At 47.3% G+C, this 269,514-nt stretch overlaps 72 protein-coding genes across 72 annotated transcripts; 30 read left to right on the forward strand and 42 right to left on the reverse strand.

The window, feature by feature from the left end:
* Nucleotides 1-10,265: 10,265 nt before the first annotated feature.
* On the reverse strand, nt 10,266-10,777 carry HD556DRAFT_1308451 (uncharacterized protein; the record flags this gene model as incomplete). The annotated part of the gene is made up of 3 exons (XM_041300136.1): nt 10,266-10,282; nt 10,303-10,601; nt 10,713-10,777. The coding sequence occupies 3 exons, from the start codon at nt 10,775-10,777 to the stop codon at nt 10,266-10,268; spliced, it is 381 nt and encodes a 126-aa protein (XP_041159983.1).
* Nucleotides 10,778-11,494: 717 nt separating this feature from the next.
* On the reverse strand, nt 11,495-12,283 carry HD556DRAFT_1308452 (uncharacterized protein; the record flags this gene model as incomplete). Its single annotated transcript, XM_041300137.1, has 1 exon — nt 11,495-12,283. The coding sequence occupies one exon, from the start codon at nt 12,281-12,283 to the stop codon at nt 11,495-11,497; it is 789 nt and encodes a 262-aa protein (XP_041159984.1).
* A 3,443-nt stretch (nt 12,284-15,726) lies between these two features.
* HD556DRAFT_1308453 (uncharacterized protein) lies at nt 15,727-16,962 on the reverse strand (the record flags this gene model as incomplete). The annotated part of the gene is made up of 1 exon (XM_041300138.1): nt 15,727-16,962. The coding sequence occupies one exon, from the start codon at nt 16,960-16,962 to the stop codon at nt 15,727-15,729; it is 1,236 nt and encodes a 411-aa protein (XP_041159985.1).
* Nucleotides 16,963-17,980: 1,018 nt separating this feature from the next.
* On the forward strand, nt 17,981-18,903 carry HD556DRAFT_1476802 (uncharacterized protein; the record flags this gene model as incomplete). Its single annotated transcript, XM_041308543.1, has 4 exons — nt 17,981-18,075; nt 18,111-18,117; nt 18,347-18,413; nt 18,464-18,903. 4 exons carry the CDS (start codon nt 17,981-17,983, stop codon nt 18,901-18,903), a joined length of 609 nt encoding a protein of 202 aa, XP_041159986.1.
* A 474-nt stretch (nt 18,904-19,377) lies between these two features.
* HD556DRAFT_1308455 (kinase-like domain-containing protein) lies at nt 19,378-20,200 on the reverse strand (the record flags this gene model as incomplete). Its single annotated transcript, XM_041300139.1, has 5 exons — nt 19,378-19,629; nt 19,680-19,781; nt 19,878-19,997; nt 20,047-20,103; nt 20,156-20,200. The coding sequence occupies 5 exons, from the start codon at nt 20,198-20,200 to the stop codon at nt 19,378-19,380; spliced, it is 576 nt and encodes a 191-aa protein (XP_041159987.1).
* Nucleotides 20,201-27,933: 7,733 nt separating this feature from the next.
* Nucleotides 27,934-28,786, forward strand: HD556DRAFT_1476806 (uncharacterized protein; the record flags this gene model as incomplete). The annotated part of the gene is made up of 3 exons (XM_041308544.1): nt 27,934-28,285; nt 28,358-28,671; nt 28,730-28,786. The coding sequence occupies exons 1-3, from the start codon at nt 28,024-28,026 to the stop codon at nt 28,784-28,786; spliced, it is 633 nt and encodes a 210-aa protein (XP_041159988.1). The 5' UTR covers nt 27,934-28,023.
* Nucleotides 28,787-35,328: 6,542 nt separating this feature from the next.
* On the forward strand, nt 35,329-36,156 carry HD556DRAFT_1308458 (uncharacterized protein; the record flags this gene model as incomplete). The annotated part of the gene is made up of 1 exon (XM_041300140.1): nt 35,329-36,156. One exon carries the CDS (start codon nt 35,329-35,331, stop codon nt 36,154-36,156), a length of 828 nt encoding a protein of 275 aa, XP_041159989.1.
* Nucleotides 36,157-39,719: 3,563 nt separating this feature from the next.
* On the forward strand, nt 39,720-41,843 carry HD556DRAFT_461956 (uncharacterized protein). Its single transcript, XM_041310672.1, has 13 exons — nt 39,720-40,098; nt 40,152-40,184; nt 40,237-40,256; nt 40,309-40,323; nt 40,379-40,417; nt 40,477-40,505; nt 40,569-40,582; nt 40,630-40,662; nt 40,832-40,891; nt 40,939-41,073; nt 41,124-41,355; nt 41,410-41,461; nt 41,518-41,843. The coding sequence occupies exons 1-13, from the start codon at nt 40,026-40,028 to the stop codon at nt 41,716-41,718; spliced, it is 936 nt and encodes a 311-aa protein (XP_041159990.1). The 5' UTR covers nt 39,720-40,025; the 3' UTR covers nt 41,719-41,843.
* A 189-nt stretch (nt 41,844-42,032) lies between these two features.
* On the forward strand, nt 42,033-43,048 carry HD556DRAFT_462230 (uncharacterized protein). The gene is made up of 4 exons (XM_041310673.1): nt 42,033-42,117; nt 42,174-42,267; nt 42,317-42,552; nt 42,604-43,048. The coding sequence occupies exons 1-4, from the start codon at nt 42,082-42,084 to the stop codon at nt 42,859-42,861; spliced, it is 624 nt and encodes a 207-aa protein (XP_041159991.1). The 5' UTR covers nt 42,033-42,081; the 3' UTR covers nt 42,862-43,048.
* A 1,936-nt stretch (nt 43,049-44,984) lies between these two features.
* On the forward strand, nt 44,985-46,221 carry HD556DRAFT_462275 (uncharacterized protein). Its single transcript, XM_041310674.1, has 5 exons — nt 44,985-45,092; nt 45,150-45,400; nt 45,470-45,692; nt 45,751-45,802; nt 45,849-46,221. Exons 2-5 carry the CDS (start codon nt 45,271-45,273, stop codon nt 46,050-46,052), a joined length of 609 nt encoding a protein of 202 aa, XP_041159992.1. The 5' UTR covers nt 44,985-45,092; nt 45,150-45,270; the 3' UTR covers nt 46,053-46,221.
* A 120-nt stretch (nt 46,222-46,341) lies between these two features.
* On the forward strand, nt 46,342-48,867 carry HD556DRAFT_1443385 (uncharacterized protein; the record flags this gene model as incomplete). The annotated part of the gene is made up of 5 exons (XM_041306597.1): nt 46,342-46,637; nt 46,686-47,015; nt 47,067-47,170; nt 47,220-48,751; nt 48,811-48,867. 5 exons carry the CDS (start codon nt 46,342-46,344, stop codon nt 48,865-48,867), a joined length of 2,319 nt encoding a protein of 772 aa, XP_041159993.1.
* A 420-nt stretch (nt 48,868-49,287) lies between these two features.
* On the reverse strand, nt 49,288-50,497 carry HD556DRAFT_1237582 (kinase-like domain-containing protein; the record flags this gene model as incomplete). The annotated part of the gene is made up of 5 exons (XM_041297910.1): nt 49,288-49,521; nt 49,578-49,793; nt 49,852-49,920; nt 49,978-50,163; nt 50,216-50,497. 5 exons carry the CDS (start codon nt 50,495-50,497, stop codon nt 49,288-49,290), a joined length of 987 nt encoding a protein of 328 aa, XP_041159994.1.
* Nucleotides 50,498-53,345: 2,848 nt separating this feature from the next.
* HD556DRAFT_1237603 (uncharacterized protein) lies at nt 53,346-53,621 on the reverse strand (the record flags this gene model as incomplete). The annotated part of the gene is made up of 1 exon (XM_041297913.1): nt 53,346-53,621. A coding segment is annotated over one exon (276 nt), but the record flags the coding sequence as incomplete, so codon positions are not given.
* Nucleotides 53,622-60,741: 7,120 nt separating this feature from the next.
* On the forward strand, nt 60,742-61,770 carry HD556DRAFT_1476842 (uncharacterized protein; the record flags this gene model as incomplete). Its single annotated transcript, XM_041308545.1, has 1 exon — nt 60,742-61,770. The coding sequence occupies one exon, from the start codon at nt 60,742-60,744 to the stop codon at nt 61,768-61,770; it is 1,029 nt and encodes a 342-aa protein (XP_041159996.1).
* A 541-nt stretch (nt 61,771-62,311) lies between these two features.
* HD556DRAFT_1373192 (uncharacterized protein) lies at nt 62,312-63,782 on the reverse strand. Its single transcript, XM_041303004.1, has 4 exons — nt 63,376-63,782; nt 63,028-63,324; nt 62,836-62,980; nt 62,312-62,784 (listed from the first exon to the last, which is right to left on the reverse strand). Exons 1-4 carry the CDS (start codon nt 63,547-63,549, stop codon nt 62,423-62,425), a joined length of 978 nt encoding a protein of 325 aa, XP_041159997.1. The 5' UTR covers nt 63,550-63,782; the 3' UTR covers nt 62,312-62,422.
* A 10,018-nt stretch (nt 63,783-73,800) lies between these two features.
* On the reverse strand, nt 73,801-74,656 carry HD556DRAFT_1237611 (kinase-like protein; the record flags this gene model as incomplete). The annotated part of the gene is made up of 4 exons (XM_041297914.1): nt 73,801-74,019; nt 74,075-74,284; nt 74,343-74,411; nt 74,468-74,656. Coding segments are annotated over 4 exons (687 nt in total), but the record flags the coding sequence as incomplete, so codon positions are not given.
* A 1-nt stretch (nt 74,657) lies between these two features.
* HD556DRAFT_462768 (uncharacterized protein) lies at nt 74,658-76,511 on the reverse strand. Its single transcript, XM_041310676.1, has one exon. The coding sequence runs from the start codon at nt 76,424-76,426 to the stop codon at nt 74,789-74,791; it is 1,638 nt and encodes a 545-aa protein (XP_041159999.1). The 5' UTR covers nt 76,427-76,511; the 3' UTR covers nt 74,658-74,788.
* Nucleotides 76,512-80,257: 3,746 nt separating this feature from the next.
* On the reverse strand, nt 80,258-80,888 carry HD556DRAFT_462636 (uncharacterized protein). The gene has a single exon (XM_041310675.1). The coding sequence runs from the start codon at nt 80,824-80,826 to the stop codon at nt 80,368-80,370; it is 459 nt and encodes a 152-aa protein (XP_041160000.1). The 5' UTR covers nt 80,827-80,888; the 3' UTR covers nt 80,258-80,367.
* Nucleotides 80,889-81,624: 736 nt separating this feature from the next.
* Nucleotides 81,625-85,119, forward strand: HD556DRAFT_1373237 (glycoside hydrolase family 3 protein; the record flags this gene model as incomplete). Its single annotated transcript, XM_041303005.1, has 12 exons — nt 81,625-82,039; nt 82,145-82,261; nt 82,307-82,377; nt 82,428-82,661; nt 82,712-82,836; nt 82,895-83,462; nt 83,521-83,727; nt 83,778-84,098; nt 84,152-84,182; nt 84,238-84,413; nt 84,469-84,535; nt 84,594-85,119. Coding segments are annotated over 12 exons (2,575 nt in total), but the record flags the coding sequence as incomplete, so codon positions are not given.
* Nucleotides 85,120-85,503: 384 nt separating this feature from the next.
* Nucleotides 85,504-89,103, forward strand: HD556DRAFT_1476854 (glycoside hydrolase family 3 protein; the record flags this gene model as incomplete). The annotated part of the gene is made up of 12 exons (XM_041308546.1): nt 85,504-85,908; nt 85,979-86,095; nt 86,149-86,234; nt 86,270-86,503; nt 86,550-86,674; nt 86,733-87,300; nt 87,349-87,555; nt 87,606-87,926; nt 87,977-88,007; nt 88,063-88,238; nt 88,294-88,360; nt 88,418-89,103. 12 exons carry the CDS (start codon nt 85,504-85,506, stop codon nt 88,658-88,660), a joined length of 2,580 nt encoding a protein of 859 aa, XP_041160002.1. The 3' UTR covers nt 88,661-89,103.
* Nucleotides 88,673-89,689, reverse strand: HD556DRAFT_1373261 (uncharacterized protein). The gene is made up of 5 exons (XM_041303006.1): nt 89,630-89,689; nt 89,447-89,581; nt 89,148-89,385; nt 89,044-89,092; nt 88,673-88,988 (listed from the first exon to the last, which is right to left on the reverse strand). Exons 1-5 carry the CDS (start codon nt 89,658-89,660, stop codon nt 88,785-88,787), a joined length of 657 nt encoding a protein of 218 aa, XP_041160003.1. The 5' UTR covers nt 89,661-89,689; the 3' UTR covers nt 88,673-88,784.
* A 7,051-nt stretch (nt 89,690-96,740) lies between these two features.
* On the reverse strand, nt 96,741-98,861 carry HD556DRAFT_1476870 (uncharacterized protein; the record flags this gene model as incomplete). Its single annotated transcript, XM_041308547.1, is given in 11 exon segments — nt 96,741-97,384; nt 97,434-97,485; nt 97,540-97,771; nt 97,822-97,956; nt 98,004-98,063; nt 98,120-98,150; nt 98,170-98,232; nt 98,377-98,394; nt 98,563-98,648; nt 98,703-98,735; nt 98,789-98,861. The coding sequence occupies 11 exon segments, from the start codon at nt 98,859-98,861 to the stop codon at nt 97,217-97,219; spliced, it is 951 nt and encodes a 316-aa protein (XP_041160004.1). The 3' UTR covers nt 96,741-97,216.
* Nucleotides 98,862-99,688: 827 nt separating this feature from the next.
* On the reverse strand, nt 99,689-100,583 carry HD556DRAFT_465208 (uncharacterized protein). Its single transcript, XM_041310682.1, has 5 exons — nt 100,444-100,583; nt 100,203-100,389; nt 99,964-100,154; nt 99,811-99,906; nt 99,689-99,759 (listed from the first exon to the last, which is right to left on the reverse strand). The coding sequence occupies exons 2-4, from the start codon at nt 100,291-100,293 to the stop codon at nt 99,829-99,831; spliced, it is 360 nt and encodes a 119-aa protein (XP_041160005.1). The 5' UTR covers nt 100,294-100,389; nt 100,444-100,583; the 3' UTR covers nt 99,689-99,759; nt 99,811-99,828.
* A 704-nt stretch (nt 100,584-101,287) lies between these two features.
* HD556DRAFT_1432197 (uncharacterized protein) lies at nt 101,288-102,600 on the reverse strand (the record flags this gene model as incomplete). Its single annotated transcript, XM_041305097.1, has 2 exons — nt 101,288-101,914; nt 101,965-102,600. 2 exons carry the CDS (start codon nt 102,598-102,600, stop codon nt 101,288-101,290), a joined length of 1,263 nt encoding a protein of 420 aa, XP_041160006.1.
* Nucleotides 102,601-102,884: 284 nt separating this feature from the next.
* Nucleotides 102,885-103,766, reverse strand: HD556DRAFT_1237661 (uncharacterized protein; the record flags this gene model as incomplete). The annotated part of the gene is made up of 1 exon (XM_041297919.1): nt 102,885-103,766. One exon carries the CDS (start codon nt 103,764-103,766, stop codon nt 102,885-102,887), a length of 882 nt encoding a protein of 293 aa, XP_041160007.1.
* Nucleotides 103,767-104,946: 1,180 nt separating this feature from the next.
* On the forward strand, nt 104,947-106,637 carry HD556DRAFT_1373313 (uncharacterized protein). The gene has a single exon (XM_041303007.1). It carries the CDS (start codon nt 105,312-105,314, stop codon nt 106,356-106,358), a length of 1,047 nt encoding a protein of 348 aa, XP_041160008.1. The 5' UTR covers nt 104,947-105,311; the 3' UTR covers nt 106,359-106,637.
* Nucleotides 106,638-106,642: 5 nt separating this feature from the next.
* On the forward strand, nt 106,643-108,042 carry HD556DRAFT_1373314 (Peroxin 13, N-terminal region-domain-containing protein). The gene has a single exon (XM_041303008.1). The coding sequence runs from the start codon at nt 106,679-106,681 to the stop codon at nt 107,834-107,836; it is 1,158 nt and encodes a 385-aa protein (XP_041160009.1). The 5' UTR covers nt 106,643-106,678; the 3' UTR covers nt 107,837-108,042.
* Nucleotides 108,043-111,657, reverse strand: HD556DRAFT_1373317 (uncharacterized protein). The gene is made up of 2 exons (XM_041303009.1): nt 110,676-111,657; nt 108,043-110,620 (listed from the first exon to the last, which is right to left on the reverse strand). The coding sequence occupies exons 1-2, from the start codon at nt 111,375-111,377 to the stop codon at nt 108,266-108,268; spliced, it is 3,057 nt and encodes a 1,018-aa protein (XP_041160010.1). The 5' UTR covers nt 111,378-111,657; the 3' UTR covers nt 108,043-108,265.
* An 881-nt stretch (nt 111,658-112,538) lies between these two features.
* HD556DRAFT_464638 (uncharacterized protein) lies at nt 112,539-116,318 on the forward strand. Its single transcript, XM_041310678.1, has 3 exons — nt 112,539-112,908; nt 112,969-116,159; nt 116,219-116,318. The coding sequence occupies exon 2, from the start codon at nt 112,976-112,978 to the stop codon at nt 116,144-116,146; it is 3,171 nt and encodes a 1,056-aa protein (XP_041160011.1). The 5' UTR covers nt 112,539-112,908; nt 112,969-112,975; the 3' UTR covers nt 116,147-116,159; nt 116,219-116,318.
* Nucleotides 116,319-116,889: 571 nt separating this feature from the next.
* Nucleotides 116,890-117,962, forward strand: HD556DRAFT_465119 (uncharacterized protein). Its single transcript, XM_041310681.1, has 5 exons — nt 116,890-116,940; nt 117,010-117,353; nt 117,407-117,455; nt 117,510-117,733; nt 117,782-117,962. Exons 2-4 carry the CDS (start codon nt 117,181-117,183, stop codon nt 117,714-117,716), a joined length of 429 nt encoding a protein of 142 aa, XP_041160012.1. The 5' UTR covers nt 116,890-116,940; nt 117,010-117,180; the 3' UTR covers nt 117,717-117,733; nt 117,782-117,962.
* Nucleotides 117,963-122,430: 4,468 nt separating this feature from the next.
* HD556DRAFT_1308476 (uncharacterized protein) lies at nt 122,431-124,627 on the reverse strand (the record flags this gene model as incomplete). Its single annotated transcript, XM_041300141.1, has 10 exons — nt 122,431-122,531; nt 122,700-122,749; nt 122,778-122,875; nt 122,931-123,010; nt 123,044-123,052; nt 123,090-123,108; nt 123,169-123,297; nt 123,603-123,811; nt 124,239-124,256; nt 124,459-124,627. 10 exons carry the CDS (start codon nt 124,625-124,627, stop codon nt 122,431-122,433), a joined length of 882 nt encoding a protein of 293 aa, XP_041160013.1.
* A 1,206-nt stretch (nt 124,628-125,833) lies between these two features.
* Nucleotides 125,834-126,495, forward strand: HD556DRAFT_1308477 (uncharacterized protein; the record flags this gene model as incomplete). The annotated part of the gene is made up of 3 exons (XM_041300142.1): nt 125,834-126,109; nt 126,185-126,310; nt 126,343-126,495. The coding sequence occupies 3 exons, from the start codon at nt 125,834-125,836 to the stop codon at nt 126,493-126,495; spliced, it is 555 nt and encodes a 184-aa protein (XP_041160014.1).
* A 393-nt stretch (nt 126,496-126,888) lies between these two features.
* On the reverse strand, nt 126,889-129,336 carry HD556DRAFT_1308478 (uncharacterized protein; the record flags this gene model as incomplete). The annotated part of the gene is made up of 9 exons (XM_041300143.1): nt 126,889-127,380; nt 127,564-127,814; nt 127,926-128,048; nt 128,211-128,473; nt 128,670-128,758; nt 128,786-128,863; nt 128,963-129,011; nt 129,054-129,065; nt 129,296-129,336. 9 exons carry the CDS (start codon nt 129,334-129,336, stop codon nt 126,889-126,891), a joined length of 1,398 nt encoding a protein of 465 aa, XP_041160015.1.
* A 1,989-nt stretch (nt 129,337-131,325) lies between these two features.
* On the reverse strand, nt 131,326-133,391 carry HD556DRAFT_1270726 (uncharacterized protein; the record flags this gene model as incomplete). Its single annotated transcript, XM_041299169.1, has 6 exons — nt 131,326-131,670; nt 131,726-132,135; nt 132,189-132,336; nt 132,391-132,990; nt 133,043-133,143; nt 133,197-133,391. The coding sequence occupies 6 exons, from the start codon at nt 133,389-133,391 to the stop codon at nt 131,397-131,399; spliced, it is 1,728 nt and encodes a 575-aa protein (XP_041160016.1). The 3' UTR covers nt 131,326-131,396.
* Nucleotides 133,392-134,526: 1,135 nt separating this feature from the next.
* HD556DRAFT_1373438 (uncharacterized protein) lies at nt 134,527-136,402 on the forward strand. The gene is made up of 5 exons (XM_041303010.1): nt 134,527-134,680; nt 134,736-135,261; nt 135,312-135,501; nt 135,553-136,086; nt 136,136-136,402. Exons 1-5 carry the CDS (start codon nt 134,588-134,590, stop codon nt 136,203-136,205), a joined length of 1,413 nt encoding a protein of 470 aa, XP_041160017.1. The 5' UTR covers nt 134,527-134,587; the 3' UTR covers nt 136,206-136,402.
* Nucleotides 136,403-138,369, reverse strand: HD556DRAFT_1373441 (surface antigen-domain-containing protein). Its single transcript, XM_041303011.1, has 8 exons — nt 138,167-138,369; nt 137,766-138,113; nt 137,481-137,705; nt 137,334-137,422; nt 137,085-137,283; nt 136,897-137,032; nt 136,712-136,843; nt 136,403-136,641 (listed from the first exon to the last, which is right to left on the reverse strand). Exons 1-8 carry the CDS (start codon nt 138,320-138,322, stop codon nt 136,457-136,459), a joined length of 1,470 nt encoding a protein of 489 aa, XP_041160018.1. The 5' UTR covers nt 138,323-138,369; the 3' UTR covers nt 136,403-136,456.
* HD556DRAFT_465422 (ribosomal protein S8) lies at nt 138,359-139,190 on the forward strand. The gene is made up of 3 exons (XM_041310683.1): nt 138,359-138,544; nt 138,647-139,138; nt 139,185-139,190. The coding sequence occupies exon 2, from the start codon at nt 138,652-138,654 to the stop codon at nt 139,114-139,116; it is 465 nt and encodes a 154-aa protein (XP_041160019.1). The 5' UTR covers nt 138,359-138,544; nt 138,647-138,651; the 3' UTR covers nt 139,117-139,138; nt 139,185-139,190.
* Nucleotides 139,191-139,364: 174 nt separating this feature from the next.
* Nucleotides 139,365-140,267, reverse strand: HD556DRAFT_1536428 (uncharacterized protein; the record flags this gene model as incomplete). The annotated part of the gene is made up of 3 exons (XM_041309629.1): nt 139,898-140,267; nt 139,698-139,841; nt 139,365-139,505 (listed from the first exon to the last, which is right to left on the reverse strand). Exons 1-3 carry the CDS (start codon nt 140,087-140,089, stop codon nt 139,365-139,367), a joined length of 477 nt encoding a protein of 158 aa, XP_041160020.1. The 5' UTR covers nt 140,090-140,267.
* An 818-nt stretch (nt 140,268-141,085) lies between these two features.
* On the reverse strand, nt 141,086-144,490 carry HD556DRAFT_1373454 (stress-activated map kinase interacting protein 1-domain-containing protein). Its single transcript, XM_041303012.1, has 10 exons — nt 144,166-144,490; nt 143,341-144,108; nt 142,547-143,286; nt 142,418-142,492; nt 142,112-142,370; nt 141,828-142,060; nt 141,696-141,772; nt 141,565-141,642; nt 141,331-141,514; nt 141,086-141,278 (listed from the first exon to the last, which is right to left on the reverse strand). The coding sequence occupies exons 1-10, from the start codon at nt 144,186-144,188 to the stop codon at nt 141,187-141,189; spliced, it is 2,529 nt and encodes an 842-aa protein (XP_041160021.1). The 5' UTR covers nt 144,189-144,490; the 3' UTR covers nt 141,086-141,186.
* A 913-nt stretch (nt 144,491-145,403) lies between these two features.
* HD556DRAFT_1237615 (uncharacterized protein) lies at nt 145,404-145,712 on the reverse strand (the record flags this gene model as incomplete). The annotated part of the gene is made up of 1 exon (XM_041297916.1): nt 145,404-145,712. A coding segment is annotated over one exon (309 nt), but the record flags the coding sequence as incomplete, so codon positions are not given.
* A 7,475-nt stretch (nt 145,713-153,187) lies between these two features.
* On the forward strand, nt 153,188-154,133 carry HD556DRAFT_465733 (fungal hydrophobin). The gene is made up of 3 exons (XM_041310684.1): nt 153,188-153,541; nt 153,599-153,760; nt 153,811-154,133. The coding sequence occupies exons 1-3, from the start codon at nt 153,416-153,418 to the stop codon at nt 153,856-153,858; spliced, it is 336 nt and encodes a 111-aa protein (XP_041160023.1). The 5' UTR covers nt 153,188-153,415; the 3' UTR covers nt 153,859-154,133.
* A 1,170-nt stretch (nt 154,134-155,303) lies between these two features.
* HD556DRAFT_1237599 (uncharacterized protein) lies at nt 155,304-155,975 on the reverse strand (the record flags this gene model as incomplete). The annotated part of the gene is made up of 3 exons (XM_041297911.1): nt 155,304-155,417; nt 155,471-155,597; nt 155,647-155,975. 3 exons carry the CDS (start codon nt 155,973-155,975, stop codon nt 155,304-155,306), a joined length of 570 nt encoding a protein of 189 aa, XP_041160024.1.
* An 89-nt stretch (nt 155,976-156,064) lies between these two features.
* HD556DRAFT_465735 (uncharacterized protein) lies at nt 156,065-160,294 on the forward strand. Its single transcript, XM_041310685.1, has 9 exons — nt 156,065-156,524; nt 156,577-157,012; nt 157,071-157,191; nt 157,250-157,409; nt 157,488-157,579; nt 157,692-157,748; nt 157,868-158,408; nt 158,709-159,224; nt 159,283-160,294. The coding sequence occupies exons 1-9, from the start codon at nt 156,131-156,133 to the stop codon at nt 159,972-159,974; spliced, it is 3,009 nt and encodes a 1,002-aa protein (XP_041160025.1). The 5' UTR covers nt 156,065-156,130; the 3' UTR covers nt 159,975-160,294.
* Nucleotides 160,295-160,987: 693 nt separating this feature from the next.
* On the forward strand, nt 160,988-161,459 carry HD556DRAFT_1373490 (uncharacterized protein). Its single transcript, XM_041303013.1, has one exon. The coding sequence runs from the start codon at nt 161,027-161,029 to the stop codon at nt 161,378-161,380; it is 354 nt and encodes a 117-aa protein (XP_041160026.1). The 5' UTR covers nt 160,988-161,026; the 3' UTR covers nt 161,381-161,459.
* On the forward strand, nt 161,460-163,099 carry HD556DRAFT_1373494 (malate dehydrogenase). Its single transcript, XM_041303014.1, has 6 exons — nt 161,460-161,844; nt 161,901-161,984; nt 162,041-162,046; nt 162,094-162,117; nt 162,172-162,720; nt 162,771-163,099. Exons 1-6 carry the CDS (start codon nt 161,617-161,619, stop codon nt 162,897-162,899), a joined length of 1,020 nt encoding a protein of 339 aa, XP_041160027.1. The 5' UTR covers nt 161,460-161,616; the 3' UTR covers nt 162,900-163,099.
* A 23-nt stretch (nt 163,100-163,122) lies between these two features.
* Nucleotides 163,123-164,988, forward strand: HD556DRAFT_465951 (uncharacterized protein). Its single transcript, XM_041310686.1, has 13 exons — nt 163,123-163,444; nt 163,506-163,515; nt 163,569-163,588; nt 163,641-163,673; nt 163,735-163,831; nt 163,887-163,915; nt 163,967-163,997; nt 164,131-164,201; nt 164,261-164,315; nt 164,387-164,461; nt 164,513-164,623; nt 164,675-164,715; nt 164,776-164,988. Exons 1-13 carry the CDS (start codon nt 163,394-163,396, stop codon nt 164,953-164,955), a joined length of 804 nt encoding a protein of 267 aa, XP_041160028.1. The 5' UTR covers nt 163,123-163,393; the 3' UTR covers nt 164,956-164,988.
* A 4,258-nt stretch (nt 164,989-169,246) lies between these two features.
* Nucleotides 169,247-169,929, forward strand: HD556DRAFT_1443417 (uncharacterized protein; the record flags this gene model as incomplete). Its single annotated transcript, XM_041306598.1, has 4 exons — nt 169,247-169,322; nt 169,375-169,480; nt 169,544-169,664; nt 169,711-169,929. 4 exons carry the CDS (start codon nt 169,247-169,249, stop codon nt 169,927-169,929), a joined length of 522 nt encoding a protein of 173 aa, XP_041160029.1.
* A 35-nt stretch (nt 169,930-169,964) lies between these two features.
* HD556DRAFT_1443418 (uncharacterized protein) lies at nt 169,965-171,223 on the forward strand (the record flags this gene model as incomplete). Its single annotated transcript, XM_041306599.1, has 3 exons — nt 169,965-170,127; nt 170,174-171,060; nt 171,113-171,223. 3 exons carry the CDS (start codon nt 169,965-169,967, stop codon nt 171,221-171,223), a joined length of 1,161 nt encoding a protein of 386 aa, XP_041160030.1.
* Nucleotides 171,224-171,385: 162 nt separating this feature from the next.
* HD556DRAFT_1443419 (uncharacterized protein) lies at nt 171,386-172,687 on the forward strand (the record flags this gene model as incomplete). The annotated part of the gene is made up of 4 exons (XM_041306600.1): nt 171,386-171,568; nt 171,614-171,819; nt 171,871-172,160; nt 172,248-172,687. 4 exons carry the CDS (start codon nt 171,386-171,388, stop codon nt 172,685-172,687), a joined length of 1,119 nt encoding a protein of 372 aa, XP_041160031.1.
* A 9,882-nt stretch (nt 172,688-182,569) lies between these two features.
* HD556DRAFT_1443421 (uncharacterized protein) lies at nt 182,570-184,577 on the forward strand (the record flags this gene model as incomplete). The annotated part of the gene is made up of 11 exons (XM_041306601.1): nt 182,570-182,656; nt 182,703-182,777; nt 182,832-182,876; nt 182,907-183,008; nt 183,059-183,148; nt 183,197-183,635; nt 183,686-183,726; nt 183,786-183,959; nt 184,014-184,190; nt 184,245-184,429; nt 184,490-184,577. The coding sequence occupies 11 exons, from the start codon at nt 182,570-182,572 to the stop codon at nt 184,575-184,577; spliced, it is 1,503 nt and encodes a 500-aa protein (XP_041160032.1).
* A 2,844-nt stretch (nt 184,578-187,421) lies between these two features.
* On the reverse strand, nt 187,422-190,806 carry HD556DRAFT_1443423 (uncharacterized protein; the record flags this gene model as incomplete). Its single annotated transcript, XM_041306602.1, has 5 exons — nt 187,422-188,137; nt 188,193-188,228; nt 190,144-190,354; nt 190,412-190,675; nt 190,738-190,806. The coding sequence occupies 5 exons, from the start codon at nt 190,804-190,806 to the stop codon at nt 187,422-187,424; spliced, it is 1,296 nt and encodes a 431-aa protein (XP_041160033.1).
* Nucleotides 190,807-193,077: 2,271 nt separating this feature from the next.
* Nucleotides 193,078-193,703, reverse strand: HD556DRAFT_1443424 (uncharacterized protein; the record flags this gene model as incomplete). Its single annotated transcript, XM_041306603.1, has 2 exons — nt 193,078-193,296; nt 193,329-193,703. 2 exons carry the CDS (start codon nt 193,701-193,703, stop codon nt 193,078-193,080), a joined length of 594 nt encoding a protein of 197 aa, XP_041160034.1.
* A 10,058-nt stretch (nt 193,704-203,761) lies between these two features.
* On the forward strand, nt 203,762-203,989 carry HD556DRAFT_1194370 (uncharacterized protein; the record flags this gene model as incomplete). Its single annotated transcript, XM_041296249.1, has 1 exon — nt 203,762-203,989. A coding segment is annotated over one exon (228 nt), but the record flags the coding sequence as incomplete, so codon positions are not given.
* A 5,482-nt stretch (nt 203,990-209,471) lies between these two features.
* On the forward strand, nt 209,472-210,062 carry HD556DRAFT_1308494 (uncharacterized protein; the record flags this gene model as incomplete). The annotated part of the gene is made up of 1 exon (XM_041300144.1): nt 209,472-210,062. One exon carries the CDS (start codon nt 209,472-209,474, stop codon nt 210,060-210,062), a length of 591 nt encoding a protein of 196 aa, XP_041160036.1.
* A 182-nt stretch (nt 210,063-210,244) lies between these two features.
* Nucleotides 210,245-211,435, reverse strand: HD556DRAFT_1476917 (uncharacterized protein; the record flags this gene model as incomplete). Its single annotated transcript, XM_041308548.1, has 5 exons — nt 210,245-210,738; nt 210,793-210,954; nt 211,007-211,122; nt 211,177-211,305; nt 211,353-211,435. 5 exons carry the CDS (start codon nt 211,433-211,435, stop codon nt 210,377-210,379), a joined length of 852 nt encoding a protein of 283 aa, XP_041160037.1. The 3' UTR covers nt 210,245-210,376.
* Nucleotides 211,436-211,557: 122 nt separating this feature from the next.
* On the reverse strand, nt 211,558-213,196 carry HD556DRAFT_1527449 (uncharacterized protein; the record flags this gene model as incomplete). Its single annotated transcript, XM_041309344.1, has 4 exons — nt 213,047-213,196; nt 212,729-212,989; nt 211,742-211,906; nt 211,558-211,689 (listed from the first exon to the last, which is right to left on the reverse strand). Exons 1-4 carry the CDS (start codon nt 213,173-213,175, stop codon nt 211,558-211,560), a joined length of 687 nt encoding a protein of 228 aa, XP_041160038.1. The 5' UTR covers nt 213,176-213,196.
* A 30-nt stretch (nt 213,197-213,226) lies between these two features.
* On the reverse strand, nt 213,227-213,783 carry HD556DRAFT_466163 (uncharacterized protein). Its single transcript, XM_041310687.1, has 3 exons — nt 213,540-213,783; nt 213,295-213,487; nt 213,227-213,247 (listed from the first exon to the last, which is right to left on the reverse strand). The coding sequence occupies exons 1-2, from the start codon at nt 213,645-213,647 to the stop codon at nt 213,311-213,313; spliced, it is 285 nt and encodes a 94-aa protein (XP_041160039.1). The 5' UTR covers nt 213,648-213,783; the 3' UTR covers nt 213,227-213,247; nt 213,295-213,310.
* A 12,618-nt stretch (nt 213,784-226,401) lies between these two features.
* Nucleotides 226,402-226,841, forward strand: HD556DRAFT_1443433 (uncharacterized protein; the record flags this gene model as incomplete). The annotated part of the gene is made up of 3 exons (XM_041306604.1): nt 226,402-226,526; nt 226,582-226,700; nt 226,771-226,841. The coding sequence occupies 3 exons, from the start codon at nt 226,402-226,404 to the stop codon at nt 226,839-226,841; spliced, it is 315 nt and encodes a 104-aa protein (XP_041160040.1).
* Nucleotides 226,842-228,819: 1,978 nt separating this feature from the next.
* On the reverse strand, nt 228,820-230,439 carry HD556DRAFT_1237581 (uncharacterized protein; the record flags this gene model as incomplete). The annotated part of the gene is made up of 4 exons (XM_041297909.1): nt 228,820-229,382; nt 229,565-229,754; nt 229,809-230,026; nt 230,085-230,439. 4 exons carry the CDS (start codon nt 230,437-230,439, stop codon nt 228,820-228,822), a joined length of 1,326 nt encoding a protein of 441 aa, XP_041160041.1.
* Nucleotides 230,440-230,568: 129 nt separating this feature from the next.
* On the reverse strand, nt 230,569-231,748 carry HD556DRAFT_1443435 (uncharacterized protein; the record flags this gene model as incomplete). The annotated part of the gene is made up of 5 exons (XM_041306605.1): nt 230,569-230,990; nt 231,042-231,116; nt 231,169-231,317; nt 231,375-231,635; nt 231,681-231,748. The coding sequence occupies 5 exons, from the start codon at nt 231,746-231,748 to the stop codon at nt 230,569-230,571; spliced, it is 975 nt and encodes a 324-aa protein (XP_041160042.1).
* Nucleotides 231,749-232,541: 793 nt separating this feature from the next.
* Nucleotides 232,542-235,753, reverse strand: HD556DRAFT_1432205 (uncharacterized protein; the record flags this gene model as incomplete). Its single annotated transcript, XM_041305098.1, has 8 exons — nt 232,542-232,606; nt 232,691-233,177; nt 233,254-233,583; nt 233,638-233,665; nt 233,686-234,264; nt 234,313-234,878; nt 234,930-235,203; nt 235,638-235,753. The coding sequence occupies 8 exons, from the start codon at nt 235,751-235,753 to the stop codon at nt 232,542-232,544; spliced, it is 2,445 nt and encodes an 814-aa protein (XP_041160043.1).
* Nucleotides 235,754-241,241: 5,488 nt separating this feature from the next.
* HD556DRAFT_1443437 (uncharacterized protein) lies at nt 241,242-242,009 on the reverse strand (the record flags this gene model as incomplete). The annotated part of the gene is made up of 1 exon (XM_041306606.1): nt 241,242-242,009. The coding sequence occupies one exon, from the start codon at nt 242,007-242,009 to the stop codon at nt 241,242-241,244; it is 768 nt and encodes a 255-aa protein (XP_041160044.1).
* An 879-nt stretch (nt 242,010-242,888) lies between these two features.
* Nucleotides 242,889-243,279, reverse strand: HD556DRAFT_1308500 (uncharacterized protein; the record flags this gene model as incomplete). Its single annotated transcript, XM_041300145.1, has 2 exons — nt 242,889-242,907; nt 242,933-243,279. The coding sequence occupies 2 exons, from the start codon at nt 243,277-243,279 to the stop codon at nt 242,889-242,891; spliced, it is 366 nt and encodes a 121-aa protein (XP_041160045.1).
* Nucleotides 243,280-243,548: 269 nt separating this feature from the next.
* On the forward strand, nt 243,549-244,081 carry HD556DRAFT_1443439 (uncharacterized protein; the record flags this gene model as incomplete). The annotated part of the gene is made up of 2 exons (XM_041306607.1): nt 243,549-243,997; nt 244,051-244,081. The coding sequence occupies 2 exons, from the start codon at nt 243,549-243,551 to the stop codon at nt 244,079-244,081; spliced, it is 480 nt and encodes a 159-aa protein (XP_041160046.1).
* Nucleotides 244,082-245,799: 1,718 nt separating this feature from the next.
* Nucleotides 245,800-246,334, reverse strand: HD556DRAFT_1443440 (uncharacterized protein; the record flags this gene model as incomplete). The annotated part of the gene is made up of 3 exons (XM_041306608.1): nt 245,800-245,889; nt 245,942-246,243; nt 246,301-246,334. The coding sequence occupies 3 exons, from the start codon at nt 246,332-246,334 to the stop codon at nt 245,800-245,802; spliced, it is 426 nt and encodes a 141-aa protein (XP_041160047.1).
* Nucleotides 246,335-249,274: 2,940 nt separating this feature from the next.
* HD556DRAFT_1432206 (uncharacterized protein) lies at nt 249,275-250,141 on the reverse strand (the record flags this gene model as incomplete). Its single annotated transcript, XM_041305099.1, has 3 exons — nt 249,275-249,686; nt 249,732-249,926; nt 250,020-250,141. The coding sequence occupies 3 exons, from the start codon at nt 250,139-250,141 to the stop codon at nt 249,275-249,277; spliced, it is 729 nt and encodes a 242-aa protein (XP_041160048.1).
* Nucleotides 250,142-250,408: 267 nt separating this feature from the next.
* Nucleotides 250,409-250,651, reverse strand: HD556DRAFT_1203703 (uncharacterized protein; the record flags this gene model as incomplete). The annotated part of the gene is made up of 1 exon (XM_041296425.1): nt 250,409-250,651. A coding segment is annotated over one exon (243 nt), but the record flags the coding sequence as incomplete, so codon positions are not given.
* A 48-nt stretch (nt 250,652-250,699) lies between these two features.
* On the reverse strand, nt 250,700-251,206 carry HD556DRAFT_1443441 (uncharacterized protein; the record flags this gene model as incomplete). Its single annotated transcript, XM_041306609.1, has 1 exon — nt 250,700-251,206. One exon carries the CDS (start codon nt 251,204-251,206, stop codon nt 250,700-250,702), a length of 507 nt encoding a protein of 168 aa, XP_041160050.1.
* A 15-nt stretch (nt 251,207-251,221) lies between these two features.
* HD556DRAFT_1212328 (uncharacterized protein) lies at nt 251,222-251,422 on the reverse strand (the record flags this gene model as incomplete). Its single annotated transcript, XM_041296589.1, has 1 exon — nt 251,222-251,422. A coding segment is annotated over one exon (201 nt), but the record flags the coding sequence as incomplete, so codon positions are not given.
* Nucleotides 251,423-251,560: 138 nt separating this feature from the next.
* HD556DRAFT_1443442 (uncharacterized protein) lies at nt 251,561-252,586 on the reverse strand (the record flags this gene model as incomplete). Its single annotated transcript, XM_041306610.1, has 1 exon — nt 251,561-252,586. The coding sequence occupies one exon, from the start codon at nt 252,584-252,586 to the stop codon at nt 251,561-251,563; it is 1,026 nt and encodes a 341-aa protein (XP_041160052.1).
* Nucleotides 252,587-263,531: 10,945 nt separating this feature from the next.
* On the reverse strand, nt 263,532-264,543 carry HD556DRAFT_1443444 (uncharacterized protein; the record flags this gene model as incomplete). The annotated part of the gene is made up of 2 exons (XM_041306611.1): nt 263,532-263,588; nt 263,647-264,543. 2 exons carry the CDS (start codon nt 264,541-264,543, stop codon nt 263,532-263,534), a joined length of 954 nt encoding a protein of 317 aa, XP_041160053.1.
* A 3,028-nt stretch (nt 264,544-267,571) lies between these two features.
* Nucleotides 267,572-268,511, reverse strand: HD556DRAFT_1443445 (uncharacterized protein; the record flags this gene model as incomplete). The annotated part of the gene is made up of 2 exons (XM_041306612.1): nt 267,572-268,216; nt 268,449-268,511. 2 exons carry the CDS (start codon nt 268,509-268,511, stop codon nt 267,572-267,574), a joined length of 708 nt encoding a protein of 235 aa, XP_041160054.1.
* Between the last annotated feature and the right edge of the window lie 1,003 nt (nt 268,512-269,514).

Consider the following 269,514-nt stretch of genomic DNA (forward strand, 5'->3'; position numbering starts at 1 on the left):
GGTACGCGCATAAGCGGCGCGCGCTTGAACGATGAAGGAGAGGAGTCCTTAAGAGAGTAGCAAGGGCACAGGTGTCAACAGTGGAGGAGTATAATCAGATTTCTAGTATTGGAGGGAGAACTCTACACTTTGCAGTATATCAAGATAAGGGGAAAGTAAGTACCAGAACCGAAGGAATCCTCCCTCTATTTAAGAAGGGAGATTACGCTATGCGGCGCGCTTCCGAGCGCGCTCCCGAACCGAGTAACCATATCAACTTCTAAATATATTCTAAGTTTAAATAGACTCTCTGTATGTAAGCGCACGGAGGTCGGACCGAAGGTTCGTTAATTCAATGAGAGAGATAAAAATAACGCACCAGTGAATCAGCAAGGACAAAGGACAGAGGGACGGACGGTAGGAGCGCGAAGGCCTATGGAGCGCACGCGAAGGGCGCGCGTGCGTGTGCGATGTGCGAGTGAGGCGCGTACGTAGGGCGCGCGCGCGAGAGCGCGAATGACTGGTCCTTAGGATGTGAGCTGATACAGATAGGGAATTAAATGGGTAAGAAGGCCGCATATCCGGCATCGAGAGGCGCGAGTCTCTACATCTCCTGGGAACTTACATTCTGAGTGTCCCCACTCAGAGCTATAGCGCGGGATTTTGGACTTGGAGAAATGGTGATAGACAGGGGTCATGTGATCGCGAGAGTAGGGCCGCTCCTTTGATGATCGCGAGCATCGCTGATCTAATCGATGGGGTTGTTGATAAGAGATGGAAGTGTTCTCGCGATCTCTTGTCTTCCTTCTTATCATTACCATCATGCCTCCTTTCACTGCCGCTATGCTGAACTCCACTCCCTCTCCAGAACCTGAGCCTGTGGCGCCAATTCACCCTGAGGACGCGCCTATGGCTGACGCTAGCGCGGAGTCCGATACCGACCGCCTTGTCAGCGCTTGGGCGGCTTCCCTGGTCGCATTGGAGGCGTGCGTCATGGTGACGCCAGACCTCAAGCCGGAGCTCCTCGAGGATCAAGAGATGTGGATGCGCGAGTGGCTCTCTGTACTGGTGAGTGCGCTTACATGGCTTGCCTTTGTGATCTAACATTCCTAGGCAACCATGAACGGCTGTTCCGAGCGCGCGGGTGCGTTGAGCGTGGAGCTGGATATGGACAATAAGAGCGCGGAGCTCCTGAAGCAGGGGCGCAAGGGTTACAAGGAGATTGAGGTGCTGGTGAAGGGATGGAAAGCAAAGGCGATCGAGACTGTTCCAGTGGCGCCTCCCAAGCGCGTTGTTCGCGCCACTGAAGCGCCGGGTACCGAGGCGCGCCACCGACGCGTCTGGTACTGATGCTTCCATGCAGGTGCGTTTCTCTATGTCGTGTGGGTGTGCTACTCTACTGAATGTTCGTCCGCATTAGCGCAAGGTTGGACGTATGTCTGTTCCTTCGTGCCTCGCTGCACCAACTGCGCCAGCAAGAATCAGGTTTGCGGAGGCACGCCTGGCAGGCGCTGCCCTCCTTGTGACGTTTCTAAGCGCGCTTGCTCCTTTTGTAAGTTGCGTCTTGTCGGATTCTGTTGGCGCGCTACTGACGCCTTTGGGATTAGCTAAGCGCAACAATACAGACGGACCCAAGGCGCGTCCGCGCAAGCCTATGCCCAAGCGCCCCACGGTTACTGAGTCTGCCAAGGAGACTGCCTCCTCTATTGCCGTTGAAGAAGATGGTTCTGACGGGTCTGGTTTAGATGTGATGATTATTGATGAGCGCACTGTGGAGGATAAGGTTGTGCGCGCCTCGCGCGTTATCCCTGTGCGCCGAGGGTCCGTTGGCATCTGGCTCTGCGCCTAAGGGAAAAGGCAAGTACAAGGGACCAGAGGAGGAGTTGAGAGAGGTGCAAGCTGAGACGGCGCGCTTGAGGGAGGAAAATGCGCTATGCGCGCGTCCGCTTTGAAGACTCGCCAGTATGCGCGCGCCCAGCAGGCGGATCTCTTGGCGCTTTCCAACAAACTTTTCGCCATGTCCCAGGAGTGGTCTGACCTGGAGGAGCGCGCCAATGCTTCTCTGAACTAGATACAACCTGTTTTTCTCCTAAGCGCCAATGCGCCTTTGCAATAGATCCTGATTTTGTTGTCCCATGTCCATGTCCATGTCCTCGTCTGATTCACTGGGCTATGAAATTAAGATTATAAGTATGTAAGTAAGGCTCGAGCGCGAGACGAGATAAAGGTACTGCGATGGACTTTACTAGGTTTTCTGCGGGGTGCGCGCCCGTCTTGTCTTCTTCGCGCGCCTTCCTTCATCTATCCCTGCCTTGTTGCGCCGCGCGCCGAGGCGATGACGCGCGCGTTTGAATGAAAATTAGAAAAAAGGAAAAAAGGTGCGCGGCGCCGCGCGCGCGTTAGAAAGTGAACGTCTATGGGGGTGATTATGCGCGCGCTATACAAATATGGTAGTTAGTAGTATGTACTTGCGGAATATGAGCGTTTCGGTGGTGCGTTGATGTATTCTAGAGTCTGTGGGGTTTATGTGCAGGCAATGCGCGTTATATGGACGAATGATAGAAAAAGATATCACCGGACGAAACCCGGGGTAAAACTGAGAGTATGTACTTCATGGAATATTTTTGTGTTTTTCGTATTATCTTGTGTTTTTGTTTTATGTTTTTGAGGAGTGTGTGGATGTGCGAATTGATTGGGTGATGTGCGGGTGAGAATTGGTTGCGCGCGCTAATCGTCTTGCACGCGCTCAGGCTCGTCTTCTTCAGGTTCTACGGTTTCATACGCTTCTAGTTCGTCGATGCTCTCGTCGTCCACTCCAGTCATTTGGGTTACCGATACGCGCTCCCCGCTACGTGGGTAGTAAGGAATGACGCGGAACGCGGCGAACCGGAGTTTTGAGATTGCGCCATCCAACTCGGCCAGCATATACGAGCCTCCCTTTGTGCGGCGCACTACGATCATAGGTCCCAAATAGCGCGGCTTCGTCTTCTTGCTCAATTCGTATTCGACCCTCGAGTTGCGTACCAACACTAAGGCGCCGGGTTCGAAATCGTGCGATTTGATAGTCGCGCAGAAGCGCTTCTCAAAATCGCGTATCGACTTGAAGCGCGCCGCAACTACTCTGTCTCTGATCGCGTTAATATCTTCTATGCGCTTCTGTAATTGACGCGCGCGCCATGCTATAAGGTCAGTAGTGGTGAACGCGCCTCGGCTTGGTAAGGGCGCGAGGAACGTCGCTTCAGCGAGATCAAAGGGAAATATTGGCTCTACACCGTGCATCATGAAATAAGGCGATAAGCCCGTCGCTTTGTGAATGGTAACGCGCTCTGCCCAGAACACTGAATGAACCACCTGATACCAGCGGGAATCGTCTCCGTCGCAGGTTTTAATGATGGCCTCCCGGACATCGCGGTGTCGTCTTTCGACTATACCGTTTGCCTGAGAATTATATGGCGAGATGCGGATCGGGTGGATCCCATATTTGCGCGCGAGTTCGTCTACTGTGAGCCTATATGCGGGCGCGTTGTCCGTCACTATTTCTGTGATCGGGCCCCACCTACAGAAGAGCTCTTCGAAAATAAAAGCGGTTAGCGCGTTAGTATTCTCTTTGCGCAGCATGCGCCATTCAGGATACGATGTTAGCGCGCATCGCGCTTGCACAAGGTATTCAAATCCACCTGCTCTGGGCATCTTCATGGTGTCGATGTGCGCTTTGCGGAATAGACCACCCGGTATGGGTACGATTGGAGGAATATGCAACCTCCGTGTTTGGCGCACTTGGCATTCGTGACACGTTTGCGCGTACCATTTGATATCTTCAATGATGTGTGGCCACCAAAAGCGCAGGCGTAGGCGCGCGCTGACCGTATAGATACCCTTGTGCCCTAGATCGTCATGCGCCTCCTTCAGAACGCGGTAGCGCTTGTTTGGAGGCAACACGAGCTGATGTTTGCCATGCGTCGCTCTGCGCCATAGGTTGCTTTCCAGGACAAAGTAGCGTGCTGCGTTGTTGACGAACTTTTCGAATTCTTGATCTGAAACGTCAGTGGGTCTTTCGCGCGAGGTAAGGAACTGTTCTATTGTGGTCATCAGCGCGTCTTGCGCGCGCGCTGTGTCCGAGCGCGAAATATCAGGCTCCGATTCTTCCGTCTGCGCGACATCGAAATATACGCGCAACGCTGGCACGTGCGCGCTCTGCGAAATAAAACATGTGCGATGCGCTTCATGGCGTATGTCTGCCGAAACGCCTGCTACGCGGCGCGCGCGATCGTTCAGCAGTGCAATAGCGAATGAGTATGCGCGATCAATCCAATCTTCATGATCGTCGTCCTCAATGGGATCTTCCTCAGCGGGTGGTCTCCTTGAGAGGCCATCCACGCCTTTGTGCTTTTGCGCGGGTACATGAACGAGTTTGAACGAAAATAAGAGGATACCCGCAATCCATCAATTGATGGTCGCGTTAGGTTGCAAGTCCGGGTTATTGATCATACCTTTGATATACTTCGCGTCTACCTCCACCGTCAGATTCTTTACCCCGAATATGTATACGCGCACCGCGCGTAGCGCGCGGAAGAGTCCAAAGAGTTCTAGCTTCGCTTGAGAGTAGCGCCTCTCCACGTCATTTAGCGCGATGGAGCCAAATCGATTTGGATAGCGCTTCCCGTTTTCACCTACTTGCAGCAAGACCCTAAGAATCCGCGCACTTGCGATTGATTCGTTGGTTCGGGCCAGTCGCGTATCTTCTGGACTTTAGATTCTTCTGGTACGCGCCCTTCAAACGTGCATTTGTGCCCGACGATAATAGCCGTGGGCGCAGCTAGAATGAATTTCGTCGCGGAGATGGTTGCACCTACGTTCTCTAAGCGCTGGAGAATGCGATTGACGACGATGCAATGTTCCCATATGAAGCGCCGGATTCCTGGGTTTTCGGGTATTGTCTCGTATGAACCGTCCTCGCGCTGATAGCGCGTTCGTACTGATTTGATTGGGACATCATCCACGAACGGCGACGTGAACTCTGGAATCTCGTGTTGCAGGATGAACGCGGTATCGCCTTGGTAAACCTGTACAGCGTTAGCATGCCCTTGAGGAAGGGTGGTTAGCCGATGAGGGCCCAAAGGCGTTCCAAAGGTTGTCAGGTCGCGCGACTCCACGTCAAGCGTGCGCTGGTCATATCCTGAATATAAATCCAATATAGCATACACTGCATAACCTGCAAATGATTCCGCGAGAAGTTCAACAAATGGTGGAAGCGACGCGTCGCGAATCGTTACCGCGTTGAGCGGCTGCAAGTCGTGAACTAGGCGCAAGGATTTTCTGTCCTTCTTGACGACACAAAACCAGCGCGAGCGATACGCGGCCGTTGATGGCTCGTATACTCCTGATGAGATCTTTTCCTTGATGATGCGCACTACTTCATCTAAGGTGGCTGGTGGAATCGGAATATTGCGCTGAGACCACGGGGTGTGCGGAATGGTCGGAATTTTGTACGGCGGAAAATAGGTCTCGTTGAGACGCCCGTGCTCTGAGGCGCCCCACGCAAAGGCGAGTTCGTGAACGCGAACCAGCCAGCGCACTAACTTGAGTTCCTCTGGCCACAGCCAATTTGCTGGGTCGAGGTCTAGCTTGTCTGCGCGCTCGCGCGTGAAGCGCGCGCCTGGAGAGAAATCTGGGGGATGGGTGGGTAAGTCTGGTAACCCTGCTAACGGGTCTTCTGGCAACTGGCGCACTACCCTATACTCTGCTGGCATAGTGGTAGGCACGGTCCGCACCTTCTTCGCGACTGGTTTGTAGACCAGCGTGTGAAGGGCGGGATCATAATAATAACATGAATTGAAGGCGTCAATAGTCGCCTTCTCTATAGCGGTCTGTGTGGATGTTAGATGCGCGTAACGCGCTGAATACTGCGGAATACTACCAGCGGAAAGATGATGCGTAGAAACAAAAGACGATGTGTTGTTGCTCCTTAAGAGCATAGAATGAGAAACGCCTTCAGCGCGCGCGATGCGCGGTGCGTTAGGCGCAATACGAGAAGACGAGACATGATGCGATAATGAAAATAATTGGGGAAACGAATGCGAATAGGTGTCTCCCCGCGAATGCTGCAGATCATCGATACTTAAAAACCCTGTTCCTCCTCCTTGAGCGCGTGCGAGTGTGCGTTGTTAACGCACTTCGCGTCTCTTGTGAGCGAACACTTGACCCAAGGTAGGGTTGGAATGCGCAATTCCTTGCGCGCATTAGGGTCTGTCAGTATAAGATCCTGCTCCCCGTCAGGGAGATCAAATGTGCGACATGAAGTAAGCTTAAAAAACGGGCGCCCTAGCAAAACCTCGAAGGTCGCGCGCTCGATGACCTGGACTTGAAAATACATGGGTCCTGCGCCAAAATCAAGCGAAACATTCTCCACGACTCCAAGCGTCGTGTCACGTGATGTGTTCACTGATTCCATGTTGAGGCTGTGGTCCGATCTGAGCGGTACTCCGAGCGCCTTCCACACATCTCTTGGCATGACTACTACCTCTGCGCCTTGGTCTAGGACACACGTGAGAGTGCACCCCTCTGATGTCTTCGCGCGGATACAGCGCAGGGGCGCGAAGTGATCTGCGACGATCCTGCCGTCGTCGCTTCGCATGCGCGCGTCTTCGTATTGCCTTAACCATTGATCGGTCGTGGGGTGTCCTGATAATTCGTGTACTGATACTGCGCCTACCGTGACACGCTTCTTGGTCGTAAGTTCGCGGAAATGTTGGCGAACATCAGGAGATACAGCTAATAATTCCCTTACGGGAATGTTGAGATTGGAATCGAGAAGACGCTCGACAACGCGTTTGTCGGCCTCTTTGTCCTCGAGAGCGAATGCATAACGATACGATGATGATTGTGATGGTGCCGGTGACGATGATGACGATGATGGTGATACCGATGCTGATGCTGATGATGATGTGGTCGCAGATGGCGATGATGATGATGGAGAAGGCGTGGACGACGATGGCGCCGCTCCTTTGGGGGGCGCCTTTGCGCCTATTGGCGCGCTTGACGGCGCAACTTTCGCTAGCTCCTTTCCTTTACCTTTGTCAGACGAGGCTTGTATTTCGGGGGAGATTATCTCCTCCTCTACCGTGGCTTGTCTAGATGCGGGCCTCGGGCGCGCGCGGGTTTCGCTGGGTACTTCGACACCGTCAAAGCGGACGTTTTTACCTTTGGTGTTGCGCTTCTGCTTGCGCTTCGCGGCTACGTAGGCTAGCGCCTCGGTCATGAGGTCCACCGTGTCATCGTCTCCATCAAGTTCTGTTCGCGCGACTGTGTGCACAAACGCGGATGACCCTACTTCAATTACCGCGTCGATCTCCTCAGACGCGCGATAGAACAGCCCTGCTGTGGTGCTTGCGCTAGCGGTCGTATCTGAGGTAGCGCGGCTCGCGTGGTGTCGGTCTAGTCATTCCTTGAGTAGTCCTCGACCTGGAATCCACTCGCCATTTGGCAAAACAAGCTTGCGCGTCTCTTCGTTAACCTTACATTTGCCCGCGTCGATGTACCTTTGTCTCTCCGTGCAACGAGCATAATAATGTTCAAGACTGCCACAAAAGGAGCAGTCGTTGAATGTGGACGCCTCGCGCTTATATTCGCGCTTGGTTACCGTTCCTTGCGCGGGCGATTCCATTGACGTGTTAGCTGTGACCAGGTTAGTGAATGATGCCGCCTTAGGCGCGCTAGCCGTTGCGCTTGGTGCGGGCGCGTTCGCTGGTAGTACAAACTGTCCAGCTGCGAAAATGTTCATGAACGGATATGGATCTTGCAGGTAGTGGTCCGGGAACTTGATCATGAGGCGCGTGCGGATTTGCGCCTGAGTGTCCTTAGGAATACCTTCCATGAATGTGCGGTCGCGCTCGGCTTTCCCGATTCGGTCCTCCGCCAAAAGCGGTTGCATGATCTTCTTGAATGCGCGCAGGTAACTGCTCAGTTCCTGGTAAGAAGGCATCGGTTTGTTAGCATACTCGTGCGCGATGGCTTGTAGGTCCGCAAGCGCGTAGCGCCTTTTGCCATCCCATCCGGGATACATTACTTTGACCTCGTCTAAAAAGGCGTCGTAATCGCTTACTTGCGCCTCAGGCATTCCGCCCCATAATTCGCGATCATCGCGCTCAAGGTAGCGGATGATGCCTTTGATGCGGTCGAGTCCTTTTAGACCTACTTCATCAGCGAGCTGCTCGTATAGGTCTATAAAGTCAGCGAGGTCGTCCGCGGTGCCATCAAATTTAGGCGCGTCCGTTGTCCCACGGACGGGCATTCTGGTTCTTGTGGTGGACATAATAGGTGTTTGGGATGTTGTAGGCGCGGAGGTCTTCTGACTGATTGGCACTTGGCGCGCGTATGCGAAGGGAAGGTTTGCTATAACAATACCGCCTGGAATTGAAGGCGGTGCGCGCGGGGTTTCGAACACTTCTTGCTTGATTTTCGGAATTCCCACTGTAGGAGGCGCGTTCTCGCGCACGGGGAATGCTAATGCGTTAAGCGGGGTTTTGCTAGAATCGGTCAGTTCGGTCAGCGCGCTTAGCGCTGATAGGTCAGAAGAAATAAAAGGAGGTTGGTTGGGCGTATGGAGGAACGCTCCGGGAACTTGGCTTCTTGGGTTATCTATTGCTTCAAAGTCGTCAGACGACTCTTCTTTGACAGATTCTTCCGGTGATGGCGTGACTGGCAATATCGGCTGTCTAGGCGCGCGCGCTAAGAGCGCTAGATCTGGTCGTGGCGGTTCTGAGATGTTGCGCGAGCGACCGCGTGCGGGTTGAAGGAATAAGGGTCCTGGTAGAATTGATTCAATTGCTCTGTCGAATGCGGCGATGGCTTCTTCTCTAGCTCTGCGACGACTGTTGGGTCTGAGTACCCGACCGGTTGTCTCAGAAGTGTCCCTCGCGGTGGGCTCCAGTTGAAGGTGAGGAATCTTGACTGTGGGTGAAAACACTAAAAGAAAGGGGGCTCTACAGCAAGACCTGGATACGAGAATACAACTCGACCCAAAGGACAGCTACTGAGAGAAGTTCCTCGCGAATAAGGTGGAGGGAAACTATGTCAACTAGACGGGTGCTGGTAGACGCGGGAAAGTAACGCGCGCGAAGGCGCGCGTAGGCGATGCGAAGGCGCGCGAGATGCGCGCGTGAGCGAGAGATGCGGAGGGTACGCGCATAAGCGGGCGCGCGCTTGAACGATGAAGGAGAGGAGTCCTTAAGAGAGTAGCAAGGGCACAGGTGTCAACAGTGGAGGAGTATAATCAGATTTCTAGTATTGGAGGGAGAACTCTACACTTTGCAGTATATCAAGATAAGGGGAAAGTAAGTACCAGAACCGAAGGAATCCTCCCTCTATTTAAGAAGGGAGATTATGCTATGCGGCGCGCTTCCGAGCGCGCTTCCGAGCGCGCTCCCGAACCGAGTAACCATATCAACTTCTAAATATATTCTAAGTTTAAATAGACTCTCTGTATGTAAGCACAGAGGTCGGACCGAAGGTTCGTTAATTCAATGAGAGAGATAAAAATAACACACCAGTGAATCAGCAAGGACAAAGGACAGAGGGACGGACGGTAGGAGCGCGAAGGCCTATGGAGCGTGCACGCGAAGGGCGCGCGTGCGTGTGCGATGTGCGAGTGAGGCGCGTACGTAGGGCGCACGCGCGAGAGCGCGAATGACTGGTCCTTAGGATGTGAGCTGATACAGATAGGGAATTAAATGGGTAAGAAGGCCGCATATCCGGCATCGAGAGGCGCGAGTCTCTACAGCGCGCGCGCTTCCCGCGCCTCGCGCGTACCTTCGCTTTCCCGCGCCTCGCATTGGCCAACCAGTAGCACCTTCAGCGCCTACTACCAGATCCTTGCTGCACTCGCTTCCCCTTTAGGGTCGAACGCACTTGTCGTCTCAAGTATAGCAGACTAGGCAACGCGCGACCTCACAACATTTACAGATACAGTCAGGAGCATTGTTTGTTCCTCTCAGTATTGTTGTTTCTACAGCGCATTGACAATTTTGCCAAGCGGCAGAAGTGGTGGTTCTGCCGGTTATGCCGGCGCAATTGCTCACAACCAATTCTGCCCCCAGCACTAACATCGGGGTTATCGATAGGGAAGGTTCGAACCAGCATAGAACCATTCGGGCAATGGTAGACCGCGAATCTCACTCCTGACCGTTGTTCAGGTTTGGACCGTGGGTTTGAACCGAACCACAGCAGCACTAGGCCCGTGCACGTGGGGCTTTAACGTGGAAAAGACTAGCACATCGGGGTTAAATGCCTCATTGTCCGAAAAATACTGGCCCACAAATGCCATACACAACGCCGTGCTCGGGCTGAACAGTGTGAACTTCGACTTCCCCAAGTGGACCTTGACCACCGAAAACATGTATCCTTTCGGTGGTGAGTCGCTTTGTTGGCGAATCTCGATAGCGATCTCTGGCCATATGGGGTCATCCCCAGGAAACTGCTCAAGCTTGTGCACGGGGAGCACGTGGACCTCTGGCGGATACACAGTCATGTCTAGCATGAGCACAAGCTGATCTTTGAATGCAGGGAACTGCCGCTGTGCTTCACGAACGCGCGATTCTACATCTTTGGCCATTCCCGAGATTTTACTGGTTTCGAAGCCTGCAATGACTTGAAGACTCTTACGGATATCGCGTGAGCCCCACGGCCCTGTTGGCGATTCGATCGAGAAGTATGAGATGAGGACTGAAGGGACTCACCAACGGTGCACCTTAGAACTTGACACCACTTCTTGTGTCCATTGTGCCAAGCGGTCCTTTGGCATTTCTGCGAGCAATAGATTGATACCAAGCAGCCTGTGCACCGACACTTTTTGTTGACAAACTTGGATGCGCACAATGGACACTGGCTGTTACGGACTAGGATAGTTCGAGTTCTCCTTAGGCGGATTGCCTAATCTGATAGCGGGCTCGCTACTGGAGAGACGGGGATCTTCTCTCGAATGAGAGGTTCGGGGGTTCCACTTAAGGTAGCGTCGGCTTTCCTTAAGGTGCGGCTTAGACTGAAGGACTGGGACTGTCTTTCAGAGGAAGTTCTGGATAAAACCTAGTAGATTAAAGTGAGGAACATCTACTTTAATCGTCTACCTTATATAAGGCTACTCTATCGTATCTAAGCTCAGCTTGAAGCTGGGTTCTAATCTGCTTATCTATCGAGTCAGAGATAGCGGCCATGAGGCATGCTTCTATCTAAGATAAGGAGCACGAGGCATCCTTCTATCAGTACACGAGGCAACACGAGGCTTGCCTTCTATCTTGATAAGGTCTTCTAGACCTATGTCGTCATAGCGGTCCAGACCGCTTATCTAATCCGGCATCTCCCGGGGTTCTCTTCTATATTGGTCCGGTGTTCTATCCTGTGTTCTATCTCAAGGGCAGGAGAGGCCCTGGTATCGTCTGTAGCCGTGCAGGTGGCAGAGGGCAGGGTGGCAAGGGGACTCATGCAATGTTATTGTAACATTACCCCATTACTATCGTCAAAGTCACCGACTTTGATTATCTACGACATCTTCCATCGTCAAGGACGGCAGCGCCGGTTTCGTGGACGTGGAGGTGGATGGTGCGGGGGGAGTTTCAGGGTTAAGGGACAGTTCGGTGGGATGCCGAAGTTCTAGGTCCGCGAGCGCCATATGGTTGTGCTCCCAATCTGAGAGAGCTTCGAAAAACTTCTCTTCATCTGTAAACTCTTGTAGGACAATGCGTCCGTTGAGTCCAGGGCAGTGTATGGACAAATGGCTAGGTCCGAGTTCATCGCAGATGCAACAAACATAATCTGGACACTTCTTCCAATGATGTCCGTATCCTCCGCAGCGCTTGCATAGCATTGTGCGGGTACAATCTGTGGTAGCCTTACGTTTTCTTGGTAGGCGTACCGAACGGGTTTCTTCTTTGGCTTTTCTGGTTTCTACAATTTTGACAGCTTGGTTCGTGATGTCGGGGAAATCAAGCGGGAGTAGATGGAGTGCGAGGCCGCGGATCCGTTTCTGTAGATGAATGATGGCGAGTTTCTTCGTTTCTTCATCGAGGTCAACACGATTGGCTACATCTTCCAATAGCTTCGTGGTTCTTATAATGCATACAGCAAGGGAGGTGCCTGCTGCACGTCTGGCATCTAGTTCACCAAGGATGTCGTCGATCACTTGGGAGTATGCGGGTGTCAAGATAGCTGTTTCATTGAACGCGCTATTCTCAATCGTTCTGAGGATTCGTCCGTAGTCGGAGTCCTTCAGTGTAACAATGACGGGAGAGTTTTCTTCAATAGAGGTCGACATGATGGAGGTTCGTTGAAAGGATGTTCGGGGAAGTCAGGGTTTATATCTTCTTCCAGATCGTTTCAAGCTCCGTTTGATTCATGCTTATCTTTTGTTTCTTTAACTTGTTATCTCCTATCAAGGTTCAATCATGAGGGCTTATCGATGCCTCGTTCTCGCTATCAGAGGGAAGTTCCGTGATAGGTGCATTCTTTCCTTTATCCTTTGTTGGTTATCAAGGTTCAGGAATCGTCATCAGAGGGTGATAGTTATTGCCATGATGGGTCGGGTTCTCGAGGGTTCCGTGGGTTTCCGTGGAGTTCGTCTCTTGATAGTTTAACCTCTTTCCGGAGGATCTTCTTCTTCTTCTATCTTTTGTTAGATGTTCACATCAGATATCGAAGGTTCTATGCGTGGGATACGCGGGGGTCTTGATCGTTCGAGATGTTCTTTAGTTGGTTTTCTCGATCGGCATTCTAGAGGGTTCCATGGGCTTGCAGGAGTTTCCACGGAGTTCGTCTCGTGATAGTTTAGCGTCTTTCCGGACAGTGGGTGAAGGTAAGGCATCCGGGGCTTGCAGGAGTTTCTCGGTGTTTTAGTCTAGTTCTTCAAGGTGAAGGGGTCCGTATCTCCGGGTTCGTCCTTCTATTCTTAGTTTAGAGTCGTGATGGACTTGGGATAGTTTAAGGTCTTTCCGGACCGAGGATAGTTTCAAGTCATTTCGGACTTCTGCGCAGTTTATAGTCGTGCCGGACTCGTGTACAGTTTATAGTCATGCCGGACTCGTGTACAGTTTATAGTCATGCCGGACTGGTGGCGATTGTCGATATTTAAAGATAGGGTGCGGCCGGGGTGAGGGGATTTTGAGAGTAAAATGAGTTTTTAAATGAGAATTTCACCCCCCAAGTAAGCCGTTTGATCACCGATCAAATCTAAAAATCTAAATCAAGGTTTCCGCAGTCAGGGTCGGGCTGATCCGTGACTGGTGCGATCTCTCCCTGGAATAATCTAACATCCACAGGGTCGTCCTGGCGGGGACAGTGTCTTGCGATACGCTTTATCGTTCGCTGAAAGTAGTTCTGCTGTTTAATCCGATCTACTTCCATCGGAGTCGTCGCGGGTTCTTCTGCTATGGCAGGGGCCGTGGGGGCAGTATGAACGACTATCTCGTCGTTATCTTCATCGTCAGTGTCTTCCATCATTTCCTGATCGGCTGGTGTGGGCACGAGGAATGGGCGAGTGACTGGTGCTGTTCCCGATCGTTCTGGGAAAGAGACGATCGGCTCGGCTTGGTTGATCCATTGATCAGCGGCCGGTTCATCTTCTGCTAGTTTATACTCGTGGCGGAGTTTCTTCGGTGACGGCGCTTCTGCCGTGACTACCGATCTACCTTTTCCAAGAACGGAAGCAGGTTCTGCTGAAAAGATGTACTTCTGAGTTTTCTCCGGTTCAGGGGCCGGTCTAGGGATCTTTGCACGAGGGGGTTCCTCGTCGAAAGTGGCTCTGCCTTTTCCTAAGATCTTGGCAGGTACTGCAGAAAATCTATATTTATCTGCGGGTGGTGGGGTGGCAACTAAGTCCGACTGTCTCGTGGACTTCTTCTCGACGTTCTGGGATGTCGAGGCGTGGGGTTCCAACGGCTTGGTAGCCGGTGCATACTCAAGGATTTCGTGGAGTTTCTCGATCGGGTTTAATGCCGTTTCGAATTCCTGTTGTCCTGAAGTTAGTTTCAACTCGTTTCGGAGATCTTTCATCGGCGAATCAGCCGGTTCTGGTAGTTTAGCCTCATTTCGGAGGTTCTGCGTGACAGGTGCTTCTGTCAGATCTAGTTTATACTCATCTCGGAGTTCTTCTTTCTTCTTCGTCAGGATGCCTACCTCCCTTCTTTGGCGCGTGTTTCGCGTCTTCTTTTCTCTACGGAAGAGCGGCTTCAACCCGTTCCTCTTCCTACCTCTCTCAATCATTCTCTCAAGTCCTTTTGACTTGTCAGTGGCAGGGATAGTTACCGTACCCTTCTTCCAGTCTATGGAAGGTTTCACAGCGGCCAGCCATGTGAATCCGAGTAAGATGTCGTCTAAGCGCGGCATTACGAGGAATCGTCCGTGCATTACTCGGTCGTCGATTTTTATAATGATTCGGCAAAATCTCTTGACTTTGCCTCCTTCGACTATCGTTCCGTCTCCGTTCATAACCTTTTTTGGTGTCTGAAGGAGGTGCGTTCTAATGCGATATTTCTTGCAGAGTTCTCTGCTTATGAATGAGTCGCATGCGCCCGAGTCTATGACCATGGTGGTCGTAATGGGCGGCTTAGTGGTGGACATGAGGGTGGCGGCAACCCGTAGTTCCTTCTTCTTGGATACGCTATTTTTGTTAATCATTAGCGGTCCAGTTTTTTCCTTACCAGCCGCTGTCTTGCGGACTGTTTCTTCTTCGATAATCTTTCTCCTCATCGGGCACTTGTGGTCGTTGGCTTTGTGTCCAACGTGATGGCAAGAAAAGCATCGTCGTTGCTTCAGGTGGTGTCTTGTCTCCATTCCTGAAAGGTTGGCGGCGGCGTCGGTATTTCTTCTGATCATCATGATCTGTGTCGGTGCGTTCATGGTAGAGGGAGTGGTGCGAAGGGACAGTGATAGGCTTTAAGGATTCAAAGCTTCGTACGTCTGTCTTGACAATTTGTGGATAGCTTTACGCCGGTCTCGGCGATTTGGTCACGAGAGTAGAGGTCTACGCTTGTCTCAGCGGTGCGGTCGGTTCAGTTTCAACGGCGGCGCGTGATGAGCGGGGCCGGGAAAGTAAGACTTTAATCTTTTGTTACGGACTAGGATAGTTCGAGTTCTCCTTAGGCGGATTGCCTAATCTGATAGCGGGCTCGCTACTGGAGAGACGGAGGATCTTCTCTCGAATGAGAGGTTCGGGGGTTCCACTTAAGGTAGCGTCGGCTTTCCTTAAGGTGCGGCTTAGACTGAAGTGACTGGGACTGATCATTCAGAGGAAGTTCATGGATAAAACCTAGTAGATTAAAGTGAGGAACATCTACTTTAATCGTCTACCTTATATAAGGCTACTCTATCGTATCTAAGCTCAGCTTGAAGCTGGGTTCTAATCTGCTTATCTATCGAGTCAGAGATAGCGGCCATGAGGCATGCTTCTATCTAAGATAAGGAGCACGAGGCATCCTTCTATCAGTACACGAGGCAACACGAGGCTTGCCTTCTATCTTGATAAGGTCTTCTAGACCTATGTCGTCATAGCGGTCCAGACCGCTTATCTAATCCGGCATCTCCCGGGGTTCTCTTCTATATTGGTCCGGTGTTCTATCCTGTGTTCTATCTCAAGGGCAGGAGAGGCCCTGGTATCGTCTGTAGCCGTGCAGGTGGCAGAGGGCAGGGTGGCAAGGGGACTCATGCAATGTTATTGTAACACTGGCGCACATATGAGCACCCATATGATGGAACTAGTGATGATTAGCGTACTCCTGAACCACTGCACCTGTATTCATGGAAGTTTATAGGTTCCACACTACGATGGTCCATAGCATCGATAGTGGATATCAGGACAAGTTCGAGAGCAACACCCAACCCTTTGTCGCGTATCTCTCGTTTTTCCGTAGGAACACTTTGTATGTGAGACCAGTGTCGGCCAATTGATTTAACGACCCTATCATACATGAAAAATGTGGCGAGGAGAAAGAGCAACTCTATGTCACCCAAGCGGCCACGGGATGGGTGATCGCAACGATTGATGTGAGGCGGGCAAATAACCCCCTTCTCCAATGTTTGAAGGATGCCAGCATTGATTGCCTGGCATACACATGTTACCCCGTCATCTGCATCGCGAATAGCAGATGCAACGTAGGAGTACCCCGACCACAGAATGTTCTGCCTGCCCACGAGTCCCAGCTGTGGATCAAAATCTAATTCCTTGTTTGCTTGCACCAAGATATTAGGCAACATCTGAGCGATCGCGTCCACTACCGTGCGAATTGAACCTTGGTGGATAAGTTGTGCGTGACATGAAACATCTTGGTGACTGATAATCTTGAGAAACTCGAAGGAATAATGGAGACCAGCAGTGTAGAGATAAAGTTGTTTTACGCTCCAGTCTCCTGTCGTCCATGATCGAGGTTCTTCTATAGCAGCAGCATCTCTGGTAATCCGACGGATGTATCTGAGAAGGGTGAAAACAACGGGCTTCACCCCTCCGGCAGCTTGTACATAAGTCGATAACGGAAGAGTGGTTTTGTTTGGATCTTCAGATTCGGATATGCAAACATGGTTTGTTACCGCAAAGGACGCCTGGAGCATAGAAATAAGGCCATCTGTTAAATTTCCAGGATCGCCTTGGAGTACATCTCCCTGAAGGTTTCCAATCAATATCCATAACTGCGCAATAAAGTGCTGCACAGAGATAGAAGAACGGAGAAAATGATGCCCTTCTTCCGATTGGGTGCAGATTAATGAGAGCGGAGTGATGCACAATTTTGCAGCATCGAACACATTGCAAATATCAGGGCGTGGAGGAGTAACTGAGACATCATAAGGAGGAGGGAGGCAATTTCGAGCGAAGAACCGCATCCACGGGTATAATTCGTCCCACTTCCTCACAATATACTTTGTCACAGGATCGTCCTTGACATTAAGAGTTGAAGGGGTAACCGTGCAGATTTTCACCAATCCCATGACAGACGACTTTGCACGCATGATGGCAGGAATAGTCTTGGGATTGATGTAGTTTGGTACTTGAATTGAATCAAGTGTCGCGTGGAAGATGGGTACCAAGCAACAATAACAGGAGGAATTGAACACCGAAATATAATCAACCAGCCTTTCCAAATCTGTGGGGGATCCCTGTAGAACCCTTTTTGCAGTGATCTTGAATGCATATTAGTCATAGAACGAATTGGTATGATCAGGTATCCAACTTGTGTTGCCATTGGCAGAGACTTCAGCGCTTGTGTTTCGCTTGCACTGAGCCGCAAACTTGATCCCACTGCAGCAAATGACATGATGGGTGGGTAGTACGGAATATGAGAATGTGATGGGCTTTAGTGAGGGCCAGTTGGAAATTGGTCGATATTTAGTATATAAGTCGAGCTTTGGGACAGTTAACATGATGCCGTGGTCAACACCCCGATTACAAAAGCCTCATGTCTGTGTTCCGATGAGTGCGCGTAATATCCATTGAGTGGCCTTACTGAAGCAGGCCGTTTCTTGAGCCATTAAAAACAAAAAGACCAGCTGAAGTATATCAGTAGCTTGTCACGGTAGATGGCCGGATATCATTTATTGTCGTGGTGATCACCTAGAGATTCAGTGCGCTTCAAGTTGGTGACAGAGGAAGTTGAAGTATTATGTAATACTTAACTTGTCTGCACGTAATAAGAAACATTCATTTAGTTTCCTACATAGCATTGTCCGACATTGAGGACTTGCGCCAGATACTTATGGCAGGTGTAGTAGCTCCGACATTGCCATATATACCTAGGTCTAGGTCTTGTAATTTTGGTGATGAAAGACGCGTGAAGCAGTAGTATTAGAAGATACTATTGAGATGTCGTAGTATACCCAGTTGTGCGAGTTGGGAAGTTAACATGTATAGTATGACTACTATTGATTGATAGTATAGTAACTAATTTGTCTATAAATTCCCAGGCGAACATACTTTTGACAATGAGAATTTGCCACAATTATTAGTTCTAGTGACCTTGTAGACAAGGTAATGCCGTTGAAGTCAGAAGTTCACCCTTATCAGATACATCCGTCGGATTACCAGAGATGCTGCCACTATAGAAGAACCTCGATCATGGACGACAGGTGACTGGAATTACTAGTTCCATCACATGCATCAGTAAACCGGTGAGTTCTTGGTGGGGATTATGCTGATTATGGTGCTTTTACATAGTCATATATTGCATTATATTCCAATGTGACGAAAACCTTTCCTATATATTACGATATCTTCTTCTCACAGGTTCTCTGATTGCCTGGGTGCTCATATGTGCACCAGTGTCCATTGTGCGCATCCAAGTTTGTCAACAAAAAGTGTCGGTGCACAGGCTGCTTGGTATCAATCTATTGCTCGCAGAAATGCCAAAGGACCGCTTGGCACAATGGACACAAGAAGTGGTGTCAAGTTCTAAGGTGCACCGTTGGTGAGTCCCTTCAGTCCTCGTCTCATACTTCTCGATCGAATCGCCAACAGGGCCGTGGGGCTCACGCGATATCCGTAAGAGTCTTCAAGTCATTGCAGGCTTCGAAACCAGTAAAATCTCGGGAATGGCCAAAGATGTAGAATCGCGCGTTCGTGAAGCACAGCGGCAGTTCCCTGCATTCAAAGATCAGCTTGTGCTCATGCTAGACATGACTGTGTATCCGCCAGAGGTCCACGTGCTCCCCGTGCACAAGCTTGAGCAGTTTCCTGGGGATGACCCCATATGGCCAGAGATCGCTATCGAGATTCGCCAACAAAGCGACTCGCCGCCGAAAGGATATATGTTTTCGGTGGTCAAGGTCCACTTGGGGAAGTCGAAGTTCACACTGTTTAGCCCGAGCACGGCGTTTCGTATGGCATTTGTGGGCCAGTATTTTTCGGACAATGAGGCATCTGTTGATATTGATGATTCAAAAGTGTTAGGTGACTAGGACTTGGATTATGATTCAGAGTCATTGGACGATGAATGCGTGTACGATATCTGACGGTCGTCGTGCTATATGTTTAGTAGCTTTCTTTGACTATGGCCTTACTTTACTCTGTACAGGAAACATGCTTGTGGGCTGATTAAGCCGAGAAGTGAATCAATCGATCAGTACTTCACTTGATTCCTGACATTGTATCCAGACGACATCCATGGTTCCTAATCTACACGCGATAAAAAACAAGGACTGAATTCCAGCCCGTCCTTCCACGAATTTCAGAATGTCTTCGTCAGAGGGCCGACGTTCCATATATTTTAACCAACAACTCTGGATGAAATTCCAGTCGCTGTCCCTGACAACAGATACGGAAGGCCTTTTGGGTCTTTTTTCCGCGCAATATGAAGGTGAGTATGGTTGACGGGTTGTGGATGTAATGATATGGAACCTTGCCCTCCGATACCTGCAGAGATTTAAGCTGATTCAATATTGATAATTCAGGTTACGTGCCTGCAGCATGATCCCTCCGAAAGAGTATACATCGCTTTTCGGAGAGAATACCGGCGTCGACTCATCATCTTCATCATCGACTGCCAAGCATTCTGGTGCCATGTAGGGTGCGGTTCCTCCGCAATTGGTTGGCACTAATGCTTGACTTCTTCTCTCAGGAACGAGAGCAGAGAGACTGAACTCGGTGAAGCTTGCTTTTCCATCTTTATCAACGAGAACATTATTCTAAGCAAGCTTCAGTTGGGCTTCCACACAACTCATAAATGTGTACGTACGTCGCTCGAGTCACCATGGGTAATTGGTCGGGAACGCACTGCCTCAATCTGTGAGTTGACTCTTGCATCACTGACAAAACGTTGAACATAGCCCTCAGCATGCTGAATATGGTAAGATGAGAAATTGACCGAACCAGTGCAAACTTTTGTTGTAAGAAAGCCTTTCGTGCTCCCGCTGAAGGTATCCAGCCAGCGCACCATTTTTAACCATGGCGAAACAAGTTCTGGGAGGCAGCCAAAGCTATCTGCAACTCCCCAGAGAGGAACGATGTTCTCGTGCTCAAGTTTCAACCATATCTTGATCTCTTTGGACAACCGCTAAAGGACTAAGGTCAGCTGAATGAAGGTAGAATCCATGGTTACTAACATTGATAATCGTCAACGTGTCTGTATCGCCTCTCAAAACTATTTCCTTGACTGCAACCTAGATTGCTATAAGAAAGTCAGAACGAAATGACGGACACTGAGATACCTACGTCAACACAACTTGACCTGGAAGAAGACTGGTAGCGGAATTTCATTTCTTACCTATTGGGAGGTGTTGGACTACGAAGCCAAGACGTCTGAGACGAGAGAAGCCGAAGGATCCGAGATAAGGATGTCCGGGAGGTGATAGGTACGAGCTCAAGCCAAAATGGACATAGGCGAGCGGTGGAGTGACATCGGCTCGCATCCTAGATTATTTTCAGTCTCTCATTCATATATTCAAGTTCCTGACACACTTACTATAAGACCAGTACCAGTAGCGCAGGTGCATCTCAGTTTCGTTCAAGACACTGAGATGTACGTTCTAAAAGTCACCTAGAGTTGTTAACACGTCTAACATTAGCTGTAGCTTTCTCGTTCTAGGTAGACGCACCGTTTGTAATAGAGTTTCGTTCAAGACACTGAGATCTTTCTCGTTCTAGACTCCTCGTTGTTCCTGCGCTCGCTGTAAACGCCTTTAGGAGGTTGGTAGTGTAAATTCCAAACATTGCGCAGTAGTGATGCATTGATGGCGCTATATCAAACGGTATGCAAAGTGCAAAAGTATACGTTTGAACTGTGACACTGTTGTCAAACCTTTTGCTAGTAGCGACCAAGTAGCGACTATGCCATAATATACATCCAAAACGGTACTAGTCTTGTGCCAAGTGTGCAATAATAGCCAGCTTACCAAAATTGCACATTCAAAAAACAGACGGTCGAAAGACCTACGGAGTATTAGTAACTTCTGGTCCTACCGTGGACATTGTTGCGACCATGAATAGTTGAGGCAGACCATTGAATTTTGATTCACCTACCAATTGATCTCGAGTTGAACTAATCCACGAGTTTCTGGCAGTTTGCAAACATGTGCACGTCAATTGGGAACACCAGTTTCCTCCATAAAATAAAGCATGACAATTTAATAAACTATGTTAGAATTCCGTTGATGTGGCGATCATCCGCTAAATACTAAGGCGGCAATATCTGTCCTTCTCAACTTTCCCTCGGTTCACTAATGGGGGATCCCTGGGCCGCACATGAAAAAGGACTACCATACTGGTGAGTTATTTGGTTAAACAAAACCTACTCATAGTACTCACACAGAACGGATTTTCAGGGCAATGGCAGTGGCTAGAAGAAAGGCACCAGAAAGGGCAGCCCTCACTGGCAGCGGCAGTGGCAGATATTAAAGTAGCGACGACGGCGAGGGCAAAGGCAAAACGCATTGTTCGTGAGGATGTGATACTAGTATGAGCTCAGATAAATCTGAAGGGGGAGTAGGAAGATGGCTTGCCTTTAGTACGTGATGTATACCGTTCTTTGTGTAGGATGATGAAGTCCACTTGAAATCCTCCTTCGAACTGATATACCTCGTGAAGCAAGGTTTATTTGAAATTTGGTGCGGAAAGGATATCATCTTGCGAAGCAAGATTAATGCTGGCAAGCATATCGCCACCTAATGATATCTATCTTGTGAATCGATATTTACCGGTAATTTGGAGTGGAACAAAGTATCATACTATCACCTTGTTTTGCGAAGCCAATGAGACAACCGAAGTTCAAACGTTCAGGGATTAGTATACAGGCACCATCATGATGATGGAAAAGTTCTGTCATCACTCACCACAATTCAGACTTTTGATCAACTGAATCTAGGGTTCAGATCTATGTTTGATGCCTCCAAGTACTATCTCGAACGTGTTCGCGTTATTTTATATGACTGGTGACCAAGCGCAATATCTCCCATTGCTCATCAAGATCTGCTGGCTTGCGAAGCTTATGCTTGAGATCTTGACTTGAAGCTTGACTGTCCGATGGCTACCGTCACATACTGGTGTAGCTACAGAGACTCTTAGGTTTAGAATCAGCATTGAGAGAAGAATGACGACGTACTGGGCATATTGATATTATTATTATTATTGGTAATTGACGTTTGAATTTGAAAAGCACTGCGTACCGTGTCATTGCATATAAAGCGCAATGATTTCCCACAGTCCTGATCCGTCCAGAACTGCAGGTTGCCCACTTGGTTTCACGGTCTAGGCTGCAGGTCTTAAGATCTTAAGCTTAGGCTCATCTTTTAACTGTTCATCGACTCGGCTCATGCTTACATGAGTCTGCGGTGGTTTCGGTCATTAAATATTAAGCATTGGTATGTGACGTAGTCTTTACTTCGAAACATACAATTCACTTAGTCGTCTTATCGATGCGCTTCATTTGTAGTACACAATACTGGTAATGATGTCAATACTTTTATGGACTCGCTTGTCTTAAAACATAACGCTAAGGTTAACACGACTTAGTCTAAAACTTAATCACTGCCATTATAGGTTCAAGCCGGAAGATAGATGGGTATAGTTTGAGTTTTGCTGTCAGATATCAGCTGGTACGTGCGTCGTCGCACTCTCACTATTTTTCTCTAAACGTGTCGATCGAGTCGAGTCGCCATGTTACGCCCACCGCCATCATGACGGAGTTCAGCGTTCGATCGCCGAACCGAATGTGAACCGAACGCGACGTTCAGTTCAGTGCTCCAACTCCAACTTCAAGGCATAACTCATCCTCAAGGTTTATGCACATGGTGGTCAAGCGTCGTAAATGTGGTGAGATCCGGATCTAGATAAGCATTTCAGCAACATCTCAGCGCTTTGGGGCCTACACAAATTCAGACATTCAAGATCAAAAGCATGTGGAATTTGTTTCGGATGCGCCGCGTCAATACTGCGTCACGACCACCTGGCCGCCCATAATATGGGCCCCACATTTCAGTGTCCCGTTGCCCGTGTTTACTGATTTGTGATGGGCGCATCGCATGCATTGTGGTAGGGATATGTGGTTTGCCTTCAAGGACCTTTACCTCGCACCGTCCCTGATCAGTGATGGGCCCAACGACATGCGCCCTAGTTATACTGGTGACCTTCATCTCCTGCAAGTGTATCATCAAAGAAAAAGAATAATGCGCATACAAGGACCTCAGCTCAAGTTGGTTGTTTGGCTTCGCCGATACAATGGATTCTATCATCTCTAAACCGTATGAACATTGGGCCAGAGAGTACGAACTAGTGTACAAGGTGCGCCACATCTTGAAACTGTCCAGAGTCGTGCTATGGGATATGAAGACGATCCCTCATTTCTTTGCAAGAGACGTGCTAGACTTCGTTCAACAAGATCACCGTTCAAACGACAGGATGTCCCTTTACTTCCTTGTACGGCCATAACATGATGGTGCGCTTCTGCGACTGACAGGTCAGAAGCTAATGTGGAAAAGGAAGAAAAGCAAAGATGCTTATAAGGCTCCGACATTGATGCTATGCCGTCAGACTGGTCTAGGAGTCTTAAGGTAGTAGGTATAGCGTTGTGTTAAGATTTGTGCCGCAGTGTAAAATCATTAATCATATATCGGACAAGTCCATAGATAGGTCTAGCCTTTAAAATTCAAAGCGCAAAAATATACGACAAGTTCCATTTCTGGTGATCAGAGGCGAGCGGGCCCGGTAAAAGAAAAGCTACGGATTATGAGCAAATATTTGTGATTGAATTCCCTCACCGTACGACATCCAAAGTCACTTCATATTCGTAGAGTGGCGCGTCTAAAACCGCCGGCGGGAATGGCGGACTGGTGGGTACGCCTCACAGAATGAGACCCTTAGACTAATAAATAGCACTGTCCTGTATAGATTGGTGCACTAAAAACGGATACAAAAAGGGAGCTACTGACGAACTCGAAGATACCAACAAAAGAGCCATGAAATCTTCGACGTGAAGCTAAAAACTTATGAAGATCAAATTCAGATACTATAGTGAAACTGGCAGTGCTGCATCTGATCTATGAAGTGCTTAATCATGTTGTACATACTTTGTATATCGATATACTGTTTTGTGCCAATCCATCGTCGTTGATTTCCCGCTACGATTCGGTTCTAGACTTTTGGTTCCGACACGATCGGTCCCTCGCTACTCGATCAGGCAACCGCAACTCGTCTCGATCTTTATTCGCCTTCGCACTCAGCAAGTACCTGCACATGGGGACCCTGCGGAGCATACGAAGAAGGACTGCCATGCCGATGAGTTATTTTGTTGAATACAAACTACTCGTACTCACACAATAATGGTTACCGTTAGGACAGCCTTTGCACTCCTTACTTAAAAAGCAGAGCCAAGGACAGCTCTCACTGGCAGCGTGAGTAACAGATGTTAAAGCAGCGACAACGGCGAGGACAAGGACGAAACGCATTGTTTGTGAGGATGTGATACTGGTATAAGCTCAGATAAATCTGGAAGGGAAAGTAGGAAGACACGTTACCTTCACAGGCCGTATCAACTATTCTTTATGTAGGACAACTAAGTCCACCTGAAATCCTCTTTCGAACTGATATACTTGCAATTCCGGACAATCGCCACCTACCTTGGTCTGTTTGCAATTTTGGAGAATAATATATCACCATCCGAAGCAAGGTCAATGCCATATGGCCACAGGACAAGATCTATCTTGATGTCTACCGTCGATTTGGTGTGAAATAAGATATCACCTTGCGAAGCCAACTCGCAACAAGGGCTGATGAGCTAAGTTCAAGTAGCTACAGGCAATGATAACCCTCACTCACCGGAATTCAAACTTTTGATGAACTGAATCGAGGATTCAGGTCTACGTTTGATGCTCTCAATTGAGCTCTCAAAAGCTTAAGAGCTTGAAAGTTTGAAAGTACTATCTCGATCTCGCGTCACCGCGTCATTACATGACCGGTGACCAGGGGCAATATATCAATGATTTCCCATGGTCTATCCAGATCTGCTGGCTTGCAGAGCTCAAGCTCGAACGTTTGAACATTTTAGAAGTACTCACTACTGGTATTTCGAACGTGTTTGCGTCACTGTCGCTGCATGACCAGGTGACCGGTGACCGAGTGCAATATCCCAATGATTTCCCCATGGGCCATCATCCATCCAGATCCGCTGGGTTTCAGAGCTCAAGCATAAATGTTCGAACGTTCGAAAGTACTTACCACTAGTATCTCGAACGTGTTCATGTTCGCGTCACTGTGTCATTACATGACCAGTGATGCATCGATGATTTCCCATGATCCAGATCTACCGCAAATGTTTTTACCTTATGTAGACTATTTCCCACGCCATAATCCTGTGACTATGGCAATGGGCTAGGTTGAACACCATTGAGACTCCCAGGCATAAAGTTGAGAATAAAGCATGGATACAACTTGCAAACAACAGAGAGATCACATCGATCACACGCCGCTGCGTGGGCCGTGGCCCACCTAGGTTGAGTATATGTAATGCACCATACATCAAACATGACGACATGACAACATGACGACGCAGATTGTGACAAGTAGCAGAGATAACGTGTACCATGTCCCCCATGTTTAAGCACTCCGAGTTGATGAACACGTCTTTTGGATTGTGAGTGATTGAGATGCAAGGTGAGAGCGGTAGCATAGACCTTCTCGTCACTAACGCAGAGGATCGACTCGACTCCAGGGTTCTGGTATAATATACCTTTGGCGATTCCGCCGCTTCGAGTGGATGATTAGTCTGGTGTGTATATCAAAGACGACGCCTACACACCTTGTTCATGACAATAGGCCTCACTTTTGTATTCTTCTTACCCACGAGCATCTCAATCGGCCTTGCTGCGTTATTCCCTTTCTTGGCACCGCCTACACTGGAAGTCTGGAACTACCTGCAACACATCATCCATAAGCGAAACGAAATACCAGAACACGTACTCCCGCCCCAGATCATCCAAACGATGGTGTCAATTTCGATATGACTCCCAGTTGTAAGCATGCGAGTAAGGAAGGCGCATGCAAAGATTGCACATGATGTGCAAAGGGCTCCGGTAAACTGCCATATCACTGCCGCAATTTGTCACGGTCGCACCACTTATAACGCATCACTAGACCATACCACACCAAATCATTCATATACAAGGTGACTGACCTAGTAGTACATCATACTTGTCGAACTCTGAGTCACTGACTAATGGACATTTGCGCAAACTCCAGAGAACTCGATATTCCATGCGAACGTGCCAGACTGCCAGTGACCCTGTGTGGTATGGTTTGTCGCGTTGTGACAGAAAGGTGCATAACTGGCCATTAATTGTAATTGCTCACGAGGAGTGCATCGATAACTTGGATGGCTGGGAGTGTTGCGCCATTATGTACAGTGCACAGGAACCGAACCGAACCGAGGGCCACTTTCAACAGCAACACCGCCACTAGCATGCATGCAAAATCTCCTTCGTCTCCTCTACCTTTGACCATTGATTTTGCTCATTATCGAGCTTAGCCCCTACCCATCCATTGTCCGACCGCCCGGAAGCGCAGCGTCCTTTCTCAATCTGAGTCATGCCCAGCGAAGTGGACAAGTCAAGCCCAGCAGCAAGACGGAAAGAAGTGCAACGAGAAGCGTTGTTAAACTCACCAGTACATGTTGCACCTTTTCGGGTGAGCGCGAAGGATCTACCACCCTATGGTGCACAACACCGTCAGGATGCACTCTGGAAAGGTGAGCAACCACGTCGCAGTGACATCCAATGGCTTACTGACTATGGAACAGGCGGGAATGGAGCCCTCCCTCCTCTATGGCATCAGTTCAAGGTGTTAGACAAAACTCGATATCAAGATGTCGAGCTCGCTATGGCTTCACTGAACCAACCTTTGCCAGGAGTGCGACTAGGTGAGCGAAAAAAGTGCTCCTGGGAGCGACAAGTTTACGGCATAACATAGATGATCCTGGAGATCTCGTTTATCCCGGATATGAGTGGCACATCTCACCACTTGGTCGGTCCTACTTCGTGGATCACAATACTTGGACCACGTCTTGGGAGAAACCAAAGCCAGAACATCCAGCAGGGAGCTTGAAGCCGGAGTGCATCATCGAGGGTCACTCTCGATGCATATGGAGCCTTGCCTACCTGGGCACCAGTGGTAATATAATGAGCACGTCTGAAGATAGTTCAGTTCGTCAATGGAAAAGAACTGGAGAGCTAGTGGGAAAGCCTTGGTATGGTTATGGAGGAGGGATAGGCTCGATGGCAATATCCCCGGATGAAACAATGGTCATTTGGGGAAATGCAGACGGTTCACTACAGCTGTGTAATATAAAGGAGGGTGGTATGGTCGGTGACCCATGGGAAGGGCATGATGATGTAGTGAGGTGCCTCGATTGGTCTCGTAATACCCTGGAGATAGCAAGTGGATCTGAAGACGGCACCATACGACGCTGGAACCCGAATACTGGTCGACAAATAGCGCCACCGATAGAGACCAGACATGTATGGGTTATGGCCTTCAAATACTCTCCACAAGGCGACAAGTTCATGAGCAGCGGCATAGGCGGTGTGATTTGTGTATGGTCCAAGGATGGCAAGCTGCTCTTTGAGATCAAGGGACATGACTCGGACAGGGTGGTGGTGACTTCATTGTGTTGGTCCAAGGACGGCGCACACTGTAACGCTCGTCAAAAGCCATCGTCGTATATCGACGATGGCAACCAATATATCTCTCTAGTTACCTTTCTCCTGACTCATCCTACTTTTCCTTCTATCGCATTCCTTAGTATTCCTAGCTCTACAGTATTTAAGACCTTAGTTTACATACTAGTAGGGCAGTTGATCTTTTACCCCCTCCGAATACACTTTAGTTCGGACAGTCATTCCGTTCGAAGCCTAAGTTTATTCAAACAACTATCGACTCTATCGTGTTACACTTTCTAAGTGTTACATATTTTTGACTGCCTTCAAATTCTAAATCCTATTCTACTACGGCCGCCGTCAACGAGGACTGATCACCCTCGCACAACGACGACCTCTCTACCTCTCTATACACCCTAGAAAAAAAATAATTCCTCGACGATGTCGAAAGAAAACGTACCTGGTACCTTCCCGTTGAGCTCCCCTGACCCTACGGGTAAAACGAGCGTCGACGCAGGCACACTCGACCTGGGTGTCGACAGTGCATGGACTCGCGGTAACGAGGTCACCGCTGGAGTTGAGCGATCGCTCAGTCAGAGGGCCGAACCCCCGACTAGCGATCAGTTATCTTCAGACTTGTGGTTGGGTGCTCTGGGAGCCCCTTCCAAGTTGAGTCTATCAGCCCCCGGCATCTCTGATGACGGTGAGGGTTCTGCTCCTATGAGTATTAGCCCTATCCTTGGGAGTGTAGTTGGACTACATACCTCGTGCATAGTGGTTGGCGAGATCAATAAAATTGACGCCACGTCGACTGACGAAGAAATTAATACCATGCCATCAGCGCATATGAGCTGGTTTGACTTACCTGACGACGACGAACTCGGCGAGGTCCCCGAGTTCCCAGTATTGTATCCATCAGTCCGTGCCCTTGAGTCCACGCCTCAAATCATCGAGGAGTTACTTGTAACGTCTGATAAGCTTGAACGAAAGTTAGGAAACGAGAAGACTCACCGGGACGAAAGGACTGAGCAGTGGGCCACCGAAGCAACTCGTCAAAGAGTCCCAAAGGAGACCCGTGGCCTAGGCAACGTACCGATCGAAGAGCAACTCCTTGTGGATAGCCTAAAGGATAAAATCAGGCAATTAGAGAACCTTGTTCTCGAAAGCAGGTTACGAGAAGAAAGATCTCACCGGCAGATATTAGAGACTTGCCGAGTCCCAACTATTTTTGATAAAAGACCATCAGTAAGACTCCAAACTGAAGCAACTGAAACTCACGTGAAAATGGACCCTTCCCCGCCTATCAGGCCTAAATCACTCGAAAGCACTCGGTTCCAACGAGCTTCCTCCATTCTCCCGGACGGAAGCTCAGTCAAACGTGCCATGGTAGGAATGCAACCCAGAGACCCAGAACCGAACGATACGCCAGCAGAGTCATCAAGCGATGACCCCTCATCCACCGAAACGGACGATGAGATTAAGCAAAAGAAAAAGAAAGGAAAGACTCACAAGACTAAGACGAAGCAGACCGAAAATGACTTCGGTATTGATTTCTTGGCGTTAGAATCTGAGTCTGATCACGAGAGCGACTCACCAGAGGTCAAACGATCCAAAAGGCATGCCCGTCGTGAGTACAGGGCCAGACTGAACCTACTGAAATATCAGCAAAGCTTTATAAAGAATGAGCCACCTTTTACTTACAATGGTGAAGCAAACGCTATGACGTTTAAAAAGTGGGTCAGAGAAGTTCGGGAATGGAAGGATCGCGCAAGACTTACTACGAATCAGTCCCTACGCATGCTAGGCAAGTACCTAGGTGGACAGGCCTACAGGTTCTTTGAGCGTGATGTCCTAGACCTCCAGAAAGAATATTCCCTCACCGAGTTCTTTGAGCAACTCTTCGATTATATATTCCCCCCCGACTTCCAAATGCTACAAAGGCAGAAGTTCCTAGACTGTAAGCAGGATGGGAAGTTCTTAGTCAGAGACTACCTACGACGACTCCGAGACTTAGCAGACACAGCTGGGGACGTTGACGAACGAGAGATTGTTCGCCAATTCTGGACCCACTGTAAGCCCTATATTAAGGCTTCGTTAGTTGATAAAGGCTATGAGCCGAACTCAATCAGCCTCGAAACATTAGAGAAGAAGGCTCTTCGCACCGAGCGTGCGTTCCTAGAGAACTCTCGCGACCCTAACGTACTGCTAGCACTCAACCCCACAGCATCTGCAAGCATAGCCAGTCAGAACTCAAGGACAGAAGCGAGAACTGACAGGGACTCACGTTACAGACGGCCTGTTTGCCGAACTCGCACTACCTCACTCTCAGCTAACGCTGTCCACTCTCACCGAGTTGACAGTCGACAGAACCATCGTCCCCATCAGCAGAGTGCACCTAGACCACCCGCGAGCGGTCCTAAGAAGAGCGCTGACACCATTAAACGACTGAGAGACAATGATCAGTGCTTTGAATGCGAACAGAAGGGTCACTTAGCCAAGGACTGCCCTCGACGTCACAAATTACCCTATAGGCCCAACTCCAAGGTCTCCTCTCTGCAAGTACACTCGGCTGGCGTGACAGAGGCTGACATACGATCAGCTGCCATAGAAGAAGGGGTGGCCAGCGGCCTGTACGGGATGGCCGTTAACGTTGATGATTCGAGCCCCCTGGAAGCCGCGAAGCACCTAGTCGTGACGTCACGAGCACTGGCCATACTTCGCTTGGGAGTCCCGTTCCCGACGGACGAACTCCACGATCCTCTATTCGACCCCTACAGTAAGTATAAATTCAGCATTTCGAATCACAGGGGTCCAAATACGTACCTCCTAAGTGACAAGCACAACTACGATGATTACATTGTCTACTATGAACAATTGTGCGACCCTGCATTTGACATAGTCGCGTGGTTAGTTGACCTGAAACTGCACAATTGCAGAGACCTGATACGTACCAGGTCATCGTTTCGACCCTCCTGGGGTTGTGACCCTTGTTCCCGCGCTGAACGAGTAATTAGCACCTCCGTCAATAATGGTGATGTCTCATCGAGTGACGAACTCGACTCGTCCGACTGGAGTGAGGACGGCACCCTGTGCGGGCGCATCCGCTATGAAGTTGAGTCAAGTGATGAGTACGTGTGGGACACGGATGACGACGGGTCAGAATGGGAGACGACTAATGATGACACTGAGAACGATGACGTCCCATTCCTTCTCGATTGTGAGACCTCTGACGAAGAAGAGATTGAGGGCATCACACCCGGACAAGAAGAGATTGAGGACATAACTGGTGTCGACCTCCCTGTAATTGTCAATGAGTTATTCTGCGCTACCCAGTCAAAGCAGGCAGAATTACCTGACATCCGCTACTTGCAGAGGTTAGCGGCTAAGCCTAAGGGATCCAATCGCATCCTCCCTAAATCGATCGTAGTGGTTGTCCATATTAACGGAAAACCTTGTCGAGCTCTCTTGGATTCAGGATCGCTGACAGACTTTATATCAAGTACCGTCGTGGATCAACTTAAGCTGAGGTACAACTTACTTGACAAGCTGATCCCTCTACAACTAGCAGTATCGGGATCTCGTAGCGTAGTGAAAGCTGATACTACCGTTGAGTTTAAGTATCAGGATGTATCGGGACAACGTACCTTCGACATCGCTAACCTAGAAGCATACGACGTAATCCTGGGCATGCCGTTCCTGTACCAGCATCAGGTATTATTAGGTTTCAATCCCCCAGAGATAAAGATTCGGAGTCTCGTACCTTTACCCATCCGAGGCGCGCAGACGCAGGTTCTAGAACTTAAAGTCTCTAGCCCCGAGGTCGACCTGATCGAGTCCTACAGGAAGGAACTGATCGACTACGCAAAAGATATCTGTAAAGAGGCGATCAAGACACCGTTGCCACCCATCAGAACAATAAATCACGTTATACCTCTCATTGACGAGAGACAAGCGTACGCTTGGCGTCAGTCCAAATGCCCTGAAGCGATGCGCCCCTTATGGCGCACAAAGCGCGACGACTATATTCGAACTGGCCGATGGGAGTTCCTGAGTGGCACGAACACTGTCCCTATGATAATGATGAAGAAGGCCACCAAAGATGGTTCTCTAAAACTACATACCGTTTTGGACACTCGGCAGCGTAATAAGAACACTCGTAAGTTGGCCTCCCCGCTGCCCGACATTGAGTCCATATTGCGGAACGTAAGCGCAAAGCCTTACCGATCACTGTTAGACGGTAAAGACGCCTATGAACAAATCCGCGTCGTACCTGAGGATGTCCCTAAAACCCTATTCGCAACGCCTGATGGGACAATGATTAGTCACGTCATGCAAATAGGAGATTGTAATGCAGGTGCGACTTACCAGTCCCTCCTGAATCACATCTTTGGCCCGTACCTGGGGATTTTCATGGATGTTTACCTGGATGATATCGTCATTTACTCTGACACTCCCGAGGAGCATGTCAAGCACGTAAAGGCCGTCGTAGACACCCTGCGCGAACACCACTTTTACCTTAGCGAGCATAAACTCCAATTCTTCAAGTCTGAGCTGACCATATTGGGACACGTTGTCGACGACGCTGGTATTCGCATGGACCCGCACAAAGTTGACAAGATTGTGAGCTGGAAGACCCCCACGTCCAAGGAACTACTAATGCAATTCATTGGGTCGGTTGGTTACCTGGCCGCTGGGTGTGAGGGTGTGCGAGTTGACATGCAACACTTATCTAAGGTAGCAGCGCAGACTGCCAGATGGACCTGGAACCCGACGGATCAACGTGCCTTCGACTTGGTCAAGGCATGTGTCGAGACTCACCGTAACGTTCGTAGACGGGCACTAGACCTCCCGGCTGCACTGAATGGTACCGTTAGCGTGAACCTCACCACGGATGCGTCGCTAACTGGCGCCAGCGGCGTGCTGTCGCAAGGGAATGACATGAAGACCGCAGATATTATTGCGTTCTGGTCCGGCAAGTTCAATTCGGCCCAACAGAACTATCCTGTGCATGAGCAGGAATTGTTAGCTATCGTTGAATCACTTAAACGATTTAGGCACTTACTTATCGGCCTAAACTTTCGCATTTTTACCGACCATAAGGGACTTGAGTGGATCTCCACCCAGAATAAGTTGTCACCTAGGCAAGCCCGCTGGTTAGAAGCACTGAGCGAATTCGACTTTGAGATAATATACGTACCGGGAGAGGATAACACCCTGGCTGACGCCCTCTCTCGTATGTACAGCAACGAACCCCCAGGTACTGTGAGGTCCGCAAGTGAGTATGTTAGCATTGAGGAAGAAGACTCCCCACGTACTCTGCTGCTAAACTTCGTATCCTCACCGGTTTACACCGGTACACCATTGTTCCTCGGCGCAACAGAAGCCCGGCGCTCAGCCCGTATCGCTCAGAAGCGAGTCCTGCACGACGACCTGGGATCCAGCTCGGCAGGCCGCATCTTAGTGCAGGAGGGCGAGTCAGACAACGACAAAACTCCTAATGAAGTCGTCAGTAGCGTGGACCCAGAGGACGTCGTAACTGACTCACCGGCGTACCCGTACGCATATTATCCCTCTGCTCCAACTCGCCCAGACCCCGCAGAAAGCGTAACCGCCAATGAAGGCAGAAACTCCCACCGCAGCACCGTAGCGCCATTGGGTGCTGCATCTAAGGGGAAAGCAAAAGAGTTAGCAGTGCCAGTACCGAAGGAGGACTCACCCATAATCAGGAAAGTGACTTTGAAGTTGGGTAGTCCCCCTCCTAAGTCACTGGAGGGCGGGATGGTACAAGGAAACCTAATGAAAAGCAAAGAGTCAGCCGGGACCAAAACAAACAAACACCCACAAGGCCATGTGACGAGAAACGTCATAGTCGAGACCGCACGGCAGACTCCGGAATTAAACATCGAGATTCAGACGAATGACGTCATAGTCGAGACCGAACGGCAGACTCCGGAATTAAGTGTCGAAACTCAGACAGGCGTAAGCAAACAAGGACAAGCGTTACCTGACAAAGCTACCCAAACAGTTGATGACTTACTTGACTCTCCCCCACGTCTGACGGACGTGATAACCCTTGGCGAACCCCTACTCGACATACATGAGTCCGTTGTGAATCAGTACCACGACGATAAGTTCTTTGGTAGGATCTTGGGGTCCCCCGGAACCTTTAAGAACTTCGAAGTAAGCAATGGGCGCATCTACCTTAGAAGCTCACACAAAAGGATACTTTGCATCCCAGATGTACTTGTTGGCGGGCGCCGAATGCGCGAAATAATCATATCCCACGCCCACTCTATCCTGGTGCACCTAGGGCCCTCTAAAACGTTATTGTACCTACGAGAGAACGTATGGTGGAAATCGTTAGCGTCAGACGTCGAGGCTTTCTGTGAGTCGTGTCCAACGTGCCAAGTCTCCAAACCATCAAATCACCAGCCCTACGGTCAACTAGAGACCCTGGACGTCCCTACAAGACCCTGGCAGACTATTGGTATCGACTTTGTCGGGCCGCTGCCCGAATCGAGGACGCTGCATGGCGTCTTCGATATGATACTCGTTGCGATCGACCATCTGACCTCAATGGTCCATCTAGCCGCCACTAAACAGACTTACAGGGCGAAAGATGTCGCTGAAGTCATGTTTCATTTAGTGTATAAGTTACATGGTATGCCGTCCAACATTGTAAGCGACCGTGATACTCTATTCACCAGTACCTTCTGGCAGCGCCTGAACCAGCTTACCGGGGTGGAACTTCGCATGTCCACGTCATTTCACCCCCAGAGCGATGGAGCGACTGAAAGGGCCAACCGGACCATTACGCAGATGCTGCGCTCGCAAATCTCCCCTCACCAAAAGGACTGGGCATCCAAACTCCCTGCCATCGAATTTGCCATCAATTCCGCTAGCTCGAGCTCAACCGGGTACCCACCGTTTGTCCTAAACTACGGCCGGCTCCCTCCCCCTTTAATCTGGAACTCCAACTCGGAGTTCCCTGGCGTTCGGTCATTCCTTCAAATGATGAAGGACGCCACGATGGCCGCTCATGACGCGGTGATCTCAGCCCGCGTCAAGAGCACCACCACGGCCAACAGGAAGAGAATAGAGGCCCCCTTCGTTGAAGGGGACCTCGTCTACCTGTCAACGGCCAACCTGTCCCTTCCCAAAGGACGAGCCCGGAAGCTCTCGCCCAAGTACGTTGGCCCGTACAAGATTCTCAAAGACTACCGCAACAACTCTTACTTGCTAGACCTCCCCGCTGAACTCAAGCAACGCGGACTTCATCCCGCATTCCACGCTCATCTCCTACGCTTGCACGTACCTAACGACGATCGACGCTTCCCCGGTCGTCAACTGCAGCAAATTGCTGATATTGGCGTGTCTGAAGAATGGTCAGTCTCGCGCATCTCTGACCACCACGGGCAAGGGACTGACGCCTTATTCAAGGTAGAGTACACTACCGGAGACCATGTCTGGCTCCCATACCATGCTATTGCTCGCCTCGAGGCCACCGGGCAATACTTGGAGTCCCTTGGTGCACCTGGCATCAAGCACCTTCCTAAGAAGGTATCTCCCAGCTCGGCTGACATTACGTTCGCAACCGTTGGCACTTACAGCAAGGCGCGTAATATAGTTTTTTCCTCGGTAGACTCACTACTCGAAAAATTAGCCGAGTCCTCTCGCCCCCCTACTTATTTAAGCCCCGGTGGTTGCCCTTCGTCCCCCAGCCTCCGTACTTCTATCCCCTCCTCTATGTCGTCCCACCCCATTGAGATCCCTCTGGTCGACGCTATGAACGTTGACATCCCTACCCCCGTCGAGATTAGGGACCCCTACCCTTCTCATTCACACTCTGGACGAGGCCGCCGTTCCAGCCGGCGCCGTGATTGGTATAAGGAACGAGGTGGTCCTTACCAGCATGAAGCTCGGACGCAGAACGCTGACGCAATGAGTGCATTCACTAGCTTCTTCAGAGCTGAAGCTGAAGCAAGTAAGCCTTCCCAGACCTTGCGTCGGCGAACGTTTCCTGACCGACGGGCCCCTCCTCGCAAAGAGGAATTAGCAACCCAAAAAGAAGCCCACGCCTTCCGTCAGCAAGTTCGAGCTGAACGCCATTCTGAATCCTCCCGGTACCACCAGCGTTCCCACCATTTAACGCTGGACAATCGCCACGTACCCCATTCATCCAGTCGTAGCCGTGGGACTCGTGATCAACGAGCTGGTCCTCACCCCATGGGAAGACCTGCCCCACGCGCTCCTGACCCTTTCGCCAATCAGGCACCCCCTCCTCCTAAGGTCCAAGCGCCTGCCATGACAGCTGCACAGCTGATCGCTGCTGTTGTTGAAGATGATGCGCGCAACCCAACCGTGGTACTACCCCCTCCGTTGGCGCCAGTCCCTGACCCTGGACCAGACGTCTCTGAAATCGTTGACGCGGCTGAGCGCCTAGACCTCGAGAGGGCATCGAGAGTATCTGAGTTCTCCGATACCGAGTTCTTCGGTAAGCTCGTGATCCTCGCCTTTCTCTTGTCACACGTAATCTTAATCGGTATACTGGTAGACACGTACTCTGCCATGTGAACCCCTCTGAAACGGACTCGCATCACCTGAAGAAACAGGTCCCTCGTTGAAGTGACCTGGAGGGCGTATGTAACGCTCGTCAAAAGCCATCGTCGTATATCGACGATGGCAACCAATATATCTCTCTAGTTACCTTTCTCCTGACTCATCCTACTTTTCCTTCTATCGCATTCCTTAGTATTCCTAGCTCTACAGTATTTAAGACCTTAGTTTACATACTAGTAGGGCAGTTGATCTTTTACCCCTCCGAATACACTTTAGTTCGGACAGTCATTCTGTTCGAAGCCTAAGTTTATTCAAACAACTATCGACTCTATCGTGTTACACTTTCTAAGTGTTACACACACATATTCTCCGGGTCACGCAATCATACTAATACTATCCGAAAATGGCGATTAGTTGACGGGAAGGAACTTGCTGTTTTCCGGAGTCACACCGGCCCCATCAAATCCATCTGTCTTACTCCCAACGAAAGCTATATTATTAGCGCATCAGATGACTGCTCCATTCGCATCTGGGACCTCAAAACCAATCAGTTAGTCGGAGATCCACTCTTGCATGATGACCAAGTCTTCGCTGTTGCTATATCCTCCGATGGAAAATACATTGCCAGTGCTGGATCAGACAAAAAAATCTCTGTATGGAACCTCGAGGCGGCGCTCAAAGCTGTGGTACATATGTGCTTTGATGTTTCAATGTCTTTCTAATGGTTTTGGTCGTTTACTAGGATGCAGGTGATGCCAATGCAAAGCTTAAGGCAAGTGTTCTCTGCTTTTCTTTCACACTACAACTCACTTTTTACTAGGGACGTCCAGCACGACCAAGAGATGTGCGCCAACCAATCGTAAGCAACCTCATATTTGCTCATATATTCCGTTGTATTCCTAATTCCTATCTGCACTTCAAATAACAGGCCAAGACCAGAGGCTCGGCGAGATATGTCAGCAGAATTTTTTCGTTCTTCAACTCTTGCTTCACTGACTTTGAAACAGGGCAATGATTTTTTCGGCGACGAGTCAGACAGCGTGCCTCGTCGTGCAGCCAAACGTGCGGGTCCATCGTCTCTCATTCGTTGGAGCCGTTTGTTTGGTTCTCTTCAATTCGGTGCTCGACTTACAGATGCGCCCCTACCATCACCTCGCGAATCTCGGCATTGGAATTTCAGCTTACATCCTAGAAGAAACTCAAGCCGCACCGTCGATGTAGCTCCTGCTCGTGATGAAGATGTGAGTGACCCGTCGTTGTTCCAATTTCGTTCCATTAAAAGTATTGCAGAGATATGGTATTGTCCCTGAAACTGATGTGGAAGCAGCTGCAGCTATGCAACGTACGAACAGCAATCAGACTAAAAGTTCAATGCAACAAGGTCAACTCGCAGCAGAGGCAGAAGGATCTCAAGCACGACCAACAGGAACACAACAGCCAACTGTTAGGACGGGAGAAGTTTCCTATGAAGTTACCTGTTGTGGATTTTTCTTTGGTCGTCGTTCTACTTCGCGTCAGTCATGAAACTCTGTTCTCGATCATTTCTCTTCCCTTTCATCTGTGTTCATACATCGTGTATCTCATCCATGGCTCGTTCCGCCCCATGTACGTGCGCACAGCATTATTATATTTGTCTAAACAACGCTATGCTATTATTAAATAAGGGACCCCATGATTGAAGCAGGCATGAAGGTGTTGCTATGTATTGTATGATGTGAGAACGGGGTCTCACGTCAAAATCGATATTCACCATGCTCTCGAGATGCAGTCTTCCTGTTTCTTACCTGTGCCTTTTGACTGCAAGATCAGGATATCTTCAGGCCTGCCAATTGAACGCACCCAGTGACTGTTATCCGTACAAACAATTACAAGCTGGTATTTGCGACTCCGGTGAAGTCTACCAAGGTTAAAGAAATCATTTTGCATGTCTCCGAGCCCAACTTGAACTACCTTGACTTCACTTGCGAAGCACGATAAATCACTCTACAAGGTCACTGAGAGAAAACGGTTCACTTCGGCTGGTACTAAGCTGTAAGTGAAGCAAACCTTGTTCCAATTTTCGAACGTCTGAATCGGCGAATCAGTGTTTCGTAGCTTCGTCACCGAACATCGGGATTGCCGGGTCCGAAGCTATCTCGGCAATATGGTTCATGAAGATAACATGTCGTTCTTCATCTCGCTCGAGAGCACAAGCGGATATACTCTTGTTGTTGCAATGTATCCTGTGCAGGGTGTGGAGAAGACTTGATACGGTATGTACCACAATGTGACCGTAACTCATGCTGTAGCTCGTCCAGGTACATGGCGGGATTTCAGCGAAGGAGAGCAGTGAGAAAGGGAATGTCCTCGATACCGAACAATGTCCATGCCAGACACTTGTGACGGAATGTCTGCATCGGTGCAAAACAGCTATGCAAGCCTTAAAGTCCCGGGAGACTGCGTGGTCACCGTGGTTGCATGGTGAAGTGCTCAATAATGAGAACGTCTGGGAAATGTCCACTTTTCCGAGGCTATTCTATGTGGACTTTCGAAATTTAGAGTGAATCTGGGGCATCGGGCGAAGTTGCTCGACGCAACGCACGCATCATGATGTTGTGGTGGGCGGCATGTAGTGCAATCATATTAATAAATTCTGCTTACACAAATCATGAATGCCATGATAAAGATAGGCACAGGAGCACCAGGGAGTTCACATGAGTGGGCGGAGGTGTCGGGGCAAAAGGCAGTCGAGACATGGGTGTGAAGGTGTGCAGGTCATGCGCAAGCGGCCAGGGTGGCAGTAGGCAGGAGTGGGAAGCCTCATGTAAGACAGTACGAGTCTACGAGAGCACGTGAGAGGAGACTGGTTCCATTAGTCATAAGAAGGAAAAAAAACACTTATAATGCAAACAAGAAGTGTGGTGGCGGACGGGAGGACGGAGGAGTGGTGGCAGCGATGGCAATATTAACTCCGCTTGGAGGTAGCCGCCGAAGCCCCTGAGTAGCGCCGAAGTCAACAGTGACTCGGTTATTCCCGATCGGCGCATGTTGCAAAAGTTTCTTCTGATCATCATTTGAAAATGTCTTCATCCCGAATCATCCGTTCTCTCTGTATTTGATTTTTGACTAGGCAGTGCTCACTGGATGGAACGGATAACTTTTATGGCTTGTAGGGTTGAGCACGGGTGAACCCACGGGTCGCTGAAGCTACACCGCACCCGCCACGGTACGGGTGTACACCGACCTGCCAATTCTACGGGTATGAACGGTGTTTGCGGTATACCGCGGTTTTTTCACAGACTCGCAGGTAAGGCCCTTCAAAGGACGGGTAAGCACATCTACACTCTTCTCAACTGCCTGGCCGACAGATTTCAGAGACGATGTTATCGAAGACGATTTTGACGAATATGATTGGATGGAAGACTCGTCAACGGTGATCAACCTTCTTTGAGCGGCGCATGAGAGGAAGGTGAATAGTATTCTGCATTTCTTCACAACCCATTGGCCTTTTAACTCGTACAGAATCTGGGTACCACAGATTATTGCTTCTGTCCGACTATCATTCCACTGGTAAATCAGCATAACTGGTGGCGTCGATTAGGTTCTTTATGAGTAATGAAAATTTGACCCTCGCACCCTCGGATACGTTGGGGATCACCCGAAACACGTTCCATTGCGAACGGGATTCTGGCCAGTGTTCCATGTTATCATGATAGATAAAAAAAAGTATATGATTCGAGCGATGATGGCTTCTCATGACATGTTCCCGTTCCACTTGATTTCACACGACAGTTGCTGCTGTAGTCAATCAAGGTGGAGCATCTATCCAGCCTGATCATCATAAAAGTGCTGGATAGTGTACACCTGCACGAACGCCATCATTCACCAAGCCCCCCGACCCTAACATGACCTATGTTTCGAATGATCCCTCTTATTGGCCGTATCTTGAGTGGAGTCGTAGATACAACTATTTTATAGGTTCGTCTCATGATGTTAGTGATATCTCACTGCTATTGAGCGTGGTTTCGCAGTTGCGTCCTTGACCATGGTAATATACGACTGGGGTAAGTAAGATAATACTTCGAAGGGGACCATTGATCTAGACTTGTTTTCAAGTACTTACGCTTGCACAAGAGGCAAGTTGGTGACATTCCCGGTGCAGCCATCTTACTAAAAATGATTTAACAGTTCGAACTGATATGGGTGAGTAAAGTACTATATCAGAGGCACACAGGGTAATGCAGTCAATTCGGGGCAGAGGCAACGCTATTCCCTCATGAATGTTCTTTATGTTTGCGTACGTGTTTGATATTATAGCCGCAGTTGCCAAGTTGTGCTGACTTCACTATATGCTAGGTTCGCTACATCGGAATACTATTTTCAATGTATGTTTCCAATGCTAGCCAAAAGATAGTGCACTATGTTGATGAGCCATATTTCACAACCAGCGTCTACATACTGGGTATGTGTGCTCATATATGTTCATTTCTTCTGACTGATGGCATGCAGCCAATTTCCAAGTATCGATTACGGATTCAGTGAGTATTCTTCACCAATGCCTGTTGTTTCCATTCAACTTTAAACTGCACTTCTGCATAGGGGTGAGTGGTATTTTTTCGTCAGCTTTTTTCTTCAAGATAATGACTTCAACAGCTGTGAGTTGATTCGAAGTATTTAGTTAAACAATGCACGTCGGTAACCTGGTTTTCAGGTAACACTATTTGGTTCATACAAGCATGGACGCCTGTCATAATAAACACCATGCTCGGAGGTGAGTATGGCACCTAATGACATTAACTTGACTGAAAATTTTGCAAGTCATCATGACGACTCGAATACATGCTATGTACCAGGGATCCAGAAGGATCCTCATCTTTCTCCTTGTGGTCTTACTGGCTTGTACAATTACCTCCGTGGTTATGACGGTGATAGGAAATGTTGGTGTTTCAGGGGGTAAGCTTAAATTATGAATAAAATCCTCGGAACTCATGCACGAATATTAGTGGAGAACATCCTTTCTGGCAACCACCAGTGTTCCGAGAATATGAACGCAGAGGATAGACGTCTGAATGCCGAGACTACGGTACCCACCACTGTATGGGAGATCCTTGCCTTGTGTCTTGCAGTCTGGATTGTTATCAAACACTTCCGTGAACTGCAAAAATCACCGACAGGGGCGAACATCAGAGACTGTTTCGTGGTTTTAATGAGGAGTCATATGCTGTACTTTATAACGTGAGTTCAAGTGGTTTTGATGTTGTTACCTCACTGAAGTTTTGGATGTGCTAGCTTTGCTATTGTGTCTTGCTTCAATCTCGGCACACTGTCTCCAAATATGTCGGTACGCTGACTGCTCACTGTCGCCTGCATACAACTCATCATTCATCATTTTTCAAGTCCCTCTCTGTGGGAGTCAGTTTCTATTACGGTATCGGCGAAGTTGCCCAGGCCATGCAGATGTTTGTGTTGGGACCACGTCTCATTCTTAGCCTTCGAGAATACCATGCTCAGCTCGTGGTGAACTCTGATGAAGGAACTTACATCACTACAATGGATTTCAATTTACCTGGACACGCATCAACCGGCGGTAGTGTGTAACATGGGAAACGATCCAAATGATCAACCACGGATACTGTACACCGACATGTAAAAGTTTGTCGTGTAACTGAGTTCATTGTCGTATATATTTATTCGTTTGACATTTTGAAGTTTGGATTCTGAAGGATATAATTTAGTTGGGAACAAATGAAACAATAAATATGAATATGATTCGTCAATTCTCTGGAGTGTTCAGCTTCACTCAGCAGCTGGTGGGTCAAAACGATTAGGAGAGGCAGGTCCCGGCCAGACGGTCCCTACCCCATAATAGTCTGAAAGACCGTGGGAACGGGAAGAAAGAAAGCTCATTGAAGGTTTAAACGTTTACATCGAGTCTTCAATCATAAAACATGGCCGAAATACATGATCAGTTTGATACCATCCTTATTCTTGACTTCGGTTCGTGGGTTCTGGATATGCCATGTTCTGATTCAAATCCACGAGTACTGGTTTAGTACAGTCTCATAAGGAGATGCTGCGAGTTGAACGTATACCCAGAGCTTATGCCGTGTACATCAACGCTAACAAATCTAAAATTCAAGCTTAAAGGTTCGCTCATCTGATGCAGCAGGAAACTTTTTTCTGACACAAATTCCAGGAATCATACTCTCTAGATCTCCTTTGCATCTGCCATGGCATCCAGGTCTTGTTTTCTTGAATATCTCGATGGACGCTAACTCGCGCGAGATCCAGGAGATTTGCTGGAATCACAAGGGTCCTGTAGCAAAATACGATCGTCGCGAATACGGGCTGCAGAGGTTCAGATTAGCAGGTTCAACGAATCGGGGAAACTCTATCGATACTTTGTTTGAAGGACTTGGTGATCAGATGCAGGTGCGTTTTTTTTGGTTTTGTTCGTCATAAGCCAAGTTGACCTTTGATAAGCTTTGGATGTCACAGCGATCAACTGTCTTTCAAAGACTCTCATACCTCTTGACTTCCACCTCATTGGACGGACGAGCACCGCTCCCTACGCCACCATTGCACATGACCCTGAGCCGTTCTATGGCATCCAGTTCCATCCAGAGGTTACACATTCCCCTCAAGGAAGGCATCGACATCTTCGAGACAGAAGCGGCAAAGATCGAGGAAGCTGCTGAGAACGAAGAGAACGAAGCGGAGGCAAAGGGCAAGATCAAATAGCTATGACAAGGAGCCTTATACCCAGATATCATCGAGAGCATCAACTTTAAGGGCCCTAGCGCAACCATAAAGACCCACCACAATGTCGGTGGGCTTATCAAGGCCATGAAATTGAAGTTGATCGAACCCCTACGCGAGCTCTTCAAAGGTCTGGTTAATGGAATCCTATATTGCCGATTGCACTTACTATTCTGTGTAGATGAAGTCCGCGCACTTGAGAGACTCCTGTCGATATTGGCACCTTCAGTCCCTTTTCCAAGTCCTGGTCTGACTATTCGGATTTTTGGTCTTGTCACACGTGAACAAGTGAAGATCTTGCAACAAGCAGATCATATCTATATCGAGGAGTTTCGCAAAGCAAATCCCCAATCAAATTAGCCAGGCCATGGCCATCTTACTCCTGTGAAGGCTGCTGGCATGATGGGGGACAAGCGCACATACGAACAGGTTCGGAGGACAGTATTCTCTCTTGTTTGCTGCTTTAACGTGTTTCACAGGTAATTACTCTCAGAGCGGTGACGTTGAAAGATTTCATGACTGCGGATTGGTGGGCTTTTTGGTCCTGTTCAATGCTAACTTGATTTTTCGAGTATGCGTTCCCTCCCGAAGTCTCACATCGGGTATTGTCCCGCATCACAAACGAAGTGAATTCAATCGCGTCACTTATGATATCTTCGAAGCCTTCTACTGTACGTCCTGTCGCTTCGTCTCATAGAGTCAAGATTGATCTCATTGTTGGACTGTGGAGTAGCTATGATTGCTGACGGCACGCCATGAACACGCAAAACAACACATACAATAGGCCGCTACATAGTTACTTAGCAGGCCGATGTAGACCAATGTCATCAAGATGCGAGGGGGACCTTTGAGAGATTGCCGCATTGTGGACTATACTATGTAGTCACTTTGAATACAACTTGAACTCACCTCGACACTAGTTACTTGTTCTTATGTTCCCGGTGCCTGCCAGTGAATCCTGTCATAGATACGGTCTCTGTTCCGCCTGCCCTTACATCAATATCTTTTGACGCTACGTAACTATCTTTAGACCACTCACTAAGGGTGAGTTCGGTGTTATTAGAGTGATGGGATGCTGATGATGGTCGCCGAGCACGCTGCAAGTTCCATCACGAAAAGATTTCATCAATGCTTCAAATGTCAATTCAGGTTCAGAAAACACCGCGGGAGAGGCGCCGCGGGAATGATGTACTTCGGTTCTATTTAAAGTTTCTGATACTACTCATTCTACTTCAAGTTGGTTTCATCTGACAACAGCCACATGCTTGTAAGTAGTCAAGACTGTCGTCCCTCAGGCCTTCATGGCCCATCAATCAGGATTCCACTTATTCAAGTAACCGAAATCTAGTTTCATCACTACAATTAAAACACAGGATGATTGCGTACTTTGTGCAAACGCCCACTCTACACGTTTACTAAGTACGCCGACTCCAACATGACCTTCCTATCAGATGATCCATCTTGGTGGCCGACAATTGACTGGGATCGTGTTATGAGCTATTTCATGGGTTCGTGGAATGAAGAGCAAGCCAGACGACATTCATCTCACTCCATCTTTGACTCTGGTTTCACAGTTGCATCCTCTACTGCAGTGGTATATGATTTGGGTGAGCGAGCTACTACTTACCGCGGCAGTCATTGATATTCACATGATACTCAAGCACTGACATTTGCACAAGAGGTAAGTCGACGTCACTACTGGCGCAATCATCTCACTAAGAATCCTTCAACAGTTTGAATTGGTCTGGGTGAGTAGTCTACACGACTCATAAGCTCAACACGATCTGACAGTTAGTTTGGGGCAGAGGCAACGTTGGTCTCTCATGAATGTCCTATATATCAGCGTGCGTAGATGGTGTCACAAGCGCAGTTGGAAAGCTGCACTGACTTCAAAATATGTTAGGTTCGCTATGGTGGAATACCACTCTATGTGTATGTTCGCAATTCTAACAAGTTGGCAATACACCGTGCTAATGAGCGATCTTTCTTGTAATCAGTGGCAGCGTACTGTGTATGTATCCTCACCCACCCTGTGTTCATTTCCTATAACCGGTGCCATGTAGCAAATATCGCGCCAGGCTCGATGACAGATGTAGTGCGTATCCTGCATCTATTTTTGTGATGATTCCCATCCAACCACTAACTGTTCTAATACATAAGGGGTGAGTGATATTCTCGACCAGCTTGTTTGTCCATAACGACTTCAACAAGCTGTGAGTTCATGTGAATATCGAGTTCATTAACGCGCATAATTAACTAGAGTTCTTCAGGCGCTGCCCTTCACTCCGCACAGTCGTGGATACCTGTCGTCATCAATGCCATGTTGGGTGGTGAGCTACTCGGCTATAACACCTTTTACGTTGAGTTCACTGAAATACTGCGCAAGTCATCATGATGACTCGGATATATGCCATGTATCGGCGATCTAAAAAGATGCTCATCATTCTCGTTGTACTCTTACTGGCTGCCACACTCGCCACCGCAGTGATGACCGCAATAGTAAACATTGATGTATCATGGGGTAAGTTTTACCAATAATCAGGAATGAAACCGTTGAACTTCATGTATGAGACTCATGAACAAATAACAGAGGAGTTGATCCTTTCTGGCATCTCTCGGTGTTTCGACTACACCAACCCAGCAGCTGTATACCTGACTCACGAGACTTTGATACCCACTCTTGTTTGGGAGATGCTCGCCTTGTGTCTTGCACTCTGGATTGTTATAAAACACTTCTGTGAAGTGCGACAAATGCCGACAGCAGGAGGCTCTTTCATGGTGTTGATAAAAGGTCACGTAGTGGACTTTGTATGGTGAGTTCGGTTATTTGGGTGTTATTGACCTGTTCCACTAAATTTCCGCGTGCGCTAGCTTTGCTGCTGTGTCCTGCTTCAACATTGGTTCTCTGTCTCCGATGCTCATGGTGCGCTGAACTGTGATCGATTCATCTATTCCTCATCATTTCTCAGGACGCATCTTCCCCGGCAAGTAATGTTTATTTCGGCATTCTTCAAATTGTCCAGCCTATTCAGATGTTTGTGCTGGGCCCGCGTCTCATCCTTGACATTCGAGAATATCACGCTAAGCTTGTGGCTAGCTCTGACGAGGCTACTGGTATGAGTACAATTGCTTTTCAGGAGCGCGGACAGGTCTTAACTGGCGATGGTGTGTAACATGTGGAGGATTGAATTTAGTCTGGGAAAACCAACCCACCGAAGAGCGGGAACAGAAAGGAGAAATTTAGTGCACCAACTCATATCTTCCTATTACACATTTCAGAGCAATTTACTATTGATACTGTACATCGACGCCAGTATGTGTCACTGTTCCATATTTCATTGAAAATCGAATTGGCTTTTCAACTCGACCTCCCCAAATGGGGGTGGTAGATTATACAGCCTTGTACGTGTTCCTTGCCTCATAACCCCCACTATCTGTTATAATTGCTTCAACAAATCTGCCATGGGTCCTCCTCGCCGAGCTCGTTCTAATTCTTCTGTATCAACTCACTCTCAGCAACATCGTCACCGACAGCCGCAACCACTAGAGCCAACTCCTCCTGAAACAATGCCGTCTACACAATCACATCTAGGAATGTCTCCTCAGTCGCGTTATCTCTCGAACATGAAGGTTGTTCGTCGTAGAGACCCCTCTATTGTATCTATATTCGATCAGTTCAGCCACGTCTGTGTGTACCACCATAACGGTGACAAATGGGAGAAGCAGGGTTATGAAGGGAGCATGTTTTTGTACGAGAGGTACGTTCAACGCATTTGTTTGGCATGTCTGCAGCTCATTTTTTGTAGGGATTCTTACCCACCATATGGTCTCTATATTTTGAATCGTGTGGGTATGGATGACTACATCCAACGACTCTATCCAGAAGATGGCATAGGCGCGCATGGTTCCTATCTCATGATGCGTCATTACCCCGACTTCACCACACGCAGGCTTGCAGAAGCACGAGACAAACTACCCCTCTCCAAGCAGGAAGGTCCAGCTTCTAAATTTGCTCCTGAGTTCGTCGTGCCAAATCTAGAACAATTACAAGATGCTGAGAAAGGTCGATCACAAACGGTCGGGTTGTGGTGCTTTGCAACCGATGCAAGAGAAAGCATGCAAGACGTTGTGTTGAGGTGAGTGACAGGCCTTTTTCCATGTTTGCACATACTCTGACGTACTTGTAGATTGCATAGCTATATCAAGCAGAATCTTCCGTATCCAGAGGAGTATAGATATGGCCCGGATCGTCCTCCTCCCCCGAACTTTCGGTCGTCATCGAGGGCCAGTGGTAGGCGGACTGAAAGCTTGTTCAAAGAATTGCTCTTAATGTCTTGCAGAACGTTCACACATGCGCTCGGCATCGAGCGCATCCACCAGCAGCATACATAGCATTTCGGAGTCGGAAGAGTATCATGCAGGAAGTCAACCCACCCCCTCAGAAAGTAGTCGTTCCAACGGAAATATATCGGAGCTTGACAAACTGTTTGCCAAGCTGGGGGGCACGGGATGTACTCCACAGCAGATGCCCTTACAATCGCAGACTAAGGAGACCACTGCTGCAAGTTTACTGGCCGGCATATCCGGCAGTGGAAATGTTTATAGAACGGTATCCGTTCCGCCACTGACCTCCAATTCTGTCCCTCCGACTCGCGGATTAGCTTTATTAGACACCATCTTCGCCTCCGCACCACCACCACCACCACCACCAAGCCAACCCAATCGCGGACCATCTCGCTCTGGAGCGGCATCAGCTTCCCTCCCCCTACCCACCTCCACACATGCACAAACCACATATACTACACAAGCTCAGACCACGATGCTCGGATACACCGCTGGACACACTGCCAGCTCACAAAGTCCTATCATCCTTTCTCCCAAACCAACGTCTACTGCACTACCTCAGGTGCTCAACCAAGATGTCATCTCTACGCTCCTCGGGCTCCCCGCATCCCGTGCCTATGAAGGTGATAATGAGGCAAGCGATGACGGATCTATCTCCGAAGGAGGATATTCTGTTTCTAGTACTATACTTGATGCTGATGCAGAGAATAACATGGAGCTGCAAGCTGCAGGGTCATCCTCTGGATTGCCACTCCTCGCTGTACCTATGGGCCAATCTGAGTACAAAGGCACAAGAAATGGGAGCGGCAAAACCTTAGGCGATGTCACTCCTCGTCCGCCACTCCGAGGTTTCAACTCTGATTTCACGGTGGTCGGAGACCTCCTCGCGGCTGCTCAGACGATGAAGCACTCGCGTGCCTCCCCACACCTTCATATTCCCCCTGTCGCACCTCCACAACCTGGGGATCCAGATACTACGCCGACATTGACCAGCGTCAATGGCACACACAGCGTGCCCAAACCCCGTCCCCTTATTCCATTCGAGGCAGATTCTGACTTGTGGCCATACCCTCGTGCTCCGTTTGTCGAGGCAGACTCAGATGTGATTGAGCTCGACTTTGCTGATACGAGTGCGCTGAGCGATCCGGATGCATTTGCGAAGGAGCAGCGCTCGAAAAATAGGAGGAGCCAGAAGAAAGGTCGGAAGGAGCGGGAGAAGGATCGTGAGCGAGAGAGAGAGGAGATAGAGAAGAGCTGGGATGTGCCACCGCCTGTCAAGGTTGTGCCACTTCCACAACCACAAGGTGTCGTGTCGACACCTGCAGTCCTTGTTAATGGCAAGGCCAAGCATGTGCGCAAAGAGCGTGCTGGTTCTGTAGCTAGTCAGAGCTCTGTTGATGACGCAAACGCCATCGACACTCATGCCGTCCATGCATCTCTTCTGTCTGCTCTCGCCCAGAAGAAAAATGCGAGTTCGAATAATTTTTCGAGGAACGACTTTGTCCGGGAAGTTCTGACTCTCATACACGTATGTTTTATATCCATCCATCAAGTCTAAAGCATTCTCTCTGACTTTGGTGTTTTCAGACAGACCAAGATTTCGTGGACACTCTTTGGCAGGAATATACTTTGAGTGCGAAATGATGTCTCGGAGATGGCTTTGGATGCCTGGAAACTTTACTACAAGAGCTCATATATTTTTGCTCGCGATTGCTACTTGATTCAAGCCCCACTAGTACTACTCCGCCACTCCCTTGATGATTTGTATTGTAGGTGTTGCTGCTGTGTTACCGAGTATCTTGTTAGGAGGGGTTTTGCATCCGACGCAGTTGTATTGTAGTTGCTCCGTTTGGATGAAGTTTGATTTGAGACTTCATTGCGATGTTTGAGGTATTGTTTTGGTTTATACAAGGGGAGCCAATTTCGAGAATTACTTCTATACCAACAGCGGGCAGATAAGGTAAGATATCGTCCATGATTGCTACTCGGGATAGGTTTCCACTCAAGCATCTCCATGTACTGCAGCATTGCCCGTCGCCACCATCATTTCCTGTAGTGGTAATCCTAGATCCCTGTCGATCTGTTTAGCAGAGCTTGTCGTTCCCATCCAATAAATGCTACGATTTCTCCAACCGATGGACGACTTGCACGAGGCAACCAGCACCGCTGTATGAACTCCCAGAGCCCAGGCGCTATTTGCGACTCCTTGGGAGGCTCTGGTTTCTTGCCCTTGATGACCTGTCCCAACACTAAAATATCATTTTTCACGTTGTAGTACGGTACCTTGCAAGTCAACACCTAGGGCATGCGCAAAGTGAATAAACTTCTTTCGGCGGAAAAGTCAAGTCACTAACCTGCAAGGTGATACTGCCAAATGAGTATATGTCGCACTCGGTGCTGAGTGAGACTTCATCGTCTTCTGATGCTTCGCATAACTCTGCAGCCACCCATCGGACATTCCCTCGGATGGAGCTCGTAAAATAGGAGGTACCGACGAATTCCAGGATGATAGTGGAGAGACCAAAATCAGCGAGGCATGCCCGACCGTTGCCATAAATCAAGACATTCGACTGGAGAGTCTGGACGTGAGCAGCGAAGAATACGCGTTATGTGTGTGGCTATACACACCCCTGTCAGGTCACCATGGACAACTGATTCACTGTGGAGGTATTCTAATCCAAGGGCAATGTCATCCAGCTAACGTGTGTCAACACGTCAGCAAGCCCCTGGAAATACTTCCAAAAAAGAGCTTACAAGGGAAAACTTATCTTGAGGCGACAACACGTCTTTTTGACGCTCAAGAAAGCCTGTGAGAGCTCCATTATCAGCCCACGGACAAATCATTGCTGGGTGGGGCCCAAAGTCGTTTGCCACTCCACATAGGGGAAGAATGCTACGGTGTTTGAGACGGGCCCAAACTTTCAGCTCACGACGCACTCTCTACGTCAAGTTATTGTTGGAAAGATTGTCATAGATGAAATAGGGAAATTACCCTCCCATTCTTTCGCGTCAGTTCTTTGTTATCCGACTCGAAAGAACGAATAGTCTTCACTGCTACCTGCGTGACGCTCAAGATAATCCTATGGGAAGCGCTGCAAGCTGAGCATACCTGGACGGTCCCACTGGGCTTCACTAAATCGCACTTCCAGATGTCTCCAAAGCCTCCAGAAGCAATCGGATAGCGCGATCTTCCCTGGAGTTCATTAGTCAGATCTTCCAGACAATCTGACGCAGAACCTGGTGACTCTTGGTTAGCTTCTTCCTCTGTCGCCATTATTTCTGAAGAAGGTGAAGCGGAAGTCTGGATAGTTGCGTGAGTCAGGGGTATAGATCAATAACGCACATCCATACATTCAAGAGTAACTGCGCCCGAGGTAACATATTTCCACTGTTCTGGAAGAATGTGAGAAATAGTGAGGGAATGGAAAGAATCTGCATACATCAGGTATCGGCTTATCACACTCTTTCCCTTGTGCTGTTTGTTCCTCCTTCAGGATCTCTTCCTCTGTAGTGTGCACCGTCCCGAATGCTTCAAGTCTGGCTTCCTCATCCTTGCGTTTAGATTCCGTTGATCTCGGCCAAAGGTCATGTGTGATGTGTCTTTCATCCTTCTTCTTCGGTCTAACAGCCTCCGTTATGTTCCTGACTTCTGTCTCTTCCTTGACTTCCTTCTTCGCAAGCGTCTCCTTCCAGTTGATTCCGTCACCTTTCCTGACATCCTCCTCTTTCATTGCCCCTGCTTCCATGGCGCCTGGTGCTACTTTCTTGTTCTGGCGTGTGATCGAGCTCAACATCGAGAACGTCCAGGGTGTGTTGCTACGGTTGGTGCTGGTTGACTCAGAGCGGTCCCTATGCGAATTTGTTGCAGATATGTGAAGCTCGTTGCGGCTGGGAATGGGCAAGGGTCCTACAGAAGACGAAAAGGATTTTGAGGTAGACATTTGACGGGGTGGATCCTTGTGAACTGATGGTGTTTGCGGATTAGGTGTACTCGATAGGTGTAAGCTTGCGTTTGAGCTCAGCCGACTCGAGGACGTCCAGGTTGAATTGCTACGACTAGTGTATGTGCGGCCCCTATCTGCAGTCGGACTCCCTGCTGCAGACATGTGAAGCTCATTACTATCGGGGGGAGACATCTGGCAAGGTTGATTCTTCTGGGCTGATGGTGTTTGCGGCTTAGTTATATTCGACCTCCATGAGTTCGCGGTCGAGCTCAAACGAGTTGAGGACGTCCGGGTCGTGCTGCTATGGCTAGTGCTGATCGATGTAGAGCGGCCTCTGTTAACAGGCGGACATGCTGTTGACATGCGCTCGTCACGGTCGGAGGTTGACCAAGGACCTGTAGAAGATGAAAAGGATCGAGAAGTAGACATGCGGGGAGGTGGCGTTGTTCGACTCGGATGATATCCCAAGGACTTCCAGCTCTGCTTCGTCTTTTCCTCCAAACTTTGGCGCCTTCTCTCTTCGATATGCTTTCGATATTCTTCCTCTTGGGCCTTCCGCTGGTCATATCTGCGCTCCATCTTTACCTCCCTAAGGGTCAGTTGATTCTCTCGTCGCCCGAGTTGTTCCTCTTTCCTCCGAATCCTTTTCTCTTCGGTGCGCAATGCTTGTTCTTTGAAGACAACTTCATATTCCTTGCGTTTCACCTCCTCCGACTTTCGCATAACGCCTCGTGTCATTCGTCTTTCTTCCTCCTCTAAACGCCTCGTCGCTGGTTCTTCCCGTCTCCCGAGATCGTCCGCCCTTTTCTTGCCCTGCGCCTCGTTTCTCTCAGCCTTTTCCTCTTTCTTCTTCGCAAAATTCTTTTGCCGCTTGCTTTCGTCTTCTTCACGTTCTGTTCCTTCTCCCTCCCTGTTTGCTCCCTCCTCCTGTTTTATGAGATCGAGCTCTTTGCGCATGATTTTGTCCTCTACGCGTTCGGTTTCCTGCTCCTCGTGCCTGGGCTCGCTTTCTTTCTGCGTAGCTTCTTCCTGCCGTGTAAAATCCTCCTCTCTCCTCTTTAGTTCTTGCTCCCGCAGAGAAATCTCTTCCTCTCTCTTGCGGACGCTCTCCTCCCTCTGGAGAAGCCTGTGCTCATCATACTCCCACAAGTCTGCATCGTGAAGGTCATCAGCATACGGGTAAGAATGCTGAATGTGATAGCGCCCGTAATGCATGTCTTGCGAGGAGAGTCGAGTATGGAGATTAGATGACTGCCAGCTCCGCGGGAGCGCATCCGGTGTCTGTGGAGGATGCGAGGACTCATAGGTTTCGTACGGCGAGTGTGTTGGAACATCCCAGTCTTTGGGACTTGGGCTAGACTGAAATCCGTCATCATCCAATGAAAACAATTTCTTGATGGCGATAGGCTTGCTGACAGTTGGTAGGGGTAACTGCGAGGACGAGGGGAAGTGAGAGTACCCTATTGGGACTGTAGAGCGTAGGCTGTCTGAAGAGTAGGAGTACCCCATAGGGACTGTTGAGCTTGAACTGCCTAAGGAGCGAGAGTACCTGGCGACGGGGACTACGGAACGCGAATTGGGTGTCATTGAAGGGGATGGTGGTGTTGGTGCTGGTGGATAACCCTCGTCCAACCACCCGAAGGCAGAGGCGCTGGCTCTGGCTGTGTACGGTGTCGTTCGCCTTCTATCCCGAGCTCTGTAAATGGCACTCCACTGTTGATCCATGGTTAAAGCACGGTCCCTCTCCCACCCATTCGCACTGCCAGTTATGTCATGCGACGGGATGTTGAGTACTGATGGTGCTTCATCCGAGGCAGTGCTCGTCGTGCTCCCCCGTCGCGACATGGTGAAGATATGAGGCATTAGTGCGTCTTCTTCAGGCGTTGACGGAAGCCCGGGGGGAACAGATCTGTTGGAAAGGCTCGCTGTTCGCAGAAAGCTTCGCCTGTCTAGTGCGTCCGTAGCGGAACGCATAGACCTGGATATGTCATCTAGTTCGATGAGGGGTGAATGCTTTTGGCGCTCAAAACTTCTGCCTGTGATATCCAATGTAGATGACCCCATTACGCTGCTGATATGTGGAGGCCAGGTGTCATGTTCGGGTATAAAACCAGAAGTATACGACTGCGAAGTATGCGTGGGAGGCTGCAAGGAGGAAGGAGAACGAGCAGCGTTGACCTGGCTTTCATGTCGAAGTACAACAGGGAACTGCTCCTCGGCGATATTACGAATGCTCTTCATCGGAGTAATGTGTTCCTGGGATAACCGCTCGCGCTCGACAGTACTGGTTAGGGTATTCGTATCGTTAAGAGTCTGCTTGACCTCGTTGACCATGGAACACAAGTTGTTCTCGATATCAACTTTGAGGCCACTCTTCCACTTTTTGTCAGGCTCACGATCAGCGGCGGGTGTGATGGTCGAGGATTCAACAGGGACGAGAACCAAGGTCGCCATTGGGCATAGGTGACTACGCAAAGTAGCTGTATACTATGTTATAGTGTGGCAGACTGAAAGGCAAAATCAATTCGGGTGTCTGTAATTGATACTAAAACACGCACCAGTAATCTGGATGTAGTTGGCATATATACGCAGACAACAATTGCGTAGCTAGCAGAGGATCGAGAACCCGAACACGATGACCTATCCATGAACGGTCGAATTAGTTACATCGACATATGGACGACAAAGGCATGAACTGAACTGATGGCAATTGAACCTATCCTAACGTGAAGTTTAGAATTAACTGATAGGCATAAGGCTCATAGCTAGGGACGCACCTTTTGGTCTTTACTATAACTTGAATCGTGCAGGCATGTCATTACTGGTAACTCTGTGACCCTGTCCAGAACGCAGCCTATCATGGGGCCCGGGCAGTGCGCTTGGTCTCATGATGATGGGATTACATACTATTCATACACGGGCTGGCAGACTCCGAGTTCATCGGGCACGAGCTAGGTAGCAAGTCCCACTGGCACCTTTAAATTTGCTCCCGAGGTAGGCATATGACTAATGATGCAGATTCTTAGATCTTTAAGGGAGGTCATTCATGTTGGGATCCGAAACGGCCGATCAAGAAGAGGAATGAGTATAGGCGAGCGCAACGTACTAGCGAGTCGAGCGAGTGACGCATATGACGTCGGCCGATATCTTTTTCGTTATATTCCACTATATTCCTATGATACTGAAATTTTCCGTTCCTATGCACGCTAGTATAAAGGTTCGAGTACGAACGACACGACATCTCAGTTCTATCAAAGATACTGAGATGTACGTATATCTGATTCTATCTACCTTACGACGAACTCACAAAAGACTTAGTATCATCATCGTTTAGGTACTTGTCACGTAGCACACAGAGTTCTATCAAAGATACTGAGATTATCATCATCGTTTAGCGTCCCGCGTGTCCCCCGCTCGTCTCAACTCTCTACAGGTTATGAGCCCTGACCCGATCATGGACTCGTCGACTCCCAGCACCAACTCCAGCCTGTTCAACATCCCGAAGCTTGCCGAAGACGGCTCGAACTGGATAACCTATAAGGAACGGACGTTAACAGCTATAGGCGCGCGAGGATTGACGAGATATACCGATGGTCGGGCTATTGAGCCAACACCCTTCGCTGTAAATCCTATGACGAAGGCTGTTACAAAGGCGGACGGGTCAACGCCTACGCAGACAGAGATCGATGAGCTCGACGAAAAGATCGACGAGTATCATCAAAAGAACGCACTTGTTAAGCAACAGATATTTTGCACGATCACAGATCGGTTTCTGTTGCGGGTCCAAAAACTAGGGTCCGCGTCCGCAATCTGGAAAGAGATATGTCAGATTCACGAGGGCAAAACGGAACTGGTCCAGATAGACCTGAGGCGAAGGCTCCAGGAGACGAGATGTGATGAAGGAGGCGACGTAAAGGCGCACTTCTCCGAACTTCTACGCCTACGAGAGTCCTTGGCTGGAATGGGGGTCACGGTAGTCGATACCGACTTCCACGCAATAATCCTAGGGTCCCTGCCCGAATCTTACCGGCCACTCCTCTCATCCATGAATGCTGCCGCTAAGATCACCAAAACACCTCTATCCCCCTACGAACTCATCACCATCATTACCGAAGAATATGAGCACCGGCAACTCACCGATAGGCGTCCGACCAAACGAGGAGGAAATGCTGCCCTCTCTGCGAGGGGAACCGCAGGCAGAGGCCGAACCTCCGGCTCCAACACTAGCAGAACGGATTCCAGCATCGTGTGCTTCAATTGCGACCGAAAGGGCCATTATAGCAGTGACTGCTGGCGCGCTGGAGGGGGAAAAGAGGGTCAAGGTCCAAATCAAAGGAAGAAGAGAGGAGAAAAAGGCGAAAAGGGCCAGAAGCAAGCAGCAAATTCTGCCGCTACTGACCCAGACCCCCAGGACCAATATGCCTTTGTCACATCAGACTTAGCCACCATAGCGAAGGACTTGAACGTACCTGTCAGCAAACGAGGTGCAATAATGGACTCGGGGGCAACGTCCCATTTCTGTCCCGACCGGTCCAAGTTCTCGAATTTCGTGGCCATACCTGCCCAGCCAGTGCATACAGCCGATGGAACAACCATAAGTGCAGTTGGACGTGGTGATGTCAAATTAGACTTACCATTAGGTGACAAGCGCACCAGCGTTGTACTCAAAAATGCTCTCTACGCGCCAAAGATGGTGTTCACTCTCATATCGACCAACAGAATCACAGCTGCCGGCCTTGCCGTCCTATTTGAAGGCCGAACGTGCAAGATCCTGTCGAAAGGTCCGAAACGCGACGTCATTGCCCAGATCCCTCAAATCGAGGGACTCTATAGCATTCGAAATCAGCACGAAGAGCATGCGAACGTGGCAAAGTCCAAACTCACCATCAGCGAGGTGCATCGTGCACTCGGTCACGTGTCGCATGCCGCTGTCCTGGAGGCTGTAAAGAAGGGTACTGTTGAGGGAGTAGAACTTGACCTTACCTCCAACCCAGAGTTCTGTGACGCATGCGTCAAGGTGAAGTCAACTCGGAGACCATTTCCCGAGGAGATGAAGAACCGTGCGAAGGCCTATGGCGAAAAAGTGCACACGGACCTCTGGGGTCCAGCCCAGACGATGAGCATTGCGGGCTGCAGCTATTATATTAGCTTCACGGACGATTATTCCAGGCAAACGACCTTACGTTTCCTGAGAGCCAAGAGCGAAGCCTTAGCGGCCTTCAAACATTACGAGGCGTGGGTGGCACGGCAGAAGCCCGGTGCCCGTATCCAGAAGGTCAGGTCCGATAGAGGAGGGGAGTACCTCAGCGAAGAGTTCGATAAGCACCTTGCGCAGCAGGGAATAGAGAGGGAGCTTACCGTGCATCACTCTCCTCAGCAAAACGGAGTGGCAGAACGTCTGAACCGGACACTGGTTGAGCATGCCAGGGCTATGCTGTTGGGAAGGGACTTACCAAAATACTTGTGGGCGGAGGCTGTCAATTACGCTGCTTGGCTGAAGAATCGCTTACCATCGAGGTCCACCCCAGGGACAACTCCATTCGAATTGGTACGTGGGGCCAAGCCGAACCTGACGAAGGCACGGGAGTTTGGGTCCAGGCTCTACGTTCACCTGATGGAGGCGGGGAAGCTCGAAGCCAGAGCGGAGGAGGCCCTCTTCGTGGGGATAGACACGGAGAGCAAAGCCTATCGCGTGTACTGGCCGTCAAAACGGCAAGTGTCCGTGGAGCGAAACGTGACGTTTGCTCCAGCGGACGTGATGGTGGCAGATGATATGCCGAACGAGGGGGAGTCCCAGCCTAACAACTCAGTTAGCGCAGTTAAAATTGCTGACGCACCTAGCGCTCAGCAAACATCGCCACCAGCACCTCCCACCACTCCACCAAAGCCATCCATAAGACCTACGACCCCTCCGGCTCCAAGGACAACCCGCGTGCGTCCGCCAATAGGCTACTACTCCGCCCTACATGAGGGAGAGAGCGTAAGTCTGGCTGCCGAGTCCTGTTTGGAAGCAGAGGAGTTAGCTCACAACGAGGAAGAAGCACGCACCTGCCATCTGGCCTTAGCGGCTGCCGAACCGGAACCAACACTGCAGCAGGCACTAAACGGTCCAGACGCTGTTGAATGGCAAGAGGCGATTGATTATGAAATCAGCCAATTGGAGAAGTTAGGCACGTGGGAAATAGTAAGTCCGCACTCACGTGTCAACATTATCCCATGCCATTTCGTCCTTGCCACCAAACGCGGTCCGGATGGACAGAAACTCAAACTCCGTGCTCGCCTCGTGGCTAACGGCCAACGTCAGCAAGAAGGTGTCGATTATTTCGACACGTTCGCGCCTACCTCCAACATGTCGACCATCAGGACCGTCCTAGCCATGGCCGCGGAGCGTGACTGGCAGATCCACCAAGTGGACATCAAGAGCGCCTACTTATACGCGGAGCTGAAGGAGGAGGTGTACATGCGTGCACCCCCAGGGTACCTAAAAGAAGGTGATGAGGGAAAGATTTTGAGGTTGAGGAGAAGTCTGCCGGGGCTGAAGCAAGCAGGGTACGAGTGGGCCGAAGAACTTGCTGGTGTGTTCCGAAAAATTGGCTTCACGCGCTCACAGGTCGATCAAGCCGTCTTTTACAAATGGGACCACGACGAACACATGGTTGTCACCGTGTCCGTCGACGATATGGCAGTTACCTCAAAGCACCTCACTCATATCACATGTTTCAAAGCTGACCTGCGCAAGTATTTCGAAATCACGGACTTAGGCGAACTCAACTGGCTACTCGGATTAAAGGTAGAACGGGATCGCGTCGCACGCACCATCACCTTCTCCCAAAACGCCTATGTCAACACTGTCCTCGAAAGATTCAACCTATCCGACTGCAAATCGTCCCAAACGCCCATGGATACCAGCGCTGTATTGACCATTGACCAATCTCCCTCGACCCCAGCCGAGCACCACACGATGCGCGACGTCCCGTACCAGCGCGCCATAGGTTCACTTATGTACGCAGCGACTAGTACGTGGCCAGACATCGCGTTTTCGGTAGCCACTCTCTCCCAATTTATGAGGAACCCCGGGCACGCGCATTGGGAAGCAACCAAGCGCGTGATGCGCTACTTGAAGGGGACAGCAGACTATACACTCACCCTAGGCACGACAGATGGAGGGTTAGAGGCGTACGTTGATGCAGACTGGGCGTCCCAGCCGCATCGTCACTCAATTTCCGGGTACGTCGTCTTGCTGAATGGTGGACCCATTGCGTGGAGTGCCCGCAAGCAACCACTCATAGCACTGTCCACCGCCGAGGCAGAGTACATAGCATTGACTACGGTCACGCGCGAATTGCTGTACCTGCAGCTTCTGATCGAGGAGCTCTACGACGTGCCCCGTACCCCTACTCCCATTTACTGCGACAATCAGGCTGCTATAGCCCTTGCTTCCAAGCCGAAGTTCCACGCCCGTACCAAGCACATCGACATTCGTTTTCATTTCGTACGCCAGCACATCAAAAACGGCACGTTCTCGTTGCTCTATTGCCCAACAGAGAACAACGTAGCCGATGCCTTTACGAAAGCCCTCCCGCGTCCTCGCCTCCAGAAGCTGAGAGCATCGATGGCGCTAGGTTCCGCTCGAGGGGGAGTGTTGGGATCCGAAACGGCCGATCAAGAAGAGGAATGAGTATAGGCGAGCGCAACGTACTAGCGAGTCGAGCGAGTGACGCATATGACGTCGGCCGATATCTTTTTCGTTATATTCCACTTAGTGCTGCCGTGGTCCGGTTCGGTCCGGTTCAGAGGGTCCTGGACGAGAACCGAGAACTGAACCATGGTCCGGTTCTGCAAAATCTTCGAACCCTGAACCGGACCACAGAGAACGGTTCTCTGTGGTCCGGTTCGGTTTTTTTCTGGTCCGAACTCGAACCGAACCCGAAAATTTTCAATGGTGAGCGCGAAAAAAAAACATTGAAATACTACTTTACACATCGAGTAGCTACTCCAATGACATAGCTACATACTCTCTGCCTCCGCTCCGAATATGGAACTTGACTTGGCAAGCAGAAACCAGATAGAGGAAAATTGGGGAGATGAAGACAGGGCAGTATGCACAGTATCATTGTCCCCAGACGCTGTGAGGAACATGAAAGTAGGAAATGAGGACAGTGCAGTTCTTGGCAATGAAGGGTGCACGCTGGACGCTTAGACAGAGGATCATGTCGTTTGGCCGAGAGCAGACAGCGGGTGGGTGAGAGAAGGTGGGGTGAGAGACAGTGTCACAACCCAATAACGAATTAACGCTGGGCAGAGACTAGGACTCAAACAACAAGATAATCACAAGAGGATAAAGTAGCAGGTACGTCTCGGATTGCTCACTAGGAGATATAAGAGGTTTGAACTAAAGAACTACTGACTACAAGACACTACCTATATACATATATTTGTAACTGAGATCGAAGCTGAGTCTGAACTATCTACCAATCAAATAATAGGACGATATCGTACGATTCTATATATAACTATGATGTCATGACGTGTGCCGCAGCAACCGTAAGGTTCTGGAACATTCTGTCAGGGTCGTTTGGAATAAAGTTTAGTCCGGTGTAGGACACGAGCTGGCGCTGGGCTCGTATCGAGCTATTTCACAGTACACGCCAAATACCTGTCACATGCTAATCACTTCCCGATGTTATCCGACGCTAACCCGCCAAACCGACGTTTAGGCCGCATCGGACCCGATGTTTTCCCGCGCACTTGTCCTATCCGTGTCCCGTCCTGTCTTGCTAGCCCCACTAGGTGTGTAGTTCATTATTTCGCACATTACTCACGTCGTAGCCAGCGCTATTACATGTTTTCCCATAGTCCGCAGCGCCTCATGTTTATTTACATGTACTTCGGATCCGAAATACTCCGCCGCTACTTTCGCCTATGGGTTCCGCATTTCTACGTACTTACATATATATTGGACTGACCTCGAGCATTATTCATTATCCAAGTAGAGGGGAGCAGTTCCCCGACGCTTAGTGGTCAAACCCGATAATTCGTAGTTCTTAGTTGATATTGCGAATATCATCGCTCTTTCATTATCCATATCAGTCATTGTTATTATCGCGCACACCGCTCGCTCTTCCGACGCTCGCTATAGCGTTACTATTAGTTTCCAACATCCCGAACCCGAACCCGATATCCCGAAACCCCGAAAACATCGGACCCGACGCTTTTGCGTCGGACATCGTAATTATACCTTTGGACATTGTTTCCCGCGCTCGGACTATTGACCCCACATCACTCACTTACCCCCAAGACTATTCCCAGACCGCAGACCCCTGGGTCGAACGCACTTGTCAGGCAAGTATAGCAGAATAGGCAGTGCAAAGACCACAACACAAATATATCAGTTAGGAGCAATCTTTGTTTTGTTCCTCTCAGTACTGTTGTTTCTACAACTGGAGCCCACCGCGAGGGGTCCATCTGGTTTAGTTTTGATTAAGTGATTTTGATTTTAGGATTTCCCGACGAACCCGTACTTCGGACCCGACGGCCCGACGATATTTCCGACGTACCCGCAGTTTTTCCCATCATGCCCGACAGATTTGGCATGCCATTCAGGACAGAACAATCAGCCCCAAGATTCACCGGCGATGTTTACGGAGTTTTCGCATTTTTGCAATCTGTAGACCAACTCGGACAAAAGTGCAATTTATCGGACACTGAGCTCATCAAGTATACTCTCAGATATATCCAATGCGACCACAAAGAACTATGGGCAGGATGCCCTGAGGCCCGAGGTACATCTTGGTTAGATTTTACTAACGAAATTCTGTCGTCCTACCCAGAAGGAGGCATACACGAGTATACCCGACCCGATCCGCAGCCCGAAATACCCGAACCCGAGGAATCCGATGATTATGAATGGTGGACACTTCACCTAAGTGACGAATACACACCCGCACAAGAACGCCTAACTTCAGAAATAGAAATCTCCGCACCCGAAGACCCTATCACAACATCCGACGCCCCAGAGGGAGTCCGAAGTTCCGAAAATTCGGACTTGACCTTCGGACAAGTTCAGTTACCATCGGAACAATTGGATGTATTCGTAGAAGTCATTGATGCAGACGTACTAACATCAGAAGTCTTAAATTCAGAGCTAACGTCGCTAGAAGACAACGTACCCGAGATACCTGAAACATCGGCCGACGAATTCCCAGAAATATGGGATATTTGTACCAGGAGTTTAGATCACGAACTCGTTTTACCTTCTCCAGATCGCACTGATCATTTCGTTCACGCAGTAGCCGTCGCTTTAATTCTCACCGGTTATGTCACTAGGTCTAGGTATCATTTTGAATTGTCACACCCGAAAATCCGCACGTCAAAGCCCGAAACACCCGAAACACATTTCCCCATCATCCCGAAGATATGCCCCGTTTACCCGCAGTTTCCCTGCATAGTTTCGCCCTATCGTCACCCGTCGCATCGGATCCGAAATATCCGATTCCATCATCCGGTCTACCGACGCTTTCAATACCCTCGTCCATCGCACTCCCAGATCGCGTTTTACCAGTATGAAAGCCAACGACGTCTTTACCTTAGGAAAAAGCTATAGTTCGAAACCCCGAAATTTCGGGTAACGCGATACCCGAAAACGCGCACATATGTTCATAGCTTGCACGTTTCACCCCGGGATTAGGCCGGTGTTTCATATCTCAATAACCCGAAAAACCACTATCCTCATACATCCGCACCTACAGAAGAAACTAATAGTACACAGACATTCGAATCCGAACGCGCGTTAATAACCCCTATTTATATAGCATTTCATCTTCGAACTGCGCATCGCGCGCGCACCCTTATATATACGTAGAAAAACCCGAAAACCCGAAAAACCCGAAGAAAGACAGTCAAAAGTTGCACGAAGAAGTCAAGTCAGATGGTAATCTGCGTCCATAGTATCATCTTGACTACGTTATCCGAAAATTCATCTGGCACTTATGATTATTTTTTTTCATTGTTTTTTATTAGACACCCTAGTAGGGGATGACCTAGCATCAAGACACGAGACACGGACACAAGGGACACAGGACATACATGGAAACTTCGGACATCGCATCGGACCCGACGCTTTGACATTTCGGACATTAGAAGAATTCATTGGACATCACGCTTTGACATTCGGAAAACACGCGGAATACATTGTACAGCTAGGAGAAACGCTAATTGGTAGTACAGAAGCAGAAAGAAATTGAAAGAGACAGTATTCAGAAACGCGCCTTTTTGGTGACATGCGCCCGCATCATGTCCAACTCATTCGCAACTTCGGACATCAGCCCCTGGATAGTGCGAAACTTCGCATAGACACCCCGAAGCTTACCCGCCAAAATCAGGTCCTCTCCGCTCAAACCCGAATCCGCAAGTGCGAAATCCTCTTCCTCTACATCCGCCAACTTCCTTTTCCTACCCTGAATCAGCACCACCGGCTTTGTCTTCGAAATACGCGAGGCGGATGCCATATCTTCACCATCGGAAATCGTAATAGGAGGTTCGGATCCGAGCGAAGACCCGACCCGAACTTTGGAAGCCGCCATCGGCCGACGCGCAGACGCTTTGCCCTTGGCGCGCGCTAAATACAGGAGTCAAAACGCCGAAAAATGCGAAAAAGAGGAAAACTCACCAATACGAGAATAGGAACATGCCTGTTTAGAGTTCCGGCACTCTGTACACCCGCGTTTTTCGGGTCCGAAGCATTCGGTGTCACGCTTAGCGCAGCGGTCGCAGGGAGGGTCGTGAAGGATCATTCCATCATCAGAATCATCATCCTTGCGAAATATCTAGCGTAAGACAAACGCAAAAATTTCGGACTTACCTTCGGCGCAGGATGCTTTGCCTTGCGCACCCGAGTCGGCCGCTTAATCGGAACTTCGGATTCGCCGTCCGCATCTTCTTCTTCATCGCCCTCACCTTCCATCGAGACATCCGCAGGTGCGCCTTGAGGTTCGGAAATTTCGGCCTGACGCGCGGCCATTTCCTTGAGCGCATGCAGCTGTTCCACGAAGCGATCATGAATCCCCACCAATTCCTTACCCCTCGCAACATCCTCCGCAGTCAACGCAAGTGCGACACCCTTATCCTTTCCGGCAGCTATAAAGATTCCGATATCGGACTTTCGGACATTAGCACGGAAAACCCGAAAATCACAGCAAATGCGACGCACCGAAATCTTGTTCCACCTCCTGCACCATTCTTCCTTTTCCACCATGAGATCCGGCCTATCATCTGGTACGCACTTCGATTCGGCCTCCATCTTTTGCCGAAGTTCCGAAAATCCGCGCTGGAGAGACTCAGCCTCAGGAGATAAGACTTGTGCAGTGTCAAAGGGGAACGCCATAGTGAGATTAGATGAAGGGGAAAAGAATGAAAGAAGAGAAGCGCAGTTGTCAAGGGCTCGGGTTTATATGCAGAAATCGCGAGAAAGTCTCGGCCGCATTTCCCGCTGGTCACGTGACTTAGAAACCCGCAAATTTGGTGAAGACTTCCCGCATACCGCTGACTGGGGACAGTCAGTATTCAAAGTTCGTAGGAGATGTAGGACACGAGCTGGCGCTGGGCTCGTATCGAGCTATTTCACAGTACACGCCAAATACCTGTCACATGCTAATCACTTCCCGATGTTATCCGACGCTAACCCGCCAAACCGACGTTTAGGCCGCATCGGACCCGATGTTTTCCCGCGCACTTGTCCTATCCGTGTCCCGTCCTGTCTTGCTAGCCCCACTAGGTGTGTAGTTCATTATTTCGCACATTACTCACGTCGTAGCCAGCGCTATTACATGTTTTCCCATAGTCCGCAGCGCCTCATGTTTATTTACATGTACTTCGGATCCGAAATACTCCGCCGCTACTTTCGCCTATGGGTTCCGCATTTCTACGTACTTACATATATATTGGACTGACCTCGAGCATTATTCATTATCCAAGTAGAGGGGAGCAGTTCCCCGACGCTTAGTGGTCAAACCCGATAATTCGTAGTTCTTAGTTGATATTGCGAATATCATCGCTCTTTCATTATCCATATCAGTCATTGTTATTATCGCGCACACCGCTCGCTCTTCCGACGCTCGCTATAGCGTTACTATTAGTTTCCAACATCCCGAACCCGAACCCGATATCCCGAAACCCCGAAAACATCGGACCCGACGCTTTTGCGTCGGACATCGTAATTATACCTTTGGACATTGTTTCCCGCGCTCGGACTATTGACCCCACATCACTCACTTACCCCCAAGACTATTCCCAGACCGCAGACCCCTGGGTCGAACGCACTTGTCAGGCAAGTATAGCAGAATAGGCAGTGCAAAGACCACAACACAAATATATCAGTTAGGAGCAATCTTTGTTTTGTTCCTCTCAGTACTGTTGTTTCTACACCGGCATACTCCGATAAGTCACGTGACTCGTTCATAGGTTCTTTAGGTAACTCTACAATAGACGCCGTTGTTGGGACATCTTCGACTATAAATACTTTCTTAGTAACAGGCGCTGTGACTGGGCGCTTAAAGGACTTAGAATTTAGGAATGTATAATGGTTTGTATTTGGAACTCGTGACAGACAGCGGGGTGAGAGACAGCGGGCAAGACATTTGGGCGGATAAAGTTTCGACGCCATTCCAAGAATTCCTGTGTTTCGAACACCGATTTATTAATTTTGCGGGGATTCAATGCTTTCGGATTTTGCCGATGAAATTCTTGAACTTTCAACCGTGCATTTTCGAGGTTCTCTTCAGGTTCCCATGTCGCTTCTTCTATCGGATATCCTTCCCACTCTACTAGGTATTGGAGTTTTGATCTGTGCAGTCTCGAGTCTAGGACTTTTCGTACTGTCCATTCGGAATCGCCTTCTGATACGATCTCTGGCGGCGGACGATGATGTGGAGGTCTTTGGATTAAGGTCGAGGGGGAATGCGGAGTGAGTAATTCTACATGGAATACTGGGTGGATCTGATATTTTGCTGGAAGTTTCAGGCGGTAATTTACATCACCCGTCTTCTCAAGCACTTCGAACGGACCAAGTCTTCTGTCGGAGAGTTTCTTATTCGGTCTTTTCTGGTGAATATTTTTGGCGTTGAGCCAGACCATGTCTCCCTTATTGAACTGTGGTGCGTCTTTTACTCCTTTATCGTAGAATCTTTTCATCCGCTCACTAGCCATGTGCAGCATACTTTCTGCGTCTTCTTTCGCCTCTTTCATTACATCCACTCGTTCATCAGCTGCAGGTACTTTGGAATTGGAAATTGGTGAAAAGGTAAACTCTGGATCATATCCGTAGAGTACTTTGAATGGACTATGACCGGTTACAGTGACAGAATTATTGTGAGCGAATTCTGCTAGTGGAAGCCAGTCTACCCAATCATTTTGACGGTAAGACGTGAACATTCTCAGATATTGCTCGACTTCTTGGTTTATTCTTTCCGTTTGTCCATCTGTCTGAGGATGATAAGCCGTTGACATGTTCCATTTTATGCCTAGGCGTTTCGACACTTGTCCCATAAATTTAGAGACGAATTGTGTTCCTCTGTCTGATATCACCTGTTTCGGAGTTCCATGGTGTTTCCATACGTTATCTAAGAAAAGTTTCGCGATTCCTCGAGCGTCAACTTCCTTTTTTGTAGGCATGATGTGCGTTTGTTTTGTGTATCGATCAACGACGACAAAAATAGAGTCGAACCCTTCGCTTTTAGGCAAATCTACTATCAAATCACAAGTGATTGATTGCCAAGGTCCCGCTGGTATTTCGTTTGGTTTAAGCGGACCGTGTGGTTGCGTTGGGTGAATCTTCGTTGCTCTGCATCTATCACAGCCATCTACGTAATCGTGGACATACTTCGTCATTGAAGGCCACCAATAATTTCTGGAAATCAATTCTAAGGTTTTGGCTCGTCCTGGGTGTCCAGCCGGTGGAGAGTCGTGAAACAACTCCAATATCTCTCGGCGGATCTCTTTATCATTTGGAACGTAAACCAGTCCTCGGAATAACACCAATCCATCCTCAACATTCCATTCTTCAATCCCTCTGCGTAGTTGTACCGGTGCCGCTTTCAGTGTTTCTAACGCTTTAGCGACTTCAGGTTCTCGTTCTGTGCATTGCCTTATCCTTCTCAGCAATTGTTTTTCTCCTTGCACTAGAACTTGACCTCTTTTAGCAGCTTTTACGGTTAAAAACTCCGGTTTTAACAGAACGCGATCAGAATTGTCGTTTTCTACCCCCCCTCTGTGGTCTTCTCTCCGAGATAGACGGTCTGCCTTATCGTTAACTACACCAGGCTTATGTTGGAGTGTGAATTCATACTCCGCCAGGAATAAACTCCATCTGGCTTGCCTTCTTGTTAACTTTTGGCTCGTCATGAAATACTCGAGGTTTTTATGATCCGTCCAGATCTCCACATGTTGAGGCTTTCCCTGCACATAATGTCTCCACTCCTCCAACGCTCGAATGATTGCTAATAATTCTTTGTCGTGAACGTCATAATTTCGTTCTGCATCATTCATCGACTTCGAATAATAAGCTACGGGATGCCACAAATCATCTTCCATCAGTTGAGATAGAACCGCTCCGGTTGCATAATCGGAAGCATCGGTTTCTATTTTCATTTTTTTCTCAACATCCGGCATGACTAGAATCGGAGCTGTTGTGAACCTTGACTTCAGTTCATCAAACACATCTTGTTGTTTCTCTGTCCAGTCCCATTTGACATCTTTTCGTAATAAGTCATTCATTGGTCTGGCAATGTCCGAGAACCCGAAGATAAATCTTCTGTAGAAGTTGGCAAAGCCCATGAATGCCTGAATATCTTTAACACATTTGGGTACAGGCCATTTCATTACTCCTTCTACTTTCACAGGGTCCATCCGAACACCACCCTTCTCCACTATCAACCCGAGGAACTCGACTTCCGACTGTTCGAAGCTACACTTTTCTGGCTTCAGATACAAATCGTTTTCTTTTAGTCGTTTCAGTACCTCACGTACAACCCTCCGGTGTTGCTCTTTATCGCCATTCGTGAATACGAGAATATCATCGATATAGACAACTACAGTCTTTCCATCAATTAGATCTCTGAATATCTCATTCATCATCGTTTGAAATGTGGCAGGGGAGTTTGTTAATCCGAAGTACATTACGGTTGGTTCGTGGTGACCAAACGGCGTTTTGAAGGCCGCCTTCCATTCGTCTCCTTCTTTCATGCGAATATTATTATACCCCCATCGTACATCCATCTTAGAGTACATCGTGGCACCGGTTAAAGCATCAATCAAGTCTTGAGATCTCGGTAGCGGGTACGCATTTTTAACCGTCTTCTCATTGAGCTTTCTATAGTCCATCACCGGTCTTAACTTGCCATCTTTTTTGGCCACAAAGAAGAAGGGTGCTGCCACTGGGGATTGTGATTCTCTAATTCGTCCCAGTGCGGTTTCAGCTTTCAACCAATCCTTCAAGGTGTCCATCTCTTTTGGTGACAAAGGATAGGGTTTCGCATTCGGCGGAAGATCGCCGTTATCTTTAAGATCTATCGCATGATCCCATTTCTTTCTTTCAGGAAAGCGCTTAGATTCTTCTTCTGAGAAAACTCCCAGGTAATCGTGAAGCCAATCGGGAACCATCTCTTCCACCGATTTCTTCACCTTCGTTGCTTCTTCTGCAACCTTCTGTTCCGTGGCAACCGAGGCTTTATATTTGATCCATTCTCCAGGATACTCTTCATCTTCTATCTCCTCGACCGTCGCCCTTTTCATCGCCATGTCTTCTTCGTCATCCTCTTCTGTGGGAATCAGATCTGGCACTTCTTCTGTCTTTTTTTGTTCTTTTCTTTTTTCTTTATTTTTTTGTCTTTGTTCTTTTTTTGTAATACATTTAACCGGGCATCGAGAAAGTGCAAATTGTCCAGCATTCCAGTCTATTTCCGGATTATGATATCTTAGCCAATCTATGCCGATAATAACATCATCGTTTCCTAGGTCCGTAACCATGAAGGCTGCTTCATCCTCAACATGATCACCGATCTTTAGACCTAGTTCTGCGAAATGTGTCATTGATCCCGCGGCATTTAGCGAGCCATCAATATTTTTAACCGGAATAGGTCTTAATAATTTACGACACCGGACCTCGTTCTTTTTCACAAACTTTTCACTTATAAATAGTGTTGATGCTCCACAGTCCACTAACGCTTTCACGTCTGCTTGTCGGTTCTTTCCTTTCAACGTAATCGGAATATAAAAATGCTCAGATTTGGATTTAATATATACTTCTGATACATCCGAAAACGTAGATAGAATGGAGAAACGATTGTTCGGGTCTAAGTTCGCAGACTTTGACTTCGACCCTTCTAAAAACCCTTGCCTTCTTTGCTAGCAGTCCAGTCTTTGAACCACTGCGGCATTGAGTTCTCTTCCTTTGGCACTGTAGTAGCCTTCACCTGCGCTTTTGGCGCGACTGCGTCTTTGCAGTTTCTAGCCATATGGCCTTCTCCTCCACAGCGGTAGCATTTGAAAGATCCAGTCTTTTCTTGGGGCTTGGGGGCCCACTTCTGCTTTCCGGAGTCGACGTCCATGGCATCACTTTCCCTACTTGGACCTGCTCTGGACTCATGGTTCCTGGGACCTCCTTGTTTCGGGGTCCACCACGTAGTCTTCTTTTTGTCCGCGTCTAGCTCTTCGAAATTGCGTCCAATTTGGATCGCGTGTTCCACCAGTTTCTTCATGGTGTCTTTGTCCTTGTAAGGAACATGTGCGAGCTGTATTTTGACGCGGTCTTGAAGTCCATTTCTGAACTTCTGTCGCTGGTCGTAGTCGGAGAATGAAGTGTGTGCAGCCTTTTGTCTGAAAGCGGCTGCGTACTCTGGGACTGACGATGATCCTTGTTTCAGAGAATCTAAGTCTCTGATCGCCTTCCCTTCTTGATCTTCTTGCTTCCACATAGCAGAGAAGTCTTCATCGAGTTTTTCCATGGTAAGTTTTCCTTGGGCATGTTCCTCAATGTATTTTTGCGCCCATTTTCCAGCTGTTCCTTTCATGAACGATAGCATGACCGAGATTCTTTGCTTTTCGGTGATGTTCGGCCATTGTGTTTGGTACAGGCAGATTTGAGCAACCCAGGTTTGTGCGTCTATGGAGTCCTTCTCTCCAGTGAAGTCTGTAGGTTTGGCGAATTTAATGTTTGGGGTTGAGGGTGTCATCATTGCAGCCCCCGCTGTTCTGAATGATGGTTGCGAAGCGGCTCTCCTGACCGATTCATCCTCCTGTGCTTTCAAGCGTAATTCCAGGTCTCCATTTTTAGTGGCTAGTTCCTGGTTCTTTTGCTCTAGCTCTGCTATTTTCTGCAGAAGGATGCTACTGGTAGCGGAGATTTGGTCCTGTACGTATTGCAGGAACCATTGCTCCTGAGTTTGCGCCGGTTGCGGTTGTTGTGGTTGAGAAGACATAGTACCAGTTGTGTTCTGGAACCCGATTTACTGATGTCTTTGAAGAGCTGCTCGTAAGGGCTCTTCCGAAAGGGAATGATGATGAAAAGAGGAAAGTTATGTAACGGAAAACTGAGCGGTCCCCGATATCTGATCGGATCTACCACTGGCTCAGGGTCAAGGGGTTCTGGTAAAATCCCACACTGACACTTCCCTAATACTGACTAGAAAAGATATGTAACTATACTCGATCGAGTGGGAAAAACTAGAGACAATGCAATCTCCGTTTTGAGGGTACAAGCCTAGGACAAGTTATCACTCTTCCAGCCGAAGCTTACAAGTGCGAGTCTCACTAGGGTATGTCTCTAAATCCTCGTAGGTCGAAAGCACGGTTTGTCGTCTAGACAGTTCTGCTATTGACTCGATACGAATGCCTACGTGCGTGATGAAAAAGGGATAGGTAAAAAGAAACTATAGTAACGTTGAGCAGGCAGGGTTTTGGGCCAGCACTCAAAGTTGTAGCGAGACGCCTAATGTCGTCAACACCTCCGTATACTGGCGGCTGTGGTAAGACAGGGCCTGGTATAGGACTACTAACTAATAAAGCGGATAGGTATGAAGTTTTGCGCTCAAGTGAGCAAAGGATGATAAAAAGGTCTCGGTTGTTTAGACCGGGCAAAGAGTAAACGGCTTTGTTTGAATGACAATATGAAAGGACTTTCAATATGGTCAAGCAAAGAAAGAGATGTGCGAGAGTGTAACGCGAGAGTCGGAGTCTCCTATAGTTCAAACCTAATGTCACAACCCAATAACGAATTAACGCTGGGCAGAGACTAGGACTCAAACAACAAGATAATCACAAGAGGATAAAGTAGCAGGTACGTCTCGGATTGCTCACTAGGAGATACAAGAGGTTTGAACTAAAGAACTACTGACTACAAGACACTACCTATATACATATATTTGTAACTGAGATCGAAGCTGAGTCTGAACTATCTACCAATCAAATAATAGGACGATATCGTACGATTCTATATATAACTATGATGTCATGACGTGTGCCGCAGCAACCGTAAGGTTCTGGAACATTCTGTCAGGGTCGTTTGGAATAAAGTTTAGTCCGGCATACTCCGATAAGTCACGTGACTCGTTCATAGGTTCTTTAGGTAACTCTACAATAGACGCCGTTGTTGGGACATCTTCGACTATAAATACTTTCTTAGTAACAGGCGCTGTGACTGGGCGCTTAAAGGACTTAGAATTTAGGAATGTATAATGGTTTGTATTTGGAACTCGTGACAGACAGCGGGGTGAGAGACAGCGGGCAAGAGACAGCGGGCAAGAGCAGCCAGCGAGGAGACAGCCAGATGGCTCGCTGGTGAGGTCGAGTGGGTGGATGGGTAGCTCGGGTTGGCCGTCGAGAGAATGGTCATGTTGAGTGGTGTCGTGCAAGGGACATAGTCTAACAGACAGTCAGCTTGGCAATTACGGACGGAGGTGAATAAAATACAAGAGTTAAGCGATGGTAAAACTAGCGCCATTACCGTTGTCAGCGAAGGAAGACATTCAGGACAACAAGAGAGGTACGTACGGTTTGAGTCGCGCCTCCATTCTCAGATGTTGCCGTCACCTTCTCGAGTGAGAGACAGCGGGGTGAGAGACAATGGGCGAGAGACAGAGGGTGAGAGACAGTGGGCGAGAGCAGTCAGCGGTCGTGCGAGACAGTGGGTGAGTGAGACACGGCGAGCGAGCCAGCAAAAGCCAGCCAGCAAGAACAGCAAGCGAGTGAGAGGGGATGCGGTGAGGTGGCGGGCATTAACATAGGCGCAGGTGGCGTGGCGTGTGATGGGTTGTGCGCTGGTAGCGATGGGTGCTGGCCTGCACAGTGTTGTAGCCGGTCCTCAATGAATAGAACCTCCTGTTATACTGGAAAATATATCAAAGTTATATATCGGTTAGTTTATTAGCTTGATTGATGGTTAATTGGTACCTTGAGCTTGATTGGACAACCGGGAGCATGAAATGCGAGTGTCCGGACAGAATTGGAAGTTAGTGCAGATGTCGATGATCCTATGTAGAAGTCGAAGTACCCATGAGTGCGGAAGGGAAGTCACCAGCCTCGTCGACGAAGTTTCGGTTCGCGGTTCGGAACGGTTCGGGAAGGTCCGAACCCATGACCGAACCTCCCCAGGACCAACGAACCGTGAACCTCATTTCGGTTCGGTCCGGCCAAAATGGAGAACCGTGGACCGAACCACGGTTCGGAACCGGACCACAGCAGCACTAATTCCACTATATTCCTATGATACTGAAATTTTCCGTTCCTATGCACGCTAGTATAAAGGTTCGAGTACGAACAACACGACATCTCAGTTCTATCAAAGATACTGAGATGTACGTATATCTGATTCTATCTACCTTACGACGAACTCACAAAAGACTTAGTATCATCATCGTTTAGGTACTTGTCACGTAGCACACAGAGTTCTATCAAAGATACTGAGATTATCATCATCGTTTAGCGTCCCGCGTGTCCCCCGCTCGTCTCAACTCTCTACAATTCAAATATTCACAGTTGACTATAATGCGGTGCTTTGCAGCTGATGCAGGAGAAAACATTCGAGGATGCGATGCATATGCGTTAAGGTGAGCAGTAAATTTGTGACTCAAGTGCCAGTGGGCGGGCCGCTTGCTGTAATCATCATGTTGAACCGAATTTATAATCACCATTAATGATTAGATAGCCGTGCACATAGATACCGGGACCAGTCGACAACTTGAACCAACACATCATCGAGTTTCCAATTTCCCGGTCACCGTGGAGAGATTCTGCTCGGAGATTCTACTTGATCTACGTAGTAAGCTCCTTGCAAAGTATCTTGTCACGTTGCGCCGATGACGTTATGACGTCATTACATTGCTCCCTCGCTCCGAGAAATGAGGTACCTAGGCGCCCACTATCTGAGCAAATGAACCGACTTCACGAACAGAAACCAACATACCATGCATGCAAGACTCCTGGTATCCAACCCAAAATCGTAAGACAGATATTAATCCAAAAGTCTGGCAAAATGGCATGAGATTTAATCGGCGTCGAGGACTATTGACACGGATATTTACCTGCAGCACATCCACGTTCTATTGGCATTGTCGTCATTAATATCATAGTGTAGGAGGTATGAAATGGTCGTATACTTACTGAAAAATACGGCTACTGGAGGAAGGACCCTGCATGCGATTTCAGTATGGTAACTTATCGATTTGGGACGTTTGGGAATAGCATACGTACAGTGCAACAAAATACAAGATGACATTCCGTGTAGATGAAACGGTGGTGGTCATTTTGAGAAGGGTCTATGTGAAAATACGGCTCTTTAGATGTCCAATAGATTTGGGCGTTGGACAACTTATATAACCAGGGGTATTTCAATGACGTACGTCATGTCTGTTGGAGTGGCCATAGTATATGACACTGGGCGGAGTGACCGACTCCAGTGATCCGTTGGAAAGATCAAACAGAACAACCGGTTCAATCTCAAGCTTCAAGCTTCAAGAAGCTGCTATACTAACGCCCTGAGTACAAATCCTGCAAGTCACCGGCACCAACCAGCTGGAGCTCGAGCGCTCAACGTTCAACCAAGAGCCAGTTTCAAATTGAAGGGTGGGATCGTGCTGGCTTGCGCTTCTGCAGATATAATTTCCAAATTGGCCGGACAATGTTTCACGGAGTGAGATCCCAATGACTTGTGCATATGTGAGCCTTAGTAGCGGCGTCTATACGACAGTGCAATCGGGATGCTCGCCGTACAACCGAAAAGAATGATTAAACCCTATCAGTCCTAGTAGGGTGGCATTATCATGATGGTGTTCGACCCGGGAACTGCACTGAGGAACCTGGAAGTACGAAGATATGAATAATTTTGATCGTCAGTCGAGGCGCCAGCCTCGAGGCCCTAATCGTAATCCATAAGGAAATGTGACAAAGTTACACAGATGATCCTTTTGTGATCCGCGGTAGCAGTGATATTTGATAGAAGCTTGATATCGGGTGCGGCCAGAGCCCACAAAATCCAGATTGATATTTGAATCACGTCAAATTGCTTCAAAACCACTTTCTGGGTGTGAAGCACTCGTAGAGAAGCGTTACATCCAATTCGTTAATATCTTGTACTCCGTTCAGCAGACTAGGACGACAGGGCTCGTACTTCATGTCCCACAAACGCCACAATTTCTCCAACCAATGGACGTCTCGCACGAGGCAGCCAACATCGCTGCACAAAGCTCCGGTGTCCGGGCGCTATTTGCAAGTCCCTGGGAGGCTCTGGTTTCTTGCCCCTGATAATTTCTCCAAAGACTGTCAAGTCATTCTTCAAATAGTAGTAGGGTACCTTGCAAGTCAATATCTAGAGCGAGTGCAAAGGGAATAAGATCCGGCGGTTGAAAATTCAAGTGACTAACCTGCAATAGGATACTGCCAAATGAGTAGATATCACACTCGGTGGTGAGCGATGCATTATCTGGTGCCTCATATAGCTCTGCAGCTGCCCATCGGATATTCCCTCGAATAGAGTTCGTAAAATAGGAGGTACCGATAAACTCCACGAGGATAGTAGAAAGACCAAAATCAGCAAGGCATGCGCGGCCGTTGCCATAGATCAAAACATTTGACTGGAGAATCTGGATGTGAGTAATAAAGAATACACCTTCTGTGAGTGGCTATACACACCCCTGTCAGGTCACCATGAACAACTGATTCGCTGTGAAGATATTGCAATCCAAGAGCAATGTCATTTAGCTAACGTGTGTCAACACATCAGCAAGTGTCTGGAAATACTGCTAAAAGGGGCTCACAAGGCAAAACTTATCTAGAGGCGACAACACGTGTTGTCGACACTCAAGAAAGCTCGTGAGAGCTCCATGATCAGCCCACGGGCAAACCATTGCAGGGTAGTAGGACCCAAAGTCATTCACTACCCCCCAGAGTGGAAGAATGTTGCCATGTTTGAGACGGCCCCAAACTTTCAGTTCACGACGTAGTCTCTAAGCCGAGTCATCATCCGAAAGATCGACATGAATGGAATAGAAACATTACATTCGCCTTCTTTCGTACCTCTTCCTCGTTGTCCGCCTGGAACGCGCGAATGGTCTTCACTGCCACCACCTACATCACAGTCAGATAATATGGTAGCAAGTGCCACAAGCTGTACATACCTCACTGGGCCTGCTGGGCTTGACCAAAAAACATTTCCAGATGTCTCCAAAACCTCCGAAAGCAGTGGGGTAGGGCAGTTTCCCCTGGACTTGTTTAGTAAGATCCTCCAGCAAATGAACTTCCTCTTTCCACGGTACGCGTTCTTCTTCCTTCCTCCGGTTCTCTTCCTCTGTAGCGCGCGCCGTCTCTCCTTTGAACCTACCTTCCTCCATGCGTCTTAAGTTACCTTCCCTTTGTGTCGTCACCTCCCGGTACAACGCGGGATCTTGTGCTGGACGTCTTTCTTCCGCACCATACCCCCTTGTTGAGTTCTCCGCATGCCTTGTAGGCCCTTCCCTTCTCTGGGCCTGCCCTTCCCCCATCTTGACTTCGTCTTCTTTCTTCTTCGCAAGCATAGCCTTCCGCTTGATTTCGTCTTCTTTGCGTTTGGTTTCCTCCTCTTGCATTCTTCTCATCTCGAGTTCGTTGCGCTGTATTTCATTCCATGATTGGTTGAGTGTTTGATGATACTCGCCCTCAGATACATCATTATGGGTATTGGTAGGCCGAACGGGATAGTAATGGCTCCCGCTCGTAATGTTTAGCGAGGGGTGTTGAGAATCGAGCCTGTTAGACGACTGCCGGTTCTGCGAGACCTCCTTTGGTGTCTCCTGGTAGTATGAAGACTCATGGCGGGTTTCGTACGGCAAGCGCGACGGACCAGTCCAGTCTTCGCGACTCGAGCTGGGCTGAAAGCCGCTACTATCGAACGAGGCCGATTTCTGGGCAATGATAGGTCTACTGCTAGACGGTGGGGGTCCGCCGTAGCGTGCATGTGAATCCTGAATGTGAGACGGACGATTAAGACTCATGCTAGGTTGAACGCCGCTGTCCAACGAGACCGATTTCTTGGCGATGGCAGGTCTAATAATAGGTGGTGGCACACCGGGGCGTGTGTACGGATCTTGCGGGCGTGATGGACCACTCCGGCCTTTGGGATTTGAGCTGGACTGCTCACCGCTATCGTCAAACGAAACTGATTTCATGGCAGCGGTGATTGCAGAAACTGGGTGCATATTGGCAGGGGCTGCATAACCTGGGCCATATGTCGTTGATGAAGATAAGGTTGGGTTATAGGATGGAGGATCAATGTTGGCATGTGACCTGTATCTGTCTCGCTCCTGATATAAAGCCGGAATACGATGGCGGTCCCTGCTGGAAGCGATGGGCTGTGGTATGTGATATGAAGGGTCTGCACCCGATGTGCCCCCGCGATAGGTATCGTTAAAGTAATGAGACGCCTGGCCACCCTCTTCAGGCATGAAAACGCCCGCATTTTGAGTGTGCTGTCTTTCTTGCCTGATGCCATTCATAGCGAATTGCTGTCTAGCCATGCGCTCCCGTTCAGCGACGGTGAGTAAAGGTTTTGGGCGCTCAAAATTTGGATTTGACGTTGACCCTACTCCCATAGTAGATCCGACAGGACCCCTGTCGCCGCCGTGATCCGGATGTACGGGGCGATTAGTGTACTGGTTTGAGTCCTCTGCAATACGTTGAGAAAGGACAAAGAAGAGGATGGACAGCGGCTTTGTCTTGACACTCACTTCCAGGCCTGCCATGTATCGCAGGCTGATGCTCCTTTGCCATACTTTCTGACCACTACGGTCATGAGCTGGAGGAAATATGACCGCACGAACCTCTCTGAATTTTGGACGAGCAAGTTAAGGAATGGGACAAAGTACAGATGCCGATACGAGAGATAACACGGAACTAAATAGTGTAGGCACGATTACGGTATCGTTGGTCTGCAAAGGAGGGCGCCTGTGGCTTTGGTTTGAAGTGACTGATCAATGATTCCAGGACCCCGAGTACTCGATCGAGATGACAGGCGGAAAGTTTGATGAAGCCGTCCAATGGACAAGGGCTGGACTGCGTTCGATTCATATATGACTAGTCTCGAATCGAAGGGTCTACCGTACAGCCTGAGTCGAGCAGCCATCATACTGCTAGCTTCGTTAGTGCGAGTCGATACTGATTTTTAGTCTCACTTACCCTGCGCTGATGATGATGATGATGGTGAGGTGAAGAACATATGTATGTTTCTCACTGCAAAAGTTCATACTCTTCGCGCCAAATGTGATTCGATCGCAGTCAGCCCTGAGTACTATGGCGATTCGTCGGCAAAGAAGGATTGCGGGAGTCTGGGCACTACTTCTAGCTTGTTGGACACTGAAAATATACCGTGTTGACACCGTGGACAATGATGAGTGCTTCCGAGGTCACCGGTCAGACCGGTCAGGGATGAATGAAGAAGAGAGAGAAGCTCATATTCGGTCAGCTCCTTCCAACTAAGTGTTAACTAACCACAACACCTTCCTAATGAGGAGTTTAAAATGATCTCCCTCGATTTTGAAAACACTCCAGGTGACCACTTTCTATATAAATACCTTAATTCAGTTCTTGTTACATCCTAGCACCGGTACTGTCAGTATATATGTTCAGATGGACTAGGATGACACAGATTGTTGTCCACATGCTATAAATGTTACGATTTCTGCAACTGACGGACGACTTGCACAAGGCAACCAGCATCGCTGCATGAACTCCCAGCGCCAGGCGCTATGTGCGATCCCTTAGGAGGTTCCGGTTTCACCCCTTTGATGACTTGTCCTAACACTGCAATATCCTTCGTAGCAATGCAGGTAGGGTCCAAAGTCAGTCGCCACTCCCCAGAGTGGAAGAATGCTATCATGTTTGAGACGGCCCCAAACTTTGAGCTCGCAACGCACTCTCTAAAATCGATTTAACATCAGATAAACTGACACGCGCGATGCCGTGGAAGACCACTATTCTTCCGCATCAAGACCTCGTCGTCGGATTCGAAAGCACGAATAGTCTTCAGACTCTTCACTACTACCTTGGTCATTATCAGGATGATAACCGTAAGAAGAGTGACAAGCTGGGCATACCTGGACACATTGGGCTTTACTAAATCACACTTCCGAAGTTCCAGATGTCTCCAAAGCCTCCAGAAGTGATCGGATAACGTGGTCTTCCCTGGAGCTCATCAGTAAGATCTCGGAGTGCATGTGACGGTGCTCGGGTCTGCTCTGCAGATGGTTTGTGATCCCTGGAAGTAGTATTAGACTCGACGGTAGCATCGGTTTCTGTCCCGTTCCTGTTATCCGTTCGGAACACATTCCGAACATCTCTTCGAGGGCGTGTGGGTGCTGTATCTTTAGCATTGAGAGATGATTGTGCACGACTCGGTGTGCGAGTCCCAACCCTGGTTCTCGGCTAAATGGAGAGGTCAAAGATTGAACGAGACATGAGAAAAGCTGAGGATGCTCACGATCGGTTGGCGCACAACTCTCGATTGGGATGAACGTCCCTAATACAAAGTTAGATCTAGTGTGAAAGAGAAGCAGAGAAAACACCTTGAGCTTTGCATTCCCATCATCCGCATGCTAGTAAATGAACAAAACTATTAGAGAAAGACATCAAAACACTAAAGCACACGTACTACAACTTTGAGCGCTACCCCCAGGCTCCATACATAGATTTTTTTGTCTAGTCCAGCACTAGCGATGTATTTTCCATCGGGGGATATGGCAACAGCCAAGAGGGCATCATCATGCAAGAGTGGACCTCCGACCGCCTGATTGGTCTTGAGATCCCATATACGAACGGAGCAGTCACTTGATGCGCTAACAATATAGCTTTCATTGGGAGTAAGACAGAGGGATTCGACGGTGTTGGTGTGACCCCGAAAAACAACGAGTTCCTGTCCATCAATCACCCGCCATTTTCGGATGGTGTTATCTCCCGACCCAGAGAAGATGTGTGCGCCGTCCTTGGACCAACACAACGATGTCACCACACCGTCATGTCCCTTGATCTCGATAAGCAGCTTGCCGTCCCTCGACCACACGCGAATCATCATGTCCTCACCGCCGCTCACGAATTTGTCGCCTTGTGGAGAGTATTTGACGGTCATAACCCATCCGCGACTGGTCTCTATGGGTGGTACTATTTGTCGACCAGTATCCGGGTTCCAGCGTCGTATGGTGCCGTCTTCTGATCCACTTACTATCTCCGGGGTATTGCGAGACCAATCAAGGCACCTCACTGTGGTATTATGCCCCTCCCACGAGTCGCCGATCATGCTGCCCTTTTTTATATTCCACAGCCGCAGTCTGCCGTCTGCACTTCCACAAACGACCATTGTTTCATATGGGGATGTTGTTATCGAGCATATCCCTCCCCCATTGTCATTCAAAGGTTTTCCTACTGGCCCTCCGTCTCTTTTCCATTGACGAATCGAACTATCGTCAGACACGCTCATTATATTGCCACTGATACCTAAGTAGGCAAGGCTCCATATGCATTCGGTGCGACCCTTGATGATGCACTCTGGCATCAAGCTTCCTGCCGGACGTTCTGGCTTTGGTTTCTTCCACGACGTGGTCCGAGTATTGTGGTTGACGAAGTAGGACCGACCGAGTGGTGAGATGTGCCATTCATATCCAGGAACAGCGAGATATCCAGGATAATCTATGTTCAACCGTGAGTTCGTCGCTCCTTGTCGCAATTTCATCCCTCACCTAGCCGCACTCCTGGTAAAGGTTGGTTCCACGAGACTATCGCGAGCGTGTCATCTTGATATCGTATTTCACCATCCGACATCTTATACTGCTGCCACATAGGAGGAAGCACTTCATTCCCGCCTGCTTCTAATTTAGTAAGTTGGTGGGCATCACAAGGTAGCTGCTCACCTTTCCAAAGTGCATCCTGGCGGTGCTGTGCACCATATTGTGGTGGATCCCTTACGCTCGTCTGAAGAGGTACAACATGTGTTGGTGGTTTGAATAGCGCTTCTTCTTGTGCTTCTCTCCGTTTGGCTGATGTGCTTGACTCGCCGAATTCGCTAAGCATGACTGTAATCGAGAAAGGACGTTGCGCTTCTAGACGGTTGGACAATGAGCTAGAAGCTAAACTTGACAATGGGCAAATCAATAATGAAGGGCAAGAAGATATGGTGGAAGCGATGGAGAGATCTGTTAGACGCTCAGGCTCACGTGCTTATTTACATGCGCCTTCCATTCCATGCCATCAGAGGCAGTGTCACATGCTGAAAGAACCGACCCGTCAATTTTTAGGAATACGCGATTTGTTATGATTTGCCAATGGAGCGACTGTGCATATATCGACATTTGGGTCCGTGCACCGTACAGGGCGCGTACCAACACTTCCTCCCAGTTGCATATCCGAGGTGGGTGCACCCTCACAATAACCCAAGTGCCAAGGTTGCCAACTCCCACTAGGGTCGCAAAAGACCATTGCACTGCCAAGAGACTAAACGCCGTGCAGACTAGGGATGAGCTGGCCGTTGTTGAGATTGCTGGGAGGCGTGGGATGATTCTTGCTGTCGTTTGGGCGGCTGTCGCACCACCAAGGCAACTATAACCAATTGGTTATAACGTTCAGCATGGTCGTACGAGCTCGAGATTCGTCGGGGATCATGTATTCATGCGCAAAGAGTTCAGATATCAGGACGCTGCTAACGATGGCACTCGCGTGACCGACTAGCGGCGAGGGTATTTCTCCGGCTGTCTGTACAAGAATCGCGGAAAGATCGTGGAGAAAAGGTATAAATCATTGCGGGCTGTTTCGCGAACAATTCACCAAAAAGTCCCAAAGCAGTGACTGTCGCCGAAAGTGTATGGCCATGGCGAGGGAGTGGTGGAGGTGAGGGCGAGATTGTGGCAGCCACGTCAGGTTTTGGGATTACGAGTGGGGGCGGGAGGAGTAAGACTAGGGATAAGCTGGCTGTTGTCGAGATTGTTGGGATGATTCTTGCTGTGATTTGGGCGACTGTCGTATGATTAATAAAACATTGTGATCTTGTTGACGTTGTTGAGCGAGAAGGGCTACTGCGGATGAAGCAGTGAGCCTTGTGAAGGACATTATTCGTGTTTTGTTTACCAGGATGGACGTTTATTAGAAGACTCGTCTGCATATAAAGTTCCGCCTCACATATGGGAGCCCGCGAGAGTCTGGGAGATGATCGAATCGATTAACGTTTAACTTACATAGTAGAGACGTAAAATTTTGTGTATCATAGTATGTAGAAAAAATATACTTTTGCAATATGAACGACCGCTCGAGCCGACGTCGCTCGATTCTTTTTATGCACTCGCACTCATTAATCTCCCCGCTCTTACTTATCTCGGATCCTTCGGGGCTCGACGAATAGTACCCGGCCGTACGTAGTTAATGTTTATCCCTGAAGTTAGAATGGCAATATAGAACAGCGTAAGCTCCACTTTCTCTGCCAAAGAAAACTTCACATTGACACAATTATGCAGAGAAGTGTGGTGTATGCCCCATTATTCAAGCACATGCTGAGGCAAGTTCTATGGGCAACAAAGTTTCTGCGATGACGCGTGATTAGGGGTCCGTGAGCGCGTCATGACCGGGACCGCAGTGCCGTATTGAGCGTAGCGCTATGTATGCTCGAATTGGCAGGCTGCCAGCTGACTCCATGGTTTCGGACTCATCAACATCATGGCATCATGAAATGGTCCCTTCACAATGCAATTAACTCGCTTCTATGTTTTTCACCGGTACCAAGCCTCGCGCTCCAGCTGGCCGCCCGCACTAGCAGCGGCACCGCGTGACTTATGGACTTCCCCGTCGGGCTCGTGTTCGGCTCGAATCAAAGTATCGGTTCCGAGTTGTCCATAAAATTAAGCTAGTGATTTTGACCTTCCATCTCTTTATCTTATTTTCCTCCAGAAATCAAGCGTGCAGCCGCCATGCTGTCTAAGCTGCTGTCGTTGTCTATAATTCCATTTGTTCTAGGTGCACCGGCCACCCTGGCTCCGTCTGCTGCAACACCATCTACTCCAGGTGGTAACGTTAGCGCTACTGTAGCTGGTCCATATTCGCTGGTGACAACCTCGTTCAATTCTTCATCAACTTCTGCTGCAAGCTCCGCAACATTTTCTGCTTCCGCCAACACCTCAGGCGCGTCCACCACAACTGGTGTTATCACCGTTCCGCTCTCTAGCTATTCATTCACTCCCTATCCCACACCTACTCTCAATCCTCGTCCTCCTGTTTACCCTGCAACTGATCCTTTGAACCCTCCTTCTGTCAGCAGTGATCCACAAGTCGTGCCAGATTTTGCGCCTGCATGGGCTGCTGCCTACCAAAAAGCCGAGAACCTTGTAAGTGCATCCGTTTTAATGGCCAATTTTTTTTGACTGTCTTGCCATCTTTATCATTCGAAACTCTTTCTATGTCTCCACGTGCTGACCATCTCTTATACTCAGATATCGGATTACACTATCGAGCAAAAGGTCAATATTACCACAGGAGTCGGTTGGGCAAACGGGTTGTGCGTTGGTAATATCCCACCCAACAAAAACTTCCCTGGTTTATGTCTCGAGGTACGTAGCTTGATTTTACGAGCGATTGGTCTCACGATTTGTTAGGATTCGCCTCTCGCCGTCCGGTTTGCAGACTATGCAACTGCGTTTCCTGCTGGCATTCAGGTAGCATCCACGTGAGTCATCTTCAAGGTCACCGTCGTAACCTGTCTCATATCTGTCACAGCTGGAATCGTGCTCTGATGCGTGCTCGTGGCCTGGCTTTGGGTCAGGAGTTCAAGGGCAAGGGCGTCAACATTGCCCTTGGTCCCATGATGAACATGGGTCGCGTTGCTCAAGGCGGCCGTAACTGGGAGGGTTTTGGTGCAGATCCTTTCCTGACCGGTGAATCGGCATACGAGACAATTTTAGGCCTACAAAATGGCGGAGTACAAGCCACTGCCAAGCACTTCATCAACAAGTTTGTCTTTTCTTACGCCTCTTTGCACTTGCACTCATCTGTCCTACTAGTGAGCAGGAGCACTTCCGCACATCAGAATCTTCGAATGTTGATGACCGGACCCAACATGAGATTTATGCGCACCCGTTCTTGCGCAGCGTCATGGCCGGCGTTTCGTCCGTTATGTGCAGTTACAGTAAGTCTCACTAATGTTCTATATACACCATTCACATCATCTGAGGTCTGAATCGCAGATCTCATCAACGAAACTTACGCTTGCAACAACGACAAGATGCTAAATGATATCTTGAAGCGGGAGTACGGTTTCCAAGGTTTCGTTCAATCTGACTGGTCGGCGACGATGTCGACCCTCTCTGCTGTCGCAGGCCTTGACATGACCATGCCTGGTGATATCACATTTGACTCCGGCGACTCCTACTTCGGAGGGAACCTAACGGACTATGTGAACGACGGCTACATCAGCATGGCTCGCCTGGATGACATGGCGACGCGCATCATTGCTGCTTGGTACTTCCTTCACCAGGACGAGGCCTACCCTGCGACGAACTTCAACGCGTTTAATCCTAACGACGAAGTGAACAACAAGCATGTGAACGTGCAGGCTGACCACTATAAGCTCGTGAGGGAGATTGACGCAGCCGGAACGGTCCTTTTGAAAAATGTAAATGGGGCGCTGCCATTGAACAAGCCGAGGAACCTGGTATTGATCGGAAGCGATGCCGGTCCAGGCAAATTCGGCCCGAACGAGTTTTCAGATCAAGGTGGAAGTGACGGGATTCTGGCCATGGGCTGGGGATCTGGGTATGTGCTCTCTCAGACGTACTTGTACTTTTCCTGAAAATTGATCGACGACATATAGGACTGGTTACTTCCCTTACCTTATTTCACCTCTCGAGGGTATTCAGGAGCGTGCTCGCCAGGACGGGAGCAGCGTGTTCTGGGACTTTGACGACTGGAACACCGTTCTGGCTGGTAATATGGCGTATGGCGAGGCTGTTGCTCTCGTTTTCACCAACTCAGACTCTGGGGAGGATTATATTACTGTGGATGGTAATCAGGGAGATCGGTACGTTCCTCGCATATCTTCGAGTGATGTCTTTGCTCAATTCAAGCCAGTAACAACCTCACTGCTTGGCACAATGGTGATGACCTGATCCTTGCTGTTGCTGCGCAGAACAACAATACGATAGTCGTCGTGAACAGTGTCGGCCCGCTCATTATAGAGCCTTGGATTGAGCACCCTAACATCACCGCTGTCGTCTGGGCCGGCATCCAGGGCCAGGAGGCAGGTAATGGTATTGCTGACATACTTTATGGCGCATACAACCCTTCTGGAAAACTTCCGTATACTATTGCTAAAGATGTCGCCGATTATCCCGCTCAACTCGTCACCAATGATCCAGGAAGCGAGATCGTGAATATTGATTACACGGAGGGGTATGTCAACCGAACTAATATCGACTTGCATTGATATTGATTTCACTTCGCAGGCTGTTCATCGATTATCGCCACTTTGATCAAGTGAGTTCCCTGATTTTACTAGGCGTTTTCAAGTCTTAAACAAGTGTGAATGCAGGCAAACATCACGCCGCGCTTCGAGTTTGGCTTCGGCTTGAGTTATACCATGTTCACGTACTCTAACCTTGGCGTAACTCCGATTCAGTCGTCAGATACTGATCAAGAGAGTTTGATCTCTGCTTGGGAGAATGGGGAGGCTTCGCCCATCGCTGAAGGGTCTTCCACTGCGCTTTGGTGAGCTTTATTCAGACCAATGAAGAATCTGCAGGCTGATACCACTACTTACTAGGCTCCACGAGCCTGCATTCCAGGTAACTTTCGAGGTCACGAACACTGGACCTGTATCTGGGACTGAGGTTCGTGACACCCATTATCCTCGTTATCTCGATATTTACACCTAATCTACTCGAATAGATTCCTCAACTCTACATTCACTTCCCGTCCTCCGCTAGTGAGCCTCCATCAGTCCTGAGGGGCTTCACAAACGTCGAAATCTCGCCGAACGACACGAAACAAGTCTCAATAACGCTCTCGCGCTATGACCTGTCTATCTGGGACGTCGTCGCCCAGGGGTGGCGCAAGCCCGCCGGCCAGATCTCGTTCTCGATTGGTGCGAGTAGCAGGGACTTTAAGCTGCAGGGTAACATTCCTGCTTGATCGTGCTTGTTTAAGACACTTTTTGATTTGATTCAGTACATGTACTTAGTGAAAATTAACGTAGTGCGATTAATGCATCATCGTGGGTCAAACGATGGTGGGATGTCGTTGATATGCAGCATACATTAAACATTCTATGGGTAGCCGTTGCATTCTCAAAGTGTGATATGGGGACATGGCGTTCGTGGGCTCGGGGACATATTTTATGAACATACCAGATGGCCTGAATGAATGAGTGGGTCGCCGCAGAGCATGACCTTCATCGCTCCCTGTCACATTCAAGTTCAACGATCGCGGATTTGGACCGGGCGCCAGAGGTACTAAGTTAGGCCCCGCTCGGATAACTTTAGGTTCGTGTCATTAGTTCGGCCTGCGGCCCGGCAGCCCAATGTAGTACGTGGATGTGTTCGTTGTACGAGAGAACAGTTACATTTCAAATTTTATAAGTGAAATTTCTTACTTGGATGGTTTTCATCAGTGCTAACTTTGTCGCTTCAGCTAGTCACGACGCGTAGCACACGTGCACGTATACGTGGATGTAGGCATGGTTATACATACTTCGGTTTGAATCAAGTACAAAGTGTCAGTTCAAATCTACAGCGCTACATAGTAATCTCTGATCCTTCTTAAGTCCACATACAGGAAACCGACGCATGCAGCCGCCATCATGCTATCTAAGCTGCTGTCGTCGTTGTGTTTTGTCCTAGGTGCACCGGCTGCCCTGACTCCGTCTGCTGCAATGCCATCTACTCCAGGTGGCAATGTTAGTGCTACTGTACTTGGCCCATATTCGCCGGTGACAACCTCGTTTAGTTCTTCATCAAGTTCTGCTGCAAGCTCCACGACATCTTTTGCTTCCACCAGCATCTCAAACGCGTCTACAACCGGTGTTATCACTGTTCCGCTCTCTAGCTATTTATTCACCCCCTATCCCACACCTACTCTCAATCCTCGTCCTCCTATTTACCCTGAAACTGATCCTTTGAATCCTCCTTCTGTCAGCAGTGATCCGCAAGTCGTGCCTGATTTTACACCTGCATGGTCTGCCGCTTACCAGAAGGCAAAAAACCTTGTGAGTTCATTCTTGTCAATGTTTGATTGTCTGACCGAATCTTCTATATCGACACGTGCTTGGTACTCAGATATCGGATTACACCGTCGAAGAAAAGGTCAATATCACAACTGGGGTTGGTTGGGCGAACGGGTTGTGTATTGGCAATATCCCACCCAATAGAAATTTCCCCGGTTTATGTCTTGACGTGCGTAGCTTGTTTTTACATACATAAAAAGTGTTTCTCTCAGGATTCACTAGAATTCGCCTCTCGCCGTTTTTTTTGTCGACTACGTGACTGCGTTCCCCGCTGGCATTCAGGTAGCGTCCACGCAAGTTATCTTTGAGTTCACCAACTTTACATGTCTGATATCTATCACAGCTGGAATCGTGCTCTGATGCGTGCTCGTGGCCTGGCTTTGGGTCAGGAGTTCAAGGGCAAGGGCGTCAACCTTGCCCTTGGTCCCATGATGAACATGGGTCGCGTCCCTCAAGGTGGCCGTAACTGGGAGGGTTTCGGTTCAGATCCTTTCCTGACCGGCGAATCCGCATACGAGACAATCTTAGGCCTGCAAAATGGCGGAGTACAAGCCACTGCCAAGCACTTTATCAACTAGTTTGTCTTTTCTTACGCTTGTTTGCTCTTGTGCTTATCCCACCAGTGAGCAGGAACACTTCCCCACATTAGAATCTTCAAATGTTGATGATCGGACTCAGCATGAGATTTACGCTCACCCGTTCTTGCGCAGCGTTATGGCCGGCGTTTCGTCCGTCATGTGCAGTTACAGTAAGTTTCAATCATGTTCTACATATGCCATTTACATCATTCGAGGTCTGAATCGCAGATCTCATCAACGAAACTTACGCTTGCAACAACGACAAGATGCTAAATGATATCTTGAAGCGGGAGTACGGTTTCCAAGGCTTCGTTCAATCTGACTGGTCGGCGACGATGTCGACCCTCTCTGCTGTCGCAGGCCTTGACATGACCATGCCTGGTGATATCGCGTTTGACTCCGGCAACTCCTACTTCGGAGGCAACCTGACGGACTACGTGAACGACGGCTACATCAGCATGGCTCGCCTGGACGACATGGCAACGCGTATCATTGCTGCTTGGTACTTCCTTCACCAGGACGAGGCCTACCCTGCGACGAACTTCAACGCGTTCAATCCCAATGACGAAGTGCACAACAAGCATGTGAACGTGCAGGCTGACCATTATAAGCTTGTAAGGGAGATTGGCGCAGCCGGAACGGTCCTTTTGAAAAATGTAAATGGGGCGCTGCCATTGAACAAGCCGAGGAACATGGTATTGATCGGAAGCGATGCCGGTCCAGGCCAATTTGGCCCGAACGAGTTCCCATATCAAGGTGGAAGTGATGGGATTCTGGCTATGGGCTGGGGATCTGGGTATGTTCACTCGAAAATATTGTTCCTCAGCACTGATTGACGACACAGGACTGGTTACTTCCCTTACCTTATTTCGCCTCTCGAGGGTATCCAGGAGCGTGCTCGCCAGGACGGGAGCAGCGTGTTCTGGGACTTTGACGACTGGAACACCACTCTGGCTGGTAATATGGCGTATGGCGAGGCTGTTGCTCTCGTTTTCACTAACTCCGACTCTGGCGAGGATATCGTCACTGTTGATGGTAATCAGGGAGATCGGTACATTCCTCGCATATCTTCAAGTGATAGCTGTGCTCATTTCGAGCCAGTAACAACCTCACTGCTTGGCACAACGGTGATGACCTGATCCTTGCTGTTGCTGCGCAGAACAACAATACGATAGTCGTCGTGAACAGTGTCGGCCCGCTCATTATAGAGCCTTGGATTGAGCACCCTAACATCACCGCTGTCGTCTGGGCTGGGATTCAAGGCCAGGAGGCAGGTAATGCTATCGCTGACGTACTTTATGGCGCATACAACCCTTCTGGAAAACTTCCGTATACTATTGCTAAAGATGTCGCCGATTATCCCGCTCAACTCGTCACCAATGATCCAGGAAGCGAGATCGTGAATATTGATTACACGGAGGGGTACGTGCACACCCCAAGGCCGCAGTATATTGATCCCACGGTCCTTGTAGGTTATTCGTCGATTATCGCCACTTTGACCAAGTAAGTTTCCCAACCTTATGTGGTGCTTTCGTATCTCTAACAAGGATAAATGTAGGCAAATATCACGCCGCGCTTCGAGTTCGGCTTCGGCTTGAGTTACACCACGTTCACGTACTCTGACCTTTGCGTGACTCCGATTCAGTCATCGGACACTGATAAGGAGAATTTGATCACTGCTTGGGAGAGTGGAAAGGTTTCGCCCATCGCTGAAGGATCTTCCACTGCGCTTTGGTGAGTTTAATTCAAACCAATGAAGGATCTACAGACTGATACCATTATTTATTAGGCTCCACGAGCCTGCATTCCAGGTTACTTTCGAGGTCACGAACACTGGAACTGCAACTGGGACTGAGGTTTGTGACACCCATTAACCTCGCTATCTTATATTTACGCTCAAGTCACTCGCATAGATCCCTCAACTCTACATCCACCACCCGTCTTCCGCTAACGAGCCTCCATCAGTCCTAAAGGGTTTCACAAATGTCGAAATTTCGCCGTACGACACGAAGCAAGTCTCGATAACGCTCTCGCGCTATGACTTGTCTATCTGGGACGTCGTCGCTCAGGGGTGGCGCAAACCTGACGGCCAGATCTCGTTTTCCATCGGTGCGAGCAGTAGGGACTTTAGGCTACAGGGCGACATTCCTACTTGACGAAGTGCGTGTACTTGCTGTAGTTTTTGTGTACAATGAAATTATTACAATGAATCTTAAATACCGCCACGATAGTCCAGATCTATATGCTCCCTGTGCAGTACTCGATTAGAGTACTTCCATGCTACACACCACTGCTAAGTAACAGGTGTCCATGCTCCTGGAAGGCACTCGCAGTCATGCCACTTCCTTCGTCAAACTCGGCCGCGAGTTCAGCGTGATATTGTCGAACACTAAGGACCAGACGTGGTCCCAGCACAAACATTTGCACCGGCTGGGCAAAATTGAGAATGCCGAAATAAATACTACTTTCCAGGGAATCAGAGGACTGCAGGAATGATTAGGAATGGTTAGATGCAAATGACTATCACGGATTGGCGTACCAGCTCTGGAGACAGTGGGCCGAGGTAGAGGCAAGATACGGCAGCAAAGCTAGTACATGCAGAACTTCAGCGAACAAGATAATAATATAATTCACGAAACTCACGACACAAAGTATAGCATATGGGTTTTGATTAAAACCGTGAAACAGTGTCCGATGGTCAATCCTGTTGGTCCATGTTGCCGTAATTCGCGGAAGTGGTCCACGACAATCCAGACCACAAGACAGAAGGCAATGAGCTCCCACATAATGGCAGGAATCCACGCCGTTTCGTGGAGATGGACAGCATCTATGTCAGCGAAGACAATGGCACACTCATTGGTGCCAGAAAAGAAGCGTTCCTCTGATATTTGCCCGTCAGTCCCGTGTGCTCAAGGCTTGTATATCTACAGCTGAAAGCTTACCCCCTGAAACGCCAATGCCTGCAAATATCACCATAACTCCGGTCGTAATAGTTGAAGCCATCAAGACAACGATGAGAAAGATGAACATCTTTTTGGATCGCCCATACATGGCGTGTATGCGAGTCATCATGACGACTTGCATGATGGTCAATATTAGTAGGATACCGCAACTGAACAACTCACCGCCCAGCATCGCATTGACGACGATAGTCATCCATACCAGCGTAAACCAAAGGATGGCGCCTGAAAACACGGGTTACTTGGAGGACTCGATAATTCAAATGAACGTACAGCTGACGTGCTTATCATGTCAGATCAACAAGCCGCCAGAAAATGATACTCACCCCTGTATGGGGCTTGAATGAGCAAAAGGGGACGCCGGCCATCATACAGAATACCCACTGCATTTGTCATTGATACTGAATTGAGATGCCCTATATGCCACTGGTCAGAAGACTGGGACACGGACACAGTGTATTTTGAAATACATACACAGCATGTTGATGCTGATTGCGAGATGTGGTTTATTAGCACGGTGCAGTGCCACCTAATAAATAATCTTGCAAACTGTACGTACACACAATATAGTAGTCCAATGTAGCGCACCTAGCGTATTCAAGTTGAAGTCAGCACAACTTGTCGACTACGCTCATAGCATAACCTACACAAATATATAGAACAGTCATAAGGGACCAGTGTTGCGTCTTCTTCATTATCTTCCTGTGTTTCTGATATAGGACTTTTGCTCACCCAGACCAGTTCGATCTGTTACAACATGCTGAGCGACTTCGCTGATAAAATACGTTGATTTGCTACCTCTTGTCCGAATGCTAAGGCTTGAACATACATCCACATGGTTATCAATAAAAAGTTCTTTCGGAAAGAATGATCTCGCTCACCCCAATCGTATGCCACCACAGCGGAGGATGCAACTGCGAAACCACAGTCAAAGGGAGTGAGATATATGGCGCATCCGCCTTGTTCAAATTCTTCACGAACCTAAAAAGTAGCTGGAAATACGGTTCCAGTCGAGAAATGGCCACCAATAGAGATCATGTGAGATGTAAGACATGGTAGTCGGAATCAGTGGTCAGTGAACGTTTGAACTTCAAAGGCGGAGATGATATCCCATCACATCCTGTTGTTGCACTTATCAAGGTTATCATTGGGCGCAGACTGAGCACAGCAACTTGAGTATTGCCATACTATACCAACGATATCAAATTATAGTGGCCCTGGTACCTTGAAGTATGAGTTGGAACAGGTAGACATGTACACCGGAACAAGACCGACGTCGGAAAAACGCCTCGCTTTACGATATATATTATGTAATTCGGCCTTGGCGCATACTATGTAGTGGTCGCACGACTGTAGTCCCTGGCTAACCTCCAATCGTGCACACAAGTCCGAGCCCTCTACTTGATTGCAACTCTTCGCCATCATATTCCAACGGATCAGCGAGACTCAACAGCGCCGGTGCATAGCTATGGTATCAGAGTATCATTTTGCACACTCTGACCCTATTTATACTCGATCTCCTGTGCCTTTCGGATATTCTATGCGGGAGCTACACAGACACTGGCACAACCTCATGCTTGCTTCAATCATCCGCCACTCACAAATTTGTCGCCTTGTGGAGAGTATTTGACGGTCATAACCCATCCGTGACTGGTCTCTATGGGTGGTGCTATTTGTCGACCAGTATTCGGGTTCCAGCGTCGTATGGTGCTGTCCTGCGATCCACTTGCTATCTCCAGGGAATTGCGAGACCAATCGAGGCACATTACTGCAGCGTCGTGCCCCTACAGCGAGTCGCCGATCATGCTGCTCTCCTTTATATTCCACGCCCGCAGTCTACCATCTCCACTTCCACAAATGGCCATTGTTTCATCTGGGGATACCACCATCGAACCCGTCCCTCCTCCATCGCTATTCAAAGGTTTTCCTACTGGCTCTCCGTCTGTTTTTCATTGACGAATCGAACTATCCACAGATGTGCTCATTATATTGCCACTGGTACCCAAGTAGGCAAGGCTCCATATGCATTCGGAGTGACCCTCGATGACGCACTCTGGCGTCAAACTCCCTGTCGGACGTTCTGGTTTTGGTTTCTTCCATGATGTGGTCCGAGTATTGTGGTTGACGAAGTAGGACCACCCAGTTGTGCCATTCACATCCAGGAACAGCGAGATATCCGGGATAATTGTGAGTCCGTCACTCCTTGTTTTGCAATTTCGTTCCTCACCTAGCCACACTCCTGGTAAAGGCCGGTTCCCCGAGACCATCGTGAGCGTGTTATCTTGATATTTTGATATTGTGTGTTACCATCTGACGACGATTTATACTGCTGCCACACAGGAGGAAGCGTTTCATTCCCGCCTGCTTTTAATTGAGTAAGCTGGTAGGTATCATAAGGTAGCTGCTCGCCTTTCCAAAGTGCATCCTGGCGATGCTGTGCAACATATGGTGGTGGATATTTCGCGCTCATCCGATATGTAGTGAGTGCAATGGCACTTCTTGTTGTCTGTCTCTCCGTTGTGCTGATATGCTTGACTCGCCAACTTCGCCTAGCATGATTCTGATCAAGAAGGGACGCCGTGCTTCCAGATGGTTGGACGATGGGCTAGAGGCTAAGCTTGATAATGGGCAAAATCAATAGCGAAGATGGTGGAAGCGATGGAGAGACCTGTTAGACGCTCAGGCTCACATGCTGTATTTACAGGCGCCTTCCTTGCACTGCATGATTAGAGGCAGTGTCACATGCTGTTGAAAGAAGCGACCCGCCAAATTTTGGAGTACATAGTTTGTTATGTTTTGCCAATCGAGCAACTCGGACAGTGCATATATCGACATTTGAGTCCGTACACTGTGCATGGGCCACAGCACGTAGCAACACTTCTTCCCAGTTACATACCCGGGCTGGGTGCACCCTCCTCACAATAACGCAAGTGCCAGAGCCACCAGTGCACCAACTCCCACTAGGATCGCCTTCCCAGCTAACATCAAGCTCCCCGCGCAAAAGACCATTTGGTGCATTCCATAAAACGGAGCAGGTGTTGTCAGTACGTGGGGTGGATCTAGAGAAAGTAGCGCAAGGGAAAGGAAATGCACGAAGAGGGATGGATCCGAGTGTGCGAGTGACAGTCACTGTAGCAAATGGTTTTAGAGAAGTCAGACACAGGTGCGGGGGAAAGAGAACTGAACTGATTGTGTGGCTGCCACATGTCTTCCATCCTTCATGACTGATGCAAAGCAGGACGACGACGACCAAAGAAAAGTCCGCAGCAGCTCACTCCTTCATACGCAAAGTCTTCCGCTCTGCCAGTTGAGCGTTGTGCTTCGGTTTTAATTGCTTGTACTTGAGATGCCTGTGTCCCTGCTGGTTGACCTGATTGTATCCAATTGTCGGCCTCATTGCCATCTGTGCGTTGCATAGCTGCGGCTGCTTCCGCATCAGTTTCATGGACAATGCCATATCTCTGCGATGTAATTTAATGGGATGAAAGAAGAGCAAAGGTGAGTCACTTACATCTTCATCGCGGGCGGGAGCCACATCAACGGTGCGGCTTGAATTTCTTACAGGAAGTAAATTGAAATTCCAATGTTGGGATTTATGCTGAGATGGTCGGGGCGCATCTGTAGGTTGTTTGCCGAAATGTATGGAACTGAGCCAACGAATAAGGGACGATGAGCTTGCAGTTGGAGCTGCGCGGCGAGGTGTGCGATTTGGATCATTACCGAAGAAATCATTGCCCTGTATCAAAGTCAAATTAGCGAGAGCTGGAGAACGAAAAAAACTACTGACATATTTCGCTGAGCCTCTGGTATTGGCCTGTTGTACGAAATGCAGATGGACGTTAAGAATCTAGCGGAACATGAGAAAGATGAGATTCCTCACGATTGGCGGGCGCACGATTCTCGGTTGGGCTGGACGTCCCTAGTAAAAAGTGAGATTTATTGTGAAACAGAAGCAGAGAAGACTTACCTTGAGCTTTGCATTTCCATCATCCGCACCCTAATAGCCAAAACCATCAGGAAGGAAATCGGACAACAAAGCGCATACGTGCCACAACGTTTTTGAGCGCCGCCTCCAGGCTCCATACATAGATTTTTTTGTCTGATCCAGTGCTGGCAATGTATTTACCATCGGGGGACATGGCAACAGCCAAGACTTGGTCATCATGTAAGAGTGGATCTCCGGCTGCCTGATTGGTCTTGAGCTTGAGATCCCAAATGCGAATGGAGAAATCCTCTGATGCGCTAACAATATAGCTTTCATCGGGAGTAAGACAGATGGAGTTCACAGCGTTGGTGTGACCTCGAAAAATGACGAGTTCCTGTGCATCAATCGCCCGCCATTTACGAATGGTGGTATCAAGTGAAGCAGAAAAGATATGTGCGCCGTCCTTGGACCAACACAATGACGTCACCCAGTTTTCATGTCCCTTGATCTCGAAAAGCAGCTTGCCGTCCCTTGACCACACGCAGATCGCGCCGCGCCCGCCACTCACAAATTTGTCGCCTTGTGGAGAGTATTTGACGGTCATAACCCATCCGTGACTGGTCTCTATGGGTGGTGCTATTTGTCGACCAGTATTCGGGTTCCAGCGTCGTATGGTGCCGTCCTGCGATCCACTTGCTATCTCCAGGGAATTGCGAGACCAATCGAGGCACATTACTGCAGCGTCGTGCCCCTCCAGCGGGTCGCCGATCATGCTGCCCTCCTTTATATTCCAAACCCGCAGTCTGCCATCTCCACTTCCACAAATGGCCATTGTTTCATCTGGGGATACCACCATCGAACCTATCCCTCCTCCATCGCTATTCAAAGGTTTTCCTACTGGCTCTCCGTCTGTTTTCCACTGACGAATCGAACTATCCACAGACGTGCTCATTATATTGCCACTGGTACTCAAGTAGGCAAGGCTCCATATGCATTCGGAGTGACCCTCGATGACGCACTCTGGCGTCAAACTCCCTGTCGGACGTTCTGGTTTTGGTTTCTTCCATGATGTGGTCCGAGTATTGTGGTTGACGAAGTAGGACCGACCCAGTTGTGAGATGTGCCATTCACATCCAGGAACAATGAGATATCCGGGATAATCTAATTTCAACTGTGAGTTTACCGCTCCTTGTCACAATTTCATCCCTCACCTAGTCGCACTCCTGGTAAAGGCCGGTTCCCCGAGACCATCGTGAGCGTGTTATCTTGATATTGTGTGTTATCATCTGACGACGATTTATACTGCTGCCACATAGGAGGAAGCGCTTCATTCCCGCCTGCTTCTAATTGAGTAAGCTGGTAAGTATCATAAGGTAGCTGCTCGCCTTTCCAAAGTGCATCCTGGCGATGCTGTGCACCATATGGTGGTGGATATTTCGCGCTCGTCCGATATGTCGGTGAGTACAATAGCGTTTCTCCCTGTTTCCTTGACGTGCTTGACTCGGCCTCTCCATGTGCCATGACCTTGATCGATATGGGTTGTACAGATAGACTGGACAGAAAACACTGCACAAAGTCAATGATCGAGGGGAAGGAGAGATATGGGGTGAAAGCGATGAAGGGAAATGCTATTTGGGTCAGTTTTGCATGATGTGGTTATAAGCGCCTTGCTGACACCGTATGTCAATGGCTGTGTGACAATCGGATCAAGTACTTACCTCGGTCCGGTTCAAATTTTGAGGCGGTTCGATGTACATTGGTCTGATATGTACATCTCGTCAGCGACTGGAATTATATGATGTGTGTTTGAGCGGATGCATACCCATATCGAATCCGTACGCTGTGCGCAGCGCGTAGCAGCACTCCCGAGCAAAGCGCCACCAGGACTGACGGGAAATTACATGACTGACGGGAACAGGGACATATACAAGGATCGCTTGATGTTTTCTGCGATCAACATCCCCGCGTTGGACGTTGATACAGCTATTATCCGGAGTCTAGTTCTGAACCATCTTGTCATGACACCACAAGCCAGGCAGCCCATCCCCATCAGTGTCACGTTCCCCCCGAACCATTGAGTTACATGAAGCGAAGCCGATTTGCCCGAGGCCATGTTTTCGTGTAGAACCTGTAAAAGAGCATAGGAAGAGGAAGGGAGGCGTATGTGTAGAAAGGGCACACCGGTGCTGAGTGTGCAAGTGAAGGTGAATGGGGACCATGAGAGGAGAGCTTACTATACGGCACACAGTTCAGACACTGAGTACTGAGTACTGATGTCTGGGAGAGGGTCTGATTATGTGATTGGCATACACGTTCCGAATCTACATACATAGAGCGCGAACGTAGTTTCTTTGGAAAGCTTATTTCAGTATCAATGCAAACCAAAGTCTTAGTAAGCAGATCATGAATTCTTGTCAAAACCATGACCACCATTTGGACCGTTGAACGCCATTGTCGACCAAGGACATTTGCAATTTGGCTTTGAAACAAACAGCGATCCAACTTGTCTCAGATGAGTCGGCGCCAGAGCACAATGTGCCAAAGAAAGAGCATCCAACTATCGTGCGTGGAATGACAAGACAACCTTCTACTCGACCACCCCATTCAGAGCATCCTGTACGGTCCCTACAGTGAGTTGAGGTCGCACTCGATCTCATAACGCCGGTATCTGAAGAGAGTGGTGCTCTCGGAACTAGTGAGTTCGAGGGAGGTTGTACTAAACGAACGCTCTCGCAAGCGGAAATTGACCACCGGCTTCAGACGGTGACCAAAGCAGGAACAGGCTGTATTGCTCGCTGCGCCAAGAAACACTTGGTTGTGGAGAATGGCGATGCCCCCTCCTCCACCTAAACCCTTGTCCGCTCCACTCTCTCGAAGTCGGAATTAATTGCCTTGGTTCAAGGCAGCCGACAGGCGGTGTCGAAGATTGGAGTCATTTGAACAGACAAAGGCAGCACACGAGGAAGAAAAATGTGGGGTGTGATCTGACGTGGATGTGGATACTGCAGGCTGCGAAGAGGGAAGCTGTACGAGAAGCATTGCGTCTCAGTGCTCTAGCTTCATAGTCTATAATATGCTGCAAAACAATTCACTATTGTCTTCGCACTTTGTGTCGATGCCATTATGTTGTTTCTGTCTGATTTATTTTGGATCAGCGTAAGGGTTTGTCTCTTTTCAATTTGACCTCTCTAAACGGGTGAAGTGATGTATTCGTTGCCTCATACACTCACGAGCTGCCATAATTGCTCCAGAAAATCTGTCAAGGGTCCTCTTCGTCGAGCTCGTACGTCTTCTCAGTTGCGCTATCTCCTGAATATGCGTCGTTCTATCAGGTCCATACGTTTTTGATCGCCTCTTCAGCCAAGTCTGCACGGCCGGCCATAACAGAGAATCTGCGACCAATGAGACTCGATTATCCTGGATCTGACCGAGGAATTCATGTCCGACCAGTGCCCACTGCCCATCCGTTCATCAGTTGATTCTGTTCACAGGCTCACCACCCACATGTACACTCCATCTGTTACACGCGATCTCACTTCCGATGTCCTGGGCTGAAGGTGTTGTCTTGAGGAATTGACTTTGAAATTGTAAGCAGACTCGGAGTTGAACGTTCCGTTGAGAACGTTGAAATCTGATTCTTGCTGGTCCAATCACGCTGATCGTATGGTGCAAAGCAAAAAAAAATTCAATCTTCCCAGGCGCGTGGCACAGTGCGCTGAAGTCGACGTTCCTCTCGGCAGTCTGCTTCTTTATTGTCTGATGTCACAAAAGTTATCCTGGTCATCGAAAATCTCCTTAATGGACAATCCGTTCTCTGCCCTGTACAACTAAGGGTAATCTATTGTAGTGAAGCAAGTTGCTTCGTCAGAGCTCTCCGCGAGCTGAGCGTGATATTCTCGAATGCTAAGGATGAGACGTGGTCCCAACACAAACATCTGCATGGCCTGGGCAACTTCGCTAATACCGTAATAAAAATCGACTCCCACAGAAAAGGACTTTAGAAATGATGAGCAGGATACAGGTAACAGCGAACAGTCGGCTTACCGAGAGATTTGGAGACAGTATGCTGAGGTTGAAGCAAGACACAGCAGCAAAGCTAGCACATCCATAACTTCAGTGAGGCAATAATATCAAGATCGCTTGAACTCACGCTACAAAGTACAGCATATGACCCCTCATTAAAACCATGAAACATTCTCTAATGTTCGCCCCTGCCTGTGATTTTTTCAGTTCGCAGAACTTTTTGACAACAATCCAGACTGCAAGACACAAAGCAAGGATTTCCCATACAGTGGTGGGTATCAGAGTTTCGACATTTAGATGTGCGTCCTCTGTGTTCATATTTTCGGAACACTGACGGTTGCCAGAACGGATGTTCTCCACTGATATCTGTCCATGAGTCCTGAAGATTTCATTCATAATTTAAGCTTACCCCCTGAAACACCGATATTTCCTATCACTGTCATAACCACAGAGGCAATCGTACAAGCCAGTAAGACCACAATGAGAAAGGTGAGTATTCTTTTGGATCCCTGGTACATAGCATGTATCCGAGTTGCCATGATGACTTGCAAAAATTTCAGTCAAGTTAATATCACTAGGGGCCACACTCACCTCCCAGCATGGCATTAATTATCGGAGGCGTCCATGCAAGCATGAACCACAAAATGTTGCCTGAAAACCCAGTCATCGGTGCACATTATTTAAACAAATACTTCGAATCAACTCACAGCTGTTGAAGTTGTCAACTTGAAGAAAAAGCTGGCGAGAAATCACTCACCCCTAGGAGCGTAATTAGTAGTTGAATGGGAAAGTAGACATCGGCGAAGAATACCCACTGCATCTGTAATAGAGATTTGGAAATTCACTGCATGCCATAAGTCAGAAGAAACGAACGTATACTATGAGCACACGTACACAGTATGTAGATGCTGGTTGTGAAAGATGGCTTATTAGCGCAGTACACTGGCTAGCGTTGAAAACATACATTGAAACGAGCATTCCACTGTAGCGAACCTAGCATATGGCAAAGTCAGCACAACTTGACAACTGCATTCATGATATTAAAAACGCACGCAAACATAAAGAACATTCATAAGAGAGCAGCGTTGCTTCTGCCCCAAATCGACTGTATTACCCCAGTGTTTTGCTTCTGATATAGTATTTTGCTCACCAATATTAGTTCGAGCTGTTGTTCAATCTTAGTGAGATGGCTGCACCAGTGATGGTACCAACTTGCCTCTTGTGCAAACGTAAGTACTTGAAAGCATATTTAGACCAATGGTCTCCCTCTGAAGGCATTATCTTGCTCACCCCAATCATATATCACTATGGTCAAGGACGCAACTGCGAAACCACAGTCAATGACAATGAGATATCACTAACATCATGGGACGAACTTATAAAATAGTTGTACCTATGATTCCATTCGAGATAAGGCCAATAAGAGGGATCGTTCGATATGTAGGTCATGTTGAGATCAGGGGACTTTGTGTACGATGGTGTTTGTATACGTACAGGTGTATACTATCCTGCAGTGCTTTTATAGTGATATACAGCAAAGATACAGCAACGATTGTTGTATAAAAAGATCCAGCCTAGTCCGAGTCGGTCACCAATAAGATGCAGAGGAAACTGCAGAATTATATGCACGCGGACATGGCAATCAGTACTAGTAAGTAACGAGTCATGGGAAGATGCCGATCGATCAACGCACGTTCTTTGTAGATCATGTTACGGGATACTTAATTGATGTACGGATCCGTCATCTTCGCCAGTCCTATGATTGGGTTAACACTAACTGGCCCCCAGCATGCATGGTATCCGAGCACGCGGTTTGGCCATCACGAACACGTTTCAATTGACATTTAACGCCAAACCGTACTTTGATTCATATCGAGTCCACCAATTAACCCACGGCACATGTCCTGTTTGGCTCTGATGGGGGTACTGGTACGAGTTCAATCGCTTTTCGCGGGAGCGCGGACAGGTCCCAACGGGTGACAGCCTGAGTGTGAAATGATCGAAGCAATCTGCTGTAGAGGATAGCATTTGTTCTGGGCAACCCAATCCACTACAAAGGCTTGTCACCAATTTAGTACTCACAGCCTGTGGTAACCTACCATGTGGTGCTCGATTTCAGGGCGTTCATTGAAGCCATGTGGGCGAGTCTAATATAGTTGTCCACGTTTCCATCTAACCTAAGTCATCATCTCAGAATGAATCCCAGACACTAAATATTACTGGTTACTCCCTTTTACTCCCCCTTTCAGGTATTGCACACTGGGACGGTTGCGCACCTCCAGCAACCTTCCGAAGCCACGAACATGGCAGGACCTCACCGAAACGCACCAAACAAATCCTCTGGTATCTTCGAGCCCTTGAGCGCTGCTACACTGGGTCCACTAAGTTAAATACCAACCAGTAAACTCCACAACGATCAATATCTCCTTTTGATCATTATCGTCGAAAACGAGAATGAAAGGCATCTCTCGTATAACGCCATAGATCGCGTAATCTGAAGTCTGCAGCCACATTAGAGATGACCCAACACCGCCCATCAATCCTGACTTACTTGTTGGATCGAAACCTCGTGGGTCCACAAGATAATACGAAACTGTATCGCGTTGCGGACACATGAACAACTTTGACGAGAAAGAGGCAAGTCCTTCGATTTTGTGACTCGCTGCAAGATCGAAAACCTCACTATTGAGGACTGAATGGATGGGTGCTTGTTTTCATGTCCGCATGTGTGAAATTCTTGTCCTGTTACACAAAGTCAGTATATTTATAACAAGATGAATGAATACGCACCACCATAAAGCTCGATCATTTCAGCTACGAATATTTCCGCTATTTTGTTGAGCTGGATGAGTGTCGGTTCATTGGGTCCAGGGATAACCATAGTTTTTTCGGTAAGGTAGTGAAGACCACGAGATTGTTGCAACAGGTCATGTAGAGGGCCCCCGTAGAGTGGTTGCTACGCTTGACAGCTTGGAACCTGATGTACAAATACTGATGAGAGCATTTGATGTCTGGTGGATGGACCACGTACCAATCGAGATTAATCTACCATACGAGTCCACAAGGCAGTGAAATGAAGCGGTTATGAACATCGTCATCCAAGACACGAAATTGGTCATTTTCATAACATGTGCGTTGCAAACCAGCTCGAATTGCACGTCAGCCCCAGGCATCGCGCATGTCACGCATGGGACTAGAAGGGTCTATAAAGGCATTATCACAACATCATGTCGAGGTTCTTGCACATAGTCGTTGATAGGTGGGTCTGGGAGCAATGGCATCCAGCTGGTTTCAAGGGGTATTGAATTCCTGTTGGGGATGGGGGAGTACCGCCGTTGTTGGTCTGTCTTCCGCATTTCCAGATGCTCTCCATAGTGTTACGCCATCGCCATCGTCGGCTCAGATTTCTTATCCCACTCTGACTACAGCAGCTGAACAGGGCGACACACCATAGACTGAATGGCACGCCACCAACAGTGTTGTCTTCATAAGCAGTGTGCTTTTTTCGCTCAGCATCTGCACGTCGAGAAATTTGGAGAAGAGAAGCAAATGAACGAGACTAAAGTATGGACAAGAGGAATTTGCCAAGGAGTACTTGAGCATGGTTCGTGCATGAAGATGGAGAAGCCGAGAGTGTGTGTTGGACTTTGATCGCGCAAACGAAGTCTAAGTATCGAACTCGCATTGGATTCAGAATTTGTGTTTGGGGAGGGTGGTCCTGGGTAGATGAGGTGTCATACCCGTTTTCAAGTTGCCAACCAAGTCCTCGCTTGCATATCTCAGTAAGTGTATTCATTCATCTTGCATGTGGTAAGACAGCGAACAAGAGTTTCAAGGCGACGAATCCCCAAAAACAAAGGCAAACGCACCGTAAGCTATACAAGTCCCCCGCCACCCATCCTAACAGTATCCAAAACGGCCCTCACCGACTCATTCCATAACCGTCTCACGATCGAATCATCACGCGCTTCCAATAGCCTCCTCCGTACCAAGTCCGAAGGTGTCTCTAAGCGCCGCCGTCTCCGAAGGATCAAAGACAGCAGGGGAATTAGGAGGAACAACACCGATAGAGTGGCAATTTTGTTTGCGGTGAAATAGTAATTTAAATAGGATCGAATGAGTGCTAGGGAGGTTGGGGGCTGTGTGGTTGCAAGATTGTGGTCGACTGGAGGAAGGCGGGAGATGCGAACGGCACTGGCACTTGAACTTCCTCGGGGCACTGTGCTTTGGTTGTGGCGGTGACGAGGGGATATAGTCACCGTGACGTCTGAAACTGCAGATGTAGAGAATGTGGATTGTTGGCGGGTAATTTTTGGACGGGGAGATGCTGGGACTGCGGTGCGGGTAGATGTGGTTGATAGAGAGGAGGAGGAGGATGCCGGGGATAGAGAGCGGAGTGGATGTATTGGTATAGGGGAGGGAGGAGGCTCGGGTTTTGGCGTCTCCCGCTTTGTACTCTCTAGCGCCTGAGCATGTTGGGCCTCAAGAGCCGAATGAAGTTCCTGGCAATATCATATTCAGTAGAATACAAGAATCATGAAATTAAACTCACGCGTCTTTTGTCAGATGAGAGCTCATTCTCGTCTGACAGAAATTCTTTGCCGTACTCCCACTCACCCAAACGAGGCAAGACATGCAGGCAGTAGAGTTCCAGAACCTTGTGATATGGTTCACCTGTTGAAGGCACGAACTCGTATTGGCCGCGTGTCGATAGCCAGTCCTCTGTGATGTCGCGACCGATATTTAAACAATCTATCTTGATGCTGGATGCTATGAGTGTGATGACGACTTGGTGCGGGAGGAATGCGGAGCTCGGCTTTCGATACAGTGACGAAGGAGTAAACAAAGTGAGAGATCGAGCATACAAATTGGAAATGAATGATTGGGGAGACAAGAGTAGGGATTCTCGGAGCGGCTGTGGTAAGCCAACGAGGTCTGGAGTAGAAGAGAAGACGGTGGTCTCGAGGGTGATGCGAAGGATGTCCCACTTTCTCCGGTGGACATCTAGGGGATCAGGCGAGGGCGCGAGGGGAGGTGGGAGGAGTGCGAACGCAGCGCTTAATAGTGTGAACGTGACTGCGACGTCTCGGTGAAGGAATGTTCGCGCTGCACGGTTGTACAGCGATTTTAGCGTTGCCTCCGTCGTCGACGAACTTTTGCTGGACGGTCTAAGTAGCTTGTCGGACATCGAGACAGTTGCCGTTGCCATCGTTGTTGTAGCGGTCGGCATTGCGGTCTGCTTGAAACTGGTAACCTGGTAAGTTCGGTGACCCGCAACCGCAGGTAAGTGAATGTCGGAATTAAAATGCCGCCGGCTTAGAAGATTGGTCATGAGTTGTAAGGCACGTTAAAGGTGCCTTTCAAAATTTCAAGGGCGGCTGAGGTCACTTGCAAAGTTAAACATGGTGTAATAGTCATGATGGACATATTCTAGTTACGCTAAAGATATGAATCACTGCAGTATATATTGACCTATCGACCCGTCTCTTTCTGAATCTCTTCAGCCATCATGTTTGTCAGCATTCTAGCCAGCGCTCCCGCAATTTCGATCGCCCTTCCCCTATCGCACTCCTGCAATTTGTGCACGGTGTGTGAGTTAAATTTGTCGGGGTGGAATCGAAGTATCTCTGCCTTCAGTCGGTCCTTGCGCGACTTGGTCTCGATTCCTGGGCGGAGGGGGTGGAAGATGAATTCCTCCATGCTGCGGCGCGAGATGTCATGAGGGGATGTACAGCCTTGCTGAAAGGTGGGCCACGGCATCTCGCAGAGCATGACCGAAGCCAAATTCTTGCTTAGTTTGAGCTCTTGCCACTTTGCGTCGTAGAGCTGGAAAAAAGCAACAATATTTGCTTGAGCTTTATTGCGACGAAGTTCTTCTTGGCGCTGCCTCTCTTGTCGTCGAGCTTCTGCCTGAAGGCGCTGTTCGGCTTGCTCACGGGCCCGACGTTCAGCTTCCTCCTGAGCTTTACGGAAAGCCTCTCGTTTGGCCTGGAGTTCGCGTTCGCGTTGTTCACGAAGACGCGCCTGCTCCTCTGCGCGACGCCTAAGTTCTTCCTGTCTGCGCCTGGCCTCCTCTTTTCTACGCTTCTCCTCCTCCTGCCGCTGACGTTCCTCCTCCAAGCGGCGCAGCTCCTCCAAACGGCGAGATTCCTCCTCTTCCTTCTTCTTCCGTGCATTCTCCTCCAATCGGAGGGCAGCTTGACGGTCGCGCTCCGCGTGCTCCAACTCACGTTGCGGACCCAATGCTTCAGCGCGTGCGACGACCTCTCTAGCATCTCCAAGCGCGTGCCCACGCAATTGATCGAGGCGGAGCTCCTGAAGCTGCTTGAGGAAGATACGATCTTCGGCGGTCATACCGTCGGCTTGCATAGTCTTGAAGGCGGCATTTTCGAGGTTGTCTAGGGCCACCGCTGCTTTTTTGCGCTTTAGCTTCGCTGGGTTGTAGAACCGGGGGCCTTTGCGACGGAGTCCAGGACGAGTGACTGTGAGATGGTAAGTGAAGCGTTTGTGCCAGAGTTTGCGGCGCGGGTGGATGATTTGACTGGGGAAAGCCTTGGTGGGGGCGTTCTTCTTGAAGACTTTTGGAGCAACGTTCTTGGGTAGATGCCTGACACGGGCGGTGTTGGCTGAGGCGGGCTCAAAAATGTACGGAAGACCCTGTGTGGGAGGTGCGTTGTAGTCAAAGAACGCAGGGACATTTGGCTTGCGGGCGCTTGAAGAGGAGTCGACGCGCGGTGAAGGAATACGCGAAAAAATGGTGGGACGAAAGATAGGCTTCTTCGAGGGGTTCAACATCCTGAATCCAGCAGGTGTTTGCGGAAAGAAGGGGATATGACGGTATGGCGACTTGTAGAACATATTTCTTCAAGGTAGTTGGACGTTGACTGAGTGTCTTGAGGTGTTGTGTTATGGTCTTGGAACATCACGCTCGTATGGAAGTGCGACCTTTAACGGCTTCAGCTGTGGATGTTCTCATTCGAGTAAAATGGTCCACAATTCATGCTACTTGTGTCGATCAATATGATTTCTTGAGGAGTTTCAGACTCCGTGACGAAGTAGTGGACATTACAATATATTGTCCTTCTGCGGTTCAGTTTAAAAATGTGGATGACTGATTTTGAAGGGGGTGACATCAATCAGTGGTAGCCAGTGAAAAAATGACAAGTTCAAGTTGCTCCGAGTAAAAAGCTTGTGGCCACTAAGGTTCGCATCCTTGGAATCCAGCTCGTTGGATTTCCTTGCCTTGGTAACAGTGGGCATGCAACAGCTTCAGGCGTCAGCAGTGTGAGTCAGTCTCGCAGTTAGCGACGTACCAACATATGAAAGTTATTCACGACATGTTAATTCAATGGTTCAAAGGAACTTATCATCATAATGGGTTTGAAACCATTTGTGGATTCTGCTTGTGGAGTCTGGTTGAGTCTCCAAAATGACGGAACAAATATTAGTCCACATGTGCAGTTCCGGCGTCATGATAACGAAGTTGATCAACGGACAAGTTGTCCACCGTGGTAAACTACAAATGTACCGGGTTCCCACGCCAGTCTGCCACAAACCTACACCGAGTCACGTCGATGCCAAACGCGCCGGGTCATCATCAGCGCTCTCCAAGCGCCAAGGCCGCCACACTAGCACTTTTGCGCCCAACTTACCGAGTCAAAGAACCCGCCTTGGACAGCGTGGCCGTCCCTGGTCCGGACAACTGTCCTGAAATGGCAGCTCAAACACATAAAAGAGTGGACAAAGCCCAAAAGAATCCTTTCATCCACACCCCTGTCGAAGCACCTGCGGTGAAACGTATTTGAACGAGCTTTCCAGGTTTACCAACACACTACTTTTACTGAACACTTTACTCACTGTTATCACCCACACCCCTATCGCACATCACGATACTCCACAATGGTATCTTCCATTCCCAATGTCACACGCCCGACTAATGTTGGCAACGCCAAAGGCTACTATCTCAGATGTCGTGATGTAGATGGCACGTCTGTAATGATCACTCAAACTGCTACTGGTCTTGGCGCTCATACGCGCTGGATCTACCCCGAACACGACACGAACGATAATGAAGAAGAAAACAGCATGGATGTAGACGAGGAGGGGGGCGCCACACCACCGCCAAGCACCACGGCGTGCTTCCCTCAGACTCCTGTAACACAGCATGCGTTCGACGCGGGCTCTGTCCTTCACACACCCGTAAAGAGGCCTCAGCCACTTCAGCGCAGCCCCGAGCGCATCGGCTTCAAAGGGATCGACTTCTGGCACAACAATTCACTGGGAACTCGCACTGTCGAACAGACTAGCTCTGGCGTTCGCATGAGATATGTATTGCAGAGGCCCGTCGGCTCTGCCACGAACTTAACGAAAGAGCAAATTCTCGAGCATGAGTTCCAGAGAAACCACGAGACATTTTTGACTCAGGTGGGACAATTACTCGGCCACGAGGAAAAGGAACGGGTGGTGAGAGAGATGAACACAACTTTACCGGCAGCGGTTGGGTCTGCTGGTGCGGGCACTGAAAGACGTGTTCACTTTGTCTCGTCTGAGCCGTCTATCTTTATCGAGGAGCAAGAGGATATATCAGAGTTTGGAGTTGGATCTAGGGGTGAGAGATTGAATTCTCAAGGTCTTCCCATGCTTGGAGCACATGGGACTGTCATAATCGACCCTGCGTTCAAGCCTCAAGTTCGACCAACGCTGCCTTCCCCGAAAGCCCCGCAGATACAAACCAAACCTGCGGACCAGGAGAACACCAAGCACCTCGGTAGCATCACCGTCGAAGGGAAGGAATGGCAGGTCTACAAAACCTTGAGGCCTAGGAAGGATGGACAACCCCGAATCATCAGGTCGTCTCCTGTGCAACCCAGGACACGTAAGCCTCGGAAGAGCATGCGGTCATCACCTCTAAAGAGGCAGCCTACCATTTTGATCGGCGTTGTATAAGGGCATTGCCGTCTGTTCGAGACTGCTAGCTTGAGAGAGTGCATACCTCATCATGAATTAGCTTCGGCAGTACGGTCGTTACGGTTAATGTAATACTTATGCAGGTGCTTCTTGCGCGCTCATCACATATAGATTATGCTAGTACCGTAAGCGCTGGCTGGTCCTTTATCCCACATGTTTTTGAAAACACATTTTACATAATTTCGGGGGAGCGCAGAGCCTTGAAGCTTGAAGCTTGAGAGCGAATTACATTACATAATGATCTACCTGAAATTCACACGCATTCTATCTCTTCGTCGTTGGCAACGGTGAGTACGGCTATGGCATCACCACCAAAACCTTGGGAGCGGGGCACAGCAGCAGCAGCCCCAGCAACAACCATCGCTCCCGCATCATCGTCAACTACGACAAGTTTCTCTTCAGAACTACCTTCAGTGCCTGCACGTCCCTCAGCTCTCTCCAACTCATCTACATCTAACCTTGCACCTTACAACACCCCATATTCTCCGTACTCACGATTTGGGTCCTCGCCATACAGCTCAAGCATGTACGGCGGCTATAGCGGAGTGGGCAGTGGCTATGGTACTGGGTACGGCGGCGGCTATGGTACTGGGTACGGCAGCAGCTATGGTGGATATGGCATGAATGGCATGAACAGTATGTATGGCGCCATGCCCGGAATGCCCGGAATGGGTGGAATGGGTGGAATGGGCATGTATCCTGGTATGGATCCCAACAATATTTCCCTTTCACAGACCCTCGAGACCACGACCCAACACACCTTCTCCCTCCTCCACTCCATCGTCCAGACCTTCTCGGGCGTAGCACAAATGCTCGAGTCCACATTCATGGCGACGCACAGCTCGTTTTTCGCAATGGTCGGCGTCGTCGAGCAGTTCAGCCACCTCCGCAATGCCTTGGGCAGTGTATTGGGCCTCTTTGGTCTTATACGGTGGATGAAGGAGCTCATTACCGGCCGGCCGAGTTCTACTAGCCTACAAGGTGAATTCAGAGAGTTCATTAGCGGAAAGCCCGTCCAGGGCCCCATGGGTCCTCCTCCTATCAAGCCCAGCCGAAAACCCATCATCATATTTTTCCTCGCTATCTTTGGCGTTCCTTACGCCATGACGAAGCTCATAAAAATTCTCAATGAGCGTGCGATGCAACAGCAACAAGCACAGATCGGACCTGGTGGCCCGTTAGGTCCCCTCGATCCGTCGACACTTACTTTTGCACGCGCACTATATCCATTCACGCCTTCATCTCCATCAGAGCTTGCGCTGAAGGAGAATGACATCGTCGCTATCATGGGAAAGCTGGATCCCAGCACTGGTGTGGAGGTAGATCCACGGTTAGAGGTGGAGAGTGAGTGGTGGAAAGGTCGGACACGCGAGGGCCGTGAAGGCTGGTTCCCAAAGAAGTGGGTCGAGGTCCTCGAGCGGAGGAAACCTGCGGAAGAGGACAAGAAGGTAGTTTGAGTATCAGATTCTCAGTCCTGTCGCCGCTATTTTTTTGATTTCAATCATTGTTTTTTGATTATTGTATCACAGATATACGATGTACATCAGCTTTATCATACTACTCGAAAACTATGCGGTCTTGTAACTGATAGCTTCATGTAACGCCGTAGCTATGTAACGCATGGTCCGTTACTAAACCTGCCCTTACTCGCTCAGACACAGAAACCACAAGGACCAATGACGATGCAAATCGATTGACGACAGATACACATAAAACTCGACGATTATATCAAACAGAACTAGTAAGGTAAAAGCAAGGCCTAACCAGTAAGCCGCGAAAACAGTATAGCAAAAAAAACAATCAAACGATCAGTGACCACAGCATTAGAAAATAATCGCGAGTTGTCCGTCTTATCATGAAACCAACTAAAAAAGAACGAAAAAACATTACAAATGTCTAGCGGAGCCAGAGCTTTGGCCGAGGCGCGAAGCCCAGTTCTCCATCTCCATCTTGGCCTTTGGCCATTGAGCCGTCCGAGCACTGGATGACGTAGACACTTGCTGCGCAGCACGGGTCGTTTCTGTCCTGGTCTCGATCGCGGGCGCTGATTTCTTCTTCCCTTTCCCTTGCTCCCAGATACTCGTGGTTGGCTCATTGGTGATCTTTTTGTGGGAAATGGCAGCGGCTGAAGTGCTTTTCACAGGAGCGTGGACGTGGACGTTCTCCTGCGGGTCAGGCCCCTCGAAGCCAGGGATCTCGCCTCCGCTGATGGCGTATTGCATCCAGAGGGCATTCTCCATGCTTTCGCCCAAATCTTCATCGCCGCTCTCTTCTTCTGCTTCCTTTGATGGCGTCCATACCATGTGTTGGGCAGATTCGTCTGCGGTGGGGTGCGCTTTGGCGAAGCTGCTCCAGTGAGGAGCGGATTCGGTTGAGGCTTGTGAGAAGGGTTGCCCATTGGTGAGGTTGTCCCAGTAGGAAGATCCCCATGCGTCGCTTTCTGCTTCACCAGTATCCAGACCCCCTGGTATGGCAGATGCGGGCCGGATCTGGTCCCATTCTTCCTCGTCCTCCTCGTCCTCGTCCTCTTCCTCGTCCTCCTCTTCATCAACATCTTGGACCAGAGCAGATTTCGAAAAGGACTGAGCACCACGACGGGCCTCTGGCTGCGGTACCACCTTCTTCGCCGCCGCCGACGCACCCTTGAGCCCAACACCCCAAGCAGTAGCAGCCGGCTCAGCATCTTCATCAAGCTCTTCCGTGACGGTAACCTTTGTTTTCTTAGTCGATACCGAACTTTTCGGCGCGTTCCACGTCTGGAAAGGATCTTCCATGGGTTCTGCGGGTATAATTGGGCCTTTCCCTTTCCCTTTCTTCCCAGGCGCGGTCCATGTCTGGTAAGGTTCTGCCGTAGATTCTGCAGGTGCAACTGGGGCTTTGCCTTTCTTCCCCGCTGCCGCCGAACCCCAGACAGGAGCAGATGCCACAGGAGGAGCTGGCTCGACGACCGCCTCTTGAGCGACAACTGCAGCCTTGCCCTTCTTAGCAGGCGCAGGCATGGTAGCTCGTGCAGCTTTGGGGTTCCACGTGGAGAACAAGGGATCAGCGTCTTCATCTGGCTCCTCCTCAATCATCACAAACAATGGACTGCGAGCGCCTTTTGCACCCTTTGCACCCTTTGCTGGAGGAGGCTCCGCATCGGCATCGGGCACTTCGTTGAAAGTGACGGTTTTGGGCTGTTGGGTGTCAACTGACGTCTTCTTGCCTTTCTTGCCCGTTGTGGCGTGTGTAGTGGGAGGTGGGGATGGAACGACGGGTTCAACAGGCTCGTCGTGCGAGCTTGCGCTTTCTGTCTTTTTCAGCACACTAGGTCGGTTGAGGGTGGAGGCAGGCTGTTTGCCTTTTGCCAAGCTCGCAGCTTCCGCCTGAGCCTTCACGAATGCAGCTTCGTCGAAGCCGGGTATAATGTCATGGGAACGAGCGCTAGCAGACTTCTTGAGTATGCTGGGAGGATCAGGCTTTGTGGGCAGGCTGCCCGTGGAGAGGTTCTCTTTTTGACTGGCGAGTTTAGGAGCGGAATGAGTCGTCCATCCCGGCTGGGAAGCAGGGGGTATCTTGGAAGACGAAGCGCTCGCGTTCAAGCGAGTCTGATTAATCGCCTTCTGAGCAGCGACCTGCTGAAGGAACCTATGTTCCTGCAACCTCCGATCGCGTTCCTTATCACACAGCTTCTTCCTCTCTAGCTCCTTAGACTCGCGAAGCGACATCATGTTTTCCTCGTGTTCGTGCAATGTAAGCAGTCTGCTCTCTTTCGAGCTAGTGCTATTGCTGCTCTCGAGCTGTCTCGCGAGCTCGATCTCGATAGCAGATGCCTTTGCGTGGAATTGCTGAATCATCTGAATCCGGACTTCCATCTTGTACTCGAGGAAATCGGCAGCCATTTTGGCTTTGAGAAGTTCTTCATCGATCGGTTCGGCTTCCTCTTCGGCGATAACAGGCCCGATGTAACGTTTACCTGGGACAAGAGTGTGGTTGGCAGTTAGGGGTGATATTTTCGAAGAGGGCTGAGGGGGAGAGTTATTTGGAGCGGTTTGAGAGGAGAACAGGGGAGAAGATGCGGCGGATGGTTGCCGGGATATGTTATCTGTGGCGCGATTTCGGTTGGTTGACTGGGAGGCGCCTTGGGGTGCTAGTCCAGCTTCGGAGGCCCAGCCTTGGAAGCCGAGTGCTGTGCTAGTGTTTGAGCTAGTGTCAGCTGGGGTGCGACCCGTGCTTAGGTTGCTCAGGGTTGCCAGGTTATCCTGCGCACAGCACCATGTCAGGGTGACACGTCATGATAACAAATTGAAGACGTACCATGGCGAGCTCCGGCAGCTTTCTGGCTTGCTTGGCTGGGGAGATAGTGTCCATGAAGAAGGAAGATGGATTGACGAGCTGGAAATTGGCTGTAACGGGTGTTGGTGGTGATTGACGGATTGTGAAGAAGGGAGAAGAATCTCCAAGTTGAGGTTCTTCGACTGCCGAGGCCACTGGCTCCTCTAATTCGTTGGCATCAAAGGGGGTGGGATGATTTTCTTCTTCTTCATTGTCGTCATAGAACGCATTAAAGACGTCGATGACAGACTGCTGTTCTTGTTCTGTGATATCTGTCCAATCATCTACGCGGAGCTGCTGTGCAGCGAGACGACTATTCCACTCTTCATGAGCGGGTTCAGCCAGCTGAGTCATGATCTCGGAGAGTTTTTTCTCCATCTCTGCGTGACGAGCGTTCTGTTGCATTCTAGATGTTAATTTCTTGTATTTGGTGTCGAGCTCTTTGGTGAGTTGGTCTACGAGTTTCTTCTTCTGTGGCTCGTACCAAGTAGAGATGAAATCTAGCCATTCTTTGCGAACTTTGGTTGAAGGGGATTCGATGACGGGTGGAGACGGAGGTGGAGGTGGCGGGGATGGGGCTTGTTTGACAGGTGGTGGAGTTGGCGCTGGTTTAGGAGGGGGAGGAGCAGCAGGCTTTGCTGGAGCAGGAGTGCTCTTTGCAGCTGTTCGACGTTTTGGAGGCATTGATCAAGTGGGAGGGATTGAAAGATGTATGTTGATTTTTTTGTGTATAGTAAGTATGTGGTTCGATTAGTGACTCGTGCGGCATATGGAGCGCTGAGGGATGGCAATTCCCAAATTTCCAGAAAAAGGTGATATCGAGTTTAGGATCGATCCATGATAGGGAAGATGTGATCACGGCTGCCTGTAAATTTATGGGATCGAGTGAGATTAGTTGCGGTACATGGTGGGACACTTCTGTGATCTGAGAACAGCTAGTTTGTTTGTTTTACCACTGGCAGTGCTTACTATATTATTTTTTAGAAGGAACCGGTTCAACATACGCCTCGTGTTTACCTCGAGGACACCTTATTAGGTTTAGTATTCTGTGCCTTGCCAGCTCTATCACCGACTCGTCACGACGACAAGTCTCGATAAAACTTGGATTGAGCAACGCTAGACTATTCACTGCCCTAGTACTAACCCATACGGTATTCCCTAGGACATCATTCTCCCATCGTTGAGAGTAATCCCACCATGTCGGAATTCACTTACTACTAACCTGCTGCAGTGTGTTAACTTGCTGTTCGCTGTCATGGGAAACTTTAGTCATTATTCCCCCGCTAGACAAGGCGTCAATCACTTGGCAATTACTCGTCACTCGTTGGCACAGTTCCAGGGACTTAAAAGCCTTGCCCTCACAAATCACAATATTTCCGAGGTAAACACACGTTGTTTTATGTTGACCGTCATCACCCTCGACGTTCCCCGTACAAGTGAATGTTTGCAACGTATTGTCAACCGATGACTCAACTTTGGTCACAGTTTCGCCAACTGCACGTTTACATGATCATCTCGTTCGACCTTCAAGCCAATTATTTACAACAGTGCATGCAATCGCTATCAACATCCACCCTTGTTCTTTTTCGTGAGCCCTAAGCTTCGCGGGACTTAATCAGGCTTCAAAGTAAGAAGTACCGAGAGAAAAAAAGATGCAACGATAATAAACGTGTGGGGTATCTTGGATACTGCTAATTGTGGTCAGTTCATCGAGCTCCAGTCGGACGCCTTCTACTGCTCTAGCAGTACTACTGCAGTTTCGACATCATCGGCTTAACCGTTCCTAACGCACAGTTTCTACGTTCTAGTAACGGGGTAAGCAATCTCTTCTTTCCAGATCAATTGATCTAAACGTACATAGTCTTATAATCGCAATCAGTTCATCCTCATGTCTAGCCTGTGATCACTGATCATATCTACCCTCCTGATTCTTGCAATCTACATCTCTCAGCCCTCTACTACCCTGATTTTCTATCTATCTGCCAGCTTCATCGTGAATGCTGCTGGTCCTTTACCAGCTGCGTAAGTCCGTCCGCCTATATTATATTCAAACTTCCCCAACGCGTGCCCCAACACGAGGCATAATCACATCACAGGCTCCTCGCAATCAGACTTAGCCGCCGTCTTCTAAACAGAGTGTTCGAGGTCATCTCACATCATTTCCACTCCATTTCACTATTCTCTTCAATCCGCCAAAGCCAGCGACTCCTCGACTGTACGGTACTCAAACTATTCTACTCAATCTCATCATATTTTGCTGATCTACCTCTTACAGACACGTCATGACGACCCTGTTTCAAACTACCACTGAATCATCTACCAATCAATCCGCTGCTGATTTCGAGCCTGACGAACAATGGAAGAGTCGTCTCAAAGTCGATATCGAGAACAACTTGCGTTCCATGGTCGACGAAGCTAAACAGAACCTGCATGACACCCTCAAGAGAGCCCCAGTCAGCGCTCTCGACCGCGAACGCTTGACCGAGGAACACCTTGCTACCATGAAGAACATCCGTAATCTTGCCGAGGAGCAATTCCGTATTGCCCTAGAGCGCGAACGCCAAGAACGCCGTTGGGCTGCCGGTCAGGCCTTAGATCAAGAATGGTCAGACACAATGATAAAGGAGCAACAAGCTATCCTAGACAAGATTGAAAGAGAACGCAAAGATAAAGCTGCTCATCCTTCTTCTTCCTCGCAGCCTATCGCAGATCCTTCAATATCCCGTTCTAGCCGTTCTCCAGAACGTGTTTGGACCCCACACGAGCAAGCGGAATTAGAGCACGAGGCAGATTACTTCCCTCGTTTACCCAGTCGGGAGTTTGAGGAAGACCACGTACCACCACCTCGCGATACCGGCAAGGCTCGTGCCGGGTCTGTCAGTAGTTCTGGAGTGGGATCATACAAACCACCATCTACGTTGGATACGACAGACAGAGGTTTTGAGCGCCCAAAGCCTTCACCCACTATCGACGAACTAGACGACATGCCTAGATCTGCTCGTTCACCTACGGATGCTCAGGACAGCATCAGACGCGGAAGTCTTCGCCGCAAAACTAGCATTTCTACCAGACAACTCCCAGAATTCTGGCACCCTTCTATCACGCCTGAACAAGACGCTCAGATGTCTCGTACTTTCAGTATCGCGCGTCGTGGGAGCACAGCGAGCACTACCTCTTCCTATCGGGGTGCACCATCAGTGTTCAACATCCCGTTTTCTTCCGAGCCGCACGATATCATGCCCAGTGCGTCGGAGAGAGAAAGAGAGCGCATTTCGGCTGTGGAACAAGAGTGGAATTTCATAGATAGAGCAAGAGATAGAGAGAGAACGACGTCGTACACTTATGCTGAAGCTCGGGCTAGCATAGCGACTACGCCTCAGCGGCTGGACGACCGTTATCCACCGCCCACATCTGCGCCCATCCTAAGCTCCGCAATCGCATACTCACGCCCCTTAGAGAGCCCAAGCTCCGCAGTCCCCATCGCATACTCTCGCCCTGCAGACAGCCCAAGCTACACCCGTTCCTCAGACAGCACTCGCCCCCCACCCTCAGCCAGCAGACCCATCGCGACCAAGAAATCCTTCACGTTTGACGATGGCGGTTTCCAGTCCAGCCCGAGTCCCAAAGGCTGGAATGGCCCCTCACGCTCGCCGTATGACACCCGCTACGAGACCTCGCGCTCTCCCCAGACACCAGAAGAAGTCCCGCGGAGTTGGCAGTCTTCCAATTTGCGCGCGAGGCTGTCGTCGCAGGACATGCGTTATGGGTATAATGCGGGCGAGAACGGGTATTATCCTGCTCGACCTGTTCATACGCATCACGAGGTGTCGGAGGGGGAGTATGATGTAGATCTTGATGATGCTGAGTGGCGGGAGTATGATGAACGCCAGATGCGTCAGAGAGAGGATAGTGTGAATTTGAGGAGGAGGGAGGAGGAAGTTGCTCGGCGTGAGCAGGAATTAAGGAGACGGGAGGAGGATGCGAGACGGGAGGAGGAGGCTAAGCTAAAGGAGGAGGAGCTCAAGCGCAAGGAGGAGGAAACTAAACGCAAGGAGGAGGAAACTAGGCGGAAGGAGGATGAAATCACACGCAAGGAGGAGGAAGCTAGGCGGAGACAGGAAGAGGCCGATCGCAAAGAGCTCGAGGTCCGGAGAATGGAGGAGGAGGCGAGGAAGAAGGAAGAGGAAACTAAACGAAAGGAAGATGAAATCCAGCGGAAGGAGATGATTGCGAGGAGGAAAGAGGAGGAAGTTAGGAGGCAGGAGGCCCAGGCCAGGAGACGGGCGGAAGACCTTCGAAAACAGGAGGAGGAAGTGGCCAGGCGTTTAGAGGAGGAGGAGAAACGTGTTGCGCTAGAGATTTCGCGAAAGTCTATGGAAGCGAAACGCAAGGAAGATGAAGTTAAACGCAAGGAGGAGGACGCTAGGCTCAAGGAAGAGGCAGCACGCGCCAAAGAGGAAGAGATCCAGAGGAAGGAGGAGGAACTTATGCGACGGGAGGAAGAGTTGCTTCGCCGGGAGGCAGAGGCGATCCGCAGATCAGACGACAAGCAGAAGGTTCAGCAGGATGAATTTCGGAAGCGCGAAGAAGAGATACGCCGCCAGCGCGCAGAAGAGAAGAAGAGGCAGGAAAGGTTCGAATGGGAGACCTGGGGTTTTTATCCACCGGAGACTGGTCGACCCACGCCACCTCCCCAGATGGCTACTTCTCCATCTCAATCTTCTTCGTCTTCTACGGGACCTTGGCCAATTCCCAATCGTAGTGATCGTAGCATGCCTGGACCAAGTCCGCCCACAGATAGAAGCAGCTCCGGATCGACCAGTACTAGTCGTAGCAGTGCTGCCTGGACATCCTCGACTCGGCCGAGCTCGACAGCCAGCTCGCAGTCGCCGAGCACACCTAAGCCACCAACGCCGTCAGCCCAGCAGAACGCCAAAACAACGTCCGGTCCCCCACCCACCCCCTTTTCAGAAGCGGATTTCCACCGTCGTCAGGCTGAACAAGCTCAGCAGCGCGAGGAACAATTCCGTCGGGAGCAAGCCAAGTTAGAGCAGGAAAGACTCTTAAAGGCTGGAAAAGCCTTGGGAAAGCAGGACACTATCAGACTTTTCGAGCACCATCGCGGTCAGTGGGATAAATTGCAGATATCTGGCGTGTTGGGCGTTTTGGTATGGGACGATTTCCCGTGGCCTGTGTTCAAACGGCCAAGTGGCCCCGATGACGTGACAGCTCCTTACATCACAGCCTACATGTTATCCTCTCTGCATCCTGTCGACAAGCCTCCGAAGGACCGCATCAAGGAGAACATCAGACGATGGCATCCTGATCGTTTCGAGACCCAGCTACTACCGAAAGTCAAGGAGAGCGACAGAGACATCGTGCGAGATGCTGCTGGTACGGTGGTCAGGGTGCTGAACGATCTCCTACGTTCCAGCACACAAGAATTTGCTTGAGAACGCACACGGAGTAAGCACGCACCTCAGTGTTTGCATGACTTGCGGAGTGCTGACTTGATGTTTTTGTAGCTCTTTCACATGTATGATACCCGCTCAATCATTTGTATGCTGCACACGGATTACATGGCTTATGACATGGTGTATGAGAATTGAATATTCATGTTTTTTTATCGGATTTGGTTGTGGCGTGTACGGTAATATGTTGTTGAGGACGCGCAAAAATCGGGAATTTATTCTCTGGTCTTGATTATGTCGCAGGTCGAGTAGCGCGTGAGCCAGTGGATGGAGATCGTCCTAAGAAATTCGAGAGGAATAAAGTTGAGTTTGATGCAAACTTCACAAAGTTCGAAAAAAAAATGCAGGTCTGTCAGATCCAGACTTCGATGTCATAGTGAAACTCACCAGCTAGTGATTTCGGTGGCTTGTATTTATACGTACGATTCTGTTTCATGTAGGAGATCTCGGTACTGAATTGATTGCGGGTCTTCCGGAGCTGGCGGCAGGGCCGCTTGCCCTAAACTCTTTCTACGAGCGCCCATCACCAGTGCAAATCGATTCAGCGATTGTTTGACCAATTTTGCATATGCATGCGTTGTGCATGTGCATAATGTTTGTGTAAGTCCGTAATTTGTGCCCCACGCGTTTGCTTTATTCCAAGTCAGTGTAGTTGAATCACGCACCATTCGTCCCTGCCGCAACCCCGGTTTGATACGGCCATTCCCTTGTGTTTCAAGTTAGCCCTCAATTGTATCTCTCGCGGACTAAAACACGACAACTACAAACCCAGAGCGGTGAGCAGTTGATTCACTCGCTATGACTGCCTGCACCGGATGAACTTATTCACCACTTATGCCAGCCAGAGATTTTGTCTCTGAAGCCTGGCATCACTGCCGTGTGTATACAATCGGGCCATGGCTGTATTCTTAACACAGCGGTTAACCTCTCCGCTGAAAGTGTCACAAACATGAAACAAGGCCAATTGACTGGTAAATATCACTTTACCTCAAGACCTTCTGTTTCTTTTTCCAATCATGTATGATCGGTTCTCTTTGATTTCTGGCTTGATCTCTCTGGCCCTCTCGTGTTCTTACTCTGGCACCAATTTGCTGCATCCCAATCCCCACCATTTCTCTTCGGATACCTTCGCAGCGGTTCGGACCTTCGAAATGTTGATCTTGGTGAATTCGATGGCGTTACGAACATGGTAGTTGCCGAGATACCCGAAACTATTGTCATGAGGAAACTGACTTCTGATAGTTTCATATTTACATTTGAATACACGCGTAAAGTTATACTTTCGCAACAGGTATAGTCCCTTTTCTTGCCGTGAAGATTGCTCTAAACTTTTGGAACGAAGAAGCGACTTATTTGTAACGTCCGACTATTACCTTTGCGAATGCAAGTTCTTGTTGTGCGCTCCGCGAATCGTCCGCGGTTAGCACCACCGACCAATCCCTCGCCTGGCAGTCTACCTATCATTCCTGGTGTCATCTTCACTGTTGCATGGTCACCAGCGGGAACCAACAAGTGCATTTTCTCTCTGCTGCTGGAGCAACATATCAGCTAGCAGCTGACATCAAGGAGGTCAGTACTTTGCATTTACTCTGAGGATCCATAACTGATAAGAAAAAGGCTGCGGTGCGGCGGAGTATGATCATACTCGTTCTATGGCTTCTACGCACTAGGGTCTTTTTAGCTTGGTTCCTCTTCGATGATGCAAGGTGGCAATGGCGCCGATATTAACGACTAAGAGTGGGTCCCGACCACGGTCTTACTAGGGCCCCAGGGGTGGTCCGAGAAACGAGACCGAGGTGTGAGAGGTAGTATGGTGGGTAAGGATCCTACTATACCCTAATATGATAACTCATTCGATGTCGTTTTCTGGGCTCGATGCAATGTTTTTAGAGTGCATGTATTCGACTAAACAGAACGAAAATCTATTAATACCTCTCGACCTCTAAACACGACAATCAAATCTACAGGCTCGATCTATATCGACACGTATCGCTTGTTTCTAGTCCATTCCTTGTTCGAAAGGAGGAAGATACTGTTTCCAATGCAAAGGTTTGTAGCTAGCTACGGTAGAATTTATCCCGCACCTCGGCGCGATTTTTTTTTGGGCGCAAAAAACGTTTGCTGTGTCTCCATATGCCGATTCACGTCAATATTAATGCCGACAACTTGAAGGTGCTTCGAGTGCTTTAAAAAAACCCGATTCCTATCTTTCGGATGGAAACGGCATGCCCCATGAGGATCCAGAGAGTCAAGCAACTCATAGTGCATGCTGTTTCTGGCAGGAGAGCATGCCCTATGAAAAACTGTACATGATACCATTTTTATAAGTCGGTTTCACGATGACGGCACGCATTTCTCGCTTGCCCTACCCGATAATATATTGCTCAGCTATGTAAACTAGGTACTCCCACCTCATCGCCCTTCCAAAAGGGTTTTCGCTGCCCAGACCGCCATACGGTGGCCGACCACGACGAGCGTGCGCTGTCTGGGGTCTGTGCCAAGCCTGCGTGCCCGGGGTACGCGCTTAGTCATCCTCGTTGTTGATCTACGAAACAAACTAGCTAGATTTGTCGGACTACACGTCACAGTTAAGGTACTACATGGTTGACCGGGACCTATCTAGTACTAGTATCAGGCTATCACCATGTTTTTCAACTCCTGCCGAATTCCGGGGATATCAACGTGCAAACTACATGCTGATCAGTGGCGTAGCGGAAGCATTTGGTGAGGTCAACCGCCGGCGGGAGTTTTCAACATGGTCCGACTCAGTTCTGGACTAACCTTTAACTAGTCACTGGTGGTATATGGTACTGAGTTGACTGTAGTAAGTCCTGGTATCTCGAACCTGTTACATGAAATCCAATGCTCTGGCCGTCTTTATCACATAGATCCGAGAAAATGATATGTGTGACATGAATAGGTTGATGATCATCCCGCGTGCCCCACGGGGAACCCACGATGAACCATCGATGAACAACAACTGCGACGTGGCAGTTCACTTACTGGATCACATCCTATGATTCCTATCACATCTCTATTTGCATTACTGCCACGACTCACGAGCCGCCACAGCCTGAGTGGCCATGGAGTACATGCGCCTCATGTATTTCCCGAACTTCCTCCATTTTGAAACTCGGTCCACACTCCCGGAGGGCTTCGGTTCACATGCAGATGCTCTGATGGGTCTTGTATTCAAACTTATGATTTGTCTTGAACCTTCCTGATTATGATGAAGAGAATTTTTCTATCGTTGAGGATATCGCAGCAACCTGGTACGTGGCCGTTCTCTCGGGTGCGATTTGATTTGAGCTCCTTTTTGTTTTTGTTTTAGCCGGCCTTCCTACTAGTAGGCGCGGTTATTGTACACTGATCTTCAGAACCCAGACTCGTCGGTATTCTGCTTGCACCGTCGCTTCTTGGTCGGTCCCCTGTTCAGTGCCAATCAGTGTTCTGTCAAGATTACTGATTGGTATCGGGGCTATGCGAATGATTCGGACCTAGGGGCTGCAGAAGAACTTGCTTTGCAAATACTGCCTGTGTCATCAAGAGAATAATGTTTCTTCTTTGGACAAGGTATCTATACCATTATGTGAACGTCACCCTCACAGTGCGCTTGCCATGCAGAGCATACTGAGTTGATCAATGATGACATATTTTACCCCAAACGCAATATATGGGTGAATCACGACAACAGGGAGCTGCTAAATTTTTTCCCTGACAACTGCAGGGTGAAACAACGAGCACCCTTGGAGACACTAGTGCTGATGGCCTTACTACCAATCGTGATAGGGTTACACTACTACATCGTCGAGTTGAATACTTTTGAACTTTTCAAGTCTGTAAACTCCTCCGCCGAAATTTTGCAGAACTCGATCTGGCCATATTGTTTGCGACCACTGTGACAAAATCAAGGTTTCGATTCTTCGATTCGGAATACGTAGGACTGTCCCTTGCAGTGAGATAAGGCCATCTGATGACACCACGTCGATGCACGACGTGGATCGGTGCCGGCAATGAGAACGGATAATCCGAGAGAGCACCGTAAAGTCGCAGGGAAGCGAAGAGCGATAAGATTCTTGTTATAATCACGATTGCGAGTGCGCCCGTGCGTGTGCCGAACATAATTAATTGAGACCTGGGTATTGGAGGCATCCAAGATCTGAAGAAGTAGAAGGATACGTGAGGCTGCCCGAATCTGGAACGACAGGAAAAAGATAACCCGTCATATCCTTTTGTCCCTGCAATGCATGCTGATGCGGCGGCCCGCCTGGTGTCACTAGTGAAGTCACAGCTCGTTGGATCATGCAAAATCATTAGGCGAGCAAAGCGCAAGAAAGTTGTTGTCAGTGACATGGACAGTTGAACGTTGAACGTCGAACGCCCAGGAACACGTTATTATTGGTTGAATCACACGAAGTGAACCCTTCGCAGGGAAGCGTCGTCACTAAACAAGTGAGGCCACCGATTACTGAATGCCTACGCTGAACACTGTCAAGAAATGGCCATGAGTGCGGATCTTTTGTGTCATACCGACTCGGGTGGCGCTGACACTCCTAGGAATTACGTTGAGAATAGGAGCTCAATAAGCCTTTGGTTGACGACATCAATGAGCGGCTTGCATCCCGTGATGACATTCCTCGGTTCAAGGTAAACTACCGAGCAGAAGGAGTTATAGTTGAGCAGTTGCTTACGAGGAAAGATGCGTTTCATTGCTCGAAACTGTCGAGAAGTAATCATGGACATCACCGTTCATCTCAGGCATTGCGAGAGATTACAATTAAGCAGTTGCTTATGACGAAAGGTGAGTTTCTTTGCTTGAGATATCTTCAACCAGCTGATAAAGCTGAAGTTGAGAAGCAATCATGGACATCGCCGTTCATATTCGCATTACGAGGGATTGTCAGCAGATTGGCTTTCAGTCCATGCAAAGTTGGCTTCGACGCTATGTAAAGGGATGACCTCTCGTGGCATTATGATAATGGGAAGAACCGAAATGTTTACATACTGCAATTAAATAACGACATACAATGAGACACTGTTGAGATGAAAGCCTTGGGTGAGCTCACCTCAATTGATGAACGTCCAGGCCCTGAAGCATTTGGGGATGGAAAGACTAGACATAACTAGATGGGCCTGTCGGTCGAATGTCAGTTCCTGAGTCGTGATACGTCGACCATGATGGAGTTGAGAGAGTAAGCTGCTATGACAGCGCTGGAGCCTGAAAAACATGTTTTAGAGTTTTGCGAGCGCTGTTAGTGAAAGTTCAATCTGGCATGGATCGAACACGCGTTGTCATTTAGCAGGTGGGCCTCTCAGGCTCAATGGATAAAAAATTGTGTGATGCAAACGCCGTCCCGACTAAGATCATGATAACCTGCGAAGCTGCGATTATCATTGACCTTAGAGCAATAGAAAGAATCCGCGTTAATAACGCACCTAGTCCTAAACCACATATCGCCAGCTCGTGCTCGATTTTATGTTAACTGTGACTACATGGCAGGGTCTAGCCACTACTATTTTCCTTCCATGGTGGAAGACTGACTAATCAACTCGGAGATTCACGACGCCTGATCGATAATCAGCTGATCTATCAAACTCATGTCCCGCGGTCCCCGCCACCGCCGCAACGTTGTCCTCAAGCACACTCAAGCTGAAGCTATTGATATCTGACATCCAGAATAGCCTGTCCGTATCAACTCACAGAGTCAATGCGATGCCTCGCGAATAAAACGCCACCATGACCGACATCTAATTGAAGAGTGCTCAACAGCCGCCCATATCCCGAGTCAATGGTTTGTGCTATGTATACAATCCTCCGTTTAGGAACTTCATCATGGAACAAGTCCTAAGGACTCTTGGCAATGTTCGTAATTTCATTTCTATTCAAAATCCATTGGATTGGTTTCGGAGGAGTGCGATGATAGTACTTAGATGAAGTCACGCGTCGGTATTCGTCAGGTGCACCCACCTAAACAGTGAGCCCGGGTCACAAAAGTTTTACTGAAAGATGCTAGATTTGCATTTCCAACCCCATTTCTGTCTATCAGGGCTTCGCGACGGGTACAGTTCGCTATCTCATCAGGATATTGTGCTCACAAACCTTGTATGTCTCGGAGGGAACCTAGTCTCCTAGCTAGGATAAGGAAGACCGACATTCCTTCTTTATTACCTGTCCACAGTTTCTACTGATTCTCGCCTTGGTTCCAAACCAATCGGACAGCATGGTCAGCGTCAGATAACAGGGTTCAAGAAGTCGGCCTCATCATCTATTCAGCTTGAATGGGAACCACGTATGATGACGTTCCAAGGGTCCACCAGTTCGCGGCAAGGTCGGCGTCGGCTTCGATGCGCTCCTTCTCTATGTGACCTGCCGGTTGCTATTTTTCAGACTGACACTTCATGTGGAGGTCGACTTTGAGGGAAATGTGATGGACTCGTTAGAGATAGTAGCTGTCGCAACGTCGGAACCCTTCAGCTGTAGATCCGAAACTCGTAAGATTCTGAGTTCTCCGCGAGGCACCGTTTGGCAATCTACGTTCTGTGCCGTCTGCAACCAGGCCCATCAGTACCAACTCTTTCTTGAACCTCAAGCGAATTTCAGCAATCCGTTTACTTCGCGGGTAGAAGCCACACAAACAGAATTCCCGTCAAGGACTGCGTTATTTTGGTGTCCTTATCCCCGAGTGGAGTAAACAACAAGGTATACTGCGGCTGGTATCGGTGCCTCAGGCAACTTTTATATGTTTGTGATATGATTAGTACTTACATCAGGTAGGTCCGCGGCGGAATCGCATCTAACTCCAGGGTCCAGAATAGTCGCTGTGTGTGCTGGAGGAAGCTCTAGGCCTACATCGGCAGGCTGGTAACGTTTCAACTCACTGGTCAGTACTAGTCGCGGTGATGTTCGTGATTACATAGGACTTACACTTCAAGTCGTCCCGCGACTATCGCAGTGTCAATAAGCGAGAGCTATAACGTGACGAGCGCAACGGCAAATTGCTTACCCAGAGGGCCAGATCACTTGGTCCGCGGGTGTTCGGAGACCACGTGATAGATCCCGGGCGGTGAGTGGCACCACCCGAGATCGAAGAGTCCATCACTCTCTCCTCATCTCCGGCATAAGTACCCGAATACTAGTCTTAAAGGGTTCTAGCAGACGGCTGACGGCGCCACAACGTTTCAACTGACGCAACGTGCAAGCCGTGTGTGAGTTCATGAGCCGACATGTAGGAGGACTGAAATACATTGTAACCACGTAGTGGCATCTATCTAGTCACCACATGGATGTGCATTGTGCAAGAGCAGAGCAGAAGACCATTGAAATGTTAACCATCCCGATTACGGGACCCGAGTAGCATGTACATGTACTATGTACCCAATTCTATCTCGGCCAGGAAGAGTGGTTGTTGTTCGAGCTAGGCTCAAAGAATGTGACTACCTTGATGGGCCAAACTTTAGTGCTTGCCACTGTCGTGCAGAACTGCATATCTTTGTTGAATGCCCAAGCTGCGGTGCCTATTGGACGCCGCAAAAAGATCCGCGTCCCTGCCGAGTTGCGGAACATGCTTGGACGCAATAGCTGTGCTCTTTGCATTAAAGACACTTCATGTCCTGGCCAAACGTACGTTGTCAAAAGCAGCATGGAGCCTATCATGATCACGTTCTCAGTGATAATAAAACACTTGTCAATGTGGTTAGATATGCTTACTTTGACCGTTCGTGGTAGGCGGGAATGGAATCACGAAATGATCAGCAACCAGTTACGCTTCTCAGAGAGCCGTCCTGAGAGATTACTTGATAGTAATGATGGTCCCTTCCGAGTCGCGGAGCATGCTTGGTCGTAAGAGCCGTGCTCCTTGGATTAAAGACACATCATGTCTCTGCTAAGCGTTGTCAAAAGCAGTGTAGAGCCTATCACATAGACCTCATAATGAAATACTTGTCAGGGTAGTTAAATATGCTTACTTTGACCGTTCGCGGTAGGCGGGAATGGAATCACGGAATGATCAGCAACAAGTTACGCTTGAGATCAGTCCTGAGTGATTACTTCATAGTAATGATGGCATAAACTCACATGTCAACTTAAGCGGGCCTAAAAATTTGCGGGTTCGACTAGCAGCCGACACCTCGAAAATGTCGCTTCGGGATCACCTGGAATATTGGGCGCTCGCCTGTGGAAGGGCAATTTTGTTCTGCTGCTTAATTAAAGCTGCTGCATTCTGAATTTCTAGATTAAAATGCAATATGAATCTCTTGCAGACCTCTTGTTCATAATTATTGCCTTTGTAACGTACTGACCAGCGTATGCTGGCATAGAGAAGGGGGTTCCTTAGTGCCAATTGGTGGTGCCTCAATAAACAGACGGCCACTAAGGAGAGGAGAGACGGAGTTGAACGGACTGAACGCGTCGAAAACCCATTTAACTTGAGTTTGAAGCGCGAAACGGCGATCACGAGATAGCATTTCACTGGTAGCAAGTAAAGCGGGGTACTACTGCCACTTGTAGGGCAGACAACAATCGTGGACATATCAATGGATCATCAATGTTAACGTATGTTTTCCGCTAAAATCTGCACACGCTCACGGACCCGACCGAACGGCATCTTTGAAAGAGTGGAAGCGCGGCTTCTTTACGTGGATTTGTGGGTGAAGGGCTTGAAACTTTTCAAATGAGTTCTCAGGGCTTTCCGGGAGGTACTATCATTGGTGGAGAGGGACCGTTTGTCAAGCCCTTTGGTGTAGGACCCTGTGACACCCCGCAGTTGATCGTTGCGGGGACAGATTACAATGCAACTTGAGGCGCCGTAAGCATAAAAACTTTCGAGGTGCAAATAAGTTATGGAGGGTCGGTGACATGGAAGTCACCGCTGTTTACGAGGCCGAAACTATAGCTAGTCAGGGCAGGTCAGGGCGGATGTTGATTTGCACAGTGGAGCTTGGAGCTAATGTGACCGCGTGTCTATTAGAAGTCTAAGAAGGTGGAAGACTAAAGAAACAGACTTGAAAAAGGCACATGCGGCGACCTGAAAGCTGGGTTGAACGATCGTATACGTAGTATTGGAGTGAAACCCCGAGGCCGTGTGAGGTTGTGGTGTAGACTGTTGCCATTTGGCGTTGTCTGCATCAATTAAAATTGTTTGCTTATCGCACCCGACAACCGCTGACAGGCGCTTGTTGGTGGTCTGAATCTGGGATGGTGATACCCTCGGTGAAAGAAATTCTGCCTTAGCTCGTTTTTCATGGCAGGTTCTGTCGACTGTGACATGCCCTCGACGATGAAAGAATCAGTGGAATGGGACACGTTGCCTCGCGTCGTGTGGACTAAGAACCTTCTCTTCCAGGGATAGGTGCAGGGGCGCCAACGCACTGTACCCGAAGCTACCAGATGAATAAATTTGAGGGGTTCTGCTTATGTTAGCGACGGAACCCACGAACGGTAACGAACCAGTCGGAAGCTGAGAATCAAAAATGGAAAGTCTAGAAGCCAAAATGATATTGCAGCACCGTTACAGATCTGAAAAGATCGGAAGGCCAATCTTAGTTAACTCGTATTTTTTTGGAACGAAACTTTATGTGATTTTCCTAACGAAAAGGCCCTGCAAGTTGCCGCACCTCTAATAAAATGCACTCTCTCGGTTCTCCTTTTTTCATTTTCGTCCCCAGTCAAACATGGCTGCCAGTATGTCCGAAGACGACGTGGCTTACACTGCCCTCCTTCGTCAACTATTATCCGACAACTCAACTACACGCAACGCTCGCGTACACTCTTGGATAGAGCACCAGTATGATTTTGCTCTCTCAGAGTCAGATACCCAAGTCAACGAAGATGATAGTGCCTCTCTAGGCTGTTCCCGGGCCCCTTCTCCTTCACCATCCTCCTCATTGGGAGCCCACCGTACCTTCTGTTCTGACAGACCCGACTCTCCCCTCCTACCGCGCTCATCGGTAGAACGTTCTTCAACACCAGAGCCTTGTCCATCTTATGATGCTCTATTTTTTCCCATCTCTCCTTCTCCTCAGACTCTTGCTGAGGATGAGGCGAGGGAAGAGCGCGAACGGGAACGCGCACTTCGTTTCCTCGTGCAGGAAATGTCACACTGGAAAATGCAGTCCGGTTCCACTCCTCCGCGCAAGAATATGGACAAGGTATTTCTATTTCTCATCCGCTATTTATCGAGTTAAAATTCGTTCACTTAGCCCTTACCTTGTCCACCACCACCCTCGCCAGCGACGTCCACAACGCAGTCCACTTCGTCGCGTGTCATGCGTTCGCGTTCCTCATCAATGCGCATCTCACGACTGCCTTCATTCACAAGCACGTTGTCATCTGATCAGAGCCAACCACAAGATATATTTACACCGCCATTGCCTGTCTCCGTAATCGTTCACGGGGATGCTCAACATGAACTTATTTCAGACCTCAAACGTTCCGATTCGATTTTCCTCCGACGCATGGAATCATTAAATATGAAAGTTCAGGATGAACAAGAGCTTTCTCTGCTCTCACCGGTTCATGATGATCGTGACTCAGGATACCCATCCCCTACCCTCTCCAATTTTTCGTACACCCCTTCTCGCGAAACTGCGCTTACGAGTCCCTGCACCAGTTTTCCCGCGTCACCTGCAAGCGCGACTTTCACTCCATGCTCCCCGGAATATATTGCACTGCCAGCATCCCCTGATGCTGATTGCTTCCCCGAGGTGCCTCATTCCGAGGATCGCGGTCATGATTCATTTCCGAGACCTCCGTCCGACACGGCACTTGCCGTATCACCATCAACAACTGCGTTTTCAGTATCACCCTCATCAACTGCATTCCCGGTATCACCGAGCACCACTATATTTCCCACTTGCACGCCTGAACTTTCGTTTTCTACGGCACCTTTGACAGTGTGTCCCGCTACCCCTTCGGACTCGAAGAACTGTGTAGATGACAATACCGCACAATCCCAGCAGTTACGCTCGTCCACTAATAGCTCGGGAGACCTCCAAAGCAGGTGGTCAGTTGCAACGACGGCATCACTTACTCCTTCACCTTCCGATCCAACCCCGACACCCTCAGGGACATTCCTGAGGTCCAGAACTCCTTCGAGGGGCAAAAAGGACAGGGAGGGATCAAAAGAGGTGAAAACGCCGCGCAAGCGCGCCCGTCTTATGAGTTTCATCTCGAAACTCTCCCCGGGTCGTTCAGATAGCAATGTCACAGCCTCGACCGACTATGACTATGAGTCGGATACAGACGAGAAAGTCATCAAGTCTGCAAAGACAATTGGAAAGAAATCATCTTTAGCTAGTCTGCGCGCATCGTTTTCTTTATCCCGTGCCTCTTTTGCATCTCAGCGTCCACCTGTGTCGTCCTTGGCGGAGGTGCCTCCGCTCCCTCTGTCGCCTACTCGTACGTCATTCAGCGCATCGCGCATGTCTCTCGCAGCCGATGGTGCGATGGGCAACGGGGAGACAATACCACCGGTACCGACCATCTCGTTATCGAGAATTCCTTCCCGCGTCACCGCGGTTGACGACCCATTGCCGCCTATTCCCCAATCTGCTTCGACTATCACATCCTTCCGGAGTGCGTCTCTGATTTCTCTGCAGGCTTTTACCCCTCCTTCTGGCTCAGCATCACAGCTGTCCTTACTTGCGTCACCCACTGCAAGTCATAGTACATCGAGATTATCTCTACTGTTGGCATCTGCATCTTCCAGGAATTCGGTTGTGTCATCTGCCGTATTGGACGCGCCCATTTCTATTCATCCCATACCGAGTTCCACGCCCAGTAGAGCCAAGTCGATCTTCAAGCTATCTTCGCGACCAAAAACCCCCAAGGTTCGGGCCGTGGCAACTCCTTCAAAACTTCCTCTTCCTCGGACGGTGTCTGTTTCCTCTTCCAGTTACCCAAATGGGGCGAGCCCAACTGTGTCGAAGATCCCACCACCACCCACAAATTTCACCCCCCCATCAAAATTAGCATCGATGCTTGCTTCGCAGTCTTCATCATCGCGGCTTCCTCATCCGACGTCTTTCAACACGCCACCAACATCCATACTTCCACCTCCGCCGTCGAAGATAGCTCCACCGCCAAAAGCTATTTTGCCGACTTCTCGGACACCATATATTTCACAAGCTAGTCCTTCGACTATGGAACTAAAGTCAACTATGTCGATTGATGAACCAACTGCACTGGTTTCGAGGCTTCCATTGCCTTCGGCAATGAAGGCAACCCGCACTAGCACCGTGAGGGGCTTTTGGCGCAGGGCACAATAGGTGCTTTTTAGGTATGCGAGTTTAGTTCGGTCGTCTTCATGTACCCTAACATGGGTTTCACAGTTAAAAAAAATAGGGGACCATGGAAATCAGGACACGGAATTGGTCGCTTCTCTCTGCTCAACACGCCGGCGCACACTTTCGTCAATCTCATACTATTATCTATTGGCTATTCTCAGTCTACCACACTCGTTATTGAATTGTACATCTCGGTCATTACTCAACTATCCTGCTCGCTCACTGCTTTCCTTGGTCCGGTTTTTGTATGGTTCCTCTGGATTTCCGCTCGTTGGTGGTGGCTCTCATCCTCCATGCATCCATCTGCACTATCTGTTGTGGAATTATACATGTACTCACACTCTTTACCTTTCCTGGCGCATTCCAATCTATGTCTTCGAGCCGCTCTCGTCTCGCTGGTCCGTCTGCGTTATCGCCCTAATACCCTGGTACACAGCCTGTGTCTTGTTTATACGTCATTATTCTCGTGATCCTTATTCTTGTTGATATTTTAATCCCGCTCAACCCCAACATCACCATCTTTTTGCGCATAGATAGCAATTGTACTGAGGTCATACCGCCGCATCTTTCATACACGTACATTTACATTTACTTGCATATCACTTACTCATAGCTGCATCTGTAGAACCGGGGAAGGAAGGAAGAAGATGAAATATAACCAAAGTTCGAGTTCATTCATTTGGGATACAGTCAAAACGGGAGCGGGGGAAATTCCTGGGTTCAACTTGGTGCGCTGTAACTGCGGACAATAAGGTATTTCGTCATGGCTGAAATTTGAAGATGACTCATTTCATCTGGTCCACTATCATCATGAACCGTAAGCATATTTTCAAATTCATTATGGCTCACCGTCCCGGAATCACAGTGTGTCGGCGGAAATGCGATGCCATCCTTAACGGAATGTGTCCTGATATCAGGCGCCTCACATACCAATATTTTCGTCCGTCGTTCAAGAGAGTCGGCCGTAGCTATCAGGCACCCAGTCCATTCCACACGACAACAACCTCTCAGCACTTGCTCATGTCACCCCGAATTTCTTTTCGCAGCCCTGTCTTGAAGTTTGGACTGACTTTGACAGAACATGGAAAATTGGTGAGCTCTACACCAGTCATCTATATAGAATGAGCCTGTATATATCTGGACGCAGCGGCTTTCTAATATATGTGCGGACATTCATGAACCATCTCATGAATTTCCGACTTACACGATCAATTCCATAACATTACTGATCTTAAAAAATCAACATCAGACCATCCAATTGCGACATGCTTACGGCCGCAGAGTTGGACCTGGTATCACTGTTCGGAACGGACATATCACTTTCTTTTTCTTGGCAACCTTCCATGCGCAGTCAGGTAGGCGCTGGAATCCCCTGATGGGTTTGGTATGGCGCTTGCAATGTTCGTGACCGCCGCAGAGCAGAGCAGCACTGATTCTCAAGGCCAGTTTTTGCAGGCTCACTTCCGAAGATTCTGCCTAAGGAATTCTTGCCTAGCCCGACTATAGTTCAGGAGTCTTCTTCTTATCGCCCCCCGCTGAAGAAATACCCCCAACGATTTACTCACGCGCACAGACTAATACCCGCCCTATGGTTTCTCGTGCGGATGCTCGCGCGTATATTCTGCCAATCCTGGCTGGCTTAGATTGAATTAATGAAGGAGTGCTACATCTTGCTACGCTCGATGGGCTAGGCTATCGCATATCGATGGCGCTCAGTTCCACGGTACCTTAATGATGTACGCCCGCAGAATTACGTCACTGCTTATCGGTTGCCCGAGGACAAGGATCGCTGTACAACTTCAAATCTGCAAGTTGGAAATCCCCTTGCAGAACCTATTTCCGCCTGCTGATTAAGAACCTTATATCGTTGCGCGCGATCTTACAGCGCTTTTCTCAGTCTTGACCGGATAGCTAGTGTTGGCGCAATCCCGGTACATCTCTTGGCTTACGACTTGGACGACTGCAAATGGCAACGTCCTCCCAAGAAATTGCTTCCCGAAGAGCCTTATTTGCGCGCCGGGATATCCTCGTATAGCATTTTTTTCGTCGGGTATAGACGTCTCATAGATTTTTCGTACCGACAGAACTATGTGGAATGAAAGAGTATACTAATACTTGTTCGTCCCATTTTACCATCGTGCCTTCCCCTCATTTCCGCTCAGGCTGTGAGCGAAAACATATACTTTCCCATCAAACCTTCCGACCAGAAATTCCTGTATTTCAAATCGAACACCTTGCCAAGTAATTTCCTTCAAATTAAAGGCTTCACAAAGGGTCGAGACAAAACAACAATAGCTTTGCTCAACCTTGAACTGACAGTCTAGGTAAGAAGGGCATGCCGAGCCTTACTTTCGGGTTGTTATGAGTGGTATTGATCGACCTCCTGATCTCCGCAAGTACGATCTCACCGCGGTAACGGCTGAGGTCGAGCTCTTCCTCTTCGATATGTCATCCAGTGCCTGCTCCTACTGATTGAAAAATAGGTATCATGTGCCAGTTGATCGTTTGTCGTACTCTATATGCTTCGATCAACTCAATCTTTTAGCTGAAAATATCACCTTCACCAAAGTAGACACAGGCACTTGCGCCGACGGGATTTTCATCGGGTTGTTGTCCGCCTAACTCTTACTAAAAAGTTTAGCCAATCGCTCATCTCAGTGACATCTCAACGTCCTATCAAATGCCTAGAATTAATACCATGTCGATGTTTAACAACGTTATCGATTATCCCTGATTGTACACTGGTGAGCTAACAGCCTGGAGGTCGATCGACACATCGACGCTAGAACCAACTCGATACAACTGTAAGATATCTAGTAATCGATGCAGTCCTTTGATCCGTTACATTATTTAGGTATGTTTTCATCATTAACTCCAACGTATTACTCGAGTTATTATAATCACATATTATATCTAGTCTATTATAGTATGCTGAAATATGCTAAACCTGTCAAGTCTCTAGCAAGGAAGTTCGGGGATCAGCTCCACGAGAAGCACGAAGATTCACGACACCGCCGGCCACCGAACTATGTGCATGGGCATAGAAGTACGCTGCGTGAGCAAGGGTTGCCTGCTCAACCACACTGAGGACGTCGGTGAGCATCAGAGACCATCCAAAGGTTCGGCGATCGTCCGTCGTTAGCAGGTCCGAAATCAAAACGGCACCTTGATTACGCAGGTATGTGAGGTTCGTGAGATCGCGTTCGTCAGTGGCGATGTAGAATCTGAACAATTGTGGCATGATTTTTGTCCTTATCAAAAGTAAGCTAGATGTCTCACTGGTCATTATCTGCTGGAGGATCTAGAAGTAGAGGCGTGCGATCGGCTTGACCAAGAGGAACCTTGTACGTGTGGAGAGGCCCCCGATGCACAAAATGTAGGATATCGCGTCCGTCGCGTAGATGGCGCTTGATCCGGGCGAGATGAGCTTCGAAACTCGGTTCCATAGTCCATTTCAACGTCGCAACTGAATGACCTGTTGTGAGCATCGAGGTATTCAAGGAACATGAGAACAAACAATCCCCCCGTCGCATATGAGCTCCCATCCACATTCGTCCGCCAGCCTTCTCGACCATGCGGTTAGACAGTAGATCAGCCAGTTCGACCACATTGTCTGTGAGACGAAAGTCATAGAGGACTGTTTGCGTGTATCTTTCTCGACTTTCTAAGGTGCTGAACTTGAGAGCACCCTATTCACTAGGTGTGATCAAAGAGTCTTGTAGAGGAAGACAAAAGAAATTACCGGCTTCCGTCCCAAATGAACCTCGCCTTCGAGGAGAAGTACATCTTGCTCTATGAACCCAAAGTCTTCGTACAATCCACGCAGTGAGTTTCGCGGGGCTGCTTGTCGGATTGGAACTGCGACATCTTTCGCTGCTTCTGAGCTACAGCTAGGCAACCGAGCTTATTCTAGGAGCCTGCTAAACAAAACAAAAAGGACTCACGCGCCGCCGTAAGTGTAAAGCACTTCCCAGCCATTCTCTTCCAGTGTATTTGCGATACTGCTAGTCGATGATGACTCGGTTTCATTCTGGTCATGACGATCTCCCACAACTATGAGGACAGTGTCCCAATCGAGAACCGATGCTCTGGATGTCATTGCATCGTGCAACGCCTTTGATAGAAGGGTCTCTTCTGTGATATTCCAAGACCCGGCCTGTCCATGAGTGATGTTCCACCCCCCCCTCTCTCGCATAGCTTGTGGCAGTTGATCAACCCGAACGATACCGGCATCATACAACTCATTCTTGACAACGTAGAGGCTGGGTCCCACCCCACTATCAGAGAATATGTTGACGCCGCGGTGATATAAATCGGTATCCCAGCGTCCGTTGGTGGTTTCCACATCAGCCGAAATGTTGTGCAAGCGGAGGTATTCAGATATTGTGATGACTGCATGTGTCTCGCGCAGGTGGGTCAAGTTGAACATGAGAAACACGGGTATTCTCCAAGCCATTTGTTTTTCTAGGGGGAGTTGGCGCCATTCGTCCGTGCTGGTTGCGTCCCCCCTATTGACCATGGTAGCATATGCAGCGCATACGGAACTGGCAAAATATTATATTAAAATGTGGGGGTCGATACAAGAGTAGCACGTACTTGTCGAATTCACAGGCACGAGCGTACACGTAAGAGGGTATAATTGTAGTACGGTTTAGGATACGTCCGTGGAGGACCGCTGCCTCGATGATGTACCGCATCTATCGGGAGCTAGCCATGAATTGCGTAGTTCAGAGATTAATCTGGGACCCACATTATTCCAGCCTAACCAGAGGCTGTAGTCGCGTGCATAAAATCCTTTGGTTTGAGAAACTATATGGCGGAGAGCGTCGAGCTCAGGATCGACCTCTAGAGACCCGCCCTGTTCTGAGGTGATGTTGGAGGGAGACTGTGAGTCGTTTAATGCTGTGTGCACAAAGGGAACTGGATGCGAGGTGGTTCTCAGCATCTTCCGTGCTAAGCTCGCCAGGACGCTGAACACGATTAACGCGCCGATGAATGCCGGAACGGAAGGACATGGATGACTGTGTCGTTTCATTGTAGTAGGTTAAACAGTAGCTTTCGCGTGAATTAGAATGAACAGGAAAATAAAATAGGCTGTGGTGAATAGTGCTGAAGTTGCGATTGGCCCGCCGCCATCAGCGAGATTAAACATAGGAGATGTTCAAGTTTCGTCACTCACCTCATGATACATTTCCTTTCTGGTCATTGGTATTCAGTCAACTTGCCTTGAATCAAGTTTAAATAGGTTTGCAAGATTCCTCTCACAATGTCGCAACATTTCCTTAAGCTTGGTGTCCCCCACTTGTCCTCAGCTGTATGCTTAGCTGCGTATGAGCATCCTAGATGTATTAGTGTGCCTCGTTCAGATATAAATTTTGCAATTCTAATTTCATAGAGTATACCATATAGCAACCGTTGCTAGTCGTACAGCTGAAGTATCTGCAGGACTGTTACGACAAGAATCCGGTTAGTAGGAGTGTACTGAACAGGTTTTGTAAGATAAATTTGTGTAGGCACCTGTACGCTGAACAGCAAGGAAATGATAGACGGATTTCTACGTATGTAGTACGCAGTGACTGTTATATCACTTTCCGCGACCGTCGCAACAGGGCTTTTCCTGAAGGCTGGCGCTATATCTTATACTATGTTGGACAAAATTTGCCGCCCTCGAGAACGTCGTTCACTTGCAAGTTGCAACCGATAGCCAAGTGGTGTATACTCGTACAAGCCTTTGACAGACTGAGGGCAGCAGCACCGAAATCACCTGGGGAAGTACCACATAAGCATAAGTACTAGATGAGTCGGGAGTTTAACGATGAATGGACACTAGCCTTTGTTATAACGATAGTGCATCACATTGATGGTGGCATCTTGTGGCCTATCTGACAGTGACAGACTCATCGCCCCAAGTCCAGTGAACATTTTAAACTACATATTGACGAGAGGAACGGTAGAACTACATATTGACGAGAGGAAAAGAGGAAGAACTAGATATTGACGAGAGGAAGCGTGGTTAATGGCACCGACCTGTGCATAACATCTAAAACCCGAGAACGAAGCTTAGTCATTTATAGATGATACTATTTCTGGCCTACTCAACTTGAACTTAGGACCAACGCTCAGCGCTTATTACGCTGGGGCATGTTCGCCAAAATCAACAGAAAGGATCTGTTCAAGTCTCCACCAACTGTATTCACAGACAAGCTTATCTCCCAAGAGGCGCGTCGATCTAAGGTGAGTAAATGACACCCTTACCTCTTCATCTTTGTCTAAGAATGCGTGTTACTAGGCTTTGGAAGAACAGAAACGCGTGTGTGTGATCTCATTTGTGCATTTCTTTCGAATATCTAACATCGCCTTACAGAGACGAGCACAAAAGTTTGAGTCATCCCGGCAACTCGATGCTTTCGCCGATCTCAATCTTGGCAACTCTGATGATGACGGTGACCTCGATGATGAGCCAGAGATAATACGTGAAGGTGTATCCGGTTTTGTGCAGATGGTGTCACAACCTGTGGAGATCCAGTCTTTGTCCTCCGATGTGCACAATCACGAGACAGTGCAATCGGGGAAGCGACGAGGGAAATCCCGACGTAAACGTATCAAAGCCAAGCCGTCCAAATGGGCTGACAAATGCATGTACGCTGAGCTCCTGGAGATGAATGAAGAAGCCCACTTATGGGACAGTCAATCTGGTGATGTGATTGATGGGCTTCCACGCGATTTAGAAGCAGCCTGGGTAGCAGTGGCACCTGTTCCTACTGGGAAACGATGCTTAGCTGTTACTCATCAGTCGGCCGGAATAGTTGGCACATGTATGTAATAGCCTCTGGGACGAACCTTTTAGCTAACCATATCCTGATAGCGCCAAATACGACTCTTCGATCTCGTGTATTGGGCAAGATGCTCCTTCCTAGATTTCCGTCCTCCCTCCCACCTCTTACGGTGCTCGATTGTATTCTCGATGTCAACTGGAGAGACAACGGCATCATTCATGTCCTGGACGTGCTCAAGTGGAAGGGTCAAGATGTCGGTGACTGTGAGACCCCTTTCAGGTGGGCATACATTACATGCGAACGATCCACTTACTGACATCCTATGCGTAGGTTTTGGTGGAGAGATACCCGCTTAGCAGAACTTACAAAGCCCCCTCTGCCATCTGGAAATTTTTCATTTACAGCCCCTTCCACGACTGCGGACGCATCATCTCAAAATGCCGGGTCACTTTCAAATATACCTACTTCTGAGCGTGAGCGCTACCGCTTTCCGTATCCAACATCTTTTGTCCCAATACCATATCATACTGATACAACATTGACTTCCCTCTCTTCATTTGTCATCCCTATGGCGCGATCAACACGAGAAATTAGTGTTGATATCCCTGTGCATGTCTCACCACCAGAATTCACATCGCATGATATGGCTATCGATGGCGCTCACGATTCAATGGTCTCACGCTCTACTACGTCAGTTGTTGCGCGTGTGGACTCCGATGGGTTGTTGCTGTATGTGTCTCACGCAAGCTATGAAGAGGGAACCAGTCCCTTAAGCTGTTGGATACCCAACAAGGCGATCACAGGGCACCCGGAACTTCCTGGTATTTCTGAAGGTCACGACAGCCCGCTTGATGTGTTCCAACGGTGCGTGATGGTTATTCCATAGTGTTTTTGAACGCTGACAGCATATCAGTCTGGTCCAGCGGCACACTATGAAGAATCTTCATGTAGTACTCGGTTTACAAGAGTCTATGGACATATGAACAAACGTTTCATCACGAATCGTCTTGCATATCACACATTAGCCATTATTCAAATATTCATTCATCCTTCATGCATTTACACCTTCACTTTACCGCGCAAACCGGCGCTATTTTGTCACTCTTTTTTCAAGACACAAATATTTGTACTGCAGCAGCGGTTAGGATAGCAAGTCGCATGAATACAACATTAACTGGTCATGTTGATGTGAATTAGCACGATCCATGTTGTAAGTCTAGTTGGGAGTATTATGCTATAGGAACTCCATGCCAATACCAACTTGCAAGCCCCTTCGCACACCATCGCTCTTACTTGCAACAAGCGGTACCCCAAAGTTCACCTCTACTCTCACAGGATCGAAGCGGTATATAAGGCCAACTCCCGCGGATATTGAGGGTTTTCTTAGGCACCCTATTAAATTCTCGCTCAGTCCTTTCGCTGTTATAGGCGAAGAACAAAAGTGCAATCAGTATCTTTCTAAAGAGGTAAGGATTGGGTATTTACGCACTTCCGTCCATTGGATCCAACCTCCCAGCGTTCACAAATATGTGTGACTTAATGGGCCAATGCGGTTTCCGTGGGATATCGGACACCAAAGAAGCACCTGTCGACCAGTAAATGTCACCACCAAGTGAATCGACTAGTGCGGTCAGACTAAAAAAAGGCCCTTTCGACATGAAAATTAAGAAATACCTCGATCTCGAGGGCCCATGCTGTTCGCCTTAAACGACCTTAAGCTGAGAGGTCCGCCGAGCTGGAACCTATCGGAAAAATGGCTGGGGCCGGTAAGAGCCTTTAAGAGGCCACACCGTGCAGCCAACGAGAGGCTCTGCATATTCAACATGAAGTTAACCCTGATCCAATAGTAGCACGACTCTCACCATTCCTGGAACGGGGCGCCGGGAAATTTGACTTTCAACCTCGGCCTTGTAAAATGACACGTCCCCTGACAGTCCAGCTAGCTCTTGAAAAAGTTTGCAATAATAGCCACGTGACGCTGCGAGCTTGTCGTCTCTGGTATCTTTTGTCCATGAATGAGAGATCGATGACTTGATGGTTTGACCGGCATGTTCGCGAATGCTGGATAATCGTTCGATACAGGCTCAACGATAAAACACATTCATCCTCACCTGACTGATGCACTTGGTGCTAAGTTGTTGATGTGCCTCAAAATGGCCTGATATGCAACTTCGTGAACACCGTGTACTCCCCAGTTGCTCTTCAGAAGCGCATACTCAGTATGTTTGACATTTCACAGGAGAAGCAATAAATCTTACATTTATTGCAACCTTTAAGCCGTGTAAAATCTCCGAACAACTTGCAAAAGACGAGAGATCTCGCTCCTGACTGAACAACGAAAGTTGGCCCGTTGTGCGCAATGACGGTGAAAGAGGAAGGGAGAGAAGCCCCTGGAAAGAACGACGCGTTTTCGTGCCTGCTGAGTAGTGTCCTTCCAGGAACTCAGCTCCGCCAAATATGTTGCGCACTCTGCCCGTGACACTCTATGATGGTGAAGATGTGTGAATGTGTCATCTACTTACAAGCAAAAACACGATACTCACAACGCTGCCCTCATTATTACCGAATTCAGTGGCAGTTTTCAAGTAGAACCGGCCCTTTTCACGTGTAGTGACAACAATATCAACGTCCCCTTCCCCGGCAAGGTAATCCCGACTCCTCTGTATTTTTGCGTCGACAGAGTGAAACAGGTCCGTCTCTTGCAAAATGTGGCTTATGCCCCTTGCAGTATATAGCGCTCCCTGCAGATTGTTCGTCTTGCTTGCCCGGTCGTCTGTATGCCGCGCAAGCCATGGCTGAATTAGCCAGCCTAGAAAAGATTTCCTGGTATTTGTAGCACCATCTACACGGACTGAAGCGACTGATAGTGATGTCTCCAGATTTTGGTTGACCTGTCGTAAATCCGTTCGGAAATGATGCGAATGCGGACGAAGGCATCACTCACAAGCTCTGCAAGGTGAAAAACGGCAGATTCATACTCTCCTCGGAGTTTTCGTTCGAGGCGAGCTTCCTGCCATTTCTTGAATTTTTCAAGATCGTCTTCCTTGGGCTCATGAGGATGCGCAGTGTGCTGCAACGGAGGATGCAATCCTTCCGCCATTCGAGAAAGACACAACACACCACTTCTAAAATAGGTAGTTTAGATCACCATCGGACTTCGAACTAAACCTTCTCAGAGGCCGAAACTTGTCACTTAATTTTCTCAATTGCCAAGTCTTTGGGCCAATTCCTGTCTGCAGCCCTACACACTAGACGTATACAATAGAGCCACGAAGACATCCGAGAAATCAAAGAAATATCGGCTCACTCTGTGCAGAGAACGGTTAGTCACTGCTTACATCCGCACTCAACCAAGGTGTCATACTTAATTGTCTCGTGCGTTCAATTGCGTCTCATATGTGTTCTTCTGACCTATTTGATATAGTCGCAATGCCTCTGCCATATGACCTATGCGCTCGCGTCCAGAACGCCTTTCGAGCACGACACCACAAAATAGCAGTGGACCACACAACACAAAACCTTGGCATCCTCAGCATACTCCTGCGGACCGGCTTCATCTCCAACGTCACGCGCGGAACCATTGAGTCACCCTCTCCCACTGACTTCCTCCGCGTTGGCGAAGCCCAGCGCCGTATATGGGCCGAGCTTAAATACCGCGACGACCGGCCTGTCCTTTCGGACATGGAGCTCATCAGTAGACCTAGTAGACGCATTTTCATGGACATTGGGGAGCTGCGGCGGATTTGCTCCGGACGCCGTGCACAAACGATTAAACCTTTGGGCATGGGCGAAATTGCGGTGGTGCGGACAAAAAGCAAGGAGCATGAATGGTTGGAGGCACGAGAGGCTTTGCAATTAAATTTGGATGGGGAGGTGATCTGTCGAGCTCGTTGACCCCGTCGAGGGTCATTTGTTGGTGCGCAACAAGAGGTCATGGTTTGTTCATCTAAATTACTCTCTAGCTGTCCTACATATCAAACAGACTTATTCAAACGTTCACCTCTTCAATACCGTCTCGTGATTACAATTCCCATATTCGCTACCCGAACTCATGCCAGAGATCCTAGGAAATTCATTCTCGGGGCGCTTCGTGTTCAATCTTTCATTCTGATTTTTTTCGTTCAAAGGACCGCTTTTTGCGCTCAACATCCACATTGGATCGGTGCCACGATAGATTCGTTGCTTCGTCGAGGTGTTTGTTTATCTTCACGCGTTGCTTGGTGAGCGATCGAGCTCGGGGTCTGTATGACATCCAATAATTCTATGGTCAAGCCCCAATCTATCTATGCTGCAAAATCGATACTTCAATTGTGTTCATTAATACAACTGCGGGGGTCCATCCTTCGCCCGAACTCTGATATACAAGTTCTTCGGTTGTCACGCATTGACATTGATGGGTGAACAACTGAGATTGATCAGACCGTTCTGGAATAATGGTCAAGTCGGGTATACTTCGACAAGACAAATGTACTCACAGTATCGACTTCTTCGCAACACAAGGGTTCCTGATTCGCACTGCAGCCTTGGGAGGTGCCCACAACGCTAACCCCCGAGCACTCGTTATTTGCCCGACGCTGGACGATTCCCCCCTGTGCGAAATATTCTGTTGCCTCGGATGACTGTTGTGGGATGGAAGTGAGTAATCATTTTGGCAAGTAATATTTTTCTGATGTACCGTGGGTTTCAGGTCACAGCACATAATCGTTCCAGTGTCACATTGCGAGTCGCCGGCTATGACGAGGATTGTCAAGGATAAAAGAGCTACGATATGTGTCAACATCTTGTGTTGGGTGGACTGGTAATATCGGTATGTATGTACACAACGGGGTGAATTTGAAGCTAATTGATCTCCTTGCTGTCTGCCCATTTATGCATCCCCATTGTTTGATCTTGTGTTTGTAGGTTGTAGAAGTCTTTTATTTCTTCGCGAAGTCCAAGGTTTAAGTCAGCTACTACGGACCAGCGACGGTGCAACCGACCTAGCACCGACGTAGAACTAAGGCCGCAACTACGACAGTGCTCTCACGTCCTGGACTCATAAGTTGTAAGGGTTACTCACTTTTTTGACCGCTGCATCGTATGATTCGCCGTTTTGAAGGATAGTGCCTGTCCGTGTATAAATGCAGCGCGTAAACTTCCTCAAGCGCCTTTAGAATATTCTTTCAAGTGGAGCTTAAGCGCGCATTCAGGAGATTGTTTGCTTCATCTCCATGTACTTTATGTCCGTTATTCTCGCCTAACATCTGTCCATTGTTATGGGCCCTTAGGCTGGAGAATCAGCATGCAGATTGCCTACTATGCTGGATTCTTTGCGTCGTCTTTAACGATATCTCCATGTGTGATGTAGTACATACGTACGTACTATATGGTGCCTATTACAATTGAATGCAAATCCTCGTCAGCGGCCAGAAGGCATCAGCTCCTGGCAAGTTCCAATCCTTCTGAGATATGAGGTGTGGCTGGCCAAATCAGCAAGTTCGGCAATTATATCAAGTACTCAGAGAACATATCATCGAACATCCTCTGCAGAGTAGCGTCGACTGAGGCTATAATCTAGATGTCTCAAGACAGGGTTTTATTTGCATGTTCAACGAATGAGCCAGACAAAGGCTTTTAGTGATCAATTTTGTACTCCGATAAGAGAAAAGGAACGGTTGGCCCAACGCGAACTTGTTGCCGACACCAGCACTCCCTGATCAACATTTGTCGGAGAGGGAGAAATCACACAAGTCACATGGTCTTACCAGTTGTTGTGTACATTGTGTTGTCTCGTGTGATGATCATGCTCGTAGAATCCGTTGTCCCAGTAGTTGCACCTTCTGGAGTATCACCCAGCGCTCACTTGTCAGTTGATAATGTCTCTTTCAGCCTTGAAACGAGCTTCATGAGTTCTTCGGCAGGGGAAAAACTCTGGGAATTGCATTTCACAATTACAATGGTATGAAACAAGGACTCATGTTTTGTTTATACCACCTGTCTGCTACGCCGCAAGCGGTTGACAGTATTGGAACGGTCCAAATGGGATTTCAGCATCCGTAAGGTCTGCACAATCTCACCTGTCGCCGCCGTCAGTTCGGTAGGACAACAACAACTAATACCTCGACTCACCCGCAAGCTTCGGCGTATCTGCCTCAAAGTCGTAGCGCTTGCTCCCGCTGTCCCGTTGTACGATGATCTTGAACAGCGTGGACGACTTCGCGGACTGTTGACATTGAATGATGCTCTTGATATGGAATGACACTGTCTTTCCACTATCAAAGACTGCTTTGGCCTTGTTTGTGGATGGCATGATCTGGAGGAAGACTGTCATTTCCGATCTTTGGTGATGATGGAGAATCTTACATGGATATAAACACCATCGATAGCCAAAGTGCGTTCCTGGCGAGCTAGCATGGGCATTTTGCGGTAAATGGTGTATTTCTTTTATCGCAAATTAACACCGTGAGGAACACCTATCAGGAAGGATAGCGAACCTTGTATGCTGTCGCGTAGTCGGCCGCAGCGTTTAGCTGTATCTCTGGGACATCCGATATCCGTTTGGAAATAGAAGCTGGAGAAAGAAAAATACTGAGCAGCTATTCTGAGCTTAAGATGGTTATTAGTACCATTTGGGTCAGTGGTGCGTGCTGATCTGCTTTCGGGCTCGATGCCCAGTTGAGGCAGCGTAGATCTCTTGACCAGCGTCAGCTCGCGTCTACCTCCGAGACTAGCAACCGTGCGGTCGAGGTATGCTAGCATGTTGAGTTCGTTGACGATCAGAGCATAGTCCTTGAGGTTTGCCAGTTTGCGCTTCCGGCAAACCACTTCAAGCACCTCCTGCATGTACATACCCGCTGATCTGTATTCAGTGGTGAGTGGGCAGAGAGTAACATAGCCAAATGCAACTTACACAGGAATGGTGGTGGATATATGGACTGCATCAGCGGTGTCTGCAACGCGAATACGCAAAAACAACTGGGGACCATGGCTCGACGAAGGACCCAAAGAAGATGATAAGATTGGAGTTGTACCGAACACCGCGCTTGTAGGGCCGGAGACAGACGCCAACGCCAAGCCGCCTGGAGGTCCTGTATCCTGCTTCTTTGGCGCTGCCATAACTCTCGAGGGCCGTCGCTGTATGTTGCTTTCCAGTTGTTCATTTTGTTGTACTGAAGGGAACAATTAGCATTGATAAACGAAGAAAAGGGTGTCATACTTTGCAGCGGAGTAGCAGCTAGAATAGCGAATGCCTCGAAACCAAATTTCGAGATCTTGCCCATGCGGTCGGGTGCTATGATAGAAAAGGATGAATCTTCTGCGACGGCGAGCGACCAACTGGACGTACGCGGAAAATCCTCATCAACCTCGCCATCATCCTCTGCAATGCGCATGACCCAACCTATTGCAGAGAGCTTTGGGTCATCATCCTTAACACCTGCATTAAGTTCAGGCTGCCATCGCTCGTCCCAGTAAGTCCATAGAGCGAAACCGATGACTTCCTCGATTGTTGCGTCTTTCCGCACGTTCAGAGTCACACATTCACCACGAGGTTCTGTCGCATGCGGAAAGTAAACCTTGACGTCCACCGAGGCCGTCTCTCCCCGTCCAGATATAGCACCGTACAGCTCACTGAATGGGTTGGTGGGACCACCTGACGAAGCAAGGATAGCGGTGAGAGCGGATGTATGCGGGCTTGCCGGCGCGACAGGCTTGCGTGTGAATGTCATGTCGGACGGAGCGTCGATAACAGGTAGTGATATTGAGACGCCTCTTCTGCGAGTTTCATGTTTGGGAGGTGGCGGTTCAGATCGCTGATCAGGCTTTGGCACCGGACTGATCATCTCGAAGTAAGTCTCGGTAGGCTTGGAATGAAGGGTTGGAGGGCACCCTTCGTGAGTATTGTCCGTAGCACGATGTTCAGACACGGGGCTGAGTCGTGAGCGTGTTCGCGGGTAGGGAACGACGAACGGCGATGTTCCAAGGGTGGATATGTTAGACCCAGACAGTACTGAGGCAGTCCCAGAAAGAAGGGAAACCCCATCAGATGCACTGTCCGAATGCATGCCTCGGGTGGCAGCGAAGTCTCTGTACATGGGGCGGTGAGCTTTGCAACGGCGTAGATTAGAAACACCACCGTACGGATCAAATTCATCGACTTCGTCCATATTATCGTCTCCTGGGGCTACCAAATCATAGTCGTCATCGTTATCATCTTCTAACATGCCATCCTCATCGTCGGATGAAGAGATGTCAGGATTGAGGCTACGGGTCGCCACGGAGGGAATTTTTGGCATAGAAGCTGGAACGCCGCGGCGCGCCATCATTCGCACCCTGCGTCTGGCCTCCATTTCGGCCGCACCTTTGAATTTTGGCACAAATAGGACATCCTTTGGGAGTGGCTCAGGAGGGGTGTCGTCTTTCCGTGGTTGATGTTGCACAGGTAGAGGTTGAGAAATATCAGCCTGCTCTGAAGTCATGAGACACGGATCAACGTTACTAGCAGCAGTTATGAAGTTGACGCGCGGCAGGGCAGCGGGAGCATCAGCTCCTTCGTCATGCATTCCGGCCCTCTTTGCGATGAGAGAGGCTCGCTTTGAGGTAGAAGCGCGTCGACCTGATACTCTCAATCCAAACGCCCCAGATCTGTTGCCCATGATTGTTTGGTGGTGCTTAAGACCAGTAGCCCCAGGAAACCCCGATGAGGGCTTATCAGGAGCCTCCGAATCATCGTCTGATATAGGCGGACTGGAGGGATATTCGAGTTCTGGCCAACGATGAACATCTGCGAGTGAGGCTGCGAGGATATAAGGGTTTGATGCATAGGATGGGCTCAGGGAGATTATACGCGCGCCATAAGGGTCATCGACGTTGCGCAGGTAAGACAGCCTTAGACTGTGAACTAAATATCTATATATAAAAGGCGTGAGTGCACCATTGAAATCATTCAGACCTTACCAGGCGTACCCTGGGTCACTGATGAGAGACATGACGTCTTATTCTACTGGTTCGATCGTGCCCTGACGGAGTCCAAGTCGCTCGCGAGATATTTAGCAAATCACAGCCTCAATCGTCAGATATTTTAGTAAACAGTGAAGATAATAGTGCCTGAGCAAGTTTGAGCAGGTAACGCCCTACGTTTGGGAGTTCAAATTGTTCGTGATATCAATAGGTAGGTCCCCGACTCCTGCGTTAGTGGATGGTCTTTGTGGGGTATGATCCGTCTAATTTTCTATGCAACTCCGCCGGCGCTTTCCGTGTTGTCAAAATTAATATAAGCACTTACCAATTGCTGGAAATTGTATAATACATTATTTTGCGCATCGAGTCGCATTGTAATAAATACTTTATAATCTTCGTATCATCCCAGAAATCAGAAAGCCGAAGTCTGAAATCCGGGCTGGAACACATTAGAAATTAGTCTTCAGTGCCGCAGTTGAGAACCGAATGAGTTTATATCAATCATGTAAAGTCCTTCAAGGTACTGATACAGCATGTGGTCAGCAACAAGCAAGTTGTATTTACTTATTAAAGGTGAAAACGGCCAAACCAAGTGTCACGGTAAGCCGCGCCCAATATTATGTTCCTTGATGAAATGTCGTCTTTCGTAGTATCGATTTTGGCTTCCTAATCTCATTTCTGGCACGCGTTCTTGAGCAGTTTCGCATCTTCTTCCACGCCTCAAGTCCCGATATACTTGCACCCATCATTCTCATGGTACTAGCTCGTTATTATCATACACATGTTGTACTGTACGTACGCAATGAACCATGTTCCTTCCTATTGACCCAGGCCTCTCAACATTTAAAGTTTTAAACTGTGTGTGCAACCGAAGTCAAACGACTATCCAAAACTTCAACGCTGCGCAATCTTCAGTTTCTTCAATCCACTCGGAGAGGTGCCGAAGAACACGCACTTCTCTCCATTGGTCTCGCTTGATCGCATCTCTGATCACACTCATAGTCGTTCTATGCTCTCGAAAATCTGTCACTCAGTCACAACCTTTCTGACACGCATGTCGTTCGCTCCAACTACCCCAAGTCAAATAGAATGCTACGTATATAATAGAACTGTGCGCACCATATCGTACTCGACAAAAGTATCTCTGACACCTCTGGAAATCAATTCACTGGGACGAGACTATTGTAATGAAGAGCTATAAGGATCGGATTAATTAACTGCGAGGAACAGAAAACAATGGAGATTCACCCCTTGCGGCAGTGCTGCCAGCGTGTCCCATGTGCCATGCAGCTCAAATCAAGCTCAACACCTCTGGGTATCACAAATGCAGTCCGAGGATTATATCTGAATGCCTTTTGAGAAGCGGGTGGTACCCAGAATAAGAGCCGACGATTAGGTCCCGCCATCCATCCATCTTCCTCCAGAAAATTGAACGTCCACCTGCGGTCATTGTGTGGGGCGCCTGCGAGTAGCTCAGCAGTGTCACACAGTGCATGAGTCGGTTGTGATGAGTAGGAAATGAAGGCATCGTTCGCAGTGTTGGGTGTGGGGAAGGCTGGTGTTGGATGTAGGATGCAACTGCTGTGTGAGGATGATGATGAATGGTCTTCTTCGGCATGGTCCTGCGATGACTTTCCAATCGCTGCATACCACACCCGGACAGTTCCATCCGATGAAGAGGAAATGATGCGGGTCCCATCCCGCGAGAACGAGACTGAGTTGACATCATCAGTGTGCCCCCGCAAGGGCTCACCGACTGGCTGCCCTGTTGCAAGATCCCACAGCCGAACAGTTCGATCGCCCGAACCAGAAACGATGCGTGTCCCATCCGGAGAGAACGAGACTGAAATGACCCAGTGAGTGTGCCCCTCCAATATCTCTCCAACAGGCTTCCCCGTTACTGCATCCCACAGCCGGACTGTCCTATCGTCCGAACCAGAAACGATGCGAGTCCCGTCCGGAGAGAACGAGACCGAGTAAACCTGATCAGTGTGCCCGAGGAAAGGCTCACCCACCAACTGCCCCGTCCCTGCATCCCACAACCGGACAGTCTTATCCTTTGAACCAGACACGATGCGAGTTCCGTCCGGTGAGAATGAGACTGACCAAACCAAATCAGTGTGCCCCTCCAAGGGCTCACCAACAGGCTTCCCCGTTTCTGTACCCCATAGCAGGACTGTGTTATCGTCCGAACCAGAAACGATGCGAGTCCCGTCCGGAGAGAACGAGACTGAGTTAACCCCACCAGTGTGCCTGCAGAAAGGCTCACCCACTAACTGCCCCGTCCCTACGTCCCACAGCCGGACAGTCTTATCTGAAGAACCAGTTGCGATGCGAGTCCCATCCGGAGAGAACGAGACTGAACAGACATAGGCAGTGTGCCCCAACAAGGGCTCACCAACTGGACGACCTGTCGCTGCATCCAACAGCCGGACAGTGCCATCCAGAGAACCAGTGGCGAAGCGGGTCCCATCCGGCGATAGCGAGACTGAGGTAATGTGAGTGGAATTGGTGTGCCCACGCAAGGGCTCACCGGCTGGCTTCCCTGTAGATGCATCCCACAATCGGACAGTGTTGTCCCTAGAACCGGTCGCGATGCGAGTCCCATCCGGAGAGAACGAGACTGAGTTGACATAATTAGTGTGCCCCAGTAAGGGCTCACCCACTGGCTTCCCTGTTGCTGGATCCCACAACCGGACAGTACGATCGTCCGAACCTGTCACGATGCGACTTCCGTCTCGCGAGAACAAAACTGACATCACCCGATCAGTGTGCCCCTCCATGGGCTCACCGACAGGCTTCCCTGTCGCCACGTCCCACAGCTGGACAGTCTTATCGATCGAACCAGAGACGATGCGTGTCCCATCCGGAGAGAACGAGACTGACATAACCCCACCAGTGTGCCCCAGCAAAGGCTCACCGACGGGCTTCCCCGATCCTGCATCCCACAGCCGGACAGTTCGATCGATCGAACCAGAAACGATGTGTTTGCCGTCCAGAGAGAATGAGACTGATGTGACATAAGAAGTGTGCCCTTCCAAGGGCTCACCAACCGGCTGCTGCGTTGTTGCATCCCATAGCCGAAGAGTCTTATCATTTGAACCTGTGACGATGCGAGTTCCATTCGGCGAGAACACGACGGAGTTAACTGACGAAGTATGCCCTGATAATGGTTCACCGATGGCCTGCCACGTTGCTACATCCCACAACCGGACGGTCCTATCTTTCGAGCCAGACACGATACGCATCCCATCCGGCGAGAATGAAACTGAGCTGACTGACTCAGTGTGCCCCCGCAAGGGCTCGCCTACTGGCTGCCCCGTCGCTGCGTCCCACAACCGCACAGTGCGATCATACGATCCAGTTGCAATGTGACGCCCATCCGGCGAGAACGAGACTGAGTTAACACCATGAGTGTGTCCGCTGATCACAGTCTGAACGGCCGTCCAGTTGATATCACGTCCAGATGCTACACGAAGAGAGTTCGGAAACCGTGCAGAAAACGTTCTGGATAGTGCAGAGTTGAGGGGAGAGAATGGAAGTGCTGATACATAGAGATGAGGTGTGCTGTGCAAGATGATGCCGGCGAAGAGTTGAATGAATCTCTGCACGTCCATTGCAGCGGACGAGGCATCTTCGTATCCGGTGTGACCCTGTAATTGCGATTGTACGTTAGTGAGCATGTATGTTATCTGACGCTCGATAACCGTGTGCTCACCTTCAACCACTTGGCAATGAGCGGAAGGGCGGGGACTGCGCCGCTGAGCGCATTGATGAGGCAGAGTACTTCGAGCCAGAAGAACAGTCGCTCATGGTCGAAGAATGATTTTATTTCTGTGGCGAGTTCTGAATCGAGTTTAATGCTTTGTACGTGTGAAAGCCAGAATCGGCAGGCATAGGATAGATGTGGGGGGATGCACTTTTCAACTCGTTCTCGCAGACCGGGATCTTCGGAGTTGGGTAGATAGGATGACTTTAAATCGCAGATATTGAAGGAAAGTTCATCTCTCATCACTCCAAGTGATGCGAAAGCAAGGTTTCGTTGAGCCTTCGGCACGTCGACGAAGAACTCTCCGCTGTGTGATTGGTCTGTCAGGAAATCGCGAATGGATGCGTGAAGGGGTCGAATTGGGGTGGACGGGTCGGTGGTGCCACTGAGGAGGGATCCCATGTGTTCCACTATGACCTCCACTTTGTAATGCTCGCTTGGATCTGGAAAATGGCTTCGCATGGTATTCAGGGAATTCAATGGGAGGGGTTCGGCTGTGCCAAGAATCTGTCCCATCACGGAACGAAACACTGCTAGCTGTGTTTGCTGAGACTTGAAGCTTGTGTGTCTACCCTTTGGCATGATCTGCGTCAGAATTAAGTCATACATATCATACAACAGGTGCTCCCGTTCGACAGCATCGCGGGACACTATGACATCGAACGACTGATCGGCAGATACGCCAGGAGGTGGTGCTTCGATAGATTTGCAAGCAAGACGTGCCCACTCGAAAAGACCATCAGCTTTCTTGGCCAGTGCTGTGAACTCTTTGCGCCCAAAATGCGAATGCCCCTCCAACTTCTTCGACACGTAAGCGTAGATATCACGTTCCGCCACTTCTGATGGAATGTCGTCCATGGAGATCCTTCGAATATGTTGAGCGCCCGCAAACAAATTTTGAATGTCGCGAAGCGGGCGAGAGGTGACAATAAACCGGAAGTTCTTTGGGAGTTCTGTGATTCGGGAAACACCAGAGTCCTGAGATTTACCGGAAAGAATGCGAAGAAGGTCGCAGCGTGTCTCGGCCATGCCGCTCTCGTCCAGTGCGTCGATCACGATCACGACAGGGCCCACGGTTGAATCTGAGAGCTTCTGCATTGGTTCCATCAGAAGCTTCTCCCATTGCTGGATGATGTCAGCTGTAGTTTTGAGCGCACTGGCATTCTGGACTGTATCTGCCAAGGCTCGCCTCATCCCCCAATCACGATCGGCCAGGTCGCGCGCGATGGTAGAAAATACCTTCTCATGGCGACGGTCGGCTTCTCGATCTCGGTCGAAGCAATAACATGAACCAAGCCCTCCAGCATCGCTGAACCACTTAGCAATCGTGTGGGCGATGGCTGATTTGCCCTTGCCTGCAGGGCCAGATAGCCACAGCACCCGTGGAACGTCGTCTCCAGTGCTGTTCACCCAATCTGTGATCTGGGAGAGTACTTCCGTGCGCGTCCCTTGAAGGCATTGTTTCCTGGTATCTAGCCCTGCGTTCGCTGCATAAGTTATACCACTGAGGTCCAGTAGTTCGCCTGAAGAGAAATGTATAACTGTTGCATCAGGAACAGGTACGATACTCACCTGTACGGTGGGCGTAAATAGCTACGTCCCGAGCAACTCGGTCCCGGAAGTTTTGCATGAGGGCATCCAACGCATCGCTATACCGTTGAATTTCATTGTTTGTTTCGGTGAGAATGTCTTTCCTGAGTCTCTCCCCTGTTATAATAGTAGAAACCTGAGTATGTGGAACGTGCAACAGCTTGAAGACTCACAGAAGCTCTTGGTCTCTGAATAATCTCTGATAAAGCGAGCACATTCAAGGGTCTGCTGAGAGATCTGTCCAAGAATACCGCGCATTGATGAAATTTGGCTAAGCGTCTCGTCCTGGATCATGAAGTCAAAAACCTGATCCAACTTGTCGACAAGACGATGGACCGCTTGATCGCGGTCTGATTGGGCGATGACCATCTGCACCGATGACTCCTGAGCGCGTGATAGAGACAAGAGAGGAAGCAAAAATACTTTTGAAGCACAAGACAAGACGCCCAGTGCAATCTTTGCATATGGATGTACCTGCAGAACGAAGTTAGTTCGGTTCCAACTAACAGAAATGGGCCCATACATCTGCGAGCTTCCCGATAATATCGTCGAATATCCTGAGGGGTTGAAGATATGTGTCCTGGAAAATATAAGCATCCTCGAGATCCCCTGATGCGTTTTGGGCGGCGGATGCCCCAGATTCTACAGGCCCTGAAAGTTGATTCATGCCTTTGACAGCATTTTTGGCGTCTCGAAGTGCCGATTGGGGATCACCGCCTTGTTTCACGCCAGATGGAGCATTCTGAACCTGTGCGACCATCAGAAGCTGAGAGAGAAAGCAGAAACTGAAAGGTGACCTACCTCGGGCTCGATATTCGCAGTTGACAAGGCGCTTGTGTGATCAACATTCGGAAGAACAGGCTCACGACTGCGCAAATTCCTCATGTTCGAGCACTTTTGTATGATCTCAGTCTGATCCCATGCAATTCTGTTTCTCAACTTACAGAAATCTTCTTCGTTACACCATCCTTGACCTTCTTCAGAAACTGACAACATTTGTGTGGCGGTCGGGCCTGGACAAATGGGGCATCAGATTCAGTGTTCGAGAGTGTGATGGACAAGTGATGCATATGAGTGACGTACCGAGCTTCCTCGAGTGACTGATGTGGTGTCTGGAGGAACTGGGCTCGAGGCCCTTGATTGATTACTGTTGCTCATGGCGAATAGTTAAGGGTCAGTTGGGCGAAGTAGGCGTTGCGTTGAACAACAAGAGTGGGTAGAAACGTCGTTGAAATATGATACCCTCGAGGCAATACCAATACTTATTTGCTGTTGTGTTGACCTAAGCATTGCCAGCAGCCTGCTTGGGGCTGCCAGGCACTTTCATGATGTAAACTCCGGGAAACGCCAGGAAGTCGAAGGAACGACTCGGACTATCTTCATTCATTTACCATTTGTCTATGGACAGTCGAGTTAGTTACTTAGTAAGGACGTTCGAAGCTCGGAGGACATGTAAGAAATGGCTGGTCTGTGTTAAGTCTGCGCAGACTCCGCGCCAAACTCAGGCTCAAAGACTGTCCGACTCTGGGCAGAGTGTGGGGGACATGTCTGGGGGTGTTTTGTCGGCAAGTTCCGAGCTATCTGTTCTTACATCATCCCATCAGCCGCCGACCACTGCCGCCAGCCACCCCTGCCGCATCTACGTCAGTGGGCATGGCGGGCAACATAATAGTGTACATTGGTTAAGTTTGGAACGCTACGGCAAATATTGCAGCAGTCGCAGCAGTAGTGCTCCTTACCAAGGAAGGTTTTGTACATCTGATCTCTGCCCTGATACTCTAAAATGAGTCCTTGTCGGAATCTTGCGATGTACTACTAGGAGTGAAACTTAAGCTTCATCTCACAATCTTGATGAGTTCTGCATCCCCAGTGGAGAGCAGGATGGATGAGGGACCAACAGTACTGAAGCGAATCTACGTGCACACTACCAAAGGAATTCAAGATTTCACAGCATCGCCGTAGTCATGTTGACGTGTTTGAAAAGATATTTCCTGTCGTTTCGTTAGTGTTAGCCTGACTCCTTCTGATGTGGCGAGGCGCTCTTGGCTTCGTCAGGGGGGTCGTTCGTGATGCATTTCATCTGTCAAAGTGATTCATTCTATCAACGTTCTCCATCTCTTTCTTGGTGAAGACGGGTCGCTGGGTTGACTGAAAACCAAACTTGATATAGATAGCGCATCGAGGTGTCAAACTCTCACCGGAGAATGGATAAATTCACCTCTTAGATAAATTACCTTCGAAGGAGGAATTAAGTTCATCATCTTCGACTGTGGCACTGACAGTCGACTCATCAGCGCGTTGAAAGCGTACCTTCTGGTATTTATATGGGGCACGTACGAAGTCCCAATCAACCAGAGTGATTGTAGTAATCGATAAGTCTGTCGTGCACAAACGAGTAATCGGTCAAATCGCAGAGTCTTGCCGCTGTACCAAGTGGCACTAAAATATTGAGTAGACATTGGGAACCGAACGTTTGAAGTTGGCGCCGCGATATGTGCGGGAACAATGACGTTGAAACAACCTAGTGGCGCAAGGTTGGCGAAAGGTACATCATCGATAATAGACCAGGCACCAACTATACGTCTCGCAAGTAGAAATGCGCAAAAGATAAATATTGGAACGTCCCAGGTCAACGTTACGGTGTACACCAGTCGTTGCCAGTCTCCCCCAAACGCATGCAGGGGGTCAATATAAAAGAGAGGACAAACTGTAAGACGGTGTACGCACAAACAATAACGTACGTCCTGAGGTTCAACGTTCAGAGTACAGAATTGAGTAAGAAGGCTCAACGGACCCAAGTTGAAGTATTAACACGTTAGGAAATTCAACCCGCAGTTACTGCACATAAATGTGCGCCACGCATATTCCTTGGACTACCTGATTTTGACACGTACGTGGGCCAGCCTTTTTTTTTTTGCTTCAGAGTTGGTAGTGGGCCAGCCTTCCTGGTTCCTCCTGTAGCAGCGGATGTGAGAATCTTGCTTGGCAAATATATTTCGCCTTGGAGGTCCGATACGGAGCTCAGCCTATCAACCTGAGCCAATGCTTGTTGTTCGAATATGTACGTTGAAATTTGACCGCTGCTTCGGCGAGGTCGGCCTTATGGTCTAGAATGATCGAAGGAAGACGGTACTTGCTTCGTTCCTTCGTAGTAAGTATGTAAGCGCGGTATTCGAGTCTTGTGTCGTGGAGACCGCCCCTCGGGCTTCTTTCAATGCCGTGGAGCGGAGAGGGGGATGCCAAAACTGTCCCGAACCTAGATGCCTGTTGAGAACCATCAAAGAAGATATGCTAATGGCATGTATCGCAATAAGTAGAAGATGCTCCAGACGTCGCGGGCAGGAAATCGGCAATACGCTTAGTTTGAATTCAAGTCGCCGAGTCAAACAGTACAGTTGGTCTCCCTTGGTTGAACCTGTTGTAAAAAATATGGTATTAGTAGTCATTCACAAGCATGGTACTAGAATTTCTTTCCACAGCACTGGTGGGAACAACGGCATGTATCGGGGCTACTGGTCCCTCTCGGGTTTCTTCATAAGCGTAGAGCGGAGAGCTCGGGGAATTTCAAAACTGTTTGATGGAGTCGGAAAAAGAAGTCTGGCCGTCGGTATCACGTGATGGTCGACCAATGAGAAATGATTCACCAGGATTCCAACCGCAACATAGAAGACGCGCCTATGAATATACACCATCGGCATTGAGTGCAACTATATGATGCCGACATGGCGGGGCTCGGTGACTGCGATGAGTTCCCGAAGTCACAAGGGCTCTCCGCAGGTATAAAGTCTGGCGGGTTTACTCGATCATTCTTCAGTTCAAGTCGCCCCAAGCTCCTTGATCAACCAACTTCAACGCTCTTTCGAAAGAATCCCCAAACCAAACTTTAGTCTTACAAAAATGTTTGTTCGTATCCTGTCCATCACGTCCCTTGCTGTTCTGGCTATCGCCACGCCTCTCGCTCTACGTGACACCAGCGGCCAGTGCAACACCGGCAATATTCAATGTTGTCAGTCGACTCAGCCAGTGAGTTTCATATATATAGCGCACCGTCTCTGTAATCCATCTGAATTTCAACACTAGGTCGACGAGTACAACAAGAACCTGACGATGTCTGGGGGTATCCCCATCTTCGCTGACATCCTCGGTGAAGTTGGTCTCGGCTGCAGCCCAATCAGCGTGGTTGGTACTGGTGACGGTGCAAACTGTCTCCAGCAGCCCGTCTGCTGTAGTAACGAGTCATACGTACGTAACCAGCCTTCCTCGTCTATATCATACCTCTGAACGTTCTGTAGAACGGCCTCATCAACATCGGCTGCACGCCCATCAACCTCTTCCTCTGAGCTTCGAAGGCGGGGAAGCGCGCTTGTGATAGAGGGATGAGCTATAAGCGCTAGCTTTGGAGGCGGTCGCTATCAGTTTGTTATAGTTTTACTCGGGCTTCAGAGGTTCCCTATTAGCAATATGTCAATGCACGCTCTTTGTTTCTGATTGATTCGTCAGAGCGTCTGAAATAAAAGTAAATAGTCTAGTCAAATCCAGCTGTCCGCCTGTTTATCAACTTAACCTTTTGATTTTTGCTCGAGTCCCTAGGCTCTAGGCCTAGTCCTCAATGACAGATCTAAAATTCTAAATTAGCCAAGATCGCCCTTCCAGGGACTTGCCAGGGACACGTACGAAACAGGCTTTGGAGCCTTTTATTAGGTCGGGTGCTCCAGGATTCAAATATTCATTGCTTTAGGACAAGTTACCACGCTTTTCAACGTCGTCGTGACTTCTATCATGTGAGGTCATTAATGCATGCTTTGACGCGGCGTTCAGGTCTTCAAAGCTTCACTGCGGACTTGGGGGTAAATATACAATGGGCAACCCAGAAAGCTATCCTACGAGCGTGATAACACAACTCAGTCATAGTGCTTCAATCACCTGCCGGACTTCTCTTGCCCTCTCTGCGAATAATGATATTTGCTTCTTCCCGTCCTGCATGAGTTGATCATAGCTATTTTCGATCTCCCGTCTTATCCATTGTTCGACAGTAAGACATCGCTCTTCAGGAGTGAGCGTTTCTGGTCTGAGAGAAGGAATGGCTGCGAGTTCTGGCGATTGAGAAGGCGGAAGTGATGTCGGAGGGTGGGGTGGGCTGGAAATGGGTGGGTCGGATGGTTGTGGCGTCTCATCGACAACCATAGATGCGTCATTGTCATGAGGGGTCTCGGGTCGTGGAGGAGGACGAGGAGTGTTTCTGAGGTCGCCCGCTTCTACGTTGCTCGGGTATTGTTCGCTGTGAAGGTCGTCCTGAATACGTACTAGTTGTACGGGAGTATCATCCGTTCTCGCAGGCGTATCGACCTTTGCTTCCGATGGAATACTTTCTGGTTCCGATATGATAGGGTCCGTCTCAGATTCTGAGGCTACCACCTCAGCCTCGGGTGGGTTTACCAATGCTGACTTGGACGATCTCACCGGAGCCTTCTTGTTAGTCGATTTAGTCTTGGCCGGTGGCTTAGACGTAGAGACAGCGCGTCCCTTTCGCCTTGTCTTAGGTGCTTGCACCTCCTCGATAATCTCTGCCTTCGCGAGTTCATCACCCGAGTCAGACTGTTCAGGTTTTGGATCGGGTGGAACATCAACCGCCCCTTTCTTTGCCCGTGCTCGTGAAACAGTACGGGGTTTGTTACCCGATGCGTTGAAAAACGGGCATCGCGTCCCGGATTTGGTGTCGCGCTTCCTATGTTCCCCTCTGTCGTGGATGGGTCACCTTACGTCTCAAGGGGAGAACTTCATATACTCACATTGGATCATCATCAGCGTCCCAGCCACCCAGTGAGAGGTTGCAATACAAGCAGGTCACGGTATCATCACCCTTTGTTTGGGGGGTATACACGAACCCTCCCTGAGCCATCTAAAGATGACGAATAATATTCAAGTACGGCGTAAATGAGCGTGGGGACACACCTTCTTTGAGCTAGCGCCGTGGTCATCTTGCCCGTCATGAGGCCACAAGTCTTCGCCGAATGTCTGAAGACGTGCCTTCTCCATCGCCTTGCTCGTCGGAAGGCGTTTCTTGTTCAAGAATACAAAGCTAATGCTCTCATAAGCATGTCTTATGCTGAGAAGACGCGTGAACGCACCTTCCATCCTCTGCAATATCCTCACTGAGTCCGCACCGGACTATTGCCCATGCACAAGTGTTGCCACACTTCTGCCAATGAATCAGGAAAGGGTTATCATCCTCATCCCAGTCGCTCAGCTCTTTGTGACACAGAAAGCAAGCGACACTGTCTCTGTCCTCCCAGCTTGGTACCCAGTAGAAACCTGCTTCGGCAAGGGTGTGTGGGTTGGCGTTGAAAGATGAAGGATGAGGCCATTTCACAGTTGCGGAAGTAGAGTTCGGTTTTGAACTCCGTTTCACGCGCTTGGATTTAAGGAAGGAGTCGATGCGTGCTTGAAGGCCTTCCATCGCGGTTGAGGTGGTCTTGGAGAAAGATCAAGGTTTGAGAGGGTCACGTGCACGTGCAATATGCGCGCCGATGCACCCGGCCGGATTCCGACAAGAGCTCGCTGTCTACCACGGTCCACAACCATATCCATATTCTACCGACGATCACAGCAACGATGCAAAGGACTTACGGACGTAAGAACTCGCGCCGTGCACGACCAAACTCGCCAGGTGTGGAGGCTGTGCTTTCACCACCGCGGAAACGACCCAGAATCGAGGTTGAGATCGTGCAGCCACCGTCTAGTGCGTATTTATCACCACCTAAAGTAACCAGTCCCATCCGAAGAAGTACGACGATGCCTGATGTGGGCTCAATTTCGAGTACGCCGTCAAAAATTCGTACGCCGACTAAGCCAGCTCGGGATCTGAGCACGTTGTTCTCCGCTTCTCCGCATCGGACGCCGAACTCACCTGGAAAGTCGCTCGGAGTGGTGAAACGTATGCTGTCACGCTCGCGCACGGAGTCGTCCGTTGACCATAATACTGGTCATAATGTCTGCTCATTAACCCGTGTGTCTTGGTCACTTACTGAGTTTAGTGATGTTAATATTTTATCCCCTAGCATCGTCTAACACACTTCCTGTCCATTCTTCTCCACCGAAGATAGCCTCCTCGCGTTCACCTTCCCCAACACAGAATAAACCACTTCTGACAAAGCACACACGGACGTATGCTGGGGCATCACGGTCGTACCGTATTGCGCTTCCGGCAGCTGATCTCGCAGAGCCAGATGACACGCGTGAATCTTATGCTGACTTGCGGTCTCGGTGGGGCGTCGACAACTCCGAGGATGATCCACGTCCTTTCGACAATGATACTGGGACACTGAAGAGGATCTCTAGCGTGGGTTCGCGGGTGCTAGCGAATGGGATGATGAATGATCTCAAGAGTATCACGGAGTTGCGGAGCAAGGGCGAAAGCAGACGATTTCTTGACGAGGTAGGGTATCTATTTGAAAGCATAGAGAGTGGTTGTGCTATTGCACTCCGCAGAGCCAGGTGCGTGCTGGTGTGCTCCAGTAATGAACTCGTTGAAGCTCATCTTCACCATGATCAGTGTCTTGGAAATTGTCACTAAACTATGCGACCCCGAATTCAACCGCCGTGCGAAAACATCTGATTTTTATGCTCGCACTTGGGATATATTCCTCAAAGCCCGCGGAGACGGTCCAGACAAGGTGTGTTCATTCTTTTATTTCAAGCCTATTGACCCTTTTTCTACTCAACATTCCGTAGATTCTTGATGCCACCCTTTCCTTCTTTGCGTTCCTTTCCACCCGCGACTTCCAAACCCTTTCCGAACTTGCTCATAAACCTGAACTCGTCCCCACTCTCCTCGATATCCTGCGCTCCCTCACTCCCACCTCCGACATCAAGGGTGATGGGCTCAATCAGGGTATGTTATGTAAAATAACTTCTCCAACAGAATTTGTTGATATTCATCAACGTGACCGCTCGCTGACAACCCATTCAGGTCTGAAGAAAGATATCCTTGCACTCGCCCTGTCGGGGGTAGATGCAATGGGGCTGAGAGCATCGGGTATCATCAGGACAGACGTCGCGCCGGTGAGTAAGTTTCGTGGCGGCTGTCAAGAATGATGTAATAATTGGCCTTGTTCATTTTCTTGGGATTTTGTGACATCGAATTGACATTTATGTCATGTTGACTGCGCGGTAGCTCAAAGCACTTGCAGATGTGATCGCGAAATCAGGAGTGATGAAGGATACACATGGGGTACGTCATGCTGTCGCTCATTTTGATTCCCTCGTTCATTTCATTTATTCTCGACCCATGTTGTGCCTCTATTGCTACGAACGCTTGATCGTTCTTTTGGATTCGCATGGACATCATAGCTCTCCACCCGTACTCTGCTTAGCAATACACTATCATCCTTACCGGCTTCCCTCCTTCCGCCTGCATTGCAGACCCTCCCATCAATCCTCAATTCCCTCCGTGCAGAGCTTCTGCTTGTACCTCCACGCGTCAGTGCTTGGGAGAGGGGCCTGGAGCTGTTTCCCAGTTATACATGCTCGGATATAGGACTGGGGAAAAATGGGAATACAAAAAGAAATGGGAAAGGAAAAGAAACACATAAACCCTCAGATCCCCCGATAGAGATCGCCACTCCCTCCCTCGCTCACATCCACGCCTGTCTCAGCCTCGTAGACACCTACCTCTTGAAAGAGTGGATAGGCCACGTTCCATCACGTTCTAGTGTCGCAAGTGATGGTTCACATGGGACTAGAGAACAATCGGAAATATACCGTGCGCTGGCGGACCCGATACTTACAGACGAACTCGTGGAGCTGTGCGTGGCCACTGAAATTCTTGTACGAGATTGTGTACGGGATTCGGATACAATGAACAAGGAAGAGGATGTGGAGGAAAGTCAGGGTGAGCTTGGTATGTTTTTGGTACCCTTCCTCCATTCACTGCCTCCCTGCCGAACTCTCCAAACCATTATCCCAAATATTGCCCAGATACTTGCCCACCCTCCCGAATGAATATCAACAGGGATGAATGAGAAACTGATGCTCCTTTCAACAGCACGCAAAACCTTATTCTCGACTTTCCGTATTCTTACGCTTCTCCCGTCTTCCACATCCTCTTACTCCCGTCCTTCATCTCCATACTCTCGCTCGTCCCCGACATATTCTGATATTCATCATGATTCCTGGATGCCAAGCGACACAGCCCTATCCCTGATTACCCGTGTGGTGTTACGTGCACAAGCTGGATGGGTCGGGAGTCTTGGCGTTGATGGGGTTAAGGGCGAACGGGATGACGAGACGACGCAGGGGAATGAACAACATGCAGTAAAACTGGAGGAGCTGGAGGGTATAGATACTTCTTCCCCACCTTTACCCGGCTCCCGACGTGAATCTACACGTTCCCCTCGAAAACGGACACCGCTTCCTGTTTCTTCACCGTCCAAACTTGCACATAAACCTTCAATTACAACCAATGCGCCAAGTAAACTTGGCAGGCAGGGTATGTTGCATAGAAACGATACGCCAAGTAAAAGTACCGGCACACCGAGCGAAGGAAATGACACAGGTAAAGGGAAAAGCAAGGCCATATCAGTCCCGCCATATACCCTGACACGTGTTGAGTCTTTCGACTTGCTTTGCCTGGCGCTTGGGTTGCTTCTGAACTGGGCATCTGGGGGCATCGAAGGGGGAGGGGTGAGTGAGGGGATGGGACGTATCCGTAAGTATTTCTTTCTCCTGCTTCCAAATTTTTGCCGACGACGCTTTTCCTCGTATAGTTCTCAATCGCGCCTGCTCTGCCACCCGCGGCTGCTCGCATATCTGTTCATGCCCTCCGTCTTCACAGGTACCGCTGCTCTCGTGTTTAGTGTCTGTGTATCAGGCATTTGGCAGTTCCGTATTTGTATCAGCTGATTCTTCATCGCGGACACAAAAAATCGTGTCTGGCCACGAACGTAAACTGACCATGGGTGCCGGTCGGAAGCCGCCATCTGCATGTCAGCAAGATTCTCCCTCTGCAAGCCCTACCTGCCACTCCACTTCCTCTAGACGTAAAACTGCTTCCTCCCTACCCACATTGAACACGTCCAGCATGCCTCAATCTCCCGAACTCACTTTCCTGGCAGGGTACACCGCTGTTCTTCTCGGTCTCCTCTGCACACCCACAGCTCCGCATGAAATCCGGGTACTATCTACAAACCGATCACTGATATTTAGCGATGTCGTCATCGAGACGCTCATCAAAGACGTGCGAGACTTTTTGGCTCTTTATGACGATCTCGAGGGAGAACTCAGTGATGAGGGTGATATTGTGGATGTGGATATGAGTCCAGATGTGGATCGAGGGCGTAGCGGGGGACGAGGACAAGGTGGGGGAAAGGGGAGGGGTAAAGCGCTAGAGAAGAAGAGCGAAGATGTAGCGCGCGGGGTACTGAGAGCGTTAGAGGCGCTACGAGACGATGGACTATGAGATGGTCGTCGATACTTGCTTTCAACTGCGGTAGGTTTGAAGATCCTTTCTGTCAATGACGATGGTTGGTTATATTGTGGCATCATGTCCGATACGATTAGAAGGGACGTTTTTATTCCTTCTGTTATGGTCTAACTAAGGGAGATTGGTTGACGAGAGCCGACAAGGCGGGAAACGACACACAGTTCGCATCGTCACAGAAGGTATAGAGCAGACGAATGGTGAAGCGCAGGATCACATGCATCATGGGTTCAATCCGGTGACATCTCAAGGTGATTCAAATATGTAAACAACAACTCTGTCACAGTGGTGCAAGCCGCATATACGGCCGCGCCCGAACCTCACAATATATTGCATTACAGATCAGACGGTTGGTTGAAGACTTGACCTCCTGACCTTTCACCGCGTGCAGATATTGCACTTGAACAACAGGTCATCCCAATATGAATGCACTGACAAGTTCGCAAAGGAAGCCACTGAACGCAATGATGCACTCCGCTTAACCTACGCAAACGCACGCCCTTGCAAGGGAAGAAGTACTACGGTGGTGGACGGAGAGTTGGAACAGAGACATGGCAATGCAGGCCAGTACATACTTCCAGTGGGCGTTTTCGAGTTCTCGCAGATAGACCAATACGCATGGGCCGCAAACACTTCCGGGGAGGGGGGAGTTTATGGCCGAGCTATCTACATTTACGGATATCGATGGCTATGTATCTACAAGTCAAATTTCTCGCAGTATATTTAGCAGGAGCAGGATTGTATCTTTCTATAGTTCTCACGGCTACAATATCAAGGAATCATCAATTCACTGATGTTGAACTGAGCCTACTGTGGACAGCCATGCGTCAAATAGACTCGACGAATCGTGACCAGTCTGGACTATGTGAAATATTTGACGTATTAGTCAGCCTGGTCGATCTCGGAGAAATTTGGCAGGCGAAGCGAGGAGTTTGAAATTTGACAGATGCCGGTGATGCCGGAGGTGCTTATACAGTACTTACAAGTTATGTGTCTGCTCCTGTCTGCTCTCGCTCAGACTATAGTACGCCATGTTAAGTTTCAACGTTTCAACCATGTGCATGAGTCTCGTACGACATTTATCGCTCGCTGCTCGAGACGCGATTGAAAATCTCCCAATGGACTTTACTTTACAAGTGACACAACACCAGCAAGTTCTCGAGGCCTTCTCGCAACTCGATGTTCTTTCCCAAGGATCACAACATCCGAAATTGTTCCAGCTCAGACGCCTCATATCATTACTTTCTGCAAGACAAGTTTTACTTCGAGCTGCGACAGCCTCTGGAAAGACCCTCGCAATGATTCTGCCTCAAGGTCTGGGTACGGAGGAGATAGAGGCACTAGCGAAATGGTTGTCCCTACTACGACTAGATATAAATGTATAATTGTTGAGCTCTGTCGTAGTGCTATACCTGTAAGCCTATTCCAGTGGAAACATATGTAGCCGCCTGTGAAAGCAGTAAATGTCATTCTCCCGAATCCCTGATTAGTGGGTAGATTCGCCGCTCGTGTCCGAGCCACTCCGAACCGCTCGGCATCTCACGGTGTTTCCGCATAAATTTACCACACAACGCTCTTCCATCTTGCCTCAACGTCCTGCTCGACAACCACGACGTGCATCATGCTTGCCCACTCTGCAGTCCGTGCTTTATCCGCAAACTCCCGTGCCTTCTCTTCGTCCGTTGCAAGACAGACGAAAGTTGCCGTCCTTGGCGCTGGTGGAGGCATTGGACAACCATTGTCACTCCTTCTCAAGACTGACCCTCTCGTCACCTCTCTCAGTCTCTATGATATCCGTGGCGCACCCGGTGTTGCAGCTGATGTAAGCCATGTTGACGCTCACAGTGAGGTACGTCGTTACTTGCTACATACGTTAATCATGGGTTAGTTCAATCAACTTCCAAGGTCAATGGCTACCCTGCAGACAAGCTCGACGAAGCCCTTGACGGCGTCCAAGTTGTTGTTATCCCTGCTGGTGTCCCAAGAAAGGTGTGTTTCCTCTCCCTATACTCATGCCCTTGCAGAGTTCTGACCCTGCCTTTCAGCCTGGTGTAAGTCCTACAATCCATCTGTTGCTCCGCTCTAATACCTTTTATAGATGACCCGCGATGATCTATTTAATGTCAGTTATTCATGCCGTCCATTACATTAGTCACTGCTAATTCTATTTCGGAAGACCAACGCTTCCATTGTTCGCGACCTCGCAGCAGCAATTGGTCGCGTCGCCCCTACTGCCCACATTCTCGTCATTTCAAATCCTGTCAATTCCACTGTTCCTATTGTTGCCTCTACCCTTCAAAAAGCTGGCGTTTACAACCCCGCTCGCTTATTTGGTGTAACGACCCTTGATGTTGTTCGTGCTGCTCGCTTCACCGCTGGTATTGCAGGGGTTAAACCCGCAGATACTCCTATAACTGTTGTGGGTGGTCACAGTGGCGCGACCATTGTGCCTTTGCTCTCACAGAATGCACACGGAAAAGCTATCACAGGCGACATTTACAAGGCTCTTGTCCACCGCATACAGTTCGGTGGTGACGAGGTTGTGAAGGCTAAAGACGGTGCTGGTAGCGCTACCCTTTCGATGGCATATGCTGGTGCCAAATTCACCAACTCTCTGTTACGAGGTTTAAATGGCGAGAAAGGTGTCATCACGCCCACCTTCGTCGAGAGCCCTCTTTACAAGGACCAGGGTATTGACTTCTTCTCGTCCAATGTAGAACTTGGTGTAAGTAACGAAACAAGAGATCCTCTTCATTCGTGCTCAATACTCCGCAGGTCAATGGTGTCGAGAAAATTTACCCTCTTGGGCCTCTTTCTGCTGAAGAAGAGAAGCTGATGGAGGCCTGCTTGCCTGAACTCAAGAAGAACATTGAGAAAGGCAAGGCATTCGTTGAGAGCTCGTAGATTGATTCGTTTTAGATTTGTTGTCCCTCAAAATACTTTTGCCATATGCACGATTGTTCAACGTTCAAAGCTTGCGCATACACGAGCATGTCTTAGCAGGTGTAAAGCCTCCTTACCAGGTACTGAGGCTGTGAAGTTAGTGTGCACAGGGTGTAGCGAGCTGCCACAGATGATTGAATTTGACGATTACTTTACACAAACACAGAACTTTCATAAGTGGACTGCCATGATTCGAGATTGGTACGGTATCGTCACGCGATATGCCGACGGCCCTGAGTATAAGGCCCGTGGCGCGTGTGATACTGTTCTATCCTGCTTACAAAAACAAGGTGCCTTTTGGTCAAAGACTTTTGACCCTTGCTTGGCTCAATTGATTGACATGTTACTTTATCATGGTGCCGTTGCAACCTGATGAGTCACGGATCAGAATATTCTGCTATATATGCTGCCTACCATGCTCGGGGATACTAGCGCCTCTATCCTCTTTCTGAAGCATGGATTTACAAACTTCCATTGACCTATCAACCAGCATCCAGTACCAGGATGTAAGTGATTGATATTTGTTGACATTTTCGCTTCACTCATCTATAATCCTGGCACTGACAGTATTTTTTCGGTGCTATCATTTCGACTATAATAGTCTCTCATAGCTAACAGGGTCCATACTAGTGTCACTAGTGGTTTTTTGGGTGCGCATTCTTGCCATTTGCTCAGTCGTCATCCACAAACATCTAGTCATAGGCCTACGATTGTTTCCTGACCTTAGACCGGGAGGTAATTTCATCTTTGCGAGATATAGCCTGTCAATCGATAGGTTATTAACTGTCGCATATAGATATCTTCGATTCATTCGTCACCGTGGAAGATAGGAAGTATTCTTTATGTCATGACGAGATACATGCCAGCCTTCGTGCTCTGTATACACTTATGCAGTGAGTTCAAATAGTAGGCTATATCGTCAACTTGCAGCTAACCAGGATACGGAAGTGAACTATCTCCCAAATGAAAAAATTGTGGTGAGCATCTGTCGGAAATAATATCACCGTCCTGAGGATTCGCCGATGTAGACTTGCAAACTTCTACATTCAATATGGTTTGGTAAGTATTGTAATAATGCAATTGGTTCCGCTCCAAGTTCTTTCTTCAGTTGCTGCTGCATTGTGCATAGCTGGTGCAGAAGGTATTACGAGGATTATAGTGTATTCACGCAGAACACTCACAGGATCTCCAGGTATCTTCGTCCTTCGCACCTATGCATTATGGGGAAACAAGAAATCCATTCTGGGCATCATGTTGTCAACGGTACTTGTGCGCATACAGTTGCGTTCCCGCATTCCGTACTCTGACACACCTCACTTCAGTGCTTTGCGATTTTGGACGTGATAATGACAATGACGATTTCCAGACGCTTGGAACGTGAGTGTCTTTCAATAGCCGCATGTAAATCGCTCAGTGTGGGTCGACGACAGTCCAACTATCAGACATAGGTGGCGGTTGTTACTCACTATCTCGCGACACGGTATCTGCATATCCTTGGACACTTCTGGTAGCGTTCGAGCTTGGTGAGATCACGAAGCTATACAATGTAGTCGAGTGCTCACTTTTTGCTTCAGAGATCATAGCACTCACCATGATTCGTGTATATTGGGCATACCGCGAAAGAGGGTGTCTACTGCTTGAAATCCTTCTACAACATAACATTTTTTACTTCGGAACTGGGATAGGCAAGTAGTGCTTTTATGGCTGTCAAAAAGGAATTAATCATTCAATCCTAGCACTATCAGTGGTCAATATTGTAGTTATTGAATGCTTGTCGGTGCGCACAATCTGAACTCAACTCAATGTCGGCTGAGGGTCCTAATGATATTTTACGCAGTACACCTCTTCAAATATGTTCGGATCATTTCAAATCGTTATGCATACGATCCTCGTTACTCGGATGCACCTACAGTTTTGTAGCACCAATGAGGTTCACGACTCATCTGAGTCCGGAACCACGCCATTCTCTCGATTGACACATGTTGAACTTCAGACGTGTTCGCACTCGAATGTATGATAATTCAATGAAACTTTCATTTTCATTCAGACATTTTCCTGTTGTGTTGCCACGAGTCTAAGCTGTTTTGGGCCATCAGGAAAAGTGACAACCTGGTGCTAGGCTAACGAGTTAGAGGTCCACAGAATTCCTGGAGTTTATTCTCAGTCGAAAATGTGTGATCGTGATTCGACCTCCGACATAGATCACAGCATCTGCAAAACACCCAACTTCTTGCTTAAGTTGCTTAAGGTGTCAAAGAAGTTTGATGGGTTATGACCTGCACCCTGAAGTATGTGATTGGTGGAGATGCCTTATAGGTGAGGCCTGGGGTCGTGCCGAGAGATTAGGGATCTGCACGGGTATGGGTAACCTGTGCAGGTCACGGGTACGGGTATGGGTCGGGATTCTAAGACCCGCGCTCTTACCCGTACCCCAGCTATACCCATGCCTTCCATAAATGGTAGCACCTCCTGCATCAGTAATAGCGGACGCCATACTTCCCGCGTGCACGCTACAACCGGCACCACCACCAACACTGGCACCTAACACGCCTTCCCAAGTCCACCAATATGCTGCTGAATCTGCACAAATATTATTTGTGCCCCCCCGGAAACTGAATTTGTGCGACACCCAAAAAAGGAAAGTGTGTCGCCTCGAAAACTGCAACATGTGTCGCCCCAAAATTATATCATGCCGCCCCGAAAACAAAAGTGTGATGCCAAAAAAAAAAGTATGAAAATTTTAGAATAGTATTTTATTGAAGGCAAACTTGAGTGACAATTGTAGACTAGTATGTATACTACTGGAAGACTACATGAATACAATCCATAATTTCACTTTTCTGCCTCTAAGATAGACCTCATCCAAATGCAACGACATCACATGATGTGACATTGTTGTGACCTTTTGTGATGTTTCGTGACACCATCGTCACCTGGGATGCTTCCCCAACTCCCAAAGAAGGGTTTTGTAGGTTAGAAACATACCCGTCTCTGTCAAAAAGTTTGTGGGTTTTTAATGCCTTATTGAGTGGTTTGTGGTTGCCATCGTATCGTTGTGTGTTTTCCACTCCTTTATCTTGTCTCACTTGTTTTTTGGCATTAAATTCAGTACAACTGAAGTTCTGAGCTGAGTAGTTAAGAAGAGACGAGACATTACTGATACAGCTGGGCGGAGTTGGGGACTGGTGGTTAACCGCCGTTACAATTATTAATAAGCCTTATCATACTTGGCAGTTACATGCCTCGCCAACTATAATTAGGCTCAATTCCGTTAAATCTCTACACCAGCATTAAATAGTGCCCCAGCTCTCCAAAATACCTTTAGAAATAATATACTACCTCCACCAATACCCTACTATGGTAGGGGTGGGCCTATGGGCCCTAATTGGTAAGCACCCCACCCCACATCATCTGCTTATCTTAACCTGGCACCCTCTGCAATGCCCAACAGGCTTCTCACGGGTCTTATTTCTCCTCGTTGTGCTCATTGTCCCCGCTGTTCCCCTCCCTTGTGCTTTCATTGTCTCTCTCCCTTGTGCCTTTGTCGTCCTCCTCCCTCACTGGTGCCTTTGTTGTCTCTCTCCCTTGTGCCTTTGGCATCCTCCTCCCTCACTGGTGCCTTTGTTGTCCTCCCTCACTGGTGGTACATGTCATGTTATTTGGTATTACAGTACTAAAATCGCACTAGAGATGTCATCAGAGAAGTGAAGCCAGAACGTAGAGATGAGAAAGCTGATGAACACGTGAATGTATTGATATAATCAAGTAAGGCGGCCGATAGAAATGCGTGCGCCGAGATATGCCTGAATTTTACTGACTTTGAGTGCGGATGTTTATTTTGTGTGCAGAGTGGTGATAGATTTCGAGTGAGGGAAAAGAAGATACATGAAATTCGTAAGTATGGGATATATATGTATGTGCACCTAAGCGCTATTCAGAACCAAGTAGATAGCAATAAGTATGTAAGTAGGGTCCATGACACATGTAATGAGAATATAAATGATATAGCTTTGGAAATAATGTCAGTCTAATACTAATTCAGTAAGGTATGCACCAATGAACCAACAGAGGATATGGATAGGATGGATGGAGGACACACTGTAGGACACGAGCTGGCGCTGGGCTCGTATCGAGCTATTTCACAGTACACGTCAAATACCCGTCACATGCTAATCACTTCCCGATGTTATCCGACGCTAACCCGCTAACCCGCTAACCCGATGTTTAGGCCGCATCGGCCGATGCAAATTCCCGCGCACTCATCCTTCCCGTGTCTTGTCCTGTCTTGCTAGCCCCACTAGGTGCGTAGTTTATTATTTTGCACATTACTCACATCGTAGCAAGTGCTATTACATGTTTTCCCATAGTCTGCAGCGCCTCATGTTTATTTACATGTACTTCGGATCCGAAATCATCGGCCGCTACCTTCGCCTATGGGTTCCGCATTTCTACATACTTACATATATATTGGACTGACCTTGAGCATTATTCATTATCCAAGTAGAGGGGAGCAGTTCCCCGACGCTTAGTGGTCAAACCCGATATTTCATAGTTCTTAGTTGATATTGCGAATATCATCGCTCTTTCATTATCCATATCAAGAATCATTATCATCATGCATACCACTCGCTTTTCCGACGCTCGCATAACGCGTCACTATTAGTTTCCGCATACCCGACCCAAATCCGACTACCCGACCCGACAAACCCGACGCTTTTGCATCGGACATCGTAAATATACCTTCGGACATTGTTTCCCACGCTCGGACTATTGATATCACATCACTCACTTACCCCCAAGACTATTCCCAGACCGCAGACCCCTGGGTCGAACGCACTTGTCAGGCAAGTATAGCAGACTAGGCAGTGCAAAGACCACAACACAAATATATCAGTTTGGAGCCATCTTCGTATAGCCCCACTCGTATTGTTGTTTCTACATCGGGGTATATGAGGTGGAATAAAGAAGACTGGCCACTAAGGGTGCTTGCATGCGATACCCATGATTGAGGGTGGAGGTGGTGTCATACAGAAACCTGAGAATATCAAGGTCAGGAAAAACAACACTGAATGAGACATTAACGACGTACATGAGCATGATCTGGTAAGTCGTCAAAAAACCTTGGGGTATCAGGCGCTGGGGAACGATGATCGGGTGACGGACTGGACGCCGTGTAGCATCAACCTACAAATGTTCATATGATTGATGAAATCTAATTATAAGTGTCACGTATAGTGAGGACTGATTTGCCGTAAGTTCCTCAAGGCCAGTTTCTTTGGCTATCGCAGAAATGTTCCGAATGTACCCAACGGCTTTTGTTCACCATGACGCAGCTAGTAACTAGTAGTTTATTTATTATCAGGCAGCGTTGCATCTACTCACAACTCTCAAGTCAATCGCCAGTGAGACAAGATCATCTCTACCAAAACTTTCTCAAGTTTAACAAGGCAAGTCAAAGTCAGTCATCAGATCTACTACAGTAATAAGGAAAACAAGAAGGTAAAGTGCTTGCTACGATCTACTACGCAAATAAGCTAATTAGGGGGGTCGACACTTCATGGCTGGAAAAGAAGTTCGTTAGCGGAAGAAACATCTTGATATAGTGAATGACTGTTCCAAACTCTGTCAGAATTTGCCTCAAACTTTCAGTGACTAAGCGGGTATTTCCGGCTGGGTTTGAATATATTGCCATTCACTATATGAGCACACCAACCCATTATCATGATCTCTTTTTCGAACTGTGAGAATATGACACGATGACCCAGATTTCCATTGTGATTATGTAGAGTAGTGTGCGGTGATTCGGATGATTGGAGCTTTGGCTGGCGATAGCACACATCTGGCTATGACTTGGACAAATATTATATTGCATACAACCACTGGTACTAGTACTTACTGATATCAACCAGGATGGAATTTTTTGCACATTCTATATCATTCACCCTAGATTTTGGAGCTATATACACTATGTACTGTTGGTCTAGTATATACTATAATAGGGCCGGGACTTAGCAATTGAGTCCACACGATTCCGAGTCCCCAGCGCCGGTCCACACTTGAAGCCAACAAAAGAAAGTTCTCAGTGGCCATAACTGAAATTTGATACCCTAGTAATCGCCTCAAAATTAGTCATTCACTATAAATACTGATCACGTGCATTTGCAGGTCTTCTTTCTACTCCAACTACTTTGATACATACATACAGTACTGCTACATACAACGTAGGATAGACTGCTGAAGAGATCAACACAGTAAGAATACCAGTATACTTTATAAGACGGAATTAACGTGAAGACTGCAGACTCATAATGACAAAACACGCGGCACCCAAGAGTGATCCCGTCGATGTTGAACGCCCCTCGAAGCGCATCAGGAGTAATGATGGTGAGTTATGATAGTATTACCGTCATTATAGTTGCTCATGAATATGATACAGGAAATTGCACGCCATCTGCACTAAATGATGCAGGTGCATGGCGTTTTCTAGAACGGTACCTCCAGTCCGATCTGGGCTACGCACAGATGGAAGACAGATTGATATCGTACCTTGGCGAATGATACTGTGTGGATGACTGGGCAGAAGCCAGGCTCGCACTATTTTCCAGTGATGGCGACGACGCCGAAGCAACAAAAAACTTGGCCGCCCTGAAAAATAAATACATAGTACCCGAGACCTCTTCATCAAGTTCGGTGCCCGCAGCTACATTCAGATCAAAGCGACGACGAGTAAGTGTAAGATTCACTCCTGTAAATATATACTAAAGAAACATAGTTGAAACATTGTATCTTCGTCGACAGTGAAGCAGGAGAAGGTGAGGAGGAAGAGGAAGAGGAAGAGGAAGAGGAAGAGGAAGAGGAAGAGGAAGAGGAAGAGGAAGAGGAAGAGGAAGAGGAAGAGGAAGAGGAAGAGGAAGAGGAAGAGGAAGAGGAAGAGGAAGAGGAAGAGGAAGAGGAAGAGGAAGAGGAAGAGGAAGAGGAAGAGGAAGAGTAAGAGTACGGCCCCCCTGCGCATCCTCAGAATGTTACATGCCAGGACCGTCGGCTAAACATACACTGTCCACGAAGATCGACGAAATCTTCAAGTCATACGAAGCTCGCACTTCCAAACCGTCAGGAAGACATATTCCTTACAGGGCTGCCTGGTCTCCCGACACGATTGATAGCAGAATGTACCTACTCAATCTTCACAGTAAGTCCATTTTCAGTCAAGTAGCATGTTATTCATTAGTTTGCAGGAAGCATTACGGACTACATTGCAGAATATCTTCAAAACAAAGGGTTCCCTGTTATCATGTCGCCCTGGGTACCGGGCCAGCTTTATGTGGTCTCAGAGAGTCCCTGGGCTATTAGTTCATCACTTCCGACCTCACACCAATTCTCTGTGGAAGAATATTTTCTCATCTCGGATGAAGAACGTGCGGTTGTTGAACACTCACGATTCCAACTGCCCAGCCCAGGGTGGGCAAGAATAAAACATGGCAAGTACAAGAATGCTATAGGCTATGTCACCAGCTTGAAATTGAAGGACGGACAATCTGGACCTTTTGTCTCGCTCTTAGTTGCTTTACAGGACTTTCCCTATGACATGCCCAAGGGATCTGTGGCGCTGCTAGACCGATCTCGCCTTCCAGCTGGCAAGGAGTTATCTGACATCATTATCGATCAAAAAGTCATAGGATGCTCGTACAAAGGAGAACAGTATTACATGGGGCTGTTGCTAAAAAAATTTCACCGCGATCTCTTAGACTTCGTAACCACGCCTCACCCCGACGAAATCCGACTACACATTCAGTCAGGATGGGACACACCTTTCGTGAAGATTACTCAGCAGGCATTTTCGATGGGGTTCCTGCGCACAGGCAACGCAGCCAGGGTCATTACTGGAGAACTTGGTGCCGAGATTGGTGAAGTCGTCTTGACAGACCACAACTCCGTGCGTTTGGAATTCAACATCGATGGACACAAAACGCAATGGGAAGTTTGGCTCCAGGACGTAGACCATGTGTTTCGGGTCGGCGATACCGTTCGAGTCGTAGCGGGTATATACTTGGGTCTAGAAGGTTACATTGTTAGAATGTCAGATGATGTATTTCATATCTGTCAAGCCTCTACCAATGAAGAGGTAGGTCTCTGGCATACATAGAAATTTTGCAAAACTAACTTCCAGCGCATAGGTCGAGGTTCCAAAGTACTACGTGAATCGTTGTCCTTTGAAACACACACTCCACGCACAGCTGCCAACACAGCAATTTTTTGAACCTCCCCCTGACATTGATACCATTTAAATCGGAGATAATATAAAAGTACTTACGGGAGAGCACTTTGGGAAATGTGGTGTCGTGGAGTGGTTTCCTTCAGGAGGGACTATGCTGTGGTTCCAGTGTATGGACACTGTGTTGACCGATGGCGACATACTCCGACCCCGGAGTATTCAAGTTCCAGTGGCAATGGTCCAGCGGACGCATCTCCTGCCAACAATAAAATTCACGAAAGACAGGGGCTATGATGTTAAGCCTGGAGATTTAGTGAGAGTTGTTCGTGGGCCGGAGTATCAGACAACAGGGGTCATACAGAGTGTCAACATTCCAAACACTCGCTTGACAATACTATCGGACAGCGATCATACACTCGTAAGTTCAATGCACCTCGATTTGAACACCTCTAACTTGTCACAGATTGATGTACCAATCGGATTCGTGTTGAAGTTATGCAACACAAGCGTGGACAAATTCAAACATGTAATTAATAAAGAAGTATTCATTATTGGAGGTAGCCTGAAGGGCTATCGAGCTACTCTGTGCGATATTGGGCAGGGGAATTGCACCGTTGCTATACACGGGCAGAAGCGTACAGTACTCAAACGTCCTGATGTTGTCACCAGGTGAGTGAAGCGCCTATTTTCGTGCTGATTCAATTGCTTACTGCGATTCAGTTATGGAATGAGACTAAACAGTTTGATACTCGAAGAGCACGATCTACTTACATTCTGTGACATCCGAACAAAATCGTATGTGAAGGCGCCATCTCGAGGCGTCACACCCCCACCCGAAAAAATAGTTCCCTTGAGCTCGAACACTGATGCTATTCCGTCGTCTTCTAACATCTTATCCCACTGGACCTCCAGGCCCGAGGATATCGACATAGCACTCAATCAGTCACCAAACATCAATCCTAGTTCAGCATCTGACCCTTGGACTACCCACGAGGATGACATCCAGGACAGTATTGAGGCCCAAGCAGAGAAGCTTTGAGACAACGGTGAGTCCTCAATGATGGTGTCATACTATTAAACTTACTTTATTCTGATAGGCCCACTTCCCTGGTTGATGAAGAAGGAGTTTTCTTCGGTGTTACTCAAGCACCATGCATTGTTCAAAGTCTCTCTGAGCTTTGATTATGGCAGATTATCGAAACGATTCATATCAACTGCATGTCCTGACCCCTTCTACGGTGCTAATGGACCTGCACCCGAGGGTTGTGTTGCAGCATTCTGCACATCCAATGGTGCAGGCGCTCAGATTATCCACTATCACATTCCCGCCAGTGATCTCAGTCCGGCTCATCCACGCAAAAAGAACCAACTTTGCCTTATTTTGGACGGGGAGTATCGCGGACTTGTCCTACCTGTGGCGAAGTGTAACAAGAATCTCAAGACTGTTGAGATTTTGATGATGGCTTCAAGTACGATTACATTCACTCTGCATTTCAATCAGATATGTCTCGTGGAACCTAGTGTGCAATACCAGTAGACAATATCATTGCAGTAATTTGATCATTCCATCTCTTACTACAACTACCTATAGGATTCCGGAGTACATTGCTAATGCATGTCTTCTCATGTGGTCGTGAGTTCGAACCTCTTGAATGACAGTTTCTTTTTTCTGGGTTTATCTATTCTTTGTCTCAGCCATTGCTTGAGCTTGAGGGTTCGAATCCCCTTGGTATTTTGTTTTTTGTTTTATTTCACACTAGTGTCTGACTCAACAGACGGCTTGGCCCGGTTACCCAAGAGGGCGCAAGGAGGTAGAAAATCCTATGCGCATTATCGACCTTGCATAGCAAGCCAAGCTTGATATCATTCTGTGAGTCACGTACCAAAATTTTCGATTGTTCATCTGCGATTTGATGCACAGGATCTGCATGCAGAACCCACACTCCCTCGGCACTGGCAATGCATCCTTGTACGGCTGGAAAGTGCATCAGCTACACTGGAAGGCATTCGTGGGCTTTTAACTCGCACTTGCAGTGTTCCTCTCGATCCAAACCCTAGAGTCTCGTCAACAAGCTGTGGATGACTTGGAAGAGTGCGCAAGGATGTTATTGGACCAGCCACACAGGACCATTGAAGAGCTAGACGAATTCTTTGAGACAGATTCTACCATTCTATTGATCTCACAATCTATGACCAGCTGATGTCTGCGCGCAGCAAAGCGAAGGATTTCAAGAAATACGTTGTAGAAACAACAATACAGAGAGGAACTAATGAAGATGGCTCCAAACTGATATATTTGTGTTGTGGTCTTTGCACTGCCTAGTCTGCTATACTTGCCTGACAAGTGCGTTCGACCCAGGGGTCTGCGGTCTGGGAATAGTCTTGGGGGTAAGTGAGTGATGTGCGATCAATAGTCCGAGCGTGGGAAACAATGTCCGAAGGTATAATTACGATGTCCGATGCAAAAGCGTCGGGTTTGTCGGGTCGGGTAGTCGGATTTGGGTCGGGTATGCGGAAACTAATAGTGACGCGTTATGCGAACATCGGAAAAGCGAGCGGTATGCGTGATGACTGATGATTGATATGGATAATGAAAGAGCGATGATATTCGCAATATCAACTAAGAACTATGAAATATCGGGTTTGACCACTAAGCGTCGGGGAACTGCTCCCCTCTACTTGGATAATGAATAATGCTCAAGGTCAGTCCAATATATATGTAAGTACGTAGAAATGTGGAACCCGTAGGCGAAAGTAGCGGCGGAGTATTTCGGATCCGAAGTACATGTAAATAAACATGAGGCGCTGCGGACTATGGGAAAACATGTAATAGCGCTGGCTACGACGTGAGTAATGTGCGAAATAATGAACTACACACCTAGTGGGGCTAGCAAGATGGAACGGGACACAGATAGGACAAGTGCGCGGGAAAACATCGGGTCCGATGCGGCCTAAACGTCGGGTTGGCGGGTTAGCGTCGGATAACATCGGGAAGTGATTAGCATGTGACGGGTATTTGACATGTACTGTAAAATAGCTCGATACGAGCCCAGCACCAGCTCGTGTCCTACAACGTAAAGGCTTGAATATCCCTTGATGGTCAAGGACTCAAATTCAAGATTTCGGAAGTCAGGCATTTTGTTGCTTGCACTGAATAAGATTTCAGTATTCCTGCTATCAGAGATTGGAAGCAAACTGCCGAGTTTGCTTTGGATCTTGAGAATCGATATGAATCAATCCTTCAGCATCGTTATCAGCACCGAGAAGACCCAGACATTTTTGGGATGATCCAGAAGTGGAGATCCTACGCCCGGGACTATCTCACCATGTTCTCACTTCGCCTTTTCAAGAAGCTGGACGATTGGCTCACTTGCCATTAAGAATGGTTAGAAGGTCTATCGTGGTCCCGTCCGCAGCACAAATGCGCACATGGTCTAGACATCCTGAATGATGTTGAGGAGTCAAAAAGACAAGAAAGTTTGCTGTGTCTCCAAGTCACGAAGTCTTGTATGGTCTTGACCTTACTGTTCTGTATTGCATCCTCACTGGTCAACCTCTAGCTGTTCGGGTCAAGAAGAGGTAAAGACCAATACTCTTGGCCAGGACATTGACAAGGATTGGCTGGATGGTACACGCTCGCTGTTAAGACCGTGCACAAAGGGTAGGACTGATTCCGAGGGGCTTGGCTTCAGCTCGTGCGCTGCGCCCCTTACCCGAGTATGTGCCCTTAATTTCAGAATGATGTCCGGAGGAAGTCCGAAGATGTCCGAAGGACATCCGAAGCGCGGGAAACTTCGGACGGACGTTCCGGACGAGTGCAAGTAACTTCCGGATGAGTGCGGGAAAGTTCCAGAGGAACTTCCGGAAATTACAACGAGGTTTCGTCCTGATACGGATATGTATAATGGCTACTCAGGACATGTCCTGAGTAGAAGCAAACAGAGGAAAGGCTGCAAGGACAAAGTCCGAAGCAGAATAGGTCCGGAGGACCGCGGGAAAGTTTCGGACGAACGTCCGGAAACTTCGGAGGATCGGATGAGCGGATAAGTGGAGCTCTGGCCTAGGGAATTTCTCCCTAGGCCCGAGATGGATATTGACTAAGTCAATAGACTAGAACTGATATGAGGACTTAGAGTGAGATCTAGTGCGAGGACTAATATGATATTCAGACTGAGGAACTACAGGACATATACAAGAGTTTATATACTAAGGAAATAACGGAAAGATCAGTAAGCAAGCGTCCGAGGCTATGTATGAAGCATAAGCAAAGTTATCAAGTGCGAGTCGGAAATGAAGCATAGGTTAACGGATCAGTAAGCATACAGGTAGTAAGTATAACCGAGATACCGAGGACAAGGAATACTGAATAGAGGAATAGGCTGTGTCAACGTTATATACACAGGAATTGAATTAGGAAGCTTATCGTATATCGGATCAGATCGGACCAGACCAGACCGGATGTCCGGACAAGAAGCGTGGATATACGGAATATGATATTAGGGCAATAGGACAAAGGATGAATGATGCAGGCTAGCTGCGGAGGTATGGAGGTCCGATGTACGGAGGTAAAGGGATCTGGACATGGATGCGCGGATGTGGATGTGCAGAGGTGCAGGGATCCGGATGGGTAGAGGACTGGAGACATGGTTAGGGCGTCCGAAGGTCCGGATGAGGCGTGGGAATATTGTCGGATGTAGGTCCGGAATACGGGATATGACACTCGCACACCATACCTCCTCAACTATCCAGCCATCAAATGAGAAGCTTGCAGAAGGTGTTACCACTCTGGCTGCGCCTTCTGTCCTATAGAGGCCAACATCAGTGGCAATAATTGATTTGTGTGCCCACTGTGCTGTTTGCGTAGGAGCCAACCATACATATATTCAGAAGTCCGCGTTAAGCACGTTGGTTAGTAAAATTTGTTGAATGTATTGCTCACACTAATGGATGAGCAGATAAGCAAGATCCAGACACGTATGTCAACATCAATGCGATGCTGGATACCTTCAGCAAAGAAATTGTTTGTATGAAGATGTTACCCCCATCCTACATGCAAACATTATTCATGGAACTCATACGATTTTTGCCCAGTCAGCTTGATCTCAATAACGGCAATGCACCAGCTTCCCGGAGCGTTCCAGTGCATCCATGCCTCACAGTACTGGACCTAGCTCTTCTACGCACCACCGACATTCGCATATTCACAGCACTTCCATGCCGCTTCCTACACCACTAACACCTGTTTATGAGCTTGCAAGGCAGGCATCAGCGAACCAACATCACGTCCCACCTCACCTTGGCAATCCCATCTACAGTTACCACATTTGAACAAGAGGCGTGACACTCCGCAAAACAACCAGGAGACGAGATCACCTAAGCAGCGGGGTCTTCCTCAAACCCCTGTTCTCCCGCATGCGAGCACAGCGGCTCGTATGATGCAGCAGACGCTTTTGCCTTCGCTGGCCATGATCGTACCACCAGTTAACACCGAGCCTTACCCTCCCCCATCTCTCAACACAATGAATGGGGAATGTCAGTAAAGTTGTTGGTTGGAAATCACAAGTAGAGTATTCGTTCATGCGTCATTTTCAAATTTAGTGACCGTGTTACAATATGTCCTCTCTACCCCTAAGAGAGACACTGAGCCAATGATCGGGCACCTGTGGAGCTCTGGAGCCACGCATATGACAGTCACATGAATTGCTTCCATGGGATCAAGTGACTTATGTGACTTTCCCATTTTGGAGGCTGCCGGCGGAGTACGAATCTCAAAGTTGTTCACTATATAAACCCTACTCGCTTCCACTTGTTCTTCTTTTCCGTTTTTCATCATCCCAAACACAACCAGTATGTTAGGCGCGTAGTAGGGTTGTGACAGAGTGCACCGGCCCTTATGACTGTAGTTGAATATATTTGAGCCTAATAATAATACTGTAGTAGTTGGGTACACAGCGCATTAGAATGATTGTGAGATACTCCCATCCCTCATGACTCCGTCTCACATGATTGATGAAAGGTCTAGAACAATGATTGTTGTGATCGACATCAATCATATGGTGGAACTGCGTTGAGCGGTTAATCAGATCTAAAGATATGAGCACATGAAGACGATCAATTGTGAACACATACCTCCGAGGATAATACACAGCCGGTACGCAAGCTCTCCCGAAAAACTTCTCAATATTTACTAATCAAGAGATCAGAAATGTCCACCCTCCAGGAACTTTGGCTCACACATGTAGCCACAGGTGCTGGTTGCACATTCGGCGACGTACTGTCCCTCACATACACCTCTATTACGTCGAAATATTGCTACTTCGACGTACCTGCCCCCACTTGTGCACATGCAACATGGGTAGCGAAAAGCATGTGCCTCGCGATAATCCACAAATTGTGAAGGATGGATTTTGTGTCCATATTTGGTGGACGGCCTTGAATACAGATGTGAGGGTAGGCGAAGCCACACTTCTCAGAATAATGAACTCACCACTGAAAGGTTGTTAGTTCTCTCGTTTGGCCATGGAAATGCAGAATTCCGTGACGTGCAGTCAAGATATTCACTAGCATGCTAACCACCTTCGGGTCGGCTTTGAATTCTGGGGGCTCAACACTGGAGGACCTGGAAGATGTTGCAGACATGTCAGCACAGATACAAATTAGCTGGAAAGTGTATTGGAAGATATATAGTTCCCCCTGCACCTCATCGTCCTAGTGCCATCGCGTGCCTGGTCAAATTAGCAAATATTATTTTCCCTTGGTCATGAGGTCGCCATCGTCCCACATGTTTTGGGTTACCTCCTTGGGTCAGAAACATCCTCACATCATTCCTTCATGTCGGCGTCTGGCTATACATGCATTTGCAAGCGCTCTTTTGCGGCGCAGAATTACTTTAGCCAACACCAGCGCTCATGCTCGCAAACCAAGAAGCGTCTTTCATCAGCGATATCTTCTTTGAAAGAGTTTGTAAGCTGCAGGAAAAGGTCACATATCTCGAATGATGAACCTGTGGTCGATGCCTCATCCAATGGTGTTGATCCGCCTGCTTACCCCCCTACCGGTGTGGCCGATGCTTCACCAGCGCATCAAGATTCCGTTGGAGATGGAGGAGTGGACATGGACGACGACGGGGACATGAGTTTGGCGCAGCGCAGACCGAGGCATCTGAACCGACAGCTGCCTATGAGATTCAGGGACGTGCTACCTCAGCCCCCGCCAACTGTCCCCCCAGAAGTTCGTGGAATTCTTCAGGAACCCGTTGGCCGTGTTAGCGCAGTAGAACACCCAGTCTTACCGGTGCACATGGTGAAATTTTGCACCCGCCCCAATGTATTCAGGTTAGTACATCAATACTTCTCCTCGACACCGCCATCACACGACCCAGAAGAATATATTACGATCGCAGACCTCTCAATCATGCCTACCACCGTTAAAGTCGACCAATTACCCTATGAAACTCCTGCTTTGAGCAGCGATTCTCAATACCATCCCTATCCCAATCATTCATCTTTCCAGCTTGGGGATTGGTACTGGAATCAGGGCGTCCAGAAGTCGCAAGGCGACTATATGAAGCTGATGGACATATTGCGATTCAGGTCCTTCAGCACTGACGACGTGAGCTCTACCAACTGGAAGGAGATAAATTCCAAGCTTGGTGTGAACGAGTATGACAAGGGAGATGGGGAGGAATGGGAGGACGAAGACGCTGGATGGAAGAGAACACCGGTCTCCATTGAGGTGCCTTTTCCCCGCACTACCGAAGTTCCAGGTCCTCGCACGTACCAAGCTGCCGATTTATATCATTGATCCATTGTAGCTGTTGTGCGAGAGAAACTTGCCAATGCCCGAGACGACAAGCTCTTTCATTACGAGCCGTATGAGTTGCGTTGGAACCCTCCTCACCTGGACACAGAGGTCTCCATATATGGTGACCTGTACACTTCCAGGGCTTTTCATGAAGCCCACAGTGAAGTCCAAGACTTGACCCCAGAACCTGGTTGTAATTTGCCCCGCATAGTCGCTGGCCTCATGTTTTGGTCCGACACCACACAGCTCACTTTGTTTGGCAATGCTAAACTCTGGCCTACATACATGTACTTTGGTAATGAGTCCAAGTATTGCAGGTGCAAGCCGTCATGCAACCTAAGCAATCACATCGCTTACTTTGAGACAGTATGTTTCCCTCAATTCTAACTTCACAGCTTATCTAACGTCAACTGCCAGCTCCCAGACTCTTTTAAGGATTTCGTAGGCGGGAAAGGGATCAACAACGAGTGTGCTATGCACTGCCGTAGAGAACTCTTCCACGAGCAGTGGAAAATCTTACTGGACGACGAGTTCTTGGAGGCGTATGAGCACAGGATCGTGATATCATGCTGCGACGGTATTACACATAGATTTTATCTTAGGATATTTACATACTCAGCAGATTATCCTGAAAAGTAAGTGATGTCATTAGCAAGTTGAAAAACACTGATTGCAATTTGATCAGGGTGCTGATAGCCACAGTCCAAAACTTAGGAGGTTGTCTGTGTCCCCGCTGCCTTATACCGAAAGATCAGATCCATAATATGGGATGGCCGAGGGATAGGCAACAATGTGAAACCCTTAAACGCAACGATAATAACAGGGGACTCTTAGTAAGTGATGCGCGCAAGTTGATTTATGAAAAGGACTTCGCAGTTGGGAGTGCACCAGTTGAACGCATACTGAAACCACAGTTGTGGGTACCAACTCTGGTGAGGCTGAATTTTTTGCATTCTTGATCATGCCTAACACGCACCTCAGAATTCATTCTCAGAACACCTCGGGCCAAACGGTTTTAATATTTTCCGCGCTCTTGTCGTCGATCTCCTACATGAGTTTGAGCTCGGCGTGTGGAAGATGCTATTTGTGCACCTCTTACGAATTGTTGCAGCCCAAAACAAGGGACTTATACATGAATTGGATCACAGGTACGTTACTACACCACACGTTACCTACTCCGCTGACCCCCCATGCCCAGATACAGGCAAATTCCAACATTCGGCCAAGCTACCATTCGAAAGTTTTCAGCTAACTCTTCAGAGATGAAACAGATGGCAGCTCACAATTTTGAAGACCTCCTTCAGGTATGATTCCACCCCCTGGCATGGCTAAATTGGCCCTCACGCAATGTACAGTGTTCCATCCCTGTGTTCAATCGTCTCCTACCTGAACCTCATAACGCGACCATTCTTGAGTTACTATTCACCATGGCGCACTGGCATGGATTGGCTAAATTAAGAATGCATTCCAATTTGACCCTAAATGCCATGGATCTAGTAACTTCGGCACTGGGCCATCAGTTCTGCACTTTCAAAGCTAAAGTTTGTTCTGCGTATGATACTCATGAACTTCGTCATGAGGTTGAAGCTCGCCGCTGACGCCATGCAAAGCAAGTAGCAAAACACAAGGCAACCAAGAAAGGCAAGGAAAAGCAAAGGGAGGCGGTTGGGTCAGAAGATGCTGCAAACAATATGCAGCGAGCAAAGGTATTTAACTTTCAAACTTATAAATTTCATGCCTTGGGAGACTACGTGTCAACAATCTGCCAGTATGGCACAGCCGATTCCTATAGCAGTGAACCTGTACGTCCTCTGACGTTTATATCTGAACTTCACTGACTTCTCTAGGGTGAACTTGAACACCGTTCACCCAAGGCCAGATATCGCCATACGGATCGGAAGTCCTTTATAAAACAGCTGACTCGGATCGAACACCGGCAAGCTCACATTCGCTGTATAGGCGACAAAATCGTTCATCGCCCCCATATCGAAATTGCCGAGTTAGCAACTGACCCTCACGTCCACCACCACATTGGCCTAACACAGAAGTACCCTGTACATATAGGCTCATACTTGCACAGTCATGATGGCGATCCAGCCATCAAGGTATGTTAAATTGTACTCCTAAATGCGAATTTTCACAGATCCCTGCAGAACTTTGTGCCAAAACTCAAGGCACATTTATTTGGTCGAATCAACTTGTCAAGACCCGAGTCGAGAGAGCATCTTAACACCGATGCACTTATCCTCAAGGACGATCGAATTTACCACCACAACATTGCCAGGATTAACTACACTACATACGATGTTCGCCGAGCGCAAGATGTCATCAATCCCTGCACTTCCTGTTGTAACATTATGGTGCTGCGCCCTGACAACAATGTGGGGTACCTAGGTCACAGATTTGCCTACAGTAAAGTACTGGGTATCTACCATGTCAATGTAATTATCATTGGAGTTGGTATGGTCGACTACACTCCGCTCCAGATGGAGTTCCTATGGATTCGTTGGTACGAACCGATAGACCAGGTCTCCACCTGGGACACCTCAAGCCTAGATCGACTTAGGTTTCTGCCCATGGCAGATGAATGTTCATTTGACTTTCTAGATCCAGCGGACGTCCTCAGGGGCTGCCACATCATACCTGCTTTTTCCAGCCTCCAGAGATACCAAAATGGAGTGGGTGTGTCAGCATGTGTGGGTGACAAAGATGATTGGCAGGAATACTATGTCAATCGGTGAGTGAAAATCCATTTCATATATAACGTATATTGAGATCATCATTCCAGGTTTGTCGACCGTGATATGCTGATGCACTTTCACTTTGGTCTTGGAATTGGGCATGTATACTCTCACCATCATGTCTCGCAGGCTGAGCCTCCACATAGAGGCGTCGCAGAACAAGATGACGGGGAAGTTGAAGACGATTATGAAGAGGATGAGGAAGATGATTGTGCATTTGAAGGGGAAGATGGAGAGCTATGGGTGCAAGGTGTTGTGCTGCTGTTTGGCTTTAGTAATGATTCACTTGTATCTCAATTTGATGAGATGTATGGCAGTGAAGTAGAATTAGATTACGAGAATTGAAGTTCCAAAATAATGTTCCAATGGTTCACGTAATAGGATCCAGACCTATTATAAAAAACAGGTGTTTGCATACCGCCACTATGGTGCACGTAATAAGGTCTCCTCCTTCTGAACGTCTCCGCGATTCTTATTCTGATATCGAAAATACAGCTCAAACAGGTACGCAAATGTAATATTCCATTGCAACAATGCTTAATATTCAATATATAGTTTCAACGTATGTAATACTACACCGATACAGCTCAAACAGGTACGCAAATGTGATATTCCGCTGCAATGATGCTTAATATTCAATATATAGTTTCAATATATGTAATACTACACCGATGGTGCTGCGATGGCACGAAATTTTAAACACAACATGTACATGTAATACGCCAACACTGATGTGACACCCTAGGCCCCATGACTTCCCAGTCAATGGTGCTGCAATGATAAGTTGGAACCCTTAGTAATATCAATACGGTCTAATTCAGAAACTCGATATGCTTTAAATAAGCATCGCATCACCTTTCCTTCCCTCAGCTGCAATGTCTATCCCAGTAAAATCTAACAATGGGATTGATGGCAATGCATGTGTCTTCCAACTTGACCCTCCTGCACTGTGCTCTTTCTTTGTAGGTTGTTTTCTTGCCTGGAAACACTTGATCACAGTTCTTTAAGGACACTCCCGACATCAGTGTAGAATTCATAGGGTACTTGTTGCTCGGCACTCAGCCCACACTTTACCCTCTTTATGTGAGTATTTGGATGTCTTGACTATGGACTCAGCATGTCTGATGATCAGCACAGTGTCCGCCTGCTGGTTTGATTGACATACGAGGTTTTCTTTTATCGGTGACATAATCTACTGACCTCTCCTCCCAGCTTCAGCCAGAGCTCACCTTGGTCACTTATCTCTCAACCCTGATGATACATAGTCCGGTGTATGAGTCGCTGGACCTCGAGGTTCCAGTGTATGTCCTAGTAGTAAGTGTAATCTGGACTGTTCCACTTCTTTCTACTGATGAGTCGTACAGCTGCGTACAACTCCCACGCCATTCCTTAACCTGCCTTGGATACGGGGCAGAACTGGTTCCGACGACATGGTGCACGGTGTTTATGATCATGTATGTTCATTTTACCCTTGTATCTTTCCACGTGCTAAAATACTATAGGCTGGCGTGGCTCACGTAGACGAGCCCGAGACTATCATTCATCTTGCACAGCATCCTTCTGGATACTACATTCCTGACGTTGAGAATTCAGTCAGCAGCTCATCAATCCTGCCACCGACGTCCCAGTTCGGCTCATCCGTTATCGCTTCAACCACTGGAACTGAAACTGGAACTGGCACTGGAACCGCAATGCTTGGACGTCCCAAGAAGGTTCAAGCAGAGCATAGTCTCCACCAAATTATGGAAACATGTCTCAACTGGCATAGGGCACTTGCGTACCTACGTGTCCAGTTGAGGATTGCCATTTGTTGTGGGCACTCCGACAACCCCCATGTCCTTGTCAGCATTGACTATGCTGAGCGTAGACTCGAGCTAATTCGCAGTTGTTGGCCTGATTGCCTTGTTCGTGCCAACGTCGCACCTGAAGCTTTGGAAACGGGTCAGGAGCTTAATCTTAGTGGTACCCACAATATGCTGAATTTTTTTCAGTTTTTAGGAAAGATTCCAAGGTTCCAATGACGCATGCTGAGGTTTTGGTGCTCATACGTGTTTTTTTATGTTTTTGTTCATTTGTCTTATTCCAGGATAGGCTTCTCCCTGGATAACCCAATTTCTATATGATAACCATCGGATTGTCGCCTACTCTATGGACGACCCTCGCATCTTCGGCTTAGGCAACTTCTTTGGGTTGGCCCAAAGGCACAGCATTATGATCCTACTTCAAATGTTCACACGACCCAGCGCCCACTTACTTCCAATCAAGGTGAGTTGTTTAAATTCTTTCTCACAAGTATTACACCCCTAATTTTTCCTGCAGACCAACGGGTTTGCCACCTTCATAACCCACCAAATAGCAGAAGAGATGCTTTATCACATAGTATTCAGGACCACGACTACAAGTCGCATTCGTCTTACCATCGCTGACTTAGAGCCAGCGATCTTTAGGCATGCTTCCAGTCCTCCAGCGGACACTTTGGCCTTAGCGGGGTCCTGCGTAAGTGTATTGTGCTCTCTGGGTGTTTTAATTCACCTCTAACATTGCATCTAGTGCTATCAAGCATTACTGGTGAGACTGATAAGCATGTGGGGAATAGCCGATGTCATGCCAGATTATCCAACTGCAGTTCAAGTACACACTGAGCTTCGCGAGACAGCTATGATGCTGTTCCAGGCAGAGGATGACCCGGACATTGTATCGTTCAAGGCTGAACTAAGAACGCTATGCACAATCACGTAAGTTATCTTTACTAGAGATCACATCTATGCTATTGCTGATGGGACTACTATGTGTAGTGAGACGGATGTGTTCCGCATTGGCCGGCCAACCCGAGCTGGCAAGCGAAAGGGAACTGGCCAAGTCCTGAATTTGGTTGAGCCTTAGATATATGTACTACACACAACTGCATTCACGACTCGTTGAGCCTGTCTTTGAAATGTAATATGTACTTCGTCAGCCTGTAACATTTTGTGATGGTCATTCACAGCACCCGAAACAAGACCTCTCGGTGGGGGTATTTAATTTTTTGGCATGTGACGTGCCTTTTTAAGGACTTCGAGATTTATTTGATGGCTCCATTGGGCCACAAGAATGCTGTTGCGCCATTGGTACAATTTCACAACCATAGATATTCCTCCCAATTAGTTGTTCGCTATATATACTAATTATGCGCATTAGCAGGTTTTCTTTCTGCTACCACAACCTCTGAGTAGACTTTCAGATGTAGCGTATATTGGGGGTTCACTAGCAAATGCAATTGCTCAAAATAGGAGTGGATAAGGGGGAGCGGTACTTGTAGTTGTATTTGCACATGCTTGTGATTTGTCCTGCAGGGCTGCGGTATGTACGACATATACCATTGCAATGACATTTTCATTCATTTCCGCCATTATGTTCCAGCGAGTCATCACACCCGTTTTATAGTACCTAAACAACTCATCACCGTCAGTCATAAATTACTTGTTGAGTATCTCACAAATTTTGTACTTGATTTATTACGTTTAATCATTTTTTTCTTTAGAGTTTGATCGCCATCGCCTCATTTGATCGCCATCACCTCGTTTGATCACCATCATCTCATAACTTGGTCATCGCTTCCTAGCCTACACTATAGGTTGTGTAAGCATTTCACAATCGTGAGAGCATCTCTCGAGTCTTCCTCTTTTCACCCTCTAATCCACCATGTTGAATTCTAGTTCCCCTTGTCTTCCTACATGTGAAATATGTTCCAGTGCTCATTTTCTTGGGACTGATCAGACCGAAACCGCCCTTACATCTTGGCTTCAGCAACAGGGGCATGACACTGTGAGCGTGCTCACATGTTTCTTATACTTTTTCTAATATTCAGCTTCCAGCTTTCAGACCCACTATTTATTACAGCTTCCGTACTATTTGGATGGGTCGACTCCCATGATCTTATGGCTCTCCTTGACATGAGCCTTAAGGAGGGCGTGATGCAGATGCAACTCCAACAAGAAGAGGAGAGAAAGTGCGCGGCCTTTCGTTCCCGAGGGGGATGTTTGATGGAGCATAGAATGTATTGAGCTCAAATGGAAGTGTCATTGTTTAGTAATGCTATTGCACACTTATGCGAAGTGCTTGACGGTAAAAGTCACTCGAGTGAGCCATGCTGTTCCAAGGACTAATATTGACACTCAAAATTGTTTGTAGTTGGCCAAAAGAAGCTGCTTGTAGTGAATGATACCATGTATGTTGCAGCATGCCCAGCACCCAGCTCAATCAATTTTGATTGCTTCTGACGTACAAACGACACTACACACACTGGAGAGAAATGCCATGCATGGCTTCGGACATTATTGCCTTCTGAAGACACTCTAGAGGTTGAATCTCACGCAAACCGAACACTTTTTGGTTTTTCACAAACTTTAGAGGTTCCTGACCATCACGAATATTTTCAAGGGGTGAGTGCTGTTAATACTACATGAACACCCAACATTCTGATGCTATGCAGCCCGATGATGTATTGATATCTTTGCCTCGTTTGTTGAAGACTTGGGTGGATCCTGTCACATATCGTGCATACATGAGCGCATCATTTGCGGAAAACAAGCCCAAACACATCGACAATAGTGACGGATTCACACCGAAAGAGAACAAGACTCTAGACGTCCTCAAATCCGACATACATATTTTGGGCCTGAAGAAGCAACGGGCACAGGCCGAAGTCGACATGTTTTCCGAAGCCCTAGCACAGGTTGCTGAGTTCGAGGGTACTGATGATGGTGGGCATGTATGTTATGCTTCCGGTTTCTAACACTGATATGACTTGTAGGCACATGTTCTGGAAGTACTGTGACATTTGCTTCTCTTCCATCTGACACCCTTGCCGATGATTGGCTTGATGATTGCTTTTCAACTTCATACACCTCTTTGAATGCTTCTGTACTCCTGTGATACACTTGTATGTACTTGTACGATAACTTGGTACGATAACTTGGTTGTAAATTGGATTTGATCTATGTTATTTGAGAATGCGAGCAAGTTGTTGCGCTGATAGCCGAAGGATCTGAGACATGAGCTCGAGCGCAATAGAACGGAATGTTCCAAGATGCCCATCAAGGTGGTATTTCTCTGGTATAGTCTTATCTTGTTTCATCTATGTGTGACACCATGACAAAAATATGTGAGGCCAAACCATGACGTGTTTTGATTACCAATTTTTACAAGTCTACTGAAATATGATTATCTGCAGACATTGAATTACATTGTGTGGACAGGCTAGTGATCATAGTGTTGTCTGCTTCCAAAGCACACATCAAGCTGATATTTCTCTTGTCAAGTCTTATCTTATTTCATCAATGTGTGACACCATGACAAAAATGTGTAGGGCCAAACTATAATGTGTTTTGATTGCCAATTTTTATAAGTCTACTGAAATATGATTATCTGTAGACATTGAATTACAGCACATGGACAGCCCAGTGATCACACTGTTGTCTGCTGCCAAGATGCACATCAAGGTGGTATTTTTGTGGTATAGTCATATCATATCTCATCTATGTGTGACACTGTGATAAAGATATCCAAGACTAAAACATAGTGTATAATAATGTGTTTTGATTACCAATTATATCTGGTTATATCAATTTCGGGTTGATTTCCTAATGACAGCAGAAGCTCCGTGGTGCCCCCAATTTGAAAGAAGTGATCAGAGATGGCGGGATAGCCATGTTGAGACCACACCTCATTACAGTGTGATAAGAATTTCTATTTTGTGAGGGGCACAAGAGTCCCAGATGGGCCTTGGTAGGCAAAAAGGTGCGAGCATGGGAGGAGGCAGTTGACTGACAAATGATTGTCAAGTGAGGCAATCGGGTCAGAGGGTGCATGTTGGCAACCCAGGAATACATCCTCACCATGCTCACATGCAATTTGGACCAAGGGAGGAAGAGCATGTGAGAGCGACCAGTGGTGGATATTGGATGCAGGTTTGCCACTGTAGGGAAGTGGCAAGGCAAGAACTTGGCCTGAGAAACAGGCAGAAACTCGCCTAGGTGAGCTTGGCCCCAGGTAGACTGTAGTGCAGTCTGCCGCTGCTAGATAAGCAGCATTGAGAGGGTTGGAGGGTGAGAGGTGGGAGTGCAGAAGGATGAGCATGTCAATGGTGACAGGAAGACAGGCAGGCCGTTTTGAGTCTGAAGGGGTGGCCCGGTGGGCACCACGGATAGTATAGGCAAGGCGGATGCCCTCTTGGTAAGGGACCCCATTGAGGATGTGCCAGGCCCGGATACCAGACATGTTGTTGGCAATGGCACTGCTAGAGCGTGAGCCAGCCTTGAAGGCGGCAAAGGCACAGAGAAGGAATTTATTGGCAGGGAGAGTGAAGAAGCTGTGGATGTTATTGGCCGAGCAGAAAGCCAGAAAACAGTTCACACCGAGTTGGTAAACTGTGAGGGTGGAGTCCTTCCAAGAGTTGGCAACAACTGAGTGTTATAGTAACATGCCACCTTTACTTTATGTTCCTTCTTCACAACTTACTGACACGGCAGAACACCACCAAAAGCCTAGAGCGGCCTGGATGCCATCAGATACCTAGAGCAGCCTGGGCTGCTATGACATCACCCATGGCCTGGAAGGCCCCCCAATCCCATCATGATGGCTGTCCACCTCATGTAGAACTAGACTGATGCATGCCGCCTCATGTGTTGATGGACTCAGAGGCCAGAGCACCTCATGTACTTATCTTGACACAGAAGACCTGCTTCATAGCATCTTATCTCTGACTCAGATAGATCCATAGATACAGACTCCTCCTGAACCTTATAGGATAGACCTATATAGCTTAGACACATATCATTGTATCCCTTACTTTGATATACTTGGTATTTCCTAGAACTAGTACAATCCCAGTACTTGGTTTTCTATCAGAACTCATTTCAGTGTGACCCCCAGTCCCACTGTCTTGACCGCACTTCTAAGGCAAACCGACCCTACCTTAGCCGTACATCTGTTAGCCCTATAGCTTGACAAGCTGCCGCACTTACCAAGCTTGTTGGAGGATACCTTGGGCTTCATCTGAGCTTAGAACCCGTCCTTCTATCTATGTGTGACCACTAGACGATTAGCCATTCGGCTAGAGAAGGCTTGACCTATCCAAGTCATAACACTGAGTCAATAGGGCTGCGAAGTGGGGGAATGAAACTGCAGAAATGGAAGGAGGGAGCTGAGGGCGGATGGATGCCATGGCCTTGGAAACAATGGCCTCTAGGTCGGGGTCAGTGAGTGGCATGGGTGGAATCAGCTGCAAGAAGGCCAGAGATGCATGCATGTGATGTCACATGAAACCGGCAATGTTCAATTACTAAGCAGTAGATACACCAAGAGCTATCAAGAATGGCAGCGAGACAAAGAAGTACATACTGGCTATACAACTGACATGAAGGGACAAAGGGCAATGGGGATGTAAGCAATATGCGTGAATTTAGGAGCATTTGGGAATATGCCCCATGAGGGGCCATCAACAAGATTGTCTTTTGAGGGCACCCAGATGGTGGTGAACCAAAGAGAGTGCTCAAGGAGGAGAGATATGATTCTATGGAGTACCCTATTCTGCTGAGTGTTGCATGTAGGGTTCCGCATGGGTAACACTGCAGGTCGGAAACTCAACACCATACCCATACCCGCCAACACTGCACCCACCACAGGTATGAGTACACACCGACATGTAAGCACCGTAGGTACATTAGCAAGAAGAGTGTATTAACAACTCAGACAATAAAATAAGTATTGCTATTTTTCCTCGTCATCCTTCTCAGCCTTGACTTCACTTCACTTCCATTTCTGACTCTTTACAGAGGCTAGAAGGTCCTCCATTGCTAGAAGATCACTTCTGCCCCAGGCTCCAAGGTAGAGAAAGGTGCAAATTGTTGATGGTGCAAGTCGGTTGCGAGTAAAGTGAAGGAGCTGCTGAGCCTGTGAGAAGACACGTTTGACTGCAATTGATGTTGCTGAGCAAGCTAATAAGTACTCATTGGTTGAGAGACGATTCAAGTGTGGCATACCTGGGACAGAGAGATAGTCTAGTGCCATCTGATGTAGTATCGGATAAGTATGGCAGTTGTCTTGCCACCATGCAAGTGGGTCCTTGGTCTTCACAGTTGGTAATCAAAGGAACTCCTCCAGTTCGCTACTAGTAGTGCGAGACATGGAGCCAAGTGAGTAGTCACCGAAGTCATCATTATTCTGTATAGTTGTTAGTATCAGTGTATGATTAAATGTTGCATATGGACCACATCTGCTGTAGTGTCATTGGTAGTCTCAAAATATTTCTCATATTTATCAGTAAACTCTTCACGAACAAGCTTCTCAGCAGTATCGATTTACTCCTTCTGCTAGGAATGCTCACGGAAGTACTCTAGCTTCAGGCCAGGATGTAGGACTTTATTACGATGATTAGCCAATGATGTCAATGAACATTTGAAAGGCTGACCCATGGCAATGCGGTATACATTGGAGAGATCTGTAATCTTCCAGTAGCAATCTATCTTGTTCTTCGCAAGGTGCATAGCTGATATAACTGCAGGGTGATATGGCTCCTTTGTCTGTTGATTGAGCTTGCTATTGAGTTTGTCCATTGCTGGTATCACAGCTGTGATAGTTGCTGAGTCCTGAGAGAAGAACAAGGTAGCCTTCTTGTATTGCTAATCAATCGAAATAAGTGAGACAAAGAAGTATGAAGTATGATGAGCAAGACTTACAGAGAGGACCACAATGAGGTCAGCAACAATTTTCCACTCATTGTCATCCAATTCATATCTTTTAGCCTGCTTGAGGCTTTTATCACTCGTTATGCGATCAATGGGTTCCTGATACTCTAATGTGAAAACCAGCATCTCGTACATGGAGTTCCAATGTGTTGCAACATCACGTGGCATGAGCTTTCCTTCAAGTGTGATGCCCCACATGCCCGTCGCCAAGCCGGGAGCAAGAAAGTTGTTGAGCGAATCACAGCAAAAGACAGACTACGAATCTGCAATATCAAAATTAGCTAGTATTAGATGGGGATCTGATTTGAGACACTGACCTTTACAATAGTGTCTTTGACAGTGGCAGTGGCATCTAATATCTTCTCGCAATTGGCCTGCAAGAGCATTTCCAACTTATCAATGTTGTCATCAGCGTGTCATATCCCGTATTCCGGACCTACATCCGATAATATTCCCATGCCTCATCCGGACCTTCGGACGCCCTAACCATGTCTCCAGTCCTCTACCCATCCGGATCCCTGCACCTCTGCACATCCACATCCGCACATCCACATCCAGATCCCTATACCTCCGTACATCGGACCTCCATACCTCCACAGCTAGCCTGCATCAGTCATCCTTTGTCCCATCACCCTAATGTCATATCCCATATATCCACGTGTCTCATCCGGACGTCCGGTCCGGTCCGATCCGATCCGATCCGATATACGATAAGCTTCCTAATTCATTTCCTGTGCATATAACGTTAACACAGCCTATTCCACTATTCAGTATTCCTTGTCCTCGGTATCTCGGTTATACTTACTACCGGTACACTTACTGATCCGTTAACCTATGCTTCATTTCCGACTCGCACTTGATAACTTTGCTTATGCTTCATACATAGCCTCGGACGCTTGCTTACTGATCTTTCCGTTATTTCCTTAGTATATAAACTCTTGTATATGTCCTGTAGTTCCTCAGTCTGAATATCATATTAGTCCTCGCACTAGATCTCACTCTAAGTCCTCATATCAGTTCTAGTCTATTGACTTAGTCAATATCCATCTCGGGCCTAGGGAGAAATTCCCTAGGCCAGAGCTCCGCTTATCCGCTCATCCGATCCTCCGAAGTTTCCGGACGTTCGTCCGAAACTTTCCCGCGGTCCTCCGGACCTATTCTGCTTCAGACTTTGTCCTTGCAGCCTTTCCTCTGTTTGCTTCTACTTAGGACTTGTCCTAAGTAGCCATTACACGTATCCGTATCAGGACGAAACCTCATCGTAATTTCCGGAAGTTCCTCTGGAACTTTCCCGCACTCGTCCGGAAGTTACTTGCACTCGTCCGGAAAGTCCTTCCGAACTTTCCCGCGCTTCGGACGTCCTTTGGACATCATTCTGAAATTAAGGGCACATACTCGGGTAAGGGGTGCAGCGCACGAGCTGAAGCCAAGCCCCTCGGAATCAGTCCTACCCTTTGTGCATGGTCTTAACACAGCGTCATTGAGCTCAGATATTAAGTCAACTTCCTCTACTTTTGAATCATCATCTAGAATAAGCAGTAGCTCATCCAGACCCTTCAGTCATTTTGTACGTAGAACCAAGGCCCTGGACGTGAAAAAAGGTCATAGAATTGATGCTAGCCAGTGTGTGGCCATTCTATGTAGATCTAAGGCTAGTCATTCCTTTTGGATAGCTGTACCAGTCTGTGGTTTGTCCATGTAGAGCTAAGGCTAGCTGATCTATGTAGAATTGATGCTAGCCAGTCTTCGGCCATTCTGTGTAGATCAAGGGCTGGCCATTCCTCCTGAATGGCTGCAGTAGAATGTAGGCTAGCCAGTCTGTGGTTTGTCTATGTAGACCTTGGGCTGGCCGGTGCTATAAAATCAATGTCCAAGCCTACATAGTTCCATTAGCACAACAGCTAACTAGTATTATAAATTCACTGTATTGTCAAGGTAACATAGCTGATCCACATAGAACTAGGGCTGGCTGGTGCTATCAAATCTGACACTACCCACCCTGGCCAGCCTGACATCCACAGACCTAGTCTGTATAGCACTAGGGTTGGCTAGTCTGATGGGATCTGACACTAGCCCAGCCAGCCTAGTATTCACAGAGTGTAACCTTTGGCTGGCCATTCTGAAAGGTACAAGTGGGCTGGCTATCCATTACATATACTCTACTCATTTCTATAGTGATCTGCTGACACTAGCCTGGCCAGCCTGGATTCTATAGCACTGGTACATGTAGCACTAGGGCTGGCCAGTCTAATGGAATCTGACACTAGCCCGGCCAGCCTAGTGTCTATGGGGTGTAAAACCTTAGCTGGCCATTCTGAAAGGCACAAGTGGGCTGGTCATCTATTATATCTTACTCTACCCATTTCTATAGTGATCTGCTGACACTGCCCTGGCCAGCCTAACATCTATGGACCTAGTCCATGTAGTACTAGGGCTAGCCGGTCTGTAGAACCTGACACTAGCCTGGCCAGCCTCATGTCTATGGAGTGTAAACCCTAGCTGGCCATTCCGAAATTGCTTATCTGCCTAGCCAGCCTGGCCTCTACATAAGATACAAGTGGGCTAGCCATTGTTTGGCCAGCTTGTCTAGTACAGTGGGTGTTACTTGAATGATTTAATTGATAATGAGATAAAAAGGCAAAGTCTATTGTAGAAGGCTACCTCTGCATCACCTTCTTGGAGGGTTGCCTAGTTCTAGTTAACCTACACATAGGCTCCTCCTCGATCCTCATCTTTTTTGCCTGTCTTGAGGATAATTGAGCTCTAGTCCTCTTCTTCTCTTTCTGTTCAGCCTCTGATTTACAGCTATCATTCTTCTGCACCTCCTGCATCTGTATATCCACATCTCCCTCTGCATCTTGTAGCTCATCCCCTGACTGCTCTCCTGATCACCAACCTTGTCACTCACCCCCTCTTTCTTGTCACCTTCCTTCTTGTCCTTCTCATTCTCCTTGTCCTCTTTGTTCTCCCCATCCTTCTTGTTGTCCCCATCCTCCTTGTCCTCACTATCCTTCTCGACAACATTCTTGACCTCTTCATCCTCTGCATTATTATCAAAGCTGGCCTGCATTGCTGCCTCAATGAGACTGATAATGGTACATTTTAGATCAGCATGAGCACCATCCAATTTAATCATACAATCAAGATCCAAGAATGAGTTGGCCAAGTAGGAAGGGGTATCAGGCAGGGCTTCGTCTTCTTCATACTTGATAACACATTTACAATCTCTTAAAATTAATCCAAGGCCCAAGACCGCAAGTATGGCTGAATATGCAGTCACCATAGGGGCATTACCTAGCATCTTCAAGCAGCCCATTAATACATCCTTTGACTTGTGGACATACTTTGGAAGATATGACTCTTGTCACGACCAACTTGCCCAAGGAGGCAATTGAACCTCCTCAGGTAACTTCAGCTAGTAGTCGAAGATGTTAGAATCAATTCGAAATTCAAGACTAGTCAACACTTACTAAATTTTCCATCGCTGCAGATAAATCTTTGACTGCATCAACAAGCTTGAGATAGTTCTGATCGAAGCTGAGAGCATCTAAAAAATCAAAGTGCTGTTGACATGGGATATTGGCCGGTACAGCTGTAGCCAGTGTAGTAACCAAGCTGTCCACTGGACGTGGTTCCTCTTCTTCATCAGTAGTAACCTTGTAACGGAGTTACTATTAACTGACTTCCATCCTCGTGATTCTAACTTTCCATGCCTTTGTTCAAGTGGTTTGGCAATCATTTATTCCTATAGCTACGATTACTTTACAGGAGGCCTTCGGCCGACTTTCTAGCCATCTGTGTTCTCCCCTTTGTGTCTACATATCTGTTTCCCTCCGAGAGCCTTAGTATAAATACTGCGTAGTTAGTAGTATTAGAGCAGCATTTTTTGGAATAAGAAATAGCAGACTTTGAAACTGTCATCCTACTGAATACTCTCTTCTCCTGTGCCGTTGTCTTTGAGCTGTGTCAGCACACTGCTAAAACCGTCAATGTCACATCTTTTTTGACATCACAAAGCCTCTTTTAAAAAACAAAACCTTCACTTCCCGACCTCGTCACCCGGATCCACTCAGTTAGGCCCACTGAATGATACCAAAAGATGATGTCACCCCATTACAACCTATGATCAATATGATCAGCAATCCCCAGTACCGAACGATCTATCCCAGGATCATTAGTTGAGTCTCCTTTAACTGAACCATCGACTCACAAGATGTCTACACCCTCATCGGCTGAGAGCCCTGGCTCTCAGGCTGATGAGACCGTTCTCAAACCTGGGCGCTCGTACAGCGACGTGGTATGAACGAGGTCCGAAACGACCCAGCCTAGCGCTGGGGTACGTTCAGCAAGCGCAAGTAGCGCGATGGCTAGTCCCTGTGAACGAACGCCCCTGGCGGACATCACCAGCCAGAAGGTGGAGGAAAACCCCTTCATGAGTACAGACAAGTTGTCTAGTGAATCTAATAATGAAAACATACCTTGGACGACGGTTGATCACCATCATCAAAAACTGGATAAAGCTCAGAGAAAATCTAAGAGGCAGTCCGAAATTAGGAAGGACTTAGTGAGGGAGGCTGAAAAGCTACTCACAAAGGAAGAAAAGCAGCGCATCCACAACAGGAAGCATGCTGAGGAACAAGCTCAGTCGCTTGAGCCGCATCCGACTACATTGGGTGAAAGACCGTCCAAAGGGAAAAATGTGGACCCCTGTAACTGGGATACCGTGGACCTCGACGAATCAGAGTTAGACGTCGAGGCGCAGAGGGAGGCGCTGAAAACCTGGGCTTGATCACGTGATTGGGCAGGGGAAGCCCCTGCCCGGAACAGAGACTCAGACAAAGAATCTGAGACAATAACTCCAGACCCCACTCAGGAGGCTGTGAGGCGGGCTGTCGAAGCCGTCACCCACCAATACGAGGAACATATTAATCAGCTAAACAAAAGGCTGAAGAAAAAGAACGACCTACCAGACAGCCAAGTCCCTGCCAAGGGAAGGAAGGCCAGGAAGGACCCCGACCATGTCAAGGACATGATAGAGGGAGTGGTTCATAAAACAAACCGACGACAAAAGGTTTGGGCAACTCCCCCAGCGGTGGACACAGCCGCCCAGATAGCTCGCGAGAGTTATCTGGGCCAAGCCTTCAATAAGATGAAGGGTAAGAAGGGGAGACGCACGGTGAACCTGATAACTGACTCACCCAGCGACTCATCTAGTACGGACGATTCCAGTGAATCATTGTCATTGTCATTGTCGTCCTCATCCTCCTCGAGCGAGTCCACGTTGAGCGAGTCCGAGTCATCCTCTGGTGACTCGGACCAGAACCTTGTTAAGGCAAGGCGGGTGTCTAAGAAATGTAGCAAGGGTAAGAAAACACAGTCATCTGTGAAGAAAAAGACTACCTTGAAACCGGTACCTCCCACGGAATATGACAGGGCTGCAGACTCACATGCATTCCACCATTTCATGACAGAGGGCAAGGCGTATCTAGAGGATGGCTACATGCCTAAGGCTAGCCAGGTGCGAGTCCTGGCTAGACACCTGAAGGGCAAAGCCCACAATTTCTATACTAGACAAGTATCAGATAGACCCAAGGACTGGAAATTAAGCCGATTTCTTACCGAACTTTTCAATTATTGTTTCCCATTGGACTACCTATCTAAGCAGCATAAGAAGCTATACAGATGCTATCAGGGCAACAAACAAGTGAGAGATTACCTGTCTGAGCTCAACGAGCTCTGGATGATGATTGGGAACGTCCCAGAAAGGGAAAAGGTCGTAAAATTCTGGTTCAGCCTAAATCCGAAAATACAGAACGAGCTATATAAAATGCACCTTAACCCAGAGGTCTCGTCACTATGAAAAGTGCAACATACCACGGAGATCATCGAATTGGCGCACTCTGCGTCCGGTGAAGGGCATAAGCGCGAAGATGACATGAGACCTAAGAAGGCCAACAAGGATGGGAAGGGGGACGGCCAAGCTAGGACTAGCAACAAGTCATCCAGTGCCCAACACCGGAATGAGCGCAAGGGCAATGGCCCTGGCCGAACATCTGGTAAACCATCCCAAGGGCAGGATAGCCATCAGCCTAGAAACAAAAATCGGCACATATTACAGTGACCTATCTCCGTATAATATGAGGGAACGGACATGCATAATATCCCGTATGATACGGGCCAGCGGACCATGGGCCCATGATAAAAATATCCTCGACTATGACGGATGGGCCGGGAGGCAAATTATTCCCGATGGAGGCGGGTGGGCCCATGCAGGGAATATATAGAGTAGATGAGTGGGCCGATGTACATGAATATTAGGTGGACGGTGAAGGTGAGGAATCTTGACTGTGGGTGAAAACACTAAAAGAAAGGGGGCTCTACAGCAAGACCTGGATACGAGAATACAACTCGACCCAAAGGACAGCTACTGAGAGAAGTTCCTCGCGAATAAGGTGGAGGGAAACTATGTCAACTAGACGGGCGCTGGTAGACGCGGGAAAGTAACGCGCGCGAAGGCGCGCGTAGGCGATGCGAAGGCGCGCGAGATGCGCGCGTGAGCGAGAGATGCGGAGGGTACGCGCGTAAGCGGGCGCGCACTTGAACGATGAAGGAGAGGAGTCCTTAAGAGAGTAGCAAGGGCACAGGTGTCAACAGTGGAGGAGTATAATCAGATTTCTAGTATTGGAGGGAGAACTCTACACTTTGCAGTATATCAAGATAAGGGGAAAGTAAGTACCAGAACCGAAGGAATCCTCCCTCTATTTAAGAAGGGAGATTACGCTATGCGGCGCGCTTCCGAGCGCGCTCCCGAACCGAGTAACCATATCAACTTCTAAATATATTCTAAGTTTAAATAGGCTCTCTGTATGTAAGCACGGAGGTCGGACCGAAGGTTCGTTAATTCAATGAGAGAGATAAAAATAACGCACCAGTGAATCAGCAAGGACAAAGGACAGAGGGACGGACGGTAGGAGCGCGAAGGCCTATGGAGCGCGCACGCGAAGGGCGCGCGTGCGTGTGCGATGTGCGAGTGAGGCGCGTACGTAGGGCGCGCGCGCGAGAGCGCGAATGACTGGTCCTTAGGATGTGAGCTGATACAGATAGGGAATTAAATGGGTAAGAAGGCCGCATATCCGGCATCGAGAGGCGCGAGTCTCTACAACGGGTGGGCCGAGGTAGTTGGATATTATGCAGATGGGTGTATTAAGGTAGATGTGTATGAGATAGATGGGTAGGTACTTGTTATCACATTCACGGGTGGGCCCAGACACATATTAAATTAGACGGGTGGGCCGAGGGTATTATAAAATATTGTATTAGACGGGTAGGCCCAGACGCATATTAATTAGACGGGTGGGCCAAGGGTGTTGTATGAGATGTTGTATTAGATGGGTGGGCCGAGGGTGGTATAAAATATAGATGGGTGGGCCCATGTGTATCATAATTGTAGACATGATGAAGCTGAGGTAGTTGTACATCAACCAAATCAGAGGAGGTAATAAATCAAAGTTACCAAGTTCCCGGAGCAGCAGGTGATCTCCTGACATGGCCTTTGATGGTGCACAGGTTGTCTTGCAAAATTTGGAATCCGGGGTGCGAAGCTTGTGTTGCCCTACGAGACGCCAAGTTCCGACCACCCAAATTTGGGTCAACTGTACCGACTTCCGAGTTCCAGGACACGGGAGTCGACAAATGAATATCTGATAACCAGCACACTTCCAATCAGGTAGTATTTCATTGAGCAATGGATCATCCAAGGGGTCCCTTATCGGACTCGGTAGTCAATATAGGCAAATGATAATGAAAACATGAAAGTTGTTATTATGCTATTTTTCAAACCCAAGACCCTGAAACCCATTGTTCAACATGTCCATTTTTCACTCACTGCACAAATCATCGAGTTTCGAGTGCCGAAACCCAAAACTCGAAACCCGGTGTGCAACACGTCGATTGTTCATTTACATTACACAGATCATCGAGTTCCGAGTGTTGAGTGCCGAAACCCGAAGCCCGAGACCTGAAAATATGTACACAACATGTCCATTTCCTACTCATTGCACATATCACCGAGTTTCGAGTGCCGAAACCTGAAACTCGAAACCCAGTGTGCATCATGTCCATTGTTCAATTATATTACACAAGTCATCGAGTTCCGAGTTCCGAGGGCCGAGGGCCGGAATCTGAACCCCGGACCCCGAAAATATGTGCGCAACATGTCCATTTTTCACTCACTGCACAAATCACCGAGTTTCGAGTGCCAAAGCATGAAACTTGAAACCCAGTGTGCAACATGTTGATTTTTCATTTATATCACACAAATAACCAAGTGCCAAGTGCCAAGTGCCGAAACCCGAAGCCCGAGACCCGAAAATATGTATGCAACATTTCCATTTTTCACTTGTTGCACAAATCACTGAGTTTCAAGTGCCGAAACCCAAAACTCGAAACCTGGTGTGCAACATGTTCATTGTTCATTTACATTACACAGATCATCGAGTTCCGAGTGCCAAGGGCCAAAACCCGAAGCCCGAAACCCAAAATCATGTACACAACATGTCCATTTTTCACTCATTGCACAAATCACCAAGTGTCGAGTGTCAAAACCTGAAACCCGGTACTTCAAATGGACACAAATTGTATTTGTATGTATTATCCATTGGTGTAGGGTTCAAATAACTTGGGAATTGTATTTGTCAGCACTCAGTACTCGGTACTCGGTGATCGGTGGTCAGTGGTCGGTACTCGAGACTTGGTAGTCAATATAGGCAAATGATAATGAAAAATGACAGTTGTAGTCCACGTCAAGGTGAGTGTCTTGGTAGTCTTTCCTTGTCATTCGGCAAAACATCAGCAATAATGAAAAAATGAAAGTTGTTATTATGCTTAACTTCCTTACCGAAGGTTGTAGTCCAAGTCCAGGTGAGTGTAGTGATAGTCTTTTCTTGTCAATTGGTTATTTTGTTACTCATTACGCAGTACTCGGTACATGGTAATTGGTACTCAGTATTTGGTTTTGATACTTGGTACCTGGGAATCAGTAGTCAGCTTAATGAAGGTTGTAGTCCGAGTCTAGGTGAGTTTATTTGTAGTCTTTTTTCGTCCATTGGTTACCATGTGACCGAGATATAAGCTAAAAAAATCCGAAACATCAATAATGACAAATGAAATACATGTGTGCAGTAAGTGAGTCTAAAGATAAAAAGAATGAATATTAATAGCGAGACTTGAACATTATGTCGAGATATCCAACATAACAAGCCTGTGATGTGATCAGAGACCTGGAATAACACCCATATACATCCATTATAATAGCTTAAAAGCTTAGAAAGATTCATGAAGGATTGATGTAATGATAGGCAAAATGACATATGTGTGGAGAGTGACAATAGACATCTTTTATACAAAGTCACATTTATATATGATTCAGGCCAAAAATATCATTACAAATATGTAGGATAGATCATAAACTACCCAAGGAACCCATACTGCCTACTGCCCTGAGGGTAGGGGGTGGGTAGAAGGGATATAGTGAAAATATGAGTTGACCCAGCATTAAAGTCCTACCACTGCTCAACTAACCATTTTCGATGCTTTGGGTCTTTGAAGTTTCCCACACTCAATTTCTTACCCATTTCACTTTCTCAGTACTCAATTTTTGGTTGATTTGTCTGTAAATTTATGTCTATGATACTTAAGATATTTGAAATGTACCCCAGGTTTCTGATTATGAAGATTCAATGTTTTGAAGGCATGGGCCCCTTATCAGGCAAAATGGCAAGTATACACACTAGCTCACAAACTCCAGCCTATTGTGAGCTGATCTTGGTCATAAGAAGCAAGAATATAAGCTATGCTCATTATATATTAAAAGGTTGGATCATGGATGCAAGGGCAAGATACTGAAAATCATGAAAAAATGTCACAAGTGCAATTGTCTATGCTTTGTTCCTGGAAAAGGATCCTGTGTGTCCTGGGCTGGTTATATGATATATCTACTCCGAATATGCTCAGGAATAGACCCCCTACAGTCCTTGAGGTCCAGTCCTACAGGGAAAAAACCCCAGCAGGTGAACCACCAGAAGAGGGGGAGGTACACTATACAATAAAGGATTACCCTATGGTCCTGAGCTCCTGATACATTGTTTCTATTGTTGAATAGATGATTGAGATATAATTTCAAAGTCTATTCACCTAGAAATGAACACATAGGAACATATTTTGTATTTTTATGTATATATGCAATATCCATTTAAGCACCAAGTCTCAACTACCAATTACCAAGTCCCGACACTTGATAGTTGATAGTCAGTATTCAAGCTCCGAGTGCCAATATTGCCTACCAATATCTCAGTCAAATGATAACCAAACCAAGACCCAAGTTCCAAACCTGACTACTGAATACCAAGTATCAGTACTGGGACTCGGGACTATTGGCTGGAGTACCCAACTATTGATTCACAGGTACCAAGAATTAGAACCAAGTACTGAGTACCTGACTACTGATTCTCGGGTACCAAGTATCAGAACCGAGTACCGAGTACCCGACTACTGATTCTCGGGTATCGAGTATCAGAACCAAATACCGAGTACTGATTCCCTTGTACCGAGTACCGAGTAATGAGATAACCAATTGACAAGAAAAAACTACCAATACACTCACCTTGGCTCGGACTACAACTTTTGTTCAGGAACTTGAACATAATAATAACTTTCATTTTTCATTATTGCCGATGTTTCAGATTTCTTTAGCTTATATCTCGGTTAAATGATAACTGATGGACAAGAAAAGACTACCAATACACTCCCCTAGACTCGGACTACAACCTTCGGTAAGGAAGTTAAGCGTAATAACAACTTTCATTTTTCATTACCATTTGCCTATATTGACTACTGACCAGTGGCTGAGTGCCGAAGCTTGAAACTTGAAATCGGTGGAAAATGAAATCTCGCAACAATGTACACATGAATATGTTTCATTTCCATAAACAATTCCCCGAGTGTCATGTACTGAGCCCCGAAACCCAAAGCCTGAAGCCCGGACTGTGTTGTCAGGTTAGTACAAGACACTTGGTGAATTGTCAAAGGAAATGAAACATTTTCATGTGTACATTGTCGCGAGATTTTGTTTTCCACTGATTTCAAGTTCCAAGCTTCAGCACTCAGCATCCGGCACTTGGAACTCGGAACTCGGTGCTCGGAACTCAGAACTCAGTGAAATGTCTAAGGAAATAGAAATTTCACAATTCCCTGAGTTAGTACAAGACACTCAGTAAATTGTCAAAGGAAATAAAACATTTTCATGTGTACATTGTTGCAAGATTTCGTTTTCCACTGATTTCAAGTTTTGAGCTTCGGCACTCGGCACTCGGAGCTCGGAGCTCAGAACTCGGCACTCGGAACTCGGAATTCGGCGCCCGGAACTCGTAACTCAGTGAAATGTCCAAGGAAATAGAAATTTCACAATTCCCCGAGTGTCGTGTACCAAGCCCTGAAGCCTGAAGCCCGGACTGTGTTGTCAGGTTAGTACAAGACACTCGGTGAATTGTCAAAGGAAATAAAACATCTTTATGTGTACATTGTTGCGAGATTTCATTTTCCACTGATTTCAAGTTTCAAGCTTCGGCACTAACCCAGAACTTGGGACTCGATTTTTGAGATGAAAGACATCTTTCAAACATGTTTGAATCAACCTTTCATATATCCATAAACATTTTACCAACCCCCGAACCCCGAAATTGTGGACTGCCAGGTCCCGGGTTTCGGGGTTCGGGGGTCCTGGAACTTGGGACTCGATATGTGAGACAACAGATATCTTTCAAAAGTTTGTAAATCAAATTGTTTGTAAATCAAATTTATTGTAGATCAAATTTTATTGATCTCCCCAAATTTCCCAAGTCCCGAGCGCCGACCCCCGACCCCCAAGACCCGGCAGTCCACAATTTCGGGGTTCGGGAGTTGGTAAAATCTCAGGGTTCGGGGTTCGGCACTGTGAAAATTTGACATTTATATTTTTGCGAGTGTTGTGCTTCTGGTGTCCGTGTGTAGAAATAGGATATGTTGCACACCAGGGTTCAGGTGTGGGGTTTTCCCACTTCAGTACTTGATTATTGGTCAATGCCACACATGGTCGATTCATGTTTTCGTGCTTATGGGTTTAGATTTCGGTGGTCGATGGTAGGTATATGCACTCATAGTGTGCATGTATCCTACATGTTTGATTCACTGGTGGCTACATCAGCTGTATGTCTTGATGAAACATATCTAGGCTCACCCATATATGTACCCATCTATGTACAATTCCCCCATGTCAGCCCACCCATCTATGTAATATCCCCCATGTTGGCTCACCCGTCTATGTAATACATCCTATGTCGGCCCACCTGTCTATATAATTATACCCCACCTCGGCCCACCTGTCTATATAATAAATATTTTATCACACCCTCGGCCCACCCGTCTAATTAATATCCCTTATGTCGGCCCACCCGTATATGTGATATTCCACCACCTCGGCCCACCTGTCTATGTAATAAATATTTTGTCACACCCTCGGCCTACCCATCTATTTGATATCCCTTATGTCAGCCCACCTGTATATGTAATACTACCCACGTCGGCCCACCCATATATGTAATATGCCCCACGTCAGCCCACCCGTCTATGTAATATTCCGCTACCCCAGCCCACCCGTATATGTAATACACCCCTGTCGGCCCACCCGTCTATATAACAATATTTGCCTTACCTCTCTCTTCAGCCCAGCTGTCTATAATATCCTACTCTACATATTACCCAGATGGGCCCACCCATCTCCATGAATGATCATATTCCCCCGGCCCATCTGTCAACATCAAGGATATATATATCATTGGCATACATGGGCCCACCCGTCTCCATCGGAAATAATATGTTACCCGGCCCATCCATCATCATCGAGGATATACACAACATGGGCCCATGGTCCACTGGCCCGTATAATACGGAATTTGTCACTGAAGGGGCTCAAATCGGGACAACTGTAAATCAGACACACCATGTGAGAACAAACTCAGCAAGGAGGAGCACGATCAACTCATGTCTGGAGGACATTGCTTCGTTTGCAAAGAGCCCGGCCACATGTCAAGGCAGTGTCCAAAGCGAACCAACGTATTCTCCGCAAAGCGGGACAAACCTCCAGGAGTGCCGAACTATGCCATGCACATAGACATGGTCCAGGGCGACTGGCAGAACCTGGAGGATAGCACCAAGGTGATTATGGAGATCCCCCTAAGCTGTGTGTTACTTGAGTATCAGAAACCTAAGAAGTTAGTAGCACGGACATGGGGAATCATTGGCGAGCCTATGGGCAATCCTCTGGCGCGACGCACCGAGCAGATTCTAAGACAAAATGCCCCATACCCAGGCGATGACCTGAATGGGGAGGAAACATTTTCGGGGGGACGATTTTTGATCTATAGAGTGTCAGAGACCTGGCACCTAATTATGGATCATGGATCTCACCTGGAAGACGATATCGAGATCCCATTGTTCTTGTTGGAAAACCCAGCATTCTTCATAAGAGACTGGTACGTGGCCCGGTTGGCGTGGCCCTTGGAGGTGCCCAAGTCATTGATGCGCTGCATGCAATGACGGGTGCCCATGGGAGAAGTGTTCACCGAGCGAATCGTATCCATCCTGAATGAGGAGACCAGATGGCTGGGGGAAGCCCACGAGGATTGCTTCCTCTGCCAGTGGGTAGAATGCACAGGGGAAATGATATTCGAGATCTGTGGTCAAGAACTTGGGTTCTATCTAGAGGAAAGCGAGTACTTCTTTTGCAATGAAAAGTTAAACTTAACTCACTGGTATGTGAGACGCCTGCTGAAAGGCTACCAAGAACTAAACACCGCAATGCTAAGTAAGGAGCTGGAATGGGAGGACTACCACCTCCGGACCTTAGAATCAGGCAACCTCAGCCTGCTTGAATGCGCGCTGGAGGATGTCGTGCATCAGCTATATGCAATACCGAATGTACAATTTGAAGAGACAACAAACCAGTACAGACTCATTGAGCTGAACGGCCAACAAGTGGTGCCGGGTAGGTATCCAGCCATTCAGCGTAACTCAGCCATCACACGCGACTTCAAATGATTGATTCCCAAGCCGATCATCGTAGTAATGCATGTGAACGGATGCCCCGCAAGGGCCCTGATTGACACTGGCTCTCTAGCTGACTTTATGTCCTCAACATTGGCGGATCAGCTGAAGATAAAGTGGATAACGTTAGAGAAACCACTCACTATCCAGTTAGCGGTCCAAGGCTCCAGGTCCAAGGTGAACTTTGGAGCTAAAGCAATGTTTTCGTATCAGCACATCAAAGAAGAACGATTCTTCGATATAATCAACTTACAAAATTATGATTTGATTTTGGGAACCCCGTTCCTCTTCCAGCATCAAGTATCTGTGGGGTTGAACCCCTCACGCGTGGTCATCGGGAGTGACAAGGCCATGCCGGTGCGGGGCGAGCAAGTCTTGGTGTTGGAGTCTCGAGCGGCAGGAGCCATGGAGGAAGACCTGGGTAAAGCCCACCAGCAACTGCTGGAATGGGCCAAACCTCTGTGTGCCAAGGCCAGCCAAATGGGTCTGCCCCCGTTGAGGGCCATAAACCACTCCATACCGCTTATCGATCCTGAAAAAGTGTATAAGTGGCGACCTTCGAGGTGCCCCAAACCTCTGAGACCCCAGTGGGGTGAAAAACGACAGGCTTACCTGTCGTCTGGGCGATGGCACATGACCAGCTCCGGCAACACAGTCCCCATGCTTTTCATTAGGAAGCCAGGGACGGATAAGCTGCGAACTGTCGTGGATTTGCGTGAGCGCAATAAGAACACAAGGAAACTGACCTCCCCGCTGCCAGACATCGATGGTATCTTGAGGAGGGTAGCAAGGAAACACTACCGAACAATCATTGATGGGCAAGACGCGTATGAACAAATTCGCATAGTGCCTGAACACGTCAAGCAATCTACAGTGACGACCCCGGACGGGAATATGGTGAGCACAGTGCTACAGCAAGGCAACTGCAACGCGCCTGCAACTTACCAAGCACTGATGAACCACCTCTTTGGGGAGTTCATTGGACGTTGGATGGACGTCTATTTGGACAACATCATAATATATTCAGACACCCTGTCAGAGCATATGGAACATGTTAGGACTGTACTTCGCATCCTGGAGAGGGAAAAACTTTACCTGAGTGAAGGCAAACTCCAGATCCTCTGCAAGGAATTGAGAATATTGGGTCGCGACGGCGATGACGATGGGATTCACATGGATCCCGCGAAGGTCGACAAGATTATTGCTTGGAAGGTGCCAACCAACCGGGACACCCTGCAAAGCTTCCTGGGGGCAGTTAGCTTCCTCGCGGACAATATCTACAACGTCAGAGTCCCAATGGGAACATTGTCCGAGATCACAGGCGATACAGTACCTTTCAGATGGGACCACACTCAGCAGCGGGTGTTCAATGACGTCAAACATTACGTCGCGAACTGCACACGGCACTCTCGTGTGCCGCTGGAATATAGCAAAGGGTCGGACCCCATCTGGCTCATGTCGGATGCCAGTGGGAAGGGGGTGGCCTGTGTGATAGTGCAGGGCCAGGACTGGTGAACAGCGCACATCGCGGCATTTTACAGTGTGAAGCTGAGTCCAGCTCAGCAAAACTATCCTGTTCATGAGCAGGAGATGCTGGCCGGACTTGAGGGCATGATGTGCCACCGTGATCCTGCAGGGGGCACAGTTCATATGGCTCACTGATCACAAGGGGCTCGTGCACTTACAGGATCAACGGGACCTGTCGGGCCAGCAGGCTTGATGGTTTGAGAAGTTGGGTGACTTCGACTTCGAAATCCGGTATGTGCTGGGGGTCGAGAATGTTCTGCCGGACGCGTTGTCCAGGATGTACTCCTGGGATCCGCCAGGCACTGTACGGTCACCCAGTGAGTACACGGAGTACGACGAGGTGGGGAACCCACCATCAACCACCCTGTTGGGTGCTATCTCCATGCCTGTGCTGGTGGGTGCTGAGGCACAGGCAATGGTGCCCACCAGGTGGAGTGCCCGGTTGGCTAAACCAGAGTCATTAAAAGAAGCCCCCCTGGCCAAACAGAACGGGAAGAACTTACCCAAGGCGAGTATGACAACACCACTCCCTGAGGGACAGGATGGAGTCATCCCAGCCGATTTGGCTGGGGATTCTAGACCTTACCAGGACGGCGTCATCCCAGCCGATTTTACATCAATTGGGTCAGCTGTGTCCTCCACTGACGGGCGGGGCTCAACACCCCTGCCAAGAACCCGGCGGAACGAGGTGTTGGTGGCTCCAGCAGAGACAGGATGTCCTGAGACAGCAGCCAAGTTTGCCAAGAGGGTGGCTGGGCATTTCGTCCTTAAGGGACCTAAGGGATGAATGGAGGGGGAGGAGGCAGGACAGCAGCCTGCCCAAAACCCTACATGGACTACCGTCGGCCAGGACAGGCAAGTCAGCGAGACTGGGCTCACCGGGTCCGCGACACCAACTGGTGAATACCCAGAGGAGGATGAACTGATAGCTAGCATAAAGGATCAGTATTGAGAGGACCCGTTGAAGGTGAGGAATCTTGACTGTGGGTGAAAACACTAAAAGGAGGGGGCTCTACAGCAAGACCTGGATATGAGAATACAACTCGACCCAAAGGACAGCTACTGAGAGAAGTTCCTCGCGAATAAGGTGGAGGGAAACTCTGTCAACTAGACGGGCACTGGTAGGCGCGAGAAGATAACGTGCATGAAGGTGCGCGTGAGGCGTGCGTGAGCGATGCGAGGGCACGCGAGATGCGAGGGGCGCGCATGTATGTGGAAGCACACTTATGAGTGCTAAGGGATGTGGTTTCAAGTATAGTAGAGGCGCGAGCTGTAGCAGATGGAGAAGTATAATCTGATTTCAAGTACTAAGGTGCACTATACAACTTGCAGTATACTGAGATAAATGGAGGGAAAAGTAGTAACCGAAGTAAAAAGAACTTCCCTCTATTTAAGAAGGGAGATAGCGCTATGCAGCGCTTCCGAGCGTGGTACCGAACCGAGTAACCATATCAACTCTAAATATAATCTAAAGTCTGAGATAGACTTTCTGTATGTAAGCACGGGGATTGGACCGAGTGTACATCAATTCAGTGAAAGAGATAAGAATAACGCACCAGTAAATCAGTGAGGACATAGGACATAGGACAGATGGACAGGTAGGCACACAATGACCTAAGGGGAGGCGCATGGACGCATGTGCGGGAGCGCGTATGACTGATCCTTCGGATAAGAGCTGGGACATGTAAGGAATATATGGTTCATAGGGCTGTATGTCAGGCATTGAGAGGCGCAAGTCTCTACACCGTTCTTCAACCGGATCATGGACTCACCATTGGAATACCAGAACTTTGAGGTGAAGGATGGGATAGTGTGTCTTCGTCAAAAAGACAAAATATTATTATGCATCCTGAACGTAAAGATAAAGGAACACACTGTTAGGGAAATTGTGATATCCCAGGCCCACTCTTTGCTGGCCCATTTGGGAGCAGCCAAAACCCTGGTGTACCTAAGGGACCACATTTGGTGGAAGTCCATGGCTGAGGATGTAAACATCTTCTGCACGTCATGTGTGACTTGCAAAAGAAGCAAGCCATCTAACCAGAAACCGTATGGGCTATTGCACCCACTCAGAGTGCTGAAAGGACCCTGGGAGTCAGTAGGTATAGACTTCGTGGGGCCCCTGCCCTTATCAAAGAACAGAGACGGTGAATATGACACCATAACGGTGATAATAGACAGACTCACCTCCATGGTACACTTAGTACCAAGCCAGACCAACTACACGGCGCGCGAAGTAGCTGAACTCGTGTTCGCCGGGGTCTACAAGCACCACGGACTACCTAAGTCCGTCGTTAGCGACCGGGACGTACTATTCACAAGCACATTCTGGACTCACCTAAACGAGCTCATGGGAATCAAACAGAACATGTCCAGCGCCTATCATCCTGAGTCAGACGGTGCAACGGAGAGAGCGAACAGAACAGTCACTCAAATGTTGAGGTCCATAGTGTCGCCTTCGCAAGCGGACTGGGTAGCGAAACTACCTGCGATCAAATTCACCATCAACCTAGCAAGCTCAGAGACAACATTGCTCTCACCTTTTGAAGCAAATACCGGCCGAACCCCGAGGGTCATGGTATGGAACAACCCGTTGAAGGACGAGTACCCCAGCATAAGAGCCTACCTGCAGAAGATGAAATGGGCGCTGATGAGTGCGCATGATTCCATGTTGGAAGCACGTGTGAAACAGACACGTGCGGCAAACAGACGACGTCGACTGTGTCCCTTTAAGGAAGGAGACCTGACTTACGTTTCAACAAAGAACTTGACTCTGCCCAAAGGACTAGCACGCAAGCTGATTCCTAAATACGCCGGCCCCTACAGGTTACTCCGTGACTATGGCAACAACTCTTTCTTACTGGAGCTGCCTAGCCGGATGCGCAGCAGAGGCATCCACCCGGTCTTCCATTCCTCACTACTGCACATCCACATACCCAACGATGACAGGAAATTCCCGGGATGTTCGGATGCACAAGTACTGGACTTTGGCGACGAGCAGGAGCCCGAGTGGGCTGTCAGCAAGATATTGTCTTATGCGGGAGCCTGAGAGGAAGCCGTGTTTGAGGTGGAATGGAGGGCCGGCAACATCACTTGGCTGCCGTTTGACAACCTCAGGCACCTGAATGCATTAGCTGGGTATTTCGATTTGTTGGGCGTCACTGACATCAATCACCTGCCAGAGGGGCAGGGGACACCCCCTAGCGACAGTCTTAGATCAATTTCGGGTCAGATCTCACTTGGGGGAATCGTCGACTTAAAAGCAGCGTCGACCCAACATCACCCCCCAACCACCTCCTGCTTGCTCCCCTCCTCATCACCACCCCCCATTCTCGCACCCACCTCATTTCACTCGTGGGCTGACAACGCAGAGCTCACCTTGTTTGCCATGTCAGTAACTCCCGATGACGGCAACCTCATGTATTTTGTGGGGCACGGGCGCAACATTCTTATCAACAGCCCTGAGAACAGCGATGACACCCACCTCGTCTCTCGCGACCAGCTGAAGCTATTTATCGCGTACTCCCACACCCTCCATAACAAATCTCCTCGAGCGTGTCCACCCGGCCCCCTGGGCTATGACTTCTTCATGCATGTGTTCAACAGCGAGGGACTGCATTCATCTGCATCCTATCTGGACGAGTCAGGCACTGTCGTCAGCAATGGGGCCTTGCCCAAACTCTCAGACATCATTGGAGAGGTAGAGGAGGAGGACATTAGCTTGTCATCCACCCGCATGGCACAGGTGGAACAAATGGTCTGGCACACGGCTCTGAGCGCTTCCCATCAGCGGGAGAAGATGGAGATGCGTCGTGCTGGACAGAGGAAGGAAAAGAACTTCGGACGTAAGCAGACACAGAAGGTCAATAAAAAGGGTCTGGGGAAGATCAGGAAGGAATCTGACCTGCCCACTACATATCCCTCAGTGGGGCCCTCAACCATTGGAACAGCAGAAGAAGCTATGGCTGTGACGGACTGATGTTAGGCTTAGCGGTTCAAGGGAGATGGAGGTCTCCCTGGAGGAGGAGATGTAACGGAGTTACTATTAACTGACTTCCATCCTCGTGATTCTAACTTTCCATGCCTTTGTTCAAGTGGTTTGGCAATCATTTATTCCTATAGCTACGATTACTTTACAGGAGGCCTTCGGCTGACTTTCTAGCCATCTGTGTTCTCCCCTTTGTGTCTACATATCTGTTTCCCTCCGAGAGCCTTAGTATAAATACTGCATAGTTAGTAGTATTAGAGCAACATTTTCTGGAATAAGAAATAGCAGACTTTGAAACTGTCATCCTACTGAATACTTTCTTCTCCTGTGCCGTTGTCTTTGAGCTGTGTCAGCACACCGCTAAAACCGTCAATGTCACAAACCTCCTCATATGGTTTTTTCTTCTTTAAACTCCTTTTATCCCCTGTATCTTCCCTCAGGTCAGTTCTCATATCAGACCTTCTTGCCTTTATGAAAGTGACCAGTCTCTTCTTCACATTGCTCCACCTTTGCCAGTGACTCCAGAGTGAATTGATCTCATTCATTCTCATGTGAGAGGGGTCGCATACCACAAAGTTCTCTGGAACACTACCAGTGGCCAAATACTCAGATTCACTGGCAGTTATAGTGCTCCAAGGTACCAGCTTACAGCTGTGAGTGAAAGCTTCTACAAACCAACTGATCAACTAAATGTATGACAAGAAATAACATAGAAACTTACTATATGAAGCAAGAAAAATTGTTTGTACCAGTTCTTGTTGGCCCTTGAGTTTGATATCATCATGAGAAGGTAGTTTGGCATAGCCCTCATCATCCAGAACAACTTCAGGTAGCCCATTGTCATCCTCTTCCTCCTTGACTTCGTCATCTTCACCGTTCGGATCTGTCAATTATAATGAGTAATGTCCACATCCACTTTGGAAGAAAAAATATACAAAGCTCTACCTTTGACCACTCTGTAAAGAACTCAAAGCCTGTCAAGGCCCACTCTTTGATACCATTAGAGCTAACAGAAAAGTTCTTTTTGACATTCTGGGATTGAGATTCGTGTCTAAAAGGTAGTAGTTAGTTAGACTTTGATTTAGGAGACAACACAAATACTCACAGGGTGACAGACAATGTTTGGTCTGCTCGTTTCTTGTGACTGACAAGCAGGACCACATGACAGCCCATAGTACAACAAAGTTGCTCAGAAAAATCCTCAAGTGTTTTTTTGAGGTTATTCTTATGGTAACTTCACTGATATTAGACCCAACACGAAAACATTTTAACTGCACTTACTTAGCCTGGCTTTCCTCAGGTGTGCCTTCCTTGTTCCACTTCTCCTTTGCATCATTGACTTCTTTGATTTGCTGAGAAGACATGTTGTTGAACCATTTGTGTGCATGACCTGAGCAATATTTGATGGCATTTTTCACTCCTTTTTTGCCTGCTCCGCCTTGTCAAAGGCATCAATTTCCTGCTTGAATAGTTTCTGGGCGACATCTCAGTCAGTGAGCCTCTTCTTATAAAATGAAGCTTCTTTTGGACGGGCAGCAGCCTCTCTTTCTTTCGCATCTCCCTCCAAATCAGATTCCTTGTCTTCAGAGATTTGTTTGGAATAGTACTGTTTGATTACCTGTATGTAGCATAGTAAATCAGTCACACAACAAACTCCCTGAATATATTACCTTTTTCAAAGAACCTGGCAAAGCTACTTCTTCACCTTGTTCCTTGTGGGCTGCAAGTATAGCCTTTCGAATTTTCTTGATTATATGTGATCGGTTCTTTTTCGAATCTTTGAGAGACAGAAAGTCCTTCTTATAATGTACAAGAATAGACTTGAAGCTATCTGTCTAGTCCAACAGCAATAATTTCAATCAACAATTGGTCACATTTGACACGTCAAATGAGTCATGTGATCCTAAGACACATCTGAGAAGTTACATGATTGCATTTGTGACAAAAGACTTGTCACTATCAGACGAACATTTACCAAGGCCATCTTATACTTAGAACTTAGGTACAAATATTGAGAAAAGTCTGATTCAAAGCAAGTACAAAAAAAAACATTGGGTAACTCAGTCATCTGACAAAGGAAGGGTTGCCTCCAAGGAGATTGAGATTCAGCAAGTACCAGGTGCCTTTCCTGGCAGAAGAATCCTTGAGTTCAGAGGCAGCAAAAAGTCATACCATTTCTTGCATAGGCCATTCCTGCACTCAAATGTGTAGACCTTGTGCTGGTGGACAGAAGTCCAAGCATCGGCCCAGCCACACTAGGGGCATTGGACTGGAAGGAATTGTCCCCAGGGGCAAAGTGAACTATGCATCCACAAAAACTTGGTGATGTCCAAGGAGGTGGCATCCTTCCTGGGGATCAAAAATACATCGGAGTGCCATCCCAGTTTGTAGGATTGCCCCAGCATATCGGGAAACACTGTGCGGATGGGCAACCACTTGACAAGCACAAGCTTGGTGAATGCCAGCAGAAGATGCAAAGCTGTGGCTGGCTGAAAGTGGACAGCATTGAAACAGACAGTAGCCGAAATATGGTGCCTGACGGTGAGTGTGTATCCAATGAATGGGTCTCCATTGTTGTTGTCCATATGGTTGGAAATTCTGAACACAATACACGTCCAGTGGCATTCAGCAGTTAGGGAACACACAATTTCACCTACCATGGATTCATACTTGTTGATCTTGGAGTCAGTGCTGATGTCGAATTGAATTTCCTTAAACGTGATTCCCCCATGCAGGAAGTACGGACGAAGGAATTGGTATCCAAGTTCAAATGTGCCCACTCTGGCATCATTGTTGACAAGCGTGAGATGAACGAATAAGACCGACACAGAGGATAGTTGGGACTTGAGATATACCTCCAGAGTAGCATTGATGCAGAGGAAGTCGGTTAATATGGGCTTGTCATTGTGGTAGAAGCCCTACAATAAATCAGTGTATTTGTGATATAGCGATTGAGAAATGAAAAAAAAACTTACCATGTATGGAGAATACATGTGATCGCCTTGTTGCATCTGAACATGACAGCAAATGCACCTGAACATGACAGCATCGTGTGAGAGCATTGGTGCCAGTGTAGAGGGGATGATCATGCACATAGAGCACATGACGCGAGGGCATCTGTCACACAGAAAGAGCTGGTGCTCCTCAATGCTTCTGTCTCGACAAATGATGCAGTACTAGATAGATATATAGTTAGTTGAATAAATCATAAAGAAAAACTTACTTCATTGTGCTAGAACTCAGGGCAAACTTCCATCTCCTCTGTCCCTGGTGCTGCACTGGCGCCACCACAAAGATTGACATGCGGTGCTAAGCCACCATGCAACTTTTTGGCTGTTTGCTTGGTCTTGGCCATGGGCATAGCAAAGTTGAAGGCTTTGAGGCAGTGGTTTGGCGTTAGAGAGAGCAACAAAGTTCTGAGGGCATAGGAATAGGGTATAGGAATATAGTGAAGGGAGACAAACTTACAACATGTTGTGAATTTGAGACAAATAATGCCAAACACAAATACACATAAACACGTAACTTAGTATACAAACAATTGCAAACTGACATTGTTGATATCAACTTCAACATTGATTCCCACGGTTCATTGACAAAGTGCAATGGCGCGCGCTGAGCAGATGCAGTGCGTGTGTGCAGGTGGTGGGAGTGAAGCAACCCTAAATGAGTTGGAAGATAAACAGGCAGAGGTTCTAGTAAGGTGCGATGGCGGGCGCTCGTGTATACTTAGATACCTAATGTTGGTTGGTGTTAAGACCATGCACAAAGGGTAGGACTGATTCCAAGGGGCTTGGCTTCAGCTCGTGCGCTGCGCCCCTTACCCGAGTATGTGCCCTTAACTTCAGAATGAAGTCCGGAGAAAGTCCAGTGAAGTCCGAAGGACTTCCGGAGGAGCGTGGGAAACTTCGGAAGGACTTTCCGGACGAGTGCGAGAAACTTCCGGATGAGCGCGGGAAAGTTCCGGAGGAACTTCCGGAAATTACGATGGAGTTTCGTCCTGACGGGGATATGTATAATGGCTACTCAGGACTCGTCCTGAGTAGAAGGAAACAGAGGAAAGGCTGCAAGGACAAAGTCCGAAGCAGAATAGGTCCGGAGGACCGCGGGAAAGTTCCGGAGGAACTTCCGGAAACTCGGAGGAATGGAGGATCGGATGAGTGGATGAGTGGAGGATCGGAGGAGCGGAGGAGCGGAGGAGCGGAGGAGCGGAGGAGCGGAGGAGCGGAGCTCCGGCCTAGGGAATTCCTCCCTAGGCCTGAGATGGATGATTACTAAGTCGGAGGAATAGAACTGTTACGAGGACTTAGTGTGAAGACTAGTGCGAGGACTAATATGTGTATGATATTCAGACTGAGGAAATACAGGAGTATCTACTGGGGTTTATATACTAGAGGCAAGTCTGTGCAGATCAGTAAGCAGAGGGGTAAGGCTATGTACGAGCATGTGGAAATGTATTAGAAAATAAGACGGATCATAGGAAATGAACTCGGAGATGAAATGAGGTACGGAAAATGAGGAAGTCTAACTCAAGAAGGAACATACAAAGGGATAAGGCACGGAAGATAGACGCGGGTCGGATCCGGATGTCCGGAGATGAATGCGTGATAGGTCTGGGTCCGGAACGCAAGGAAGATAGACGTGGGTCGGATCCGGATGTTCGGAAGTCCGGAGACAGGTGATTACCATAAGGGGATGGGCGCTGATTTAAGGTTTGGGTTCGGACATGACAGATAGGTCGGATCCGGAGATCCGGAGATGTGGATATCAGATCTGGCATCCGGATATCAGATGCAGGAGTACAGGGATCCGGACGGATAGAGGATTGGGTCTGGAGACATGGACAGGAGGTCCGGAGGTCCGGATGAGGCGTGGGAACGTCGTCAGATGTTGGTCCGGAATGCGGGATATGACAGTATCCCCCCTTTAAGGCCGAGCCCTCGAGGCTGAAGACTCAGGAAGTCCCGAACGGAGATTGCTGGTATATGGCAGAGGACAATGATGGATGGATTCCGGAGGATTGGTTCCTATGAGCTGAAAATCTCCGGAGGTTTCGGAAATGTTCCTGACACACACATGGTTCATTATGATGCCTAGTACTTCATCTGGAAACTGGACGTCATAGACGGTGGTGAAGAATGGTGATGTGATGTGAGGACAAATAGGTTTCCGGAGTGGAAGTCTGGAACACTTTGAGGATAATTCCGAAGGTGACTGGAAGTCCGGAAAATGCGTGGGAAAATCGGAGGAAGCTTTCAGAGCGGAGGAGGTTGTATCAGGACAGTGGAAATGCAGCGAGTGCAGGACAAGAGGGCAAGAGTGGATGCGATGCAGGCCTCTTTCTGATGTGACGGAGGAGTCCTGTGAGACATATCTTTCTCCATGAAGCAGAGCTTGTACTGAGGTACAGCTAAGGATAAGTGCATCATCGGAAATCCGGAAATTAGCCCCTATGACCGGAAAATGATCGGAGATGTAATCGCATGATGACTGATGAACTTCCGGAGTGCAGGAAGTGAGAAAGGAGTGCTATGAGGCATGATTTCCTTTGTACGGAGGTCTGAGGTTGAATGGATTTCGATCTGCGATGTGTGCTATCACTCGAGCCGGAAGTGCGTCAGAGGAATCTGCTGGATATGACTGTGAGCTTCCGGAAATTAGCCCCTAAGACCGGAAATGTTCCGGAGCTTTGGTTGCACACTGCGAGAGGTCATGGGCGGAGTTTCCAGGTGCACTGAAAGTTAATGCAAATAGCAGGATTTTGCACACGGTGTGAGGCTTTTTGATAAACACGCATGGTGGATGGAAATCCTGATGATGGGGCGGATGGATCCGAATGGTTCGGAGTAGGGCTATGGCGTGGGAACCAACAGGAGTCGGACGGAAGGATGATGATAGCAGAGGAATGGGTCGGAAACACGGAGATCAGAAACACAAAGGGTCAAAAACGCGGAGGGTCGGAAATGCAGAGGAAGGATGGGAGTGCAGAGAGGATGTCTTTCCGGAATATTCGATATCCATTGGTACAGCTGCTAGAGCAAAAGGATAGCTAGTGTATAGGCTCATAAAGGACGGAGCAAGCTGTTTGATGGGCCGGAGATTGCGTGAATTGACAACATCTGCAAAGACGCGATTTTCCGATGGAACTCCGGAAATGCTTTCCAGGAGGTTTCGGAAGGGATGCAACAGACCGGAAATCAATGGTCCGGAGGTCAACACTGGTCAGGTGGAGGTGGATACTGAAATGGGCCGGCTCCTTCTAGCTCGCAAGTCCTGCAACAGGCGACTGCGTTAACTAGGGATATATAGTCGGTTTTATCGGTGGAGGTGACACAGTGGACTTGGAAGTGGGTTTGTCAGATTAGGGTCGGATGTGGTCGGAAAACATGATAGGAGGTCCGGACGTAAGTGTTTGGCAATGCCAGGGTCTATGGTGAAATATCCGATGGGAGTCAGAACGGATATTGAGTCGGAAAAGCGGAGGAAGAGAACAGATCATCGGAGGAGATGTATGTGATATGACAGAGGTGTTTGCAAGTGGTTCGGAATTCCGGAGTTCCGGATGATAGGGGCTATGGCGTGGAAACCCATAGGAGGTGGATCGGAACATAGAGGAAGTGAGGTGGAAGTGCAGTCAAACACGATGGTACACTAGGCAGTGAAGTCAAATGCATCGGATGACTATCAATGGCCTAGAAAGATCATGGATGAATAGTTCCGGATGTATTCCAATGATATGCAATGTAATGTGCGCTTTTCCCGCGGTTTTCCGGAGCTGATCCGGCCGGAAATACGACTGAATGGTCCGGATAGGTTATGGGTCGGATAGGAAAGCTGCACATGCATGGATGATTGTGCAAGACAGTGGAAATTGTTCCTTTATGGGACGGAGCAAGTAAATTCCGGGTGGAACACAAGCTGAAGAGGGTGAAGTGAATACTCAAGCGGAGTCCCTATCCCCCCTTTTGGAAGATGTTTCCAAACATCAATGGAGGAAAAATGGGCACAGGGTTCCGGCAGGAGCTTCGGATTTTCGGAGGAAACTGGACGTGAGTCACAAGAGTGAACAGAATGGAACGGAAGATACAATGCAACGCAGGACTGTAGTGCTAAAAACTTCGGAGGTATCACCAGTGCTTTTCCGGATCCGAAACAGATTCCAGAGAAGACACTATTGAATGGTGAGGGATTTTAAGACAGGAGCGGAAGCGGGTCCGAAGCAACTCCAAGCTATTGCAAAGTATATCCATTCCAAATGGAGGCGGTCCAGAGACAAGGGGTGCATTGGAGGTAGGAGTAGGAGCTTCCATGAAGAAAGCCACCGGAAATCCGGAGTATTGAGCTCCGGAAATAGGGGTAAAGGTCGGACATTGGTATCCGGAGAAAAAAGGACGGGAGGACAGATGGAAGGATTGCAGAGTGGAAAAGTGAGGACGGAGGATGGACAATTGTATAAAACATGTCCGGGCTATGGCATGGAATACCCATAGGAGTGTTTCGGATCCGGAGCAGGTGTAACTTGTCCTGGAGCGGAGGAGTGAACAGATCTTTTGGAAACATGGAGATTTGACAATGGAATGTACGGATGAGCTATAACGCGAAGGAATGCTTTGGTACTGAAAAGTCCGGACGTCCGAAGATATCCAAAGATATCCAGAGCTTATCCAAAGCTATCCAAAGCTATCCGGAGCCATAACACGAAGGAATACTTTGATACTGAAAAGTCCGGATGTCCGAAGATATCCGAAGCTATCCGGAGCTTATCCGAAGCTATTGGAGTGGACGTGGTATCAGTAACAGTAAAGAACAATCGCAAAGCATGTTTATTCTGATCCGGAAAAGTTCAGAGATGACAAGGAGCAAACCGGAGTTATAGATCGGAGGGGCAGAGACCTTCATCAAGAAAGCCAATAGAGATCCGGAGTTACAAACTTCCGGAAAATAGGGGTAAAACGCGGAGACGTTCGGAAAGTTGTTGATTCGGACGGGATGTCGGATGTAAGAACTGACAGGCTTCTGGAGAGGAACAGATGGTTTTCCAGGACCTACTTCCGGAGAATGAATCGGAGGAGCTCCGGAGTTTTGGTTCGAAGGTCCGGAGGTGGATAATGAAGCCAGGAAATGGTCAGGAATTTGCATAGGATGTAACGGAAGCAAAATTCCTATTTTCCCTTTCAGGAGACATTCCCAATGTCGGAGGAGAATCAACAAAGAATTTCCGGGCGGTGGAAGGGAAAATAGGGGCTAGAGCGGAGGAAAGAGTGCCATCCGGATTCGGAGGCAGGAACCTGAGCGGGCCTTTGTCAGAGGAATCAAAACCCGAACACTTGGCAGGAAAATCATCATGAAAGACGGAGTTCCTCTACAAGGAGGGTAGTGGAGACCAATACAAGGTGAATGCTAATCAGGTTGCGGATAGGAATGGTAGATAGGGGTCCGGACTTTGACCGGAGGAGGTGCCATCCAACATGGAGGCGGACTGGAAATCAACCAGTGGAAGGAAAACATGGCTAGTCCGAAGATAGGGGTTCCGCAAAAAAGCGGATTTGACGTCGGAGGTCTAAGGCATTTCCTGTAGTACCAATCGGAAAGGAGGTCTGCAAAATACCCTATTGATCAACGGATCATGGTGGGTGAGCAAGTATATTCTAGGTGGTACGAGGAGAATCCAAATGAGTTGAATGTTTGGGACATTCCGGAGTTGACTTTGCCAGTTCAGGAAATAGTTCGGAAACGGAAAACATCGGAGTTACAGGGAACTGTGGGGCGTCGGAAAGATAGGATTGGATCAGGGAATTACAGGACATCAAGTCCGAAAACCTATTTGTTCTGCCACGGAGGTGACAATCCTGTTTGGTTTCAGGACCGGAGTGTCATGATACTGAAGTGGAAATGACAGCAGAGCATGAAGGGTGGAAATTGAGCATTCCGGCGGATGTTTACAGATGCAGGGAATGGAGAATGAGCTCCGGAAAATCCGGAGTTTTCATCGGAAATGGGATACAGGAAAATGGAGGGTTCGGAGGAGGAATACACAGTTTCCAAGGGACGGTGTCGGATCCGATTTCAGGTATGATCTAAGGATTCAGTATACTCGGTAAGGTGTGAGTCTGAATATACTGTTAAGACCATGCACAAAGGGTAGGACTGATTCCAAGGGGCTTGGCTTCAGCTCGTGCGCTGCGCCCCTTACCCGAGTATGTGCCCTTAACTTCAGAATGAAGTCCGGAGAAAGTCCAGTGAAGTCCGAAGGACTTCCGGAGGAGCGTGGGAAACTTCGGAAGGACTTTCCGGACGAGTGCGAGAAACTTCCGGATGAGCGCGGGAAAGTTCCGGAGGAACTTCCGGAAATTACGATGGAGTTTCGTCCTGACGGGGATATGTATAATGGCTACTCAGGACTCGTCCTGAGTAGAAGGAAACAGAGGAAAGGCTGCAAGGACAAAGTCCGAAGCAGAATAGGTCCGGAGGACCGCGGGAAAGTTCCGGAGGAACTTCCGGAAACTCGGAGGAATGGAGGATCGGATGAGTGGATGAGTGGAGGATCGGAGGAGCGGAGGAGCGGAGGAGCGGAGGAGCGGAGGAGCGGAGGAGCGGAGGAGCGGAGGAGCGGAGGAGCGGAGGAGCGGAGCTCCGGCCTAGGGAATTCCTCCCTAGGCCTGAGATGGATGATTACTAAGTCGGAGGAATAGAACTGTTACGAGGACTTAGTGTGAAGACTAGTGCGAGGACTAATATGTGTATGATATTCAGACTGAGGAAATACAGGAGTATCTACTGGGGTTTATATACTAGAGGCAAGTCTGTGCAGATCAGTAAGCAGAGGGGTAAGGCTATGTACGAGCATGTGGAAATGTATTAGAAAATAAGACGGATCATAGGAAATGAACTCGGAGATGAAATGAGGTACGGAAAATGAGGAAGTCTAACTCAAGAAGGAACATACAAAGGGATAAGGCACGGAAGATAGACGCGGGTCGGATCCGGATGTCCGGAGATGAATGCGTGATAGGTCTGGGTCCGGAACGCAAGGAAGATAGACGTGGGTCGGATCCGGATGTTCGGAAGTCCGGAGACAGGTGATTACCATAAGGGGATGGGCGCTGATTTAAGGTTTGGGTTCGGACATGACAGATAGGTCGGATCCGGAGATCCGGAGATGTGGATATCAGATCTGGCATCCGGATATCAGATGCAGGAGTACAGGGATCCGGACGGATAGAGGATTGGGTCTGGAGACATGGACAGGAGGTCCGGAGGTCCGGATGAGGCGTGGGAACGTCGTCAGATGTTGGTCCGGAATGCGGGATATGACAGTTGGCAGATATGACAGAGATTTAGACTTAGAGTCCAACAATGTGTGGGAAGACAGATAATCCTTATACAGTGAGATGGGAGTATATATATTCTATGTAAGTAATGCTTAAGCACGAAAGTGAACTGGGAGATGAAGCGAGTATGTGATAACATGTAATAAGGGTCCATTAATGCAACATATGGAATGAGTGCGCAAGCGCCAGAGATATGTCAGAATAAACAGAAATATGATAGTAATATTCACCAATGAACTGAATGGACATGAAATGGATGGACGGAGGATGAGCAACAGAACCGAGGATATATGCACCGATGTGCGCCTGAAGCACTTGTTCGCACGAGCAGCCGAAGGAGCACCGAGTGCGCAGAAATGAGGTGTGAGTTGTACTGTATTTGGAAGGTGATTGGGACATTGGGAATTTAGACCTCTATGAGGCCACAGAGATATCAGTCTCTACAGTGTGCACTTGTCCTACCTATGTCCAGTCTCATTGCGCTAGCCCCACTAGGTGCATAGTTACTTGTTTTTGCATCCCTAACATTGTCGACCGTGTTATTACATGTATTCCCATAATCCGCAGTACCTCATGTCTTATTACATAGGACATCAGGTCCAAAATATTGCGCTACTACTTTTGCCTATAGGGTTCCAGATTTCTACGTATCTATATAAATATTGGACTCCCCATAGCATCATCATCATCCAAGTAGAGGAGAGTCGTTCTCCAATGCTTTGGGGTCAAACCTAATATTTCATAGTTCTTAGTTGACATTGCGAATATCATCGTTCCTTCACCGCCTGTATCCGTCATTGTTATTATTGCACATACCCCTCGCTTTCCCGATGCTCACTATTAGTTTCCAATACACCAAACCTGAACCCAATAACCTAAAAACCTGAAAACATTGGACCCAATGCTTTTGCATCGGACATTGTAATTATACCTTCGGACATTGTTTCCCACACTTGGATTATTGATCCCACATCACTCACTGACCTCCAAAAACTATTTCCAGACCACAGACCCCTGGGTTGAATGCACTTGTCTCACCAAGTATAGCAGACTAGGCAGTGCAAGACCACAACATAAAGATATCAGTTTGGAGCCATCTTTGTATAGCCCCACTCTGTGTTGTATACCTACACCGGTTGAAGTCGGTGTATGGTGATAGCTTCTCAGAAAAGGTGTTCTATATAATACACTAATTAGCTGTTACAGTTGTTATATGAAAAAGAAACTTACTCGAGTTGGATCCAATGATTTGCCATTGAGTATATTTTTCATGCGAGTCTCATCAACTGATGTGCCTGACTGAAAAATAAGGACCCATGCATCATCAATTTCTTGGCATAGTATGCTATTGTCCTTGCACATGAGTCTGATGCGCCATTTTATATTGCACTTCATTCCCATTAAATGAACTTGGTCCTTCCGTGTGAGGCAGCACAGACAAAGGCATCACCTGAGATTTTTGATGCTTGTAAGAATGACTCTGTGAAATATTAGCATGCTTCTGTAAGGAAAGGAATTAATGTACTCACTTCTCAGGATAGTCCACTGAGTGTGTAAAAAATGAGGGAATACCCTATAAGTAACACCATCTCCACATTCTATCACAATACCATACTCATAAGCATGCATGAACTTCTCATCCAGCAGCAGAGCCCATATCACTTGCATTAGTTTATGTTTACAGTGCATGTACACTTGACTAGTAGTAGGGTCACCAAATATATCCATGTATTGATCTTGAAGATCTTCTGGTAACTATGATCAGTATAAAATTAGCTGTGTGTCAACACAAAGAGATTAAGAGACTCGCTGAGGGAATATAAGCTACATGGTGGCATGCAGAGGTGGTTGGTTTGCCTTGCGTATATTTGGATTGATTACCAAAAAAAATATACAAAGGCCAAAGTGAGGTGTTCCCAAAACTTGCCAGATGGGTGACATCAGACCAGAATATGAGTGAAGCTATGGTGCGCTCATACTCGTCCCCTAGTTCCCGAGGTAAATCAAGTATTTCTGCAAAGTCACTAGCATCTCAGGGCTAGAATAAGCTTCTCAGATGACTTTGATTAAAATGGTCCTTAGAACATTGCCAGTACTTACGGTAAGGCATCATATTGAATGAAGCTGCGACATCATCCATGAAAACAGACTTGATGACATTGATGATCAATTGATGATAGATACCAGGGATCTTGAGTTCTGGAGTGTCAATCTCTGATGGCCACTTCATACCCTCTTTTGGCAACCTGATCTTGACAGCCAATTAGTGCCAGCCATATTCCTTACAAAATGGGTTGGCCTTATCCTGTAAATAGCTATCAATGTTCTTTGCTTCCTGTGTATGGGAAAATGAAAGAGCATTGACATGATTAAAAAGTGGATCACCAACAAAAGTCATCAGTTGCTGCTACTCAGCAACAGATTGCTGACTAGTTCCAGAATATTGATAGGTCATTAAAAGGTTGGCAGTAGGAGTAGAGAATGCAGCATATAGATTATCACTGCTGATCTCCTTTGATGATAACCTTTCAGTGTCTCGAGTGTGTTATTGTTGGGCAACAATTTCGGATAGGTGGGATAAATACAGAAGAGACCTGCATCATTTGGAGGTGTTTCAAATGGATCAAGGGTGGAGTGCTCGGGTGTTGATGGAGAAGGTGTACAAGGGTGGGGGTTGGGAGGTTAATCCATGTATTGATTTGCAAAGACATCATGTCCACATTGCTGATGAGCATTGGGCAGCATATGAGCAAGGTGAGTAGTACTGCCTGGCAGAAAGTCTGCAAACTGAGTGGGCATGCATATTTTGTGTCCAAAACACTGAGAGACAACAGGGACAGAGGGAAGAGGTGAGAGAGATTGCAGATGATTCATTTTGACTTGGAAAAATAAGTGGTAAGTATAATACAGCTGTCAAAAATAATACATACATTATTGATGTCAAGATCTCTGTGGTCGATGAACATTGGATCCTGGAGCTCTGACTGCTCTGGAACATTAGCATTATTAGAAACACATGCAGGAGACTCATTACGACAAGCCCTCTTGTCTTTTCTCTTTTTCTTCTTCTCTAATTTTTGCTTTTAGTCAAAGATTTGGTCAGTAAAAGAAAGGTTTAGTGTACATTGAGCTACTGGCTAAGCAGTGGAGGTCATTGACTATAGACAAAATGTAGAGAAGGGAAGAGTGCATGTCTTCACTAACTGTAGATTCAGGTGGGAGGAAGGAATATTTATTGAGGCAGTCTATCCAAAATACAAGCACTACTATATCTATGTAAGGATATGTCAATACCTAAATGAGTGGTGCAAACCATATGAACACACCTTACAATGGAAGTCTTTGAGGTCCATGGCAAAATGACCTTTCACAAACATTCTTGCTGGAACAGTAATGATAATCTATGTCATGTTTTAGGCATCTAGGGAAGTGAGGTGGTCAGCATAAAAACATGCAACATATGCATCTCTACAGCTGAGAAATGTCTAAGAATCAGATTGCAGAGTAAGGTTAGTGTGATAACATACGAGAGCAGACATACCATTTGTCATTGCCTAAATATATTTGAGTTGATTGTTGTTGGCGAAGCAGCTCTGAAGTCAAGGCTGGCTGCAATGGGCAGAGCAAGGTCACCTAAAGACATGGACCTGATGCATTTGATATCTAATTAAAACTCTGCCAGAATCTTGTAGTAATATCAACTGTCCAATCTTAAAGTCTATCAATGTTAATATTAATATATATAGTAACATAACTGACAATACCTGAATCTCCATGCTCAATGAATATTCAAAGATGTATTTGTTTGTATATTTGCTTGTTCCCCTTTTTTAAGTTTGTACAGCTAGATGTATTCAGGGGGTATTAATTTGATCACCAAGTAAACATAAGTGGTATCAATATTAACGTCACATGCCCTACAACATCTCAGATCCAAACTTTCTCTCCCACCACTATGGCACATCATAATTGCACTGATTCTATATCTTCCTCTTTCTCTTCTGTGTCATCCATAAGCTCCTCTGGATTGGAAGTCAGTACTCCCCCAAGTACATCACCACTCCAGATATCTGAAAACGTGGAAGAGACACATTAGATGCATCTAAGATGTGTCAAGCATCTGAGAAGGGCAGGTCTAAGTCCAAAAGGGCCAGGTAAGTCATCAAATGATATTGGTTGTTTTCAAATAGAGCTTACCTAAGGCATATAGGATACATAGCCCAGTTAGAGCCAAAAGAAAGGTTAAGAAAATGAAAAGGTGAGATATTTCATTTGATGCGATCAGATGAATCTCATCTTGATGATATTCTAGAAGATCACATCACAAAGAGCTCACTCCATGTGACCAGTGCATATACAGTGGCTCAAAAAAGTGTTTCAATGTTTATAACTTTTGATGTAATTGCTTTATTATGAGCCAGGATGTAGAAATATGACTAGGCCGTAGGGAGGTGTCAGAAAGCTATATTTCCCAGCCTTATTTATGTTCCCTATAGCGTGGGAAGCTGATGTCATCATGTGCAGATATGGCTATTTCAATTTGGTGACTCATTGAGACACTTTCTTGACTTTTAATTTGATCAATACAATCTCTATAATTATGATACTTTGTGTGACCTCCTTTTGCTCTAATTACTTCTGCCACTCTTCTAAACATGCTATCTATCAATTTTGAACATTTCTTCTTAGCACTGCTTTCTCACTCTGCTGCAACTTTATCCTATAGCTGAAATAGCCCCTATGATGAATTTTGATAGGCTGCAAGCAATTTCTTGAGTATTTTCCAGAGACATTCAATAGGGCTGAGGTCCAGGGACTGTGCTAGATATGATAGAACATTTATATCATGGTCTTTGAGTTGTTGGTGACTAAATTGAAAGCTCACTCCATATGACTAAAGATCACACATTCACTATGTTCTAACTGGGCAGGCTGCTAATGCCACTAAGGCCACCCAATTCATTAATTCCATCATCTCCAGCATTGTTTTCACTCAAACCATCAATAATACTTTCAAGGCAGCAAATCTTAAAGTTATAATCAAGAAGAAAAAGACCCCTCATCTTTAGCATATAGACAGGAGAAATGAACTTTAGCTTTAAAGCACCAGTATTAGACTAAAAGAAGACTGAAGAGGATTATCTTATAAGATAAGGCCAAAATAAACATGATAAGGTCAGATGGCTGGGAATACATCTTAGACAGATAGGTGAACTACTAAAAAAAAAGACAAACATGTAAACTCTCAAGTGTGAAGTAGCAAACATAGAGGTATAGGGCTGTATAAGATGGAATAGAGTATATATTCTCTGTGAAGTGAAAGGCAAAATGAATACAGAGTGGTACATCTCTATTTTAGATAAGAGTCTGCTAAGAAGGATACAGGAATCATAGATTGATGAGGAAGATACTATCTTACAATAAGATAATGATTCTAGGTATATCTCTAAGTCAGCCACCAACAGCTCAAAGACCATGATATAAATGTTCTATCATATCTAGCACAGTCCCTGGACCTCAGCCCTATTGAATGTCTCTGGAAAATACTCAAGAAATTGCTTGCAGCCTATCAAAATTCATCATAGGGGCTATTTCAGCTATAGGATAAAGTTGCAGCAGAGTGAGAAAGCAGTGCTAAGAAGAAATGTTCAAAATTGATAGATAGCATGTTTAGAAGAGTGGCAGAAGTAATTAGAGCAAAAGGAGGTCACACAAAGTATCATAATTATAGAGATTGTATTGATCAAATTAAAAGTCAAGAAAGTGTCTCAATGAGTCACCAAATTGAAATAGCCATATCTGCACATGATGACATCAGCTTCCCACGCTATAGGGAACATAAATAAGGCTGGGAAATATAGCTTTCTGACACCTCCCTACGGCCTAGTCATATTTCTACATCCTGGCTCATAATAAAGCAATTACATCAAAAGTTATAAACATTGAGACACTTTTTTGAGCCACTGTATGTTGCACAATGGATCCCACATAGCCTGGATATGTTCTATGATCTTAAGCAGGCAATCCAGGTATGTTTACTTTTAGAGCAAGATAAAGTGGCCAAGGATGGAGATCCAATGGAAGAATATACCAAGATTTCCCGCACAAATATCTTCAATAACATGTCAGTCTGTTTGAGTGTGTATATGCATATACATGCATGTTAATTTTATTCTCAGTGATGATCACACACGTGCACACTACCAACGGATGTTTAAATACGTCATGGAGCATGCCCCTTATCTTGGGAGTTTGATCAGCAAGAAGAAAAAATGTGAGGAGCTCACAAATCTCATTGGTGAGGTATTTAAGTTCTTATGTACATACTTGTTCTCAGATGCAGAATATGATTAACCATACCTACTCAGAGGATACCAGCTGTCTCAAGAGCTGCATGGGCTCTTATACTGCACCAGTCTCAGATAAGGCCCTCGATTGATATGTTTTTGTCTTGACTCAATTCATCATCACTACTTGAGAGGCTGATAACATCTATAGGCACATAACTATAAGATATGTACTTTCTTCTGGTATCTCTAGCTGCATTGACAAATGGTCAAAATTTGACTCTTCTATAGTCTCTACATTTCCCTTTAATATCTCTAATAGGAGATAGAGATGAGGATCTGATACTATCAACTGAGGAGTTCTTTGTATGCATGACAGAATATGCTTATGTAGCGTCCATACTGGTACTTCAAATGCTCTGCCCTTCCCTTTGCAATATTTAATTAGAGGCAATTCAAACTGATGAGTTGTTGCAACAGAATGAGAAAATGTCATAAACTCTTCTATATAATCTGTCTATAAGATGTCCATTGTCAACAATACTAGAATCAGGGAGTTCAAAAGCATTGCTCTGCATTAAATAAACCTACTTGCAGTGGGTGACACAATAACAAAGAACATCATGACTAAAAAATTAAATTAGTTTTGAATTTGCACAATATTGGTGCTTGGACTCACTGCTGTTGTTATTATACCCATTGGTACCTGACATGGATGTAGGGTTTTGCTAAATACCTGTCAAGTTAAATGAGATATTGCTGTTAATATAATATATAGTGGTGCTTATATTTACTTGAGTCATAAAACAAAAGTCCAAATTCCTGCTTAAGTAAAATGACCTACCATTTTAGGTGATTAGACATGATGATAGAATTTCTGGTGAATCATGTATCACGTCTTTTCACTGTTAGATTACGACTGTAGAAATTGTATTCTTTAGAATTTCATTCAGTGTAGTGTAAGTCCAAAAATTCTTTTATAGTATCATATGTGGTTCTCCTGACTACATCTGCAATGAACTGAAGTGTTGTCTCATTGAACATATTCTTATGTCTGATTCTGATTGCCTCTAGAGGCAGAAAAAGGCCAAAACCAAAAATAGTGTAATTTTGACTTCTGAAGAAGCCTTTATATTCCATCTCTCAGCTTATCTATGTACATAGTCTAAATACCTATTATGATAGATTGAATGTTTGGATTGACATAGACATTGGGTTCTCTGGTTTGACTGAATATGAAAGAGGACACATATTGCTACATTTCATACATAATATTAAACATAGTTGTATGACTGAGATACAACATCCAATCATAAACACAAGTGACACAGCTTGAGATGAAAGACATTATAAGTGTGTGAAAGTGAATGAATATGAAGGCTTGCTCACTCATGGTCATCTGAATAGACTGAATCTATTCCTCATCTTTGTTTATTAGCACCTTAAGAAGGGAGGTAACATTGCAAAGATATTTAAACTTTGTAAAATCTGGTATAAGGATGGTTGTTTCACAAAAGTTTCTATTTGCACACAATATTCTAAGCCAGATGACTTGTTTGAGGTTAAGTTTGTCACCTCGACCTCACATAAACCTTACCTATTTGGGTTGCCATACACCCCTGGGAACGGCAAACTAATTAGCTTGCTTTTCATCAATCTCTTACACTGCCAGTAATTAGTTCAATAACGCTGAATATTTCTAACATGGTAACATAAGATATCGGCAATGTCCGCTACTGTACCGGCAACGAGAGATAACCTTCTTCTTTAGGCAACTGGGCGTCCCGCTCACGACCAAACCTTTGCGCTCGTCGTTGCCCACAACGAGCTCGAATATGATCTCGGAATTAAGTCTAAATTCACTCATTTCTTTCTATCTGTTCCTAACATTAACTATAGCTATAGCCATGCACATATACCAGTACATCATCGTCCCACTCACGACCAAACCTTCGCGCTCGTCGTTGCCCACGATGAGCTCGACTGCTCTCACAGTTGCAAGAACTTAGCATAAAAAGATACTATTCATTATCACGAGGCTAGATAATACCCGGGCATGTATGTAAACACTCACAACAAAATAAGCACAGAAATCAAGAGACGCAATAATGGTGTCAATGGACCAGAGAATTAAGACCCTACATCAGGAGACCCTTGCAATGTAGCAGCTTGGCCCGAGCTCTTTTTCTTTCGAGGACCACGCTTCTGACCTTTATCACTGCGCTCCTTGCGAGTCTTCTTTGGTATGTTGACACCAGTTCCATTCACCATGGTCACGACGTTCACAGCGTGAGTTGATGTCTGTTGCTGGCAAGGAAGGGAGTTAGAGACTTGTACACCATCAACAGAGTCGAGCGGAGGTGCATTGTCGCATCCTTCTATTCTGTTCTCCTGTCCTTCACCATCTACTTCCATCCCAGCATCTCTCTCTGCTCTCGCCTGATCCATTACAGCCTGGAAACACTGGTTATCCCACTCATTAAACTCGCTATCTGTGAGCTTGCGGAAGCGAGTGGCATTCGACTCCCATGCATGGCTCAAAACAGTGAGCTCGGTGCGTGAGCTGATGTCCCCTGGGCAGCAGAACTTCTGGAGTGGCCAGTTCTCGATGATGACCCCCAGCTTCGCAGTAATGTAGGTGTCGAAATTTTGGTAATACATGCGTGATACTTTGGTGGGGGCTGCTGCTGCCTCTATCGGCCAAGTCAGATTACAAGCAAACAAAAGTCTTAAAAAGAAGAGACGCACGAAGCTTTCGTAAAATCATCTCGCTGATAGATTTCTTGAGATCAAGGACTTCTTGAAGGTGAGACTTGGCAAGACCTGACAGTGCAGAACTCAGTCCGATACGACGAGAATATGATTAGGTGCTTACCTTGTACCCCAGCTATACAGAATGCCTCAAAGCGCACTGCAATATCTGCAATGGAGGAACCCAAGCATGCATCAAAGAAGTCAGCAGCACGCTCGGTGACAAAGACATGTGGCTGGTTGAAGTGGTCAATGTTTGCACGTGAGGTGAGCAGCACAACCTCAAGGCCCGTACGTGCATTCAAAGCACGAATCTGTTGTTTGGCGTTAACCAATGGTTGCTAATTGTTGAAAAATCAAAGATATACTTCACGGTCAAGTGAGTCGAGACTTTTCCGAACGTCTTGAAAAGCATTCAAAGGCACGTTGTGTTGGGCAAGCTGCTTGGATTCGCGATGGTCTTCAAGATCTTTGATAGCATCCGTAGTCTCGTTCTTTTGTTCGTCTTTTGACATGTCGTTCCAACGCGCTGCAAGTTCTTTCACGCACTGAGAAGCTTTGAGGCAAGCAGAACCAGGAGGACGTTCTAGTAAATGTACAAGGCATTGAGCACAACAAACAAAAACAAGTAAGGACACATGTACCTTCATTCATCCGTTTCACCTCACGGCGAACAAATGCATTCCATCTCGAGGGACTACGCGATGATGTGGCCATGCGAGTACGCTGCATGAGCTCTTCATGATAATACTGAACACTATGACTACCGAATTTTTCATGTAGTAGCTTTGCCTGCTCCTGCACAACCTCACGGGCATTCTTGAGAGCTTCAGCATATGCAATGCGATGAGCTAGACGTTTTCCCTTCAAAGCAGCCTTTTCGCTGGCAGTGTGCTTGTAGCGACCCTTGCTGCGGTGGCGCCAGGGCTTCCGAGGCTTTTGAGTAGTGAGTTTCTGCAATTTCGTATGATAGCGGCCAAGCCAGTTTTTGGATTTCATAGTGTGAAACAACGAATAAACATTGAATAAAGAGTGAAGAAATGCTGAAAATTTCGCGTTAGCATCAGTTATGTATATAGCCACGTGACTTCAAACAATGACATAGAGCGATAAGTAGGAATACGTGAATCAGAAGGTATTGTCACCAGTTATGATCTGCCACAGCCATCGCGCTTCAGTGACAGAAAGACCCCTTCCAGAGATATCCCGAACAAAATCCTCCCCAGACTGAGAGACTTCCACTGCATGCGCAATACAAAGAACAGCACGAGCAGTGTAACCATGGGATTGCAAATAGCCGTCAGCCATGTCACCAAAAGAAGGAAGCGGAGTATCGTCATGAGGAGAGGCTTGATAATGTGCACCTGTGATTCCACTAAGCTCTCGAATGAATTGATGGACGCAAGGCGAGGCACTGATGGCATGTGACACTGATCCAGGAGTCATTGTTCTCCATGTATGAGGAGCCTTAGGTGTGACCATTAAGTTAGCACCAAGCGAGGCCGATGATTGCCTATGTGAGCTCGACTTAGAGTCAAAAATTAACCGGGCTAGGTTAAGTTTTACGATTAGTAGGACAAGCAAACGGTAGCTGTACTTACCTTGTAAGGCAGCTGATCTTGTAGTCTCAGTACCATGTGATGTTGAGGACGGTTTGAAGCCAGATTCAGAGGAATCTATAATAAGTTTTCTGATTAAATAGGACAAACACGCAATAGCCACACGTACTTAAGACAGCTGCTCTCGTAGTGCAAACCGGTTCTTCCTCGTTGAGTTTCTTGCCCTTCAGGATCATCCATGACATGGCCTCAGCAAATGTTGTGAGTTTCTTGTACTTTGCATTGTTATAACCTGATACGGCGCCATGACAGTCTTCCCTGCATATATAACTGATCAACACGATACTTGAAGATCTAAAATAATACAGTACATACCATGTAGTGTAGATGCCTGGCGTAAATCCATAGATGACGACATAAAATCCCTGAATAGCATGGCACTGAAGGTCTCGTCGAAGAACTCCTTGTGCCATGTCTGAGTTAAGAAACAGCCGCGCAGCGTCAGGTGGAGGTGTGAATTCGTTGATATCCTTCAAAAGTGTTTGAAATTGATTTAATTTTTGAGCGTATTCATCCCACCGACAATGGATGGCGATAGGGAAGTAATGGGCACCATTGAGTTGAGCAGTGAATGGTCTGCAAGATTATTAGTTGTGTATACTACATGACAATAATACATACTGTTCACGAAAAATACCAGGGTTAGGTCCGCCTAAGACAACCCAATAGTTATTTCCAGCGCCTCCCATGAAAAGTGTTGAGTGATGGTGAGAGGAGAGAAAGATGTGACTGTTCAACGTTCAATGTTGAATGATCGATCAACGATCAATGATAGAACATCGAAGTTGAGTTGATTAGATGTTTAGATGTTGTAATCACTAGTCATTCCAATTTCACGCAATTCATCTCCATTGTGTATCGTATATCAGTGCTTTTTCTACTGTAATCTACTTGTATAGTGTAGAGTAGATTACCTAGTGTAGTTCTAAGTCATCCCAATTTCACGCAATTCATCTCCATCGTGTATCGGTGCTTTTTCTACTGTAATCTACTCTACACTATGTACATAAGTCATCCCAATTTCACGCAATTCATCTCCATTGTGTATCGGTGCTTTTTCTACTGTAATCTACTCTACACTATGTACATAAGTCATCCCAATTTCACGCAATTCATCTCCATTGTGTATCGGTGCTTTTTCTACTGTAATCTACTCTACACTACACAAGTCATCCCAATTTCACGCAATTCATCTCCATTGTGTATCGGTGCTTTTTCTACTGTAATCTACTCTACACTACACAAGTCATCCCAATTTCACGCAATTCATCTCCATTGTGTATCGGTGCTTTTTCTACTGTAATCTACTCTACACTACACAAGTCATCCCAATTTCACGCAATTCATCTCCATTGTGTATCGGTGCTTTTTCTACTGTAATCTACTCTACACTACACAAGTCATCCCAATTTCACGCAATTCATCTCCATTGTGTATCGGTGCTTTTTCTACTGTAATCTACTCTACAGTACACGAATTATATCAGTGAGTAAGTGCAAGATCCGACAGGTATTCTACTAAAGTCCCGATATCCTGCATGTCATCACCTTCGTCATCGAGCGCCTCGATGGTTTCATCGTCACCATCATGATCGTGCTCATGCTCATGACCAACAAGGATACCGTCCATACCATCTCCCTCTCCATCGAGATCAACTCGCCCCTTCCTTAAGCCTGGAGAGGCCACCCCACTAAAGCCGGGAAGTGCATATATCTGGAAGATGCGGTCAAGGAGCTGGGAGTTGACCAGCCGCCGGTGTGTGCAGAATTCTTGAACAGCGAAATATAAAGGTGAGTCTTCAAGTGAAGAAAGAACACGAGTGAAGTGCCGGTCTTCGTCCACGATAGATGTATGCAAACGCCGGACTTCAACATTGCACCTCTCAATCTCTTCCTTCGCACGCTGTATGCGTAGCCATTGCCGCATCGTCTCACGAATAGCTGGTTTCGCCCACATCTTGTCGCGGATGTCTTGCTGTGTCTCACGGAGAAGATTGAACTCCTCGAGGAAACTGTAGTGCGACACCTTGGACCATTCAAGCGGCGGACGCGGTGGGTGGAGCTGTGATGCTGCCTCATTGTATTTCTTGATGGCAGTTTGAATGGCGTGACAACGCGTCTGAAGCGACTTCGAGATATGAGTGCGCATCTTGTAGGCTAAATAATCACATCACTAGGTGGTCATTGAAAGCCACAAAACACTTACCTGTCTGAGAGATATTAAGCTTTTGCAACTCAAATAGACGCTGCACTACTAGGCGCTGGAGGTTATCGAGGGCACGCTGATAGGTGTGCATCGCCATATATTTCATGGTTTCTTGATACTCTGGTGAGGTTGGCTGCCACCGGTGAGTGATACCCATCTTGACCTCCAAGGCGACTACCTCATGTTGAAGTGTGTCGAGGCGTTCGGAGTGGTACCTACGTTGAGTTTCAAGTTTTCTCGTAGCTGACACATTGGCGGAATATGACATGTCCTGTGAGGGGGACAAAAATTGATAATCGGATGGCATCGTAGATAGAAACTGCAAGGATGCATCGCTTGCGCAAGTCCTGATGAAAATAAATAATAGATTAACACAAATAACAAAGAAGACATCTACATAACTTACTGCGCGTCCCTCAACTTATGAAGAAGCTCGACATATGCCATAGCGTGGATATCCCACGTGGTCTCCTTGCCAAGACCAGCAATATATTCAATCTCTTCTTGACGCCAAGCCTCCAGATCACCATCCTGGATGCCAAGCGATGCCTTGGCACCATCGAGGGCAAGAGACTCCGATGCTATAATGTTAATAGATTGCTTGTAGTTGTGGTAGATCATTGTGGCAAGGTTCAGGTATTTGTCGTCGTCCCATTGTTTGAAGAAGAGATCGAGAAAGACAGAACGACGGTAGGCAGTTGCATAGCGGATGACAGGAGCGAGTGCGTTAGATGCACTGAAGAAGTGTTCGATGGCTCCGAAGTCCTCGATGCCTGCGCCTTGAATGCCATTCGGATGATTCTTGGTTTGACATGCGTAGTTGTGTGCGTAACCATGGAACGCATCAACGCAGATACGGCAGCCTTGCTGCTCGAATGCTTTTCCAAGGCTGCTGGCACGGATTGTTGATGCGAACCCACAGCCAATGTCATAGGCAGCAAGAGAGCGCTCGCCGAGGAGCTCGAGAACCTTAGATATAATTGCGAGGGGGTACTTGGCCCTATGTACAAGTCAGAATGCACGGATGGTTGATCATTGAAAAACTCACAGTTCTCCACTGCGAACCATATCTGCTACCCACAAAACAAGGCCATGGCGACAGGCAGAGACAAAGATGCCTGTTTCATCAAAAATGCTCCACATCCGCTTCTTTTCATCGCTTGCAGCAGCCTTCCAGTTCTTGCTGCAGTCTGATGCAATGGTGTGTCTTGACGGGTCTGCATCGGCATCTTCATCAGCTTCCAGTGAGTCCAGGACGACTTCTGATTGTGTCACTGTATTTCGTGATTGCACCTCATTGGCAAACTGGTCAACGTAAGTGCGGGGAAGAATGTAGTCACTCTCGGTATACTGCCGCATATCGCCACAATTACGTGCACCTTCTGCCATTCGTTTTGCTGAGTTCCCACCATCAAGGACATACATCCATCCAAAGGTGAGAGTGGGCTCTCCCTCCAATTCATAAGTGCAAGGGGGGCAGGCATTGAGAACACGCCAGTTGGGAGCATCACGGCCAAGAGTTTCGTTGATCTTCCTGTCAACACCACGGAGAATGGCTAGGTAGGTATCAAATGCCCCCGACAAGCATGTACGATAGCGTCGTCGATAAGGTATCTAGTAAGACATCAGCATCAGTGTAAGAATGATAGGATATCGTGTACATACCTTGTACGAATCGCACAATACTTTTCCAAATGCCTCGATACTGAATGAGGGCTTGCGGGCTCGTAGAAGTCGGAAGTGTTCTAAAGTATGCAGTGAAAATGCAAGAGATGGTGCATGTGGCACATGACCCAGGTATCCGGCACGAACGAGTGCTGTAGTGGGAGACGGGCTGTCCGCATCACGTGGGATCAAAACTTCGGTGTCGAGTGTGAATATGTCCACAACTGGAATGTAAAAGTCATATTCAGATGGTGAACGCAGAGATATCGATGTCCTATGAGTTGAATTTGAGGCTTTCCAGAGGAGAAACAGATCGACGAGTTGGGGAAGAAGTGGGGCCCAGTTGGCATGCAGGTTTTCTACACGTCTGCGCCATGTACGGGAATCTTTATGTGTACGGTAGTTCCAACTATTTTTTCATCAGCAGCAGTGTGTGCTACTAAGTTAGAACTCACGGATTGTCAATATAGTCTCGGATGGCGTGCACAATCGTTTCATCTTCATTCCAGGACTCAGGGATCGGTTCCCATTCCCCAAGTGGCCCTTCGTCATCAGCATAGTTCGGAGAGCCTGGGATTTGTGAGCGAACATCCCCCAGTGCAGCGAGAGAATCAGCACTGAGGCCTAGTGAACTAGTGAGCAGAATATTGAGTGTAGAGAAAGACTTTACCTGTTGTATTGATGCGATAACGGTCTTGAGCTGCAGACCGCTCGTGTGCTACTGCCCGTTGTCCAAGAATATCATTGCGATATTGTCCATTATACGTGAATCCCGTGATATGGACCTTGCGAGAAATGCCCTTTCGACGTTTGGCTGTGGTCATTGTGTAGGACGAGGATGCCAGAGTATGTCTTCAACGTGGTTGACAGTCAACAAAGAGGCCACGTGATCACATGCGCGTGTTAAACGAAACAAAGAACCTATGATGACATGCCGGTATATGTGCATAATGGCTATAGCTATAGTTAATGTTAGGAACAGATAGAAAGAAATGAGTGAATTTAGACTTAATTCCGAGATCATATTCGAGCTCGTTGTGGGCAACGACGAGCGCAAAGGTTTGGTCGTGAGCGGGACGCCCAGTTGCCTAAAGAAGAAGGTTATCTCTCGTTGCCGGTACAGTAGCGGACATTGCCGATATCTTATGTTACCATGTTAGAAATATTCAGCGTTATTGAACTAATTACTGGCAGTGTAAGAGATTGATGAAAAGCAAGCTAATTAGTTTGCCGTTCCCAGGGGTGTATGGCAACCCAAATAGGTAAGGTTTATGTGAGGTCGAGGTGAAGTTTGTCCATCACTTACCTATACACAAATCTGAATTAGTATTGACTAGGAACCATATCAAATTATGATAGAAAATCATCCTCTTACATAGAGAGGCATTCTCATTGCTTAGAACAATCATAAGTTCCTTATGATATAGGGTCTGCACAGCAGACAGCTCAAATGAGAAATTGAATGAGAATCCAAGGTAAATACACATAATCAGCCTCATGAATTGAATAATAAAGTTTGGATACTTAATGTTTTCATCTGACATAGGCCTCTAATAATTGTCCCTAGACACATTCATGACTGTCAATGATGGTATTATTGTGACATGATAGAACTGCTCACATTTCTTGCAGTATAGTTTTATCATATAATAAAAGTTTTGATAGGCTTAACCTATAAGAATGACTATCTAAGATAGTGGATGTTCTAGCTATGTAGCTTTGCACTGCAGCAGTGAGATAGGTAAGAATGCCATCAAATTCAACATTGACTATACAAAATATCCACATATCTGATATATATTATGGTGTTTTTGTGTGTCTAGAGATCATCCTGAAGGTTAATGTAATCAGGCATGAGTAGCAGAAAGCACACATTTTCTTTCCACTAGTTGCGAGTTGCGAGTATCTTAGAAGAATTCATTAATAAGTTATTACATCTTATACAACTCATTACATTAATCCATAGGAAGTCCATACTTGGACATATTCTTAAGCTAAACAGGTGTGGCAAAATATCATGCATGAGCTGTTGAACTTGCTGAAAAAAATCAAATAGTGCATTTTAGTATCTGAGTAAGGTTTCACAGATCAGCAGGTGACCTAGAATATATAGGTATCTCAGATGTTTCAGATATTTACACATGTTCTTTTATAAACTAATATTTTGTAGCATAAAGATAATGATAATAAGGTTAATAACCTTAGGACAAGGTTCTATGGTATATCATGATCTAAATTTGTGAGTTAAAGTCACTGGTGATGGTATAAAGAAAAAGAAATAAAAGATACATGTACTACCTTAATCATTTTCTTCAAAGTGCCAATCACATGAAGAAGGCAAGTTTTGAAATAGTCCTACTTTGCATAGAGGACCACAAACAATTCCCACACTGCACTATTAGTTTAAATGTTAGCTACAATAGCTATGTATGACATGATATCAGCTGTATGTGTTTCTATCTTTCAATATATGTCTTAAGTGATACCAGTACTTATGATCCTATGTCACCCTAGCTACAATAGCTGAAGTTATATATAGATCTTGATTCTAAGACTCATAAATATAGGAGTAGAAAGAGTGCTCTCATAGAGAGAACATGTAGAAAAGCTGCTGGAGATTTGGAATATTATTCATTATAAAAAAACTTAGAATGACAGTGTGATGCCTAAAAATATAAACAAGTGAGGTGACAAAGTGATACATTCAGAAGAGACTTGGATAGGGTGACACCTGAAAGTCTAAATAAGTGTGAGTGATGGAGTAATACATCTGGTAGCAAGTCGGAAAGGGTAATATCTGCAAAAGACAGAATGAGAGGGTGACATTTATAGGACAGGACCACACCAAGTACAAAGAAAATAAAATGGAATAGTTCCAAGAAGACATAGTGGTGGATGAGAAAATAAGTGAGGGTGATAGACAGTTACTTACCACACCTCATGAGACAAAGAAGGAGTAATGCTGATAGTGCCAAGGGTAAATACTGGTGGATGAGGAAAAAAAGGAGAGTGACAGACAGCCACTTATGTGATGGACTTCTTTTTATAGATGGGGTGATAGAGTGATGCTTATAGGGGCACACCTAATACACCAAATAGATATGACTGTACTACCCTATATGGCTGTAAGAGTAGTGTCAAATTTAGTGTTTTGCTGATACTTAAAAAATATTATTCTCAACAATGTCATATCCTGTGTTCCAGACCTAGACCGATCACGCACTCATTTCCAGATGTCTGGATCTAACCTGCTTCTTACTTCTGTTTTCCTTCTCATTTTGTACATTTCATTTTGGCTAGTTTCTGTTAACGGTCCTCCGGTTATTTACATATCCGACTGTACTCATTTATCTGGACCTTGTTTCATTTCCAACTTCATTCTGTTATGTTCCATTATACTATTGATAAGCTTTCCACATGCTTCATACATAACCTTGCATTGCGCTGACTGAACTTCCATTATGTTTCCATAGTGTATGTATAAACCCTGTAAATTCTCTGTACATCCTCAGTTCAAATATCACATTAGATTCTGCTCATTCCTGCCTCTGTCCAACTTGAGTTTCTCCTCTTGTCGTCTTCCAATAGTCTTAGGATTGATTCCTATTGACTTAAACATCTCCGCCTCTACCTCCGGTAGTCTTCCACTGTTTTTTTCTAGTTTGGATATTGTCTGGATTAGTCTTCTATCTTGTTTCCGAATGTCTGCCATAATTCCCATGCTTCAGACATCGTCCTATAGCCTTCGGAAGTCAAGGGCACATACTTGGGTAAGGGGCGCAGCATACGAGCTGAAGCCGAGCCCTTCAGATCCAAACCTTTGAGCATGTTCTTAACAAACAATCTCTAAGCAATCAGTATTTTTGCTTGCTAAGATGTATAATGCAAGTGGATAAATAGTATATAAAATAAGTTCTAGGATTGGTATGAGTAGCTATAGTCAGTATTTTATTGAAAAATTCCATTTCATGTAGATATGCAAATAGTGTTTGAAAGTCTAGTTATCAGACTGCACAAAAACTAGTTGGTAGACTGCACTAGAAGCAGTTGCCTTCCATTAGCAAACAAAAAGAAAAACTGATACAAACTAGTTACAACTAGTGACCTGCATCAAACTGGTTTGGTGCATAGATGACCAGTACTCTATCATCAGCCTGATAATCTAGAAATCACTATGAAATAGTCTTCCTTTACTCTGAAGTCAGAATGTGGTTCAGATGGGAATTTCTTTATATTTTCAAACTGAACTTAGGTAGACTAAATATTTTTAAATATTTAATTCTGTAATAAATTTTGCTTAGTCATTTATGATGAAGACCCAGACTAAATCCAACACATGTTAGGTGACTGTGGAAAATATTTCCCACATATGTTGTCCTGCACAAACATTCTTACAAATCACCCCTTTCCTTAGTTTGTCATGAGAAGCTGGAAAGGTCATATGACTAACAATACCACGGCCCTGTTAGCCAGCATTCACATGTCTTGGTGCATCAGCACGTTCATCTGTTGCAGTGCGAACTTAAGTCGATCCCTTCCAATACTCGGCCGTGCACATTATCACGTGATTTTGTGTTCAAGTTGGAACTTATGTGAGTGTAGATGGCTAAATATCAAAATTCAAAATTCAAACGTGGTTTGTTATCGTTTTTCACAAACTCAGTTTTCGTTTGATTTCACTTCTGCGGGGGAGAGCCCTGCTATGGCTGGAGGTCTCCGTGCGTCCTCTGTGATCCTGCAGAAGTCTGTACTACACATACCTTTTTTTGCTTTTCCTTTCATTTGGTGTCCAATTAATTTCATTTTTGCAGGTGAGAGCTCTGCTATGGCTGGAGGTCTCCATGTGTTCTCTATGATCCTGCAGAAACTCAACCCTCACCACTTCAAACATCCCACTTCAAACATCACTCGGGCACACCGGTCCAGCGGTCATCACCATTTAAATTCAACTTCACCTATCCCGACTCTCATTTTGTGTCACATTCTGTTGTCAACCTCTGTTGTGAGATTGATGTAACTATCTCCTTCCCTTATCATCCTTTTCGCCATCCGACTGGACTGGCAGTTCCTGGAGGAGTGGGCAACCAAACCAAGGCTCACGGAAGCACCCAGAGCTCTGCCCACCTTGCTGTATAACTTTCTTTAGGTGCCGGGGAGTGAAAAGCATAGCAGGGCGGAGCTAGCGCACTGCACTTGCACCTGCAGCGAAATTGGGCTGGCCTGAGGCTACTTGAATAGTGTGCCAAGTGCAATATTCCTGTACCTGCTCGAGAGCATGTTTCTAACCCTAACCCTAGACACCTATATCCTATGCACTGCCACTGTAGAGACAACAATACTGAGAGAAACAAATGAGGCTCCTGACTGTATCTTTAAGTGTTGTAAGGTCGTGTGTTGCCTAGTCTGCTATACTTGAGACGACAAGTGAGTTCGACCCTAAAGGGGAAGCAAGTGCAGCAAGGATCTAGAAGTAGGCACTGAAGGCGCTACTGGTTGGCCAATGCGAAGCGCGAGAAAGCGCGCAGGTGCGCGCGAGGCGCGGGAATGCGCGTGCGTGTATGTGGAACGAGTGAGAGTAAGAGTGAGTTTGCTTAAGTGGTGATATGATGCAAGACAAGAGATGTGAGTGCGAGGTGCCAAGGAATAGATTGCAACTATATTCTGCTAGGTAGTAAGTGGGTAAGTGGGAGGTAAAGTGGAAAGTCCATAATAGTATGTAATGCTGGCGCTTATATGGCGCCTAAGCGTTGTCATGCAGAGCCGAATCGCTACTGAGTAAGGTATGTAAAGATATATGTATGTAAGTAAGGGTCCATGATAAAAATAAAGGTGGAACAATATGCAAATAAGGGCAAATGGGAACATACGCACTAGAGAGCTTGGTGGACAGTGGATGGATGCGTCTGGATGGCTGGCGCTATAGGGCGCTCAAGCGCGGGAAAGCGCGCGCGCATATACATCGTAAAGTGCGGGAAGTCGTGCGCGCGTGCTGCGCATTGAGTGGGATAGCTGCGCCTCGTAAGGGAATAGCTGCGGATAGCATACAGAGTGATGCTGCAAGTTCATGCTGTGTACTCCCTAGTGAAAACTGCCATATCACACAATGAGAGGCATGAGTCTCTACACCGCATCTTTGGTCGTTCTCTGCATATGCTGCCAATGAAGCAACCCGTGCATTAGCACATTCATCTGTCATTGTATATGAGTGATACAAATTCAGTTTCAATTGGTGACTTCGCAAGGTAATTACAGGCCCACGTGTCCCGTTTATTTCTGTTCTGTCTACTTATTACTAAATCGCCCTGCATATGTTCACGCCCCTACTCCAATGTAACCAGGATTCTTTTCATCGCTGTCTTCCTCACACTCTCCTCCGCCCAGCCGCCAAATCACAACAGCCATGTCCTTGCAAGTCACCGTCATTCTTCCTACCATCTTCACCTCTTCAAAGTTCCATCGCATGGTATCTCCGTCAATTGTGTTCCTCACTGCGTTTGGACAGTACCCGCTCATGTTACAGTTGTGCACGCTGAATTTGAATGGATCTGCACTCATGCAAAATCCCCTTCGGACATATTTCATCAATGCCATCACGGTGCATATATTTGTCCCATTGTTGAGATACATCTGCGGATTGACCAAACTCTGGCAGTTTTTCGTCCACTCAGGGTACATACACACGAGGCTATGCGCCGTCATGTAGTTCATGACTGCTGTGGAGTGATATTGCACGATGGGTACGATGGCACCGGCCCAGTTGGTGACGATAATGTCCACCTCACGTTCATTCTTCATCAATTTGTATATCTTCTTCATTGCTGAACCATCATATTCTGTCTTCCTCTCAGATTCCCACTTCATTTCATAACCTTTCCCTTTCATATGCTTCACTACTTCTTTGTCGAATTCATGTGTCACATATACATCCAGGTCATTCAGTTCAAGTGCCTCCATCTTCGCTTGGATTAGGTGGAGTGCGCTCAATCCCAAAATCACTGTTCCCATGTGTTCCATTAATCTCATGAATCCATCCACATCTTCCACGAAGGTTTTCAGCAGTCCCCTGCGGCGTGTGTCCATCGGGAAAGCGAGAGGTGTGCGCAATAATAACGATGACGGATACGGGCAGTGAAGGAACGATGATATTCGCAATGTCAACTAAGAACTACGAAATATCGGGTTTGACCCCTAAGTGTTGGAGAACGGCTCTCCTCTACTTGGATGATGGTAATGCTATGGGGAGTCCAATATTTATGTAGATACATAGAAATCTGGAGCCCTATAGGCGAAAGTAGTAGCACAATACTTTCGGGTCCGATGTCCTATGTAATAAGACATGAGGTGCTGCGGACATGTAATAATGTGGTCTACTATGTTAGCGATGTGACAACAAGTAACTACGCACCTAGTGGGGCTAGCGCAATGAGACAGGACATAGGTAGGACGAGTACACGTGATATCCGATAGTCCAATGCGAAGTCCAATGTCCGATGTCTGATGTTTTCGGGTTTGGTGCGTATTGAGTCGGATATGATAGGGAATGATTCGGGTAATGATTAGCATTGACATGCATCGGAAATTAGACCTCTACGAGGCCACAGAGATGTCAGTCTCTACACCGGCAGCCATAATTTTTCCAGGATCATCCTTTGCAATTCTGTGTAGAGCTTATCGAAGTTTCTGTTTCCTCCGCTCATACTTCTGTGTGGTGATGTCTGGTTGTGATGGTTATGCACAGATAGGAATTTGTATTGTGGGATGCGCAATCTGTCCGTCTTATTTTACTTGTTTCTTCTGTCTCCTTTCCCTCCATTAATAATAGGGACATGTTAACGTCCTGCACAAATTTATTCGTTGTCATACATGATTGCATCATCATCGATTTATCATCATCCTCGCTACATTGCTTCCCTCGACTGTCTTTCGTCATGATGAGGCACGCGCCTCAGGCATCTATTCTCACTCTGATTTAGCAAACCTTGACAAGCCATAGCGTGACTTACTGTTCTACAGCCTTCATCACCGCCATATAATCCTCTCTTTGTAGGTCTAGCGCGTGTCCTTCTGCCATTGCCTTGAATACCATGTAAGGGCATATTGGCATTCCATGCAATGTCTTGTCGTAAAGTACATGGAAAATTGTAGGTTCATCAAACTCCTCGCTATTAATCTTCACTTTGTACTGCTTCATGTTTTCCACAGCTCTGAAGTAGTGATTTGTCCTAGTGAGGACAAATCTGCCATTGGCACTGTCGCGGATTGTAACTTCCAGAATTCCATTGCAATCGCTGAATGCAAATAGGCAAGCAGTGATGAGCCGTTCATTGGAATTATTCAGTTGAGCAGCCATATTGTGAGTGTGGCCGTTTTCCTTATCTGTGATCCACTTTAACCTTTGTGTTCAGGGGAGGCTGGCCTCTCCTTTATATTCGCCTGTGTTGCCTGCATCAACTTTCAATTCAATTCATGACATGATCATCCCATGCTGCAGTTCTATGACCTTTCATGTCTGTGTCACCGTTCCCATTTTGACTCCTCCCACTAACATGCCATCAATTTATTCTCACCATTTGACCACCGCCGCTGACGTATATGATATAGAGAATCATATGTTCACTAATGAACCTGTCAGACGTCACTATCATTTTGTTTTTCATGTTACTTATCCTTTTTCAGCACAGCCGTACTTACCACAGGGCTTTGTTCTATGGCACTGCTTGTGACGAAGCCATTTTGACATATGTCCCTCAAGATTTGGATGGTATCATACGTGTGCATATGTGGATTGGTGGAGCGCATTTTTCTAACTCTCATGGCACTCCTCCATCTACGGTCTTCATTGATCGCTTCCCTGGCTCCTCACTTAGTCTTTTCCGTGATGCTTATAGTGTTGTCTTCCTTTCTCAAGATCCTTTGTTACCCCTCAATAGTGCTCATCTCTCTTGCACGGACTCTCTGAATCCTTGGCGTGGAGACATACTAGTGCTTAGACATATAGGCCACAATCCTCAGCTCGTGCGATCCATGTCGTTAGATGAAAAAGCTCTTGTTGATGCTTTTTTGGCGAGGTGTGTCATGTCATTGTCATAGAACCAGGTCAATATCTCATGCTCGCATGTAGCCTTTCTGTTCTTATGTTGGGTTCTGATTGAATGATGGCCACACCATTTGGGTTCCAGACACCATGCCTCTTTTTCCATTGCATTTACATATGTCGTCATAGTTGGGCAATATATTGCACAAACCTTTTCTCACTAGCCTCCTGCACTGGATTCCATCCCTTCCTGATGTACCACCATAACGTCAAGGTTCAGGCTCTCTTGCAGGTAGTGTTGTCTCTATGAAGTGCAATGCATCCACATCTGAACTCGGGCATGTCCACTTCATCGGAATGAGGTTGGATATCAGCTGAATTCACCTTCGTTATTTATACGTCTGAATTGAATTTTACCCCTCGAGATTTCAGACTTTCATGATGTCATTTCAGCATGCACGTCATAAATCATGTGAATTCTAAACTCCATATTTTTTTCAAATAGCTAAACCGTCAATCTTACTCATTCCAGGGTTCTCTTCTTCTATCGTCACTCCAATGTTGAGGAGTGAGATCGCGACCATCTACTGGGCTCTCGATTGCCACTTGTTATCATCGCCTTTCTGGAGTATCGGGTCATCCTCATCTCCAATAAAATGAGGTCACCGGCCTTCAAATCCGCTATGTTCCATAGTGGCTGTTCATCATATGTCTTGAGGGACCTGTCCTTCCTCGCATCATATACTGCGTCAAACAGCATGGCCTTTGTAATATATTTCAACATGCTCAATAAAGTGGGGATATCTTACCTCTGTTTGTTCGTCATTGCTTTTTGCGTTCTGCCACTTGATGGCTCTAACATTGTGGGTCATTTGTTGGTTTATCGCTGTTAGTCGATCAGAATCACGTGGTGTACACAAGCCAGAATCAACATACGCAACACGGGATCAGAAAATTTGCCTAACAAGTGCGCGCTCTGTCATGCAAGAGCTTGTGACAGTGGAAGGACGGTGATGGATGCTTAGTTTTCCGGTTTTCCTTGTTTGGTGAACAATTTCCACATGATATGTCCAATGACCCAGATTGTGAGAGGTTCCCCTGTTGCAGGATCACATAATACCTTGCTCTGGTCGTTGCGGGCCCCATGTCGCAGTTGGCAGTAGTTTGCCCAGAGCATATACTTGCGCCTGTTCATTAGTGTAGCCAGAAAGTTTATGGAGCCGTCTATTCTCTCAACGTTATTACGCATTCCTATATGTCCTATTTGACACTCATGATTTCAACAGTTCGCCATAATCTTGTACCTCGCCTTTTTCTATGAGAATTGGGGTCAGCTTGGCAATTGCTGTCCGAACTGTCAGTGTTGGTTTCATCGCCCCACTACCCCGTTTTACAGTATAATTGTTTGTGGGTGCCACACGGACATCTGACTGATCTCATGGGGGTACTTTGCTTATGTTCTCGGTCTCGATGTCAGGTGTTCTATAATAATCACATCCTATCAATGACTTGTGCATACACTTCTTAGAAAGAGACTTACTCTTTCTCTTGTGTAATGCTTGCCCTAGGTGCAATATCGTCACCATTGTCAGCGGCATTGCATGTGTCTCCTATTTCGGACAGTTGTTATCAAATCATCTATGTCTTGGATGGATAAACTTGCCTGCATTACACACCTTGACTTTCTTACTCGGCCTAGCCAGCATTGTATCTTCTTTGTCCTCGACAGCGTCGTGTTTGGATTTGACCATGATGAAAGTGAAAGACACACAGGGTAATGTCACATTGCACCTTATATTATATGCCCCCTATTTGCAAACAAATAATCCTAAATATTTATACACTACCGTCATCATCAAAGTCTATTGTGGTGTGGATCTTCTTCATCGGCCTTTCTACAGTCGGTGATGCACCACGCTTGTTGTTCTGTGTTATATGATGAGTTGCCAGCATCATCAAGACGAATGTACCGACTCACCTGAGGTTCAATCTGAATGTGCTGCTTTGGTACCAAGTGCACCATGTAAGTACAAGTCAGAAACCCTTTCAGATTCGTCTGCCTGCTGCGGTCTCTGTGGATCACAAAGTCCAATTCAGCACCAACTTCCACAAAATCCCCATCGTTGAGCCCTATTGTGTCGATGGGTGTTACAGTTCCTTGCTTGTTAAGCTCGCCTACACGCAGCAGACATGCGACATTCCAGTCCTTCTGTAGGCATATAAACTTGCCTTCCAGATCGTCCGCAATCGACAACACACATTCTTTGGATTCACGAGGCTCTTCTCGCTAGAATATAAGTATTCAGTACTATTCGTGATCAATTAGGTTTTCTTTACCTTGTGAAAAACTCGCCTTTGGAAAGTCAGACATTGGTGTGGTTGCCGTTCCTGCATAGGAATATGGAGTCGCTTGCTCACATACTTGCATGCCAGATTAATCGATTGAATCGTACTAACCCAGGGTATTTGATGGCCACCAGAGTCTAAGATGATGTGTTGTACTGTGCGTACCGCGTCATTGCAACTTCTATCCACGATCATCAGATTATACATAACTCAGACTCTGAGAAGACACGATGCACCCAGACCAATTTCTGAATCTGTCTACATTAAAGTCTCGTAGCATTCCATGTATGCGCAATGCTACCGGATAAATGGTGTTAGGTGTTTTCTCCATGTCCACACACTTGTAGATTAATAATCTATTTCTTGCTTGGTCCTTCCGACTTGGGTCTTTATATACATCGGCCCATCGAGCCATTTGTTGCAATGTCACAGGGAATAGTTCTCAAGTTTCTAAGTTGCCAGGTCCTTGTAGTCCGTGAATCTCTGCTGATAATCATGTAGGCCACTGTTCGTATGTCATACGATCATTTTCTTCTATCATCGTATCAAACGACATGATGCTTCGCCAGAAGTCAATCATTCCATACACCTGATAAAAAAGACATGATAGCCACAAGCATGTTCAATGTCTTCAAGGTTCAATTTATAATACCTATGTTGTGTAGCTTATTAATCAACATGTGTCATACATAGTAGATTTTTTTTGACATACATCATGATCAAACACGCTGTCGTGACACATCAGAATCAGTCAGCCATCCGATATATTCAATTACTCACATGATATTCCATGTCGTGATTATATGGCAAATAAGCCGAAATATTACAAGGCCATGAGGAGAAGAAGGCAAACTATTGGGGATTTCTGCTTCTCACTCCATTGCATATCGTAGCAGGGTAGTCAGGACGGTCCACAGGACATAGGATACAGGAATGGCAAGAGGGCTTGAATGCAAGGCCCGCATCTGACCTGGATTTGAATGGAATACATTTTCAGTGCTGAAACAACCGAGAGAACGCAATGTTAGTGTTTGTGATGCAGATCAATGGAAGGAATGACTTCACCTTGCGACTTTGCATAGCAGCAGTTGCTGGTCAGGACATAATCTAGATAAAGAGTGAGCCCAATGAAATAGTCACAATATGAGGGTGTGGTGGCAAGGGAAGTGGTCCTCTACTACTCAGTCATGAGGCAGGGGTGTCATATTCCGTATTCTAGACCTACATCTGACAATGTTCCCACGCCTCATCCGGACCTTTGGACACCCTATCCATGTCCCCAGTCCTCTATCTGTCCGGATCCCTGCACCTCTGCACATCCACATCCGCACATCCACATCCAGATCCCTTTAGCTCCATACATCAGACCTCCATACCTCCGCAGCTAGCCATCATTCATCCTTTGTCCCATCACCCTAAAGTCATATCCCATATATCCACACTTCTCATCCGGATCCGATCCGATCCGATATACGATAAGCTTCTTAATTCATTTCCTGTGCATATAACATTAACACAGCCTATTCCTCTATTCGGTATTCCTTGTCCTTGGTATCTCGGTTATACTTACTACCGGTATGCTTACTGATCCGTTAAACCTATGCTTCATTTCCGACTCGCGCTTGATAACTTTGCTTATGCTTCATACATAGCCTCGGACTCTTGCTTACTGATCTTTCCGTTATTTCCTTAGTATATAAACTCTTGTATATGTCCTGTAGTTTCTCAGTCTGAATATCATATTAGTCCTCGCACTAGTCTTCACACTAAGTCCTCATAACTAGTTCCTTCCTTGTTAACATCCACCTTAGGCCTAGGGAGGAATTCCCTAGGCCAGAGCTCCGCTCCTCCGCTCATCCGATCCTCCGATCCTAAACTCCTCTAAGTTTCCGAAAGTTCCTCCGGAACTTTCCCGCAGTCCTCCGTACCTATTCTGCTTCGGACTTTGTCCTTGCAGCCTTTCCTCTGTTTGCTTCTACTTAGGACTTGTCCTAAGTAGCCATTACACGTATCTGTATCAGGACAAAACCTCATCGTAATTTCCGGAACTTTCCTGCACTCATCTGGAAGTTACTTGCACTCGTCCGGAAAGTCCTTCCGAACTTTCCCGCGCTTCGGATGTCCTTCAGATGTCCATGGACTTTCTTCGGACATCATTCTGAAATTAAGGGCACATACTTGGGTAAGGGGCGCAGCGCACGAGCTGAAGCCAAGCCCCTCAGCATCAGTCCTACCCTTTGTGCATGGTCTTAACACAGGGTTTGGCCATGCCGAGCTTGATAGGGAGGGGAGTTGCCGCCAGTCAAAAAGCATGGGCGCTCACCGATGTACAAATTGTAAGAATGTCCGTTACATTTGATTGGGCCATATAGGACGTGATGGCTGCATATGCAGCAGTTCACAAGTTGGATTTGCTTGGAGGCAGGGTGAAAGCAGGTAAACTGAATGTCGGCTGTTGTAAATAATTACACTTAGCAGTACATGGTTTCGGTGATCATGTGAATTTTTGAAGTCAGTCAGCAAATTCCAATGATGCAAAGACGCACCTGAATTGGGTTAAGTAATATGGTCAGCAATCCTTCCACCGACCGTCGTTCGATATCGGTTCAACTCTCTTCCATATGCACAGACAAGTCTGTGAATGCCACAGGCGATAGATTACTGCTAAGTCAACTATAATTTAGTAAACACCATGGTGCGTTCCAGATTTTTCGCGTTTTCTTGTAGTACCTCCCTCTGACCCTTGCATCTCTTCTCGTGTATCGCCTCGCAGTATATGTCTGTCAAGACCACACACCGTAGCATGGGGCTAAGTTCACCATAATTATTGAACACTATGGTGCGTTAGATATCTCTCGCGCATTTTTGCTGCAACTCGCTCTAACCTCTTCATCTCTTCACGCACATCACCTTGCAGTACATTGAAGAGTGTTTTAGATGAAAACCACCACAAAATGCCAACATCTCACAAGCAACTCGCCTGAGAAAGCATCACATAAATGCTCTGCAGCGATTTTGCACTGGCTAAATTGACCACCACTTTAGGGATAAAGCTGCCTTGGATCTTAAAGTCTGTAAACGCCCAACCAGGTAATATAGGTAGTTGTGTGCGTCTCACATTAAACTTATTTTCACTTGTAGCAAAGACAAAACTGCTTGTTATTGGCAAGATGGGCACCACACCAGGAGCTAAACCCGGTACAGATAGGGCGCTGTTTGGGATGTCAACCAAGGCACATACCGCAAATTTGATCTGTCCAGCATCGACATCGTAAGTGACGGATTTGAGAATGCCCCTACTGCCATTGACAATGTGATAACTAGTAGCCGTATTTTCCGTGATCATCACTGGCATGCCCGGGATCAAAGGTAACTTACTAATAGCATCCCCAGTGTCAGAAGTTTCTAACTTCCATAATCACCGTTGCTGTGCCATCGTAGCATATTTGCCCTTGATTTTATCATGCACATGATACACTTCGAATTTCTGGTGTGATTTCACAGCAAAATTGCATGCTTTTGCATCATTTAATGCGTCCCACAAAAATTTTCTAGTGACTACGATTGGAGCATCTTTAAAGCCCTCAAATTCCGCCTGTGAACATGTCTTTATCGAGCTGAGCAATCACGTTTTCAGCATATCATAATCTGTCTGATCATCTGGGTGGTCTGGATACTTTTTAGCTTTGCCTACTCGAATCCGATTTCACAAGTCAACGAAAGCGGCATCATCCCTAGCTCGCCAATTTTGTTTTAGTTCTACAATGGTGTCCACCTGGCGCCACAAAAAGGCACCATGCAAACTCGATTGTCCTGTAATCGTCTGTTTCATCACAGGACCTAACTGTTTCACTAATGCATAACTGTATAAAGTGTTTGATTTAGGTGGTTGCAATTGACCAATGTCTCCAGAGAAAATCATATTCAGCCCTCCAAAAGGTTTGTCATGTGCGCTTTCATCCCAAGATTTAGCCTGACATATGCGATGCGAGACTTGGCTCAATAATTCCGCAGACATCAATGACGCCTCATCGAGAATCAGATATTGTACTGTTTGCCATATAAATTCTAGCTCATCTTGCTTAATGGGTGCTTGTCTCTTTGGCAAACAAGTGAGAGCATGTATGGTATACCCATTAATGAGAACCGCTGCACTCCCTGTCAGTGCACTAAGTGTCAATTTTTCTGGAGCTCCACATCTCTTGAATAACTTAACTGTGGCACGGATGACATGACTTTTACCTGATCCTCCAATCCCTGTGATGAACATCATCAATTGATCCACATTGTCTGCAATAAAATGTTCTCTGATGATTCTAAAGCTCATTTCCTGCTCCGCGTTTTCATTTAAGTGAAATTCGTTGATGATCTCACATAATATCTCTTTTTTTCATGTTTGCGTAATCCCAGGTCGATGATATATGTTTGTCAACTCAATTTTGTCTTCCATTTGTTCTAACATTAATTCAGGTTGACCTTCTGTGTCTGCCAAGTGCACATGTTTCCCATCTTCTTCCGTAGCACCAACATTGAGAGGACACTTTCTCTTTCTGGCAGCTTTCATGATAGACGTGTATTCTTGAATGCACGCTTGTGTATTTTCAGTCAGTTGTTCTATCTCCTGATTTGTATCACAAGCCTCTGTCTCATTTCGGTCCTCAGTAGCTACCAGCAAACCCCCATCTTTAGCTGAACACAGACAAGCCAGAATGTCGCCGTTATGTTTGGGCATCTGACTCTCGTTATTCACTATGAAAGATTGATCAATATTCTCTATCTCATCAGGATCTAATGCAGGATTGGCAAACAATGCTTCGTCAAAGGCTGCGATATCCTCCTCTACATCATCATTTCTGTCACCAGTGGGCCCGAAAGCATATGAGTATCCACCCTTCATGCTTATCATTTGAATGTGTGTGTCACACGCATCCTTGCACTCATTCTCTACATTCATATTTTGCATAACCCTAGATAATTCAGGCGCAAATGCTTGTTGCTCAAGCGACTCTGCCCATGTGTCATTGTGACACTTCAAATCCTCAAACTTGCGCCATGGTTTAAACAACATCAGCATTGCACGACAGTGCAATTCATGGTCTTCATTTGTCCCATCTGATCAAGGGATCACGCCTCCAAGTAACACAGGAATCACCAGCTTTCTATGTAAACACATGTAGTGAGTGTCGTATTGGGTGTGTTCCTCTAAAAACATTGCTCATTGTAGTTTCTTGCATCTTCGTTTCTTCGGATTTTAATCCTCAACCAGGAGGCTATCATCAGATTTCCCGTCGTCGTGGCTCTCAACATCGAGTTTCCCTTTCTCTTTGATCACAGATTCTGCAAATTCCCAGAGGGTAAGGTTGGCAAAGTTCACATCACTCGGTCGTAATATATAATCTTGTAAGTCGCTTGTAAATTCAACATCATGCGTCAAAATGTTGACAGTGATGGCTTCTGCAGGTGTTATAGTGCTTTCATTGTCTGCCACATCATCCGGTTCTAACACCTTTGCATCGTGCTCAAATTTAGTGGCAGCATTGACAAATTCAAACCACTTGAAAGGCTTGAAGGTATGACTAGTATAATGATCCCTGCCACCCACTAAATAACTCATGACTTGTTGATGTGAGGTCTCCTGGCGGCCCATCATGGCATTCACAGACTTTGTGATCAAATTTCGACGCTTGTGAGCCTCATTCACACTCTCAGCATTGATATACTTAGCATCATGCATCTTAGTAGCGAAGTCCAATGCCTGTAACCCAACATACATCGGGACATTTCCTTTTGTGATATATTCTGTGATGTAAAAGACAGCCGCTTTCGCTGCCTCTCCTGACCCAATAAATTGTGTATCCGTGTTACATTGCAACAGAAAGAGTATCAAATCTGTAAAATTGTTTATATGGCCCCACCACCAACGAAGTTCAATGGAGCCAGTCTCGACATCTAACATTGTTTGCTCTTGCACTGTGCCATCAAGCCTCATTTGACAATTAGCATCCCCTCTCTTTTTGCCATGCTTAAGGTGCTTATAACAGGTGTCATTGTGCATATGCCAATTGCACTCTACTGCTAATCGCCTCAGAAATTCAGTAAATTCATATTCAAAAGACTGATCGTCTAGTTCCGTCGCTTGCGGTTGTTGGTCTAAGTGAGGGTCTATATCTTCCTTAGGACGAAGTGGTTTCTTGGTGTCTGCAGCTGAATGTTCTGGTATGGGGCCTTTATCATGTGGTAGTTCACAACTGATGATATTTTCTAACCAGGCAAACATGACACCTTTAAAATCATCATCATGATGCATCCTATCACATAATTCTTGCGGATTAGGGCTGCCCGCAATCCACAACAACATATGACAATGTAATGTACCCCTTCCTTGCGCCTCAACCATTCCGTAATAAGCTTGACAGTGTCCGAATATGCCTGGGCCATGTTTATATCTTATGTGTTAAGACCGTGCACAAAGGGTAGGACTGATTCCAAGGGGCTTGGCTTCAGCTCGTGCGCTGCGCCCCTTACCCGAGTATGTGCCCTTAACTTCAGAATGAAGTCCGGAGAAAGTCCAGTGAAGTCCAAAGGACTTCCGGAGAAGCGTGGGAAACTTCGGAAGGACTTTCCGGACGAGTGTGAAAAACTTCCAGATGAGTGCGGGAAAGTTCCAGAGGAACTTCCAGAAATTACGATGGAGTTTCGTCCTGACGGGGATATGTGTAATGGCTACTCAGGACAAGTCCTGAGTAGAAGGAAACAGAGGAAAGGCTGCAAGGACAAAGTCTGAAGCAGAATAGGTCCGGAGGACCGCGGGAAAGTTCCGGAGGAACTTCCGGAAACTTGGAGGATCGGAGGAATGGTGGATCAGAGGGTCGGAGGAGCGGAGGAGCGGAGCTCCGGCCTAGGGAATTCCTCCCTAGGCCTGAGATGGATGATTACTAAGTCGGAGGAATAGAACTGTTATGAGGACTTAGTGTGAAGACTAGTGCGAGGACTAATATGTGTATGATATTCAGACTGAGGAAGTACCAAGATTCTACAGAGTTTATATACTACAGAGGACTTAATGGAGAGTCAGTCAGCGCAGTCCGAAGCTATGCGAGGCTGTGGACGGAGGATGTAGAAAAGTCAAACACTAGTCTATCAGAAAATAGTAAATGAAGACAGAGATGAAGACATAGGAAAATAAAGCCGGAAATGAAACGAGGTACGGAAAATGAGGAAGTCTAACTCAAGAAGGAACATACAAAGGGATAAGGCACGGAAGATAGACGTGGGTCGGATCTGGATGTTAGGAAGTCCGGAGACAGGTGATTACCATAAGGGGATGGGCGCTGATTTAAGGTTTGGGTTTGGACATGACAGATAGGTCGGATCCGGAGATCCGGAGATGTGGATATCGAATCTGGTGTCCGGATATCAGATGCAGGAGTACAGGGATCCGGACGGATAGAGGATTGGGTCTGGAGACATGGACAGGAGGTCCGGAGGTCCGGATGAGGCGTGGGAACGTCGTCGGATGTTGGTCTGGAATGCGGGATATGACATTATGATTATGTCCAAAAAGGCTCGAATTTGTATATTGAATGTGACAGCAGCTGCATCCGGGCGTGCGGCAACCAATTTAGCTCGCTCAAAAGAACTCATCAGTTGCCATTCATTGAATTCAATGCCTGTAAGCATGGGGACCACATTGCTCGTGAGATTGTGAGGATTCACTGTCACAAAAAGTGCAGGTGTACCAAATTTTTTCATCAAGGCACGTATCTCATTCCAATGACACAACTTATAACCTGAACTCCCTCTGAGAATTTTTGTAGATGCTTGTAATCTGTGCAAAATGTGCGCAGCTTTCTTTTCTTCTGTGGTAGATGGAGAAGTCATGGTAGACTGACTCCACTTCTCCGCTAAGGTGGTAAAAGACGGCGCTACTTCCTTTAATTCAGCAGCAAGATTATTCTGAAGGGCTGGACTTATATGAAAAGAAGTGTTCATGCTAATTTCTTTTTTTTGAATCATATTCCAACAAACGAACACAAAGTTTGAGTCTTTTTGAAACACTGAATCATCCTGGAGCAATAAATTTTTGACCTGTGCTTCCATGGACAGATACTGTTGGTGAGTATGCCCACTATGATAAAAACTGCCTATGTCCCAAGGGTCTAAATGCGGGAACAAATAAGACATCAGACCCGGGTTGTTATCTGCCAGATACTGCGAACCAGTCCACGACAATAAAAACTTCTTTTGGTCTAGGACATATGCCAATGCATGCAATTTCATCTTCTCCCAACTCACAGAAGAATGATCACCTTTCGTATATCCCACGGCTTCAAAGACAATATCACTCCCATCCACCATTGCTGATGCAACTGATGCACGATCTTCCAATAGAGATATATCTTCATCAAGCTCAACGTCAACTGAATCATCAGCATTTGGCGGAATATGACAGATTTGCAAGGCACTCGGAATGGCGCAATCCAAATGACTATCTGCTGCATCAAATAAATTGTCCATATTTTCCTGACTATAACAGATCCCACCACGCTGATACCATGGATTGTTTTCGAGAAGGAAATGAATTAGCCGATGCACTACACTTTTAGTGACTAGTACAGGTTGCATAGATTTAACAGTGTTTCTAGTGGGCACCTGCTTGTGACCGGCGAAAATGACACACATAGTGTCAAGTAACTCATCAGGAGTGGGTGGCAATAAGGTTTGTAATTCAGTGGAATCCTGTGCACGGATTGCAACATTTCCTTTGTTATATCGTTGAGAAGCGTCTTCAGCAGTCCAATACTACCCACCCATTGTTTTATACACATAATGATGAATAATTTGAGATGCTCGCACGTGCAACACTAACATGAGATCATACACCGATGCCTGCAAAAAAGCCGAGCGAACGTCCACCGGAAGTCTTTCATAGCCATAATATTGAAAATTTGCCAAAGCATTGACAGGTTGACGCGGTTGCTTCGCAGTCAATGAGGCTCGACAAGGTTGACATAAATACAGACTGGCCTTACGCCATGGATCCTGTAAGCCCTTGTAATATAGTATTGCATGTTCATATACCTCCAGAGCATAAGAAATAGGTAAAGTGTGCTCGGGCAAACAGTCATTGCGGAGCAAATTCAAAGGCACATCATTAAACTCGACAAGCACCAAATTATGGACTGGAACATTGTGTGCGCAACATGCACAGGTGCTATGTCGCAAAGAGTCTGCGCACATGTGTTGTTGCCACTCAGTTATGATCTTTTTCTTGTCATCGAAGGAAAGCAAAATGGGAAACAGGTGTTCGTCATCATGCCTTTCTGATGCAGCTTCAGGCATGCGATGTGTCTGTTTCATACAAGGCGCGGACTTGGGATTAAAGCCAGGAGACTTCTTAAAAGACGGATCAGGCATCATTTGATGGGAAAAATAACGACATGGATTCTTCAAAAGCGAAAACACAATGAGTATGTTGACACAATCGGCATTACAAACATGGACATGCAGCATGTCACGAATCAAATATATTCTTTACGATATGATGTTCGCACAGCGATATAATTCTCACGAGTCATATAAGGAAAATTCTCCACGACATGCTGCAGAGTAGGAGCAGTTACAGGCAGGACATGGCCAACAGGATACTGATCCCGAACAGCACAACACACTCGAGAGACCTCATGAAACCTGAAAAACTTGTGTAAAATGCAGGAAGATATGACTGAGGATCCGTCATCAGGAAGCTCTTGATCCGAGATGACCAACGAAACAGGACACACCAACAGACTTGCAAGTGAGGGTGCACAAAATGAAGATGAGGCTGAAGCCATGATGAAAGATACACAATGGTGGACAGGGGTATAGTTCCAAGATAAGGGACAGTGAAGGGGCTGGAACAGGAGTCAAAAAGCGACATGATGAGAAAATGACAAGATGACTAAGAATACCTGCCTTTCCAGGATTTGGAAATCTGGACCGTCAAACCCCGGTAAGATCAGTATAAGGTTGCCAGTGCATAAAAAAATCGCTAAACCAGGACCCTAAAGAGGTCCTAGAACAAGCTAAGATAACTCAGCTTTATACCCAAAGACTCATCAACCTGAAATGACTCACTCTTATTTAGTATGACTAGAATGACTCTTAAGAAATCTTAATATAACAGTAGCACAGCCACTTTTGTTGTATATATAATGATCCTGGTTTTTGATAATAATGTTCTTTTGAGCCTATCCAACACTCAAAATTGTGAGTGAGGTGTGATTGGTGTCAGCATCAGTATCAAGAACTGTTTAAGATTAAGAGGTACCTTTTCAAAAGACAGTAAATACTGCAAGCTCATCATACCAAACAACCAACTATAAGCTCACTATGTCTAACAACTAGCAAGCAAGGTACAGCCTCAGTTGTTCAAATTGTTTTCTTTTGTTATTTTCTCTAAATATTTGGTATTCTTTTTTCAAAACATATTCTAGAATTTTTGTGTTGTCTTTACATCTATCTAAGACTTAGAGTGTTATGACAAAGTAGTCGTGTGTGACTTGGATAGTTCTAACAGCGACAACCACGATAGTGGTACCAAGTGCTGAGAGATGTCGGCCTTTACAGACAAGCAAAGGTTGCATATACTGGCATAGCTTGCTGGTTGACAAGTAGGGTGCTTGTCAGTAAGCAAGGTATTACGGGCAATTATAGTGGGGGCTATGTTGAGCAGGTAGCTTTAGCAAAACAGTGAGTTCGAGGTAAAACCAAGTAAGATTAAAGTAAAGAACATCTACTTTAATCTTTGACTTTATATAAGATTACTCTATTGTATCTAAGCTCAGCCTGAAGCTGACTTCTAATCTGCTTATCTATGAGTCAGAGATATTGTTTCATGAGGCAGGGCTTCTATCTATGATAAGGTTCATGTGATGGCCTCTATCAGTGCATGAGGCAACACAAGACTTGCCTTCTATTTTGATAACATAAATAGGTTTTCTAGACCTATGTCATCATATGCGGTCCAGACCACTTACCTAAGTCAGCATGTGCCGCTCTTCTTCTTCTATCATTCTGACATCAAGGCCTAGAGGTCCGAGTACCATATTATTGCCGTGCGTGGTGGCAGAAGGCAGAGGTGGAGGGGACTCATATAGCATGTTGCAACATAGAGTAGCTTAGTGGAGAGACTTCAGGGATTGATAGTAACATTGAGTCAAGAGCTTCTTTGCCCGGTAGACTTTAGCTATTGAATAGAGGACTTGATATTAAAATTCAAGGACATCTATTTCTGATTTTATTTAATACTCATAGTGAGTTCCTTGGCACCAGATTTAATAATAAGCTAAGAGTTCTACATAAGCATTAATTAGTCTTGATTTTTAATTCTACCTATTTGTGCTAAGGGGGTTAATTATTATAATTCCACACAATTCTTTTGGAGTATGATTTATTATGAGGCATTATTATTGGAAGGAAGCCTGAGGGAGAGTTCTCTATTTTCATTATCACTATACTATTGGGGTGACTAAATTTTGTGTTCCTGTTAATTTCATATTATTAGATTGACTATAGTATTTACTAATCTTGCAAAAGTACCTCTAGCTAAACATATCTTCTGGCCTATATAGTAGTATATAATGGTGCTAACTGAGGCACATTTATCACTGGTTGGACCATAAAAAATAGTTACAATTTGGGAAAGTTATGAGTGTTTTAATAATTGCTTGTAAAAGTCATATAAGTCAGTCTTGTAATGCTCATAACTTGCTCAAATATTATCCATTTAATAAGATAAAATGCTCAAAAGATTTCTATTGATGAAGTTTTTGGTCCTAGACTGATTGCAGACTAGTCTGCTCATAGACTGGTCTAAAACTGGTTGTAAAACTGCAAAAGACTAAACATATTGATTTTTATTAGTTCTGATTCAGTTGCTTAATATCATGGGAATAAACAACTGGTCCTAATTCAGTTGCCTCCAAACAAGGTCAAAAAACTGGATCAGACTAGACTTTAAAATACTATATGCAAAAGCACAGATAATGAAAAAATAATGTATTCTACTAGAAAAGATTAACTAGTAGCTGAGAAAATGTTGTATGTGTCAAACTAAAACTAAGGCAATGGACTTAGACTCCTAACATATTTTAATAGGTCATCATAGTAACAATCTTGAGAGCTTTGTACCAAAAATTCACCTTTAAGTTCCTTCATATTATTTCTCAAACTCTCACTTCCTTTAAGCTGCTCCTATAAGTCTATGAGAGACTGCATTATGATTTCTGGATTTGAAGTCTTGAATATTGTAAGGCATTTGGTGAAATTCTTATACCAACATATAAGATGAAGGTGTTTGGAAAGATAAATGATGCTAGTGCGTAGGGTAAGGTGAATGGATAAGAGAATGAATTGGTCATTGTGATCATAGTCAAATGGCAAATGGAGTAATATTGATAACTAAAATATTATTATATTATACTACTATCTTAAAAATTTGGCTGGTATAAAGCCAATGATAGGAGTATAGGTTTTCCAAATGTATAATCTTGCTAAATGGAATACAGGAGCAATAACTATGGCACATATGCTTATATTCTACTTATGGTCCAACATGCTAGTATAACAATTTGGCCTGGTATAGATAGTAGGAAGCTGATGGAAAGGGTTAAGAAATGACTTAGGGTAGCAGTGAAAGAGCATATCTTGAAATAGTCATGAAAGAGAAAAATAGCCTGAATGTCCATTATGATAAGTTCATAGTTAGGCTATTAGTTCTCCATTATTCTTTGATACCTATATTTTCTTAGAAATTGACAAAATGTCATGGAAAAGTGTCTGAGTAATAGGCTTAATAAATTGACTGCATCTTAGGAGACTATTAAAAATCTCTCTAACATATGTACTAGTACAAAAACATATTAAAATAAAAATAAAGTAGACTGCTTTCAGAGGTTACTAAGAGAGCAAAAGAGATTAGGACTAGAGTCTATAGTAAGTTGCTAAAGAGGTAGGGAGCACTAGACTCTGAGTTATAGGTGACATATGATAAATAAGTAAAGTTAACTACAAAACCTTTTGCTAGAGTCTATAACTTATGTGCATCTTAGAACCTATGAATGAAAGGGGGTAAGTCACATCAGCTGCTGAGTAATACAAGATTAACAAAATGGATACTTACAAATAAATTAACAAGATACAGATCACTATGATGCTAGGATCACAGATAAGTGAGGGAAAGAAAATAACTATCTTTAAAGTTACTGTCACCATAAAAAATATCCATAGTAGAAGACAAATAGTACAAGGATAAGTCAAAGTACCAGCAGTGGTATACATCCCAAACTTACATAACCTCCACCCTATTCTAAAATATGCATGATGGTAGTAGAAAACAATAATAGACATAGAACTTATCTGCAGAGTGTATTGATAAATAATAATCATATTACTAATAATAAATTGCTCTGATGGATGACTTAGTTTACAGTAGCCATTGAATGTCTATGTATCAGATTCAACACTAGAGGAGGGATTACTAAGCACAGTTCTCTCACACTCAGGTCAAACATAATATTTTTATAGTTCTTAGTTGATATTGCGAATATTACTACTTATTATCTGTCATTATTATTATTGTACATATCTCTTGCTTTTCTGAAAATCTTGGACCTGATGCTGAAAGTATCATATATTATAACTATATCTTTGAAATTTCTTTCTGCACTTGGACTTTTAATTTCCATGTTTATTATAAGACTCTGTGATAACTATAATCAGGGCATTCATCTATGCTTAGTTTATTTCGGATCTTTAGTGTATTACTTTTATTAACTATGAATTTATCCTTACTTAAGAAGTCAATATCTTTCATGCTTGCCATTAGACTTAAGGGACAGTCATTACTACTTATAATGCTGATAACTTCTAAGTCAACCTTTTGAGTATAGGTTTCTTTTTGCACCTAGTAGTATTTGACTGTGAATATTAGAGCATATTGACACAAACTCCAATAAATACAAAAGAATACTTACTGACCCTCTTTGTTTCTTTAACCAAGAGTCTGCTTCTTTCAACATATCTGGTACCTTCTTACCTAATATCATCTGTGATATAATCTATTCCCAATCTGACTTATGTGTCTTCATGCTCTTCAGAGTAACTCTAAATAGGGACTGTCAAAAAATAATGTTGGCAGGGAGCACTGGACTCTGGGATATGGGCAACATATAGCAAACAAATGTAAACAGACAAGCCACAATCAAAAGGTAAGTAATAACTCGACCTAGGGAACATCCTAGAGAGGTTAGGAAGTCATGTAAATAGTAAGTAACATGCAAGGAATGATATCACAAGTATGATGGTACAATTAGACACATAAGAGACATAGAAATATATATTGTAGAGGTGAATGATCATGTAACTAACACAAGTATCTTAAATTGAAGTTATGAGTCATGCCCTACTGGTGCATCGCAATACACATGTGTCACAATGAACAGATGCGGATCACACAAGATCTCACGCAGATTCTGTCTTGTAGTGTGCCAGATCTCATGCAGATCTACCCTAGGGCCTGAACTGTTTACATGAGTGACACAGCAAATAAATGCAGATTACTAGTACGACCTACAAATGTACTTGAATTAAGGTGGTGTGTAGTTGCAACTGTTGAATTTATAACACATACAAACAAATAAACATAAACTCAAAATAAATTGATCCATGTACTTCTTGCCATTCATACTTTCTACATACCAGCTTATCCTCCTTTACTATATTTAAGTTTATTGGATTTGTTTGATCTACTATATTATCTACTACAAACCATATTTTAACTTACTTAGACTTGTACTAGCTCATACCTTTGTTGTACATTTGAACAAATCTGAACAGACAGACAGACAGACAGACAGATAAATAGACTCAGAAATTTGAATTTCAACACTGCACACTACATGCTAGAGGCACAGATCAGGAAAGGGAGGCTATAATGGTGGCATGAATCAAGATGAGTTATGATAAGTTGAAAGGGAAGGATCATGTTGGTGCCAGTGGTCAAGTCATAGTGTAGGAATATATATGTATGATCTACGAGGAAGCCAAAAAGGATGAGGGTGAAAGGAACGGGAATGGTTCCAAGGATCTGATTAACAGATAGTTGGTGATGGGAATAGGAAGACTGAGACGTAAACAAAGTTTAACACAAGAATGAGAATTGAAAAAGCCTACTTAACAGGCTACTGTACCTTCTTTATGAAGACAGTCCAGCATTCTTTCTCTGTATAACTATGATTAGTAAAGCACTCACAAAGTGCTTGGTTCACCCAGGTCCCACACCTTCCTGTTCTCATAATATATAGAGGCTATAAAGGACATATCAATGTGTTTAATAAAAACCTAAAATACTGTTACAAACTGGGATAGTTCTTAACAATGATAGCTAGACAGAGCTAATAGTCATTGAGGTTTCTAAGTCTTTCAAACAAGATAGAGTCAAGGCTTCATCAAAGGAGTGCTTCAATAAAGAATTAAGTATTCAGATAACTTAAGATTGGAAATCTTAAGCAAGAGAAGAATCAGGTACAGTAAGATTGAAGTGAAGAATCTAAGCATAATACATTGTACTTAAATAAGCTAATATGTGTGCATGGACCAAGAGATCATGAAAAGTAAGGCATAAGTCTAAAGACAGAAGGCAGTAAGATGTAAAAGGAAATAAGAGATGTAAACATTTAATAGAGAAAGAAAAGAAGGTACATAGTTACGTAGTTTGTAACATTACCCCCTTACTAAGCCTAGAGTCATTAACTTTAGTTATCTTGATTAGCCCAGTAGACTAGGTCATTGGAGTAGAAGAGATTGTCATCACCTTCTCTTATATACTCTTTATGACACAGTGCTTCTTCCTCAGTGCACTAGCAAATGTAAGAGTCATTCAAAGCCTTGTTCTATAGGCTTAATGTGTTGTAAAATCCTTCATCTTTCTAAGTAAGCGTAAATGGAAGTTGACTGGTGAATTGGTGGCAATACAATAATAGATGCCCAGGCAAGAGCACTCAACAGATGTAGCAATAGTAGTCTAGATAAGTCTTTTAGAAATGGCCAAGCAACTTGCAATGATGGCAGACTCCGTTTTCATCAGGGTTAGAGGTGGATGGTCAGAGGATAGTTGGTGCAGGGGTAGAACTGAACACCTTATTGTCACTAGTTGTCCTTCTCTTTCCTTTTCCTTTACCTCTTTGCTTGGGTAGCCTTCTATATGCTACAATTGCTCAGTGACTGGGTAAGTCTCAATATAGCGTGCTACTATCTGAGGGATGCTGATGGTGAAATGAAATTTGTTGAGTGTTTGGGCGAAAGCTCGCAGGGCGTTTCTGGCCTGAAACAAAGGTCCAAACCTAGGTGTCAAGATAAGCTGTGTTCCCAAAATATAGGAGTGCAGCAACGCATAAAGCAAAGCTTGATCCCCAAAGGTTAGGAGTGAAACTTACTTTGTTCTAGCGCACTGGTGGTAGGGTGTAGTGCATGAACGGTTTGAGTGCTGGTAATGCTTGGATGTACAGGGCGAGGATCATGACATGGTCCCTAAGGTACAGCACAAACATGTCACTAGACCATCTGCCCATAGTTTTCACTACTTTGAAGAGGATGCCTTAGAGGAGGTATTCTAGTATGCCTCTGATCTGTTGCCTGTGACCTTTAAGGTCCAGGAGGCCGGCTACTGCTGCTATGGCTGACAGTCTTTTTAATAGTTCTTTCTTCGACAACGGTTGGGTGCCTTTGGAGTGCTTCCAGGAGAAAAGGTGGGAGTTGTTGCTTGCTGGGTTGACCTGAAGATGGTTGATCATAGCAGCTTTAGGGTCTGACGGCTCCTCCTAGGCAGCCCAGAAGGTGTCTTTGCCTGCAATGGGGGCCGTCTTGGTGCTTGGGATATAGAACTTTGTTACTGGGAGTCTGTTTCAGTCAGTTGATTCTGATACATGTGCTCTGGATATATGTTTCTGAGGGTTGAAGTTTTTTACAGTTTTTACAGTGGATTCTCCCCAGCCTTGCTAAACAGTAAAAGGTTGTGGTTAGGCATGCATAGATTGCCGTGTCCAGTGGGTCATCTAGTTTGAGGTGGTCCCGAATGGACAATAGGGCTTGTGACGTGAAAGGAAGGTGTTTTGGCTGTTTGGAGGATTTGGGGGTGCACATTTTTTCTCCTTCGAGCAGGGCTTTGAGCTCGGAGGGAAGAATCAGCCATGCTCTGCCATGCGGGAGATGCCAGGCTCTGATGCCTGTGGCGTAGTTGGCTAAGGCCAATCCTGAGTATGATCCGGCACAACTGGAGAGAAAGGATAGAAGAAGAACTGGGGCGACTGGGCATTGCTGGTCCTCTGCTATGCTGTTGGCATCAAAAAAGATGTGAAAGACTAGCAACCCAACACCATACATTTCTTTTGTTGACTGTGCCCAGAATGAGCCTATGATGTCGAGGATACAGCTTACTTGGATATCTGTAATCTCCACTTCTTGTGCACCCTTCGACACTGCTGCTAACTCTACATACCTCGGGTTCATTCCAGACGGGATCCACAACCTCAGCCTGTCCCTCGCTAGGCAGTGTGGGCGTAGGGAAGACGGGTGTGGAGTTAGTTCTGGTTTGTAGGTTTTGGGAGCTGTTGACGAGGAGGAGGGCGTGGGGTTGATGGCTGCTCCGAAGCATGATGCTGCCATGGAGTCATGCTTCTTGGAGCATATTGCTGATGATTTCTTCTTCTTCAGTAAGCATGGCTCTGACTCATTCTTCCGCTTGTAGCTTGATGAGCGCTCTATTGATGAGTTTATGTGTGAGAGTGGAGTAGTTCCCATTACATAGATGGCGGAGTTCGGCGAGGGAGAGGGGCGCTGTTGCGTCAATGATGAACTTGTTAAGTTCGATGGGAATATATCAATGGGGGGTAGAAGAAGCTCAATCAGGCCAAGGATGCCTCTGGATGGTTTGTCTGCTGGGTTGGACGCACTAGAGACGTACATAGTAGAGATGTTGATACACTGAGGTAGATCAATGAGGAATTTGTTGATTGTTAGGAACACATTGTTGGTTGATAGCTTGGTTGCGGTGATGACGCTTCCACCACCCTTCAACAATTGCTGTATTGTCTTTGTGGATGAGGAAATTGCCGCTAGTGTTAGTGATAGTGGTGAGAGAGTATATGAGAAGCTTGAAAGCAACTGCTTCTGCCGACCCAATGTCCCATTTTCCATTGGATGTTTGCCAACCTGGTATGAGACACCAGGCTCTCCAGAAGTCTCCAATGATGATGCCCAGCCCTATACCTGAACTGGCGTCAGAGAAGGCTAGAAGGTTTGTGAGAGGTGCACGCTGTAGGAATACAAGACAGAGTGGGGCTATACAAAGATTGCTTCAAACTGATATCTTTATGTTGTGGTCTTGTACTGCCTAGTCTGCTATACTTGGTGAGACAAGTGCATTCGACCCAGGGGTCTGCGGTCTGGGAATAGTTTTGGGGGTCAGTGAGTGATGTGGGGTCAATAGTCCAAGTGCGGGAAACAATGTTCAAAGGTATAATTACGATGTCCGATGCAAAAGTGTCAGGTCTGATGTTTTTGGGGTTTTGGGTTTGGGTTTGGGTTATCGGAAACTAATAATAATGTGATAGCAAGCATTGGGAAAGCGAGTGGTGTGCGCAATAGTAACAATGATGGATATGGGCGGTGAAGGAACAATGATATTCGCAATGTTAACTAAGAACTACGAAATATCGGGTTTGACCCCTAAGCATCAGAGAACGACTCTCCTCTACTTGGATGATGATAATGCTATGGGGAGTCCAATATTTATATAGATACATAGAAATCCGGAACCCTATAGGTGAAAGTAGTAGCACAATATTTTTGGGTCTGATGTGCTATGTAATAAGACATGAGGTGCTGGAGACATGTAATAATGTGGTCGACAATGTTAGTGATGGGAAACCAAGTAACTACGCACTTAGTGGGGCTATCACAATGAGACAGGACATAGGTAGGATGAGTGCACGCAATATCCGATAGGCCGATGTGAAGTCCGATAGTCCAATGTCCGAAGTGCGAAGTGCGATGTCTGATGTTTTCGGGTTTGGTGCATATTGAGTTGGATATGATAGGGAATGATTCAGGTAATGATTAGCATTCATACATGCATCGGAAATTAGACCTCTATGAGGCCACAGAGATGTCAGTCTCTACAACACATGCAGCAGTTTGCCACACAGCTGTTGGACATCTTGCAGTGTGTGCGTGAGCCTTTTTCTCCAGTTGTGGATCGCCATAAGATACTTGTCTGCCTTCAGGGGACTTGAATATACTGGCAGCCGTTTGAGGTCCCAGATGAATCCTATATAGAGTGTTGTGGTCTGAAATGGTTGGTCTTTGAGAATTTCCCAAATGATGCCTAAAAGTCCTGAGAGCATATCTATATCCTGCATACAGGAGGAGAAAAGTCTGTTGTGTGCTGATCTTAGCGAATTCTCAGATAAGTCTCTTATTGGCTGTGAACAATCTTTGTTATGTTCTTCTAGTTGACCTGTTGTAGGTGATGTGCTTCCAAACCATAGGCAACCTCCTATTTGGTGTATACCTTCCATGGTGAACATGCGGTGCCAGGTCGCTCTCTCCTCGTTGAAACACTCTAGGAATTCCTATCTTATCCTGAAGAAGACGTAGTCATCAACCCACTTGTCTAACGGGCCTATGCCTTTGTGTCAGAAAATTTCAGCTCCTGCATCAGCAACGTGGCCATATACTCCAGCTGATGGTGTCATACCAAATGCCATGCAAGTATCTACATAAAACTGGGTTGCAGAGGTGCGCACTATCCCCACTGGCCATTGTGATGGGTGTAGAGGTACTGTTCGGTATGCCTCTGCTACATCTTGCATTGTGACCTCAGATCCCGGGGGTAGGGTTGCAATGAGTTGGTAAATGGTACAAAACTTACCCCAGGTGGTAGGAAAATTGTTTGTGTTAATGTATGAATCAACCAAAGGGTTAGAGTGCAGCACATTCAGAGAGTGCGGGAAGGAGAAATTTTGGACTAAGCAAAACTTTCCCGGTTTCCCTAGCTTGGGAATGATGGAAAGTGGGGATTATTGAAAGGGTCCTAGGAGACTTTGCAATGTTTCAGCTGAAAATGGGCCGATATACCTTCCTTTGGCAGACTCTGTCTGAATGATGGCTTTGAACTCGTTTTTGTACTCACTAATCAACTCTTTATTCGGAGGGGACTGTACAAGTGTTATGGCAGGAAAATCTAACCGGAAGCCTAAACAGAATCCCTCTGGTATCTTAGCAAAACGCTCGAGGATGCCTGCTTGCAGCAGTTTACATGCCCATGTATCTGCTTTATACGGGGTTAGAGGCTACCTCTGTCTGTACTCTAGGACACTTCTAGGCTCTGTGGGTTGTAGCTCTGCAGCCAGAACAGATGTGGCGGGCATCGTGCTTGGGGGTGGTAGATCCATTGTCCCTCTGCCACACTGTGCATAGCTGTTTCCCATCTTTGGTCCAGAGACCTTTGCGGATGTACTCTGAATAGGTCTTGTGCTGTTTGTCCCACATTCGGGCCAAGGTGCACTCAATGGTGTGGTGTGGGTGCCTTCCAAGGCAAACTGCGCAGCATGGGAGGGAGCTAGAAGAAGAAGGTTCGCAATAGGTATATACCTTCTTATTACTTCCAGAGTAGTTCTCTGCTGGCTGGAAGACTCTCTTCTGCCCTAATAGGTGCTGCGTGGCACCCGGCAGCTGCTGGCAAGGCAAGGCTTTGGTTGCTTGTGGCATGGTTAGCGGCCACCTGCTGTGATAGCAGGTCCGGTGATGGGCAGTGCATTATGCCAGGGTTTGGCAGTGTGTTATGCCGGGGGGATAGCCATCATGGCACATGTTTGGCCATCGGATCAGTTCGGTGCATTGTGATGACATCGTTGGGGGCATGAAGAACATGTGATAGCTGATAGTTGGAGGGAGAGGTCATCCGGATGTGAAAAGATTTGTAGTGGGAGAGATTTGGGGTTTCTGGTTAGTTGGGTGTTCGAGACGTGAAGGGAAAGAAGCGACTGACCTGAATGGCTTTCATGATCTGTCTTTTTATATGCTCATTGAATAACTCCTCCCTGGCCTCTATCAACAGATCTTGATTGATCTCCTCGAGGCTCCAGCCTTGCAGTGTTCCCACTGTGAGGTGCCATCTGTGGCACTGTTGGGCTTGGCATAACAGTAAAGCTCTCTGCTTGAGCTAGTCTGGGGAGTGGCACCAGTGGTGGTTTTGTAACACTGACCAGAACATGATGTGCATGTTGATGTGATCTTCTGGCCAGTCCTGAATTCTCATCATGGAGATCATTTGAGGGGTGGCCTTGTTGAATTCCTGCCAGGAGAGGTTCTCATCCTTAGTGACCGCTGCTGCTTTGGGGTCTCTGACAGCAGCCGCTGGGATCCATGTGTGAGCTCTGTTGGCTTCCAGGAGCATGATAAGTGCTTCTGGCTCTGTGACGAGTACCGCCGCTTTGGCCTTGTTCAAGCCTTTGTTAGTGAAGTAGTGTAGTTCACAGAAATCACCCACTTTCATTTTCTGGATGGCATACACTGCTGGAATAACACTGGGATCAGAAGGGACCTTTCCACACCGAAGGGGTGCATATTTGTTCTTGTTCTTCTTCCTTTCTTCTAACTTAGCAGCTTCTTTGTCTTCTTCCTCTTGTCTTCTAACCTCCGCTAGTCTTCGCTGTCCTGCTGCCCATCGTTTCTTAGCCGCGTTGTTGGCAATGGTCCAAAGCGACGCTAAATAATGGGTGGCCTGGTCATTCATAAGACCATCCTGTATGAGTTGTTGATGAGCCAACTGTGTTAAGATAGGAGTGAAGTGGGCCACTTCTAGAGGCTACTGAGAGATCAGAAGAGATCAGACTAGAGTCCAGAGTAAGTTGCCAAAGAGGCAGGGAGCACTGGACTCTGAGATATGGGCGGCATATGGCAAACAAATGTAAACAGACAAGCCATAATCAAAAGGTAAGTAATAACTTGACCTAGGGACATCCTAGGGAGGTCAGGAAGTCATGTAAATAGTAAGTGAAGTGCTGTGTACTGTAGAGGTGAATGATCATATAACTAACAAACTGGTGTTCTTCTAGAGCATAGTCGGGTACAATAGTGTCATTGGGGTTTTCTGGGAACATAATAATACTAGATAGGATGCAAAACACAGACCTAGAGGCTAGGACTTAGAGTGAATGACGACTACAAAGTTGGCAGAAGCAAAAGGCGCTATGTCACCTCACTTATTTTGCATGTAGACTATATTCTATGTAAGCCTCATGCCTCGGCTACCTTAGAACACCATTTTTTGTGGTTGGTGTTAGATCAGAGTTGGGCTACTTCCTTGTTTACAATAATGTAGATGAAAGAAATTGGCATGAAGATATGTTCAGCAAAAATAGTGGGCCTCAATGCTTGAATCAGGACCAAAGTGTCTACATAAGTGGTTGGCATCTAGAGAGTAGATAGGATAATCATAGGAGGATGAATATGGAGCGCTTTTAGCATGGAGACAAGTGCAGAGACTTCATCAACAGGTGGTATTTCTTTGTGAGGGATGACAATAATCTCCTCATGCATGACAGAAAATATAGAATCAAGGTTGGGAGGATGTTTCTCAGTTTTTACCGATGTACTGGCAGTATCTGGTGCTGCTTCCCCTGTTAGTATAGGGGAGATCTACTGCAATGCTATTTGTGTTTCTTGTTGCAGGTTGGCAATCATGGCATCCGTGATCTCCACAAGGCTATTAACAATATCCAATAACTCATTAGATATATGAGGAGGAGGAGTGGGAATTCCATCATCATAGGAGGAGGAGTCAAAGCTGGTTGTTCAGCTAGGTATGAAGACAGTGAACAAGTGACTCTGGCAATTCATTCAGTGATGATGTGAATAGCCATCTAAATATCATGCTTGACTTTTTCAGAAATAAGGCACAGAGTGTAAGCTTGAATACATTTCTGTAAATTTGCATGTGAACTTTTATGATTACACTTACATCTGTCAATGGTCTTTCAATCTTATTGAGAGCCCACACTTACAAGCTCTAATCAAGATGCTACATGAAGAGCTTTCTGATTCTGACATTCTCCACTGGATATTACTTACCTTTTGATTGTGGCTTGTCTGTTTACATTTGTG

Source organism: Suillus plorans, assembly GCF_016647745.1.
Source record: "Suillus plorans strain S12 chromosome Unknown HD556scaffold_29, whole genome shotgun sequence".
Classification (NCBI taxonomy): domain Eukaryota; kingdom Fungi; phylum Basidiomycota; class Agaricomycetes; order Boletales; family Suillaceae; genus Suillus; species Suillus plorans.

Excerpts from the sequence above, each read along its gene's own strand:
- HD556DRAFT_461956 (XM_041310672.1), top strand. The coding sequence starts at position 40,026 with ATGACCTATGTTTCGAATGATCCCTCTTATTGGCCGTATCTTGAGTGG. Across the intron at positions 40,099-40,151 it reads TAGATACAACTATTTTATAG|TTGCGTCCTTGACCATGGTA; the intron begins GTTCGTCTCATG and ends GTGGTTTCGCAG. Across the intron at positions 41,074-41,123 it reads AAATGTTGGTGTTTCAGGGG|TGGAGAACATCCTTTCTGGC; the intron begins GTAAGCTTAAAT and ends CACGAATATTAG.
- HD556DRAFT_462230 (XM_041310673.1), top strand. The coding sequence starts at position 42,082 with ATGATCAGTTTGATACCATCCTTATTCTTGACTTCG. Across the intron at positions 42,118-42,173 it reads CATCCTTATTCTTGACTTCG|TACAGTCTCATAAGGAGATG; the intron begins GTTCGTGGGTTC and ends GTACTGGTTTAG. Across the intron at positions 42,268-42,316 it reads TCTAAAATTCAAGCTTAAAG|GAATCATACTCTCTAGATCT; the intron begins GTTCGCTCATCT and ends CACAAATTCCAG.
- HD556DRAFT_462275 (XM_041310674.1), top strand. The coding sequence starts at position 45,271 with ATGATGACTCGGATATATGCCATGTATCGGCGATCTAAAAAGATGCTC. Across the intron at positions 45,401-45,469 it reads AAACATTGATGTATCATGGG|AGGAGTTGATCCTTTCTGGC; the intron begins GTAAGTTTTACC and ends AACAAATAACAG. Across the intron at positions 45,693-45,750 it reads CACGTAGTGGACTTTGTATG|CTTTGCTGCTGTGTCCTGCT; the intron begins GTGAGTTCGGTT and ends CGCGTGCGCTAG.
- HD556DRAFT_1373192 (XM_041303004.1), bottom strand. The coding sequence starts at position 63,549 with ATGGCGTTCCCCTTTGACACTGCACAAGTCTTATCTCCTGAGGCTGAG. Across the intron at positions 63,325-63,375 it reads GGAGGTGGAACAAGATTTCG|TCCGATATCGGAATCTTTAT; the intron begins GTGCGTCGCATT and ends AATGTCCGAAAG. Across the intron at positions 62,785-62,835 it reads ATGTTCCTATTCTCGTATTG|CGCGCGCCAAGGGCAAAGCG; the intron begins GTGAGTTTTCCT and ends TCCTGTATTTAG.
- HD556DRAFT_462768 (XM_041310676.1), bottom strand. The coding sequence starts at position 76,426 with ATGGCAGGCCTGGAAGTGAGTGTCAAGACAAAGCCGCTGTCCATCCTC.
- HD556DRAFT_462636 (XM_041310675.1), bottom strand. The coding sequence starts at position 80,826 with ATGCAGACGAGTCTTCTAATAAACGTCCATCCTGGTAAACAAAACACG.
- HD556DRAFT_1373261 (XM_041303006.1), bottom strand. The coding sequence starts at position 89,660 with ATGACTATCGTCGTCAATGCGATGCTGGGCG. Across the intron at positions 89,582-89,629 it reads CGTCAATGCGATGCTGGGCG|TCGTCATGATGACTCGCATA; the intron begins GTGAGTTGTTCA and ends CCATCATGCAAG. Across the intron at positions 89,386-89,446 it reads AGGCATTGGCGTTTCAGGGG|AGGAACGCTTCTTTTCTGGC; the intron begins GTAAGCTTTCAG and ends GGCAAATATCAG.
- HD556DRAFT_465208 (XM_041310682.1), bottom strand. The coding sequence starts at position 100,293 with ATGGTTATCCCTGGACCCAATGAACCGACACTCATCCAGCTCAACAAA. Across the intron at positions 100,155-100,202 it reads AATGATCGAGCTTTATGGTG|GACAAGAATTTCACACATGC; the intron begins GTGCGTATTCAT and ends TTTGTGTAACAG. Across the intron at positions 99,907-99,963 it reads ACGAGGTTTCGATCCAACAA|ATTACGCGATCTATGGCGTT; the intron begins GTAAGTCAGGAT and ends TGCAGACTTCAG.
- HD556DRAFT_1373313 (XM_041303007.1), top strand. The coding sequence starts at position 105,312 with ATGGTATCTTCCATTCCCAATGTCACACGCCCGACTAATGTTGGCAAC.
- HD556DRAFT_1373314 (XM_041303008.1), top strand. The coding sequence starts at position 106,679 with ATGGCATCACCACCAAAACCTTGGGAGCGGGGCACAGCAGCAGCAGCC.
- HD556DRAFT_1373317 (XM_041303009.1), bottom strand. The coding sequence starts at position 111,377 with ATGCCTCCAAAACGTCGAACAGCTGCAAAGAGCACTCCTGCTCCAGCA. Across the intron at positions 110,621-110,675 it reads AGCTGCCGGAGCTCGCCATG|GATAACCTGGCAACCCTGAG; the intron begins GTACGTCTTCAA and ends TGCTGTGCGCAG.
- HD556DRAFT_464638 (XM_041310678.1), top strand. The coding sequence starts at position 112,976 with ATGACGACCCTGTTTCAAACTACCACTGAATCATCTACCAATCAATCC.
- HD556DRAFT_465119 (XM_041310681.1), top strand. The coding sequence starts at position 117,181 with ATGTATGATCGGTTCTCTTTGATTTCTGGCTTGATCTCTCTGGCCCTC. Across the intron at positions 117,354-117,406 it reads TCGATGGCGTTACGAACATG|TTTCATATTTACATTTGAAT; the intron begins GTAGTTGCCGAG and ends GACTTCTGATAG. Across the intron at positions 117,456-117,509 it reads AAGTTATACTTTCGCAACAG|CGACTTATTTGTAACGTCCG; the intron begins GTATAGTCCCTT and ends GGAACGAAGAAG.
- HD556DRAFT_1373438 (XM_041303010.1), top strand. The coding sequence starts at position 134,588 with ATGTTCGCCAAAATCAACAGAAAGGATCTGTTCAAGTCTCCACCAACT. Across the intron at positions 134,681-134,735 it reads AAGAGGCGCGTCGATCTAAG|GCTTTGGAAGAACAGAAACG; the intron begins GTGAGTAAATGA and ends GCGTGTTACTAG. Across the intron at positions 136,087-136,135 it reads CCGCTTGATGTGTTCCAACG|TCTGGTCCAGCGGCACACTA; the intron begins GTGCGTGATGGT and ends ACAGCATATCAG.
- HD556DRAFT_1373441 (XM_041303011.1), bottom strand. The coding sequence starts at position 138,322 with ATGGCGGAAGGATTGCATCCTCCGTTGCAGCACACTGCGCATCCTCAT. Across the intron at positions 137,706-137,765 it reads GTAATAATGAGGGCAGCGTT|AGTGTCACGGGCAGAGTGCG; the intron begins GTGAGTATCGTG and ends TCACCATCATAG. Across the intron at positions 137,284-137,333 it reads GCACCAAGTGCATCAGTCAG|CATTCGCGAACATGCCGGTC; the intron begins GTGAGGATGAAT and ends ACGATTATCCAG.
- HD556DRAFT_465422 (XM_041310683.1), top strand. The coding sequence starts at position 138,652 with ATGCCTCTGCCATATGACCTATGCGCTCGCGTCCAGAACGCCTTTCGA.
- HD556DRAFT_1373454 (XM_041303012.1), bottom strand. The coding sequence starts at position 144,188 with ATGTCTCTCATCAGTGACCCAGG. Across the intron at positions 143,287-143,340 it reads GAAGTCGATGAATTTGATCC|AGACTTCGCTGCCACCCGAG; the intron begins GTACGGTGGTGT and ends CCCCATGTACAG. Across the intron at positions 141,515-141,564 it reads TCGATGGTGTTTATATCCAT|ATCATGCCATCCACAAACAA; the intron begins GTAAGATTCTCC and ends GTCTTCCTCCAG.
- HD556DRAFT_465733 (XM_041310684.1), top strand. The coding sequence starts at position 153,416 with ATGTTTGTTCGTATCCTGTCCATCACGTCCCTTGCTGTTCTGGCTATC. Across the intron at positions 153,542-153,598 it reads GTTGTCAGTCGACTCAGCCA|GTCGACGAGTACAACAAGAA; the intron begins GTGAGTTTCATA and ends TTTCAACACTAG. Across the intron at positions 153,761-153,810 it reads GCTGTAGTAACGAGTCATAC|AACGGCCTCATCAACATCGG; the intron begins GTACGTAACCAG and ends AACGTTCTGTAG.
- HD556DRAFT_465735 (XM_041310685.1), top strand. The coding sequence starts at position 156,131 with ATGCAAAGGACTTACGGACGTAAGAACTCGCGCCGTGCACGACCAAAC. Across the intron at positions 156,525-156,576 it reads TAATGTCTGCTCATTAACCC|CATCGTCTAACACACTTCCT; the intron begins GTGTGTCTTGGT and ends TTTATCCCCTAG. Across the intron at positions 158,409-158,708 it reads GGATGTGGAGGAAAGTCAGG|CCCTATCCCTGATTACCCGT; the intron begins GTGAGCTTGGTA and ends CAAGCGACACAG.
- HD556DRAFT_1373490 (XM_041303013.1), top strand. The coding sequence starts at position 161,027 with ATGTTAAGTTTCAACGTTTCAACCATGTGCATGAGTCTCGTACGACAT.
- HD556DRAFT_1373494 (XM_041303014.1), top strand. The coding sequence starts at position 161,617 with ATGCTTGCCCACTCTGCAGTCCGTGCTTTATCCGCAAACTCCCGTGCC. Across the intron at positions 162,118-162,171 it reads CCCGCGATGATCTATTTAAT|ACCAACGCTTCCATTGTTCG; the intron begins GTCAGTTATTCA and ends CTATTTCGGAAG. Across the intron at positions 162,721-162,770 it reads CGTCCAATGTAGAACTTGGT|GTCAATGGTGTCGAGAAAAT; the intron begins GTAAGTAACGAA and ends AATACTCCGCAG.
- HD556DRAFT_465951 (XM_041310686.1), top strand. The coding sequence starts at position 163,394 with ATGGATTTACAAACTTCCATTGACCTATCAACCAGCATCCAGTACCAG. Across the intron at positions 163,589-163,640 it reads TGTCACTAGTGGTTTTTTGG|GCCTACGATTGTTTCCTGAC; the intron begins GTGCGCATTCTT and ends ATCTAGTCATAG. Across the intron at positions 164,316-164,386 it reads GATTTCCAGACGCTTGGAAC|GTGGCGGTTGTTACTCACTA; the intron begins GTGAGTGTCTTT and ends TATCAGACATAG.
- HD556DRAFT_466163 (XM_041310687.1), bottom strand. The coding sequence starts at position 213,647 with ATGTTGAAGTTGATATCAACAATGTCAGTTTGCAATTGTTTGTATACT. Across the intron at positions 213,488-213,539 it reads TCTCAAATTCACAACATGTT|AACTTTGTTGCTCTCTCTAA; the intron begins GTAAGTTTGTCT and ends CTATGCCCTCAG.